General features: G+C 42.3%; 7 protein-coding genes and 1 long non-coding RNA gene across 8 annotated transcripts; 6 read left to right on the forward strand and 2 right to left on the reverse strand.

Moving 5' to 3' along the window:
• Positions 1 to 5013: 5013 nt before the first annotated feature.
• On the reverse strand, positions 5014 to 14550 carry LOC310868835 (parvalbumin-2-like). Its single transcript, XM_083779304.1, has 5 exons — positions 14452 to 14550; positions 13129 to 13230; positions 9030 to 9156; positions 7330 to 7439; positions 5014 to 5081 (listed from the first exon to the last, which is right to left on the reverse strand). Exons 2-5 carry the CDS (start codon positions 13187 to 13189, stop codon positions 5059 to 5061), a joined length of 321 nt encoding a protein of 106 aa, XP_083635430.1. The 5' UTR covers positions 13190 to 13230; positions 14452 to 14550; the 3' UTR covers positions 5014 to 5058.
• A 5003-nt stretch (positions 14551 to 19553) lies between these two features.
• Positions 19554 to 106804, forward strand: lmtk2 (lemur tyrosine kinase 2). The gene is made up of 20 exons (XM_083779127.1): positions 19554 to 20283; positions 45885 to 46033; positions 46999 to 47052; positions 51007 to 51160; positions 56404 to 56480; positions 59147 to 59265; positions 59686 to 59773; positions 75252 to 75382; positions 89898 to 89982; positions 92555 to 92676; positions 93794 to 93943; positions 95279 to 96312; positions 96355 to 97591; positions 97904 to 99172; positions 99743 to 100154; positions 100335 to 100555; positions 101338 to 101470; positions 103043 to 103184; positions 104273 to 104509; positions 106006 to 106804. Exons 1-20 carry the CDS (start codon positions 20163 to 20165, stop codon positions 106032 to 106034), a joined length of 5964 nt encoding a protein of 1987 aa, XP_083635253.1. The 5' UTR covers positions 19554 to 20162; the 3' UTR covers positions 106035 to 106804.
• Positions 106805 to 109200: 2396 nt separating this feature from the next.
• On the forward strand, positions 109201 to 112030 carry LOC310868842. The gene is made up of 2 exons (XR_014570106.1): positions 109201 to 109547; positions 109648 to 112030. It is a non-coding gene; the product is annotated as an uncharacterized lncRNA (long non-coding RNA).
• A 4616-nt stretch (positions 112031 to 116646) lies between these two features.
• LOC310868672 (tectonin beta-propeller repeat-containing protein 1-like) lies at positions 116647 to 153098 on the reverse strand. The gene is made up of 27 exons (XM_083779128.1): positions 152981 to 153098; positions 152509 to 152647; positions 151193 to 151424; positions 150204 to 150383; positions 149280 to 149402; positions 146995 to 147117; positions 143142 to 143316; positions 141826 to 141926; positions 141446 to 141547; positions 138165 to 138295; positions 136630 to 137326; positions 135880 to 136246; positions 135067 to 135182; positions 134227 to 134382; positions 133499 to 133648; positions 132623 to 132780; positions 131855 to 131985; positions 130043 to 130130; positions 123143 to 123239; positions 122792 to 122871; positions 121677 to 121733; positions 120722 to 120896; positions 119710 to 119845; positions 119125 to 119217; positions 118191 to 118297; positions 117400 to 117519; positions 116647 to 117137 (listed from the first exon to the last, which is right to left on the reverse strand). Exons 3-27 carry the CDS (start codon positions 151415 to 151417, stop codon positions 117000 to 117002), a joined length of 4026 nt encoding a protein of 1341 aa, XP_083635254.1. The 5' UTR covers positions 151418 to 151424; positions 152509 to 152647; positions 152981 to 153098; the 3' UTR covers positions 116647 to 116999.
• Positions 153099 to 156416: 3318 nt separating this feature from the next.
• bri3 (brain protein I3) lies at positions 156417 to 176012 on the forward strand. Its single transcript, XM_083779290.1, has 3 exons — positions 156417 to 157166; positions 164842 to 164947; positions 171052 to 176012. Exons 1-3 carry the CDS (start codon positions 156956 to 156958, stop codon positions 171182 to 171184), a joined length of 450 nt encoding a protein of 149 aa, XP_083635416.1. The 5' UTR covers positions 156417 to 156955; the 3' UTR covers positions 171185 to 176012.
• Positions 176013 to 196215: 20203 nt separating this feature from the next.
• LOC310868673 (microfibril-associated glycoprotein 4-like) lies at positions 196216 to 196998 on the forward strand (the record flags this gene model as incomplete). Its single annotated transcript, XM_083779129.1, has 1 exon — positions 196216 to 196998. Exon 1 carries the CDS (start codon positions 196279 to 196281, stop codon positions 196996 to 196998), a length of 720 nt encoding a protein of 239 aa, XP_083635255.1. The 5' UTR covers positions 196216 to 196278.
• Positions 196999 to 201157: 4159 nt separating this feature from the next.
• Positions 201158 to 202131, forward strand: LOC310868812 (microfibril-associated glycoprotein 4-like). The gene has a single exon (XM_083779284.1). The coding sequence runs from the start codon at positions 201218 to 201220 to the stop codon at positions 201929 to 201931; it is 714 nt and encodes a 237-aa protein (XP_083635410.1). The 5' UTR covers positions 201158 to 201217; the 3' UTR covers positions 201932 to 202131.
• Positions 202132 to 203489: 1358 nt separating this feature from the next.
• On the forward strand, positions 203490 to 203831 carry LOC310868831 (histone H2B-like; the record flags this gene model as incomplete). The annotated part of the gene is made up of 1 exon (XM_083779300.1): positions 203490 to 203831. The coding sequence occupies one exon, from the start codon at positions 203490 to 203492 to the stop codon at positions 203829 to 203831; it is 342 nt and encodes a 113-aa protein (XP_083635426.1).
• Between the last annotated feature and the right edge of the window lie 84527 nt (positions 203832 to 288358).

Raw genomic sequence — 288358 nt, forward strand, 5'->3', positions numbered from 1 at the left:
GAATTAACTGCATGATTTATATTTGGCACGCACGTTGAGACATGAGGGCGATGCCACCAATGCCTATATTGGGGCATACTACATTAGGTTTCTAGGCTGTATCTCAGTATATCTGAAGCTTTTTCTTTAGCTTAATGTGTGTGTGAGCGCGCCACGCACGCACGTACCTAAATAAATGGCATTTTTTACTGGTATAGCAAATTGCAGAAATGTTAGACCTTCGATCATTGTCGAATGTTTAAACACGTTCCAATCATGTATACTTTGCTTTGGGCTACTCGGCCTATATATATATATATATATATATATATATATATATATAAAGACCATTTTTCAAATATTGATTTTTTTTGGCATTTTGTACAAAATAGCCAATTTTACATGGAGGTGCCCAGATGCCCATTATAGTGCCCATTCACCTATCCTGTTGCCCAACCAATGAACTAATATAAAATCAAATAAATTCCGTATACATTAGGCTATAAAACAAATGTTTAATGAGAAGTAGTGAAAATATCATACAAGCTCACAAGCTTGCAATTAAGCTGCTATATATTTTCACTAATCTGAGTCCCGGGAAAACGTAGGTATAGGCCTACATTTATTGTTTTGGCCTTGAGCTAAAAGTTTGGGAACCAGAACCATAGCACTTTGAATTGATCCCAGATCAGATCAGGGCCAGTCCAGACTGGAGGCTATATAGCCACATGCCATATTGTGGAGGAGCCAGGTCGCAGCAGGTATAGAATTGACACCGGCCATTGCATCTATAAACCCAGTAAAATGTGCATGCATAATATCTGAAAAGCATGCAAAAGCAAGCAGTAAAAATGCCATCCCCGCGGCGGTGATTAAGAGCGTAACACGGTCCGTGGGAGACCCGGCGTGACGCAACAACTGACAGCCATCAATCACGCGCCTTTCCAGGCATAGATTCTGTTTAATGATTCAGGCTAGCTGCTGCTTCTTCGGTTCTATCGAAGTGAGTCGGGTTTCACCTGCTTGACTTCACGCGCACGCACGCTGCCTGTAGGCCTATATTACTGCTGTGTGTGTGTGTGTGTGTGTGTGTGTGTGTGTGTGTGTGTGTGTGTGTGTGTGTGTGTGTGTGTGTGTGTGTGTGTGTGTGCTGGCGCGCACTGTATACGTGCGTCTTGACTACTAGTAGGGCCTGCATGCCTTAGTAGGAAATGTGCAGGAATCAGTGACAGTTGACGCACACAGGGTTGTGTGCGTGACTGCGTGTGTGTGTGTGTGTGTGTGTGTGTGTGTGTGTGTGTGTGTGTGTGTGTGTGTGTGTGTGTGTGTGTGTGTGTGTGTGTGTGTGTGTGTGTGTGTGTGTGCGCGCGCGCGTGCGTGAGAGGTGAGAGGCCAAACGCCGCCACAGATAGATTTAGGAGCCTGGAGGTTGGCGTTATGCCAATTCAGATCAGTTTGCTGTTATGGCACACTGTCTGGAAATAGTAGATCTACAAGCGGCCCACATGAAGGCGACACAGTGATATGAGCTTGTTGATATCCTGTTTGTAGCTGTGCCAGGTTACAGGGTTAAAATGACATTTGTATAATAATTGCTATCCTAAAATGTTGATGTCCACTCCACATGCACAAGTAGCTATAGTAATACGAACCTGTATGTGCGTGCGTTCGTGCGTGAACAAGTTAGCAATATGTATTCTGCCCGGCCATACCCTGCATGGCGCAAGCCAAGGTAGCCGAGTACTTTTACTCGAGTACTTACTCGAGTTACTTAAGTACTTTTGGTTGTTGTTTTTTTCAGGAAAGGAAAATAAGGTATAGGCCTATATATGAATTAAATATGGTATACGTGATTTTCTTTGGTTAAAATATAGCTTTTTAATTTTTATATTTTGATACTCATTGCTATGCAGAGTGTTCAGTAACAGGAGTCTCCATGTTACTCTCAATCTCTTTAAACAGAAAATGCATTTTTAGGTCGAGATATATACCAATTTGTATCCAATAAACTCAGACAGCTGCATGACAACGCTTTCAGAGTGAAATTGGAAGTGCACGACACCAATAAATTGGAACTGGAACACTATATAAAATGAAAATAAACTGATGAGGGATAATCTCTCCTGATTGGCTGAAATGTTCACACCTATATCTGAATATTTAATGTTCTGTTTATCATAGAGCTGGATAGAGAGAGAGCCACTCTTAACTGTGATCAGAATATACTTTCTTTCTCCGGCATTTTAGCTTATACTTTGACTATAAGCAACTTTCACTTGTAAGTAAGTTGAGTAATAGCCTATATTTGGCCGCAGGAGTAAATCTACTTTTACTCAAATTATAGGCTACTGCAGGTGCTCAAATACTTTGTCCACCGCTGCACTTAATTCTCTCATCATGCAAGTATAGGACCTCACTATTTTCAACCATCTGGTCGGCGTTTTATATGACGAGACGGACATTGAACGGACATTATAGCGACGTGCCAAGCACAATATACATAAACCAATCAACTGTTGATTTTATTTCTGTGTGTGCGTTAATCTTTGGATGGCTATAGATAAGCTAGTGTGTGTGTGTGTGTGTGTGTGTGTGTGTGTGTGTGTGTGTGTGTGTGTGTGTGTGTGTGTGTGTGCGTGCGTGCGTGTGTGTGTGTGTGTGTGTGTGTGTGTGTGTGTGTGTGTGTGTGTGTGTGTGTGTGTGTGTGTGTGTGTGTGTGTGTGTGTGTGTGTGTGTGTGTGTGTGTGTGTGTGTGTGTGTGTGTGTGTGTGTGTGTGGATAATCTATAGCCAATAGCCACCCACAAACAAAAACATTATAGTTAAATCTATAATAGATGTAACTATAATGTTTTTGTTTTTACGCACAAACAAACACATCAATATGTTGGCTGCTTAATTAACGTGTGGATAATCAACCAATCAATTTGATCCTTTGCGTATATATAGCAAACGAATAGTCGTTGCGTGGACTGGTAAGTATATGTTTTTATCTTATAAAGCATTATATTATGATTTGGTGCTGTGCGTAAAATGTAGGCTAATGTCTGATTATTGATTAGCCTACAGCCTTGGATCAATAAGTCTATCATTTGATCGAGTCTGACTTTTTACTTTCGTATTAGATACGACTGTAAATGACTGACCATAATATGTCTGTTTAATTACTCAAATCAAACCCACATGTTTTGTGGGTTGCTGATTGGATGGTGATAATGCGCTCTCAACGGATGACCATAATAAGGAAGTGACATCCGGCGTCACCTGCTCTCGTCGTCAGCGATGCGTCTGTCCGTCGTTGTCAACGTCTCATCCATCATCCACCCAGATACCCGCCCTCTGTTTCTCAACATATGGTCCAGGGACCACCAGCACCAGGGGGTTCTATGGAGCCTATGAATAGTAGCCTACCATGCACCCGCTATACCACGTTATTTCAAAAAGATACTTTTTAAATTCATTATTTGTTTCATTTCCCTGCTTGTATCATTTATAGGGCAGTGCGGTTATCACACTTTTTAATGTGAACGACCCCCAAATGTATTTGTCTGCGGACCCCCAGCTAGGGGCCTCCAGGACAGAAGGCTACATCTAATTCCTGTGTTGGGGTCCCACCACATGGTGCTTCGCTGGCAAACCTTTATTTTTATTTTATTTATTTTTACCCCCTTTTTTCCTCCCCAATTTAGTCGTCTTGCCAATTGATTCCTCCCCACACACACACATTTGTGTTGTCACTGCTGTTGTATACCCTCACCCTGCCAGTGAGGAGCCTCCACCGGGAGGACGTAGAGCAGGGGTGCCCAAAAGGTATAGATCACATGACATGCCCCTAAAATGTAAATATAAACATTTATTTTTTTCCACCTTCCACTTGAATTAAGGTGACTTGATTGGTTGACATCAAAAAGTGCCTGCAGCTCAAACCCACAATGCAAGTCTTTGTTTTCCAGTGTGTTGCGCACAGATGTCAGTAGCATTATATAGTTATATACTGTATATATATTAAAACCCTACCAGTTACATTTCCTCCCATCCTCCCCTCTATTCCTCAAGTGCGTTGCTAGATACATTTAAAAAAAAGAAAAATCAGCAATGGGATAATACAGTTTTTTGGTGATCTTGTTGAGCTCGTCATTTTCAAAGTATAGCTCGCAAGTCAAAAAAGTGTGGGCACCCCTGACGTAGAGCCTTTGTTCTACTCCTCCCGCCCAACACACACTGACAGGCTCTGCGCCCCAGCAGTAGGACTGCATGCAGTGACAAATATCACCCTTCCCAACCGGCTTCCCTCTCCAGAACACAGGCCAATTGTCTTCTTAGTAGTAGTAGTAAGCCTATAGGGCAGGAGCCTATCTCCTGTTTCTGTAGAGTGAGGCATCTTGATGTACAAGTACATCAATCCAACCCTTGATGCTGAGTGCCAAGCAGGGAGGCACTGCGGGTCCCATTTTTCAGAGTCTTTGGTATGACCTGGCCTGGGGATCGAACCCCGACCTCCCAGTCCCAGGGCGATCACTGTAACCACAAGGCCACTGAGCTGTTTATTGTCTTCTTAGACGCTCGACAAAGCCAGATGCACTACGGTGGATTCGAACCCACAACCTCCGCGGTGGTTAAAAATGTATAAGGGGGAAAAATAATAATATCATAAAATTATTGTACGCAATGAAATGACACGAAACATTTGTTTGAAATCCTTTTTTAATGAATTTACTACTCCATTCCATTTATTATTATCCAATTGATTGTACTCTCATTTACAGACATGTAATTATAGCTGTCCGTTGGTCCATGCATCAATGTGTCAAACAGGGAGAGAATGAATGAATGCATGAATGATTGATTGATTGTTTGATTGAATGAATGAATGAATGAATGGAGGTGCAGAGTCATCTATCTTCTCAGTCCAGGAGGGGGTGGAGGGGAGCGTCCATCCATAATAAAAAATATGTTCCAATTGAAAACTATAAATTAAGCCTGATCTACGATATACGTCATCGTAAGGCGACGTATATACAAACCAGGCTGAATTCAGGGGGAAGCGGCCGCAGCCACATTTATTTAATTAAGTTCTTTATTATTTCAGGAGAGTGGTGAACTCTGTGGGAAGAGAACAATTGAAATCACTGTTAATAATCAAAATCAGTGGTGGAAAATGTACTCCCTTTTTTAAGTAAATGTCTACTATTAATTATCTAATTTTCTACTTGAGAAGTACAAAAGTATTGCTGTTAAAATGTACTTAAAGTGCCAAAGGTAAAAGTACTCATTGTGCAGAATGTCGAATTTCAAGTTTTCAAAATGTATAATAATACTTTTGTTATAATAATTTGTAATAATAATCAAAATCGGCCCAGGCCGTAGCGTAACGGTCTGGGCACCGGACTGGTAATCCAGTCGCAGTGTGCCGCGGGTTCGACTCCCGGACCCGACACGGCCTTTACTGCATGTCATCCCCCCATCTCTCTCCCGTTTCCTGTCAGCCTACTGTCTGTCCCTTCAAAAATCAATAAAAGGCGTAAGCCGCAAAAAAAATATCTTAAAAAAATAATAATAATAATAATCAAAATCTATAAAGTAAAGTTTTCAAATAAATGTAATGGAGTAAATGTAATTATTTTGGATCCGATGTGTATAGTAAACTAGAAGTAAAAGCACTGGAACTTTGAAATACTCAAGGAAAGTACAAATAATTCAAAATTGTACTTAAGTACAGTACTTACTGTAAGTAAATGTACTTAGTTACTAGCACACCACTGAACAAAATGACAAAACAAGGCATGCAGCTGACGTGTGTGTTATATTATGTTGTAGATTCTTTTAGTTTAACCAATGTTGTGCTATTCTCACATACAGCCATTTGTCATTTCAGCACCACCAGCCACTGGACAGCTCCTTCTAACCACTTCTTACTGTGTGGTGAGTTTAAATTAAATTGAATTCAAGGGAGCTTCATTAGCATATTATGGAGTCATATAAAAACTAAATGAACTAAGAAATGTATGTACAATGAAGGGGAGTAGATGTGTAAACAGAGCTATGTCACATTCATTCCTCCTGTTAGAAACTATAGCTTTCTCTCTCTAGTGACATTACAGGCCAAAATGTTTCTGTTGTGCTGTAGACAGTGTATTGTCATTATATTTTGTTTTATACATTGCACAAATCTGCACATGTTGTCATGCTTTTTGTCAACATTGTCGCTGTCCGTGGTTCTGAAATGTGAGGCTTTTGAGACGAAGAACCATTTAAGTCCATCTTATGTATGAACGCACCATGTCTCTGTATGTGAGTATGCACGTCTGTAAACTCGAGAACCGTTCGCCCCACCGACTTCAAATTCGACACTAGATACTAGAGGGGTGCCGGTTTGGAACTGGCCTACTTGGAACGATGCAAGTTGGAAATTAATGACCCCCCCCCCCCACCACCACCACCAAGACACTGAACCCCAAATTGCTCCTGATGTGCTGGTTGGTACCTTGCATTCATTCCGCCGCAATCGGTGTATGAATGCGTGTGTGAATGGGTGAATGTAATGCACAATCTATGTAAAGCGCCTTATAAAAGCTCTATATAAATGCACCATTTACCAATTATTACGTCTGTGTCCCTTTTATGCCCATATATGGAGTTATTTGTCAGGCATGCCCAAATATGGAGTCTATGCAGACGTCAGAAGGATGTCAGAACAGTCCAGCTCCATATATGGACACTGGGCAGAGGCCCTGTCCAGAGCCCGGGCAGAGGCCTTTTGTGGCAGTTCTGGACAACCGTGGGTCCGATCGACTCAACACCGGCCACTGCACCCCCTGTGGTGGAGTGGAAGGCGCGTGTCGAATTTGAAGTCGGTGGGGCGAACGGTTCTCGAGTTACGTGGATTACACACAGACAGACAGACAGACGTACAGAGTCTTGGTGGATTTATAGTTAAATGGATAAGGGGTTAGGAATGGATGGGACTTTTGTGGAGGGGTCAAAATAAATTATGGACTAAAAGGTTATTCATATCAACTCTTATTTTGTTCAGTGCAAGAATTCCCTTATAATAAAATCTCATGTGCAGAATGCAGATTTAGTTTACAGCTGCATGGACTTACATAGCTAATTGAAGTGCTAGCATAAAAACAGTAAACCTGGACAGGGCTTTCTTATGAAATACCATAATGAAATATCAATGTTTGCCACCAGTGTGATGATATGAGGGAGTATACAGCGACATATCTCCAGTGTGACGATATGAGGGAGTACACAACGATATATCACCAGTGTGACGATATGAGGGAGTACACAACGATATATCTCCATGTAGATTCTGTCCTTATTGGTGCATGTGTTTCTACATTACCTTCCATCCCGATCTTGCCGTCTCCGTCTTTATCTCCGGCGTTCATCAGGGTCTTGGTCTCGGCCACGGTCAGTTCCCTCGCCCCCGGAGAGAAGTTCTGCAGGAACAGTCTGGAGAGAGAGAGAGAGAGAGAGAGAGAGAGAGAGAGAGAGAGAGAGAGAGAGAGAGAGAGAGAGAGAGAGAGAGAGAGAGAGAGAGCTTAGTTCTACAGGAACAGCCTGCGTGTTCCCTATGGAGAGATACATCGTTCTCTGTGGACTCTTTTCTTTTTGGCAAACGTTCCCCCCAGAATATACAGCCCCATCTCAATTAATTAGAATATTGTGTAAAAGTTCATTTTCTTCCGTAACATTATTCAAAAAGGGAAACCTTCATATATTCTCAATCCATTGTGCATAAAGTGAAGTATTTAAAACCTTTTTTTCGTTTTAATCTTGATGATCATGGCGTACAGCTCATGGAAATCAAAAAATCCTATCTCAACAAATTCGAATATTTTACGAGACCACAAAAATAATATGTTTTTTTAAACGAGAAATGTCGACCACCTGAAAGGTATATTAATGAATGCAGTCAATACTTGGTCTGGGCTACTTTTGAACAAATTATTTCATCAATGGGGCGTGGCATGGAGGTGATCAGCCTGTGGCACTGTTGAGGTGTTATGGAAGCCCAGGTTTGCTTTGACAACAGCCGTAAATTAATTTGTATTGTTGAGTCTCATGTCTCACACCTTCCTCTTGCCAATACAACCTAGATTCTCTGCAGGGTTTCACTTTTTTAATTATATTAGGGGGGAAAAAATTACTTTTACACAATATTCTAATTCAATAAGATGGAGCACTGTATATGGATGCTGGGGATTTACACATAAGTGAAAATCCTAATCGGTTTTAACTTAAGCATATTTTGGTTATTGCGATAATATCGTTAATCGCAATTTTGTTTGACATGTCCCATCTTCAAATCGTCCTACTGTATATCTCACAGTGTGCTTTGATGTGTGTTTGTGTGTAATGTTGTGGCAATGGTGTGTCTGTACAACTTTTCATCATCATCACCACATTGGGCCGTCTCCGTCCCCCCCCCTCCCCCCTCCTCCCTCCCCCAACCCTCCTTTCCGCATTATTGAACTCAACCTTTAGCCAAAGTGTCCCATTCATTCATTCATTCATATGATGTTGCATGGCTTTGGGCAGTGCACTACATTATCATCACACACACACACACACACACACACACACACACACACACACACACACACACACACACACACACGCACGCACGCACACACACACACACACACACACACACACACACACACACACACACACACACACACACACACACACACACACACACACACACACACACACACACACACACACACACACGCACAGTCGCACGCACACACGCACGCACACATGCACACACTCACAGACATTTACAAATGTGTGTAGAGTGTACCATTCATAGCATACCATGCATGCCTGAGGACCTGTGAGAGAGCAGTGAACTAAATTATCATCAACGGCCACCAGCAAATACACACACATGCACGTGCACGCATGCACGCACACATGCATGCATGCATGCATGCACGCACGCACGCGTGTGCACACACACACACACACACACACACACACACACACACACACACACACACACACACACACACACACACACACACACACACTCACTTGAGCTCCTCCTCCTCGATGAAGCCGCTCCTGTCCTGGTCCAACGCTGTGAAGACTTTCTGCACATCGCTCGTCCCTGACAGACCCACAGCTGCAAAGAACGACTTGTAGTCAAATGAGCCTGGAGCTAGAGAGAGAGAGAGAGAGAGAGAGAGAGAGAGAGAGAGGGAGGGGCGGGGGTGGAAGGAGAGAGGAGAGACAGAAATCCAATTTTTCTTTCAGCAAATTCAGGTGATCCTAAACCAACCCAAACCATTATGACAACAGTAAAAACTATGACTGGCTGAATGAGCACAACGCACAACACTGTCAAACCAAAAGTACACTCCACACATAAAACCCCCACAGTCCCACTTAACCACATTCACTTGTAAAATGTAGCTAAATCTTGTAGATGGGCAATGTCTTTACTACTTTGGTGTGACAGCGTACGTATAATATGACCAAGTAGGACATTAATTTATGAAAGAAAATATGGAAATCCAAAGCTTTCTGCCTGCCTCATAGCATCCCCCTCTTCCTGGGGCAACACACCTCCCCCCACACACACACAGCCCAGATGAGACTAAAAGCTTCCAAATTTTAGTTAGAGCTCATAACAGAGAGAGCGAGAGACAGAGACCGAGCTGAGAGAAAGAAAGATAGAGAGGGTGTATAATTGAGAGAGGGATCATCAGTTGAAAGACGTGAGTGTCGGGGAGGGGGGATGAATAGCCGTGCCACATCCGCTCATCATGCGCTCAGATGACTTCTCATTCTGCGGCGACCACCGTGACATTTACCAACACACAGCCATGGGCGCCCAGTAGCATCACTGCTAGCTGCCATGCATACAATCCACTGATGTGCCATCCTATACACCCCCCCATAGAGAGAGAGAGAGGCTGCCTGCCTGGTGCACAATTAATGCCAGTGAGGCGGTGGGCCACGGTCACACACACTCCACTGCTGCCTCACTGACTGACTGACTGACTGACTGACTGGCCCCACAGCGCTGCATGGTATTTAACATGACCCACAGAGTGGATGGCGAGAGCAAAGCGGCACTCATGGATTCTATAGAGTTGTCACTTTGAATGCATTGAGTAGAAGACCATCACCCTAAAGCCATACACAGACCCCCCCCCCCCAGACTGAATGCATTGAGTAGAAGACCATCACCCTAAAGCCATACACAGACGAGTGTCGCTGTCGGGTCCAAGCCCCCCCCCCCAACGACGTTTTAAACTTGACCTTCTCTGCTGGAAAACGACCGAATATCTGAACACTTGAATATCATCATGGCATTCTATCGAGATGACTTGACTTGAATTTTTTTAAATATGTATATAATGTATTTTTTTATGTACCTGTTTTTTGATTATGTATTTGGTTGCCATAGCAATCCCTTCTGGGATTAGTAGTTAGCTGTCTATCTGCTGAAGAAAACAGGAGTGCAATTTGAGAAAGAAGGGACTCTGGTGATTATGTTTGTCAGACTTATACCCCCAGTGCATTCATAGATCAGTGCTCATACTGCGAAATTGCATTTGTCTAGGACCAGGGTCAATTAAAGTAATCAATCAATCAATCATGGAACTTCAGTAACAATAATCGTTTCTTGTGTCTTGTCTTTCATTCTTGGGATGTATACAGCTGAAGATGTCTTACAGAACTGAGTAATGCAAGACGATGTAAACATTTTACATTTGTACATTTACTTTATACTGCACTAGTTTTGTGCAGTTTACATAAAAATGCGAAGCTGAAAAAAACCTTTTTCACGAAGGCTGCAGATGCAGTCAGTGTTTTCTGCTGAAGCTTTCAAATGGGTCAAAAAACTACTTAAGAGAGAACATTTTTAGATTTTTCTTCTTATCTAACACGTGCATCAGTCGAATCCAGTGTTAATTAGGAGTCTGCGTCATTCTGCACCCACGGATCACAATAACTGTACCAGGTTTATATGGTAAATTGTATTGCAATATTGATATCGGTATCAGTATCGTCTGATTTGACCATGCAGTTAATCAGTAATCCGATCTGGTTCCAAAACATGTCAACATCTTTGCATCTCGATGTGAACTGACGCCGTGCATAAAGAAAGAGTCCCATAGCATCCTATTTCCATCCTGACATACGATGATAAACACCTGCAGGCAAGGTTACCCAGCTGTGGTGGGATAGAAATACTCAATGCTGCATTGTGGAACTACTCTGTTACATATACTCAATGCTGCATTGTTGAACTACTCCATTACTAGTGTATACTCAGTACTGCATTGTAGAACTACTCCATTACAAGTATACTCAATACTGCATTGTAGAACTACTCCATTACAAGTATACTCAATACTGCATTGTAGAACTACTCCGTTACATATACTCAATACTGCATTGTAGAACTATACTCCGTTACATATACTCAATACTGCAATGTAGAACTACTCAGTTACAAGTAAAGGTCCGTGATTCAAAATTTACTTTATTAAAAGTACAAAAGCTGGCATAAAAATGCACTCAATGTACCAAAAGTAAAATTAGTCATTGTGCAGAATTGTCAAATTGTATAGCCTAATAATCGTCTATTTTCAAATGGACAAAATGTATAGCTGCAGAGCAGAAGTCCAATATTTGGATCCAAGATGTAGTGGAGCAGATATAAAGGTATTGGACATATTCAAGTTGAGTACAAATTCCTCTACATTATGCTGAAGTGCAGTACTTAGGCTAGTAAATGTACTTACTTTCCAGCACTGCCCTGAAGACAGGCTATAGAGAGAGGGAGGACTTTGTCTCTGAAGACAGGCTATAGAGAGAGGGAGGACTTTAGACAGGCTATAGAGAGAGGGAGGACTTTGTCTCTGTGGACAGGCTATAGAGAGAGGGAGGACTTTGAAGACAGGCTATAGACCGATTCACAGAGGGGTGCCCTGGGCGCGGCCATTACTGAGGTGTAATCCATGGAGCAGGTGCTCCGTAGGCCAGGTGTAGCTAATCAGTGCTGCTGCACTCAATGGTACACCTCAGTAATGGCCGCACCCAGGAAACCCTCTGTGAATCGGTCTATAGAGAGAGGGAGGACTTTGAAGACAGGCTATAGAGAGAGGGAGGACTTTGAAGACAGGCTATAGAGAGAGGGAGGACTTTGAAGACAGGCTATAGAGAGAGGGAGGACTTTAGACAGGCTATAGAGAGAGGGAGGACTTTAGACAGGCTATAGAGAGAGGGAGGACTTTAGACAGGCTATAGAGAGAGGGAGGACTTTAGACAGGCTATAGAGAGAGGGAGGACTTTGTCAAAATGCACGGAGGAGCAACAACATGACATTTGAGATTCTCCTCCTGGCCAGCCCAGTGCTCTCTCTCTCTCTCTCTCTCTCTCTCTCTCTCTCTCTCTCTCTCTCTCTCTCTCTCTGCCCCGTCAGGCACACGTAATAGACAGAGTTAAATAATTAAGCGTGTGTGGGATGCGAAAAAAGGCTGCACGGGCTAGCTGGCGTGATTTGTCTTCTGTCTCTGTGTATAAGCGTGTGTGTGTGTGTGTGTGTGTGTGTGTGTGTGTGTGAGAGTGCGTGTGCGTGCGTGCGTGTGTGTGTGTGTGTGTGTGTGTGTGTGTGTGTGTGTGTGTGTGTGTGTGTGTGTGTGTGCACCACTCAGCATAAACTGTGTGCTACTGTGGGGTCCTATGGGTGGTAACACCGCTCCCTGTAGCTTACCTTGCTGCCTGGTTACCTGCACGCACCCCCCCCCCCCAACCTACAGGTACACAGAAGCACCCATGGGAGTGTATAGGACAGGTGCATAATTTGCAGCTGTCTGTGTGTGTGTGTGTGTGTGTGTGTGTGTGTGTGTGTGTGTGTGTGTGTGTGTGTGTGTGTACATGCGCTCACGTGCATGTACGCTGTGTGTGCATGCGCAGATGGATGGATGGATGTTTTCTATTTTCATGTTTGTGTGCATGACTACACCACTCTGCAAGCGCAGTAGTGAGTGAGTGTAAGTGTGTGTGTGGGTGTGTGTGCACATGCTCGTGTGCGCGTGTGTGCGCGTGTGTGCGTGCACTCATTCATGCATGTGTGCATGCGTGCGCTCTCTCATGCATGCAAAGCCTGACTCACCTAGACAGGCTTGGACAGCGGTCTTGATGTCCTGGTCGCTCAGCATCCCCACTAACGCCATGGCGGTCCTCGGTGTGCGTGTGACCCGTGTGTGTCTGCGTGCTACAGGGGAGGGGACACACGGAAACAAGTGACCCTAAAGAAAACAGCAGCAGGCTCAGCTGTGTGTGTTTTTTTTTTATCCCACGATTTTGCAACCCATTTTTTCAGTGTCAAACTGTCAATTATGTAATGTAATCCTGGGCGCTATACACTTCCTCTGCCAACCTGGGGAGAGCAGCGGACTGACCTCATGGTTCCTTCTATGCATGAGGAGTCCATGCCACATCTTAGAGATTCCCCGGACGGATGTAGCGCGTGGAAGGAACACGTTATTCCGACCAGTTCCTTTCAGCTCCATCAGGCGCCCCGGCTGGCCAGGGCGAGGTAGTTCAGAGACCAGGATTACTGCATGTTTTTTGTGAGGGTACCTACCCTAGGGGACACGGGGAGGACATGCAAACTCCACACAGAAAGCCCTTTCGCCATGTTGACAAAACCACATGAACACTCTGTTTGTCACAGAAAAACTCACACTTAAGGTGTATGCACGTGCACAGTGCACTGCTGCGTTTTTCAGATATTTAGCAGCGTTTTTCCACAGTTTTTCCTAAAGAATAGTCTGTCCAGTCTGCAAGGACCTGAAGCCTATATATGTGCCTTTTATTTTATTTACCTCAGGTAGATATTATTATTATTATTATTATTATTATTATTATTATTATTATTATTATTATTATTATTATTATTATTATTATTATTATTATTATTATTATTATTATTATTATTATTATTATTACCCCCATGCACCTCAGTTAGATCAGATATCATGGAACGGTTTATTTTATTTACCCCCATGCACCTCAGCTAGATCGGATATCATGGAGTGGTTTCCATTACACCACAATTCAAAGGACCAGTCCACACTTTGTGTTATATGACATATTTTTCTGAGACGTTTTATCCCAGGTATATATATTTTACAATTTACAATTTTGGCCTTTAGCAGACGCCTTTAATCCAGAGCGACTTTCAATAAGCAAGAAAAAGGTAATACAACAACATTTTCACTTGTTTTAACAGAAAAAAAGACACCCACACCCACACCCACGCGCGCACTGCGCGCACGCACGCACGCACGCACACACACACACAGGGATGCTCCTAGCTGCACTTTTCTGAATCATCCACACAAAACCATTCACAACAACAACAACAACTATGACTATGCCACATCACATGTATTTGCAAATAAAGATAAAATAAAAACTGCTCCACACTAACCGTTTGCAGTGTGCAGGCGTCTGTCTCCGAGTGCTCTGGAGATGATGATGATGATGATGATGTGCAGATCACTGAAGACCAAGAAGAATGAAGCCAACTGCACTCTCTCTCTCTCTCTCTCTCTCTCTGTCTCTCTCTCCCTCGCAGCTCAGTTGATGCAGAGTGCAAGAAGCAAACCTGACGTGTGTGTCCTCAAACCCGTGGGAGCCCCCCCCCCCCCCTCTCTTCCCCTCCTCCTCCCCCTCCTCCCCCCCTTCTCCTCCCCTCCTCCCCCCCTCTCCTCCTCCCCCCCCCCACCTCTTTCATCACTTCATCATCAGTGAGTGCACATCCGTTTCTTTTTCTGTTTTTTTTCACCAACAGCTATATTGTCAGACATCCATTGCAGTGATAGTACAGTGACAACAACACAAAACAACACATGTGCCCAAAGATGCCTTTGGCGTTTATAACAACCGCACTGGAAGAGCACCACTAAAGTCTGTAGCATCCGTATACTCTGAAAGAGCACCACTGTAGCATCCGTATACTCTGAAAGAGCACCACTAGTCTGTAGCATCCGTATACTCTGAAAGAGCACCACTGTAGCATCCGTATACTCTGAAAGAGCACCACTAGTCTGTAGCATCCGTATACTCTGAAAGAGCACCACCGTAGCATCCGTATACTCTGAAAGAGCACCACTGTAGCATCCGATACTCTGAAAGAGCACCACTGTAGCATCCGTATACTCTGAAAGAGCACCACTGTAGCATCCGTATACTCTGAAAGAGCACCACCGTAGCATCCGCATACTCTGAAAGAGCACCACTGTAGCATCCGTATACTCTGAAAGAGCACCACTGTAGCATCCGTATACTCTGAAAGAGCACCACTGTAGCATCCGCATACTCTGAAAGAGCACCACCGTAGCATCTGCATACTCTGAAAGAGCACCACTGTAGCATCCGTATACTCTGAAAGAGCACCACTGTAGCATCCGCATACTCTGAAAGAGCACCACCGTAGCATCCGCATACTCTGAAAGAGCACCACCGTAGCATCCGCATACTCTGAAAGAGCACCACTGTAGCATCCGCATACTCTGAAAGAGCACCACTGTAGCATCCGCATACTCTGAAAGAGCACCACCGTAGCATCCGTATACTCTGAAAGAGCACCACTGTAGCATCCGTATACTCTGAAAGAGCACCACTGTAGCATCCGTATACTCTGAAAGAGCACCACTGTAGCATCCGCATACTCTGAAAGAGCACCACTGTAGCATCCGTATACTCTGAAAGAGCACCACTGTAGCATCCGCATACTCTGGGGAGCTGAAACACATTATTTTCGTCGTACATCACACGTTTACAGGTGTAAAGATGTGAGCGACATTAGTGATTTTGTGCGAGCTCACATAGATGACATTTATTACCACACTTATCCTATTATGTTGTAATAATCTTGGTCCATGATGGTTCTCATGAAGCTCACATTCATTTCCCAAATAGCTGCCGGGTATACAGTGTATATATGTTTTTTGCCCCCTTTGTTTAATCAGATTTTGTACCTTTTGGCTCCAGCACCTTACCCTCTCTATTGGCCAACACAGGATCTTTAAGTAAGATAACTGACAGTCATTTGCTACTGTATTTAGCATAAGAGAAAACGATATTGTAACAAATTTAAATAAAACAATTCAATAAAAAAGTAAATACTGGATTTGTGTATAAGAGCAATGATTAAAATAAATAAAGTTTCTCTTTTTTATTATATATTTTGTTTGTTTTTGGCCATTTGTCTGTATTGAAAAATTGTAACGTGAACCTCTCGTGATTCGAAACGTATCACGATATATATATATATATATATATATATACTGTATACAGTACAGATATGCCTAATGTATACACATTCAGCTGAGAAGTATATGTACAAGAGGTCAGGCACAAAGATGGTGCACTTTGGTAGAACCATGCACAGAGCAGCACTTGAACTTGAGATTGAGATAAAGTGTAGATCTGCTATCAGAGACAGGGTGTGTGGAGACTGTAGAGTGGACAGAAAATAACATTAAATGGTCAGAATGCGGAGCAAATTCAACTCTGTGTTTACTAAGCCTGGAGGCTTTAAGGGCTTAGAAGATAATTAGTACCAGTCAGTAGTTGACTGTTTTCAATTTGTTAGGTTTTGTAGCTGCGTATGTTTTTTTGTTATGTGTGTTTAATTTTTATTTCGCAAACGTATCTAAGCCATTCTGCCTCCTGTACATTTTTTTAACATGAAAGAGTCAACTGGCAATTTTTTTTTAATATATATATTTTTTTTTATCCCACGATTTTGTAACCCATTTTTCACCCCTGTGTCAATCATCTAATGTGATCCTGGGCTCTACACACCCTCCTCCAACCTAGTCCCCATCTATGGGGGACAAGGGGAGAGCAACGGACTTGAACTCATGCTTCCTTCATGTCCAAGTTGCTCCTTTACACCTGACAGGGTCAACTGGCTATTCTTATATGCACTGCAGCATTCCGGCTTTCACAAACATTGAAGATAAAAGTGAAGACGAAGAAGTGAGCACAAATTGAGATTGGCCAGAATGAGCTGATGTATGATTATGTATAAGAGCGCCCCTCACTTCACACGGGTGTGAATTTTTTTATGTATGCATATTTATACCCTAATAACAATTTGAAAAGACTTAAAGTGAAGAAAAAATTAAAAACAAGTGATGCAATGCTCGCACGCACGCACACGCACACACACACACACACACACACACACACACACACACACACACACACACACACACACACACACACACACACACACACACACACACACACACACACACACACACACACACACACACACACACACACACACACACACACACACACACACACACACACACTTCTCCCTTCTCTTTCATCACTGCATGCACATCAGTGCCTCTTTCCCCCCGTAGCTATTGTAAGCCTCAGTGCAACAGTGATATATAGGACAACACATGCACAGTGCACACATATAGATGGCATTTATTACCACACTTATCTCCTCCTAAATGTTGTCATAATCCTGATCCGTGATGGTTCTCATGCGAGCTCAGAAAGGTCACACTTCCCAAATATGTATGGTAGGCTTGTATACTGTACTGTATATAGCTTTAAAGCAGTGGTTTTCAACCAGTGGTCCACAAGGGGTTCCGCTAAATGATGGGAGAATTGGTATAACCAAATGGACCCTTATCAGATCTTTAACTCTTGCGTTACATAGTTAATATAGTTACATTATTGTTAAACATCTTCTTTACTTATAATTTACAACAAATCTACACAATTAGAACAATCATGTAGATGAATTGTTATTTTGCTATCTGTCATCATGGTGGTCCGTGGCTCAAATGCCCAATACATAATGGAACTTGATATAACAAGGGTTGAAAATCGTTGCTTTAAGGTGGTTAAACAATTTAGCTGGGGACCCCCTGGAACCCCCTCAAGGACCTGTGAGTGAAAGAGACAAATTGGTTTTTGTTTTCAAGTCAATCAATATTTCTAGGAATGTGTTAATCATTCACATTATACACAGAACAGGGGCGTGCAGATAGACACCAAGTGGTGCTAAAGCACCTGCCCATTTGCCCTCTGGACAGCAAAGTGCCCCTTTGAAAGTTTTTTTTTTTTGTACAGTTTGTTCATTTTATTTTTGTTTTGTACAGTGGTGACATTGATCCATTCTGCATGATTAAAAGCGTCTAATATATTATTTATGCTCCGAAATATATACCGTAAATCTCACAAACACTATTAAGGCAGCTGGTGGTTCCACGCGCTGCACAAGGTGATGCCCTTTTTTCACTTGAGCACCTTCCTCTCAATTGTCTGCATTGCAACATGCATTAATGTCAATTTTGAGCATTATTGACTGTTGTCAGTGTAAACGTGACTGTGGGGTCATATAATCGATGTTACAAAGGTCAACAAAACCTATTCTCTTAACATCACTGACATTTCTTACAAAAGGCTATGGTTTGCTCAGTGTGTTTATACAGGATATCTGCACATTTCTCAAGTGACGATTCAAGGACTTTTTACCGTCCTATATAATAAAATATATCAATAATAATAATAAATGAAGAACCAAGGAAGGGTGTTTTCAATTAATCTATCATGGTTAAAATGGAGTTTGAAGTCACAATGGACTGGAAGGGGGCGTGTCTGACAACATTAATATCAGATATCTAAATATCTAATCGGGCAACTTAAAAACTGGTCTGGGGGTGTGCACATATAAGCCTGAGTATAGACAACGAAATTGACCAACGGTTATTTTGGAAAGTGAAAAAATATATTCCTCTAAAGTTGTGTCATTTCGTGTGAAAGAAGGAGCGTTTGTCCCTGTTCGTCAACAAAGCTAAGCTGTATAGATACAGTACACACAGTGACACAGTGACAGTCCCGTCATAAAAGTGGACAGCTTTACGGCCCTAAACCCAGAAATAACCATTTGGTGTGATGTGAGGGCCAGGTCGGCTTTCCTTATCATCATTGCGTGCATGCCTCACATGATTGACGACACGACTGCATGACTGCACGTTAAAAAAGAAGACGTTTTAACCGCTTGTTTTTGTTTTTTACACTGTGGCTATATTAAAAATAGCAGATCTACAAGCTAGCTAATGTGCACACACCATAGAGTATACTCTAAGGCACACACGCAGTGTGGCACGAGGGTTCGGTTGATCGGCTATTTTTGAATCGAAGTGGAGATAAAAGAGGAAAAAAAGGAGAATATATTAGAAAAATATATATGAGTTCAACATTTTAAAACCATTTGGATGTGCCATAAGAATGAAAGCGCTTAAACATGCAAAGCAGGTTGGTGCAGCTGTTATTATTATTATATGGGGTTGGCATTTCAATCAACAGCTGTAAAGAAGAGACCATCGACGTCGCCCGATTGGTCCCTTCAGAGCACTCGCGGGCCGCTATTGGCCGCGGCCACACGTCCGTCTCGTGGGTAGTCCCGCCTCCCTCGCTCCCTCCCTCCCCTCTCTCCCATCCCTCTCTCGTGCATTCCCCATGACACTGTGACGTAGTAAGGAAGCAGGAACAACATGGCGGCGCTGTGGCAGCGGCGGCAGCATAGCAGCGCTCGAGCCTCCTCCACCGACTCCGAGGAGGAGAGGCTCAACCGTGAAGCGAACAGCCCGCTTTTCTCACTGAAATAACATGAGTTCCGAGGCCGCGTGCGCGTACAACACGGCAAAACGATGACAGGTCGCGCGGGGCGACGACGACAACAGTAATAACAACAACAACGTCTCCCTTCATTTCGTTTTCCATGGACGAGGGAGGCGGCGGCTCTTATTGGTGCTAGCAAGCCGTTAGCCTAGCTAGCTAGCAGCCTCTTTACCTGTTATCATAGTAGCTTTTTGACGTGCTAATATAGGTATAGGCTAGCCCCGGCTAATGCTAATGCTAACCCAGGCGTAGAGAGAGAGACACACACACACACACACACACAGAAAAAAAGATGCAGGCTCGTGCTGTTGTTTATAATTATAGAACAACGCCATTGATGTCATTGATTTAATTGTCAATGAACCAGACGTTTTTATTACACTGCTTCTTGTCTCGTCGCGAGATATTCGTGTATAATAATTTGAGACTGTAGTGTAGGAGGACTTTGTGTGTGTTAGCTTGAAGACAGACAGAGGAGAGATGGAGAGGAGGAGAATGGTGGTGATGATGGGGGACAGAGACACACTGGCTCTGTTGTTGCTGCTTCTCCTGTCGGCCTGTCTGCTGTGTGAAGGTGCCCCCCTCCGCCAGCACGACCCTGGTAAGAGACACACACACGCACCCTGTCCTGTCCTAGCCTGTCTCACTCTGGCTGTCATTTACAAACGTGTAGTTACATAACCAGGCAGGACCCTGGTTGGTATAGGAAGACTTGACACACACACACCTAGGGGTCATGGCTTGTGGTGGACATTTTCTGTCAAAAGTAAACATTTTGCGACAGACATACAAGATGAGTGGACAACAACAACATTCCTAGAAAACACATACAGAGAAAGCCCTGAATGTCAATAAAAGGTCTGTAACCCTGAGAGAGAGAGAGAGAGTGCGCACATGTACATTTTGAGAACCTCTAGTACTTGTTGGACTGGTAATGTGCATAGTGTCGTAGTAAATCAGTGTCACAACATTGTGAAGAAAACTTGGAGACTTGACGTTCAGTAACTGGGTCTCATGATCAAAACAAGAACACACCCACCCACCCACCCACCCAATCAAACACACCACACACACACCCAGAGAGAGAGAGAGCCACAGGCCTGTCTCTGACATGACTAACCTTTAGTTACACAACCATACCATTCCATACATGTAACATGCTAACACTGTTGCTAATGCTAACCTGCTCTCTCTCTCTCACCTGCTGTCACAACATACACATTAATCAGTATGCTGCTTTTCCAGATAGCCAGCTATCTATAAGCCTGTGCTGTGGCTAGCCAGTGCTACCTGTAACCCAAATGACTGACTAACTACATACTACATGACACAACATACTATAGTATATTATTACCGCTATGGTGTAGCTGTCAGAGTGAGTAAGATCTGTGGTGGAAGAAGCATACGACTGAATAGCATTGTACATGTCGTAGTTTTTCTGCATTGTGTGCAGGATAGTTGTAGAGGTGTATACTTACTTACTAGCCGCAATTTGCAACGCTAGCTTTTTTTTTTAATGGGTTGAATCTAGAGTTGCAACACCGGCCATTGACAGCCAATACACATCCACACAGAAAAGTCATATCTGATTGTATTTAAATGACCTTAAACTCGGCAACATTTCATGACAATTCCACCGCAGACAGACGTGTTATGATGAGCTACTTTCTGTCAAGAAATTCCGTACAGGTGAATAAGTTTGGAAGCTCTCGTTGGATTTCACTGACTCAACGATGCATTGCATATGTCGTAGTTTTTCTGCATATAGTGCAGGATAGTTGTATATGTACAGTATGCACTTTTGTCGTTTTGTGTACATGTTGTTCTGTATTGATGGTGCTTGAATACTTCTCATTGTTGTTATTCCCTTTGCATTTCTGTATAACTACTTTCGAGTACTACTTTCCTTGCTCTGTCTGTACCTGTAACTCTTAACTGCTGTGCTGCCTTGGGGGTGACTGAAATTATCCTGAGGAAGCAATATAAAAGGCATATATATCACACCCAGTGTCTTGAGAGTCGACAAGACTGGTAGTGTACAAATGGACCTGTTTGGTTCCATTTTGTACAATCGGTTACATATCCGCAGGGTTTGGTACAATTTCTATACTGACTCTCAGAGTTGTAATTGTAACAGGGTCCACTTGGTTCCTAATCCGAACTATCAATCATTTACCAAACCAATGGACTTGTTTGGTTCCATTTGTAGTACACTCCCAGAGTTACAGATTCGTAAGGTTTTGTTCAATGAATCTGCACAATCTCAAAGTAACAGTGTCCATTTGGTTTCCTAATCTGAACTATCATCAACCCCCTCAGTGACTCCTGGGAGTCCCCGGACCCCACTTTGAGCACCACTGACTGATACAAACAAACAAACAAACCAGTCACAATAAGTGACACATACTAATGTGTTTTCTCTACTACTATACTAATGTTGAGATTCACACAGCAAGCTGCAACCTCCTAGACTCGTTAGACAAGAATTTAGCATGACAAAATGTCAATATTTATTGAATAATAATGCCTTGTTTCAGTCTGCTGGAGATAGAGAGAGAGGTGTGGTCACCTTTTGATCGGGGCTTTGTCATTGATATCTACTAACGTTTATATAACAAACAATACTATGAAATGTTTGCCTACCAGGACCAGCATGGAATGTCAGTACAGTACAGTACAGTACAGTACAGTACAGTACAGTACAGTACAGTACAGTACAGTACAGTACAGTAAGACTCTTGGCACCGTCAATGTCTTGTGTCAATAGAGGTGTAAGTGGTACCCGATGGCCTAGTCTAGTGGTTAAGGCGCATATACCATAATACTATATTCTAAGGAGAGAAACAAATGGCAAAAGTAGCAGATCTACAAGCTCAAAACGCGTCGCTTTTGCACCGCATTTCAAACTTGTAGATCGGCTATTTGCTTGTGTGTGACGCTTGTAGCATGTCGTGGCAACTCGTGGGGGCGTTAATTTACGAAACAAATACACAAAAAGGTAAAATATGGAAATGGTTTCTGCCCGACAGAAACAATATATTATAGCAACATAGGTTTTTCCGGAACAAAAATAGGATTTTAGAAGGTATGTGTAGTAGACTCGGCCTTGGTTCTAAACGTGTTAATAGAAATAGACTAGAGTTATAGTCGTCATTTGTCATAAAGCCTGCCTGGTAGTGACGCTTCCAATTAATTTGTTTAATACATTTTATTTTCATTACATGCCGTTATGAACATATGTACACTGTCTCTGTATTCGATGCACACATTTACCTTGCATGCTTATTGCTTACTGTATGTCGCTCTGCATAAAGAGCCTCTTCTAAATGCATAAATTGTAAGCCTAACGGCACCCACGTAGAGCATAGACATATTAATTGGCAACCTGCCCTTTTCATCCAAATTAAAACTGACACAACACACGTTGGATTTGGTAGTGAATGATGAGTGAAGGTTATAGGCTTGTACCTAAATCATAGATGTGCATATTTATCGATGCTGTCGGGCAGGAACTTCTTATCTCCTTATTTTAAAGACGGTCTGTAACTTTGCCCCGTTTTTACATAACAAAGCAATGCATACATTAATTGAACCCATCATTTCTCTCTATAGCAGCAGTCCTCGACCATGGGAGTACTGTAGTGTATTATAGCTCTGGACCATAGCTCTAATGCGTTGCATTTAGAGCATGTTATGTTACTGTCCACTTCCGGGGCTCGCATGAATGCCTCTTGTCTTTAGTGTAAATAAAAATAACGCTTTTGATAATCACCAAAACAAAGGCGGGTCGTGTCATTAGAAAGCCTACTTTCCTTAGAGGAAGCACTCTGAGCCCCCCACCACATGTACATATAAAAGGTACTTTTTGGACAGAAAGGAATTTTCTTTCACCGGAGGAAAAATATTCTCTATGAAGCAATTCTCTGGGCAATATCGGTAGAGAGCATTGGAGTAACAAAGTATTTTATTTCCGGTGGAAACAAAATCCCTTTTTGGCCAAAAAGTACCTTTTTTATACGTGTGGTGGGGGGCTCAGAGTGCTGAGCTCCCACTAAGGAAAGTAGGCTTTCTAATGACACAACCTGCCTTTGTTTTGGTGAGTAGCAAAAACATAGTTTTTATTTACGCTAAAGACGAGAGGCTGGTCTGCATTCATGCGAGCCCCGGAAGTCGAGAGTAACAGCTCTAAATGCAACGCATTAGAGCTATGGACCAGAGCTAAGTAGTGTAGTGGTGTTTACCTTGTTCTTTTGGCATTGGAAATTGGAACATTATGAATAGACGAATGGCCTTGTAGGCTTCGTAATGAAAAAGTGCACAGGGCAGATATGAGAAATCACTGACGCATTTAATGTTTTATAAATTGTTTCCTATATAGCGGAAATATTTGATCTACAAGCTTAAAACACGTCATGAAGCAACATGTAATCTTGTAGATTTGCTATTTCTGAAAAAAATGGAAAACATGGAAACGATTGACGATTATGCAAAAATGATTGCGATTACCTCAACTAATTGTGATTATGTGATTATGTAATAACTGTGGCAGGCCTAGAAACACATTGCAGTCTCCAGTTGTAATCCTGCTGTTTGCCGGGGATATTAGACGGATATAAAACAGTGAACATTACAGCCAGAGTGTGTGTTTCTGCAGGTAAACGACAACAACAACACTACTCCAGTGGCTCTATCCACTGGGATAGAGGGAAATGCTGGCTATATGAATGGCCTACTTCGTCATACTGCGGGGGGCGGCGGTGGCTCAGGGGTAGAGTGCCTGGATGGTAACCGCAAGGTTGCCAGTTCGAACCCGGGCTCCCCCAGAGTTACTGTCGAAGTGTCCTTGAGCAAGACACTGAACCCCTAATTGCTCCTGATGTGCTAGTTGGTGCCTTGCATGGTTTCCGCTGCCATCGGTGTATGAATGTGTGTGTGAATGGGTGAATGTAATGCACAATCTCTGTAAAGCGCCTTGGATAAAGGCGCTATATAAATGCACCATTTACCATTTACTGCAGCGTCTAACAAAAGTAGTCACATAGCCGACGTACACGCTCAAAACACGTCCCTCTCCATGCAACACGTTTTGAGCTTGTCGATCTGCTATTTTTTATTTGAAGAAACCGTTTTGGACATATGAGGTTTCCACTTTCTAGACTGGAACTCACCTATGCTTTCTATGACATAGGCAGCTCCCGGCAGGATCCGACGAGATAAACTACACGCAGCTGCGACTGCGCGCGTCAATTTAACAAAGGTGCAGACGATCAGAAATCAGCAGAGTGTGAGCGACGTTTGCGCTACTGTATGCCGGATTGAAGGTTTCCGAGGCTATCCACTTTCCACCTACGATATTCTATGTTTATGATCTATAGATAAATTCGTTTTCATAGACGGTCAGGTTTATTGAATAGCTGTAATAACTAAGCAGCTAAAGGCAAATAATAATAATAACATCTCAGAACGGCAAGTTCAGAAATTAAAACCAGGAAAAGAGAACACTTGCGTTATGCCGTATCTAGAGTTGTTACGATATCGGTATCGGAAGAGCTGCCGATACTGCCTAAAATGCTGGCACAATACTTATGATACATGGGATATCAAATTGGTGTGGCCATACTTGTGTTCTTCTATCACAACATTGCAGTGGCCATGTTTGTGAGTTATTAAGCCATGATTTGTCACAAAGTGACATACATTGTGAGCTTGTAGATTGGCTATTTTTAGCTTCACTTTCCCATCAATCTTCGCCCCTTTGTTTTATTAAAGCCACATCCAAAAGATTGCCCCCGGGGGGGTTGAAGTTGACTTTCTAACCACTTAATTTACTGTCTTAAACCCTATATACTACCCCCCCCCCCCCCCCCCCCCCAGGACTCTATAGTAGGCTGCCACCTGTTTGTTTTCACTCTTCAGTAAATAACTTTAACCCCCCAGAATAGGCCATGCTAGGGTTCAAGCAGTTAACACAATATAGTGGCGGCAGGCAGGCAGGCAGGCAGGCAGGCAGGCATAGGCAGGCAGGCAGGCAGGCAGGCAGGCAGGCATAGGCAGGCAGGCAGGCAGACAGACAGGCAGGCAGGCATAGGCGGGCAGGCAGACATAGGAGGGCAGGCAGGCAGGCATAGGCAGGCAGACAGGCAGGCAGGCATAGGCGGGCAGGCAGGCAGACATAGGAGGGCAGGCAGGCAGGCATGCATACTGCATAGGCAGACGGGCATAGGCAGGCAGGCAGGCAGGCAGGCATAGGCGGGCAGGCAGACATAGGCAGGCAGGAGGGCAGGCAGGCAGGAGGACAGGCAGACAGGAGGTCGGGCAGGCAGGCAGGCATGCGCAGCCAGGCATAGGCGGGCAGGCAGACATAGGCAGGCAGGAGGGCAGGCAGGCAGGAGGACAGGCAGGCAGGAGGGCAGGCAGGCATGCATAGGCAGGCAGGCAGGCCCCTGCCTGTGACATAACCGGGGGAGAGTGGTATGGATAATAAAGCGCTGAGGGGGGACGACCCACAACAGCCAATGAATGGCCTCTCTTGTTTTCACTGTAGATTGCACTTTCTTACAGTCTCATTGACAATGGTCTGCGCTGGCCTGAGTGACCCCTGATGAGACATGAATGGAGCGATGGTCGTGGTCTTAGTAGGGGGGGTCACCATCCATCATGAAACAGTTGATTTAAGTGTGATACAAAATGTTTAGGTTTTACAATTTAATTGCATAGAATAAATTGCGGACTGGATGCGTTTTTCAGTGGAATAACGCAGGTAAAAATCAGAAAAAGGCAGCAGTGTGCATGGTGTCTTTTATAGTGATGCTCTGAATGATCAGTCGTTGCCAAATTAACCGATCCGTTGGGTACCCAAGCCTGATTTGAGCTTTTCCATTGATCCGATATCTCAAACCCTCACCCTAACCCTAACCTCCCACGGGGCAGCACAACTAAACCTAACCTTAACCCGGTCGTTTTAACGCACCCCTCACCAACCTTAATCCGGTCGTTTTAACGCACCCCTCACCAACCTTAATCTGGTCGTTTTAACGCACCCCTCACCAACCTTAATCCAGTCGGACCAATGCTATGTCTAACCAAAGTATGCCTCCCGTAAAGTCAGCAGGGAGTCTTGAACCCTACTACATTCTCCCGGTGGGGGCTCCTCACTGGCAGGTGAGTCGGTACGATACAACAGCAGTGACAACATAGGAATGTGTGTGGGGAGGAATTATAATTGTCATGACGACACATTTTGGGGGAAAAAGGGCTAAAAAACAATCGGTCACAGTCAAATAATTGCGATCCATCTTACGGTTATGTAATATCTGTAACAGCCGTCCCTCAGACGGCAGCACTCTCATTGACAAGTTCCCTGTCTTGCGTTTCCCCAGCTGATCCTCACGAGGAATGAATGGACGCACGCACGCACGCACGCACACACGCACGCACGCACGCACGCACGCACGCACACACACACACACGCAGTACGTACGCACTGACTCTCACACACAGAGGTGAATATGTCACACAGAGAGAGAGAGGAGGCTGCTAATGTGTAACCATAACACATTCCTGTCTTATCGGAGCCTGTGAATTATTAATGCGTTGCCACCGTTCGTTGAGCTGTGATGCTGAATACAGTGAAGTGAGTGATTGAGCAATACGTCGTATTCCCCTTTTTTATGTGTTCATGGCGGCTCTCAAACCTTTCTGTTCGGTCTTGACTTGTCTGTCACTGTCTGCTGTTTAGCTGGAGGGTTGGTTTGATACAGTAATATCAGGCCTGGTAGATGTGGTTATGATGTAGAGGGCCACTATAGTTCCACTCTCACTCCAGAGGGGCCACATTGCATATTTCTGCTGTCGGGAGGAGACCTCATAACTCCAAAATGTTCATTTTTCAGGAAATTAAGAAAACCTTTTAAAACAAAGCAATACAGCCTCATCAAAGTTGGTGTTGTAACTTTATATATTGTCAATTACTTCCATGAGAGGGGGAGAGGTGGCGGAGTTAGTTGCTTTAGCAGACATTTTGACTGAGGGTCCAATGGAGTTAAGAGGTTTTGTCCAAAGCACTTTTTACTACTTTCCATTAGTTCAAGTGTGTTCAATAGCACTGATTTATGCCAAAACAAATCAAAAACCTCAAACATGGAGTTATTAGGGCATTAACGACTTGAGATTTTTCCCAGTCGACTTGTCGGACAGTAAAGTTGAAGTCGTATCGATTTATCGTTTCTGGCGGCGGGGGGGGGGGGGGGGGGGGGACGCGCGGGGAGGGGGGGGATTTAACAGGGGCGGGTGGAGCTGCCGCGCGCTCAAATACGGAGCATGTCAAACAAAGCACTGCGCATTCAGTGGCCTCTCCAATATGACACAGTCACAGTGCATGTATCTTCTATATCAGAGGTTCCCAAACACCGGTGCCGGTCCGCGGGACACGTGGCACTGGTACGCAAGAGGGGAATTCAAAGTTTTGCGTCGTTTAAAAATGTCCAATCTTTGGTATCTTTAGCAGCAGCAGCTGTAGGCTATTTTGTGACGATCGCGTTAATGAAACCAAACGCTACACGCGGTTCCGCTACAGGATTATTATTTCATGTGAATCATGTCAAAATGAAAAGATGATGTTATCCAGGTAAAGTAGTGGTATTAGCACACCGCGCAGCAGCAGCACCGTGAACACAATAAGAGATATGACATTATTATTCTCCTCCTCCTCCTCCTCCACAACTCGATAACGTTCTCATGTTAGTTTGTTACTCATTTTCTGAGCCATGCAAATAAACAACAACCCGCACTGACCGGAGACGGAGAGGTTCATGTGCGCTGCGCGTAAAGCTTAGCCAGAAACAGACAGTCATTGCGTCAGCATGAATGTAGCCTCGGGAACACAGACGTTATATTTCCAGCACGGAGGTGAGGGGGATATCGTTTGGGGGTAACGTTTGCGTGCTTCTATCTGTTACTTCTCTGACACAGCGCAGTTCAAACAGACTTCAGCCAGTCTCAATAGTGGGACACCGCGCGCTGAGAGCCACATAGCCTACACAGCTGCATTTGGTTTTTAATTAAGGGCGCGTTCTGAATGCAATGAAAAAAGGGGAGAAAAAAAAAAAAAAAAAGCTCAACTTTCGACTCGCTTCTGCTGCGAGTCGACTCGTGATAATTTATCGATAAATCGATTTTTTGATGAATGCCCTAGGAGTTATAAGGTTTCCTCCCGACAGCAACGATATACGGTCGGGCAGAAACCTTCATATTTCAACCATAATTAATGCCCTACTTCATCATTCTATGTCACACAAAAAAAAATAGCCGATCTACAAGCTCAAAAACGTTTTGCCATGATAATGATGATGCAACATGCAACACATTCTCGACACAACTGGTGTCTATCTATCTAGCACTTGCATTTGTCTTCAGGGGGGCAGTTGGTGGTTGTGTAACAGTTTTGTGCCTGTCTCCCACTCTGTGATTCAGTGTTACCCCAGGCTGTGTAGGGTAGGGGACTGTCCTGATTCCTGGGTGGGTACGACAGGTCCTAGTGGCACAGTGTGTCCACCGTGTCAGGCTGCCAGTGCCACCGACCCTCTGCTGAACTCTAACCCATTCTGGGTGGGAACCCCTTTTGGTGTTTCAAGCATTATGTTATACTTTAGCTATTGAAAAAATAGCAGATCTACAAGCTTGTAGGTCTGCTATTTTTGAAAAATCGTGAAAATGTGTCGCAAACCTTTGAATATATGTTCTTTCAGAGTGAACGTTTTTAACTCAAATCTTTGCTTCTGGGGTTGTCCCTGGAATAACATAATTTCAGATCGGGGGCGGAGGCAGATTACATATATTTTTTGGGGTCCTTGACATGAAATATTGAGCACCACTGATACAGAAACATGGTCTCCGAGGTGTCTCCTAGGGAGGCTGGCAGAGCTGTCTGTAATAAAGAGCAGTGGTTCTCAAACAGTTTTCGTGTCGAGGACCTCCTCCAGAACAAAATGCTGAATTATTTAATGTTCTTAATATGGATTAAGTAATTCACACAGGTTGGGCAAGCCTGACATGATAGGCTTGGGCAGAATTGATTTTATAAATTACCGGTATTCTTTTTAGATATCGCGATATATGATACACACCGATCTATGATACCGGACAAACGGTATATTTAATACCCAAGCGTACTCACTGACATCATCGACGACGTCATCGTCATGACATCATTACTGGGAAGCCGTGCCAGTCTATGAGATCATCAACGGCTTCTACTGTAATCATTCATTCATTTGCCATGAGACAAAGCTCTGTATTTCTCAGCTGCGTTCTATTCCGTAAGTGACAAGTGTTCTGTACTACTTTTAGATTTTAATCATTCTGTACCCTCAGTACTGCTAGCTTAGATTTAGGGTCTGTTATTACTTGTACAGTATTTATTTTCCATTTACATGTTCCCACGTTCAAAGCCAAACAAGCAATTAAATCGTCAATCACATTTATTTATGGTACATGACGATGAATTGTCAACTAATACGTCTTGATGGTGACACAGCCCCGAGGCACTAAGCATGATGAGAGTGCATTTCATCTTGCACAGGCATGCTTGTTATAGCCATGGATATATTATCATCCAGCCAACAAAACGACGGCCCCTCGTCAAGTTCACGAGATGTGACGGAGGTCCGGCCGTGCCGAATGACTGGGTGTTCCGTGACACGGAAGCACATCGTTGCTTCGGAGTGCAAGTGCCGTTCTGTACGTCCTGTTCGTTTAATGTCAGAGCCAGGGCATTACTATCGGTGTTGTTTTTGGCTGCACATTTCTATTTTAGTTTTAGTCATAGTCTCTTGAATGCTTAATTTCATTTGGTGGTGGATAAGGGGTAGAGTGGCCGGATGGGAACCTGAGGTTCCCGGTTCGATCCCCAGAGTTGGTGTCAAAGCAAGTTGGTGAGCAAGACTCCAAACCCCTAATTGCTCCCGATGAGCAGGTTGGTGCTTTGCATGGTTTCCTCCGCCATCGTGTTTGTGTGAATGGGTGAATGTAAATAATGCACAATCATGTAAAGGTGTATGTGTGTGTGTGTGTGTGTGTGTAGGATTTCCCCCCAGAATATTAAAATGTATGTAAATACATGCAAATCCAACATTATATTTGCAAAGATATCGCGTATACACACTGTGCTGTCAAATGGATCCATGAAGCCTTCTGAGCTGCAGCATCACTCAGAGAGATGGAGGCACTAGTGTCTACTGTCTAGTCACTTACAAAAGATACTAGTGTCTACTGTCTAGTCACTTACAAAAGATACTAGTGTCTACTGTCTAGTCACTTACAAAAGATACTAGTGTCTACTGTCTAGTCACTTAAAAGATACTATTGTCTACTGTCTAGTCACTTACAAAAGATACTAGTGTCTACTGTCTAGTCACTTAAAATATACTAGTGTCTACTGTCTAGTCACTTAAAAGATACTAGTGTCTACTGTCTAGTCACTTACAAAAGATACTAGTGTCTACTGTCTAGTCACTTAAAAGAAGAACCTGTGGAACAGTTCTAAGATACTCTCAAACCTCTCAACATTTAACAGACATTGAAGAGACATTCGGGGAAATTATATGTTGTGCCATCTTAGTTTGAACCAGCTTATGGAGGAAGGAAAAGAAAAGAAAATATAGTTAATATGCAAAACACTTTTATACAGCTTATGTAGAGGGAGTCCCCTCCCTGCTTTATCTCTCTCTCTCAGCTAAGCGGTTGTTTGTTGGCCTGGAATACAGGCTGACTGTCATAGATGGAGTGTGATCTGTGATGGAATGTCTGCGGTTGCATGTCAGAATGGTCAGAAATCAAGCAGGAGCAGGTGTGTGATTGAAAGAACTGTAGTGTCCACCTCTTTTCATTCAGCGCAGCGCAGCTCAGCTCAACTTAATCTTTGTCATGTCAGTTTTACAGGTATAGAAAAGAAAGTGGGTGAAATTCTTTGTCATACAATCAGCTCCATCATTGCAGTTATAAGAAAGGTGGACTAGAAAAGGATGGCAAGGGAACCAAAACATTTTTCTCTCCTACCTCTCTCTGTTCTCAAACAATGGAGCAAAAACTAAACTAATTCATATTATTCATCCATTTCTTTACACCTGTAATGTGACAATAGTACAATACTATAGCTGATTCTGAGGCCAACTATCAGTATCCTATTGTGTGGAAAAAGATGGCATGGTTCAAATAGCAGCACCACCGCTTTGGCTTATATGGCTAATCTACAATCTCACAAATGGCTACTCCGTTCAGTGGAGTATAGTTAAAGGTGATATAGACAAGTTTCCAGTGTTTGTACACAGAAGTAAGTGAGTGTTTCCAAACAAATGCATATCTAGCTCCACCCCCCTCCCCCCCTCATTCTATTGGCTGAGCCAGGTCACTTCAGGCTATGGGATTGTTGTTGCTGCTGGGACGGATGCTATGGATATTGCGCTCGTATGGCTAAATATGACATTACAAAATTATGAATTTCTATCGATATCTTAGTTACAACAATGACATTGAGTTGACATGTTTTTTTAAGGGTAACTGTAGCATAATCGCAATATCACACCGAGTCCCGCAAATGAGGAAGTAGGAAGTAGAGGAGACTCACTGGCTCTCAATTCAATTCTCTTTTATTTGTAATAATAATAATATAAAACATATTGCCCCTCAAATGCCCCATGCCACTACAGCATCGTTCATTCATGTGAACTACTCTGTCCACGGTTATTCATTGTAATGAAGAAAAATCGCTATGATGATCCGCGACGGCCTGTCACCGTTGGCGAGCACTGGTTGAATGCATGCTTCAAGCCGGCCGGCCGGCCGGCAGGCAGTCGCTGCAGTGGTGCAGGGTGAAATACTATTACTCACTTCCACTTCCACCATTTCAACAAAAGCACATACAACCCACTCCACATGAACGAGAACGAGAACGATATTGATGTAGGCCTAAACAGGAGATTTTATTGGGGTCTGAGTTGTTCTGTGACTAAGGATCCTGAGTTCTGTGGGGTGCTTATTGCTGCTGGTGTTGTTCAGTTTCACACCACCCAACCATGCACTATACATAGCGATTCTCATCATTTCAATAGGCTTACATATTAAATCATAAACATACTATTTCACATGAACAATGTTAGTGAAACTAAGATATGGGGATAATATTATACATTGCAATTGAAATCGCATCGCGTTTTCATTATAATACTGCAGTGCTGGGTTGAACACACCGTCACTGCCTCGCGCTGCAATTGGCTAAAAGTTTAAATCCCCTCCGACGTCCTGAGTAGTAAACTGTAGTGGATATAAACAGTGCATTCAGCCACAGGGGGGAAAAGGGGGAGTGTGCTGTTGCAGGAGAACACCTCAGCATCATAATATAGGGAAAGATACAGGGGGAAAAGGCCAAAAGAATACATTTATATATATTTAAACATTTGGCTGAAAACTTGTCTATATCACCTTTAATAGCAGCAGATGTAAAACTTAAAGGGGCATTCCACTCATTTTCAACATTTTACGATGTCATTAATGTATACTGTATAACTGTATACCTTAGAGCTGTTGTGTGGAAATAATACAAAAGTCCCCCCATTCTGTGTGAAAAAAATCATTAACATGGTGAATCACATCTTGATGACATCATCAAGATGTGATTCACCATGTTAATGATTTTTTTCAACACAACAGCTCTAAGGTATATTAATGTTGTAAATGAGTGGAATGCCCGTTTAACCTGACAATAAAATGTTGCACATACGCGCACACACACACACACACACACACACACACACACACACACACACACACACACACACACACACACACACACACACACACACACACACACACACACACACACACACACACACTATACACGTATACAATCCTCTGTGGTGGCCTGTGTCGTTAGGACAGCCTGTCAACAGCCATGCTGCTGGCTCAGCGCTCACTCCTTCAACAGTGTGACGGTATCAATCTGCTGCCGTGGCAGCTCGTGAACATGTGTGTCAAAGTCAAATTTGTCACGCATGCACGCTACCGCAGTGAAGTGAGCTGCAGCCGTGCCGCGCTCGGGAACCATTTGTTTAGTTGCTTTGACCCCCCAATCCAACCCTTTGATGCTGAGTGCCAAGCAGGGAGGCAATGGGTCCCATCTTTACAGTCTTTGGTATGATCGAACCCCGACCGACCTCCCAGTTTCAGCCACTGTCTGGTGTGTGCTGCTTCATCTCAACCATTCAGCCTCTGGTTCGAGCACTCTAGAAATGAACAAGGTGTGTTGGTCGCAAAGTTATGAATAGAAATGAGGCCCATTCATGCTTGTTTAGAGATGTTTTCTTACCTAATGATGTTATATCCTGTAGGAGTGTTACAGGACAAAAATGTCATAACTCCACCGAGCCCACCACAGCTCAGAGTGTGCGCGGCGGGTTTAGCTGTAAATCGCTTATTTTGATCGCTCGGAAATTCATTGATTTACTGTATATTTAGATATGTCTTTCATGATGTCGCATAACTCTCCACACTTAAGTGTTTTGTCGCAAATGGTCTGCGGTAGTGAGCGATTTACTGTTAATGCCCGCCGCACACGCTCAGAGCTGCGGCGGGCTCGGGGAGTTATGATTTCTCTCCCCCCGTTTACACATCAGATCAGATTGATTTGATTTGAAAAGCATTTAAACCACATTTGTAGTTTGTACAGCAATTTGAGGATTACCCAAGAAAGTCCTGAAACTTATTTCCTCTCACGGTCAACAGATTCATCAGTTAAAAATAAACAGTGGGTAATAAAACGGCTGGTCTGGAAGTCAACTCGACGGTTCCAGATAGTTACACAGCAGTAGGCGAGTACTGTACTGTACTGTACTGTACTGTACTGTACTGTACTGTACTGTACTGTACTGTACTGTACTGTACTGTACTGTACTGTACTGTACTGTACTGTACTGTACTGTACTGTAGTGTAGTGTAGTGTAGTGTAGTGTAGTGTAGTGTACTGTACTGTACTGTACTGTACTGTACTGTACTGTACAAGCTCCTCTCCCTGGCCTGTGCGTGTTTGTGCGTGCGAAGCTGCGCAACAGTGTCTTCCAGTAGTATTGGCGAGGTGTTTCAGCTTTCCGTGCTCGGACACAGAGACAGACACGTACGTACGTGTCTGTCTATAGGAGTGGCTAGCACCACTCAAAACATTAAGCCTGCTGTGGCGAACGACCCAGGAGACGTGGCGAGTCTGAGACCCATCCATCCATTCCATCCATCCATGGGGGTGGTGGTGGCTCAGAGGTAGAGTCCCCCATCAGTTAGTGTAGAAGTGTCCTTGAGCAAGACACTGAACCCCTAATTGCACCTGATGTGCAGGTTGGTGCCTTGCATGGTTTCCTCCGCCATCGGTGTATGAATGTGTGTGTGAAGTGAACGGGTGAATGTAATGCACAATCTATGTAAAGCTTGGATAAAGGCGCTATATAAATGCACCATTTACCATCCATCCATCCATCTCTAGCGTTGCGCGGCCAGGCGGAGGCGATTCAGTCACAGAGTGAACCGAAGTGGGTCAACTCAAACCCTCCTCTCTCTCTGTGTGTGTATGTATCTGTGTGTGTGTGTGTGTGTGTGTGTGTGAGAACAACAACACTCACTGAAATATGCAGGGGAACGGAAACAAGAGCTGGCAGGCAGTTCCCTCGCCCTGCGTATTGGTCCCTAAAAAAATTTTTTTTGAAGGAAAAAAAGGAAAAGAAAGCAACGTGCCGCCCGGTAATGACTTGGCGTGGCGCCTGTGTTGTTTTCGTCGACTGAAACTATGACGAAAAATGTTCGTTGACTACCTTTTTTCACTGACGAAAACTACATAAAAACTAAATGAAAACTATTTTAGTCAACTGTAGATTTAGTCGACTAAAACCTCATGATATTTAGTCGACAAAATATTCAAGAGATTATGACTAAAACTAAAATCTAAATGTGCTGCCAAAAACAACGCTGGCGGGGGCCTGGCTGCCCAGTCATAATGTGGACCCGTGACTGGGATCAGGACCTCTTAGCACCGAGGCACTGATTCCATGTGGAGCTGTTATAAGACCTGCTGGCTCCGTCTGTCTGTCTGTCTGACTGTCTGTCTGTCTGTCTGTCTGTCTGTCTGTCTGTCTGTCTGTCTGTCTGTCTGTCTGTCTGTCTGTCTGTCTGTCTGTCTGTCTGTCTGTCTGTCTGTCTGTCTGTCTGTCTGTTTTGCCCCCTCCCTCCCTCCCGTGTCTCTCTGTCGTTCCGTTCATAGCTAGCTGTAAATGAGTGAGACAGACGTGGACTGCTTCAGGTGAAGCACGTCATCGTGGGGGTGGGGGTCGCACGACGCTCCGGCCAGCGGTCGACAACGTACCCTACCCCCCTCCCCCCAGTAGTACTAGAGTCAAAGTATAGATGCTCCTTGTCCAAAAATGAATAAGTAAACATTAAGTGAAAGTTGCCTCAGTCAAGACAAATGTGTACTCGACTTAAATCCGAAAATTGAAAGAAAGAAATAACACCCGTGTGAAATGAGCGGCGCTAATATATTTTAAAGTCTATCTCATGTTGATTAGGTGATGTAATGGTGATGTAAAACAAACGGTGCCAACACAAACATTAAATGCCATTAACAATAAAGAGACAATATGACATAAAGTTTCCCTTCATTGTCAATGGTGTTTACAAAACAAAGATTGAACAAAAAGACACATTTAACCTGTGTATAGGAGGGGCTGGCGCCCCTCAAAAATAGAAAAGAAAAATGTTAATGATTAAATGTGTCAGTGATTTCTTTGTATATTTAAGTTATTTGTCATAATCAGCATCATGTGCAATTTGTGATTACGAAGCCTAAAAGGCAAACCGAAATACAAATTCTAATGTTCTAAAAAAAACTAAAAACTAAAAAAAACTAAAAAATCGTTAATGACAATTAATTGTGTGGAAATGAATCGTCAACTTCAATTTGTAATGGTGACAGTCCTCCCCACCACTGATGAGGACAACACAGCTAGCTGCTGGTGTTGACCTTTGCCTGCATTCAGGCTCGTTTAGTCATGTTCTAAACCACTTCATTGCCTCTATCATCAGCAGTTTAACCTCATGCATTCTCTCTTTTTTATAGATATATAGTAGGTGTGTTAGTGTTCTGTGGCTTAGACTGTAACCCCGGAGGGAGGAAATGGTTTGATAAAATCAGCCTCAAAGTTACATATTAAACCAGATTGTATATCCTTCATCAGTCAGAGCAGGCTTTATTGTCACATAGCTGCCGCTTTAAGGAAGTGGCTTAAAGTATTAATTTTTATTGTTCGAGCTCCATAGTTTTCAGGAAAGGGAGGACGTGCTTGTTGTAGATCTGCTATTCTTGAAAAATCGTGAATATTTGACAAATCCTTTTTTTTTTTTTACTCAAAGCTTTGCTTCTGGGGGTCCCTGGAACAAAACGTTTTGAGATGCGGGGCTGCGGCCAAATACATATGCTTTTTGGGGGTTCTTTTTTTACATGGAAAAAGTTTGAGAAGCACTGATATAGCAACCTACAGTTTTTAAGAAAACTGACTTGGATGATGTTTGTTTTGTAGAATCTACCTGGGGTCTTGATTGGTTAAAAATTATGGTGTGCTCCGGGGCACATGATTGTGGTATATGATTACCTAACCGTGTGTTGTTTGTGTGTGTGTGTGTGTGTGGGTTTCTGTGTGTGGGCGGCCAGACGAACAGTGGCCTGTCATGTCGTATAAAAGTCTCCTCGTCATCATCATCATCCTCGTGTGTTTTTATCATGTCAGCATTTAGTGAAGTCCCGTCTCAATGAAAAGCACATCGTTGCCACCAGCACTGCACCATCCCTCCTCCTCCTCCTCCTCCTCCTCCTCACTGGGTCTATTTGACATGCAGTCAGTCAGTCAGCCAGCCAGTCAGCCAGCCAGCCAGCCAGTCAGCCAGCCAGCCAGTCAGTCAGTCAGTCAGTTCAGTGGCTGTGATTGATTTGATGCTCGACACCCTGCCTCCTGTTAGGTCAGCATCCTTCCACCTTTGCTCGGTGTACATCCAGCTTTTGGTTACCATCCACAAATCTCGTCTTAAACAAACATTAAATTCCCATTAACAATTAACAAATGGAGAATTTTACGTCATATAGTGTCTGACTGAGCAAATAGGCATAGAGTCTATTTTACGTCATGATGATGTACGATGATAAGGGCTCCCCTCACTTCACACGGGTGTGATTTCTGTTTTCTAGATTTGGCTTTTCTCTACCACAAGTCCACAAATGTACAGATTGTTAATATTATATAGCAGTAGTTCTCAACCTTTTTCACGTCGTCAGTCGTCACCACCCAAAATACTAATCATATGGTTTGTTTGAGGCACTCCAGTACAGTGTCCTCTCCGCTGCTCCCTATTTATGTTAATTATTTACCTTGTTTTATTGACTAGACTTCATGCTTACTCTGCTTATTAGAGCAACGGACTGACCTCATGCTTCCCGCTATGCATGAGTAATATCACAGTCACTTCACACAAACCAAATCCTAGCCCCACCATCTCCCCCTAGCATATACAGAGACACTCCACCAATCATAGCCCCACTATCTCTCCCTAGCATCCAGGTATACAGAGATACTCCACCAATCCTAGCCCCACCATCTCCTCCTAGCATCCATCTATAGGTCCAGAGATACTACTGTATGGCAAAGTGAGGAAACACTTTTTTCCGTCTGCTGTTTTGTCCTTCGTGAGCAATAAGTAAGTACACGTCTCCATTTAGACTCCTTCATAAGTAGTAAAGTAAGTAAGTACACGTCTCCATTTAGACCATTTGGACCTGACAGTTTTCTGAAAAATCTTTCTGTGTCAGTCGTTCTCAAACTATTTCAAGTCAAGGACTCCAAAGAATATATGTAATATGCAGCCGACCCCCATCTGACAATATGTTGTTCCAGCGACCCCCCCCCCCAGAAGCAAAGACTTGAGTTAAAAACGTTCGCTCTGAAAGAATATATATTCAAAGATTTGAGGCACATAGCAGTTCTACAAGCTCATAGTGCGGCACCGAGTGCCGCGCTATGAGCTTGTAGAACTGCTATTTTTCAATAGCTAAAGTATAACATAATGCTTGAAACGCCAAAAGGGGTTCCCGCCTAGAATGGGTTAGAGCGACGTCCACCGGCCAGCACACCGACCTACCCTGAATCTTTAATCGTCCCCTCATCAATATTTCACCACCGCGGACGTCGCTTCACCACAGCTGTGTTCAGCACAGAATCCACTAGTCCATGAAGCAAAGCAAAGCGATGGAGATCATGTGGAAAATCACAGCAGTCTGCCTGCCAGATCAGACTAGCTCTTTCATCCCACCTGACTGTGTGTGTCAGGTGGGACCATAGACTGTAAAAAATATGGACAAAGCGACAAGCGTTCCCCGGGTCTAACATGAACGTAAAATGAAGCCGGTCAGTCCTTGAATTGTAAGTCGCCATCTTTCTAGATCCGTTTGGGCCCAGCTGGCCCATTGGCTGGCCCAGACAACGAGGCGGGACTCCCCCCCCCTTCTTCTTCGTTGGTTTTTATTTTGACTCGAGTGGGTGGGGGATCCCGTTCATAGACTGTAACGTAGCCACGCCCCTCAGAACATGCGCAACTTTATGGTCATTTTTTTTTATAAATGGGACCATAATTTTCCAAAAAGAATATTATGACATTAGAAATGAGACTTTAAACTAGTGACTGGAAGCAAAAAGTATTCATGACCATGTTTATTAAGGTAATAGGTGAATTTGGGCCCAAAAACATGGACTTCTATGGGGCTATGGGTTTTTTTGGGCCCAATGACAGCGCCACAACAGGCCATTATATGAACTTTCAGGAAATCCCGATTTCCTTGTGGCTTCACAAAATATCTGTCTGACTGCCCCCCTGGGTGGGACGTGGGTGGTCGCAACCTGGAACAATTACAATGTACAATTTAGGCATTTATCAGATGCTTAACCCATTTAGGACAAATTCCACAAAATTCCACAAAAGATTAAAAAAAGAAAAGAAAAAAAAGATGTTTCTATATCGGTGGTTTTCAAACTATTTCATGTCAAGGACCCCAAAAAATATATGTAATTGGCTGCCGACCCCCCATCTGAAAACATGTTGTTCCAGGGACCTCCTAGAAGCAAAGATTTGAGTTAAAAACATTTGTTCTGAAAGAATATATATTGAATGATTTGCACCACATTTTCAAGAATTTTCAAAACTAGCAGATCTACCAAATGGACCCTATGTGTCCATTTGGTTCAATTTTCTACTCTCAGAGTTACTGATCTGTAGGGGTCCATTTGGAGCCCCTCTATCAGAGTGATGGTGGTCCTTGAAATAAAATGGTTTGAGAGAGAACCACTGGCATTGCAACTGTATAGCTAGCAGACGTGAAGTCCACATAACCTGCGTTGACAGTGTGATAAAAAAAACCGTTCCAAAAGTGATCATGGAACTGACTCCTGGTTCCTCTCTGTTGGATCAGGTTCCTCCGGTTCCCAATGCTAGGCATGTGGAAACATGACATCCCTAGAAAAAACAAAACAAGAATGACTCATGTCGGCCCAGGCCGTAGCGTAACGGTCTGGGCACCGGACTGGTAATCCAGTCGCAGTGTGCCGCGGGTTCGACTCCCGGACCCGACACGGCCTTTACTGCATGTCATCCCCCCATCTCTCTCCCGTTTCCTGTCAGCCTACTGTCTGTCCCTTCAAAAATCAATAAAAGGCGTAAGCCGCAAAAAAATATCTTAAAAAAAAAAAAGAATGACTGCCAGGCGCAGCAAGCTATATGGGTTTTTATCTCCCATTGGCTTAGAGTCACTGGAGGCAGCCAATCATGAAAAGGTATCACTAGCAGGGCTCGATGCTTAGCATTTTTCCGAGTAGCACGTGTGCGCCTAAATTGAAAAATCTAGTAGCACACAAATTATTTTAGGAGCACGATGAAAAATGATGTATTTTTAAGGTGCGCTAGCCCCTCCTATATACAGCCTTTGTCCCCACACATCTCAAAATGAGCCATTGACAATCAACAGAGAAATTACGTCAAGATTCTGCTAAATATGACATAAATTAAACGCCATTGACATTGAAGGGAAAATGTCATATGTAAACGAGCAAATCAGCTAACCAATCACAGGCAACAGGCATTCTGATTGGCCAGTATGAGATGATTTCTGATGATGTATGATGACAAGAGCACCCCTCACTTAACATGGGTGTGATTTTTCTTTAATGCAGTGATATGAGGTAGGGGTGGAAAATAATATGTCAAAATATTATATCACTATCTTTTCAGCAATTATCACAAAATAGTGATATTCATCATGATATCATTGTTATGTTTGTTTTCATATAATCTATATAATCAATTTGTTTTATGCTAATACTTTGTAGATAGATCGATAGTAGCTCTGTTCCATACCTCTAATACGTGCAACACATTAGAGCTATGGGCCAGAGCTAGATAGATAATATGTTGCTCATGGATGGATAGACAGGCTATCCGTTTTATCCTGCTGTTTTATCATGTTAGTGTGACATTCAGACAGTGCAGAGGCTGCTCGATGGTGAATTAGTATTGTAACATTCTCCTTGGCTTTGACTGACTGACTGATATTAATATGGTAATCCAGCCAGTTTGGTCAGTCGCATTATCATTTATGCTGGGCACACGCTTTTGTAAGCAAAAGCTAAGCAAGGGTTGTTTTTGATAAACGTCAATCTGTCCACTCCGTGTGTGTGTGTGTGTGTGTGCGTGCGTGCACGGCTGCACGCTGTTTCACCCGCGTTTGGTTAAAAGTAAGTTACGTTTGAACTTTGAACATTACAAACAAACTTTGCAAATAACGTGTCGGGGTACAAGCAATTCCTTCTGAATCTGTGCTATCATGCAAATGCTATCCCGCTGAGTTCACTCTGACTTATTTTCTGTCTGCCGCTGCTGACAGTCAGCAAGCAGTGACGGGGAAGAGCACGGAGCAGCAACACAGAGAGGGGAGGGGCGGTGGGAGCAAAGGGAACAGATCTTCAAATGAACACCGCATTGAGCCTCGACACGTTGTAGCTCTTCTCTTTTTGGCGAACGACACCGCCGTTCAGAAATATAAATTTAGGTATAGAATGTGCACTTGCTGTAGACAGAGACTTTGTCTTTATCACGATTGAATGGTCAAATCCTGTAGTCGCACCTGTGCTACAAATTGAATTTTACAATTCGCACGGTGATATTTTTAGTCGCAAATGCGTGTACCTAGTCGCACTGTGGAGCCCTGATCACTAGTCTCAACATCGACCATCGAACACTGCCATGCGTCGATATCCACACTAAACACATTGATAAAATCACGCACGCACGCATGCACACACGCATGCACACACGTGTGGAAGTAGTAGTGAAGTGTTGTTTCTTCCTGACCTGGCAGGGCTAAAACTAACACACAGACAGATGGTGCGTGTTGGAAAGTACTGCCCGTCAACATGGATGTGTGACTGTATCTGGGAGACAATACATCTGTTTCAGCTTCGTTTTATTTCTATTTATAGTGGAAAATCACCCCGAGGGGCCTCTGTGCACTTTTACAACAAGAATACATCAGTCATATAAAAAATGAGAAAACATATCAAAATGTGCATAGTTATAAAGAGAAGAAAGGAAGAAAGAGAAAAATTAAAATGACATGATATTTTTAAAGTCGGACACGGTGAACATAACAATGGTTTCAATAAAACTAGTGGGGAACCGTAGCCTAGATTTTTATAAATGTCCAGAGAGTTGGCATCTCTCTGACAGCTTGAGGGACAGCGTTCCAGAGACAGGGGACACGATGTGTGAATGCTCTGCCCCCCAAACCGCTATTTCTTTTTATGTGTGTTATCTGGCAGAGACTGCAGCCATTATAACTGTTTGCCTGCCCCCGCGTTTGCCCGTGGCTCATTCCAGTGGTTTTCAAACATTTCATGCCCGAATGAATGCACACCAATGGGGCAAAAAAAAAATCTGGGGCAGGAGTGGCTCAGGGGGTCGAGTGGCCGGTTAGAGTGGCCTGGTGGGAACCGTGAGGGTCTTCCCACCCAGTGTCATCCCTGTGGGCTCCCCCAGAGTTACTGTCCAAGTGTTCTTGAGACAAATACAAATGCACCATTCAACTATGCCTTTAACCCATTTTGGACGCTGGACGGGAACCCCTTTTTAGTGTTTTAAGCATTATGTTGTACTTGTAGGTCTGCAATTTTTTTCAAATATCGTGAAAATGTGGCGCAAATCTTTGAATATATATATTCTTTCCCCGCGGATGTTTTTAACTCAAATCTTCTGGGAACAACGTATTTTCGGCGGGCAATTACATATATTTCTGGCAGTCCTTGACATGAAAATGTTTGAGAACCGCTGACATAGAAACATGGGGTTTTTCAAGAAAACTGTCAAGACATTTGTAGAATCGTCCTCAGGTTTAAATGGCTTAAGGAGCATCAATTGCTGAATGGATGGGGTTTGCGTCATTAAAACCTGGTGGTGGTGAGTAAGGCTTTGTGAGGCGCAACACTGTCTCCAGCTCCCAAAACCAAACCTGCTGTAGTCCTTCGCAAGCGGATGCCACTGTGTGTGTGTGTGCATGCATGTGTGTGTGTGTGTGCGTGTGGCGCTCAGTTGTGAAGATGGAGAGATGCTCTCTCTCTCTCTCTCCTGTGCCGCCCGGCTCGGCCCGTCCCGTCCCGGACCGCTGTGTCTGTGATGCGAGTCCAGCAGACAGCTGGAAGTAGGTCCCTGCTATGCACGCACGTATTTATTCAGCAGCACCTGCTCTCCCTGGGCTCTCTGTGTGTGTGTGTGTGTGTGTGTGTGCGAGTGTGTGTGTGTCCTTGTGTGTGTGTGTGTGTGTGTGTGCGTGTGCTAGTTGAACAGAAGGTGAAGCAGCATGGGAGGGTTCTTCTCTCAGGTTGACAGGCTGTATCTGATGTGTTGTGATGTGGCTGAACGGATCAGCGCTGGTGGGGGAGCAACACCCATGCTGACTCTCTGTCTCTCTCTCTGTCTCTCTCTCTCTGTCTCTCTCTGTCTCTGTCTCTCTCTCTCTGTCTCTCTGTCTCTGTGTCTCTGACTCTCTGTCTCTATCTCTCTGTCTCTCTCTCTCTCTGTCTCTCTCTATCTCTCTCTCTGTCTCGCTCTTTCTCTCTCTGTCTCTCTCTCTGTCTCTCTGTCTCTGTCTCTCTGTCTCTGACTATCTGTCTCTATCTCTCTGTATCTCTCAGTCTCTCTCTGTCTCTATCTCTCTGTCTCTGTCTCTCTCTGTCTATCTGTCTCTATCTCTGTCTGTCTCTCTCTACTTCTCTGTCTCTCTCTGTCTATCTCTCTGTCTCTCTCTGTCTATCTCTGGCTCTATCTCTCTCTCTGTCTCTGTCCATCTGTCTCTATCTCTGTCTCTGTCTCTCTCTACTTCTCTGTCTCTCTCTGTCTATATCTCTATCTCTCTGTCTCTCTGTCTATCTCTCTCTATTACTCTGTCTCTTTGTATCGCTCTCTGTCTATCTCTGTCTATCTCGCTGTCTCTTTCTCTCTGTCTATCTCTGTCTCTATTACTCTCTCTCTGTCTATGTCTGAGTCTCTGTCTCTGTCGCTCTGTCGACCTAATACAGAGCAACATTTTGGCAAGTGTCTGACAGTGTACAGGACCTTTTCTTTGTTTTTCAAAGAAAGATACCCTTTTTAACGTATGCTCGGTTGCCCTACGCACTAGCGTTCTGAGGTGTGCATCGGCCTTTTGCTGAAAGAGTGGTGAGACAGGCAGGGACTGCAAAGGAACACAACCAACTACCGACGGACAGTGACAGTTATTCCTATGAATATGTAAACTTTTCAGTTGAGCAATCTGTCTGAACAAAGCCTTTATAAGCTCCCTTCGAAGTGATACACACAACTACACCAGTCCTCTGTTTATGTCAAACAATGCTTTTGTCAGTGGTAACCAGAGACTGCTTCTACTGCTGTTGACATTTAATGTTTGTGTTGCCACACATTTACGTCATATTTAGAGGGGGAAAAAAGGAAAGTAATCACACCCGTGTGAAGTGAGGGGGCGCTCTTTCATCGTACATCATGGTGACGTAAAATATACTCTTTGCTCTGACTATGACGTAACAATTCTCCATTCAGTGCCAATGGGAATTTAATGTTTGTGTAGGACGGAAATCTACACCAATAGCTGAATTTAGGGGGTCTAGCACCCCTTGGAAATAAACCACACTCCCACTGAGGCTGCTACGTGATGTCACTGCTTAAAGCAAACATTACAAAAGTCCATAGACTTGGCTCAGGCTGCTACATGACACGAATCGTGAGTGAGGGCCTGTTATTTTTGTCCATAGACTTTTTGGGGCATATGAATAAGACAAACATTAAATGTCCAATCATAGACTTGGCTGCCACATGACGTCACGAGTGGGGGCCTGTTTTTGAGAGGCGCTGGCCCCTCTTATATATTTATATATATTTTTCGAGAGACCCGGAAAATAAATCCCTGTTCATTTTCCTCATAGACTTATCAGAAATAATTTATTTAAAGACGTTTACGCCGCGGACAAAGCCAACTCTTGTCGTGACAAATCATGACAACAAACAAAAACATTCGGGCCAAACAAAGAATTAGAAAGTAGAAAGCAACGGCACGTTACAACACTTTTTTTTGTTGATTTTCTTCTTTATAATTATTTGTTTGGTCCAAAATATTGTGTGTGCTGTCATGATTTGTCACGACAAGAGTTGGCTTCGTACGACGCTTTAAAGGTCTTTAAATAAATACGTTTTGAAAGGTCTATGGGAAAAATGCATTGGGATTCATTTCCTGGGCCTGACTGCGACGCTCTATTTTGTCCAGAATGAGATGATGTATGATGATAAGAGCACGCCTCACTATACCAAGATTTCTGGGGGAACATGAATAAGACAAAGGTCTTGAATTGCTACATGACGTGACATGTCTGAAGCCAGACGTTGGAGGGGAGAGCGCCCCTCAAACGTTTGAGAACCACTGCTCTGGAGAAGATAATCTATAAAGCATGTGTGACTGACCGGTAGCTCAGCACTAGTATATTTACTGACCAATGCCATCATGGATCGCTGTCCTTTCAGGAGAGGCTGGAGGAGGAGGAGGAGGAGGAGGAGGAGGAGGGGGAGGGGGGGACTCGGCCTACCTGTCCCTGTCTCTGCTGGTCTCTCTGACGTCGCTGGTGTCTCTGGTGGTGCTGCTGGTCAACTGTGTGACCTGCTGCAAGGAGCGTGAGATTAACTTCAAGGTGAGACTCTGTCTGTCTGTCTGTCTGTCTGTCTGTCTGTCTGTCTGTCTGTCTGTCTGTCTGTCTGTCTGTCTCGCAGGCAGGAGGAGGGGTGTTGTTGCTTGGCACCCAACCTTCAGTGAAAAGTGTTCATGAAATGTTTATTGAACATAATTATGTCCGATGACTGAGACCCTCAAAGCTTGCTTCACAGCTATAAGAGGTCTGGAAGAGAGTTAGCAAACCACAACATATTTATTAATCGTGGCTAAAAGGCTAAACTAGCTAGAGAACTGGCCTCATTAGAATGTTGGTCGCCGCCGTCTGTTTCACCGTCTGTTCCACCGTGACATAATCTCGATCTCGATGGCATAAATATTTGTACCTCTTTTTGTTGGTCTCCGTATATATCCGTACCCCCCACCTATGGGACGCTATATGCCAACTCCGTCTTTATCCGTACCCCTCACCTATAGGACGTTATATGCCAACTCCGTATATATATATCCTTACCCCTTTACACCATATATGAAGCGGTTGAGCCGAAAATCAGCTTTTAACATTGGTCCGGTTGCTACGTAACGCCTCGGTCACCCCCAGCACCAGGATTTTTGCATGCAGCCCCATAGACCTCCGTTCAAAGTCGGAGCCTTATAACTCTAAAAATACGAGCACTGTCCCTGTGATCGGCATCCATCCAAGGTTCGGATGTAATTTGTGATTTTGTACCGCATCGCATCGCTCTCGACGTTAACGTTTCTGGCGGACGATAAACAGCGTGAGCTAATGCTAATGATAGCCGATGAGCAAAAAATTCAGAATCCCGCTGGCAGGGTTTTCTACACTGCTGCCACCTAGCGTGGCGAAAAAAAGAGTTAACTGGTGTAGATGAGATATATAAATACATATAGAGGTAGCGTAGCATATGACAGTGACACGACAGTGTGTTGTCTGTTGTTGTTGTTTGTTTGTTTGTTTTGGTCAAGATGCTGCGTTTGTTCCCGGCTGGGCACCGCACCGCAGACTACCGCCACCTGCCGGTATGGAGAGTCATTGCACGGGATTTGCTCTGAGCATGTGCACAAAATGTCGGCATGTTACAAGGCCCCGTCGGCCGATTAAATGTGAAGTCTGTCTGCTGCAATTTATGACGGTTGGAAGTATTCTGAACCAGGGCTCGACGCTTAGCATTTTTCCATGTAGCACGTTGAAAAATCTAGTAGTAGTAGCACACAAATAATTTTAGCGCCATGGTGAAAAGTTATCAAATAGTGTGCTTGTATTTAATACAGTGATATGAGGTAGGGGTGGGCGATATGGCAAAATATATCACAATATATTTTCAGCCATTATCACGCTAACTATATTTATCACAATATTTTTTTCATGTTCGTTTTTATATAATCTATATAATCAATTTGATTTGATGCTGAATAGACTATTCGTTTTATATGCAAATAGATTGATAGATATAATCAATTCATTTTTATGTTGCTCATAAGATAGACGGATAATTAGTATTGTAACATTCTGCTTGGCTTTGACTGCTTCAGACAGAACATCTTACATTATGTACAGCTACAGGAGACTACTAACTTACTAAGCCGCATATAGTCTGCTACGCAGAAGGAGGAGAGCGGACTGACATCTAACTAACTACACCTCGGCGTGGTGGTGGTGGTGGTGGTGGTGGTGGGGGGGGGGGGATGTGGTGGGGGGGACAGATCGTTGCCTTTTTGCCGTTGCTCGTTAAGCAGGTCACACAACGGATGGACCATCATGGACCACTGATATGTATCCAGCCAGGTCGGTCATTCCTAATATCATTCACGCTGTGCACACCATTTTGTAAGCAAAGTGCAAAGGGTTGTTATTAGCAGGGCTGCACACAACTTTTTTGGTCTAGTACTCAGAAGAGCACCTGGAGGAGTTACTTGGTGCTCCTAAAATGCGGCGACCCGTCTCGCCGGATGGATAAAAGAGGGATGAATAACTTATAGCAAAACAATATTTATTGGATGAGTGGGGAGTCAATGGAGGGTATTGCAACTCTAGATTTATCCCATTATTTTAAAAAAAGTTGCAAATTGCAGCTATAGGTCCATGTGTATTCCAGCCCTATATGCATATTCTAATACAAACTTCTTAATACTTCCTACGGATAATATGAGCATCAAAGCAATATTTAGATACTTTTTATTTTTTTTATTTAAATAGCCGATCTACTAGCTCACAACGTGTTGCGGAGGTGACACGTTGTGAGCTTGCAGATCAGATATTTATTTAACATACGACACGTCGTACGGCGAAGCATACGTCAGGCTTCCCTTTTGTTTTTAGCCGAGGCGACACAGTACACAGTCAACACAGAGTCAGACAGTCAGACACACATGGCTCCTCCGTGCAAAATAAATAATGTACACTAACCCGACTTTACGATAATAAGGGACAGTATGTCGGGACACGCTGTTGTCATGTTGATAAGCTTCATGTTGTGCAGACAGTGCAGCAGCAGTGCCAGTCCGCAATGCTTTGCACTCCTCCCACTCCACTATTGTTATGATAGTTATTCATTTTTTCAACTACGTGCTCTTTGCTTTTCTCGTGCTTATGAAAAGCTGGGTGACTGAAATTATTTATCCCTGTATAAAAGGTGCAGTTCTTATCGATGCTCACGGCATAGTTTGCACCACAACTCGCTGCGCTCAGCATTAGTTTGGAGCCAGCCGACATCATCCAACCACTTTTCCGCAAACACACGTTTTCTGTGCGGTTCAGGTGGTGGTTCCGTTTGGCGTCTCTTTGGAGGTGGTGGTGCTGGAACACCAAAATAGTTACTTAATGGCGCTTGCTTCTTGGACATTTTGACGAGAGTTTGGCTGTAATACTGTAAGAATAATGTGTCAGGTAACTTTCTCCGTAGAAAAATCCAGCAGCATTCATGGTTTGGAACCTCCCTCATTGGAGTAAGAATGCGCTGTGATTGGCCACAATTGGCCAGAGCACTCTCGCAAGACGTGCTGTGATTGGCCAGTAGCCACTTTGAGTGGCAGTCGGTGGGAAACGCTCTCGCCACAGAATGTACTAGTATTCTGGCCATAATAATCATTCTGGGCGGCCCCAGCTGTTGGTACGCAGAAGCGCTTCCCGACGCTTGATTGACAGCGCATTTTTAATTTTGACGACGCATGCGCCGTGGCGCACCACTTATGTGCAGCCCTGGTTATTAGCCTCTGTACCAGGCTTTGATTTTCCTCAATGAAAGCCTGGAGGAACGCATTGGCCACTCTGGTCTAAAAGTGGGTGTCAACCCTTCCGGGTGGGCGTCACTCCAAATCGGATGTGACGTAGCGCTGCCCTGGGGGGGGGGGGGGGGGGGGGTGGGTAGTGGAGGGGCCGGGCGTGACTGACAGATCGGTGAGATCCAATCAGCGCGTGTGCAAATCTCTGCCGTGACCCGCCCCTCTAGACCAGAAACCTAACAAATTAGCTCAGTCTAATCGTCAATCAATCCGTCCAGGTGCGTGCGTGTGTGCACTCTTCACGTGTACATGCAGTCTTTGTGCGTGCACGCTGTTTCACCCGCGTTTGGTTAAAAGTTATATCGAGTGACGTTCGAACTTTGCAAATAACTTTAGTATTCAACGTGTCGGGGAGCACAAGCAACTCCTTCCGTGATGCTATCGTGCTATCCTGCTGCGTTCGCTCTGGCGCTCTGTCTGCTGCCATGCCAGGGAAGAACGGCGACACAGCACAGCGTGCTAAAAGGGGGACAGGCGGTGCGGTGGAAGCAAGGGGAATAGATCTACAAGCTAACCACGCAGCCAGCCTCGACACGTTTATAGCTTGTCGATCTGCTCTTTTTGGCGAACGACACCGCCACACTACATAAATATAGATTAACCCATTCTGACCAGGCACCCATTTTGGTGTCAGCATCATGTTATGCTTTAGCTATTTAAAAATAGCAGATCTACAAGCTCATAGCGCGCCACCGAGTGGCGCGCTACGAGCTTGTAGGTCTGCTATTTTTGAAAAATCGACTGACATTTTTTAGAATCTGATCTCAGGTCAGAATGGGTTCATCAGACCAGTGTGTGTCCAGTGGAAACCTCGTATGAATCTGATCTCAGGTCAGAATGGGTTAAGGTTTAGAACAGCGACTCATAGCCTTGCCTTTATCACGATTGAACGGTCAAATTCTGTAGTCGCACGGTCGCGACTACACCTACTACGTTCTAACTGTCCACAGTCGCTTGGCTCCTTTAACCCCCAAACCTTTTCATGTAATGTAATTTTAATGCTGTGATGATAAACCCTGGCCGGGGCCAGCTGTGCTGCTGAGTGTGACCGCTGTGTGCTGTGATGATAAACCCTGGCCGGGGTGACCGCTGTGTGCAGCATCTGTGTGTGCAGCAGCTGCAGTAGCAGCATGGACTAACGTTCTCTATCGTCATTCGTCAGCGCTGATCTCACTCCTTTGGACTCCACGTTGTCGTCAGTCACTGTCGTGTGGAAACCTCGTATAAAATAACCTTCCAAATTGACACAATGTATTTATTATTCAGTCACAACAAGCTCTTGTTAAAGCATTCTTCTAACCCGTGGATTTGAGCCCGTCTTCCTGGGTTTTGAAGCTTGTAAGTCATGAAGTCACGTTTATTGATGTAGTCCAAATGGACCCATACGGGTCTGTTTCAATTTCAAGAGGTTTCGCTCTCAAGAGTTACATTATTGTTAAACATCTGCATTACTTAATTTACTAGAAGTCTACACAAAATACATTGGGCGGGGGTTCCTGGAACAAGATATTTTCAGATGGGGGTCCGGCGGCCAATTACATATTTTTTTTGGGGGTCCTTGACATGAAAATGTTTGAGAACCACTGACATAGAAACATGGGTTTTTCAGAAAACTGTAGAAGCCATTTGTATAATCGTCCTCGGGTCTAAATGGGTTGAACTCCCACTAAACTCTCGTTGTTTCGTTCCCAGGAGTTCGAGGACCACTTCGACGATGAGATCGACTTCACGCCTCCGGGAGAGGACACCCCGTCCACCCAGTCCCCCGCTGAGGTTTACACCCTGGCTGTACCCCCTGTGGCCCTGCCGGGACCCCCACACTTAGACCCACCCCCTCGCATCGCTGGTAAGACCTACACACGCACGAACGCACGCACGCACGCCAGAAGTATGGATAGAGTTGCATCAATTCTCAAAAATGACAGTTTGTTTGGTTTTATAAAGCTGTGAGTGTCTGTGTGTGTGTGAAGTTTGGTCACACACACACAGACACACACGCACGCGCGCGCGCACACACACACACACACACACACACACACACACACACACACACACACACACACACACACACTTACAATGTCTTAATTGGTCACACATATCAGTGCAAACAACGCATTACATGGGCAACTTTATCAGTTATTTTACTGATAACTGCCCTACGTGTGAGTCAGACTCGCTCCTCTCTGGTATCATGTAGAGAACCTTACATGTGTGTGTCGTAATGGCACAAAGGCCCTTTCTGTCACGCCATAGGTCTAGACGTATGCATTATATAACCTTTATGAATGAATGCCTGCAGGGCCGCACGGTCTGCTATGCTTTTAAAATACTCTTAAATAGACCATGGTGACATTAGCTATAACCAATCCTCGCTAGCTGTTTTGGGTGGGTGGGGGGTTGGGGGGGGGGGGGGGGTGGAGTGGTCTTGTTCTACAAGCGGAATAAAACGAGAGTCTGTGGTGGCAGTAGCCGACAGCGCCGGGATTCCCCCTGACTGTCAATGAGCTAATGGATCCGATTAAATGTTTGTGCATTTCTGACCACAAGGAAATGCTCAACACAATGAGTCAGGCTTGTGTTTAGGTGTAGTCATGTTGACGTCTTCCAGACGGAGGTCTGTTGGAGTGACATCATCTTGTGACATCATCAAGTGTTCCATTTAATTACATCATCACAATGACTTCATCGCCACCGTGTCCTTTAAAAATGAAACGTAAACTAAACAAATTGTCACTTAGCCGCCTTTAACGACACCTAGACAGAACCTGCCCTTTACCGGTTTATTGTCCTTGTGATCAATTCAGTTTCTACCGTCATCGACTTCCTTGATTGGTCGACCCAAGTCTTTGTCTTAGACACCACTGACCCGATACAAGCGACGGCCCACAGGTTTAGGGCTCTTATACGGAGCAAGACTTCAACTGGTCTGTGTGAGAAATGTTCCTCTGGACCCTGCATCTGAGGGGAGGAACGAAACCAGACAATCACGCTGTGGTAGCAGTGGATAACAAGGTGTACTCCTTTGGAGGAAAATTCGGTGGCAACAAGGGTCAGATTGAGGTCCATGTCTTCAACACAGTGACTTTGTGCTGGCTGGAGTTTCTGCCAGTGACGCCTGGGGGAGGAGAACGTAACCTTGAGGTTCCCTCCTGGTGTCACACAGCTGTGGTGGTAGAATATACAGTCTACGTCTTGGGAGGAAATAACTTCTGTAGCGGGGATGACTTTAACGTGCTTTATGCTTTTAACGTGGACACCCACAGCTGGTTTAAGCCTGAGGTTGCTGGGGCTGTCCCAGAGGTGACGTTGTTCCACTCAGCCTGTGTCCTGGAGAAGGTCTTGTTTTTCTATGGAGGACGGAATAACATGTACAAGTTGGACACCAGCACAATGGTCTGGTCCTTAATTAACACCCGAGGAACTACACCAGCTGATTCATTTGGCCATTTCGCCACCATCATCGGGACAAAGATGTTTGTATTTGGGGCCTTGGGGAACTACAACAACAACATCATCAGAGTGTTTGACACAGAGACCAACCACTGGCTGAGCAGACTTTCTGAAGATCTTCCAGAAGGACGCTGGTGTCATTCAGCCTTTACCTACAATGGAGAGCTGTTCATATTTAGTAGCTACAAGGTTTACAATGAATTCAATGATCTGTGGAAATTCAACCCAGAGACCTTCTCCTGGAAGAAGGTTGAGCCCAAGGGGAAAGGACCACCAGGTCCAATGTCTCGTATGTGCTGTTGCATTGTGGGGGATCGTGTCATACTCTTAGGAGGAGTCAACACACCCGCTTATGACCTGCACATCTTAGACCTGAGTCCTAGTCTGAAGACGTTATGCAAGCGAACAGTTATTGAGCTTGCTCTGGATATGTCTGAACTTCCACATAACGTCAGATGGGAAGTAGCGGCCATGACTACCAACGACAACTGACAAAAAATAAGAGAAAAAATATAATCTACCAATAAAAACATGTGACCAAATTTTACTTGGGGACTGCCATTGGATTTTGTTTTCTTTTTTAGTTTTTACATGTCATATGAAAGCAGGGAATCATAGCTTCAAATTGACATTGGTTGTTCAGTTTGACCCACAAGTTTTGAAGATATGGCTTATAGAGTAATGTCTTGCAGAGAAACAGCGAGTTGAGAAAACAGGCTTGAAAGGTTCACTTCTGTGGTCTCCAACATTACACCTAGCTACATGTTTAAGAATTTATTTCATATTTATGTCAATTTCAGCTCTGACACTTATTTCAGACATGCTCTAGTATGTGAAGAGTATTAACAAATTTAGGAAAAAAACAAAACAAAAAAAAGTGTTTCTCCTCTGGCTGGAATTTGCGCGATGGCAGGCTCTGGCTGTGTATGACGTAATTGCACGAAGGCCCTTTCTGTCACGCCAGGCGTTTGGATGATATAACGTTTACATGAATGAATGCGTGCACGCGCGGTCTCGCTATGTTACCGAGTTTCATATGACCTCTAACTCGACCACAGCTGTTGACTAGGGCTGGGCAATTAAACCTGAGGACGATTCTACAAATGCCTTCTAAATCCTGACAGTTTTCAGAAAAACCCAATGTTTCTATGTCAGTGGTTCTCAAACATTTTCACGTGAAGGACCCCCAGAAATATATGCAATTGGCTGCCAAACCCCACCTGGAAATATGTTGTTCCAAGGACCCCCAGAAGCAAAGATTTGAGTTAAAAATGTTTGCTCTGAAAGAATATATATTCAAATATTTGTGCCACATTTCTGCGATTTAAAAACAATAGCAGATCTACAAGCTTGTAGCTTGCCGAGGGGGGAGCAGACTGACGTCATGCTTCCTTCTATGCATGAGGAGTCCAAGCTGCTTCTTTTCACCTGACAGGGGGGGGTTTCGCCGGTGGCTGAGTGTAGTGCGTGGAAGGAACACGTTATTCCGACAGGTTCCTTTCCCCTCCATCAGGCGCCCCGGCTGGCCAGGGGGATATAGTTTAGAGACTAGGATTACTGCATGCTTTTTGTGAGGGTACCTACTACTTACCCTAGGGGACACGGGGAGAACATGTGAGGGTACCTACCTTAGGTGACAAGGGGAGAACATGTGAGGGTACCTACCCTAGGGGACACGGGGAGAACATGTGAGGGTACCTACCCTAGGTGACAAGGGGAGAACATGTGAGGGTACCTACCCTAGGGGAAACGGGGAGAACATGTGAGGGTACCTACCCTAGGGGACACAGGGAGCACATGTGAGGGTATACCTACCCTAGGGTACATGGGGAGAACATGTGAGGGTACCTACCCTAGGTGACAAGGGGAGACCATGTGAGGGTACCTACCCTAGGAGACACGGGGAGAACATGTGAGGGTACCTACCCTAGGGGACACGGGGGGAGTGTGTATACGACGTGTGTGTGTGTGTCAATTTAACAAAGGTGCAGACTGCAGACGATCAAAAATCAGCGGAGAGAGAGAGAGCGACGTTTGCGCTACTACTGTATGGCGAATTGTAGTGGACTCGGCCCCAAACTGGGTTTCCGAGGCTACAAAGACTCCAGAAAACCTGTCTGTCTGTGTCTGTGTGTGTGTGTGTGTGTGAGGGTACCTACCCTAGGGGACACGGGGAGAACATGTGAGGGTACCTACCCTAGGTGACAAGGGGAGAACATGTGAGGGTACCTACCCTAGGGGAAACGGGGAGAACATGTGAGGGTACCTACCCTAGGGGACACAGGGAGCACATGTGAGGGTATACCTACCCTAGGGTACATGGGGAGAACATGTGAGGGTACCTACCCTAGGTGACAAGTGGAGACCATGTGAGGGTACCTACCCTAGGAGACACGGGGAGAACATGTGAGGGTACCTACCCTAGGGGACACGGGGGGAGTGTGTATACGACGTGTGTGTGTGTCAATTTAACAAAGGTGCAGACTGCAGACGATCAAAAATCAGCGGAGAGAGAGAGAGCGACGTTTGCGCTACTACTGTATGGCGAATTGTAGTGGACTCGGCCCCAAACTGGGTTTCCGAGGCTACAAAGACTCCAGAAAACCTGTCTGTCTGTGTCTGTGTGTGTGTGTGTGTGTGTGTGCGCAGGAAGGACTCTGTTCAATATGTGAGTAAAAGTAGCCCAGGTGACAGCAGCCAGATAAAACCTTGGGGAACCTCAGACACATAATGTCTACATCGCTCTGATCGCAGCCTAATCTCTCCTGACTGACATGCAAACGGCCAATAATGAAAATTGATCCCGTGGTGCAGCTTAGCTCATCGAGTGGGTTTGTCGGCTTTTGCCGGCCGCTGTGTCGATACGTATCTGACACGCGCTCGCAGATGTGGCGTCCTACGCTTGTCTGCTGGGAACAACACACATTTTTCTGTTTAATTCTTTTTTTTTTTCTCTCTCTTGAAGCGGCACTATGTAATGTTTTAAGAATTTTACTTTATGTAGAATCAGAATCATCTTTATTTTCACATCACATATTTACATAAGTAAATAGTTTTTTTCCCGTCGTGTTATTTTTTTCCAAGAAAACAAAGAAAGGGAAGAAGTTGGGGGGAGGGGGGATCGGAGATCAACGCAAGAAAGAACATTTTGAAGCTCGTTCCACACACACGCAGCACACTAGTAGGGTCTCGACTGGCTAATTCACAAACGGCACAGCCGTAGCGTCTCTCTTATCATATTTACAATACAAATTAGGGGTTTCCAAAACGGCGCAATGTTGTGTTGTGGTTCATTGTGTGACTGTGTGTTGTGTTGTGGTTCATTGTGTAACTGTGTGTTGTGTTGTGGTTCATTGTGTGACTGTGTTGTGTTGTGGTTCATTGTGTGACTGTGTTGTGTTGTGGTTCATTGTGTGACTGTGTTGTGTTGTGGTTCATTGTGTGACTGTGTTGTGCATGGTTCATTGTGTGACTGTGTGTTGTGGTTCATTGTGTAACTGTGTGTGTTGTGGTTCATTGTGTGACTGTGTGTTGAGTTGTGGTTCATTGTGTGACTGTGTGTTGTGTTGTGGTTCATTGTGTAACTGTGTGTTGTGGTTCATTGTGTAACTTTGTTGTGTTGTGTTTGTCTTCACACAGAGGGATCCACAGGCTCCCAGGTGGCACGGCACAGTCTCAGTTACATCCAGGAAATTGGCAACGGCTGGTTCGGCAAGGTAGGATTTCTATGTGCACGCACGCACGCACATGGGCACACGGGAACACGGGCACGCACTGGCACGCACGCACATACGCACGCACGCACGCGGGCACGCACGCGCGCACAGGTTTTACATTGTGATAGTTGTTCATTTGAGATACTGTATTGTGCACTGTACTGTATTCTGCATCCAAGCCTGTTTCTATGTATTTGCTTTTCGATTAATTGTCAGGTTTTTCTGCGTAAAAAAACAAAAAGATATGTGTATTAATTCATTTAGTTTTTATTATTTCGACTGGTTTAAGATTAAGAGACGTCTTGTTGGTGCTGGAGTTGGTTCCACACACGGCATGACAGACCAAGAGTCACTTCACACTCTGTGGAAAAAGTCCACAGACTGTTCTATCAAAAAGCTCCCGGTCAGTCAAAGGCTTTTTAATAGATTTTTTGACCTTGCATTGAAGCGTTAATCTGAAATAAAAACTACTGAAATAGTTTCACAGGCTCATTATCCCCACAGCTGAGCTGTTGCACGTCGTCTGTAAGCCCATATTTATGTCCTCATGCTGTGTGTGTGCGTGCGTCTGTGTCCATGTGTGTTCGACTGTGTGTGTGCGCGTCTGTGTCCATGTGTGTTCGACTGTGTGTGCGTGCATGTGTGCGTGCGTCTGTGTCCATGTGTGTTCGACTATGTATGCGTGTGTGTGCGTTCTCCTCTCTTGCCTATGAACCTGCCGCACACGCATCTGTCATGCACACACGTGACACCCTCACTGCTGCACGGGAGCTTTCTCTGGCTTTACAGACGGACAGCGAAAGACAGACAGAGACAGACAGAGACAGACAGACAGACAGACAGACAGACAGAGACAGACAGAGACAGACAGAGACAGACAGAGACAGACAGAGACAGACAGAGACAGACAGAGACAGACAGAGACAGACAGAGACAGACAGAGACAGACAGCGACAGACAGAGAGACAGACAGACAGAGAGACAGACAGACAGAGAGACAGACAGACAGACAGCGACAGATAGGGTTGGGTGACGATACGAATACATTGTCAATCGCGAATATACGAATCCAATCGCCGAATATTTTTATTAGGCGATTTCTCGGGACGATTTAGCCCAATTAACCTGTAAAGTGTGAGCAACATGTGAATCAATTTGGCCCAGCAAAGTATTAACAGCGGCCGGGTGGAAATCACCTCCTCCGTTATAATGTATGCTCCCACAGTCCCCGCACTCAGCAGCATCGGGCACCGGGGCACGGCACTTACGGCAGCCGCCAGCCAAAGTAAAGGCTGGGAGCCTGGGAGCTGAGGGAGGCTGTAGCCTACATGTTGTTTAAGCTCCGGAGTCCAGACCCATGCAGTTTAATAATATACAGTCACAACAGAATGCACACTGCTGTCTCGTGTCTCATCACAATCCCAATGCCTCACCCGTGAAGTCGGGGCGGGGGGGGGAAATAAAAAAACTGTCTACTAGTGTTAGTGTATAGGCTCGGGGATCATAATAGCACTTAGCTTAGCGTGTAGCCCCTACTGGTGCTGCAACCCACTGATTGAACTTCATATCCGCCTGTAATCTAAGTTATTTTTATTGACAACGAACCCCGACACCAGCGCTGCAAAAATAGACAGATCTACAAGCTCTCAACGCGTAGCGAACGGCACTGCAAAAACAGGCAGGACGCGATGCCTTGAGAGCTTGTAGATCAGCAGCAGCCCGGCCGCAGCAGCTTGTGGGCTCCGCTGCTCCGCTCCGAGCCTCCGACTGACCGGTGCGGGGAGGCAAGGGAGCAAGTTACCCTGGCTGCGCAGCTGTGCTGCCGAAACAGACTGATGATCTAAAAGCTCTCAACGCCTAGCGAACGGAGCTGCAAAAACAGGTAGGACGCGGCGCCTTGAGAGCTTATAGATCTGGCTTTTTTGCGACCTGCAGTGAGCTGTTCTCACTTTACTTTTATGACACGAATACATCGTTAATCGGCGAATATTTGTCAGACGATGGGCGGTTGAAATAAATTGGCATATCGCCCAACCTTAGCGACAGACAGAGACAGACAGACAGACTTTATTTGTCGTTGCGTGGATTCATTTCGTACCATGAAGCCGTCGGGACACAGACATCACAATACATAAACAAACACACACACATTACATAGACGGATCACTGGCATGTGTTGGTCGATCACATCAACTCACCAGGCTTCACTTCCCTGCTGTGAAGGAAAGCCTGGCTTTCGTTCCCAATTACGCAGGGTCTATAATATATCCCACCTAAAGTAACTGTATTCTAGAGTGTTATTGCCCCACAGACTGAGAAGCTCTGATGGAGATTAGGATCAAAAGGAGTTTATCCCAGACGAGGTTAAAATTATCCCATGTGTGTGTTTGGTGTGCTCAGTGAGATCTAAAATACAAGCTCATAACGCGGCACCGAGTGCCGCACTACGAGCTTGTAGATCTGCTATTTTTCAATAGCTTAAAGTATAACATAATGCTTAAAACACCAAAAGGTGTTCCCATCCAGAATGGGTTAAATCAACCATGTATTGGTGGCGGTGGCGTTCCTCTTCTCATTGAGGTCCTCTAGCAGGTTAAATAACCCATGTGTTGGAGTGAGGTCTTCTATAGGTTAATAACCCATGTGTTGGTGGCGTTCCTCTATAGGTCCTTCTCAGTGAGGTCTACACAGATCCCGGGGCCTCCAGGGCGGTGGTGAAGGAACTGAAGGCCAACGCTACCGCCAAGGAACAGAACGACTTCCTGCAGCAGGGAGACCCGTACAGGTGAGCACTTTGAGTAACTTTAGTCACCTTTTTGACCAGATGCTAGGTTATACCATCCATCCCCTGAAAGAATACGGAATTGGCACATATTTGAAAACTAAAAGACGCGTCCCGTAATTAACTCACACTTTGTTACGCATTTTAAGGTCGGGAATACAATTTATTTGAGACATTGTGGTAATTCTGCTGTTCTCCCTCTCTGCTCTGCTGCTGAAGACAAAACAATGCCACCACACAGTAGAGCGTTGAGCAAGGCAGATGGCCAACGTGGTGGCCGCTGATTATTTTATTGGCCAATTCAAAACTGGACAAACTTCCCCCGGGACCTTTTCTAGTGATCATGTCTGAAAGTGTCTCTTTACCAAGTCACTCTGGATGAGAGCGTCTGCTAAATGTCCACATTGTGACTTGTCTTCACAGAGTGTTGCAACATCCGAACATCCTGCAGTGTGTGGGACAGTGTGTGGAGGCCATCCCCTTCCTGTTGGTCTTTGAGTACTGTGAGATGGTGAGTAACCCTCTAAAACGTCCCCTTCCTGTTGGCCTGTTGGTATGCAGATCCATAAAGTTAGTGGCAAATCTAGTGGCAACGTGAGTTTAACTTCGTTTACCGTAATTTGAATGCAAATTCTCTGCTTGAATGTATGTGTTACTGTAATAGAGACATAGCCAGCACTCCATTGAAGGTACGTTTATTGCATTATACAGCACGGACAGACAAAACACGGAGGTGTTTCGGCGTCAAGCTTTCCTCAGAGGGTTTATGAAACAATGCAACAATTAGGGCACATTCATACAAGGGAACTGGGTGTGACACTAAAAGCGGCCCATCTAGAAAAGGGTGCTTTGGTAGGCCTTTTCTTCTACTATGGATCTATGGGTTGTCAATGCCAGAAAGTAGTTTATTTTGCAACTCAGTAGGCGTTCTCGCATAACTTCCTGGTATGATGTCACGCGCATAGGGCTTTTACTTCTAGTGATTTTTACTAGTTGCTTAAAGACCTCTCATACCCAGTTCAGCTACAAGTTGCTAAAATAACGTAAATAGTAGTGTGTATGAAACAGTAGTAGTGCAACACCAACAATAGCCGATCTACAAGCCCACAAGCGAGCCAGTAGATCAGGCTATATTGCAGTGAAGTGAATCGGTGTTTGATTAGAAGAGGAAAACTAAAAAAGGAGGTGGCCTGATATTGACCCCTGGGGGACTCCCAACGGTTTTAAGTGGTCCGCTAAGCTAACAGGTTCATAGGGCAGGACCCCGTTTAAATGGTGTCCCGCTCTCAGGGACAACACCACCAGCAGGGGGGGGGGGGTGTCCGGTCCTCCCACACCCCAAATTAGCCCTGTGTGCGTACGTACGTACGTCCGCCCATCCCCTCTGTCCGTCCGCCCCTCACCTCGCCCCCAACCAGCAGCAGCCAAGATTTATGCACTGTTTTTTCTAGGTCTATTCCGGGGTTGGATCACCTCCCCTCCCCCCTCCCCCATTCCTGACGGTGGAACGGGGGGAGCCCCCTTTCTCCCTCTCCTCTCTCGCCTTTCCTCCTAAAAGTCTCAAGCGCCGAAAACAGCGGATCTTCAAGCCCACACCGCGGTGTGGCCGCGGCGTGCTGTGAGCTTGTAGGTCGTCGCGCGACGCGCGTCCCACAAGTATAAACCAGGCTTTAACACCACCCCTCTCTGCGTGCGCGCGTGCACACAAACACACACACACACACCCTCACATAGTAAGGTCTCATTCCGGGACTTGTCACATTCCCACCTCACCCAGTAAAGCAGCCGTCTCCGTTTACCTCCCCCCTCCCCTCCCCACCCCAAACCCTCCCCCCAGCCATCCCAAACCCACTCCCCCCTCCCCACCCCCTCCCTGCGCCTCCGGTGTCATCTGCAACCAGTTGCTGTGTTTGTGCATTTTTATGGATGCATGCCATCGCCTCTTCTCTTTTTAAGATCCGTCAAACTCGACATCCTCCTCCTGTCGTTTGTTACATAACGTCAAATAGACAAGGACAACGGACGGACCCAAGCGCCTCGTCTTAAACCACACCAAAGCGAGCCAATAATATCGGCCCATTAAGAGAGACGTGGCCCGTGAGGATTGTTCACGGACGGATAAAAGCGTCTAAAAACAGACTTGGGGTGCCAAGCCAGTTCTCTTTGCCTTCCTTAATCTTGTTGTCCGGCTCTCTAGTTAGCTGCGAGCCGCCGCACGACAAGGATTCCTGACAAATGTGTTCCCTCGTCAGCTTCCACTGACCAATTTGTTTAATCCATTTAGGCCTGACGTCAACATAAAAAAAATGTCTTCTAATTTCTGAAAATACCTGTTTCTGTATCAGTGGTGCTCAATATTTCATGTCAAGGACCCCAAGAATTATATGTAATTGGCCGCCGACCCCCATCTGAAAATATGTTATTCCAGGAACCCCCCCCCCCAGAAGCAAAGATTTGAGTTAAAAACGTAATGTATATGTGCACAGAGTGCCGCGCTAAAGTATAACATAATGCTATAAACACCAAATGGGGATCCCGTCTAGAATGGGTTAATACTAAACGTTGTCTTTGAATGATCTAAAGATAGACATCCTGAGCTGTAAGAGTGTCGGCTCAGAGCAGCTAAAGTAAACCTCCATTGGTTGTTGGCATGTAGAACATATCGTATCTGGGTGGAAAACCCTGCATTATAGCACATGTACCAGGAGGTGGACGAGCTCAGAGCTCTCTTAGATCTGATACTTTTGATGCTTTTGCGTGACTCTGTTGACTGATCAATTAGGACGTTAATTTTGCAAAAAGTTAGAATATGGAGATAAAACCTTGTTTCCGAGGCGGGGTTGGTGAAACGGCCTTTCTGTGTGGAGTTTGCATGTTCTCCCCGTGTCCCCTAGGGTAGGTACCCTCACATGTTCTCCCCGTGTCACCTAGGGTAGGTACCCTCACATGTTCTCCCCGTGTCCCCTAGGGTAGGTATGCATGCAGTAATCATGCAGTAATCCTGGTCTCTAAACTGCCTCCCATCGGCCAGCCTGATGGAGGGGAAAGGAACTGGTCGGAATAACGTGTTCCTTCCACGCGCTACGTCCAACCGGGGAAACTCCCCTGTCAGGTAAAAAGAAGCAGCTTGGACTCCTCATGCATGGAAGGAAGCATGAGGTCAGTCCGCTGGTTGGCAGAGGTGTAGTGTAGTGTAGTGTAGTGTAGCGCACAGGACTACATTAGACAGTTGACACTGGGTGAAAACATTGGGTTGCAAATTCGTGGAATAAAAATGTAGGTCTTGATCCGTGAGGGACTCCAGCCAATGAATTATATAGGTTATATAAGAGTGGTTTAAGTTCACACGTGGACATTGCCTAACTCACCAGTGTGTCATTACTCTCTCTGCTATTACTGTACTGAGAACTATTCATTTCGACTATTAATGTCAAGTCCTAACTTGACTATCGGTTACATTTTAGAAGTGGTCCAAGTTGCCTCTGAACATATTCGTGCTGTATTGTATTTTTGGTGGCACCATATTTTAATGCCAGGGATGGACCTTGCCAGGCCTGAGCCACGTCCCAGGCAACCATCTTATTTGAATGATGTTTAGGACACAAGAAAAATACGTTTTTTTTATTTATTATTTAGTTCTGACGTCATGCTCATGACCAGAATTTGTCATGAAAATGTGGTCTCACTTCCTTCCTGGACTACAAGTGACACCTCCATGCAGCCCCTCCCCCCTCTCCATAAGGAGGGGCAGTGCACCAAAGCATTATGGGCATTGTAGGAATTCAGCAATCCAGTCAAACACACATACTACATTATTCTTCTGGCCATAGGGTGCATATTTTAAGTTGTGCTACTGTTTTTTTTTTATATATTTTTTATCCCACGATTTTGTAACCCATTTTTCACCCTTGTGTCAATCATCTAATGTGATCCTGGGCTCTGCACACCCTCCACCAACCTAGTCCCCATATATGGGGGACAAGGGGAGAGCAACTGACTTGAACTCATGCTTCCTTCATGCCTGAGTGTCCAAGTTGCTCCTTTACCCCTTACAGGGGGTAGTTTCCCTGGTTGGACGTAGCGCGTGGAAGGAACACGTTATTCCAACCAGTTCCTTTCCCCTCCATCAGGCGCCCTGGCTGGCCAGGGGGAGGCAGTTTAGTGACCAGGATTACTGCATGTTTTTTGTGAGGGTACCTACCCTAGGGGACACGGGGAGAACATGCAAACTCCACACAGAAAGGCCCTTTCGCCAACCCCACCTTGGGGGTAAGGGTTAGGCTAAGTTGTGCTACTGTTATCTAATATACAATTGTAAAGTTGTCACGTGGCGCAAAAGATGGCACTAGCCAATGAAAAGATGTTCCCATAAAAGATGTGCCCATACAGATGTGGCCACTAGCCAATGAAAACTCAACCAACTCAACCAAGCCACACCCGTCACTAGCTCTCAGCCCCCCCCTCCCTCTTTGGCTGCTGTAACCCATCCGTTACTACATGTGGAGTCAACTCCCGCAATTTCATTCTTCCCATAGTGCAAAGTAACTCTGGGATGAGCGGCCGCGAATTTCTAGTCTACTACAAATACTATTCCCATTGAGTGACTGCGGTCTCTTCTAGTGGTGGAATGTCCCTTTAACTTCAAGCATTGCCACGTTTTAAAAATAGGAGTGAGGGTGGATGCATTCCCATGCAGCGTTTTTATAGAGAGATTAATGGAGATTCATTATTTTTGTGTCACTCCATGATGAGCGCGGCTGTGAGGCACGGCAGGACATGCCAACACCTTGCCTTCTCACTTAGCCACCCCGATGCCTTAGCAAGGGCACCGTGCCAACCCACCACCCCGACGGGCACATCTTAGCACTGAGTGCGCCGTGCCACCCCCGAAGGGCAGGCGATGGCTTAGCATTGTCCCATTGGCCACCATGCCACCCTGAAAGGCAGGGTGATAACATGGGCAGGACATCATGCCATCTCACTGAGCACATGGTGCCATGCATGATGCTGCCCTGATGGGAAGTCTTGGCATCGTGCCATCCCATCCTGATGGGCAGTGTTGGCACGGACTCACTACATGGTGTGGGTCGTGCCCTCCTTGGCTTTGCATGGAGGACACACTGATCGTTGATCGCATCGACACGGTCGTCGATGCAGATGGCCGTCTTGAGGTTTCCGTTACCACTGTTGCGATGTTGCTTGCTCAGGGTGGGATCTCTGGTGTTTCTCTGCTCCAATATGTAAAGTGTCTTGAGACAACTTGTTGTGATTTGACACTTTAATAACATTGAATTGAATCGCATCGTACCAGGCATTGTGTAAAACCCAATCTTCGTGAACTTATTGTCTGGTTGAAATGGGTTGATTACATCTCCACACTTGTCAGGGAACACCTCGGGATCCCCCAGGAATGGGTTGATTACATCTCCACACTGGCCAGGGAACACCTCGGGATCCCCTAGGAATGGGTTGATTACATCTCCACACTGGCCTGGGAACTCTTTGGGATCCCCCAGGAATGTTGCTCTGACTGGAGAAGGAAGGCTGGGACTCTAGGCTGGAGCCTCTCCCCCCGCGACCCGACTCCGGATAAGCGGTTTAAGATGGATGGATGGATGGTTGTGGTGGTGAGTCATCATCATCATGACCATAGATATTCAAAGAAGTAGATGCCTCATTGGCCGCTGCAGTTCGTTGGGGCGATGTGTGTTGAAGGAGGGGCGGAATAAATGTACACTGGGAGAGGAAGGCACGCTACGTCACGCTGCCACTCAAGTGATTACTGGCCAATCACAGCGCATCCTTTCTGGGACTTACAGACCCGAACATGCGCTCTGTGACGCACGCTCATGCTTCCGCGGGGCTTCACATGGCATCTCTGGAAAGTTTTGCCCTCCCTTGAGCACATACGCTCCAGAGCCGGAAAGGGCGTCTATGTTTATATGTCTGTGATCATAACTGTGTAGGAAGCTATAGGCGAGGAGAGGCTCGCCTTTAAATGCTAAACGGCAGCGTCAATCATCCTATGGCGGTCCCCGACACCTCGTTACACGGAAACGTGACACCCTCGGGGCCCTCCTCTGTGATATCTTATCTTCTTCCTGAGGGGTCTTCGTGATTGGCTGCTTCTTATCCCTCTGTTCAACATATAGGCCACCTCAGCTCAACACTCCGAGACAGGGTGATTGATGGTGGTTTTTCTGTCCCATATCTCTCTCTCACACACACGCACACGCACACACACACACACACACACACACACACACACACCGTGTCCAGGAACCCTGACTCGTCGCATTTTTTTAAGACACCAAAATACAGCCAGCAACAACTGGAGCATTCATTCTCCTTGTAGAATGCCAGGCCGCCCGGAACGGCGGCGGTGTGAGTGACAACAGCCTCCTTCAGATTGGTCACGGTGATGGCTGCGCCTTGGCCTGTCACAATTATTCTCGCCTTATGTCACAATTGTTTTTAGACGATCGCAGTTATTCTTTGCGTGATCGTCACAGTCGTTCGTTTCCATGTTGAATTTTTTTTTTCAAAGTCAGCGGAAATGGCAGATGTACGAGCTTGTAGATCACCTTTTTCCACTATTTCTTGGGGGGGAAAGAAGAGCCATGAAGTGAAGACCATTCTGATTCTACTGATGTGTATATAGTGTGCACTGTGCAGGGATGGGTTCTGTAACTTGCTGCTGAAGTGCACTGTCTGTGACAGATTGCATATTACATGATGTCTTAGTGACCACACTCCTCTAGCCTGCGGCTAACGTTGTTCTAACCTGATATTTCTCTTTTTTTTTTTTTTTTTTTACCAGCGGACTGTGTGTGCGTGTGCGTGTGCGTGTGCATGTGCGTGTGCGTGTGTGTGTGTGGGCATGTGTGTGTGTGTGTGTGTGTGATAATGGCTCCAAAGTGACAGGGACATTACCATGAGGTACATCAGTCATTCTAAACCTTTATTTAGTTCCAAAGACCTCCAGTTTGATTAATCTAATCCACTTAATTCATAGTCAAGGCAAGTCAACTTTTATTTACACCGCACATTTAAAACGACAGAGTTGAACCAACGTTCTGTACACTCTGTAAACAAATGTAAAATACTAAACGATAAAACCATAAACAGGGAAAATCACATAGAGGGTGGCAACACATGGACACATTGCCTACATCTCAGTCTGGATCATGGAAAGAAACGAGTATAAAGTGTTTTCAAATGGGATTTAATCACAGGCAGGGTTTGAGACTGTCATTAAGCCATGTGACACAGACGCACGCATGCACGCACTAGGGCATTCATTTCTAGTCATTTTTACTAGTTGACTAGTTGCCTAGTTTACTAGTCGACTAGTGGACTAGTTGTTTACCTATTATGTAAAAAAAAAAAAAGAGTAAATTAAAATTTGTACATTTAAAAACTGTACATAATAATTGTTTTATCAACTAGTCAACTAGTACCAACTAGTCGACTAGTTGCTTAATGCCCTCGCACGTACGCACACATACTTGTTATTCTATGATGCCTGGGACACCGGTCTGGGGGGGGGGGGGGGGGCTGTCGTGTTCCGCTGACCTCATGAACAACAAGCTTTCTAAGTTTTCTGTTTACACCCGTGAGTGACTGAGTGAGTGGTTAGAAAGCAACATCACTCAACTCATATATACATTATACAGTATTATTGTATTTTAATTATTGTATATTATAATAATAATTTATTATTATATTTAGGTTATAAGCCATTATGTCATCGCTCAGAATCGTGCACGGCCGAATCGCGATGCATTGTTGTATCGATGATTTTTCACATTATTTTTACCACTGCTAGTGATATCGTTGCCATCGGGCAGAAACCTCTTATCGGCAGACTTTTTGTGTTTTTTAATTGCCCTATATCAACGCCTATACTTCGCGACACATTTCGAGCTTGTGGATCTGCTACTTTTGCTGCTCGATGAGCAAAATGTAGTGTCCGGTCTTTAGCCGTAATATGACTTTGTGTGAGATTGCTCACCTGGCTGCCTGGTTGATTATGGAATCACAGCGGATTGATGGATCAATTCATTTGATTCAGGTGTGTTGTCACCGCTGGCGGCCGGCCGTAACTGTCCTCATCGGAACAATAACGGTCCGCTCAATTCACTGATTGACCAATCAGAATTAACCCATTTAGACCTGAGGACGATTCTACAAATGTCTTCTAAACCCTGACAGTTTTCTGAAAAACTATGTTGGTGGTTCTCAAACATAATCATGTCAAGGACCCCCAAAATTATATCTAATTGGCCCACCGACCCCCATGTGAAAATATGTGGTTCCAGGGACCCCCCGGAAGCAAAGATTTGAGTTAAAAACGTTCACTCTGAAAGTATATTAAAAGATTTGCACCACATTTTCAAGATTAAAAAAAAAGTAGCAGATCAGTGCCACGCTACGAGCTTTAGATGTGCTATTTTTCAATAGCTAACTTATATCACAATGCTTAAAACACAAAGGGGTTCCTGCCCAGAATGGCTTAAGCATTCAACCAAAGCCGTGTTAATAAATAATAATGGCAAAATGAAGGTCTCTAATTTGGCGGTGGGACAGCGGGTCAAGGAGGTGAATTATTGATTGGCACATTGTCGTCCGTAACTGGTGAAGTGTTCGTGGCAGATGGACGAGACGGACGGCGCTGGGAAAGGTCGTCTGGAAGCACTTCACTTCACCTGCGTTAGATCTTCCTAGAATAGATTAATGATACAGATTGATGTTGAAGTTTGACATTTTGTCGCTCAATTATTCAACACCAACCTAGCTACCCTCGTTTCTTTGATACAGTACGGCTCTTTAATGGGGATCTAGTATTATTGATCTCATGTTGTGTTTATAGCAGACTCTTTACTCAAATGTGCACTTGCAGTTTGGGCAACTCCAAATTAAACTCCACATGTCCCAACATTTTATTTACCTGCCATAGTGTCAAACCCTTACCCCTGTGTCGGATCTGTGGTTAGACTGCCATATTCACCGATACCGATATGACAAACAAGGGCCGATCCGATAGTTTTCCCGATACCGGTACAGTATCGGGACATCTCTAATTGATACCAACTCCGTACTTTATTTATATATTTTTTTTTACAAACTAGCTAACTTCCCAAACCTTTCGGTGCCGCGACCCCACCAGAATAATCCTATTTGAACTGGAGACCCCAGACCCTGACAACTACTCCCTGGGGGTGAGGGTAGTTAGCGCCCACTGATCCTGATACTTAGGATGGCTTAAATACAGGGCTCACATTTCAATGTATGATGTGCAAATATAACAGCGACAAATGCTGCCAAAGAGTGTTGACCAAATTATTATTAATACACTCGGAATGTCACTATTTCAAACGTATCAACGCATGGGCGACGCATTGTGAGCCTTCAGATTGGATATTTTGCTACTGTTACATGACACCTCTTGCATTATGAAGTATGGCAAGGCAATTGTATTTTTATAACACATTTCAACAACAAAGTGATTCATTGTGCTTTACACAGAACATCAAGCAAAGGAAACACAATTATAACATTTCATTAGGATGCATAAAACTAAAACATTACGGATACAGTTACAGTGCAAGGAGACGGACAGAAAAGAGAGAAAAAAAAAAAGTAAGGCATTATTAGACATTAATAGGTTCTGCCTGACATTGACCGTACATTGACGTGTGGAATGAAGCATGCCAACTATTTTAACAAGGTTGTTTTTTTTGTTTCGTGTTAATTGTTATGGCCTTTTCACTGATTACTCGTTTGGTTGACAAGGGAGGCCCCCCTGCCCACCCCTCTCCCCTCTCCCCGCCCCCCCTAACCCTCTCCCCTAACCCTCTCCCCGGAACCTCCTAGCCTCCGCCCCTAACCCTCTCCCCGGAACCTCCTAGCCTCCGCCCCTAACCCTCTCCCCGGAACCTCCTAGCCTCCGCCCTTAACCCTCTCCCCGGAACCTCCTAGCCTCCGCCCCTCTCCCTGGAACCTCCCAGCCCCCCGCCCCTCTCCCCTAACCCTCTCCCCTAACCCTCTCCCCTAACCCTCTCCCTGGAACCTCCTAGCCTCCGCCCCTCTCCCCTAACCCTCTCCCCGGAACATCCTAGCCTCCGCCCCTCTCCCCTAACCCTCTCCCCTAACCCTCTCCCCGGAACATCCTAGCCTCCGCCCCTCTCCCCTAACCCTCTCCCTGGAACCTCCCAGCCCCCCGCCCCCTGCCCCTCTCCCTGGGCCCTCCTAGCCCAGCTGCTGGTCACTCCTCACAGATCAGGACGGGCCCTGAGCATATCGCTTACCATACATTTTATTATAGCTCTTCTGTGAAGGAGCTTTTCTCAGAGCTCGCGGGGCGAGAGAGAGAGAGAGAGCGACCACTCCAAGGGTCTCATTTGTCGCTTACTTAACCAAGTACGAGCAGCAGCACACTCTGGAGGGACCTGTTCCGCAGAACTGTGACAAAATACAACTCAACGATGAGATAACAAAGTACAATTTACAATTTAGGCATTCAGCAGACGCTCTTAATCCAGAGCGAGTTACAGTAAGCAAGAACAAAAAACATGGTAATACATCATATACATGAAAAAGTAATCATGAATCATACAGTACGTAAGCTAAGAACCTAACAGTGGCCTATCTATATAATGAAACTATGCATATATATACTATATAGTGCAATGTCTTGTCTACATTCAAAAGTATATAGGAATTGAAAGTAAGATAATATGTAAAGATTATAAAAGATAATAATACTGTAATCTGGTAGAACTAAAGCTTTAGGGTCTTGCCTTAAAGGTCAGTTGCAATATATATATATATTTTGCAGCTGTGTAAAACAAATTTGCAAGAGCAGAGGCATTACAAATTCTCTGTGTGTCTCAGCTCGGGTGCCGTTTGAGCGAGCGAGCAAGCGAATGAGCTTAGAAACGAGAGACACTCGTGGCCACTTTCACTGACTGCTCCGAGACGCTTCCCCAGGGGCTTTGTGAACGCACGCACACACACACACACACACACACACGCACGCACGCACGCACGCACACACACACACACACACACTTTATGGGGTCACCGAGGTTGAGTCTTGTGGCGTTCGGTGGCACTTTGACCAAAAAGCGGGTCGTATATTATGTGACCCTTCAGGGTGACTTGTTAGTGTGGTGTGTGTTGTCACTAGTGCATTCCTCTCCAGGGGACGGGGAAGTGTCCTCTGTCTCTCTTTCTCTCTCTCTCTCTCTCTCTCTCTCTCTCTCTCTCTCCCTTCGTTCGGGGGTCCCCTACGGCCCGGGTGGGGGGGTGGGGGGTCGTTCGGGGGTCCCCCACGGCCCGAGGGTGGGGGGGGGGGGGGGGGGGGGCGGGGGGTCTTCTCTAGAGCTGCGGGCACCTCCATGACATAATTATACATACACTATAGAGCCCTTTTCAAGGTACTCAATGTCGCTTTACAGAACAGAAAAATGGAAGCAATTTTATCAGAGAAAAATAAACTAGTTGAAGGGTTAAAAAGGTAAAAAATAGAAACCAAAAGGTAGACTAAAAGGTTGTGTGTTTTTGAACGTTTTGAAGGTGTGGGGGGGGTCAGCTCTGATGTGAGCTGGGAGTGAGTTCCACAGTGAAGGTGCGGCAACTGCAAAGGCACAAATGTCTCCCCATGTTCGCTTGCTGGACTTGTGGGGATCCAGTTGTTTTGGCAGTGCTTGACCTGAGGGAGCGGTTGTTGGGGACATGGCGGTTGATGGCGGCCTGGTTAGGGTACAGGCTTTAGTTTAGACATGCTATTGGTCCGACTGTCATTAGACCGTCAATCTACCTCAAACCCTAACCGAAAGCACGGGAGCAGCACATGATCGACCGCATTTCCAACCGTTGTTTCCACATGTCGGATAAGCGTGTACACCCCCCTTTTTAGCTGGTTCAGCGCCGGGGCCTGAGAGACCGAGATTAATTTACCGTTGCAACCGAGAATAATTAGCATGTTTTACTATTTTATGCTAACAGGCACGCGGCCTGGCACTTTCAGAGGTAGAGCTCTGGCGCCATCTGGCTGTGTTAAAATGATGAACGCCTTCCTAAACCGTGTACCTCGGGGGCGATTAGAACGCTTCTCGAAGGGGATAATCTGCACATGCCAGGTGTCCTTGTCTGTGTGGTGGAAGAGATCGGGGCATGCGTTCATTCAGTGTGTCCTTCCTTACCTAAGGTGGTTTTTCCCCACTTAGCACGGCTGACCAGACTGTGTGCACCCGTGCATCATGATCTGAATAAACAGAACGAACAACATGAGCTCCAAGTCAATAAACCACACTGTAAATGGTCACATACAGTACAGTGCGAACGCCATTCTACAAATGTGACCAAACTAGACACATAATAGGTCATTGGATTATATATCTTTTCCATTTTTTGAGGACCTATACACAGGTTTAATGTTTGTCTTTAGTTCAATGTTTGTTTTGTAAACGCCATTGACAATGAAGGGAAAATGTACGTCATAATGTAACTCATCATTTTCTCTTTATTGTTAATGGCGTTTAATGTTTGTGTTGGCACCGTTTGCATTACATCACCAAATCAACATGAGTTAGACTTTAATATATTAGTGCCCCTCACTTCACACGGGTGTGATTTTTTTAATGTCATATGAAAGCAGGGAATCATAGCATCAAATTGACATATCGGTTGTTAAATTTGACCCACCAGTTTGGGTGATATGGCTTGTAGAGTAAGGTCTTCACAGTGAGTTGAGAAAACAGGCCTGAAAGGTTCACTTCTGTGGACTAACATTGCACCTAGTTACATGTTTAAGAATTTATTTAATATTTACATGTCAATTTCAACTCCTCTCCTGAACAGTTAGCCCATTCTGAACGGGAACCCATTTTGGTGTTGGCATCATGTCATGCTTTAGCAGATCTTTAGCAGATCTACAAGCTCATAGCGCGCCACCGAGTGGCGCGCTACGAGCTTGTAGGTCTGCTATTTTAAAAAAAATCGAAGAACGACTGACATTTTTAGAATCTGATCTCAGGTCAGAATGGGTTAATTAGACCAGTGTGTTTCCAGTGGAAACCTCGTATGAATCTGATCTCAGGTCAGAATGGGTTAGTCTTGCCGCCATGACTGTCTCTGTATCAAACATTTCCATGCCGTGGACCCCCAACATGGGTCTGCAACCTTTGCCCATGTTTCTATTTTCCACATAGTCAGAGTGCCATGTCGATATTAATTTTAATGACAACACGTTAACAATTCCAACGTATTTTGATGGTCACAACATTTTTTAAATGTCTTTCATATTGTCATAATGATCATTAGCAATAACCTCACCTATCTCCCAGACCCCCTCCCTCCCCAGTCAGAGTTTTAATGCATTTTAATCTTGCTCAAAATGAATGTGAATCTCGATTTCCTCGATCTCCAAGAATTGAGATCACAATTCTCATTTTGTTCATGAACATGTTTATTGTCTTTAGTCTGTAGCTGAACATTACTTCATTCAAAATGTGTCACCTGGAGCCATAACTACTGTGGCAACATCAAAGTGCTCGACTTAAACCTCTCTTAAAGTATCTCTCTTGTAGCAAAAACATAAGAGTAACTAAAATTTATTCGACATCCAACTAGTGATGAACGATTCTCGCTCAAACGTAGAAAAGAGATCGCATACAGTAGGTGTCTGACTTTAGATCGCCAGTCGATTTATCGCGCAGCACTATTTATATTTTTAGGTACCACACGTGAGGGACTTTGTTTATTCGACTACATTTCTTTAAATCGTTTATTTTAAATCCCCTCTGTCTCTCTCTCACACTTATGTCAGCTGTGCCAGTGATGGGCCTCCTTTGTGCCAGCGTTGGCACCGGCTGCCAGCAGGTTGCCCACCATCCTGCTTCTAAACAACACGGCTGTCTAAATGACAAGTCTCTTATCTCATTGCCCTCGCGTGCCAAGTGTGTCTCATAACCTTAAGCAGCTGTAAATTGGCTCTACAATGTGCCCCGGCGGGTACCAAGTGAAACATATCAAAGCCTCGTCTGCCATCATTTAATGTGTCCGCTAGTGATTGATGGACAGCAACCAGTGTTGTCACACACACACACACACGTGCGTGCATGTGACTGTGCGTGCGCGCATGCACGCACAGTCACAGACGCACACATGTGAGAAAGATTCCCAGTGGTTGGAAAGATTCCCAGCCTGTTCCCTGGGGGTGTGAAATTCAACACAGCTGACGTGGTTGTTTGTAACTAGCGTTTTCCCCATGGACCCAGGCCAGAACCCCTGGGCAGGGGCCCAGGCCAGAACCCCTGGGCAGGGACCCAGGCCAGAACCCCTGCCCAGGGGCCCAGGCCAGAACCCCTGCCCAGGGGCCCAGGGGCCCAGGCCAGAACCCCAGCCCGGGGGTCCGGGGCTGGGGCCCATGGGTGACCCCGGGCCTGGGCTGGCCCGAGGCCCATGGGACAAATTACAGATCCACCCCGTGTCCCTATTTCACCTCCCATTAGTGGTGGAAAGTACCAAAGCACATTTACTCAAGTACTAGTACTTAAGTACACTTTTGTTTTTCCTTCCAGTTTTCAGTACCATAGCACTAAAGAGAAAAATGCAAAAAAATAATCTACTTCCACTTCAGCCCTATGTACATTTAGCGTGAAGATCTTGAGCGTGAAGATCTGATAATCTAAAAAATATATAATAATAATAAATATTCTAATTCATAATCATCATACTCGGAAGTTAGGCGGGAACACCTTTTGAGTGGGGGAAAAAAACTACTTTCTGGCCTTGACAGCACAGAACATCCACACAGAAAAGTCCTTTCTGATTGCCTTAAACAACCAACGTTAAACTCACTTTATGCATGAGCATAACCTCTATAAAGTTCTACTACTGCACACGAGACACACATGAGGCTGTGCATGGGAGAGAGTGTCCTCACTGAGCTTTTATTTATAAATCACTGTGACACAGCGAGCATACAGCTCTATTAAACAGCCTTAGCCTTATTTGGTCGTCTGGAAACCCCATCAGCGTTCAGGAACGAAGTGCCTACCGCCCCCGTGTGGCGCTCTCTGCTCACTGCATGTTTACATTGTGCTACACTGCTGATGATTGTCTCACTGTCACTGACACCGTAGTCTCGGAAACCCAGACGTTTTTATTTCCAGGGAGAAAAAAAAGTCTGGGTCCGAGTTCAATTAGGCATAGAGTAGCGCAAGCGTTGATCACTCTGCTGATTTCTGATTGTCTGCACCTTTGTTAAATTGACGCACACACGTACACAAACAGACTCCTCTCTCTCTCTGTCGCTCTAATAAATTAGTCTCATGTCGCACAGCTGTGTCTAGATTCTCCCGGCGGATCCTGCCGGGAGCTGCCTATGCCATAGAAAGCATAGGTGGACCCCAGGCTACTGACACACTAACAAGATTTATGCGAGGATTGATGGACTGACTGACTGACTGTAATCATTGTGACAGGCCTAAAACATATTTCCATTATGGTATTTCTTTGTGTGCGTGCGTGCGTGCGTGAGAGAAATAGACATTGTGAGGACGATGTAGAGTTGGGCTTCCATTTCCAATTAGGAAAAGTTTGGGGTTGAGGTCAGAGTTGGGATCAGGCGTTTAGAGGTTATAGTTGGAGGTATGCCTGACTTATACTAATGTTGCAAGCCGGTGTCGCGCACCACAAATAGCCAATCTACAAGCTCAGAATGTATCGTGCTGTGAGCTTGAAGATCGGTTACCTAAGGTGCGTGACACTAGACTAGAGACATACCGGTACCAGTTTATTTTCTTCCCGATACAGATTCCAAAACCCACAGCTTGTGTCATCGGTCAAGTGGGATTCAGGGATCATCTGGGTTCCTTTTCCAGTTGTACGCTCTAAGAGTTATGGGGGTCCTTGAAATTAATTGTAATTTGTGACTTCAAATGAAGAAACTAAATGTGTGTATGTGTGTTTTTTTGCAGGGCGATCTTCGGAGCTACCTGACGCAGCAGGACTGGATGTTCCGCACCGCGGAGCTGCTGCAGCTGCAGAGGATGGCCTGTGAGATCGCTGCGGGCGTCACGCACCTGCACAAGAACAACTTCCTGCACAGGTACTGCAGCACGCCTTTACATTCACCTCCACACATAGGCTGAGGTAGCACACCTTTACATTCACCTCCACAGGTAGTACACCTTTACATTCACCTCCATAGGTACAGTAGCACACCTTTACATTCACCTCCACAGGTAGTACACCTTTACATTCACCTCCACAGGTAGCACACCTTTACATTCACCTCCACAGGTAGCACAACTTTACATTCACCTCCACAGGTAGTACACCTTTACATTCACCTCCACAGGTAGCACACCTTTACATTCACCTCCATAGGTACAGTAGCACACCTTTACATTCACCTCCACAGGTAGTACACCTTTACATTCACCTCCACAGGTAGTACACCTTTACATTCACCTCCACAGGTAGTACACCTTTACATTCACCTCCACAGGTAGTACACCTTTACATTCACCTCCACAGGTAGCACACCTTTACATTCACCTCCACAGGTAGCACAACTTTACATTCACCTCCACAGGTAGTACACCTTTACATTCACCTCCACAGGTAGCACACCTTTACATTCACCTCCATAGGTACAGTAGCACACCTTTACATTCACCTCCACAGGTAGTACACCTTTACATTCACCTCCACAGGTAGTACACCTTTACATTCACCTCCACAGGTAGCACACCTTTACATTCACCTCCATAGGTACAGTAGCACACCTTTACATTCACCTCCACAGGTAGTACACCTTTACATTCACCTCCACAGGTAGTACACCTTTACATTCACCTCCACAGGTAGCACACCTTTACATTCACCTCCACAGGTAGCACACCTTTACATTCACCTCCACAGGTAGTACACCTTTACATTCACCTCCACAGGTAGTACACCTTTACATTCACCTCCACAGGTAGTACACCTTTACATTCACCTCCACAGGTAGCACACCTTTACATTCACCTCCACAGGTAGCACACCTTTACATTCACCTCCACAGGTAGTACACCTTTACATTCACCTCCACAGGTAGTACACCTTTACATTCACCTCCACAGGTAGTACACCTTTACATTCACCTCCACAGGTAGCACACCTTTACATTCACCTCCACAGGTAGTACACCTTTACATTCACCTCCACAGGTAGTACACCTTTACATTCACCTCCACAGGTAGTACACCTTTACATTCACCTCCACAGGTAGTACACCTTTACATTCACCTCCACAGGTAGTACACCTTTACATTCACCTCCACAGGTAGTACACCTTTACATTCACCTCCACAGGTAGCACAACTTTACATTCACCTCCACAGGTAGTACACCTTTACATTCACCTCCACAGGTAGTACACCTTTACATTCACCTCCACAGGTAGCACACCTTTACATTCACCTCCACAGGTAGCACAACTTTACATTCACCTCCACAGGTAGTACACCTTTACATTCACCTCCACAGGTAGTACACCTTTACATTCACCTCCACAGGTAGTACACCTTTACATTCACCTCCACAGGTAGTACACCTTTACATTCACCTCCACAGGTAGTACACCTTTACATTCACCTCCACAGGTAGTACACCTTTACATTCACCTCCACAGGTAGTACACCTTTACATTCACCTCCACAGGTAGTACACCTTTACATTCACCTCCACAGGTAGCACACCTTTACATTCACCTCCACACATAGGCTGAGGTAGCACACCTTTACATTCACCTCCACAGGTAGTACACCTTTACATTCCCCTGGACACGTAGGCTGAGGTAGCACACCTTTACATTCACCTCCATAGGTAGTACACCTTTACATTCCCCTGGACACGTAGGCTGCCAGGGGGAGGTATCCAAAGGTGTCATGTGGCATGTAATGAGTTTTAATATATATATATATATATATATATATATATATATATATAATTTTAATCCCACAATTTTGTAACCCATTTTTTTCACCCAGTGTCAATTATCTAATGTAATGGTGCTACACTCCCTCCGCCAACCTGGGGAGAGCAATGGACTGACCTCATTCTTCCTTCAGTGCATGAACATCCAAGCTGCTTCTTTTCACCTGACAGGAGGAGTTTCCCATGCCAACTAGCTGTCTAGCCTGACCCAGCCAGGGTGATTTCACCTAGCCTTCTAACCTGACCCAGCCAGGGTGATTTCACCTAGCAGTCTAGCCTGACCCAGCCAGGGCAATTTCACCTAGCCTTCTAGCCTGACCCAGCCAGGGTGATTTCACCTAGCAGTCTAGCCTGACCCAGCCAGGGTGATTTCACCTAGCAGTCTAGCCTGACCCAGCCAGGGTGATTTCACCTAGCAGTCTAGCCTGACCTGCCAGGGTGATTTCACCTAGCCTTCTAGCCTGACCCAGCCAGGGTGATTTCACCTAGCAGTCTAGCCTGACCCAGCCAGGGTGATTTCACCTACCAGTCTAGCCTGACCCAGCCAGGGTGATTTCACCTACCAGTCTAGCCTGGCGCAGCCAAGGTGTGTGTGCGGCTTTCTGTTGCTCAGACATCTTCCTTCCTTACGTACAGTACCATGTTAACCTTTTTACTGACTGACTGGTCAGGGGCCAGGGGCCTCCTGACCGAGCCTGAACTGGCCTTTCTTGTCATTACTGGACTGTTTGTTTGCAGCTGGGTCCTGCTGTGTGTGCTGCAGCCTGCCCCGATCGCTTGGTTATTCGCTAAAACATTTAATCTGCAAGCTAGGTAGAATCAGAGATAATTTGTCAAAGAGCCAGCATTTAAATTCTGTCTCTGTAGGCAAATTACTTTTTTTTTCTCCCTTAACTAAAAATGTACTTTGCATTCCCTTGGCTACCTGTGATTCGGTTTGAGCAGGCAAATGTAACACTAGATCTTATCATTTATTATCATTGCTGTTTAGTGGGTCTCAGACATATTTAGGCAGAACATGTTTTAAGTTTTATAGAGGAACAGACAGTATAGGCTGACAGGAAATGGGGAGAGATATGGGGGGGGGGGAGTGACATGCAGTAAAGGCCGTCGGGATCGGGAGTCGAACCCGCGGCACACTGCCAGACTTGGACTACCGGCCAAGGTGCCTGGACCGCTGAGCCACCGCCCAGGCCAAGTTATTGATTCATTTTGATAATACATCCAATACTTACTACCAACGCGCTGACACATCTCAATTGAATGTCTTGGTTGTGACTGAGGCACGTTCGCTGTGGGCTACACAAGCCTCCATGTCAACCACTTCAAAGTCCATCATAAACATATGTCATGCTTCATCTCCCTGCGAGAACAGCCAGTTTACAAGGTTACAGCGCCATGCTGTGAGCTGGTAGATACAGTAGATATACTACCTTATAAAATATGTTTCCTGCAATGAAATGCTGGAAACAGGCAATGCTAAGGTTATCATGTGGTTACAATAACTAAACTGCTTTTAACCCGGGAGAGCGTCTGTGTCATTTTAGAGTTTTGCATTGGCTATTCAAACTATTATTATGTAACTGGGGTTACTAAAGATTGTGGGATAAATATGTAGTAAAAATAAATATATAGTAGAACCTGCAAGCTCACACCACACAGCGTGTAGACTTTGAACATAAAAAAAGATCACTCCCGTGTGAAGTGAGGGGCGCTCTTATCATCATGACGTAACATGTTTTTTGGCTCAGACACATATGACGCAAATTCTCCATTCATTGTCAATCGGAATTTAATCCTTTGCGTAGGACAAGATTGCCGATTTGCTCGTCACACACATGACGTGAATTCTCAGTTCATTGTCACGTCCAATGGGCTTGTTTGTCATGCCCCGAAACCTCTGTTCACCAAAATAATGTGCGTGAGGCACAAGGGCTGTTCCTCTCGCCATCAGGCAGGCAGGCAGGCAGGCAGGCCATCAGGCAGGCAGGCAGGCCATCAGGCAGGCAGGCAGGCAGGCCGGCCATCAGGCAGGCAGGCAGGCCATCAGGCAGGGGTCATACCTATGTTCCCTCAGCCCTATGTTCCCTCAGCCCCGAGGTGTGCTGCGGGTCGGGAGAGGGTTGCGGTTAGGTTTAGGTGTCTGCCCCGGGGGAGGTTAGGGTTAGGGTGAGGGAGGAGGTAGGTTGTCGTAGGCTGAGGGAACATAGGTACGGTCCCATCAGGCAGGCCATCAGGCAGGCAGGCAGGCAGGCCAGGCAGGCCATCAGGCAGGCATTCAGGCAGGCAGGGTACCACAGCACAGGGGGCGTCTGCTGCTTGGCGGGCTGACTGCTATCAGGATAGCCCTGCCCTGCCCAGCCCAGCCCTGCAGCCAGTGCAGTGCAGTGCAGTGCAGTGCAGTGGGGGTGAGGGGGAGCCCTTGGCATGGACCGATGGATGGATGGATGGCATAGGACGCTCCCAGCTAGCAGCTCCAGGGTTTCTATTCTGCATGCTCAGAATAAGCCACCCTAAGTCGGGGGTTCTAATTACACAGCTCCCATGCATTGCGCTGGTGTCAGCTGTCACCTACTGCTGCCGTAGGGATATGATGATTCTGCTGTTTGACTGTAAGATGATCCTGTCTCATATCGGTGCTCCCCCAATCACCCCTCCCCCAATCACCCCCCCCCTCCCCAAACCACCGCTTTAATCCCAGCTACAACTTCAACAACTCTCTCTCTCTCTCTCTCTCTCTCTCTGTGTGTGTGTGGAGGCTGGGACTACTGTAAAATGACCGTCGTAAAAAAGAAAAGAAAGTTAATCCCATTTGAGTTTCGGTGGTCGCCCCCGCCGGCCCGCGTGCCCTGCGCAGGCCATGTCTGATGGGGACCGGTGGCTTTGTAGGGTGGAGCGGGCTCCCCCGGGGCACGCGTCTCTCTCTCTCTCTCTCTCTCTCTCTCTCTCTCTCTCTCCTCACAAAAAAAGCATGAATGGTGAGATAAGGGACATATTTTGGAGTTGGTTTACCAGTTCAGGTTAAAACTACAGCTTGTTAAAACATGTCAGAATAGTAGCATAATTAACAGCTGCAACTAATCTTTGTAGTAATTCTTAACCCAATCAGGGTTACACCTTTTGGTGTTTTTAGGATAATGTTATACTTTTTCTATTGAAAAATAGCAGATCTACGAGCTTGTAGATCTGCTATTTTTGAATAATCGTGAAAATGTGGTGCAAATCTTTGAATATATATTCTTTCAGAGCGTTTTTAACTCAAGCTTCTGGGGGGTTCCCTGGAACAACATATTGTCAGATGGGGGTCGGCGGCCAAATACTTATTAAAGGGGGTCCTTGACATGAAACTGTTTGAGAACGACTGACATCTAGAAACATGTTTTTGTTTTAACACTGTCATGATTTAGAAGGCATTTGTAGAATCATCCTCATATCTAAATGGGTTAATAATCAACGCTGTGTGTCTTATAGTGGTCTAGTCTAGGGGTGAGAACCACACTGGTTCCCAAACTTCTTCATTTCAAGGGCCCCCAAATTGACACTAATTTGACTAATTAGCTCCATTAGCTGGGGGACCCCCTGGGACTCCCTCAAGGACTTTGGCAACCACCTTTTCAGCGGTCTAGGGGTGTCCCAGAGCCAGGAGAATGTGTCAATGTGCAAACACAGGCAAACACAGGCGGCGTGGTCAACATTGATTCTAGCATGGCTGTTGCAGCTGTGTGGCTTACATCACAGTGTAGCATAAGGTCAGCCTTATGCTTTCACCCTGCTGCTGCCTAGGGTTTCATCTGCTTTTAATAGTCAGTCACCTTTAGCAGGGCGGCTGTAGCTCAGGAGTATAGAGCAGGTCGTCCAATGATCCCTGGGTCAGCGGTTCGAATCCCGGCTCCTCCCTTACATGTCGAAGTGTCCTTGGGCAAGTAGACACTGAACCCTATTGCCCTGTTGCCTCCAATGAGTCGGTCGGTGTGAGCTCGCCACCATTGGTGTGTATGTGAGAATGTGGGAAGTGAGGACGCTGGTATCAACTATTCGCCGCTTCACCTCCCAATGTAAAGCGCTTTGAGCACTTGGAAAAGCGCTATAAAAATGCAATTCATAAAAATGCAATTCATAAGAATGCAATTCATTAAACCATTCTGTAGGCCCAATTTTGGTGTTTTAAGCATTATGTTATACTTTAAATATTGAAAAAAATAGCAGATCTACAAGCTCATAGCGCGGCACCGAGTGAACATTTTTAAATCAAATCTTTGCTTCTAGGGGGTCGTCCCTGGAACAACATATTTTCTGATGGGGGTCGGCGGCCAAATACAGATAATTCAGGGGGTCCTCTTTTTTAAATGTCAACGTCAGGCTTAAATGGGTTAAAAATGGAAGGAGTGCCGTTATTGTTTTGTATTTTCTTTCTCCAGTTTTTCATGTGTTTATGAGGTGATGGTACTTCATTAGACTCCTTGGTGTGGTTGTTACTGTATGTGCAGTGATGTCTTCCCTTTGTATTTAGTTCGAAGGGGGAACGGACTTCACTCTCAAACGGCGAGGTTGAGAGTGGAGTCTGTGGAGATAGAGTGGAATCTAGGCTAAATCTAGTGTTGATTTCGTCGACTAAAACTAAGACAGAAAAATGTCTGTCGACTACCTTTTTTCACTGACGAAAACTAAATGGAAACTAAATGAAAACTAAGCTACGATGACTAAAACTAAGACTAAATATACTGGCAATTTCGTCAACAAATAAAAACTAGTGAAAGAAGTGAAAGAATCAGTCATTACGGCGGCACCAAAACATATTTTGTTTGACTAAATCAACTAGATTTAGTTGACTAAAACTAGACTAACACTAAAAATGTGACCAAAACTAAATGAAAACTATTCAAGAGACTATGACTAAAACTAAAATCAAAATTTCCTACCAAAAACAAAACTGAATCATGGATAACCAAAGAACCAAAAGAACCCATAATATAAAACAATCAGTGGCGTGCACAGATAGACACTAGGGGGTGCTAGAGCACCACCTGCTCTTACACTCTTTTTTTCCTTTTCTTTGTACAGTGTACAGTATGTGGACCATGGTGACATTGATCAATTGTTGATAAAAAAAAGCTTTGAATATATTATTTATGCCCCAAAATCTATAAATCTCACACTATTAAAACCCCCTAGTGGCCAAAGACGTAATCTGCGTATTAAATCAATAAATCCCTCGTGGCCAGGGACGTAATTGGTGTAATAGACGTACTGCCCTGTCAGTACGTCTTATTATAACAAAATATTGCAATTTTTAGACATTTTTTATTTTTGTATGTAATCTACCAAAAACCGGCCGAAATCCGCGTGATCGTGCACTATCGTGCACGCGCGCCGTCTCTATGTGAATCGTGGCAAAAAAATTGATATTTTGGGATGTTCCTGGCCAGTTTTGAGCTTAATTTGACTAAGTTATGAAAAAGCTCATGTTAGCTTAGCCTCCCGGTCAGCCAAGCTAGTGGATCAGGGTAAAACTACCACCGGATGTTTACGTCCGTTGAACAGGAAGTGATTTAGCCAGATTTGACTCTTTGGCAAAAATCAGCATAATGGTGCGTTCCCGCCATCTGGTAGCAGTTCTGGGTATTACACTACTAATGCCAAGTGAAAGTGATTCATTTAGATCTTTCTTTTTGCATTAAAATGACGAATTAAGAAATGGTCTTTTGGCCAGCATTGGCCAGCTTTGGCGACTTTTTGAATGGCAATCGAAAAATGTGAGATATGACCACAATGTCTCATTTTAAAGCTCCAAGTCTCTAGTTTACATTGAAAAAAGAATTATGATTCTAGCATGTTCCATCATTTACTCATAAGCATTTTAGTACACCTTGGTTTCAGTGAAAAGTGAAACCAAGGTGTAAATATAGCAACCGGCCGGTTCCACGCGCTGCACAAGGTGCCCTTTTTTTTCACTTGAGCACCTGCCCCTTAATGTCTGTGCACACCACTGAAAATAATGTACATTGAAGAAACTGTACAAACTATAGGATGCCAAGTCAACAAAATTAAGCGTCTACATTACATTCCATATAAGAGACATTCAACCTTTGCGTTAAGGCTGCAGGGTCGTCGAGGCCAGTTGCTTTGCTTGCATTTCTTTTTGATATCGCTTACATTTGTTAAATGGCACGATGTCCACAGCTCTCCTCCACCGCAGTGTTGTTTTTGGCAGCAAGTTTTGATTTTAGTTTTAGTCAGTCTCTTGAATAGTTTTAATTTAGTTTTTAGTCACCTGGAATGTTTTCGTGTTAGTCTAGTTTTGGTTAATATCATAAGATTTTAATCGACTAAATCTACAGTTGATTTTTGATGCTGTCGTAATGGCGCAGTCGCAGTTTTTCACTGCGACGTGTTGTGAGCTTGTAGATCGTCTATTTTCAGCATGCAACTAATTGTAATATGACTTATTCTGCATCTCTTCTCCACTAGTCCCTTCCTAACATTTTAGTCTAGGGGGGGGGAGTGCCTGAAGAATACCTTTGACTTTTAAGAATGGGAGTCCTGGGGTTAGAGGTCATTCTCACTGGTGGGAAAAGTACATGCATGTTTTTTTACGAAAAAGAAAAAGTGTCAAATCTGCAATGTAGAAATACAAGCAAGTAAACTGGCCTTGGAAGTTGGAATGCCTCGGGATCAAACAGGAGGAGGAAGTCACTAATGTTGCTCTGGAGAGGGAAGTCTGGAGCTCTCTGGTGGAGCTGTTGCCCCCGTGACCCCACTACGGATAAGCGGTTGAAGATGGATGGATGTATGGATGGGAAACTTATCTACAAGCTCACAATGCGTCACATCGCAACACATTGTGAGCTTGTAGATCAGCTATTTTCACATGTTTGAATTGTATATATGGCTGAGGTGGTTAATGTGTGTTATGTAATCATAACCAGAATCTACAAAGTAACTAGTAGAGTACAGTACTAAAGTACATTTCCACCGTTGGTAATTCCACCAGGCCTGGGACAGCCGGGGCCCGGGAGGGAGAGAAGAAGAGTGTTGGGACACGTGGAGTGTCCATGGTGTCATAGGGCAGTCTTTCCCAAATTATCTTTGGGGCGGGCGGTCCCCCGATGATTAGCTTAAACTAAGGGCCACTTCACCCCTTTTGCAACCAGATCTATTGTTAACCCATTCTGACCGGGCATCCATTTTGGTGTCGGCATCATGTTATGCTTTAGCTATTGAAAAATAGCAGATCTACAAGCTCATATCGCGCCACCGAGTGGCGCGATACGAGCTTGTAGGTCTGCTATTTTTGAAAAATCGAAGAGCGACTGACATTTCTAGAATCTGATCTCAGGTCAGAATGGGTTCATCAGACCAGTGTGTGTCCGGCGGAAACCTCGTATGAATCTGATCTCGGGTCAGAATGGGTTAATGATGTTTGGTACAGTATGTAGGTAGGAGGTTTGTGACGCCACGTGGACGTACCGTAGGGACGGTGCCAGCAGGCCTATGCTGTACAGTTGGAGGAGGAGGAGGAGGAGGAGGTGGTCAAACGTGTTGGCCAGCCCGGTGGCGGTCTAATTAGATTGACCTTGTAGGGCCAAAAGCTCCTGAAGAAGCCATCATCAACCACCCCCCTGTTGTTGCTGTACTGTAAACGCCTGCGTCGCCGTGCCAACGAGCTGTGATGTGTGAGGTTATTACGGTACAAACACGCTCGTTTAAAATATCTCTCCATTTATCTTGCATAGGTTTCACTTAGATGAGGGACGGGGGGGACGGGGGGGACGGGGGGTGGAGGAGCCTGACCAGTGTCAGTGATGTCCGTCGGGGCGTGGGGGTTGGTGGCTGTCTGGGACACACGGACACACACACATGGACACACACGCACATAGACACACACGCACATAGACACACACACACACACACATGGATACACGGACACATACGCACATGGACACACACACGGAAACACACACACACACACACACACACACACACACACACACACACATGCAAACTCATTCTTGGAGCGCTTGCATATGGAATGCCACTGGGGAAATCCAAGTCTAATCCCCCCTCTCTCTGAATGAGCAACCATATGTCCTGGTCGCCAGCCATGGATATTATAAAACATAGATGCCTCACTGGCCACTGCAGTTCATTGGAGCGACGTGTATCCCAATGAAGGCAGGAAGTCAAGCGGAAGTGCAGTGCTGAAGGCTTTTTTTATTTTAAACAAATTTATAACAGTCATGACAATAGATTACAATACAAGACAAACAAACAACAAAGTTATTAATACAGCAATACAACATCAGAGCCAGGGGGGGATTACCAACAGAAAACATTAAAGAGCGAACACAAAGCAACAGTTCTCTGCAGCTTTCTTATTTAGAAGTGCTGAAGGCACGCTGCGTCACTGCCCAAATGACGTCACTCATACGACTCCTCCATGTCTCTCGCTGTCACTCAAGTGACTACTGGCCAATCACAGCACGTCTTTTCCGGGACATATGTGACCAGTGCCAGTAGTTTGATACACAAGGGGGCCATGGTCATTTTTCAGTTCTTTACATATTATGAAACTGCACACTGTAACCTTTCATATGATGCATTGCTCATTGAAATTGGGGGGGAAATGAAGAAGATATGACCATTTGAAACTTGTTGAACCAGAAATGTCAAATTGGAGAATTCCCCCTTCAAAGATAAACAGCAGTGATCTGTCACTTTAGGGGGCGCTGTTTTCCCTTCATTCCTCCATTAGCCAACCAGCAGTGTTGCCATGTCTGCTTATTATAATTAGTTGGCCATGTTTCTAAAGAAAAAGAATGCATAGGCCTACTGTACCAATAAGTCTTCACAATTAGAGAATGTTGTTATAATTGATAGTTTGCCTATTATCTCTCCTTTTTTAAATAGGCTACTGCATTTATTTGCCATTTTGTACTATGAAAAAAGGGCAAAAAACAGTGGCAGAAAATTAGGCTTATGTAAATGGTCCAGATGAGTACAAATAAGATAGCTATATTAGCCTGTTATTATTATTATTTGTCTGCAGAACCCCCATCTGAAAATAATGTATGCCAGGGACAAGATTGGTTTTGTTATATGCTTGTAGATCGGCTATTTTTGCTTATTTTGGGCTTGTTTTCATATACGGGTTGCTTGTTTCTCTCGCAGAACCTGGCAACCCTGCAAAAAAATAGCCGTTAGCTACATTTAGCATTATATATTGATATCAATCGTCAATCCTGTAGCTAAAACAAGTACATTATCGCGTTATATTACATATCGATGTGATCTGCATTATTATGACCTTAATTTTCATGGCAGGTACATTCCAAAGTAACTAATAAGAACCACGTTATGGTGACATAATGTTACAATGTTTACAATACATGCTAGAGTCTTCTTCTTCTTCTTCTCTGCTATTGGAAATAAGAAGCCATGTTCCATTGTTGTGATGACCAGTGCCCCTAGCTAAAACATTAGCATGGATTAGCTTTAGGAGGACCGAAAATAAGCACACTTTTTACAAAATACGACTGTTAATACTTCTTTCTCTGCTATTTCTGTTAGCCAGTTAGTGAAAGACTAGTATTATCTTCAAAAACGATTGTGTACAAAAAGCGGAATTTTAGCGGAATTTGCATACTTTGAAGGTAAAGCTGATTTTCTGATTAGCATTGGTTAGCATTGCTTAACTCAATGGTTTAAACATTAAACATAGTGACTTGTTTACGCAATTACAATGACTTACTGACACTTAAATGACTTTCTGATGGAATAAAAACATTCTTTAACATTCCAACTGTTTTTATGTGGCTAAAAACGAAAACCACCAAAAAAAAATAAAGAATCTATTTTTAGATTCTATTGCTATATGCTATTGCCGAGTTGTGGTTCAAATTACTGGCACTGGTCACATATGTTACGCACGCGGAAGCTTGACATTGAAGGCAAATGCTTTGCAAGGAATCTCTGGGAAATTGTGCCACGCGCCTCAGAGCCGGAAAGGGCGTCTACGTTTATGTCTATGTTGCCAGCCCTGGGAAGTAGTATTTACTCAAGCACAACGTACTGCTGCACCATTCTGGCTCAAATGTGAATCTCTGGTTTTCCTCCACAAGAATTGAGATCACAATTCTAAAATGTTCCATGAAAATCTTCATTGTCTTTAGTCTGTAGTTGCTGAACATTACTACATTCAAAATGTGTCACCTGGAGCCATAACTACTGTGGCTTTAAACAGACAACATCAACATGCTCGACTTAAACCACTCTTAGAGTATCTCTCTTGTAGCAAAAACTAAAACCTAAAATTAATTGGACAGACAACTAGTGGTGAACGATTCTTGGTCAAGAATGAGATCCCATAGGTGTCTGAACTCTGGATCTCAATCTTTTTTTGTCTCGATTAATTGTGCAGCACTAGTCTGTGGTCACATTCTCACCTAATACTTCGGTAGACTCAATGTGTTTGGGCGGAGAATTTGGGATTCTTGCATATTGAATTTGCTGCGGTTTGCCTTCACACTGTCATTCGCAGCAATTGGAAACGCAGCAGGGGGGACCTTTATCAATGTGTTCCATTCATAAACTAGCCTACACAGTGAAATCTATGGTGATAAAATTACACTCATAACGTGCATGTGTCGTGCCGTATGGGACCCCCCACCCCCTCTCTCTCTCTTTCTCTCTCTCTCTACGCACGCAGCCACGCACTGTTCTTTTGGGCATGGAGGCACAGCGCTGAGCACACTGATATAACTCCCCAGTCACTCCCCACACAGTGACAGCACTCCAGCACGCACAGACAGACAGACAGAATATTCTGTAGGCTATAATGGGCTACACTGCAGTGTTTTTATGTGTTTTCTTAAGCAATTGATTAATGTACACGTCCTCATTTCGATCAGGGCTTCACAGTCTCCTCATTCGACCACGTCTATCCACGGTAACGGGACATCTTTGCGCTGCGTAAAATATGCCTTCTCCGTCTCCAACTGTGTTCAGCTGCTCACCCGCCACATTGTTTGCTTCATTTCCTTTATTTACTGCGGATTGCATTCACACGGTGGCCGAACGGTTTGCAGGTCTTGATATCGGAACGTCGCTAGTTCGTATCCCCGGACCGGCACGTTAAAATTACCACTGCTGAAGTGCCCTTGGACAAGGCATTGAACCTCTACCATGAAATGTTCTATGAGCAGGGCCTGGCTGTAAACAAGTTATTGAGCTTAGTCCAGTTACCCTGGGTAAACATAGTACCTTTCCTTTCCTTACACCTGCACCGAATCGTAATCAATTGCGATTGGAAGCGAAGCGAAACCCCCGTTCTTGCTCGGAGTAAAATGCGATTCTTTGATACGCATTAGGATTCGAATGAGCCTTCACACCTGCCAAACGAAGTGCACTTTCTGAAAATGCGCAGCAGGATTTGCTTTAATCGCAGCAAAGCTCTCTGGTGTGAATGTGACCTGTGTCTCACCTAGTCACATGGATCTGACATGGATGTTGACCTGATGGGTCCAGATTCAATGTATCCCCTGAGCAAACATTTAATCACATGCACGGGAAACCAAGGGTTTAAATACGGCGTAGTAGAGGACAGTTTCAGCTTTAAAGTGCAGCTTTAACCCGGTTAGGACGGGAACCCCTTTTGGTATTTTATGGATTATATTATTCTTTAGCTATTGAAAAATACAGATCTACAAGCTCATAGCGCGGCACAGATATATATATATATATATATATATACTGTATCTTTGAATATATATTCTTTCCGAGCGAACGTTTTTAACTCAAATCTTTGCTTCTGGAGGGGTCCCTGGAACAACATATTTTCAGACGGGGGTCGGCGGCCAATTACATATCATTTCTGGGATCCTTGACATGAGAGCCACTGACATAGAAACACATGTTTTTCTGAAATCTGTCATGATTTAGAAGATATTTGTAGAATCGAACTTGGGTCTAAATGGATTAAGGACAATAAGTAAGACATAATAGTAGTTATTTCACCACTGGCGATCACTGTGCAGAGTTTGTATATTGTCGCTGCCGCAGCAGTGCCCTCTCCTGGCCAACAGCAGCAGCTGCACACACCAGCGGTCACTCAGGCCTGTCACAATGAACTGCAGCTTTACTCACTGACTGGACCTGCTAGCTAGGGCTGCAGTACCACACGAAGTGCCACACGAGGGCAGCAGAGTCAATAGGAGCTTGTCCATTGTTGGCTCGGGGGTAGAGTGTCTCGATGGTAACCGCAAGGTTGCCAGTTCGAACCCGGGCTCCCCCGGAGTTAGTGTTGAAGTGTCCTTGAGCAGGATACTGAACCCCTAATTGCTCCTGATGTGCTGGTTGGTGCCTTGCATGGTTTCCACCCATGGTGTGTGAATGGGTGAATGTAATGCACAATCTATTTAAAGCGCCTTGTATAAAGGCGCTATATAAATGCACCATTTACCATTTACCCCAGAGTTAGTGTCGAAGCCTTGAGACTCTGAACCCTCTGTTGATACAGTATATATAAATGAAGCCATTATGTTTGACTGTGTGTCTCACAGTGACATCATCATGGTTGTGATGAACTGTTCCCTGACTTAATGAATGAATCCATGCTGTTTGTCTCTCTGTTTCTCCCACAGTGACCTGGCTCTGAGGAACTGCTACCTGACAGCAGACCTGACCGTCAAGGTGGGAGACTACGGCATCGGACCCTACAGATACAAAGTAAGGACGCCTTTTTGTAGTTGTTTTAACTTCATTCCCAGCTATCCGCTGCCCACTGCCTCTGATATAGACCCATTCAGAAACGGGACTCATGGTCGCAGGCAACGTATTTCCTGTAGGCGGAGACGACATATCTGTGGTTTCCCCGCACCTCCTTCTACTACAGTGAATGAGGTTAGTCTGCCTCAAACGTTACTCTTTTACCTGCTTTTTACCAACACTAACATTACAAAGATGCCCAGAACATCGGGATGAACCTGTGACATTCTGTTTTTTATTTTATTTTTTTATGTTGCCACTACTGTTGGAGCAGCCATAAACTACACTGGTTCATCCCGATGTTCTGGGCATCTTTGTAATGTTAGTGTTAGTAAAAAGCAGGTAAAAGAGTAACGTTTGTGGTCTATAGCTACGCTTACTGCTTGTTAGAGTTGACCCGATGAAGATAGACCTGGTTATGGCTGAAACGTTGTCATGAATAAAGTCCTCTACTGTGAGCTGACACAGTGTACACACCATCACCTGTACAATGTTAGAGTTTTTATTATTTTATTATTTATTATTATTCATTTTTGCGTGTTTCACTTTGTTTGGATTCTTATTCCCAAACTTGATTTAATTAGACACAGCCCATATAGATGGATGGATGGATGGATGGATGGATATATTTTATTTCGGTCCATACAAGGAAAAAGGAGTACATACATTAAAATCCACTAATAACTAGTGGTACCGAAAAGGTGAAGGCAGAAGCCGAGGCTTATTGCACCTACCCTTTTTGAACATAAATTACACTAAGCAGAGAATATTGTCAGACATAGATTTCATTTTCTTTTGAACTATAAGGTTCTGGCCATTGATTGTGAGAAATCTAAGAAATCTAAGCCGAACTTAGATTTGGCCTATATTATGAAAAACGACACTTTTTATTTAGACCTGAGACAGATTCTACAAATGCCTTCTAAGTCCTGTTTTCAGAAAAACCCATGTTTCCATGTCAGTGGTTCTCAAACTATTTCATGTCAAGGACCCCCAGAATTATATGTATTTGGCCGCCGACCTCCATCTGAAAATATGTTGTTCCAGCCAGGGACCCCCCAGGCCATGAAGCAAAGATTTTAATTAAAAACGTTCGCTGTGAAAGAATATATAAACAAAGATTTGCGCCACATTTTCACAATAAAAAAAATGCAGATCTACAAGCTCGTATGAGCTTGTAGATCTGCTAGTTTTCAATAGCTAAACACAGGATGGTAGGGGCCAATAAGGAACCACATGCAGATAAAACAAAGCAGCGTTATAATAAATCACAGAACAACAATCAATACACAAGCAAGGGCCAACTCCAACATAGTTTTTAAAAGCTGACTTTGGGACAAAAGGGTTACGTTTTATTTTGTTAAGTCATTCCTGTCACTCAGTCTCTGTCTGCGGCAGCTAGAAATTACTAAATCAGACCCGAGATATAATTTCAAAGTTCAAACGACGCAGCCTTTTCTCTGATAATTCACCGTCAGTCTTTGGATCTGTGCAGTGTATATATATATATATCGTCCTGGAGTTGGGAATGTAACATAACCTTTCAAATCAAATGACTCGGCAGAAATAAGACAAATGCTATATCTTGGCCTTTGAACCCCCCCACCCCCCCCCCCCCCACAAGGCCATATTTCACTGTAGAATGAAGACCCGAGGGAAGGGAAATTTGACACGACGTCATTCTGTTTGTCTGTCTGTATGTCAGTCTGCATTCCTCCCTCATAAAGTGCTGAGCACGTTATTCTGGTTGTGCCAATGTAATGCTCACGAGATGTAAGGTCGCTTCTATTTGCGGCACGCGTTAGATCATATACTTGTGTGTGTGTGTGTGTGTGCACACGTGCATCTGACAAATGGTGAACTTGTGTCTGTCTTTTTTTTTTTATAAAGATATTTTCTTGTGCGGCTTATGCCTTTTATTGGTTTTTTGAAGGGACAGACAGTAGGCTGACAGGAAACGGGAGAGAGATGGGGAAGACATGCAGTAAAGGCCGTGTCGGGCTCGGGAGTCGAACCCGCGGCACACTGCGATTGGATTACCAGTCGGGTGCCCAGGCGGTTATGCCACCGCCTGGGCCACTTGTGTCTGTCTTGATGAGTGTTTTTCTTCATGGTGTTAAGTATCAGTCTGACCACCAGGGGTCCTCGAGGGGGTTCCAGGTGGTCCCACGCAGCTAAATGATGGAGAGTTGGTAACCAAATGGACCCTTATTGATCTTGAACTCTTGAGAGCATAAAATGAAACCAAATGGTTGAATTTTACGCCCTCAGAATATATTAGTATAAGTCATCATAGCTTAGTTTTCATTTAGTGTCCATTTAGTTTTCGTCAGCGAAAAATGGTAGTAGACGAAATCAACACTTGTCTCCAGGGTCCCCCCGGGGGGTCCCTGGGGGGTCCCCGGGGGGTCCCCGCACCCCACTTTGAGAACCACTGGTCTTATTACTATCGTGTGCCAAAGCAGCAAAACCCCATCTCGCCATCTGACTGTGATGCCGTGTCTCTCCTCTCCTTTTATTTGTGTGACTTCAGGAAGATTACATCATCACCGAAGACGATGTCTCCGCCCCCTTGCGCTGGTTGGCTCCCGAGCTGGTGGGGGAGCGCCATGGGGGCGTGGTCACCCTGGAGCAGACCAAGCCTGCCAACGTGTGGTGAGTCGGGGGAAGTGCATCCACGCTCATTTCTAACGGAGGTTAGAAATGAGCCAGAATCTGAATAGGGTGGGCGTGGTGAGAGGTTGCACCCCACTTTCCTCCACACTTCCACAGACTATTCATAAGTATACTCTGACAAGGTTCTAGGCTCACCTGCCCTCCATGTCTTCACATGTGGCCAAATATGACTAAGGGACTGCCATTGGATTTTCTTTAATTTTTCAAATGTCGTTTTCACGTCATATGAAAGCAGGGTGTCATAGCTTCATATTGGTTGTTCAGTTTGACCCACCAGTTTTGGAGATATGGCTTATAGAGTAATGTCTTGCAGAAAACAGCGATTTAAGAAAACAGGCTTGAAAGGTTCACTTCTGTGGACTCTAACATTACACCTACAGTAGCTACATGTTTAAGCTTTTATTTCATATTTACTTCTGACACTTATTTCCGACATGCTCTAATAATTATGTGAAGAGTCTGCCTGTGCTATTAACTCATTTTGGATAAAACAAAATTACGTTTTTCTCTGGTGAAAAGCTGGAGGTTGCGCGATGGCAAGCTCTCAGTAAAATCAGGTCACATATTGTACAGTTAATATGAAACACATATAGGCACATTTCAGCCATCTTTTGCCCATTGGGACCACTCTACGCAAGGTCATCTAACAGCGATGCGAGATCTTCTAGTCCATGTAATTGTTTTCATTGATTATTAGGAGGGAATCTGAATGGTTAATATCCTAACGGTTCCCCGCGGTTACTGTGATGTGATGTGGTGTGTGTGTGTGTGTGTGTGTGTGTGTGTGTGTGTGTGTGTGTGTGTGTGTGTGTGTGTGTGTGTGTGTGTGTGTGTGTGTGTGTGTGTGTGTGTGTGTGTGTGTGTGTGTGTGTGTGTGTGTGTGTGTGTGTGTGTGTGTGTGTGTCCTCAGGGCCCTGGGTGTCACCCTGTGGGAGCTGTTTGAGAACGCGGCCCAGCCCTAATGTGTACTCTGTGTGTGTGTGTGTGTGTCCTCAGGGCTCTGGGTGTCACCCTGTGGGAGCTGTTTGAGAACGCGGCCCAGCCCTAATGTGTACTCTGTGTGTGTGTGTGTGTGTGTGTGTGTGTGTGTCCTCAGGGCTCTGGGTGTCACCCTGTGGGAGCTGTTTGAGAACGCGGCTCAGCCCTACACACACCTGTCTGACCGCGAGGTGCTCAACCATGTGATCCGCGAGCAGCAAATCAAGCCCTTCAAACCGCAGCTGGAGCTGCCCTACTCCGACCGATGGTGAGGGGGGGGAAACTACACTTCCCAGGATGCACTGCGCTGCAGATTAATGTCTGGATTATAATGTGGTGGTGTGTGTGTGTGTGTGTGTGTGAGTGATTGGATCACATGTGTTAATCTTGTGAAGTGATTGGTCTGCTGTAAAGACACGTTGACCTGCAGCCAGCCACATGCATGGATCAAAGTTCTCTCAGTTGCCACGATTATTTTATCAAATCAAATCACACTTTATTTATAAAGCACATTTAAAAATGACTCATCGACCAAAGTGCTGTACAAGTCAAGAAAACGTATAGCATCAACAATAAAATCAATACATCAATGGCAAGCAGGTACATATAGATATAATACGACACTGAGATAAGAGGTGATCAAATAAAAGGTTGGAATTAAGCTAGGCTGTGATTAAAAGCCATTTGGGAGTCATTTGGATTCCATAGAAGCCAGCATGTCTTCTGTGGAAGCAAGTTGTGCAGCGGACAACCTCTCGATGCATGTTTTTTAATATTTTAATGCCCTGTCAAAATGGCATGTTGTTCAGCCTAATTGGTACTGTAACCATATTGGCCCTGTGCAGGCCAATACAAAAACCTTTGAAATTTGTGATTGTGAAGCCTGAAAACCAAACAGAAATTATTATTTTTGAACAGCTATAAACGGCTATTGTGTAGATTCTGTCTAAACACAAACATTAAATGCCATTGACAATGAATGGAGAATTCACGTCAAATGTGTCTGAGCAAATCTGTTGTTTGTATGTCTGTTGGTATGTCGGTATGTTGGTATGTCGGTGTGTCTGTCGGTGTGTCTGTCGGTGTGTCTGTCGGTGTGTATGTCGGTGTGTCTGTCGGTGTGTATGTCGGTGTGTCTGTCTGTGTGTCTGTCGGTGTGTATGTCGGTGTGTCTGTCGGTGTGTATGTCGGTGTGTATGTCGGTGTGTATGTCGGTGTGTCTGTCGGTGTGTATGTCGGTGTGTCTGTCTGTGTGTATGTCGGTGTGTATGTCGGTGGAAACCCTTGGCCACTATGGGACCACTATTATTGGTGACATAACTAAGGTATGTTTCAAGGTCGGCATAAGGTCACTAATGGCCTAAAGGATTTAGAACAGCAGTTGTAATAGACATTACATGTATTATTTTTACTTTGTTTTATTGGATGATGTACAATGCCCCTCACTTCACACGTGTGTGATTTATTTTATTCACATTCCAATGTTGAATGCTAAAAAGAAACCCACAATGAAATTGCTATTTTTTGTTTCATTAAATTAATTGTCAACCTAACGCCCTTTTTAATCCATACACATGTCCCCCCCCTGTTGTCCTAACCTCAGGTACGAGGTGCTGCAGTTCTGTTGGCTGTCTGCGGACAAGCGCGCCACGGCGGAGGAGGTCCACCGGCTGCTCACCTACCTGCGCATGCAGGGCCAGAAGGACATGGAGGAGGACTTCCAGCTGCGCTGGGACGCCCTGAAGCCCAACCCGTCGGCCCGGGCGCAGGCCAACACCGTCACGCACTCCTCCTCCTCCTCCTTCCCCATCCTGGAGCAGTTCGCCGAGGACGCGCTGCGCCAGGAGATCGACGAGGTGCTGACCGTCACCGAGACCAGCCGCGGCCTCAGCTTCGAGTACGTGTGGGAGGCGGCCAAGCACGACCACTACGATGGCAGCCACGCCCACGGCGGCAGCGGGCATCGCCCGGGCATGGACACCACGCTCAACTACCACAGCATGTTCTTCCCCGCGTCCACAGAGGACATCCAGGCACACTTCCCCGACACTGCCTCCGGCGCGGACAGGATGGGGGATATCAGCAGCAGCGCGCCTTCGGGGATACCCGGCGTCCTGCCCGTGTTCGACTCGCAGAAGCCTGCGGGCGGGAGCGAGTATTACATCCAGCTGGAGGAGCAAGGGGAGAGCGGAGCGGTGGCTCACAGGAGGAGGTCGGACGTGGACGCTTTGTCGTCGGCCAGGCAGGAGTTCGTGGTCCTCCAGGACGTGCGTCTGGACGAGTCGAGCACCGACGCGGACTTCTTCCACCAGAGCATCGACTCCAAGGACTCGTACCTGCCGGACAGCCACGTCTGGTCCTCCCTGGAGAACGACAGCCCCTACCACACCAACATCTTCACCGAGGAGGGCGGCGGAGGGTCCAAGCCCGAGGAGGAGTCTCCCTCCTGGAGACGAGGCTTCATGGAGCTCCCCGAACGCAACGGGACGAACCCCTTTAACAACCACAGCAAAGCCCCTCTGGCCCAGGAGGTCAACACGGACGACATTCTGGGGGACGATTCTTTTTTAGGGGATGTGGTGCGTCCGGGCGCGCCTCGTCTGCAGGACTATCCGGAGAAGGAGGGGGAGGAGGAGGAGGAGGGGGAGGAGGGGGAGGAGGGGGGCGTGGACGCGGCAGGTCTCCTGAGCAGCGACAAGCTGACGGGGAACTTTGCGTTCCTCACGGACCACAGCCTGATGAGGGAGCACTCGGGCTTGTCGGGGAAAAGCGTAAGTCCGCAGAGCTTCCTCTCGCCGGGCATGGCTCACATGCCGGAGGAGAGCTTCAGGATGAGCTCCTGGGACAACCTGGAGTCCTTGAACAGCTTCGGCAGCACGCCGGAGATGTCCCGTCTGAAACCCATAGCGCTTAGCCCGTCCCCGACACCACAAGACTTGTTGGACTTGCCAACAAGTCCCGGACCGGGGGATTTCTATCGGACCCTCGAAAACCAATCGCCGGTGCCTTCCATCACGGTCGTTGCGGAAGACGACGTCTCGAGCAGCGGCCAGCTGCCGGACAAGAACGGTTCGTTCGCCGATGACGACGACGTGGCCCCGTCGCATTCCTCCGACACGGGCATCGACTCCGCGTTCGACTCCATCTCGGAGAGAACCGAGGTTCCCCCCACGCTCTCTCAAAGTGCCACGACAGACTCTCTGTGCACGGATGCCAAAACCGCCAGCCTCGACGACGTCGACCTGGAAACCTCGCGGCAGGACGACGGCGTTCTTCCGCCCGTAGCAGCAGCAGCAGCAGTTGTAGTAGTAGGAATCGAGGACGAGGAAGATGAGGATCCGGGCGAATTGAAAGTGGTCCCCGCGTCGTCCCCTCCCCACTACAACGGCCACGGCCACGGCGAAGAAGGCCTGCTAACGATAACGAGCGACGACCTGCTGAGCGAGCTCATCGAGGACGCGGAGGACGAGCTCCAACCCGCTCTGTCCGAAGACCACGAGGAGGAGGAGACCTTCTCTCCTCTGTCTGAAGACCACGAGGAGAAGGAGACCTTCGGGGACGCTCTTCCTCCTGTCACATCAACATCATCGTCCCTGCTGGTCTCTGGGTCGTCCATGGACCTGATCAGCCAGGACAGTGTGCTGGTCTCTGGGCTGTCCATGGACCACCTCAGCCAGGACAGTCTCCTGGAGGACAATCTGCTGATCTCAGGGACATCCATGGACCTGATGAGCCAGGAGATTGTGCTGGTCTCTGGGCCATCCTTGGACCACCTCAGCCAGGACAGCCTCCTGGAGGACAGCCTGCCCACGGTGGACGACTCGGCCCAGACGCCTGACTCCATGCAGTCCCTGGAGGAGAGCCACAGACTGGGAGACGCAGTCCAAGACTCCATGGACTCCCTGGACATCCACAGGTAAGGCCGTCACCACTACACATTTCATTTAAGTTGACGATTCATTGTCAAACAGATAACTTGAGATTAACGACTACCATTTGTATTTATGTTTCGCTCTTTTAGGCTTCGTAGTCACAAATCGCAGATGTGACAATTAATAATGAATTCATGCTTTTTTTCTTTCAAACATTTTACAAACTAGCGGAAATAGTTGATCTACAAGCTTACAACACGTTTACAACATGGAAACGATTGGTGATCACTGATTAATTGCGATTATCTGGACTAATTGCGATGGTGTAATAATTGTGACGGGCCTCTCCTCCACAGGCTGGGAGACCCCGACGACCAGCTGATCATGACTCCGCTAGCTCCTCACAAACTCCAGCCGCCGTGCAACAAGGTGGCGGACAGCGGCTACGAGACGGAGAACCTCGAGTCCCCCGAGTGGAACTCGGGACCCGCAGTCGTCGCCATCGCCGGAGACGACCACCCCCCCCTGGGAGAGAACGGCGTGAGCGTCGCAGAGGAGGACGACGAGGAGGAGGCGGAGACGAAAGAACACGCGGTTGTCGAACTGGCGTCGCTGGCTCCCCCGGAAATCGTGATCTCCGAGGTGGAGAATGAACTTGTGATCTCCGAATTAGATAACGTGCTGGAGGCTGAATTAGATATCGTACGGGAGGCTGAATTAGATATCGTACGGGAGGCTGAATTAGATATCGTACGGGAGGCTGAATTAGATATCGTACGGGAGGCTGAATTAGATATCGTACGGGAGGCTGAATTAGATATCGTACGGGAGGCTGAATTAGATATCGTAGTGGAGGCTGAAGTAGATATCGCAGCGGAAGCTGAATTAGATATCGTAGCGGAAGCTGAATTAGATATCGTAGCGGAAGCTGAATTAGATATCGCAGCGGAAGCTGAACTAGATATCGTAGCGGAGGCTGAACTAGATATCGTAGCGGAGGCTGAACTAGATATCGTAGCGGAGGCTGAACTAGATATCGTAGCGGAGGCTGAACTAGATATCGTAGCGGAGGCTGAACTAGATATCGCAGCGGAAGCTGAATTAGAGGCGGTAGGTCCGGGCCGCGGGGGGGTCGGGGAGCATGCGGAACCCTTCATGGGAGGAAACTACAGAGACTCTGCGTATTTCTCGGACAACGAATCGGAACTGGAGAAGAAGCCCAGCGACGAGACGAACGTGGCCTCGCTGGGTTCCTCCGAGGAGGGCTCCTGGCGGCCGGAACCCAGCTCGACCCACGAGGTGGTCGGCGCGCCGTCCAGCGCCGTCGGTCCAACGGTTCAGGTAGAGTCTTCCAGAGACGTGGACGTGGACTCGGGTCCTTCCGGCGCCGAGCGGGAAGAACCTCGGATAGCGGCGGAGCCGCTGGCTGACGTGGAGGAGACGGACGTGGTTCCTAACGCCGACGGGAGCGTTCGTCCGCTGGTTGACGTAGCGGAGACGGGCGTTCCTCGCCACGGGAGCGTTGTGCCACAGCTGGATTCGACCGCTGACCACAACGGTCACAAGGAGCAGCCGGAAACGTGTGACCAAGAGATGGACAGACTGGACTTCTACCCAGACTTCAGGTATGGATGGAACTGCTAATATTTTACTGGTATTTTACTCTTGAACACGTAATGAAATAATCGTGATAACCGTCATTATTCCTCTCACTAAAATCCAAGGTTATAATGTATTCTTTATAGTTTAGTTTTAGTTCGTTTTGACAAGTTTCTTTAGTTTGAGTTCGTTTTTAGAGGGGGTTTGCTAGTTTTATGTTTGTGAAAATGCTTCGTTTTAGTTGCGCTTTTATTAGTTATAGTTTTTTTTCACACTTATTTTATTTTCTAGGTTATAGTGCAGCATTCAAAAAGGTCAGAGTAAGTAGGCCTATTGTGTAATATATAAACGCAACAAAAGATACAATATCAAAAATATATATTGAGTTGCCGACTGTCAACGAGAAAAAGGAAAACAAACAGTATTTTGTCCATAATTTCAGTTTGTTTTAGTTGGTTTTGTAAACGCGTAAAATACAGTTTCAGTTGGTCATCTTTTTTTTTATATATTTTTTTTATTTATTTCAGTCTTTAATATTATTTTTTGCTATTTTGGTTCTTGTTAACTCTAATAACATCCATCCCTGTGACGTCCAGGTCCTACTCGGAGCAGCCTGGAGGTGGACCACCGTCGTCGTCGTCTTCATCAGAGAACATAGTGGTGGAAACCACCTCCTCCTCACCTCCTCCAGCAGTACCTCCTCTTCCTCCTCCTCCTCCTTCTCCCTCACATCCTCCTCCTCTTCCTCCTTCTCCCTCACATCCTCCTCCTCCTCCACCTCCTCCTCTTCCTCCTCCTTCTCCCTCACATCCTCCTCCTCCTCCTCCTCCTACCTCAGCGGAGAGCGGTGGCACCGCGCTGCACGCCAAGCTAACGCGGACCTACGCCAGCAGCAGCAGCGACGGGCCCAAGACCATCAAGGAGCCCGACGTGGAAGGACGTTACCTCCTGGGGACCAGGAGGGAGGCGCCCTGCCCCTCCTCCCCCTCCTCTGGCCTGGACGGACAGGTAATTATTACACAATCACAATTATCTGAGATAACTTAACTTATCGTCTGTTATGTTCATATATTTTCAAAGATTTTCCCCAAAGAATAAGCAGATCTATAACGATTCAAGTTCCAATGTTCAATTGACTTATTTTCCATGACAAATGAATGGTGGACTTATCATTTCTCATGGGCGCAGCCGTACGGAGGCCAGGAGGACGGCATGGAGGCTGACGAGGAGGACGTGCTGAGCGACGAGGAGGACTCTGACGAGGACATGCGTCACTACCGCGTCACACACAGCTCCTCCAGCGAGGAGGACAGCGACGACGACCACACCGTGCACCCCGTCCCGCTCATCGTGTCCGACGACACGGCCGCCAAGAACCTCAAGAGCCTGCTGAAGACCCCCAACACCAGGTTTGGGATTTATTCATTTTAGTTTAGTTTTAAAAAAACCCATTTAGACCTGAGGACGATTCTACAAACGCTGTCTAAATCCTGACCGTTGTCTAGCAAACATTATGTTTCTGTGTCAGTGGTGACAGGCCTTATACCCTGAAGACGGCACTTGCATCTGCCAAAACGTTGGTTCCTACTCTGCATCCTAATAAATAATCGGCACTTTGTCTATCAGTGTGTCCGGCCACTCTTTTGTCTTTTTAAGACTTATCTTTTTAGATGTTTCTGCCGTGAGCTGGCACCACTACTAAGACTGGTGTGCGTTTAGCATCCTCCTGCACAGTCTGTCAGTGGTGCTCAACCTTTTTCATGTCAAGGACCCTCAGAATTATCTGTAGTTGGCCAGTTGGCCACCGACCCCCATCTGAAAATGTTCTTCCAGGGACCCCCCACAAGCAAAGATATGAGTTAAAAACGTTCGCTGTGAAAGTATTATATTCAAAGATTTGCGCCACAATTTCACAATTTTTCTAAAAATAGCAGATCTATAAGCTCGTAGAGTGGCACTCGGTGACGCGCTATGAGCTTGTAGATCTGCTATTTTTCAATACCTAAAGTATAACATAAGGGTTAAAACACCAATATGGTGTAAATTATTTTCAAAGTTAGTTTTAGTTAGTTTTGTAAACACACAATACAGTTTCAGTTAGTTATCGTTCATTTTCTAATTCAAATTTTTATTTAGTTCAGCGAATGGAATTGTTGTTTAAATTTTGTTAATAAATCGCCCCCCTCCCCAGCCTGGACCTCACAACGGACGAGACCCCCGCTGTGACGTCATCTTCCCCAGCAGCGGGATGCAACGACTCTGCTGCCGCTGACAGGAGAGCTGTGTCCTTCTTTGATGATGTCACCGTCTACCTGTTTGACCAGGTACACACGCGAGCATGGTTTTGTTGAGTACAGAGTGACGTAGAGGGTGCGCTGTGACTGGCCACTCGCTGTGATTGACAGCCTACACCTAAACCTAACCCTAACCTTAACCTCAGTAAAACAAACTATACCTAACCCTAACCTTAGTAAAACTATACCTAAACCTAACCCTAACCTTAACCTCAGTAAAACTATACCTAAACCTAACCTCAGTAAAACTATACCTAAACCTAACCTCAGTAAAACTATACCTAAACCTAACCTCAGTAAAACTAGCGCAGTGGCTGGGGGGCGTTTCCAAGAACCTGAATCCGAGGACGAAACCATGCTAGCTGTGCACACATTTTTAAAGGCCTGTTTCATAGTCCAGTCCAGTTATAGGTGATAAGGTGACCACCGAAACAGTGCTTAGTAAAAACAGAGATATGTGTTTGGGTGAAGTGGTGAGTCTCTTACCACCGCCTCAGTGACGTCATGTTGTAGTTTTAATAAAAACAGAGAGATGTGTTTTGGTGAAGCGGTTTGATTGATTGATCAAAAGGATAAATTCACAAGAAAGCTGTTAGGCTTGTTTCCATTGTGGTCCTCTTGGGGAAAGGGAAGGGGAGCAACAGACAATAACAGTACAATACCGACAAAAACAGGAGGCAAAAAACAAACATAAAACAAAAGACAGTACAAAATTCATATAAACTGACCAATAAAACTGAATTTCTTTTATTTTTTCCCCCTTACTTTTATTAATGTTTTTTCATTTGTGCCATTTATCTATTCTACACTATATTTACACTATATTTTCGGCCAACCATTTTTTTAATGTGGATTTAAAAATATCAAAGCGGTGAGTCTCATACCACCGTGGCTCAGTGACATCATGTTGGTAGTTTTAGTAAAAACAAAGAGATGTGTTTTGGTGACGCGGTGAGTCTCTTACCACCGCGGCTCAGTGACGTCATGTTGTAGTTTTAGTAAAAACAGATGTGTTTTGGTGAAGTGGTGAGTCTCTTACCACCGCGGCTCAGTGACGTCATGTTGTAGTTTTAGTAAAAACAGAGATGTGTTTGGGTGAAGCGGTGAGTCTCCTACCACCGCGGCTCTGTGACGTCATGTTGTAGTTTTAGTAAAAACAGAGAGATGTGTTTGGGTGAAGCGGTGAGTCTCTTACCACTGCGGCTCAGTGACGTCATGTTGTAGTTTTCGGTGGTCACCTTATCACCTAAATCTGGAGTATGTATAATAATGGGGGACGAGGAATTACTATTCTGTGCTTATCTGGTTGCAACTCGAGCGGCACTCAGTCGGCTAAGCGAACATCGCAACCTTCGACACTTTAGCTCGCTCGTGGCTCAAGTTCGCTTGAGACGGCGCGCCTCCTTCGCGGTCTAAAACTATACTTTATCAGCCACACAAAACTAGTCTGCGGTTGTTTGGAAAAAATATCGGCGGCAGCGGGACCAGGAGGTGTGTGTTAGGGAGTCTAGTGACTAGCGCGCTACCGAGCTGGCTGCCAGAACGGATATGATATTAGCGTACGGTTGAGCTGAACTGGCGCCGTGTTGTGCTGCTTTGCAGGAGACCCCCACCAAGGAGCTGGGAGAGGAGCACGGCACCGCCCCCAACAGTCAGGGGTCAGAGTTCAGCCCTGGGCCCGCCGCCGGTACCACCGGCTACCTGAGCAGGTTCCACAACTCTGAGAGCTCCACCGACGAGGAAGGTACGTAACCGCACGCACACGCCTCCCTCCACACACTCTGCATTACAGCTGCTATAAGCAATGATATGTCACATTTTTAATTACCTTTTTTTGGGGTATTCAGACAGCCAGTAATAGGTAAAACGCTCCCACAAAAAAATGATTCTCTGTGACACATCTAGGAGACGCAATCTGCATTCAAAGACTTTTCCTAGAAGCTATGTCATTGGTCGATTTGTCTGTCTACTTCTTGATTGGTTAGTAATTTCGACCAGGTTTTTTTTCGACCAATGAGAAAGCTTCTAGGAACATCTGTGTGTTTTACTCATTGCTAGCTGAAAAAAAAAAAAAAAAAGGTAATTAAAATTTTGACATATTATTGCTTATTGCTTTAACTCAAGACGATTCATTAAAAAAGTGTTTAATCTATTATCTTGTCATATCTTAACCGACTTCTCATACCAGGTACGGTGCTTCAAGCAGGTGAGTTTTGGTCGTGACAGAGACACTCCGTTTTTGATCCATCTGATTAAAATCTTTAATCTTTCGACAGCCCTATTTTTTTTTTTATTGTTTTTCTTTATAAAAAAAAGGTTTCAAATAGAGACTTTAATCAAATCAAATCTCGGGTCTCCGATCGCCAAGCGTACCACATTAGGCTGATAGTGAACGGTGAGTCCCCGGTTCAATCCCCGGGCCGGGCGGCCGACCTTTGACTGCATGTCACTCCCCGACTCTTCTCCCTCACTTCACTGTCTCAGTTCTTCTAATTCATTTCAAGATTTTGCACGTTTTTTTTTTTACAAAAAAAAGGTCAGTATGTCAGTAATCGGAGGTCTACGACTCCAAAAGAAAATCGGGATTGGACCAAAACCTTCCGTCTTGGTGTCAGGCTCCTTATCTGTACTTCTGTAGCAGTGTTCATTTTGTTGACTAAGACTGAAAGACTTAAAATTTTGATATTTAGTCGACTAAGTCTAGACTAAAACGAAACAATTTCAACTGACAAAATAGGGCTAAACTAAATGTTGTTATTCAAAAAGACTAAATGAGAATTTGCGTTAGCATTTTTAGTGTTTTCTCATCGGTTGAAAAACTCTTCCCAACAGGCGGAGGTTTCGAGTGGGACGACGACTTCTCGTCGCCGGACCCCTCCTCCTTCCTGTCCAAGGCGACCTCTGACCTCTCGGGAGGGGGGTCCTCCAAGGTCACGGGGTCATCTCCCGCCTCCTCGGAGCCCAACTGGACCAGCGCCGCCTCCAACTACTCCCGTTTCTCCATCTCTCCGGCCAACATCGCCTCCTTCTCCATCACCCACCTCACAGACTCCGACATCGAACAGGGCGGTGAGTTAAGGCTCATACATAGTCTGGATTTTCGGTGGTGGGGTGACCACCGAACTATAACATGACGTCACGAGCTGCGGTGAAGAGCAAACCACCGCCCCATTCCTTCTCTCTGTTTTTACTCACCACGGCTCAACGTCACCTCACCACTGGAGTGGTGGTCACCCCACCACTGAAAATCCAGACTATGAGCCTTTAGTTAACACCTTTTGGGTGGGAACCCCTTTTGGTGTTTTAAACAATTATGTTATAATTTAGCTATTGAAAAATAGCAGACCTCATAGCGCGCCACCGAGTGCCTCGCTACGAGCTTGTAGGTCTGCTATTAAACATCGTGAAAATATGGCGCAAATCTTTGAATATATTCTTTCAGAGCGAATGTTTTTAACTAAAACCTTTGCTTCTGGAGTGGTTCCTGGAACAACATATAACAACCCGGTCGGCGGCTAAATACAGATATGTTTGGGGGTCATTGACATGAAAATCTTTAAGAACGACTCATATAGAAACATGAGGTTTTTCAGCAAACTGTCAGGATTTAGAAGACATTTGTAGAATCGTTCCCAGGTCAAAATTAACCTGACTTTGCCAGATGGGGGCGGTATTGAGTAACCATGTTCCCCAAGACAGCATCCATCTGAGATCGCTCAGGGGGCTGAGCTAACACCGAACCGCTCCCGGTTCGAACCAATCAGCGTGAGCTAAGGGCGGGATATGTGCGAAACCGGCTGTCACACCTACCATACATCACGTAGACACGTCAATATGATTGATTGTGTTTGCACGCCCACACGGTGATAGACAGACGGTCCCATCCAATCATCTACCAAGTATCTTGAAAAAAAGGAACAGCCCCGTCATCGAATTGGCTCCAGAGATCCCAGATCCCAATAAGCTGTGAAACAAATGTGTGTAGCAAGCTTCTTGGATCTGGCAGCGTCAGGTTAGGTCAAAATGGGTTAACACCTTTTTTTTTAAGGGGAATGAATCAAAATGAAGGCGCTAGCAGGGCCGTAGCTGACCATTTGGTTGCCCTAATCGTGGGATCTTTTTGCTGCCAACCCCCGCTCCCAACGAGAGAGCTGCTAATTACTCATGCAGATCGGCTATTTTCGACGCACACATGGCCGCTCGTTATTACACAGGGTTATTTTGGGGGTGTGCTTGGCACTTTTTGGCACATTCTGTTGCCCCCCCTCGGTGTGTTTCTCCTACGGACAGTGCTTATTGCGCTTATAGGTAGCGACGGCACTGGGCGCTGGTGTGCCGGCAGATTTTACTCTGAAAATCACCTCCCTTCCGATCCCTTCCGGCATAATCTTCCATCCTTGCCTCATGCTGGTCACGCTAAAGTCTCTCTAGAAGCGTTAATATTCCAAACGAGATGCATGCTGAAGTCCGAAATGAAGACAGAACATTGTCCTTTTGGACAATAGATGTACAGTATACTGGACACACATTCTAACTGTGTTTCTTTCCTGTTGTGTCTCCTTCAGGAAGCAGCGAGGACGGAGAGAAGGACTAGTCCCTTTGTAATCCAATAAATACATCGATAAATAGAAGAAACTGTGCTCTCTACTTACGGACACCCCTCTCCTCCCTCCCTCCCCTCCCCACCGCACCGCGTGGTGCTGCGCTGGCACTTTTCAGGACCGCGTGGGAGAGGGAGAGAGAGAGAGAGAGAGAGAGAGCGCTGTGAACAAAAAAAGGGTGGATGACTTGACGATGGCGGCCATTTTGGATGCCTCTCGGCGCCATGGCAGCCACATTATGGATGCTTCTCTCAGGCACAAACTACTGTTTTTTAGTTTTTTTTCACTTGCGGGAGGCGAGCGCGCGGCCGCGAGCCGGGAGATTCTCCCCCCGAATAAACCCAGTGCAATCCATACAGGACCAATAAATGACCTGCACATAAAAAAACAAACGGACCTGGCTTCTAAAGATTCGCTTTAACCACTAAAACCCTCCATACTTTACAGTATATACTACGTAGTTTTGACCGCTAATCTTCTCGAGACGGCCGGGTGCTCACGGAGATTTCCACCTCATTTTCAGCGCCCAAAAATGAGTAAAGGAAAGGAAACCTGCACTTCTGTTTCATCTTTGCAGTCGTGACTCGTGTGCACATTTTGTCCTACTTGTAAATGGAGTAAGTCTGAGAGAGAGAGAAGCATTTATGCGTGTAGTTTGCTCGCTTTAGCAGAAATGGAAATTAAGAGTATATATATTTTAAAGGTATTTTCGAATATATTTTCGTGACCATAAAAAAAATGACAAAATGACGACGGCTTTTCCACGTGCTGCTTTTAGGGGCGTGGGGGGGGGTGGGAGACGCCCAGAGGCCGGTTGGAAATCCTCATTATGTCCAAAAGTGTTCTTTTCGGGATTCTTCTTCTTTTTTTTTCTATAGTAAAAATAGCAGATCTACAAGCTCGAAGCGCGTCGCTTCGCGCCACGTTTGGAGCTTGTAGATTTGCTACTTTCGATGCTGTGTCGCGTGACGCCCGTAGTGCAGTGTGATCAATGCACGAGAAAACACGGAGAAAAAAAGTTTAAATATGGACATAAACGAGAGGTTTTTGCCCGCAGCCCCGACAGCAACGTTTTTTTTTTTTAGGAGATTGTGGACTTGTCTGTGCTTTGAGTAGACTAGTTCACCGGGGTCCCCCAGGGCTGCATACTAGATGCTCTGGTGTTTCCCCTCGACACGAAAATAAAATTGCTTTTTTTTGTTGGTCGGAAACGGTTCACTCCTGAATAGTGTGGTTAAACGTTCATGGAAGCCCATTCTCGGTGACGTTATTTTTTATTTTTATTTTTTTGATCGATGCACTCCTTCCTCCTCTCATCACCTCACCACCACCAAGAGAAACGAAGCTAAGAACCCTGGGAAGTGGAGTTTAAACACACAGCGGAGCCTCTAGTAAAGCTTTTGGTGTCTGTCTGTCTGTCTGCCAAATAGGAACGATAAGCTCTTTGAAAATTCAGCCGAAAAAGCTCCTCGGATTCAAGGTCGTAATTAACACTAAACTCTCGGCATTGTATTTATTTTTGCTCCTTCTTCTTTGTGACATTGCGTGATTTTATTTCAGTTGCCTTTTTTTTTGTTTTGGAATGTTGATTTTTTGGGGGGTTTTCTTTTCATTTATTTTACCTCCTCGTTAAAAGGTCGTGAATTCACGATCTCCGACCTCGTCGGAGAGAAGCTTGGGTTAAAGTCTGTCCGGCTGGAGGTGTGTCTATGGGATGGAAGCGCCGGCCGGGGGATCGGGACGATTCCGTCACTGGATAATTTAGGAAACTCGGACGAAACGATTTCTTTGTCGAGATCACGAGACAAATCCGTTGCGTTTCTATAAACGGTTAAGAAGAGGTGGTCGTATGTTTCGATCTCCACGGGCGATTGAATTTAACGGATTTAATCCGTTATATAAATGGAGGTTATGCGCAAGGCGTGGCAAATACATGAATAAAAATGCTTTCTGGCCTTGACAGATTGCATTAACCCATTTAGACCTGAGGCCGCATCGGGGTCACCTTATAGCTTTTAACCATTATTTTAAACTTCATCTGTTAAAAAATAGCAGATCTACAGATCTCGTACGAGCTTGTAGATCTTCTATTTTTGAAAAATCATGAAAATATGTGCAAATCTTTGAATATATACTCTTTCAGAGCGAACATTTTTAACTCAAATCTTTGCTTCTGGGGGGGGGGGGGGGTCCCTGGAACACCATATGTTCAGATGGGGGTCGGCGGCCAATTACATAATACTTTTTGCCGGTCCTTGACATGAAATCGTTTGAGAACCACTGACATAGAAACATGTTTTAGAATTTGTAGAATCTGGTCTCAGGCATAAATGGTTTAAACAAAGTAAAATGAGGTTAAACTCACTTTGCCACTGGCTTGTATGCACATATCCTCTATGAGATGTGATGTTATTGTTAACAACATGATGGGTTTACCCTCTATGAGATGTGATGTTATTGTTAACAACATGATGGGTTTTTCACAATAGTTGAAAACGGCCCAGACTACAGACCTCACAGCACTTTGGAACACGGCTGCCGAGGGACTGCAGATTGGTTGTGTTTGTGTTTGCCGTTTCCATTTGAATGTTTTCACGTTGATTCGTTTGACATAGGAAATGTTTTTGACCACCTGCCCAAGTAATCAGTGGAATAAATGAGCTAAGAAGATGTCTAGTTGGAGCTCTACTCATCATTTAAGTGCTTGTCATGGTGGGGGGGTCCCCAGTTCAAATATGATTATTTTGGGGGGTCCCCAGTTCAAATATGATTATTTTGGGGGGTCCCCAGTTCGAATATGATTATTTTGGGGGGTCCCCAGTTTGAATATGATTATTTTGGAGGGTCCCCAGTTCAAATATGATTATTTTGGGGGGTCCCCAGTTCGAATATGATTATTTTGGGGGGTCCCCAGTTTGAATATGATTATTTTGGGGGGTCCCCAGTTCAAATATGATTATTTTGGGGGGTCCCCAGTTTGAATATGATTATTTTGGGGGGTCCCCAGTTCAAATATGATTATTTTGGGGGGTCACCAGTTCAAATATGATTATTTTGGGGGGTCCCCAGTTTGAATATGATTATTTTGGGGGGTCACCAGTTCAAATATGATTATTTGGGGGTGGGGGGGGGGGGGGGGTCACAAGCTGGACATTTGGAGATCCACCACCGTTGTACGGTAAAGTCCATGACCAACCACTCGCGACAGACATGTCACTATAGGAAAAAAACTAATCCCCCAACAGATTCCAAAATCGGTGACAAATAGCAGATCTACAAGCTGACCACTTCTGTCTGTACATTGTGGCCAATGTGGACGTTGACACTGTGAGTCAAACTAATAGATTGTTAAAGGTGTCGTGAGCTTGTAGATCTGCTGCTATGATATAGGGCTCAGATCATGTAGGGCTGAAATGTGTCGGAATGTATAAATGAACTGAACTGTTTTTGTAAAACGTGTGTGTGTGTGTGTGTGTGTGTGTGTGTGTGTGTGTGTGTGTGTGTGTGTGTGTGTGTGTGTGTGTGTGTGTGTGTGTGTGTGTGTGTGTGTGTGTGTGTGTGTGTGTGTGTGTGTGTGTGTGTGTGTGTGTGTGTGTGTGCAATGAGTTCTCATGAATTAATTGGTTTAAAAACAGTTTTTTTCCAGATCGACCGGTGATGTCAGCGTTTTTCTCTTTGTCTGAACACTAAACCAGTGGTTGTTCAACGTGTGGGTCGGGACCCTCTCGGGACTCTTTGAGACCTTAAAGAAAATAAAACAATATATTCCTGAATCAAACGTAATCAACAAAATATAGTATAAAAAGAAAACTGGTCAAACATTGTCCAAATTGTTGAGAAATAGTCACATTTAGCCAAATTATTTTTGGGGCCCACTTGGCAATACCCCCAGGGTCCACCAGTGGGCCCCGTTCTACAGGTTGACAACCACTGCTCTGAAAACAGAACTCGCTCAGCTACTGTTATCATTTCTCGCTGTGTCTCTCTCCGTCTCTCTCTCTCTCTCTCTCTCTCTCTCTCTCTCACACACACACACTCTCTAACAGAGTTCTCTAGTTTGCCTTTGTTGTTGTTGTTGATTTAGTGTTTTTGGTTTACTGTGTCAAACCAATTTGACTCCCGGGAGATTTTCCTGCAATGATGATGATGATGATGATGGTGATGATTAATTATTGTATACCGTTGTCTTTAATGTTGCTGTCGGGCAGAGAAAACCTTGTATCTCAACCGTCATTTCAACTGTTTTTAAGTTTCTCTTTGAATCAAATCGCTCTATACTTTTGTCGTACAAGAGTTATTGTGGGGGGGTATGGCTTCCAGAAACATGTTGGTTTTTTTATAAAAAGATTAACCAATAATAAAGTATTATTAACGAGGACTTACGACTAAATAAAAAATACTTTTGGATATCTGGTTTTTATTTTTTCTCAAACGTGACGGTGTTGGACATGCAAGGTTTTCACCTGACAGCGACGTTGACTTAATTGTACAGCGGGGTTGGGTTGGGGGGAGGGGGGATATTTGTGTATCATTTACGATGATTAATTAATGTATAAAAACACAACTCAAATGGTAAATATCAGGATCTAGGCAGATTGAAACTTTTTTTCCCTTTTGTTCATGTACAGAAATCATTAAAAAAAATACAGTTCTTCCAAACTGACGGGGTTTTAAAGGAGAATCCACAACAAAATCACATGTACCCTGAATTATAGGCTGATTCAGGGTACATGTATGTTGGGACAGGATTATAGGCTGATTCAGGGTGCATGCATGTTGGGACAGGATTATAGGCTGATTCAGGGTACATGTATGTTGGGACAGGATTATAGGCTGACGATGTATTTGTACAGCTCTCCTAGTTAAAGATTAATCGGTCAACTATGGAGCGCTCTGCGTGTCTTCAATGATCAACAGTGGTGGATCTACCAAGTACTCAAATCACACCCCAGTTCTCTAGTCAAAAAGGATAGTATATATTTGTGTATCCTTGGTCAAGTATTACTCGACCACCACAAAGTGCAAGTTTGTCTTGTCAAATGTGTACGCGAGTTACAAGTGCTGAAGTACTTGCTTTGTATTGTTTTCCTTTGCTAAAACAATACAAATACTATTTTTTATTATTTATTATTTATTAAGTATTAAAAGTAGTATGACATTTTTCCGGCTATCGTCACTATTTTCTTTAAATTATTTTGAGTTGATACATTTGTATTTTCCTTCCTAAAGAAACGACGTGCAGTCCAAAAGTACAACACTGGTGTTTCTTTCTGTGAAATGTGTCGTGAAAAGCGAATAAACAAAGGAATGGAAAGTACAGATAATACTAATAATACAAGTAAATGTACTCTTAATACGGCGTCTACCACTGTTGATCAGCTGTATGGATCCATAACATTATGCTCTGTATCTTAGAAAAGATTAATTGATTGATTTATCAATAATTTATTGATTCATTAATTTAAGGATCACCTCAGTTGATAAACAACAGACTACAACCAGCAGCCTGTGCTTCAGTTAAACTTGAATTTATTTTTATTTAAGGAAATCTTTTTTTTTCCATTTTATTCAACGACAGTATACATTATTTTATTTCTATTATTATTATTTCTTTGCTTAATCTTGCACATTTGAAAAGTGTAACTTAATGTCGAACTGTACTGATGTATATAAATGTTGATTTTTTCGTCTGTAAATGGGAAATTTGTCGTTTTAGTTGAATAGGTATGAGGTTTCATTTTTTTGTAATTTAAAGGTTGATTTAAAAAAATGAAAAAAAGCAACATATCATCGTGGTCATTCGCATAAGAACAGTTAAATTAAGACAGACGTGAAAATGCATCGTCTGTCCTTTAAACTTGTAGATTTTAAAGAATTGTAATATTTTTACTTCATACTGATAATGATGATCATGCTTAGTGTAATTGAATGAAAAAAATGTTTATAATTACACTGTTTAATATGGAAATAAATGCAAATTTACTTCTAATCGTTATCTTATTTGTCAGGGTAAGGGTTGCTATAAGGGCTCTGTGGAGGCTGTGCTGGTGAGTGATTTTAAACTCTGAATAATACACAGTGGTGGAAGAAATCATTCTCTTAAAGACACATTGACGTCAAGATTATTGTGTCCTGCTTTTTCATCACTTAAGTTATTTATGGTGTCTCACTTGTCAGATATAGAGGGTATGCACATTCATAAAGTGAATGGCACATTGAGTGTCAAAGTGAGTTTAATGTCCTTTAACATCATCTAATGCAATCAGATAGGACTTTTCTGTTTGGATGTGTGGGCTGTCAAGGCCAGAAAAGTAAGATGTCACCCACATTATACCCTATATAGGAGTAGCTACCCTTCTTTTCCTAGTGTTGCTAGCCACTCCTGGGCCCTTTCTGAAACCAGTCCCTTGACTTGAAGTGCTCGGGAGGTTCCCTCGTCAGGACGTGCCGCTCCAGCTGAATCAAGTTCCCTTGATTAGGGTGCTGGGTATAATTAAAAACTGTTTGGAAATACACTCGCCCTCCTTGTGCAGAAACAGGAAACAGACACCATTCGTTGCCATGGTTACCATCATGCAATTGTGTTACAGGTCTGTTATTTTGTTTGTACAGTTATATTGGATTGCATCGTGTATTGTGTGACATGGATTTCATTAATATGGAAAAAGAAAATACAGCGTGACTGTCAAATGACATGTCATAGGCCTATAGGCCTACATCCATGGTCTTTATAAATCATTGTTAAAAGTTGTTTCGTTTGTGTGGTTTCATTTATAGTTTTTCACGGTGGGGTAAATAAAGAGCCCTTGTGAACATCAGTTGGAGCGTTGCCTATTCTGCATCAGATGAAGATTGTTTAGGAGGAGTTTATTTATCAATTATTTGTGGTGGTACTTACATTTGTAGGTCGCGGTTTCCATGCGGACAGAGCGCAGGGCTGCACAAGGCAATCGAGTCTAGATCGGCACAGACTCGCTCTTGAGGGCTTTATAAGCCACTTCCACTCAAGGCTGCTTGGTTTCGGACGACACTTAATATGGCGCAGCCTCACGTGAACGCGCATATCGAGGGCAAGTGTGTAGGGCGAGTGGCGAGGAGCTGGTTTCAGAAAGGGGGCTATAGACAGTCACAGCAATGTCCCTGGCTTGTCCCAGTACTGAAATAGCTTGTGTTGACCACTAGGTGTCACTGTTGCGCAGCCTAACGCACACAGCGAGGCCAGGGAGGAGTGCTTGTACATTCCAGTACTACAGCACGCGTACAGTAGGCCTACAGCACCACTCGGTTCAGGTCTGATTGTGTTAGTTTTTGGTAGCAGTCATGTTATTTCACGTTTTCCCCCCTTTTTAGATAACTCATCTTGCACTTGAGGTGTACCTTTTCTCAGTGGCGTGCACAGACATTTAGAGGGGCAGGTGCTCAAGTGAAAAAAAGGGCACCTTGTGCAGCGCATGGAACCGGCCGGTTGCCTTAATAGTGTGAGATTCATAGTTTTCGGGGCCTAAATAATATATTAGAAGCTTTTTTATGAAGAATTAATCAATGTCGCCATGGTACAAAAAATAAATATATATATATAGTATTTATTTTCCTAGAGGGCACATTGCCAAAAGGGCAGGGGGTGGTCTAGCATCCCCTAGTGTCTCTGTACCTTTTAGTTTGGCGTCACCTTAAGCTACCTGATTTATGGCAAAATAAATGGTTATGGCAAAACTTAACTTAAATAATAATCACTATTATGGGTCCATAAAACATTTATTCATCTCTTTTGAATGGATTATTTGCATACACTATTCGGTGATATATTTTCTGCCTAATTTGGGCCGAAACCAAATAGGCCGAAAATGCTTTTTTTTTCTTTTTTGCCATTTTCTGCCTAATATTGTCTGCGGCTGAATATTCGGTGCATCGCCAGACTGAAGAAAACTTCAGGACGAGAATAGGTTCAGAGTTTTATTTCACAGTTGGTCGTCGTCGTCCTCATCAGAAGAACATCAATGTTCAAAGGATGGAAACATTCATCACTGCTGTTACAACAGGTCCGTTCATCATCACACTCTGTAGATCAACACCAGAAGAACAAATACACTTCATATTGCAAGATGGAAACAATATAGAACAGGAGGAAACAATAGAATATTAGGAATTATCTGCTGAGTAATAATATCCTGGGGATCCAAAAATAAATGCTTTCAGGTCATTCCAATGTTTGTAATAAAAACAAAGTAGTATGTTATTGTTTTTTAAATGGAGTGGGAAAACGATGTCTCATTTAAAAACACATAAACAAGCCAAAACATTATGGAGAAACAAAACACAACGCAAATAAATCACATCGCAGATGGAAGGTCAATCAGGCAAATGAGACCGAAGCAAATACAGCAAAACAAACTAAAATGATAATAATTAACACCACACAAGCTAATTGATAAGCCAATCAGACAGATGGACGATATAATGATCAGCCAATAGGAATAGGGCATAGCAGTGGCGGTCATTTTCTGGTTCCATCATTCCAGACCCATTCATATTTCCCATAGAGATTTCCAAAAATATTTATATCAATTATTTTAACTATTTATGAGCATTTCTTCTGTTTTAAACTTTGTATGTGCTAAAAAATAAAATCAAGCCATCCAGGATTCTGGTGATTCATCACCGTAAAACATTTGTTTCTGTCAGTGTGAAGAATATTGATTCTAGACAAACATATCGTATCTCTCCACGTAACTCGAGAACCGTTTGCCCCACCGACTTCAAATTCGACACACGCATTCTACACCACGACTATGAGACAGCATGTGATGTCACTGCCATGCCCTATGAGACACCATGTGATGTCACTGATATGTCCTATGAGACACCATGTGATGTCACTCATGTCCTATGAGACAGCATGTGATGTCACTGCTATGTCCTATGAGACAACATGTGATGTCAGGGTATAGGTACGGTCCTGTCATACGGCGCTGTCGTTCGCTGAAAATAGCATATTTATGTGCTCACAACTCGTACCCGGATCGGAAAAGCTGACGATGCTGCCTCTGACATGCTGGTATCGGTATCCAGGAGTATATGCCGTCTATGCTACTCCCATACCACGCTATTTATCACAATTTTACAGTTATATTTTCAATGTTCCAGTTGATGTTGAGCGACTGTTTTTATACTCTTTTTTTTTTTTTTTTTAAGATATTTTTTTGCGGCTTACGCCTTTTATTGATTTTTTAAGGGACAGATAGTAGGCTGACAGGAAACGGTTGAGAGATGGGGGGATGACATGCGGTAAAGGCCGTGTCGGGTTCGGGAGTCGAACCCGCGGCACACCGCGACTGGATCACCAGTCCGGTGCCCAGACCGTTACGCTACGGCCTGGGCTGTTTTTATACTCTTACTGTACTATTTGCATTACTAATTTGTAGCGGCACAACTATCAATGGAATTATGATTTTTTTAGTGGTACAGCCACTCCGATGCACAGCAATGTGTGTCTCTGGCTGGCTGAGTCTGTTCTCTTAACTATTGAATTTGAAGGCCCCCCTAACTGTTGAGTGCAACCATTTGTGGACCATTTGTGTAAACTCTCAAGGACCACTGAGGTTCCCTGGACTTTGGACTTCCGACTTTGGTATCGGATGCATGGGAACTCGGTATCCAACGAGTTATGGGTCGGAATCTGTATCAGGAAGGACAAACGAACGTGTCTTATCACAACGTGTTGTGAGCTTGTAGATGGTCTATTCTCAACGTGTTGTGGTGAGCTTGTAGATGGTCTATTTTCAACGTGTTGAGCTTGTAGATGGTCTATTTTCATTTTTCAACGTGTTGTGAGCTTGTAGATGTTCTATTTTCATTTTTCAACGTGTTGTGAGCTTGTAGATGGTCTATTTTCAACGTGTTGTGAGCTTGTAGATGGTCTATTTTCAACGCGCTGTGAGCTTGTAGATGGTCTATTTTCAATGCACTGTGAGCTTGTAGATGGTCTATTTTCAGCATGTTGTTGTGAGCTTGTAGATGGTCTATTTTCAGCATGTTGTTGTGAGCTTGTAGATGGTCTATTTTCAACGCGCTGTGAGCTTGTAGATGGTCTGTTTTCAACGCGTTGTGAGCTTGTAGATGGTCTGTTTTCAACGCGCTGTGAGCTTGTAGATAGTCTATTTTCAACGCGTTGTGAGCTTGTAGATGGTCTGTTTTCAACGCGCTGTGAGCTTGTAGATAGTCTATTTTCAACGCGCTGTGAGCTTGTAGATGGTCTATCTTCAGCGAGCAGCACCGTCTTTAGGACAGTCTATGGAATGGGTTCAGAGCTCTCTGAACTCCTATAATGATATCATCATTTATAAAAAATCTATTTGCTAGATCTGTAGATATGGTCACATATATATGCATTTATGTCAATAAAAACAATCAATCATTTAACAACCAACCAATCAATCAATCTCATGGATCACCCGATAGCCAGAAGCTAATGAGAGCAATTGTGTGCTTAAGTTTATTTATTTGTATGTTTTTTTTCTCGACCAAATCGCACCAAACGTCGACGCCATCCGCAGGCTGCAATGCTCCATTTCACCCTTTCCGTAAGAAATCAAATACTTTCCTCTTAAATATTTGTGTGATTTAATTTCTACTTTGGGGAGGAGAGAGAGAGGCTGGGGAACAAACACTGTAACATTATCCCTCCATCTGTGGAGCAGGAATGTGTGAAAACAGAACGACGTGAAGGAAACTAGCCTGAGGAGATCAGGGTGTAGAGAGACCAATGATTCTCAACCTTTACACTTTCATTTCAGCGACCGCCCCCCCAACATTTTGGTTCCTAATATAACGATCAAGTCGGACCGCACGTTGAGAACCAGTGGTGTGTAGTAGACAGTGTCGAGCCATGAGGCACACGAAGAGAGCTGCGAGGAAGTTGGTTTTTGCATGGTGTCAAAGCCACGCCCCCCTGGGCAGGGTCACACGCCCACGGCATTCCCGTTGGCTTGTGTCTCGGGCCTGGAGGGGCGGGGACTGCCGGCAGGGGCGGAGCTAAGAGGCGGGAACGGAGGGCGGTCTATGGAGTTCCCTCTCACGCTGATGTGCTCCCAGCCACCCTGTGGGAAACAAACAAACAGATAATCACTGAGTTCACTGTCAATAATAATGGGTGAACAGTCAGAAGTCAAATCTCCCAGATCATATTATTTACAAAATATACCCATTCATGACTTTATGTCAAACTGAACTGTAATGCGTGATTACGTAGGCCAAAAGTCAGATATGGGTGGGCCACACATGCATTTCCAGTACCCTGATTCAGAAAAGGTCTGGATTTGAGAAGAGCTGTGATGATGATGATGATGATGTCACACTCACCCCGATGCCGAAGTCCCACGATTGGCCCTTGGGTTGCATAGGCCCCACCCCCAGCCTGTGACAGACAGCCCCGGGCGTCTCCGCGGGGAAACCCTGGACGGTGTCGGCTATGATCCATACCTGCAACACATGATGACATCACTGGGCCAATCAGAATGAGCCATGCCTGCAACATATGATGACATCACTGGGCCAATCAGAATGAGCCATGCCTGCAACACATGACAGCACTGGGTCAATCAGAATGAGCCATGCCTGCAACATATGATGACATCACTGGGCCAATCAGAATGAGGCACGCCTGCAACACATTGGCACTGGCCTATTTGGGAACGATGCAAGTTGAGAACAGTGAAAATCGAGAATACATACCCCACCCTGTTATATCCGTTGTCTTTAGTTTTGTCTGTCTGTCTGTCTGTCTGTCTGTCTGTCTGTCTGTGTAAGCCCTTGTGCAGTGTTAAACGTCTGTGGAGAATCTCTGAGGAGTGACTGTGAACTGTGACGTAATCAAATGGCAGGTGTTGGGAATAAGGCTGGTGTTGCCATGGCAAACAATTGGCTCAGTCAGAGCCTGGGAATTGCACATATGAGCTATAGGGGACTTACTGTTGGCTCATTAGGTCCACTGGGAGAGCCTGACCAGAGCCTTGTGTAGCGGTTCTGGACAACCGTGTATCCCACCGAGTCTAGGCGACGGGCACTGCACTCTGTGTGGTGGTGTGGAACACGTGTAGGCAACAGACAGAACCTCCATCTGCCTCAATGTGGTGTGGTGCGTGCGTACGTACCTGGTCCAGCGGTCCGACAGACACCTTGGTGACGTTGTTGGAGATGGGCTCCCACGCTGACCCCTGGGGGTAGCTGGGGGTCAGACCCTGCCTGTACCACAGGTTGCCTACAGGGGGAGACAGAGAGAATGTATGTATGTAACTATGTACCGACCCATAGACCCATTTAAAGGTAGCTCTGGCGCTTACTGGAGCGTCTGTCTGTCAGTCTGTCTTTCAGGGAAGGCGTGCGTCCGTGTGTGCCGATCAGAGGCAGGTGGGGTTGCGGAGCCTTTTCGTAAACCCAGGGTGCGTTCGGACATTGGATGTGCTCTCTGGTCGTCTGTTTGTTTTTCGAAGTCCCGGAAAAGACGCGCTGTGATCACTTTGAGTGACAGCGTGCCTCCCCGAATATGAACCTCCCATGAACTGCAGCGGCCAATGAGGTATCTAGGTTTCTATATGTATGGATGTACCCTCGCACTAAACACTGTGCACACAATGTGTGTACATATATACAGGTCTGTAACTCTGTGTGCAAATGCACCCTTACGGGTCTGTAACTCTGAGTGTGCAAATGCACCCTTACGGGTCTGTAACTCTGAGTGTGCAAATACACCCTTACGGGTCTGTAACTCTGAGTGTGCAAATGCACCCTTACGGGTCTGTATCTCTGAGTTTGCAAATAAACCCTTACGGGTCCAATTTGGTTCCATTTGCACACTCAACGGTTTTTAAGGTCAACCACACCAATGCAACTCGATGAGTTGCATTGGTGTGGTTTGCAACACCCTTTGGTGTGGTTTTGGCTATAAATGAGCACTGAGGATTTTACAGTGTAGATTGTTTAATGGTAATAAATTGATTGCTTTATTTGTATAGCGCTTTTCTAAGAACTCAAAGCGCTTGCAATGGTCCATTCATTCACACGTTGGTGTGGGGTTTTAACACTCACTGTTTTCATCCACAGCGAACACAGACGTCCTTCCCACGGAGAGCTGTCTGAGAGTCTGCTTGGCAGGAGAGGGGATGTGGTACCAGCATTCACCTGCAGGGGGAGACAACACAATTCAATACAGGGGAGGGGATGTGGTACCAGACTACAATTCCAGTCTGCGCATCGCTTGAACGTGGCGTATTTTAGTAGCGACATTGACTGCAGACCCGGAAGTGCAGTTTTCAGACTTTTTTGATTAGCTACACCTGTTCTACAGGTCACTGCTCCATGGATTCACGCCCTGTAGGCCAGGTGTAGTTGATGGTATACCTCAGTAATGAGCATATTAGATTAGATTTGTCTATAGACTATTGCTGCCAGAACGGTGCAGCGCACATCCTCTTACTGTGAAGTAAACTAGACCTACTCAACTGAGTGCTTGCTTTTCCTCTCTTTAGACAGCCCTAATGCACTCACCGGCAGGGTTTTGGGGGGACACTGACCCCCTAGTACACTCACCAGCAGGGTTTTGGGGGGACACTGACCCCCTAATGCACTCACCGGCATGGTTTTGGGGGGACACTGACCCCCTAGTACACTCACCAGCAGGGTTTTGGGGGGACACTGACCCCCGGTAGAACACGGCCCCGTCCCGGGCGATGGCCCACACCTGGTTGGCACCGCCGATGGAGATGGACTTGAAGGGCTGGTCTGTGCCCACGTGCAGCCAGGAGGTTCCCTGTGACATCACACAGTGCATGCACGCACGCCATACAATTTTTTTAATTTTCGTTCGCATTGGGCTCAAAAAGAAAATCCTGGGGGAAACCCATTGGAACATCTGGCATAGGAAGTGGGAGTCAACTTGTATATTGCTGGATTCGCTGAGCTGACCAATAACAGTGCAGAGGGGCGTCGCTGCAATGCCTTGTGTGCGATTGTAAATCGGCTATTTTCAGCATGCGAACAACTGTAAAATCAGCCATTATGAAGGCACCAAGGCACCGCCAACATACATTTTTGTCAACTGTATATTTAGTCAACTAAACTCTTATGATAGTCGATGGACTAAAACTAAACACATACACTGCTGAACACGAGTTACCCAACTTCTAGGGTATTTGGCACTGGAAGGGTTGCTGCTAGCTAACTTATGAGACATCGTACGTTTTTCGTGGCTTCTCACTGACGAGACTCTCACACACGCGTCAGTGTGTGAGATTCACACACTGACGCGTGTGAATCACATGACCCGAAGAAGATATAAAACAGGTTCGAGCCCCGCGAGGCTCCAGGGGAAAATCCCCACATATGGACTGCTATGGGATGATGCAACGCGACACGATTTGTCACAAATGGATCGTGGGTTATTTTCCGACACTAGCACATGTGTGCGCGCTAATTCAAGGCACCCGAGGTGCGTGGAATAGAGCGACGTACGATATTGGGTGATTCTTCAAAGGTTTAGTGAAAAACACCCAACAGTCAACGTGGGTTAAAGGTTTCTTTAATTAAACAGTCAATTTAACAGAATTGTATTCAAAAGACTACGACTAAAACTGAATCAAACGTTGCTGTTTTAGTATCAACACTGCAGAAGATGTCATATTCTCACCGCGGGGACTTGGGGCTGCACCCCGAGGCGACACAGGACGTCTCCCTTGTCGCTGAGCGCCCACACGGGAACGTGCTCCGCCCGACTCTGGGCCAGACACGGCATCACGGAGATGTCACTCAGCTGGATGGGCGGGACATGCTGCCACGGACCAATCACAGTGATCTTACACTTCCTGGAAACAAAAAAAAGGTACAACGGGTGACGTCATTCACACGTCTTTAACACCCCGATCGCCGGCCCAGGCGGTGGCGTAACTGTCTGGGCACCCGACTGGTAATCCAGTCGCAGTGTGCCGCGGGTTCGACTCCCGAGCCCGACACGGCCTTTACTGCATGTCTTCCCCCATCTCTCTCCCGTTTCCTGTCAGCCTATTGTCTGTCCCTTCAAAAAAAAAAAAAACACCCCGATCGCCGAGGACGAAGTTCATCGTCCTTTCTATTAGTAACACCCAGCACCCAGGACGAAGTTTTATCCACGTTTATTGATATCAAAACCGATCGCATCGCTCCAAGCCTAGGAGTGCCTGTTGCGCAATCCTCAATGTTGCACAACAGTGGGACGTCATCGAAAATGTCCCCCCGTGTTGTCGTGCGATGAAGGAACAAAAAAACGGAAGTGAAGTCAGCTGGATAATGATGGCAATGGGAACAGATTTTTTTTAGAATCCATCTAACTCTGATTATTTTTTCCAAGCTGCGTTTTTCATCCAAACAAGCTTGATTTGCGGCTCACAACTATAAAAGTTATTCAAATGTATGTTTAAGTTAAATAACATTCACAGGACCTGTTAGCGATTTTACGCTGTTATCCTCGAAATTAAAGTAAACTAAAAATAATATGTTTAAAAACTCAGTGGCCGTCGTGTTTTCTGGGTGAGTGTGTGTGTGCGTGCGTGCCGGTGTGTGTGTGTGTGTGTGTGTGTGTGTGCGTTCATACATTGACGTGCACATACCTGGCCCATCTCCTGCGTCTGACAAAGTCCTTCATGGTCTTGTGGCCGTGGAAAGTCCTACGAGAAACAAACGGAAACCAGACGGATTCAAGTCTCACGCGGGGGTCCCCCAGGGGTCTACACCCGGCACCCTCCTTTTCTCCTCCTCTACCCGGGTGTTGGGTGTTTTGGAGGTCTGGCACTCGTTACTGAACAAACATGTACTTCGTGGGGTCTCTCTGCTCTATTGCGTCTTGAGACTCTACTTCGTCACAGTGATAACATAAAATTGTTTACATATAAACTTTAATAAAATAGAATTGTTAGATATAAACTATACTGGAGTAATAATGAGATGTAAGTGTTCCAGGACAGTTATAATAGTGAGATGGAAGTGTTCCAGTGCAGTTATAATAGTGAGATGGAAGTGTTCCAGGACAGTTATAATAGTGAGATGGAAGTGTTCCAGTGCAGTTATAATAGTGAGATGGAAGTGTTCCAGTGCAGTTATAATAGTGAGATGGAAGTGTTCCAGTGCAGTTATAATAGTGAGATGGAAGTGTTCCAGTGCAGTTATAATAGTGAGATGGAAGTGTTCCAGTGCAGTTATAATAGTGAGATGGAAGTGTTCCAGTGCAGTTATAATAGTGAGATGGAAGTGTTCCAGTGCAGTTATAATAGTGAGATGGAAGTGTTCCAGTGCAGTTATAATAGTGAGATGGAAGTGTTCCAGTGCAGTTATAATAGTGAGATGGAAGTGTTCCAGTGCAGTTATAATAGTGAGATGGAAGTGTTCCAGTGCAGTTATAATAGTCAGATGGAAGTGTTCCAGTGCAGTTATAATAGTGAGATGGAAGTGTTCCAGTGCAGTTATAATAGTCAGATGGAAGTGTTCCAGTGCAGTTATAATAGTCAGATGGAAGTGTTCCAGTGCAGTTATAATAGTCAGATGGAAGTGTTCCAGTGCAGTTATAATAGTGAGATGGAAGTGTTCCAGTGCAGTTATAATAGTGAGATGGAAGTGTTCCAGTGCAGTTATAATAGTGAGATGGAAGTGTTCCAGTGCAGTTATAATAGTGAGATGGAAGTGTTCCAGTGCAGTTATAATAGTGAGATGGAAGTGTTCCAGTACATACACGGGGAAGTCAGCGGCGTACTGCCACCCATCGTTGTCTGTTCCCTCAGGCAGGTTGTAGTCTATGCTCCACTCTGACACCTGCAGGCCACAGGACCACACTGCGGTCAGTCAAAGTGTGTCATATACACTCTATAAATAGCGTCACAGCCCCGCCCCCTCTCAGAAGGACGAGGGCACCAGAAGATAATTCCCTGTTCATGTTTTCCCCATAGACGTTTCAAAAAGTATTTATTTAAAGACCTGTAAGCCGTCGGACAAAGCCGACTCGGATGGTGACAAATCATGACAATAAACACATTTTTGGGGGCCGAACAAATACTTTTCTTCGTGCGTGCATGAGTGCACATACCCAGGTCCACTGAGGAGAGGGGGGGTGTGTGCTGCTTTTCGTACACTCGTTGAAGCCGCTCTCATCACTCCACATGGGGCGATCGGTGGGGAGACCCCTGGGGGGGGTGGGGGGTGGGGAGAGAGAGAGAGGGAGGGAGGGAGAGAGAGAGAGAGAGAGAGAGAGTAGAAAATCAGTTTTGAACATTATTTCATTTTTTGACACAAATCACAACTAGGGCCGGGACTAATTGCGATTAATTTAGATTAATTAACTACAGAAAAATTAATCGCGATTAACTACAGATAAATTAATCACACCTTTTTTTTCACCGCGGAACGTTTCTCACTGGGCGCTTTTCTATAGTACTGAAAACTGGAAATAATAAAAAGTCACCCCATTTTGTGTTGCCTAGAACTGGAGGTCTGACAAAAAACAGTAACAATATGAAGTACAGCTTTGTGATGTCACTGAGATGTACTTGTTACTGTTACTATTTTTTTTTCAGACCTCCAGTTCTAGGCAACACAGAATGGGGTGACTTTTTATTATTATTTCCACAACAGGTATATTAATGACAGTAAAATGTTGAAAATGAGTGGTATCCTGTAGTCACTATTCATTGATTCACTGGGATACCAAAAAACATAAAAAAAAGGTTTCTCGCTGTTCTCGGGTTGAATATTGATATGCGATTAAAATGCGATTAATCTAGATTAATTAATCGCAAAGCCTCTGATTAATTTTTTTTAATCGAGTCCCAGCTCTAATCACAACACATTTTCAGATGGAGGTTTCCGTGGCCAAATACAGTATTTTTGTGGGGGTTCTTGGCACGAACATATTTGAGAACTTGATTCATCTCCAGTAGTCTCTTCTGTCATTGGCTGTAAAAGTGCTTCATCTCCAGTAGTCTCTTCTGTCATTGGCTGTAAAAGTGCTTCATCTCCAGTAGTCTCTTCTGTCATTGGCTGCGTTTATCAGACGCTCTCATCTCATCCACAGAGACGTACAGAATGTAAGATCATTCCCCTCCTCTAACTGCCACCGATGTGGAAGGCAAGGCCCCAGAGCATCTGGCTGCCACCAACATGTGGAAGGCAAGGCCCCAGAGCGTCTTACTGCCACCAACATGTGGAAGGCAAGGCCCCAGAGCGTCTTTCTGCCACCAACATGTGGAAGGCAAGGCCCCAGAGCGGCTGGCTACCACCAACATGTGGAAGGCAAGGCCCCAGAGCGTCTTACTGCCACCAACATGTGGAAGGCAAGGCCCCAGAGCGTCTTACTACCACCAACATTTAGAAGACAAGGCCCCAGAGCATCTGGCTACCACCAACATGTGGAAGGCAAGGCCCCAGAGCGGCTGGCTACCACCAACATGTGGAAGGCAAGGCCCCATAGCGTCTTACTGCCACCAACATGTGGAAGGCAAGGCCCCAGAGCGGCTGGCTACCACCAACATTTAGAAGACAAGGCCCCAGAGCATCTGGCTACCACCAACATGTGGAAGGCAAGGCCCCAGAGCGGCTGGCTACCACCAACATGTGGAAGGCAAGGCCCCAGAGCGGCTGGCTACCACCAACATGTGGAAGGCAAGGCCCCATAGCGTCTTACTGCCACCAACATGTGGAAGGCAAGGCCCCAGAGCGTCTTTCTGCCACCAACATGTGGAAGGCAAGGCCCCAGAGCGTCTTTCTGCCACCACCATGTGGAAGGCAAGGCCCCAGAGCGTCTTACTGCCACCAACATGTGGAAGGCAAGGCCCCAGAGCGTCTTACTGCCACCAACATTTAGAAGACAAGGCCCCAGAGCATCTGGCTACCACCAACATGTGGAAGGCAAGGCCCCATAGCGTCTTACTGCCACCAACATGTGGAAGGCAAGGCCCCAGAGCGTCTTACTGCCACCAACATGTGGAAGGCAAGGCCCCAGAGCGTCTTACTGCCACCAACATGTGGAAGGCAAGGCCCCAGAGCGTCTTACTGCCACCAACATTTAGAAGACAAGGCCCCAGAGCGGCTGGCTACCACCAACATGTGGAAGACAAGGCCCCAGAGCGTCTGGCTACCACCAACATGTGGAAGGCAAGGCCCCAGAGCTAGATGGCTGGCCAAAGCTGGCACTGCAGGACATTCATGGTGGTGGACGTGCGTTCCGTGACGTCATGGCACAAAAGTTGACCTTGAAGTTGAGACCTGCACTCGAGCCAACCAACCATAGCCAACAGTGGCACTACCGGCTGACTTCTGGGTGCTTCAAACACAACTGAAACAAACACACGCCATTGAAATGACCAGCTGGGGTTGTCCGGTCTCTAGATTATATATAACTATGGTGGAATTCCCAGGGAGCATCCATATGTCCGTACAAATGTGTCTGTGGCAAAGACTTGGCCTCGTCCGTTTCTTTTTTACACACCATGATGTTCTAATTTTTATCACAAGACCCGACTACTGGATGTCAGAATATCTATTATTCATACCCTGAAGAAGGCATTTTGTTGCCGAAACGTTGGGAACCCAATACAAAGTCAGTTTGCATCGTGACTACGAGCTGTGGGTGGGTCCTCTCTTTCCTATTGTCAAGTGTGTCAGCTCCGTCGTCAGCACCTCCCCACTATTAGTGTGTTCAGCTCCGTCGTCAGCACCTCCCCACTATTAGTGTGTTCAGCTCCGTCGTCAGCACCTCCCTACTATTAGTGTGTCAGCTCCGTCGTCAGCACCTCCCCACTATTGGTGTGTCAGCTCCGTCGTCAGCACCTCCCCACTATTAGTGTGTTCAGCTCCGTCGTCAGCACCTCCCCACTATTAGTGTGTTCAGCTCCGTCGTCAGCACCTCCCTACTATTAGTGTGTCAGCTCCGTCGTCAGCACCTCCCCACTATTGGTGTGTCAGCTCCGTCGTCAGCACCTCCCCACTATTAGTGTGTCAGCTCCGTCGTCAGCACCTCCCCACTAATAGTGTGTTCAGCTCTGTCGTCAGCACCTCCCTACTATTAGTGTTCAGCTCTGTCGTCAGCACCTCCCCACTATTAGTGCGTCATGCTCCGTGTTCAGCACCTCCCCACTATTAGTGTGTTCAGCTCTGTCGTCAGCACCTCCCCACTATTAGTGTGTTCAACTCTGTCGTCAGCACCTCCCTACTATTAGTGTGTGGTCATTAGTTAGTTAGTTAGTTAGTTGTTTGGTCTATTAGTTAGTGGTCAGCACCTGAGGTCCCCACAATTAGTGTGCGCTCCAACCTTTTTGAGTCTACTAGGACAGTGGTTCTCTTAACGTGTTATGTTCAAGGACCCCCATAACCGAGGATGTATGATGTCATCGACAACCGCTGACAGTTGTCTTGATGACATCACCAACTGATTAGCCATGCCATATAAAATATTCAGATTTGAGAAGATGGTGTCATCACTTTACACGATTAGATGCAGAGAGATATTGTTAATATATTAGATTTTAGCTAGATTTTAGCCCGTTTCAAGAACCAAAAGAGTCACAGAAGATCATCGAGGTACAGCGAGCGCCCTCGGCCGCCGGTATGAAGGGACGGGAAGCACACGCCGAACTCAAGCAGCGGATGCTGCAGAGGAGCCTACGGGACCAGCAGCAGCACCTGGCGCAGCAGCGGGAACTCGCCATATTTACACACCGAGCAAAGACGCTGTCGTGGATCACGGTGGAAGAGAACGTCGGAGAGCCGCAGGGGCCGAGGGAGGTCGTCTCCGAACATCTGGAGGCTTTCAAGCAACAGGGCCAAGACAGGGAAACGGCCACCGAGGGTATAGCGTCCGCGCTGCACGAGCAACAGGACCGAAAGAGCGACGTAGACTCCGACATGTTGGCATCGGCACAGCGAGCCCAGGTAGTCTCCGACAAAATAACATCCGCGCTGCGCGAGAAGCTATACCGGAAGAAGGACATGGTTTCGGACGAAACGGCGTCCATACAGCCAGAGCATGTAATCTCTGACAAAATAGAAGCCACAAAGCAAGAGCAAATATTCTCTGACACGACAGAATCCACAGAGGGAGAGGAAACGGCTGTCTCTGAGGAAATGGCAGCCGCAGAGCGAGAGCGAATCCTCTTAGACGAAATAGCAGACGCAGAGCGAGAGCGAATTATCTCGGGCAAAATAGCAGCCGTAGGGCGAGAGCGAACTGTATCGGACAAAATAGCAGCCGCGCTGCGCGACCATGAAGCCCGAAAGAGGGCGTTCATCTCTGACCAAATTGCGGCCGAACAGCAAGAGCGGGACGACCAAAATGATGGGGGGGAGCTGTCGGGCACGGATCGGGAGCAGGAAGACCTAAAGAGGAACAAGATGTTTGACAAAATGGCCGCCCAACGGCAGGACCAGGAGCGAAGGACTATCCTCAAACAGGAAGAGGAGATGCTGGCCGTGCTCGCGGGCGTCGTCCAGGACATCAGCGAGATCAAGGTGATGAAGCCGATACTGATGAAGTCGCTCGAGGAGCTCCGGGAGCTGCGGAGCCTGGCGCAGCAGCGGGCCGGCACCAGCCTCGAGGAGGACGACTCCTTCACCCAGATGGCAGAGCAACGCGCCAGGGATTACTGGAAGGTCAAGAAGCAGCAGCAGGATTTAGCGGCGACGCAGAGAGAGCGCGATCTGGAAGTCGAGCGGAAGGTCTTCATGCGTCAGAGGAAGGTGGCCAGGGAAGTGATCGCCGGGCCCCTGTTGGTCCCGGTCGCGATAATGGGCCCGGGGGACAGGATGCTTTATCGACGCATCGCGGACAGACTCAAAGCAGAAGCAGCGGCAGCAGTGGCAACCACCGGAACACATGGACAGGAAGTCCATGTGGACTTCCTGTCCAGAACAAACATGGACGAAGGAGACGAATTTGAGGAAGAGGAAGAATTTGAAGAGGAATGCTAGCAGGGAGGCATCGAGACGGATGCTAATGTCCATGTTAGACAAGGAGTCAAGGCAAGATACCCCTGCCCCCCAACAATAGCCCTGTAAAGTCCTTACATTCATTTTGTGATATTAATGTAATAATTATCAATAAAATATTGTGTTTCCGCAAATGAATTGGTGGCCCACTTGTATTATCCTCATGGCCAACCGGTTGGGAAATGCTAATAGATATAAATATATATGTGTGGACAAAGGTTTCTACTGGCGCAGGAATTGAAGTCCTATTACAGCTTGCAGTATAAATTATTCAATGGAAGTGAACAAGGTTTTAAAACAGGGTGTTAAAATCAAAGATTCAGATGGTGTCATCACTAATACATGATTAGAGAGAGAGATATTGTTATTCATAGCTCGATTTTAGGCTGTTTAAAGAACCAAAAGAGTCACATAAGCCCTTTTACAGCTTGCAGTATACAGTAATTGCTAGTTTCAAGTATTTTTTTAAAACGTTGTGCTATGTGTTTAGTAAATTATGGTCGCATCAATTTTAAAGTAATAATGATAAAGTAGATGTTTCTGTGGTTGCAGTCGATAGCAGGCGTTTCTGGTTTCATTGTGCAGCCTTCAAAGAAAACTGTATATCCAATCATGGTTGTATTAGCTATACTTTAGGTATACTTGAAGTTAAAGATCTATCGAGTGCCGCAATTTTTGCATTTTTTCCAGTTGTTCATGTGTTTGAGGTGACAGCACTTCATTAGACCCCCTGGTGTGGTCGTTATGTGCAATGATGTCTTCCCTTTGCATTTTAACAAATACTGTACACTTTTTTTGAAATAACTCTTTATATAACTAGAACTGCACTCAAAAAAGTAATATTTTGAAGTATGATAATGATTACTTATGGCAGTGGTGTCAGATTACATACATGTATACATAGGGGCATTACCTTTATCGTTACGTCACCATCGATAACCAATTATACCCTGGCATCGGTACATATATTCATCACGTCATATGCTCATATGTCTATATATATGTATATGTCTATATATGTATGTCATTTCTGAGTTGGTTAGTGGTATAATGTGGTTACTTGGGTGGTTTGATGCGCATGTCCCTTTAATCCACCTGACACTGAAACATATCATTACGTCACCATCGTAAACCAATTATACCCTGGCATTGGCATTTCATCACGTCATGGGACATACGCGGAAAACATACCTGCACGGTCAGCTTCCGTATGTCCCGTGCCAGCATACTTGTCTGTGTATTCAATCATGGTTGTATCAGGTAAACAGGTAAACAGGTCTTACTTGTCTGTGTATCCAGTCATGGTTGTATCAGGTAAACAGGTAAACAGGTCTTACTTGTCTGTGTATCCAGTCATGGTTGTATCAGGTAAACAGGTAAACAGGTCTTGTCTGTGTATCCAGTCATGGTTGTATCAGGTAAACAGGTCTTACTTGTCTGTGTATCCAGTCATGGTTGTATCAGGTAAACAGGTAAACAGGTCTTACTTGTCTGTGTATCCAGTCATGGTTGTATCAGGTAAACAGGTAAACAGTTCTTACTTGTCTGTGTATCCAGTCATGGTTGTATCAGGTAAACAGGTCTTACTTGTCTGTGTATCCAGTCATGGTTGTATCAGGTAAACAGGTCTTACTTGTCTGTGTATCCAGTCATGGTTGTATCAGGTAAACAGGTCTTACTTGTCTGTGTATCCAGTCATGGTTGTATCAGGTAAACAGGTCTTACTTGTCTGTGTATCCAGTCATGGTTGTATCAGGTAAACAGGTCTTACTTGTCTGTGTATCCAGTCATGGTTGTATCAGGTAAACAGGTCTTACTTGTCTGTGTATCCAGTCATGGTTGTATCAGGTAAACAGGTCTTACTTGTCTGTGTATCCAGTCATGGTTGTATCAGGTAAACAGGTCTTACTTGTCTGTGTATCCAGTCATGGTTGTATCAGGTAAACACTAAACAGGTCTTACTTGTCTGTGTATCCAGTCATGGTTGTATCAGGTAAACAGGTCTTACTTGTCTGTGTATCCAGTCATGGGGTTCCATCTCTGGTTCTCGTAGATCTGAACACTCCTCACGTCCGTCTGTGTCCGAGCCGCGTCTCCTGGAACAAACATACCAGATGGAGTCAACACTGAGCGCCGTGCACGTGAGTGTGAGCGCATAGACAACACTGAGCGCCGTGAGTGTGAGCGCATAGACAACACTGAGCGCCGTGCACGTGAGTGTGAGCGCATAGACAACACTGAGCGCCGTGCACGTGAGTGTGAGCGCATAGACAACACTGAGCGCCGTGCACGTGAGTGTGAGCGCATAGACAACACTGAGCGCCGTGCACGTGAGTGTGAGCGCATAGACAACACTGAGCGCCGTGCACGTGAGTGTGAGCGCATAGACAACACTGAGCGCCGTGCACGTGAGTGTGAGCGCATAGACAACACTGAGCGCCGTGAGTGTGAGCGCATGTGTGTGTAGCAGACGGTTAGCTCATTGCTCAAGCAACTACACATCAAAAGTGAGAAGCAACAACAACAAGCAGGGAATTTGACCACTTAATGAAGTAGTTCACCCACAAACGTTTCATGGGGTGTACGTGCATTGATTTGGGTGAACTTCTCCTTTAAGCCCTTAAGAACTTTATAATATTCAATGCACTTAATAGAGATACAATCATTTAAGAGACCATGATCTGATACCTTACCGAGCGAGAACACATATTAAACAGTTAGCCATTAAATCCATTATGCAGCAACTGTGAGAAATAAATCACACCCATGTGGAGTTAGAGGGGCGTCCACTGTGTCTGCCACGTGACGTCACTGCTAAAAGCAAACATTAAAAGCCCAAAGACTTGGCTACTACATGGCGTCATGTCTGAAGGCCAGACGCACCCCTCACAAGGCTGTGAAGATGCCAAGACTCGATGTAGTGGATGGGTATAGGGGGAGATTTCGTTCTAATTCGTCTAAAAGTGCCACATTTTTGTACAGATATAGCCCAGGGCATGCTCTAATGATTTACCTTGGGGTGCCCGAGCCAGCGACCTTCGTGGTCGCCACAGCTGTTATCCCATTAACAGCCTATATACATATACGTATATATATTTCATTATGCGTTCAGTAGCATGTGAAAACTATGTTTTTTTTTCATGATTCTGAATCCATGACGGTCGCGGGTTCAGGCGCCCCTAGCTAAATCATTAGAGCATGCAATTCAATTCAAAGGGCTTTATTGGCATGAGAAAACATACGTTTACATTGCCAAAGCAGAAAGAACAATACAGCAATACAATCAAAACAAAAATGATGTACATTTGAAGGTCAGAATGTTCAGTGGTTGTGTTCCATTTGATATCCTTCTCCTATCACAGCAACTCACAAATCTTGCTGCTGTGTTTGCACATTGTTGTACTTCGCCCAGCAGATATGGGAGTTTTTTGTCATTGGTCATGTTTTCATTTCATTTTCATTTCATTTGTGTGTGGTTGTAATCTGTGGGAAGTATGTGTCTCTGATGTCTTGGTACAACGGACAGATGGTTAGGAAGTGTAGCTCGGTTTCCACTTCATTTTGTGTGCAGCTACATCTGTAGCTAAATCATTAGAGCATGCCCTGGGCTACATCTGTAGCTAAATCATTAGTGCATGCCCTGGGCTACATCTGTAGCTAAATCATTAGAGCATGCCCTGGGCTACAACTGTGCAAAATGTACCGCTTTTAGACAATTTAGCGCAGAATATCCCTATGGCTCCTCCACTAATGAGAATGATTGGAGAGATCAGATCAGGAGGTACATTGTGTGCATGTCTACTCTACGGGGTGTGTTTACCCGGGGTAGTGGGCTGCTGCCCGCCGTGGCCGCTGTAGACCCAGGCCGTGCCGTCCCACCCGATGCCCCACACCAGCCCCAGACTGTTGGACTCTACCCAGCGCAGGTGGCCCGGGACCTGCCGCCAGAACCTGCAGCATACAGTAGCACCACACCACAACCAGCGTTAGCCACCTTAGCATCATGTTAGCACACATTTAGCACAGTAGGCACAATTAAAACATATTGGCAACAACAAACATGAGCGACTTAACACTGTTAACACCGTGATTAGTGGTTATAGTGATTTGAATATACTGAGGGTCAGATTCTCCAGAAAAAAATCACACCCGTGTGAAGTGAGGGGCGCTAATATATTAAAGTCTTTTGAATTCAAACATTGAATTATATTTATTGTTAATGACATTTAATGTTTGTGTTAGGGACAAGATTACGTTGTTCAATGTTTTTGTTTTAAAACAAACATTGAACTAAAAACAAAACTATAAACCTGTATATAGGAGGGGCTAGCGCCCCTCAAAAACTAGTTATTTCTAAGAGTTGTCTCTTGGCTTGTATACTGGGGACCGTATCCCGTTAGTCTGACCTACGTGGCCGGTTAAGGCTGAGGTTAGGGTTAGCAGTGAGGTCACAGTGTCTATGGGTGTGTGGGGTGTGTGTATCACAGTGTCTATGGGTGTGTGTTTCACAGTGTCTATGGGTATGTGGGGTGTGTATTTCAGAGTGTCTATGGGTCTGTGTATTTCAGAGTGTCTATGGGTCTCTCACATGAGGTCACAGTTTGTGCTGTTCGGGGGGCTCTCCAGTGAGTAGGAGGGCTCGTGGACCATGACGTCTCCCTTGGAGGTGCTGGCCCACAGCGCCTGGCTGGAGGGCGGGCCCCGGATCCCCCTGCTCTCACAGCAACACTCGCACAACAGCGACACCTGGAGGACGGGAGGGGGGAGACGAGACGAGACAAGACGCCACGAGCAAACCATGAACAAACGAACGCTGTGTGGAGTGACCAAGACGCATCCTTACGTCTTCATAATTACACCCGTAGAAGGCCCAGGATGTGTGGGGACGTCTTGGGGTCTTTTTTAATGATATAAAACCGGATCGCTAAAATATTTTCATTGACAGGGCCGTTGCTAGGCAACGCCTTGTGCAGCGCTCAGCGCCATGTTTCACGCATGCGCGCAGCCGCTCACTTCCTTGTTTACGGCCCGACAAAACATGCCATTATCTCTGAATCTACGTGGCTGTCCATGGTTTTGATCAGAGAGGTGATGTTCGGTCCTCATTTCTGACTTAACCAAAGCATCTCATTTGGAATATAAACGCTTCTGAAAAGAGATCAGATGTGAACAGCGCATGGTAGTAAGGGAAAATGATACAGGGGGAAAATGGAAGGCTTTTCGGGGTAAGATCTAGCACCATCTTTAAAAGTTCTGCCGCACCGACATACGTGGCCGGTTAAGACATATAGGCTACAGAAGCTAATGGGTATGGAAAATCAGGAACAGTGTGGGCGGGGCCCTAGCAACCGTGCACAGCAACCGGAGCGGTTCCGTCCTTCGGGATCCAATGTGTTAATGATTGTACTGTATATTAACGGTAGCCAGTCATGCATTAATGATTGTATATTATCTAAAATGCTACCCAGTGGTTCATGTCCTCCTCAGTGGCAGCGGCCAGGATCAGAGGCCATCTCTGGCGCGTCCTGAGGCCCGTGTACACGGCGAAGGAATGGTGGACGTCCCTGAGCACCGGAACCAACGCTGTCACCTCGCTGATGAAGACATGCAGGTACTGGGAGAGAGAGAGAGAGAGAGAGAGAGGGAGAGAGAGAGGTAACTGTAGGAGTCTGTTTATTTCCACTTACATTTCTACATCGCTCACACATTTCTATCACAGGATACATGGTTAGATGCATAGACACACATAGTACGAACTGGACTTGAAACATTAAGGAGCATTCGATGTACAGATTTGTCATTCCTATTCTTCACGCTTTGCTGGAGGTTTTCTGTATATGCATGTTTTCCCTGCAGCTTTTATTCTCTGATTAGCCTAATGTTAATTGTACTGCTTTGCTACTGAAAAGGAGTGATCCAGCAGAGGAACTCTTATCTAATCAGGGAATCTGAATAGAAATAACATGTAACACCTTGGAAAAGCCCCCTTTTATCACTGACAATGTTCTGTTTCTGACAATGTAGTATTTACCTTCTCGTCGTACTGTGTGTAGTATTAGTGTAGTATTACCTTCTTCTCGTCGTACTGTGTAGTATTAGTGTAGTATTACCTTCTTCTCGTCGTACTGTGTGTAGTATTAGTGTAGTATTACCTTCTTCTCGTCGTACTGTGTAGTATTAGTGTAGTATTACCTTCTTCTCGTCGTACTGCGTGTAGTAGATGAACAGGATGCTGTCCTTCCTCCCCGCACAGCTGGTGGACTGCTCCAAGGCCACGCCCACATCCACCCAGCGCCGCGGGCTCCAGTCCCGCCACCAGCGCAGCGCCCCCTGGCGCACCCACACAGACTGCAGGGGGGAGGAGCCACACACATATAAGGGGAGGGGCCACACACAGTGGGGAGGAGCCACACACACAGAGGGGAGGAGCAGTTAAGCGAACCATTTTGTGAAATGAAGATTTAAAAAAAGAAAAGTGTGGTTCACACTCATTTTCCAGTTGGAAAACGGGACATTTTAATCGGGAGATAATTGTGAATGTATGTCGTTGCTGTCGGGCAGACATCTCTTATCTCCATATTTTCATCTATTAATGTACTTTTTTTTTAATCCGTGAATCAACGCCCTACTTGATCACACTACAGCGTCACACAGAGGCATCAAAAGTAGCAGATCTGCAAGCTCAAAACACAGCACAACGTGACATGTTTTGAGCTTGTAGATCTGCTACTTTCTTGTCATTTTTGAGGCCCTCCTATATATTCAGCTATAGTGTAGATGCACAGGTTCAATGTTTGTCTTTAGGTCACGGTTTGTTTTGTAAACGCCATTGACAATGAAGGGAAAATGTACGTCATAATGTCCCTCATTATGTCATATTGTCTCTTTATTGTCAATGGCATTTCCCATTGACAATGAATGGATAATTTCCATTTATCTAATTAATTTATTATTTTTGTCCGATGACAAGAGTGCCCCTCACTTCACATGGGTGTGAAGTGACAGACAGACAGACAGACAGACAGGTCTTACACTGCTCCTCTCCAGCGGTTTCTTCCTGATCTCCTCGTGGTCCCTGTGCACCTCCTGTTGCTGCTGCTGCTGGCTCCACTGAAGAGGAGTCAGCGACAGGGAGCTGGTCATGTGACCTGACGGACAGAGAGATGGACCAATCACAGCTCGCCACACAGTACAGCGAACCACGAGGCCAATTTGCTCCATATGGTGATCGATCGATTTTCAATCAGCACACAAATCCCACGTTAGAAATGGTACTTTCTAGCCCGGTGCCCGGCTGTAGTTCATTCCTATATATGGAGTTCTGTGTCAGGCATGCCCCCCCCCCCCCCCACCCAACAAAAAAACAATCACACCAATTGTAATTTGTGGTGGAATTCACAACGCCTTTTCCGACTCATGCTAGAAATTCTTCTGAAGATTTAACTTTTGAAGATTGTAAGTATTTTACAAATTAACTAGTTTCTAACATTTTTCTAAAGGTTTTTCAGCATCACCAGGCATGACAGATATTTCTAAAGGTTTTTCAGCATCGATCACCAGACAGGACACTTCAGAGTCATGTTGGCTGGAATCATTTCAGATCCTCATGAGCTCATGGCACCACACCAGTCTGCTGATGAAAACCACACAAATAATCTCTTTCTCGTAGGAGCAGTGAGTCAGCGCCATTCCATGAGTCTTGCTCATGGACGCACATCGACACATTGCTGGCCTGGAATCGAACCTGGGACTATTACCGGGGCCTCACCCACGTGATAATAATAATTGACCTTTACATGGAATTTGAAAGGCTTGAAAACCGTTACTATAATTAGAGGTACCTACCTGTGGGGCTGAGCCAGCTGATCTGTGACGAGGCGTCGATGTCACAGCTTCCCCCGGAGATCCACGCCCACACCGGCCCCTCCTCCTCTTCCCCCGCCACGCCGTGGTGATGAGAGGGGAGCAGTGCCGCCGCCCCCCTGCCGATGATGTCGTCGCCGTCGCCCAGAAAAGCCCCGCCCCCCTGCGCCGCCGCCCCCCGCTGGGCGGGGCTTATCCTGGCTGCCTGGTCCAGGTCCACGGTGCTCCACGGGACGTCCGGAGCGATCGCCCACTCCTCCGGAGACGACGGGAGCAGCAAGGGGGCGGCGTCCAGATCTAGCTCCTCCCCCTGGAGGAGGGTAGCGGGGGTGGCGTCCTCCGGGAAGGCCTGTTGTTGGCCACGAATACAAATGTTGAAGTTGACGATTAGTTGTCGCACAAGTAAATGCGATCAATGGTTTAATTGTGTTTTTTGTGCCATTGGAACATGTGAATACAATTTAGATTTCTGTTAGATTTTTAGGCTTCGTAATCACTCATTGCACAAGGTGGGTCAGATATGACAAATATCTTTGTTTGTTTTGTTTAGAGTAGCACTCTAAACAAACCAAGTCTATGGACTTTCTAATGTTTGTTATAGAGTGAAAACTAGAAATGCACTCTGTCGAGGTGGCAACTTGCGCCTTGCACACCGTGCGCAATTACTGCTACTAACTAATGTCTATTACAACTCAATTTGTTATTCTCAATCGTTATTGAGGGGGTCTTTACCTCCGAGGTGGGCGGGGCCCGTGGAGGGGGGCCCGTGGAGGAGGAGGGGGTCTTCTCACGGTCCGACACCAGGCTGGTGATGAAGCTGTCGCTGGTGGGGATGAACGCTCTGGGGGCTTCTGATTGGACGGATGATGACGACGGAGGGGACGAGGCCAGGTGAGGAGGCGGTGGTAGTGAGGGGGTCCCTGTACCTGCCCCGGCGGCCCCCAGCGGGACGGCGGAGGGGTCCACCGCAGTGGGGGCCCCGGAGGGGTCCGCCGCAGTGGGGGCCCCGGAGGGGTTCGCTGGGGGTCCCTCCAGCACGGCGGAGGTCTCCGTGGAGGTGTTCGGGGAGTCGGGAGGGCCCAGGTCGGTGGAGTCGGGAGGGCCCAGGTCGGTGGAGTCGGGAGGGCCCAGGTCGGTGGAGTCGGGAGGGCCCAGGTCGGTGGAGTCGGGAGGGCCCAGGTCGGTGGAGTCGGGAGGGCCCAGGTCGGTGGAGTCGGGAGGGCCCAGGTCGGTGGAGTCGGGAGGGCCCAGGTCGGTGGAGTCGGGAGGGCCCAGGTCGGTGGAGTCGGGAGGGCCCAGGTCGGTGGAGTCGGGAGGGCCCAGGTCGGTGGAGTCGGGAGGGCCCAGGTCGGTGGAGTCCGAGTCGGTGCAGCTCAGAACCGAGCCTTGGAAGGCCTCCGTGAGTCCCCCGTCGAACTCACTCTCATCCCTGGAACATCTTAATCATTTATTTGAATCCACAAATTAGTTTTACTATTCAAATTACTATTAATTTTGCAGGGAAACAGGTTGACAGTTCATGGGGCGCCTAAGGATACATATGGCACCACCTCCTCCACACAGACAAACTGTCTATAACTTAAGGTCTAATCAAGCCCCGAATGTCGCATTTTTTATGAGCCATTCTGTTAGTAAAGTCTGCGTGCACGTGAATGGACAATTACGGATTTTGCCTGTTACTTCCATGGAGGCTAGCGGGGGCTAACAACAGTGCTACAATTTGCTGAATATATATATTTTTTAACTCCGATCGTGAGGCCAGTGCTAGTCAAATGTGCGGAATACCACAGTAGAAGAAGAGATCCTTGGCAACCAGGAAGTGCAGTCAGGTATACCCATAGAGTAATACAAGGATAGAGACCGAACCGAAGCGTTAGGCCCGCTATTAATTTCGATGGAAGTTGCTCAGTGGCGTTTTGAAGCACCCGGAAGACTGCCGGAAGTATTATAACTCAATGGCTCGAGTGAGCGGCAGTTAAGCCCGGACCTCAAATGTGAGGTCCTCATGGGATGACGCATGTTACGCACATGACATCACTGAACGTCCGTCCACCTCCATGAACGTGCTGCAGTTCGACTTTTCGCCAGTAGGTAGTGGCAGCTTCAACGTTGGATAGCCTTACTGGGGGCTTGGGTATACCTGACGAAGGCCGGTGAGGCCTGAAACGTTGTATTTTTTGGTCCGCTTTGTTGTCAATAAATTATTTTGGGGGCTTTTAAAACGGCGTGCGGATCTCCTCTCTCCTTTCTGAGTTGTGATGACTCACCTGGGCGGAGCTATCTCCTGCATCCTGTTACCCCAGTGGGCGGAGACAGGGATCCAGCCACTCCCACTGGGCTCCAACGTGGTCACGCCCATTCTGAAGTACAGCCCACGGTCTTCGCCTACAGCCCACACCTAACGCGCACGCACACACACACACACACACAGGAAATGTACTCGTTTTGCACATGAAATTAAATCATTAGTACATTGTGAGCTCCCATATAAAGTGAAATCACCCTGCTATTCGTTGGTGAGACGATGGCGATAGTTTAGGGGACGTTAACTTTGATTTGTTTTTTTCTTGATCACAAATGTACAGAATAGTTATTTAAATAGCATGTTGTTTAGGTAGGGTTTACCTGCTGTCCTATGATTTCTTTGAGGCCTTGTTCTCTCTGTGTTCTACTGATGTTGATTATTGACTAGACTTCATCTATGCTTGTTCCGATCTCTCACTTGGAGAAGTGTCACTGTGGGGAAGAACGTCTGCTAAATGTGTTAATTGTAGTTGTAGATGGACATGTCGCCCAGGCCTAATGAGCACCCTTGAATGCAATTTCAATGCAATTTCAATGTAATGCCTTATAGACAGTCCAGCAGCCAGCAGGCTTCTTTTGTTTAAAATTTGGTATATAGTATTTTTTTATTGGCCTACAATATTGTCTATAATACAGTACATACATTCATGAATCCACTTGCTGACCGGATGTCAGCATTGACACATGTTTTAGGTGTTTATAACTTTATATGTGACCGTTTCCCACTCCACAAGCCCAGCTGCCGGACTACTACAATTCCAAGTCTTTGTAAGGGTGGGGGGTCCCCCACCATGAACATTCTGAATACAGGACTGTTCGTACCACAGATCCACATTGAGTGCTGCGCCTCTTCTATCACGTGAGAGAGAGAGAGAGAGAGAGAGAGAGAGAGAGAGATCTGAGTGTTTGCAGTGCTTGCAAAGTCCACCCTGTTTGAGACACAGTCAGTCAGCACCGGAGGATCTGAGCCAAGAGTTTTCCACTCCACCCCCGCTTAACCCCACCATGCCACCCCAGCCCACACCTCAGATCACCCCTGACCTGACCTGAAGTGTGGCCAGCCTCGTTCCCACGCTGCCTTTTCTCATCTTATCTTAGGAGGAGACGAGCCTGGTTACAACCTGAGGCAGAACGTGTACCTTACGGCTTACTGTATATAGGGCACGACTTCTGTTTTATGTACAGTACAGTGATTCTGTTTTATGTACAGTGATTCTGTTTTACGCACAGTACAGTGATTCTGTTTTACGTACAGGACAGTGATTCTGTTTTACGTACAGGACAGTGATTCTGTTTTACGTACAGTACAGTGATTCCCGTGGGAAATAGCTGCCTTATTCGAGCAATCGCTGGTTCCATGTACAGGGATGTGAATATATTTAAGCTCTTTCCATCTCCATTTGGTTATTTTCTTTTCAAAGTTTTCAGATGTTCACCATGTTATTTAGATTTATTTCGCTTGACCTCAAATGCTAAGAATGTTAATTCAATAGCATGTTGTTCAGACAGATACTAGGTTCAGTGTCTACCTGCTATCCTATCCCAGCAAGCATGGTCAGGACCTGGACAAATGAGTGACGTCTCTGTTGTGGCCATGCAGACCAAGACTTCCAACCAAGACCAGTCACACCTGGCCCAGAGATGTATCACTTGATTTCAACCCAAATTAATTCTGCCCACTAAGACGGACGCTCCCTGGATGGATCAGAGAGAGTCCGAAATAGGCCAGATCAACTTATAAGTCATGTCATAACTAGTCAGATCTGGCCCAGAATAAGCTATATTATTTCAACTGGTGAAGACGTAAAGATCCTCCCCATATGGGCTGTGATCTGGCCTAGTCCAGGAGGACGTCATCATGACGTCATTTGGAATGCTAGTTCCATAGCATGTTGATTACCTGGTATCCTAGTCTATTTTAAGCTAAATTCCAATACCCAAAATCTCGGACACTCGCTCACTCCCACTCGGTCACTCGGGGTCATTCCAGCGTGACCCGGAAATGGTTAACGTTCCATTTGTTAAAGTGCTCCATCGAGGAGGAGAGTGGAGTCGAGTGGAGGAGCCGAGTGGGCTCTCCGAGACCGCATAGAGCGAGTGTACATCAGGTGCAGGCTCGGTGGGGTATTTTGTCTCCTCGCAGCGGATTTCCGCATCACGTGTATTTGTTTTTTTCCTTCTCCAGTGACATAAGTCCGCCTCCTCCACATGTGGCACAAAAACACTGCTTGAAACCCGATACTATGCACCCCCCCCCCCCCCCCCCCCCACCCCATCCACTAGCTGCCGGCCGGCTGACTGGCTGAAGTCGCTGACCCAACGGCCAACACACACATGCACGCACTGTTCAACTGTTTGTTGAAGAGACACATTTTCGCTGAATGAATAGAGCTTCAGAATGATAAAGTAGCCTATCTAGCCTATATATGTGAAAGTGAAAGGACCACAACAAGCCACTGGCTTTATTGCGTTGTGTGATATAAGCATAATAAAAGTAGGATATATAAATTAGGCCGGCTATATTGTGCGCACCTCAAAAGCTATAGTTAATTTATCTCTGTGCATGCCTGAATGCACAGACTGCTATGAATGGTGACAAAAATGTATTTATTTATATGTGGACTGAACTGAATATGTAAGTCAGAGAGACTATACCTAATTCCTGTTAGTGTCCGTTATTTGCAAAGACCGCAGAGGAGGACTGACTGTCGGAGAAGGAGGGGTGATTTATACGTGTGCCTTGTACATGTTACCAATACATACACATTGGCCTCGGACCCTCGGTTACATGCACAAAATTATGAATTGTCTATTCTGTAGACTGTATATACGGCTCTGTTCGGAGTTCCAGTGATCCAGCTGTGTGACACTGTATTGTTCCACCACTTTTGCTTTGGCAATGTTAACGTATGTTTTCCCATGCCAATAAAGCCCTTTGAATTGAATTGAATTGATACACGTCATTAGTGATCGCGGAATGTGCCGTCGCTTTGAAATTACAGCGTAGTACATTCCGATTCTAGAGGAAAATTCGACCACCACTCTGTCCTCGCATCGAATCCTCTCCTCCTCCTCTCCTCCTCGCTGGGGGCGGAGCCGAGGAGCGAGTGGAGGACGCGAGGAGAGTGAGCGAGTGTGAAAGTTGCGGTATTGGAATTTAGCTTTAGGGACACTGTTTTTCTCTCTGCACTTGCTCATTAATGTGAACTGCATTTCCCATGATGCCGCAATCTTGCAGGGTTACCTGGTCGTTGAGTCCCACGTCCACCATCATCATCTCGCCTCCGATGCTGATCCACCCCGAGCCACAGGGGTTATGGGAGTTCACACCGCGCCTGAACCACACCTGCACGCACGCACGCATCGATGCACGCACGCACACACACACAGACACGTGGGTACAGACACACATGTTAAATGGTGATGGTGTAAATGGTGCATTTATATAGAGCCTTTATCCAAGGCACTTTACATAGATTGTGTATTACATTCACACACACACATTCAAAACCGGGAGGCATAATCTTCCATTATTACCGCACACTGTCAAGTCTGATCTCTCTCTAGACAGTAAATGGGTTAAAGTACTACAGTTTGTCGTCATTTTGATGAATAATGTCTCACCTTGAAGTCCTTGGTGACGACCCACACCACACTGACCCCCACGGACACATGGAGAGCCTCCACCTCCTTCACTGGAGAGGACACCTCCGCCCATGAGGTACCTGGAAACATATGGACATTAACCCACTGAAACCACCTCCACCTGGAGACACCTCCACCCATGAGGTACCTGGAAACATAGACATTAACCCACTGAAACCATCTCCACCTGGAGACACCTCCACCCATGAGGTACCTGAACACAAAGAACATTAACCCACTGAAACCACCTCCACCTGGAGACACCTCCACCCATGAGGTACCTGCACACAAAGAACATTAACCCACTGAAACCACCTCCACCTGGAGACACCTCCACCCATGAGGTACCTGAACACAAAGAACATTAACCCACTGAAACCACCTCCACCTGGAGACACCTCCACCCATGAGGTACCTGAACACAAAGAACATTAACCCACTGAAACCACCTCCACCTGGAGACACCTCCACCCATGAGAAACCTGAAAACATATGGACATTAACCCACTGAAACCACCTCCACCTTAAACCTCCACCCACAAAGTACCTGAAAACATATGGACATATAACCACTGAACCACCACCTCCTTGAGACGAAACCTCCACCCACGTACATGTACCTACAGTATATATGTATTGATTTTGACAGCAAATTGTGATTTAGTTTTAGTCAGCATCTTTTGAATACAATTCCATTTAGTTTTAGTCATATATCAAGGTCATCGGATTAAGTTTTAGTTGACTAAATACCATCGTCAAATGTACAGATTTAGTCAACTAAAATGTATTTTGGCGGGCTGTGAAGGTGTTGAAATGTCTGATTAAATTTTCGGAGAGTGACACATGCACACAACCAATGAAATTACTTCCGTGGCTCTCTTCTCCACTAGTCCCTCCCTAACATTTTATTTTGACGGAATTGTCAGTATATGTTTAGCCATTGTTTTAGTCATAGCTTAGTTTTATTTAGTTTTCGTCAGTGAAAAAAGATAGTCGACGAACACGTCATAGTTATAGTCAACAACAGGGACACTGCTAGCAATCAAAGGATGCTGCAGCTTTAACCAAACCTGTATACTTAGTTATACATCAAATTGCCAACAAATAACAGATCTACAAATCCCCACTGTTGTACATTGAATTAAAGATGTCATCTCATCTACAGATCTCGGTGGGTTAAACGTTGTGGAACAACAAATCAAACTGGGTCTGGTACAGTCAGGAATGATTTACCTGTGGGACCATCCAGTCAGGAAGGATTTACCTGTGGGACCGGACAGTCAGGAAGGATTTACCTGTGGGACTGTCCAGGGACAGTCCGTTCCGGGCCAGCATGTTTCCGTCCCAGAGCAGAGCCCACAGTAGGTCTCCTGGACCGGCCGAGATCTGACCCACCTCCCTGGGGACCTCCACCTCCTCCCAGTTGCTGCCCTCTGGGACCCGGGGGTGGATGCCCTCCCTAAAATACACCTGCAGGTAGGCAGACAGACAGACAGACAGACAGACAGACAGACAGACAAATAGATACATATATTTGTAATACACTCACAGAGTGGGACATGATGTACATGTTGCAATATTCAATAATGATTCAATAACTATTCCTGAAACATTCCATGTCCAGATGTTTGTTGTCAGGAAACCCGACATTGTCGTGATAAAAGTGTCTTGTCAGTCTGGACATTCTGACAATAATGTTTCCCTTGGTAAAACTGGGGGTTGTGGGGTTGTGCTGCCCTCTTGTGTTGAATAAGTGAAGTGAATCAGATGCTGGACTGTAGACTGGTTTAGTGGATTGTCATCCATAATAATTATAGTATAGGGCTGTCAAATGATAATAATAAAAACCATCAGATTAATCACATCTTAAAATGGATTAAAATATGTCTAAAATATGCCATGTTTTTTTTTGGTATATTGTTGTGGGAATAGAAAGGCGGACAAGTTATGTATGTAACTTTTCCCCCATCCAGGGCTGAATATGACTTCTCTTTCCATCTCGTTTTTAACTATCCAGGGACGTGCACACATAGACATCAAAGCCCCTGCCCTTTTACCCGTCTGTAAAACACCTGCCATTTCCAGACCAAGAATGCAGCATTTACTATGGTGAAATAAATACAAATGCTCTCCTCTCCTTTCCATATGCCATACCCGAGAATTGCTTTTTTCCGGAACTCTCCTGATCTTGAACGCAGCATTTTGCATTGAAATAATTTGTTTGGAAATCCATGTCACGTCGCCCCATCTCCAGTAGCCAACGAATGTGGGGGGTTGCGCCCGGAAAACAGCTGATCTACAAGCTCTCAACGCGTCATGAGCTAGTTGATCGGCTATTTTCTTCCAAAAGTGCCCTCTTGTGGGATTTCAGCCGCTGCCTCTCTATAACACTCTCTGCGTGTCCCTGGATCTATCAGCCATCAGATACCAGAGCGATGACTATAGTGCAGAGTGGACGGGATGTATGGGGCGCGTCTTCTACTCATGCATTCATTTATTGTGTTAACATTTTTAGTCTAATTACTTTCACAACTAGCTCAGTTGTTATTTTTGACAGCCGTGTATAGAACATTGCATTGTTCATGATAAAATACGGTTACCACCATTTCTTTCTACTCAGTCTGTGTCTCATAGGAGGGCTGTGAGCGGTTAAGAAACCCGTCCACCAGGGGACATCATCGTTGGACAGATTTTCTTTTTAAACAATATTTTTTTTAAACAAATATTTAGATTTGTATTATCATGACGTGAGAACGATGGATGCCATTTTCGCATTTCAACTTTTCAGGACTAGAAGGCCTGCGGTTTGTATTAGCTTCCAGGGTAGCTGAAACAACATATTTGAACACGGAGGTCGGCGGCCAAATACATAGTTTTTGGGGTCCTTGACATGAAATAGTTTGAGAACCACTGAGATAGAAACATGGGTATTTCAGAAAACTGTCGGGATTCAGAAGACATTTTTAACATTTCGACGTCAGGCCTAAATGGCTTAATAATAATGGCCAAATATAAACACTCTCCAGATCACCAGTCAGCGTACAGCTGTGTGCTAAAACACATGAGCTTGAAACACGGTGGCTACGACGAACAACATGAAATATGCATATGTATGACATCTAAGCTGCACGTACAGTGAATGAGCTGAGTGGTCAGCACATATTCCAGGGTGTGTAATGTGACCACAGGGAGGAGGGTTTTACACACACTGCTATTAGGTCGTTGTTTCTCATCAGGTTGACAGGTTTGTACTGAGATGGTGTGTTTTTGCATGGAAACATAACCTGGGCAGCATTCCTTTTCGGGTTTATGATCCGGTCGGGAGCGGATGATATCGCTACGTCATGTTGTAGTCGTTGTTTTGTAGTCATCAGGATGATATCGCTACGTCATGTTGTAGTCGTTGTTTTGTAGTCATCAGGATGATATCGCTACGTCATGTTGTAGTCGTTGTTTTGTAGTCATCAGGATGATATCGCTACGTCATGTTGTAGTCATTGTTTTGTAGTCATCAGGATGATATCGCTACGTCATGTTGTAGTCATTGTTTTGTAGTCATCAGGATGATATCGCTACGTCATGTTGTAGTCATTGTTTTGTAGTCATCAGGATGATATCGCTATGTCATGTTGTACTAGTATTGTTTTGTAGTCATCAGGATGATATCGCTACGTCATGTTGTAGTCGTTGTTTTGTAGTCATCAGGATGATATCGCTACGTCATGTTGTAGTATTGTTTTGTAGTCATCAGGATGATATCGCTACGTCATGTTGTAGTCGTTGTTTTGTAGTCATCAGGATGATATCGCTACGTCATGTTGTAGTATTGTTTTGTAGTCATCAGGATGATATCGCTATGTCATGTTGTAGTATTGTTTTGTAGTCATCAGGATGATATCGCTACGTCATGTTGTATTATTGTTTTGTAGTCATCAGGATGATATCGCTACGTCATGTTGTAGTCATTGTTTTGTAGTCATCAGGATGATATCGCTACGTCATGTTGTATTATTGTTTTGTAGTCATCAGGATGATATCGCTACGTCATGTTGTAGTCATTGTTTTGTAGTCATCAGGATGATATCGCTATGTCATGTTGTAGTCAATGTTTTGTAGTCATCAGGATGATATCGCTATGCCATGTTGTAGTATTGTTTTGTAGTCATCAGGATGATATCGCTATGTCATGTTGTAGTATTGTTTTGTAGTCATCAGGATGATATCGCTACGTCATGTTGTATTATTGTTTTGTAGTCATCATGATGATATCGCTATGTCATGTTGTAGTATTGTTTTGTAGTCATCAGGATGATATTGCTATGTCATGTTGCAGTATTGTTTTGTAGTCATCATGATGATATCGCTACGTCATGTTGTAGTATTGTTTTGTAGTCATCAGGATGATATCGCTATGTCATGTTGTAGTATTGTTTTGTAGTCATCAGGATGATATCGCTACGTCATGTTGTATTATTGTTTTGTAGTCATCAGGATGATATCGCTACGTCATGTTGTAGTCGTTGTTTTGTAGTCATCAGGATGATATCGCTACGTCATGTTGTAGTCATTGTTTTGTAGTCATCAGGATGATATCGCTATGTCATGTTGTAGTATTGTTTTGTAGTCATCAGGATGATATCGCTATGTCATGTTGTAGTATTGTTTTGTAGTCATCAGGATGATATCGCTACGTCATGTTGTATTATTGTTTTGTAGTCATCATGATGATATCGCTACGTCATGTTGTAGTATTGTTTTGTAGTCATCAGGATGATATCGCTATGTCATGTTGTAGTATTGTTTTGTAGTCATCAGGATGATATCGCTACGTCATGTTGTATTATTGTTTTGTAGTCATCATGATGATATCGTTACGTCATGTTGTAGTATTGTTTTGTAGTCATCAGGATGATATCGCTACGTCATGTTGTAGTATTGTTTTGTAGTCATCAGGATGATATTGCTACGTCATGTTGTAGTCATTGTTTTGAAGTCATCAGGATGATATCGCTACGTCATGTTAACATATTAACAGCCCGGGCTACTATTTGGTAATATACGGTACCCTCTATAGTGAATATGAACAAACAACCCCTAATCGTCCACAAACCTGTGTGACTGTGTGCGTGCGTGCGTGCGTGTGCGTACCTGTCCTTGTTGGCTCACAGCCCACAGATGGGGGTATTTCCCAGACTGGTCGCTCATCTCCCAGCCTCCACAGCTGATGTCACACAGGGGGAGGGGCACTTTCTTAGGGTGGTCCAATGGGATCTGCAGGGGGGAGGGGGTAAGTGAGGTGAGGGGATAAGTGGTTTAAAGGGGAATACCACTAGCTGGGTCCCAATTCGTTAAAAAAAATGTTTTTTACATTCGTTTTTTATCAGCTTCAATAGAGCGTCGCAGTCCCGCCCCCTACCAGGGCCCAGGAAATTATTCTCCGTTAATTTTCCTCATAGACATTTCAAAAAGTATTTATTTAAAGACCTTTTAAGCCTCGTACAAAGCCAACTCTTGTCATGACAAATCATGACAACAAAGAAAAATAATTGGGCCAAACAAATAATTAGAAAGAAGAAAACAAGGGCAGGTTACAACACCTTTTTTGTTGTTTTTCTTCTTTGTAATTATTTGTTTGGTCCAAAATATTGTGTTTGTTGTCATGAGTTGTCACGACTCGAGTTGGCTTTGTCAGTCTTTAAATAATTTCTTTTTGAAATGCATATGGGGGAAAATGCATTGGGAATAATTTCCTGGGCCTGGCGTCGTGAAAGGGGGCGGGACTGCGACGCTCTATAGAGCGTCGCAGTCCCGGCCCCTGGAAAGGAAATCGCCGTTCATTTTCCTCATAGGCATTTCTTAAAGTATTTATTTAAAGACGGTTACGCTGCGGACAAAGCCAACTCGGATCGTGACAAATCATGACAATGAACACAATATTTTGGGCCGATCAAATCATTAGAAAGAAGAAAATAAAGGCAGGAGACAACACTATTTGTTTTGTTTTTCTTCTTTATTATATAATTATTTGATCGGCCCAAAACATTGTGTTCATTGCCATGATTTGTCACGATCCGAGTTGGCTTTGTCCGCGGCGTAACCGTCTTTAAATAAATACTTTAAGAAATGCCTTTGGGAAAAATGCATTGGGATTTATTTCCTGGGCCACTCGTCGTTCTGAAAGGGGGTGGGACTGCGACGCTCTATAGTGTTAGTATTCCAGTTCCAATTATATATATATATTTTTTTTTTGTTCCATTTTCATTTGTTTATCGTGTATCCTGTATGAGTCGTCTCCCCTGATTGGATCAAGTTGGTATCCTGACATGAAAATGTATGTTCTGTTTAGTAAAAAAAAACAGCACTTTACTACAGAGGTGGAGACCCCTGGCTGTTCCTGAACAAACACTCTGATAGGTGGAGACCCCTGGCTGTTCCTGAACAAACACTCTGATAGGTGGAGACCCCTGGCTGTTACTGAACAGACACTCTGATAGGTGGAGACCCCTGGCTGTTACTGAACAAACACTCTGATAGGTGGAGACCCCTGGCTGTTACTGAACAAACACTCTGATAGCAACGATTACCATCAGAATATATTGACTTTAAAATATCACTGACTTCATTCAACCCATTTAGAACTGAGGCCGATTAAAAAAATAAAGAACATAGGCTTCTAAATTTACTTTAATAAACAGTTCTCTGAAAAACCCATGTTTCTATGTCAGTGGTTCTCAAACTATTTCTAACTAAACTATTTAAGGACCCCCGGAAATATCTCTATTTGGCTGCCGACCCCCATCTGAAAATATGTTGTCCCAGGAACCCCCCCAGATTTGAACTTGTGAAATATATATTCAAAGATTTGAACTTGTGAAAGAATATATATTTAAGATTTGCGTCACATTTTCATGATTTTTCATGCAGAGCTACAAGCTTGAGCATGAGCTTGTAGATCTGCTATTTTTATAAAGTATAATATAATGCTTAAAAATCCAAAAGGGGTTCCCGTCTAGAATGGGGTTAAAGGGATATTTCACTTTCAAATAACACCGCGGGTTCGAGTCCCAATCCCGACGGCCTCTGCTGCGTGTCACTCCCCATCGCAGCTCTCTCCCCATTTCTGTCCTATCAATAATAACAGCATAAAAAGCCCCAAAATAAATCTTAGCTGCTTACGGAGCTCACCTATCGGCTCCTTCCTGCAGCAACACAGGCGTGCCGTTAATGACGGTAACTCATACCCTCTTGTGTAACATTGCTTAATTGTTAAATTACGGCAGAGGGCAGACCCAGCAACGACTGACGGTATAAACGTCTTTCATTGGATCCCAGACTACTGACCTTGGCCCACCATCATCATCATCATCATCATCATCATCATCATCACACACACATGCACGCACGCACGCACGCACGCACACCCACCCACCCACCTTTGCCCACGTGCCCTGTGCCGTGTATCTCCGGTATCGGATCCATCGCCTGCGACGAACACATGACCTCCACGTCTTCTCCAACGAGAAACTGGCCGGGAAATCCACCGCATACTCCCATCCCTGGAGAGGACAGGTTAGTGTTTAGTACTCCCATCCCTGGAGAGGACAGTTCGGTATTTAGTACTCCCATCCCTGTAGTGTAGAGGACAGGTTACTGTTTAGTAATCCCATCCCTGGGGAGGACAGGTTAGTGTTTGTTTAGTACTCCCATCCCTGGAGAGGACAGTTCTGTATTTAGTACTCCCATCCCTGTAGTGTAGAGGACAGGTTACTGTTTAGTACTCCCATCCCTGGGGAGGACAGGTTAGTGTTTAGTACTCCCATCCCTGGAGAGGACAGTTTAGTGTTTAGTACTCCCATTCCTGGGGAGGACAGGATAGTGTTTACTGTTTAGTACTCCCATCCCTGGAGCACCCTGGGCAAGACCTAAGCTGAAAAGACTATCAGCGGAAGTTGCGGGATTTTAGCGGAAGTGACATAGTTGATGCTTTACAAATCAGTTTACATTCTCCGCGAATGAAACAAGTGTTGTGATTGGTCTGGAAAATATCGTATCCGGGGGAAATACATTTTACGGCTGTTCCGGAGGATACAACCGCCGATAGCTTCTCTGCCTTAGGTTGTGACCAGGCTTTTCTTTTCGCAGATAAGTAAGCCTGGGACCGAGGCTATCCCTGGAGAGGACAGTTTGGTATTTAGTACTCCCTTCCCTGGAGAGGACAGATTGGTATTTAGTAGACTACTCTCATCCCTGTATGCGTGCGTGCGTGTGTGTGTGTGTGTGTGTGTGTGTGTGTGTGTGTGTGTGTGTGTGTGTGTGTGTGTGTGTGTGTGTGTGTGTGTGTGTGCGTGCGTCCTCACCCCGGTCTGGCTGGGGTCTCCAGAGGTATGGTCCACGTACCAGTCCCCCTCCCACTCCCAGCTGAAGGAGGGCAGTGTGAAGCTGGCCAGAGGCTGTGGCGTGGCGCCCGTCACATCGCTCCACGGCCAGCGGTCCGTGGGCAGGAGGACGTCTGTGAAGCCGTCCACCGGGTTCCATCTCTGGGGGAACATATACATGGACACACGTCACGTCAGGGATGGAGGGACAGACTCTCTGGGCGAACCAGAGCCATCTAATAGAAGAGTTACGACATTGAGGGGGCAGAAACCGAGCGATCCGGCGCTGTTCATGCGGCCTGAACTGAGCCAAGCTGGAGTTGGAAATACATTGTTTTCAACGAGGACGGCGCAGATAAGAGCTATTTTAAGCATGTGTGGAACATGCTAACTGTTAACTGTTATAAGTATTTTACAGTAACAACTAAAGTCTCTTTAATGTTTATGTTGTACAATTACTACAAATCAATCATTAAGAGTCCAATGCATTTATGCCTACTTCCGGTCCAGGACTTGGACCAGTTGGTTGTCCCCACGCTCAATGCGTAGTCTATGTAGGAGAGCCATTGGACTGGCTCCATGAGGTGAACGCAGTTAGCGTAACTCTGTCTATATCTAAGGCTCTGGGGGAACATGCATGGACACACGTCACGTCAGGGAAGGAGGAACAGACTCGCAGAGGCCCCAGGGTTATCGTTTAGGCCCCACCACCACCACTAGGACCCCATGTTCCAGGACAGTGTTCATTTCGTCGACTATAACTAATTAAACATGATGAAAAATGTCCGTCGACTGCCTTTTCTCACTGACGGAGACTAAGACTAACGGAAACGGGACCGGGGCAAGCGCACAGCCCGGTTGGCTGGGACTGTAACTTTATCGGTAGCATATGGGTGTGTGTGGGGTGTAATAGGTGTATATACCTGCATGGTTTTCGTACGTCTACTCCCGGTACCGTATGGGGGTATTACCTGGTTTTCGTAGGTCTCCTCCCGGTAGCGTATGGCGGTCTCGCTGGGCAGCAGGTTCAGGTAGACGCGGTGGTCACAGCCAACGCCCCAGCTCCGCCCCTTCCCCGCCGCCACGCGCTTCAGCTCCAGCAGGCGGTCGTCTGCGCGCTGCCAGCGCCCGCTGGCGGTGGACAGGCTGTAGACACGGCCATACACGTCCACCGCCCACAGCAAGGTGATGGGCATGATGCTGCTGGAATAATAATAATCATAATGAATGATAACTAGAACTGCACTCTGTCGAGTGCCTACTTGTATTAGACCAGGGTATCAGCTGGGAATGCCCAACTTTTGGATGGCAGGTTTTGTAGCAATTGTAGCAATATTAGATATCAATTGTGAAATGTTCAATTATGTTCTAATCATATATACTTTACATTAGCCTGATCATTTCTGTCCTGATGAAGGTCTATTAACAACCCGAAAGGTCAACTTATTGAAATACAAATGTTGGCAAGTTTCTGACAGTATATGCAGGTCCTTTTATTTCGTTTTTCAAATGAAGATACCCTTTTTAATATGCTTAAAATTGAGTTTGAAGTTACAACGCGGTATAGGAAGGGGGCGTGTCTGATAGTAAATTAACTGCCCGGGGTGTTCCCAAAAGCCTGAGCTAGTAGACAATAAAATGACCCAAAAAATATTTTTGAAAGTGAAATATCCCCTTTAAGACAATTTTCCAAATATTATATAGGCCTATTATATAACTAATTTCACATCGGGGTGCCTGCGTGCACATGTTGTGTACTTGAGCACTTTACATGATTCCACACTGCCAGCATTGCATCACAGAGACTAAACAGTGACAGATCTATATCTAATCCGCTGTAGGCGACACAGCCGAGCCTACCCTGACTGGCACGTCCTCACGATATATACCGGTACTGTCCCGTTACTGGTTACTTACAGGGCATAATTCGGCGACAGCCGACAGGCTGCTACACAAATGCATGTAGCCTAATGAATTCACCATGAATAAACACATAAGGCTATATGGGCTATATTACTATAATATCAAGTCTATAGTCAACAGGGTTGCTGCAGCAATAGGCTTTAGTATATGGCAGCATAGTCGATATTCTACTCAGGTTTCACAATATTTCCACCGTGGCTTCAAAGTTCTATGGCTGCGTGCGATACTGCGATGTATTCAATTAAATGTTGCAGTTTGTTTAAAAGGACACATGCATTCAGGTGTGTTGACGGTAGCCTAATGCTACACAAGTAATTTGAAGTAATATTATACTATAGTAGGCCTAGAGTAGGCTATAATATACCTGACTATTGCTATCCGATCCTCGTGGGCATTCAGTGGAATATCATGGCATCAGGTGCGACAGACAGACAGACAGACAGGCTAGGCTACACCTCATCAAACACCATCTCCATCCATCCACGCACCTAGCTTCTTGCAGCCTGCATGGTGCACATTGCACAGTGCGCGCGCACACACACACGCACACGCACACACACACAGAGAGAGAGAGAGAGAGAGAGATCCGATGTCAACAACAAACAATACATGATATTAAATGATCACTAGTCTGCTACACACTGCGCGCCGTGCATAGGGGGATTGTACCAGCACGTACACACACAGCAGCAGTAAAGTCGGCTGTAATCTCTTTACATGTAGGCTATCCATGTCCATATGGGACGGCCGGGTGGTAGCCTACATGGGAGCTATATCTAAAATAAAACGCTATATATGCTAAGTTATATAACACCGTTAAAACGGTCTCTACTTACGGTGTGACGGCCGTTTATGACGCACCGAAACGTGCGCGTGAAATAGCGTCATTTGTAAACATTCCTGAGGTATTTTTTTAATTCCCTTTAGAATAAAGCAGAGAGGTGATACGCTCTCTACGCTGCTGTCTGAACTCTCCGACAGACACTCACACAGGAAATGGAAGTGAGCCGCCTCGTCCGATTGGTCGACACTCTGCAGGTGGCTGTGGATCCGCCGCTGTGATTGGCTGAGCGGTCGGTGGGTGGGGCTGGTTTGGTTTGCAGGCAGCATTGCATGTTTCAATAATTGATTGTCAGACTCCAGATGAATTATTGAAGAGTAAAACAAACTAACGGTTGGTTTCACCTGATAGACAGCAGACTGTAAGGCTACACTTTAGTTTAAGATGTGACGATAAGACTTTATTTTTTTTTAGCCCCGTGGGGGAAAGTTCAATAGCATATAAGTCAAGGGGCATGAAAAGTAGTAGGCTTAAGGCTAAAATTATAAAACAAATATATAAAATATAAATAAACAGAGTTGAATAGACATTTGCACATGTTATGCCCATACAAACAAGTAAATACAATTATAGGAAGGAATATAAACAAAACAAAGCAATTTTCATAATAATGTATTATAGATTTTAGCAATCACTTTCCTTGAATAATATATGGGGTGCTTTGATCATCAGGCTGATGGCAACACACGCACGCACGCACGCGCACACACACACACACACACACACACACACACACACACACACACACACACACACACACACACACACACACACACTGCAGTGCTCCCCCTTATTAATGAATTGTGCTATTCCAGTCATTATTTGCATAAATCATATACTTTGTCATTCAAAGCACGGTATAATTTACATTCAGATAGGCCCTGACATGGAATAAAACATCTATATCAGTTGTATAATGGGGGGGGGGGGCTTGGGGGGAGGGGGTGCTGCTGCTGGAGATACATTCAATACCAGGCCTATAGTCTACTATTGTTTCTCAAAGTGCAGTCCGGGGCGTGAATACGGGTCCTTGAGAGGGGTTTGTAGATCAGCTTTTCCTATTTCCCATATTTTTACCTGCATTTGCCCAACATAGAAAGGGAAGCCAGCTTCAGTATCAGACGATTATGTCCTATACATATTGGACAGAGAGAGAGAGAGAGAGAGAGAGAGAGAGAGAGAGAGAGAGAGAGCTTTGCATCATGTGATGTCCTTGCTGACATCCCAAATACACCTGATGTTGTTTTTGTTGACATCAGTCACAAGGAGGTACTGATTCTGGAGGTGAGCTGTCTGGAGGTGAGCTGACCATGAAGGCATTCCAAGATAAAAAAAAGTACCAACCATTACTTGGAATTATAACAAACCTGGGTATATCGATGTAGATTTGCCATACTGATATAACTGACCATGAGTGGCCTAAGAGTAGCTGGCATGACAAAGAGCAAAGCCAAACAACTTGCCCAAATACTGTTCTGTTTCGGCTGTTATAGGCAGTTTGTCTGTGTGGAGGAGGTGCCATGTGTATCCTTGAGTGAAATGTTGACCCCGTCATATTTGTTTCCTTGTAAAATGAATTGTAATTTATGATTCAAATAAAGAACTAAAGTGTGTGTGTGTGTGTGTGTGTGTGTGTGTGTGTGTGTGTGTGTGTGTGTGTGTGTGTGTGTGTGTGTGTGTGTGTGTGTGTGTGTGTGCGTGTGTGCGCGTGTGTGTGTGTGTGTGTGTGTGTGTGTGTGTGTGTGTGTGTGTGTGACCTCATCAAGGGATAAAGAAAACACTATCTCAGAAACATTTCTTTCCATTGTCGTGTTTATTTATTTGTTATAGCAACAAATAAACAGTTTACATCAGCTACGAAGTCATAACAAAACAATATATTATTAGTATTACATTTTAATTCCCTCTGTGTCAGCAGTAACTGGAGTGTGGTGGTGGTGTTTACTGCCCTCTGCTGGATTGTTTTAGACAGGACAGTGCAGGCCAGGCAGGGACGTTTTGGGGTTACATAAACAAGTACTCTTATCATTCTGATCGATTATAGTCCTCCTGGTGTAGCATATACTTTCTGTTTTCCTACATTTCTTCCCACAGCTCATGTATTAAAAAAAAGAAGAAAAAAAAGCCTGTTTGCCATTGAATAAAGCTGAAGAGGGTGCAGTCTTTTCCATAATCCAAAGACACGTCACTCTGAAAGTGACTGTCCCCATTTAAGGACATGTACACATCTGTATTTCTCACGGTAGGCCTATAAACACCATCAGGAAATTATGGGTGAAATACAAATCATTTGTATTGTTTTGTTAAGTAAACGACAGGGCTAAGTTGCATACTTTACACATCTATCTATCCTGAATCATTTTCTAAAAGGACAAGACTTTCTTCTTAAAACAATAACAGACTGTTTAATATTTGTGGGTCCTTCTTTCATGTTTTGAGAGAGAGAGAGCTACTGCTCTGTTTCGAGACGGTACTGCCCCTTTAATAAGTCTTCCTTCCTGTGCGCAGCGCAGAGAGGCGTTCCAGTCAGTGTTGCCACGTCCGCCCGTTATAAGCGACTTTGGGCTTACTTTTGTTCTGTACAGTTGCTTGCTTGGAAATACTATTGGTAGACAGTTTGATTGATTGATTGATGGAAGTACAACTAAGTACTCATTAACAGATTGGAGAATTACAGTACATTTCAAGCACAACTCAATACAAAACTGTTAACCGTGGACGACACCATAAAGCATTACACTTGTTTACAATAGGGTCCACCATGTTCAATTCATCATAACATTTAGAGACGTACAAATATACAGTTGTGACGCAGCGGTTTTTTGGGGGGCTTGTTTTTGATTGATTTCTTAACAGTTTGTAGAATTGCAGTAGATTTCAAGTACAACTCAATACAAAACTACTGTTAACTGTGAGTGGACGACACATAAAGCATTACACTTGTTTACAATAGGGCCCACCATTTTCAATTCATCAAAACATTTAGAGACATACGAATATACACAACTATATTGTTTTTAAAGTGTAGTTGTTTATTTGTGCTTGCTTCCTATCATTTATACCAGTGATTTCCATGTCAAGGACCGCCAGATTCTTGTATTTGTCCATCATGGACCCTACATCTCAAAATGTTGTGCGCCAGGCAGGGACCCCCATACCAGATTTGTGTGTTGCTAAAATGTTTCCAAAAAAGATTCCACATGTGTCACTTTTTTCTATAAGATCTTTTTTGGAAAATGGCAGATGTAGGCTACTTGTAGATCTGCTCTTTTCAAATAGCCTGCCCTATTAAAAGTCTCATTCTTTTGTGCCTTGTTTTCCTATAACCTTGGCTGGTTATTTCTCACACACACGATCTGGCAACGCCGATCATCAGCAGCGAGCATCACATGATTCCTCTCTTGTGACACAATCCATCCTGTCTGTGTGTGTGTGTTGTGTGTGCGTGTGCGCGCGTGTGTAGGAACTAGTGTAGAAACAAGAAAAGAGACAACACTTCCACACAATATCTTCTCCTTGGAGAGGGAAGGGACCATGACACCGGTGGAGTCTGACTGACTGACTGAGGGACATGAATGAAGCCTGGTTCGTTCCTACATTTAAAGAGCCGCACGGTGTGTGTGTTTTTGGGGGCTGTCTGGTGGAGGAGGAGGTGACGGAGAGGGAGGTGTAGGTGGAGGTGGGGGGACAAAGTTCCTCTCGTCGCATGGAGGTCCACCAGGACAACAACAAACCAGGGACGGAGATCAAGAAGAAGTTTCATTTTTGGCCAAGCTTGGCGGCGTGTTGTGTGTTGGTTTGGCGCTTTGATCTCTTTGATATTTTGAAACAAAGTATTCGTTTCCTTAAATGCGACACATCTGTGGAGGAAGGGGATTTCTCTATTTTTCCCCCTACTTTTTGAGTTTTTCGTTTTTGAGGTAAAAAAAAAAAAGTTGAAAAAAAGAAGAAAGAAGCGACACGTTCGTTCATGATGGTGGACACCAGCAAGCCACTGCTCCATGACAGACCCCCCGCCTACAACACCGTGGCGCCGGGGGGGACCTACGGGGGACCCCCGCCGCAGGGCCAGGGACCCCCGCTGCTACAGCAGGGCAACTACGGGGCCATCCCCCCCGCCGCGGGCTTCCACCAGCCGCCCCCGCCGCCCTACCAGTACGGTCCCACTACCGCTGGCCCAGGCAAGTATAACACACTCACACTCACACTCACACTCAACAAAAAAAAACAAGATCAATACTGCAATGTAGAAATGCTCCTGTCACAGTCTGGAATTTGAAGTGTAGGCCCACTTATGAGTCAGAGACTAGAGTAAGCAAAAGCATACAAAAGTATTTGTATAGACTAGAGGCTACAGAAATGTAGCCTACCATTTCAAGTTTTCACATAACATTTTTTTTTAAATAGAATAAGTAGTAGTAGCCCTTTATAAGATCTACTCGTATAGCTGCTATTTTCAAATTGCCGAAATGTAGATAAATGGTGCATTTACATTTATATAGCCTTTATCCAAGGCACTTTACATAGATTGTGCATTACATTAACCCATTCACACACACATTCACACACCGATGACAGAGGAAACCACGCAATGCTACCAACCGGTTACTATACTTTGGTCCGACATACCAGAGCATGGGGCAGCACACCTAAACCTAACCCCCAACCTAACAGCTAAACCTAACCCCCTAACAGGGCAGCACACCTAAACCTAACCCCCAACCTAACAGCTAAACCTAACCCCCAACCCTATCCCGAGGCGGACCAATGCTCCTTCGAACCAATGATATGTCGGACCAAAGTATGCTCCCCCTACCAACCTGCACATCGGGATCAATTAGGGGTTCAGAGTCTTGCTCAAGGACACTCAAATAAATGCAGTGGAGTAAAAGTACACTATTTGACTCTGAGATTGGAAATGAGAAATACTCAAGTAAAGTACAAATACCTCAAAGTTGTACTTGAAGTACAGTACTTGAATACAAATATTTAGTTACTCCCCCCCCCCCCACACACACACACGCAACTCCTCGCATTGCATGGTGACCCTTTGGTGTGGTTTGAGGCTTTAGGCTGCTCAACAGTGACATGCGCACCGGGAATGTGGTCAGTTTGTTGAGTGTGGTGGGCGGTGACGTCACAGAGTGCGTTCAGTGTGCCTTATTCACGAACGACCACAGCTGTGACGCATTCACACCGATTCACACTGGACAGCCCCAGCTCAGTGCGGGCACTCGGCACACCCGGTGCGCAGATCACTGGATTTTCGAACGATAACGCAAAGAGTGCACTGAAGAAACGGACGACAAGAGAGCACGCCAGTGCGTTCAGGGCACATTGCCAAACGCACCCTTAGTTGGTGGTCACCTAGTGGTGTTGCCGTACTCAAGCTGTCATATACATACATGGGGAGGGATGGATTGACGGACGGACAGACACACGTAGTCAGTGACGTAGACTCCGTGGGGGGGGGGGGGGGGGGGGGGGGGGGGCTCGAGCCCCCATAAATAATTAGACCTGAATATATCATTACTCTATGGAATATATTTGCCTCGGTCCGTCCCGTTTGTACCGTGCCAGGTTTTCTTATAAATATTTATGTTTTATAGGCAAATACATACATCATTTTAAAATGTATATCCAGCTAAATGACGGTAGAGTTGGTAACCTTACTAACCTAATCGTGTTTCTCAACCTTTTTTGTCCCGGGGCACACTTTTCATAGCCTAAAAATCTCGGGGCACACCTAGATATATGGTGTGTGTATATACTGTATATATACCGGTGTAAATATATATATTATATATAATATATATATTATATATATATATATATATATATGAACCCAATATACTTTTAAAAACACACATGACAGCACTCGTCAAATAACTTTAATTAAAGAGAAAGAAAAGGACAGAGACAGTGCCTCAGTTTCACCAATTTATTTTTGAAAACTCATACTCTAGAAACTTCCTCTCCTGTTGTATTTCCAGGTAGTTGTTTGCAAAACAGGTAATTCTCTCTGAAGTCACCATCCGCGTCACAATCAATGAATCTCACGTTTGCCAACAGCTGTGCGTGTCCACTTATATCTGTTGATTCATCCACTTGCAGTGCAAATTTACCACTCGTCATCATTTTGTGTATGACAACACTCTCGATGTCTGCAGACATTTCTTCAATGCGTCGCCCAATTGTGCTATCTGAGAGCGGCACATTTGCTAATTCCTTTGCAAGATCTGCTGGCACCAAGCCCACACCCCCCGCGAGTTTGAATGCTCTGGCTATTACTGTTTCTGCCAGTATGTGGCATTTTTAACTGTGCCAACAACTCTGCGATTTGGTAGCTTCATTCCAGACCTTTTTCAGAAGTCTTAGTGGTACTGCGTATCAAGAGACTTGCCTGCTTCGTTGTGTCTTTCTCCTTTTTTTTCTTTCAAGCTCACGAAAAAGTGTTTGTCCTTTGTAGCGAGTTCATCATGATTGGTATCAAGGTGGCACTTCAGTTTACTCTGAACCATGCCGCTGTTTGTAAGCTTGAATCCACAAACTATACACAGCGGAATCGGGTACGTTTTATCCCCAGTAAACGTGAAGCCAAACTTCATGTAATCATCACGGTACAGTCTGGCAGGGGCTTTCTTTGTAGGCGTTGCGTTGGTAGTAGTCGCCGTTCCCCCCGGCGGCGGCGGCGCGGGACCGCTTGCTGTGCCGTCATCAGATGCAGGAGACACGGCGGCGCTGTCTGTGCTGTCGGGTTCTGGTGGTGTCTTTCTGGAGGGAACGAAATGTAGCGTCTTCTGGATGCATCTCTTCTTTGCTGCTGGTTCCATCTTGTAGTAGCTGTACAATGTGAATGCCATGTCTGTGCTGTGCCCCATTTATACAGTAAAGTTGCCAGGCGATTAACATTTCTATGGCCGATGGTCGTTAAGAGTCTATTGTTCCGTCGTCATGTTGTTATCGCACGTCTAATTAGACGTGTGACAACAACGACGCAACAATAGGACGCCTAGCTATCGCTTTCGGGGGAGGGCTAGTGTTACTTTCGGTCAAAATCTCGAGGCACACCTGGAAAAATCAAAGGCACAGTAAAGTTCCGCGGTACATAGGTTGAGAAACACTGACCTAATGGATGGACCCTTATCTTTAACTTTTGAGAGCGTAACATGAAACCAAATGGGCCCGTTCGGGGCCACTACACAATTGCAGAATGTAGAATAAATTCTGTGCAGCAGAGAGGTATCTGTTGTAACAGAACTTTTATTTTAAGCTCTTTGTCTTTGAACTGTAGATGACATTATGCAGCCGCCAGGTCTGCTCTGTCTGCAGCACTGTCTGTACTCTACTGCAGTTGTTCCCAAGGAGGGGCCCGGGGACCCCCAGGGGGTCCCCAGATAAATTATAGTTTGGAACCATTTGTACACTCTGAGAGTGTACCAATAGTGGAACCAAATGGACCCGGATGCCCTCCCCTAACCCCTCCCCCTTTATCATACAACAGCTGTGGGTGCGGCTTCAGTTCAGGTGGATCACCACCCATCACCAACCACCAGGCATACTTAATTAACTAGTGGGCGTGTCCACATAAAAACAACATTTTGTCCTCAGAGTCCTTACTAATAATTATAATACCTCATGATCATGTTATAGGGTGGGACAAAATCAAGGCAACTCCATCTTTTAAGATTTCATAATGATGACAGCAATAAGAGTTGGCGCTGAGCAGACTGGTGCTTCCGGTTGAAGTGAGGAGAGATGGAGGGAGAGCATGCCGTGCAGGATGAGGACATTGTGTGGTTGGCTTCATTTGCATCAGACAGAATGTTGGCAGGCAGACATGATGAAGACACAATGCTGCCCGCTGTCGACACCAGCACCACTTCCGCTCGGACTTCATGTGCTCGCTAACGGCAAAATAGAGCTCATTGTTGTTTGTTATTGTAGAAGAAGGAACAATAACATTGGAGCTTTGTGCCCATTTTACTTTTCCCCCCCAAGAAGTGTAATTTTGAAGATGATTCACTTCTTCAGGGGAGTGGTTCTCAACCTTCTTCGCATAGCCCCGGAAACCCAGACGTTTTTATTTCCAGGGAGAGAAAAAAAAAAGAGTCTGGGGCTAGGACCACTTCAATTCGGCATAGAGTAGCGCAAACGTTGATCACTCTCTGCTGATTTTTTTTTTTTTTTTTTTTTTTTTAATTTATATTTTTTGACCCACGATTTTGTAACCCATTTTTCACCCCTGTGTCAATCATCCTGTGATGTGATCCTGGGCTCTACACACCCTCCGCCAACCGAAAAGGCCCTTTCGCCAACCCCGCCTTCGGGTATCTCTGCTGATTTCTGATCGTATGCACCTTTGTTCAATTGACGCACACACACACACACACACACACACACACACACACACACACACAGTCCTCTCTCTCTCTGTCGCTCTAATTAATTAGTCTCATGTCGCACAGCTGCGTCTAGGTTATCCCGGAGGATCCTGCCGGGAGCTGCCTATGCCATAGAAAGCATAGGTGGACCCCAGGCTAATCTTCACATAATCGGTCCTTACATTATTTATTTTAAGCATTTCTGTCCACTCACTCTTTGTGGACTGTAGACCTGCCCACCAGTGACACGTCATCATCATCAACGGGGATTCCAAGGTGATAGAAACTGCAGCCTGTCTCTTCCTGGAAATATATTGACGGTTGTTACACCAACAAAAATATGACGTTGTGAAATGTTGTTTAAAATTCTCATGCTGATGTGTGTCCTCATCAGTTGGCACATTTTGTAACTATCCACACAGAAATGGTAAATGGTGCATTTATATAGCGCCTTTATCCAAGGCGCATTACATAGATTGTGCATTACATTCACCCATTCATACACCGATTGAGGCGGAAGCCATGCAAGGTACCAACCAGCACATCGGGAGCAATTGGGGGTTCAGTGTCTTGCCCAAGGACACTTCGACATGTAGACAGGAGGAGCCGGGACTCGAACCGCAGACCCATGGATCATTGGACGACCTGCTCTACCTCTTGAGCCACAGTCGCCCACAGAGTCCACAGAACCTCTGAGACTCGTGTAGGAAATACATTTCACTGCACTATTAGTGAGGAAACATATTTCTGTACTGTACTGTTCTGCTGCGTTTCTCACACGTCTTTTTTTTTAAATTATTCAATATTTCTTTTTATTAAAAAATAATTATCCAAATAACCAAAAATAGCAGATCTACAGCTTGTACAGCTGCTATTTTTGAATAGCCAACGTGGTATAAATGAACTACTTCTGCTGGGGACCCTCTGGCTGGAACCCCACTACCCCAAGGACCCCCTTGGGGTCCCCAGACAGACAAGACCCAATGCTAGGCCCAGGCCGTAGCGTAACGGTCTGGGCACCGGACTGGTAATCCAGTCGCAGTGTGCCGCGGGTTCGACTCCCGGACCCGACACGGCCTTTACTGCATGTCATCCCCCCATATCTCTCTCCCGTTTCCTGTCAGCCTACTGTCTGTCCCTTCAAAAATCAATAAAAGGCGTAAGCAGCAAAAAAAATATCTTAAAAAAAAAAAGACCCAATGCTATACTGAGCATTAGTGAGGAACCATATACAGGAGGCTACTGTCCTGTATGGAGATGATGCAGAAAAGGCGTGAAATGTTCCTTTGACCGACCAGATATTATGCATTATATCTGCGTGGCATGGACATGGCATGGACATGGCATGGACATGGCATGGGGCGGTGGTGGCTCAGGGGTAGAGTGGCTGCATGGTAACCGTAAGGTTGCCAGTTCGAACCCGGGCTCCCCCAGAGTTAGTGTCGAGCAGATAGACAGAGTTACGCAAACTGCGTTCACTTCATGGGGCTTCAGTCCAATGGCTCTCCTACATAGACTTCTATTGAGAATGGGACCTGGACCGGAAGTAGGCAGAAATGCATTGGACTCGGGCAACGGCCCAGCTTTAATGATCTTAAATCCAGTGGCGTGCACAGACATTTAGAGGGGCAGGTGCTCAAGTGAAAAAATGGCACGTTGTGCAGCGCGTGGAACCGTCCGGTTGCCTTAAAAGACCACTTCACCACTTTTCAACGTATCTTCATATAATAGGTCCTCACTAATAATCATGAAAAAATGGCACGATTCTTTTCTACTCAGTCTGTGTCTCATGGGAGGGCTGTGGGCAGTTTAGAAACCGTCTTCCAGTGACATCATCATTAGGCAGATTTCTTTTTAAACAAGATTGTTTTACAAAGATATTTAGATTTTCATTATCGTGAGAACGATGGCTTCCATTTTCGCATTGCAACTTTTCAGGACTAGAAAGCCTGCAGTTTTTATTAGCTTGTATTCCCCATCGATGATGTCACTGGAAGACGGTTTCTGAACTGCCCCACAGCCCTCCCATGAGACACAGACCAAGTAGAAAAAGATTGCGCCATTTTTTCATGATTATTAGTGAGGACCTATATTATGAAGATAGGTTGAAAAGTGGTGAAGTGGGTCCTTTAAGTGTGAGATTTATAGATTTTGGGGCATAAATAATATATTAGAAGCTTCTTTTTTTAAATCAAGAATTGATCAATGTCACCATGGTCCAATAAATACATTGCTGTCCAGAGGGAAAGTGGTGGTGCTCTAGCACCCATAGTGTGAACGCCACTGCTTAAATCCCTTTATTTTAGATTGTTTTGTAGTAATAGTACAACGTAAACATTAAAGAGACTTTAGTTGTTACTGTACAATACTTCAAAACAGTTGTCATGTTGCACACATGCTTAAAATAGCTCTTATTTGCGCTGCCCTCGTTGAAAACAATGCATTTCCAACTCTAGGTTGTCTCAGTTCAGGCTGCATGAACAGCGCTCGAGCGCTCGGTTTCCGCCCCCTCTATATCGTAACTCTTCTATTCGATGGCTCTGGTGTCGAGGTGTCCTTGAGCAAGACACTGAACCCCTAATTGCTCCTGATGTGCTGGTTGGTGCCTTGCATGGTTTCCGCTGCCATGGGTGTGTGAATGTAATTAATGCACAATCTATGTAAAGCGCCTTGGATAAAGGCGCTATAAATTGACCATAATTCTTTCCGTCAACTACTGCTAAAGAGTTCTTAAAGTATCGTGCCACAAGCAGCTCCTCTATAAGTGAACCCTGGTGATTTACAGTCATTGGAACTGGAAGGTTCACATTCAACTCTTAGCATGTGAGCTCCTTCTGATTTGTTGACAGACTGTGATACTGTTTGTACTGTTTGTAACTCTGTTGACATGGCATTAAAGTATTGAATCTTGTGTGTCTATTTGGCATACGGAAGCTTTGTCGACGCTTTAGAACTACTACTATACAAATACAAATAGTGTACCGTTGTGTACCGGACATGCTTTGGCCATGTCTGTGATATATCAGTCTTCCAATATCAAGCTGTGGACAGCATTAACCCAGGCCTGACGTCGAAATTAAAATAAAAAAATCTTCTAAATCCTGACAGTTTTCTGAATGTTCCACTGAATTGGTGGTGCACAATATTTCGTGTAAAGGACCACAAACATTATATGTAATTGGCTGCCGACCCCCATCTGAAAATATGTTGTTCCAGGGACCCCCAGTCAAGCAAAGATTTGAGATAAAAACTTTATATAATATTTATTTAAAGATTTGCGCCACGTTTTCATGAATTTTCAAAAATGGCAGATCTACAAGCTCGTACCGCCACACTCGGGGCACGGACAAAAATGTTTGGGGACCACTGATCTAGGGTACCCCACCCAGTCTAATATACTGTATGTTATGCTTCCAGGGTCACCCCAGCCAGTCTAACATTAATCGTGGTGTGTCTTCCATACATATTCCAGGGTACCCCAGCCAGGCCATATCCCAGCAGCCCTACACCCCTCACCCGCAGACCTACACCATCATACAGCCCTCCGTTGTTGTGGTGGGAGGCTGTCCCGCATGCAGGTGAGCGCGCACACACACACACACACACACACACACACACAGTCGCAGCGCAATCACTTCCAATTTCACTTCCAGTGTTCAGCAGCTCTCGAGTCTCGACACGTCGCATTGCGAAAATAAGGTCATTTGATTAGCATGTGATTTGTACGTCTCTCTCCTCATGATCACTGTGTGACTGAAAGTGTTGCTTATAGACGGGCTCATATAGAGTTAACCACATGTACACTATACAGAGGATCATGTCTACTATGTATAGAGGTTATGCACATGACATCATCATCATACCCGGAAGTTATGCAGGAACGCCTACTGAGTGACAAAAAAACTACTTTCTGGCCTTGACAGTCCATACTTCCAAACAGAAAGGTCCTTTTTGAATGAAATTGCTTTAAACAACATTAAATTCACTTTGTCACTCACTTTGCCACTCGATCTGCCATTCACTTTATGCATGCACTGTTTTAAAACATTTCCCCAAACATAGCAGATAAAGCTGTTCTGAAAGTTCACAAGGTGTTTCATAGCAATGCCTTACTTAGGTTGTAGATTGGCTATTTACACTATTTTTTATACATATTTTGAATGTCTAAAATGATTCAAAAGTAATTTCTTATTTAAGTCATAGTATTTGTCGTATCTGTTCTGTGCGAGTTTAGTTTACAAAGGAAAACGGAAATGCAAATGTTGTCATATTAATGTTTCGATGTTCAATGCCAAAAACACATTGTTAATCCCAATTATTTGTATTGCCAGGCCGATCTATCGGCCACCAATGTGGCCTCATTTGGCATATCGGGTCGTATCGGTATGGGTGAAATGTCTACCGATAGATATGTATCGCTATTACATAACGATGTAACTCAGTATGGGCTCCAACTCGTCTCGTGTTTTGAAAGTTCATTTGAAATGCAGCTTTTTTTTGTCTGTGCCAAACTGTGATGTCGACTCAATGGTGCTGGTAGTAGTGTAGTGATGCAAATAGGTTTTCGATGTAACGTTTCCCGGGATGCAGGGATGGTCTTTTAGTTGAGTCCCAGGGACATTTTATGAGTCCCACTTCAACGACGTTAGAAGTCATTATTTTGCGATTGCAAATTGCATCATTTATCTCCCATTTCATTTTATATGGTTATAATGTGGTATAGAAATCAGAAGAAGAAATTATGTATTATAACGAAAGCTAGCAAAATAAACTAGAATAACTTAACTATAAACTGCGTTTTGGGATGCAAAACGCACCCTATTTTAATCTTGTTTCTGTATCACTCCAAACTACTCTACTCTCCCGCAGAAAAAAACTCCTGCAGTAAAGTATACCGCCATAAGTGTTAAAAAAGCAGGTGTCTGTACTACTGTCACTGTACCTTTTTACTATGGCTGCACAATTATATCTGCAGATACCGATTCTGACCGATTCCGACATTATACAGAGGACCACAATGGAAACAAGCCTAGGCGGGAAGCCTGTTAAAAATAGCCTATACTCTATTCCAAGTGAATACTGAATGAGATGAGTACATAAGTTAAATGTAGAAAAATTTAAAGTTTATTTTTACTTAAAGATTTTACATTTTTTACTTTTGTTCTAGACTAGACTTACTAGAAACTTTTGATTTATATTGAACTCATTTTTACATTTATTTCCTTTTTGTTTGCTGGTCTAAACCGAATAAATCTGGAGAGACCAATCCGATACAGATATGGCATTATTTTGGCCGATATAGCCAATTCCCATTAGGCTATGTTACCAATTTTATATTGTGCATCCCTGCTTTTTACATAATTGTAATCTGTAAAAATTAAGGCCTGCTTTCATTCCCGCTCAAAAATATGTATGCATCGGTTGCATATTGGTCTTTTCGGTGATTGTCCCCTCTCTAAAATCGGTTATCGGTATCGTCTGGCGCTAATTATTTGTAAGACGATTCGTTCAGTAAAATGTCATAAATGAAGGATGGCGACAGGCCCCCTAACTGTCCATATAGATATATGTATGATAAAGCAGCATGTTGTCTGGCCATGGTCGCACGCATGCACACAAACACATACACTCTCACACGGTACATTACTATTCACAATCTGCTGACCGTCAGTTCAATGGATGGATTTATCACGCTGTTGGCCAGAGTCAACGTCCTGTCAGTCACATGACCGCACTCCAGACATGTGACTGGACTTACTGAGGCTGTGGAGGGGTGGTGGGGGGGTGGTGGGGGGGGGGGGGTGGTATGCACCGTCCCAGCCAACCCGCCACTTTTGATGCGTATGCACCGTCCCAGCCAACCCGCCACTTTTGATGCGTATGCACCGTCCCAGCCAACCCACCACTTTTGATGCGTATGCACCGTCCCAGCAAATTGTGCCTGATTTGCTGGGACCAGATTACATGGTGTGTATATGTACAACTAGCTCTCAATGATGACGTAAGGAATATGTGGATTAAAGGACCCAATGCCAGAGTGTAATTAGTTTTCGATGGTGACGTAATGACCATATGTTTTAGTGTTGGGAGGATTAAAGGTAATGCTCCTGTGTATACATGTATGTAATCTGGCACCACTGCCGTATCAGGCACAATTTGCTGGGACGGTGCATACGCATCAAAAGTTTATAACGGTTGAAAGTACTTGCGCGCTCTGTTTGCGCACTAGTAGTGTGCAACAAGCAAGTATGCACTCGACAGAGTGCAGTTCTAGTTACCATTAGATTTGTGTGAATTTATGTATAAAGTATTGAAAAATGGAAATAATACACAAAGACACCAATCTAAATTGTACTCATGTACAGTTCTTTAGTAAATGTACTTTACTTTCCAGCACTGTCAGATAAGCCGTGTGGTGCCATTTCCAAACCTCTTATATCCATACTTCTGTGGGTTTTTTGGGGGGAATAAATACCTTAGTTCAACATCCTGCAGTGTCACAAAAGTAGAAACAAATAGCAGATCTACATGCTGCAGGTCGGCTACTTTTTCCTTTTGAATGTGAATTGGTTTTGGACATATGAGGTTTTTTTAAATCCCTCCCACAGGAGAAAGTCTGCACGCATGCACGCACGCACACACACACACACACCAACGTGACCTGCCGTTGGGTCCGGTCAGGACACTGTATACACACATGATTGAGGAACTGCAGGACTGTAACTGTACGTGTGTTTTTTTTAATGCAGAAAATCCGAAGCGTTGCTGGAAGCAGCTGTAATCTTAACCCCTTTTGGTGTTAGCATTGTTATGCTTTAGCTATTGAAAATAGGTCTGCTATTTTTGAAAAAACGAAGAACAACTGACATAGAAACATAGCTTTTTCAGAAAACTGTCAGGATATAGAAGACATTTTTAGAATTTGATCTCAGGTCAAAATGGGTGTTTACGCTGATTATTAGTCATATGATACTTTTTTTGTGACTGCCATGTCACAACTAATAGGCTTAGCTGTTATTCACAAGTAAGACGCGCAAACGCGTGAAGCGAACGCAGCTCGTGTGTGTGTGGTTGTGTGTGTGTGTGCTACAGCTGCGCCCTGTGTGTGTGTGTGTGTGTGTGTGTGTGTGTGTGCGTGCGTGCGTGCGTGCGTGCCACAGCTGCGCCCTCTGGTGGCGGGCCGGTGGTGTAACAGCGTGACACCACACAGCGTGACACACACACACACAGACACTCAGCCCCTGCTGTCATAGTAAGTGGCTCACTGCGTTCGCAATAAGCACCAGCAGCTCCAAACCAATTTTCAACTATTTTTTTTACCTCAACAAATCAACTGTTTTTTTTTTAATGCAGAAAATCCGAAACGTTTGGTTGCTGAAAGCAGCTGTAATCTTAATGTTTACGCTGATTATTAGTCATATGATACTTTTTTGTGACTGCCATGTCACAACTAATAGGCTTAGCTGTTATTCATAACGTCTACATTTAATGACTATTCAAACGGAAACTTAGGGCTTTTACCCCTGATGCCTAAACTCTTTAGGCATGTTTTACTATTTTGAAACGAGAAGAAAAAATGCAAATTAAATGGTGAAAAATAGCCAATCTATAAGTATACGATCTATGGCTATTGTCACAATTTTCTTTTATTATGGTAAAAAAAAAGGTCCCTGAAAAGTGTAAGCCATGAGGGGGTATAAAGGTGGCTCACGAACCAATTCCAGCCAATAATATGATGACAAGCACCGGTCAATCACTGTCGCGATTCATTATGCTAGACCTTAGCAGAGAGAGAGATGAACCATGTACTCTCACTGCAATAGAGCACCGAAGTCCTGACGTAACTCGCTCATCCCGACGATTCCCCTGGTTCGCGGAAGTGATTTCTCTATGGAGAATAACATGGGGTGATCTTAATATAGTCTACTATAAGCGTTGTGGTCCAAAAATAAACAAGCTGTCTCGGCGTTATTGTCGGGAAGGTGTCTCTGTATCGTTTGCAACAGTCAGTCACTCATATATGATACAGTCTGCTTCTAGCGAAAATCTAACTAATTCAGCAGCAGTAACATTAGCGTTTTCTCTCAGTCAGTTGATTCTTCATATCCATATGAGTGAAGCGGCCGGGGTGACATGTTTATTTTTCAAACACAGTTGTTATATGAGGCGATCTCAAATCGCCTCAATGGGGATTTCAATGCAACTAAACAAATACATGAACCTGGGGACAGACGCCCTCTACTGAAAGTGACGTCAGACTTCGGTGCTCTATTGTTTTCAAGCAGTCAAAGATAGCAACAATGTGACGTAACTCGTGAACTTGTAGGACCCCCCCCCCCCCACCCATACAAAATACTGCTCAAGTGGTTAAAAATAAGCTTTAACTCTGCTATCATATAGGTTATGTTTACATGTGACATAATCATCATACGTGGAAGTGTTTGCTATTTATGATTGTACAGTACTGTCACGATCAATTGTGGCTGTTTTTAAATGTGCTTCACAGATAGATTCTGATCTAGGTTTGTTTATTGTTTTTTTTGAGTGGTGACAATTCAGCCTTTCACTCCAGTCAGCATGTTGCAGTCATGAGACCTGGCTCGCGTCTTATGATGACTCTGCATTCTGCATGTGTGGCTTATACTCTCGGATCAGTTCCGTCATGGCTGGTTTTGAAGGATAATCGATGAGTCGTCATCTATGTGTGGCAGTGCTGCACCATTCTTGCTCAAATGTGAATCTCAATTTTCCTCCACAAGAATTGAGATCACTATTCTCACACTATTCATTTTTCTTTTCGTCTTCAGTCTGTGTTTTTGCTGAACATTACTACGTTCAAAATGTGTCACCTGGAGCCATAACTACTGTGGCTTTAAACAGACGGCATCAAAGTGCTCAACTTAAACCTCTCTTAAAGTATCTCTCTTGTAGCAAAAACATAAGAGTAACTAAAAATGAATTGGACAGCCAACAAAATGAGATTGTATTGGTGTCTGAATCTAGATTGCAATATTTTTTTTATTTTTTTGTATTAATTGCTCAGCACTAATGTGTGGCTGCGTTCATTCAAATCTGTTCCATGGCCTTTTGATTGGATAATTGTTTAATTGGCTTCATTATCCTGAAGTGTATTTTAAAGTGTCCCGTCCTTGTTGCACACACACCTTTCTGGATCAGGGCCTGCTTAAAAACAAGACAGTATGACATGCGTGATTATGTCAACCAGGAGCGGCACGTGACTTTGTTTTCTTTCAGACAAACACAAGTCAGCGTTAGCCTGTTATCTCTCCTATGGTGCCAACATCGTGACACAACATGTTATTGTGGAAACATCGTATCCAGCGACGTACAAAATATTCTTTAGTTTTGGGTCTGAGAGGCTAAATCTCATCAAATGGTGGTTCCGTGGCTCAAATGCAGAATAAATAATGGACCTTGGTAAGAAAAAGGTTGGAAACCCACAGCCTGTTCTCTTGTCCCTCCCTTTGGCTCCCTCTCTCGTCAGCGTGTACTATGAGGCATAATAATAAAAATAATACAAAAATGAAATATCTTGACAAGAGTTTACTCTACAAAAATCTATCTTTCTAATACGTCTCTCTTTGATTGTGTGGTGTGCGTGCGTGCGTGCCTCTGTGCGTGCGTGTGTTTGCGTGCATGTGCGTGCGTGCACATATTCCAGGGTGGGCGTTCTGGAAGATGACTTCACGTGCCTGGGCATCATGTGCGCCATCTTCTTCTTCCCGCTGGGCATCCTCTTCTGCTTTGCACTGCGCCAGAGGCGGTGCCCCAACTGCGGCGCCACCTTCGGCTAGGAGGACCAAACTGCAGCCAGTGCCGTACTGACGGACTTCTACAAGCAAAAACACGCTTTCTTTCTTTCTTTTTTTTCTCCTTTAAAAAAAAAAATCATTGCACACAGATTGTTGCCATTCATATATCGTACTGCAGTGGATCTCAACATTGGTTGGTTCCCAGGGTTCTTGATTGGGTTCTGAACGGTGTCCCCCCCCCCCCCCCCCCGGTCCCTCCCCCCCACCATGGGGTCGGTTCTGTAACTATGGAGGGTACAAACGGAACCAAATGAACCCGTTCCATTTGAACACTCTCAAATACAAAAAAGGGGGTACGCAGCTAGATGATTGATAATTAGGAAATGGGGGGGTAATTAGGAAATTAGCTAACACTTTCACTGAGGGTCGTTGCGGTGTAGATTGGGGGAGATGTTGCGGTGTAGATTGTGTAGATTGGGGGCGTTGTCGGACATGAAACTCATGTCAAACGGGCGTCGTATAAGTGTCATACAGCACATGATCAAGGACACGATACCCGGAGAATTATAAGCCAACTGCAAATATTCCGTTTTTCAATTAGTGCCGTGTCGTGGCCAAAGTATAACGTTTTGTCAGTTTGTCAATAATTATTGCCGGAGCGAGGTTACACCACGCCTCTTTTAATGTGCAGTAGGTCTAGGCTGTAATCACACTGAACGATTTAGTCGATTATGAAGATATTTTGTTATTTTTCATGTCGATTCATTGATATATATGAGGGAAAAAAATCCACAAGTGGTTCCAAATATTTGTGGTTAATTGCCCAGACCGTCTTTAATCACAGACTGAGACATATTCTCAGGGGGGCCCCCAGCAAAATGACTTGATACAGCATCCAAATCAGTTTGACCACTTATACATATATACGCATACATCATGCAAGCTCGCAACGTGTTCTGAGCTTTCAGTGAAAAATGGAAATTGTTTAATATTTCTGAAACATTTTAACGATACAAATCTTGTATGGGGGGTCCCTGGCACAGAGTATTTTCAGATGGGTAGGGGTGGGGGGCGGTTAATCCACACAGCGAGCGGAGCACATTCCTTTGTGTTTTTCTGATGTCCTGGTGAACCGAGCCGCAGACGATGTGCCTCGAGAGGATTGGATCGTTTTCTTTGTTTTTTTTTGCCATACAGATTCTTGCATTGACTCTCCTTTTATGTTTTATTAGATATATATTTTTGCCATCAGTTAGTTATGTGCGGTGCACGTCATGGTCACTGCGCCGCTTCACGCAGATCACGTGCGAAGACGACGACGTCGACGACATCGTCGTCAAAGCGAAACGTTGACTTAACAAAGCCCTTGTTTTTTTTTGTTGACTTTGCGAGGAAACGACACAGGCTAAACCGATGGAAACTACACAGGCTAAACCGATGAAAACGACACAGGCTAAACCCATGGAAACGACACAGGCTAAACCGATGGAAACTACACAGGCTAAACCGATGAAAACGACACAGGCTAAACCCATGGAAACGACACAGGCTAAACCGATGGAAACGACACAGGGTAAACCCATGGAAATGACACAGGCTAAACCGATGGAAACGACACAGGCTAAACCCATGGGAACGACACAGGCTAAACCCATGGAAATGACACAGGCTAAACCCATGGAAACGACACAGGCTAAACCCATGGGAACGACACAGGCTAAACCCATGGGAACGACACAGGCTAAACCCATGGAAACGACACAGGCTAAACCCATGGAAACGACACAGGCTAAACCCATGGAAACGACACAGGCTAAACCCATGGAAACGACACAGGCTAAACCCATGGAAACGACACGGGCTAAACCCATGGAAACGACACGGGCTAAACCCATGGAAACGACACGGGCTAAACCCATGGAAACGACACAGGCTAAACCCATGGAAACGACACAGGCTAAACCCATGGAAACGACACAGGCTAAACCCATGGAAAGATTGGTGGAAGAATCCTTCGTTTAGTCCTCCTTCGGACTGACTGACTGGTTTAGTCCTCCTTCGGAATGACTGACCGTCCCGGGCCGAAACGAAAGACTTGTGTCCCGACAAATCTGTCTGCTTTTGATAACAAAAGATGATAAGATTTCAACGATTTCCTGGGGCTATATTTGGACTGACCGTTTATTTTTATTTTTTTATTCTTGCCATGTTTTGCGCTTTCCTTCCAGGGCTTACCTCAGGTATATGGAGACTGAAACGCCCTGAGCCTCGAACGGACTTCAAAAAGGCATGATGATGAATTCTGAAGCTGTATTTTTGACTCGATGCTGCCACGTGCTCGCTCACTCGTACATTGAAAGGAAACCCTAAACTTGTTTTATTTTGTATTTCCTTCTACCTAATCTTGGTATAGGTCCTCCATAATGCTCATTGTAAGAAGTGCCATCATCATTCCTGAGCTGATAGAAGACCTTTCTCTTCCTGGAAAGATAGCATGCTGAAATAGATTCTTGCATTAGTGCAAATTAAAGAGCAAAAGTTGGAAAGCTTGCGTGAGCAAAAGTTGGAAAGCTTGCGTGACCAAACCTGCCTACCGAGTATGTCACCTGTAGGTGGGTTTTCCTGAACCCATTCAGGGCGGGAACCCCTTTTGGCGTTTTAGGTCTTGTAGGTCTGCTATTTTTGAAAATTTGTGAATGTGGCGCAAATCTTTGAAAAAAAAAAAAAAAGAAAAAGATATATATATATATATATATATCTCAGAGCGAACATTTTTTAAACTCAAATCTTTGCTTCTGAGGGGTTCCTGGAACCACATATTTCCAGAGCCGGTTCAGTTCTTGTTCCACGGCTAATATTGAACCAGTTCAGTGTGTGATTGTCACTGACAATGAATTGGTTTCTAGAACCGTAAAACAGTTGGTTCGGAACTGGAACCAAGGAAATGGCCGCCGGTTTCTGTGAAAGCACCAATGTGGTTCCAAGAATCTAGAATTCCAACCAATAAACGTTATTTTGGTGGAAAAGGAACCAGTTGTAGAACCAAACTTCTTTTGGTCTAAAAAGGGGCCAGAGCGAGTGGACAGAAACGGTGCCATCTTAAGGTGCATTCAGACTTGAATGGTTAGAGCGGCACGATTACATATAAGTCAATGCAAATACGAGAATTGTGCAAACGGGCGTGGCGCGACCTGCCGCGGTACAAACGGGACGAACCGGGGCGAATTTATACAGCCAAGTCTGAACGCAGCTTTATAATGAGCATTTGTCAGGACCGATATAAGATATTAAAGATAAGGTTGAAAATGTGTGAAGTGCTCCTTTTTAACCACTTCAACCTTTTCTGGGGACTGCGAAAATAGCCGATCTACAAGCTTGTAGGTCGGCTGTTTACGCCGAATAATAATTGGTGTAGAGGGAAAACATGAGGGGGTTCTAGCGTGGAGCCCTGGAGGACTCCGGTCAATGAAGCGTATCTTCGCTGTCGGGTGTAGAAACCTTCCATCTCTGTACTAAACTTTTTGGTGTTTCCTGTTTTGGTAAATTACTGACGTACTTAATCGTACAAGAGTGTCACGCGGAAATAGCCGATCTGCAAGCTCACAGTGAGCTTGTAGATCTGCTATTTCAGAAAGGAATGTTCAAAGTGTTACTTTTTGAATATATGGATAAACCAATGGAAAGTATTTAACAAGAGCTTGTGACTCATGTAATAACTACATTGGATCCATTTGGAAGTCTGTATTTATTTATTTTCTTTTCTTCCATTTCCCGAAATGTAACCGTTTTGGAAATGCAAGGTTTCTGCCCGACCGTAATGATATATTTGTTTAAGATGAGTTTTTAAGATGTTTAAAAAGAGGCATGTCGAGATTAAATGAGTCATGATGCAAGTATAACGACGTATAATCTCTGGTTCGATATTTACCTGCAATTCTATAGGACAACTCATTCTATACGCCCTACAACAGGAGGCGCTTAATGAATGTGCCAACCGTCTTACGGCTGTCGCAATTATGAAATGTCGCAATTATGAAATGTTATGTGACCATTCATTGTCGCTCAAATAATTGACGTTTTGCGATTTAATTGCGTTTGTGCTGTCGTACATTATGAATTCAAATTTCACATTTCTGCTTGGCCTCTATTTTTTTGTTGGAAACGAAATGCACAGAGATATGACAGAATAATGGCAGATATGACAAATAACTTACATAATTGAATGTTTTACTTAAAAAAAAAATGTATAGTTGAAATGGCCGATCTACAAGCTCAACACATGTAGATCTGATCTTTGCACTATTTTCTGAACACGTTTGTAAACATATGAAAATATTTGAACACGGTAACGATTATGACTATAATCAAATAATGTTGTAATAATTGTGACAGGCCTGTCAACGTGGGAAAACATCCCATCTACGAGCTCACAAAGCCCTCGCTTGTAGATCGGCCAATTTAGTCTCGTGATTCTGTTGCACGATCAGAAGTTGGAACATTTAATTTGTACTCCGTCATATGGCGTTTCGCGCCCCCCAATCCCCCCCCCCCCCAATTCCCAAATGGGTTTATACCCCCATTATTCCTCCCGAACCTGTTACCTGCAGACAATCAATCGTTGAACCTCTATCTGTCTCTGTTGTGTCTATATATACGTCTTCTATCACAGCAGGATGTGTCACTTCTGTAAAGATAAAATGTATGTGTGACTGGGAAATGGGAGGGGGGTTTATTGTTTTTTTTTAAATCTGTCCTTTGCTTTGAAAACACACTATACCGCACGCTGTTATGATCGATGATTGAGGTTCATACTTTTTATATGAGAGAAATTATTGTAAATAAAATAAAGAAGCGCTTATTATAACCTTAATATGCTGTGGCTGTTCATCTTGTTTTGACATGGATGAGTTTTTGCAAAACGTATGAATGATTACCCCTGAATATGATCAGGCTTAATTGTTGTAATCTCTAAACCTCGTCTGGTTCTGACAGACTGGTAGTGTGTGCAGGCTGGGTGGTTCTGGTGTGTGATAATCCGGTTGAAGTATGTAGGCCTACCGCGACTGCGGCGGCGGGCCCGGGAGAACAGATAACGAGACAGTATCACGCTAAAGGTTCACAAAGTTTATTACACAACAGGAAACGTGGTGGATCATAATGACGTGACAATAAGATACGATACATGATAATGACTAATGCAGCAAGGCTGACCTTGCTGGTGCTGAGATGTCTCTCGTAGCCTATCCAAAAAGTATGCTACAGTACAGGCAGTACACAATACACAATAGGCCTACATATCAAGTACAAGTTCCAGTACACAGACTAAGATGTGTACTGTACATGGACTAATTATAACAAGGCTGAACGGGAGCAGCTCCTATAGAGCTACTGTTGTAGTTCTCGAGTCCTTGACTCCTAGTCTGGTCACATTTTCACTTGCTCTGTCTCGTCTTGTAGGCGGGTAAAAATATGGTTTGACCCTAAAAAATTTGCAACAAAAGGTTTCTCAACTTTTTTTTGTAGTATTAGGTGTCCTTAATAACATACTAAAAGTTTACCAAAGTTTGACCACCCGAAAGGTGTTATTTTCAAGATGGCCGCCGCCAGTTCTTAAAATACCATTACTCCTCCATTATTCATCCTATAAAAATAATTTTGGTGTCTAACACTATGTTTTGGTTATCTAGGAATCCAATTAGCATATATAAATTCTATAAAAGTACAATGATATATTAAAGCAATTGTTTATAAGGTTATAACAGTGTAATAGGACATTTCCCTTTTCTATAATGCCGTACTGCTGTATAGGTGAATTCATCACCTATACACAATTCGCATTCTGTTGAAGCTTTCAGGAGATTTATTTTGATACCATAACAATAAGGAATATATTCATTATTACTGGGTGGTACAGTGGTACTGTCATGTGACATTTGTAAAAGCATGGCTGCCAAGTGATAGACTGCATGGGAATATTAACCCCTGCCTACACCCCTGCCTAGAGCAGGGGTGTCGAACTCAACTTGGGGCGAGGGCCGCATTGGTCAAAAGGTCACTTGATGGGGGCCACAACCAGTTGCGGACGCACGCTCGATGTCTCAGTCAGTCACTGCTATAATATCTATCTATCTATCTATCTATCTATCTATCTATCTATCTATGTATGCTCAGACCCAGCCAGCCAGCCAGCAAGCCACACACATAGTGCTCAGACCCAGCCAGCCAGCCAGCCACACACATAGTGCTCAGACCCAGCCAGCCAGCAAGCCACACACATAGTGCTCAGACCCAGCCAGCCACACACATAGCTCCGTAAGGGAGTGGTTGCACCACTCAAAAAATCTTCAAAAAACTGTAGAGGCTACTGGAGATTGGAGAACCTGATTTGGACATGATCTGATGCAGGACAATATTATGTCACTATGACAGAAAGAGAAGATGGGTCTGGCCACATTCATTTACCCCATAATCTCAGTGGAAATTGGGGAATATGTTGACAATAGTCGACAGCTCTGCCAATTAATAATCGATTAATTGAACCCACCCCCCATATTAATCAATATCACAACATGGAGGTCTTAGAACTACCACCACAGGGACAGACAAGCCCCAATCTCTCAAGCTCTCAAGTGCCCCATAGCTTTAATGGGACATGTACTGCATGAGCCACCTCGGACATGCATAGAGGAGAAGACCATGAGGGTCTTCTTAACTTTGCTCTTCTGTGCTCCAAGTCCCCAGGGAGAAATCCAGTGACCCGCCCCACTCTCCATACTCCCCTGTACCCACCTGAGGGGAACCCTAGTCCCACTAAACTCTAGACCGGACCCCCCTTTACCTTCTCACCCAACCCCACCTATCATACTCCCCCCTCTGCACCCGGTAGAGACTTAGGTTCTGACTACTCTGCACTAAGAGTAAGTAGAGCGTCGCAGTCCCGCCCCCTCGAGAGAGACGGAGAAGAAATCACCGTTCATTTGCCTCATAGACTTTTCAAAAAGTATTTATTTAAAGACGTTTACGCCGCGGACAAAGCCAACTCTTGTCGTGACAAATCATGACAATAAACACAATGTTTTGGGCCAAACAAAGAATTAGAAAGTAGAAAAAAACAGCAGATTACAACACTTTTCTTCTTTGTAATTATTTGTTTGGTCCAAAATATTGTGTTTGTTGTCATCATTTGTCACGACAAGAGTTGGTTTTGTACGACGCTTATAATGTCTTTCAATAAATACGTTTCGAAATGTCTATGGGAAAAATGCATTGGGAATCGCGGGACTGCGACGCTCTATAATGCAAGAAATTAGTTTTGGGTGGGGTGTATAATGATGAATTATTTACAGTAGTTTGAGCCAAAGTTTATCCACCAAGCTATCCAAAACAATATTGCAATCATGTAGGCTATTATCTATCAACTGACAATATTCTCTGCCACTACCTTCTGAATTACTGAAAATTGTGACTATTAGTTTTGTTGTGTTTTGAGGATATCTTGAAACCATATTCCAAAAAATATATAAATATTCAGACATTTATTAAATATTTAGTTTAGTTAACTTGAAACGGGTGACTATTTCAGAGGGTTTTAACAGAGTCACAAACACAATATTGGATTTCACAATTATCTAATTGTATCTCTGCAATTTGAACAAGTTCAATGGACTCCTAGACCCCAAAAACATAGGGTTAGACACAAAAAGTACTTGTCTAGGATGAATAATGAAGGAGTTAGGCTATTTTAATGGTTTTTAGGCCATCTTGGACGCCATCTTGAAAATAACACCTTTCGGGTGGTCAAACTTTGGTAAACTTTTAGTATGTTATTAGGGACACCTAATACTACAAAAAACTGTTGAGAAACCTTTTGTTGCAATTTTTTTGGGGTAAGGTGCTTTTTTTCATAGATTTACTCGCCTATTGGTCTTGCACGTAATTTGACTCTGTCTTGGACCAATCAAGGGGCTCGGGACTCTTCCCCGGGTCCCCCACCGAGTCCACTTGAGTTACGAGTCACTGCAATGCAATGACATTGTGCAGTGTTATTTATACCTAGAGTATGAGGAGCCCATTCACCAGAGTTGTGTGTGTGTGTGTGTGTGTGTGTGTGTGTGTGTGTGTGTGTGTGTGTGTGTGTGTGTGTTATAATGCTACCACAGTATGTTCAGATTGTGAAGATAAAATGTAATTTCACTTCTCTGCCACTAGAGGTCACAGGCAGCCTGCAAATGAGAAAAGCATTTGATATTCATCATTGTCACTCCACACAACAATATACATGACTGGAACTGTTGCAACAATACTTTATCTGTTGAACAGTTTAAGTTTGATCTTAAACACTTGGTCATCAGTGGTTGAATTTTGTCTAAAAAAAATCTATTTTGGAATACCACAACAGACATACATTCATTGATTTGACATAAATTATATGGATATCATATATTCACTGTTATGAGTGAGAAATGCCCTACTCAAATTAATCATAACATTCTAAACGGGGAATGTAAATATAAGCAATGATAACATGTTTATTAGATTGATTAGTACACTTGGGCTGCTTAAAAGTGTGTGGTCATGAATGATTCAGGTATGTATAGAATCGGGCATACAAGACAAAGGAACGACACCAATAACAGCCTCTACTCTTCCAACACCTACCTACCTTCATCGAACTGGAATTTTTGATTGGTAAAAAAGTAACTTTGCACAGTCGCACCAAAGTTCTGGATAACTTTAAAACTATACTGTCACAGATGGAGAAGTGGCGAATAAACAGACACCTGCAGCGTCCTCTCACATCCCGTCCACAAAGCCAGCCTAAATGCGACAACTTCACTAGCTTGCATCTGTCCTTATTCTTTCTCTGCTCTCGGGCCTTTGATATGTATATATAGGCAGGCACTGCTTTTCTTATAATCCTTTTGATTTCATTTACCAGAAGAATAATTTGGGATGGGGAGAATGGGACACATGCAGACACCCTATGTATGGTGCACAGCTGACAGAGCTCATAAATTAAATGTATATAGGCTACTGTAGAAGCTGTGATAAACACATTTTACAAATGTCTTCCCTGCTGTGTGTGTGTGGTCCATGTCAGTTTCCAATAAGGAAGTTTTTTTTAAATAATATAGTAAACATGTTGTGTTGCCATGAAACTTAATGCATTAAGACCGGAGTCAGATTCTACAAATGCCTTCTGAACCGATGCTTATCAAACTGTTTTGTGCCCAAAGTGTTATTTATTTGGATGCAGATCCCCCATCAGAAAATGCTTTATGGAGGTGTCCCAGGGGCGGGTGGTCCTCTGGGCAGCGGGACCCCACCTCTTAAGGCCCACTGAGGGGTGCTGAAGAAATAGAAAATGGGGACAGCATGGGGACAGTATCTCAGGTAGCAGTCAGGGGTCAAGTGTCTTGCTCAGGGTCACTTTGATACACTGCTGAGGCCTGGAATTGAACCTGAGACCTCTGGGTTCCAAGGCGGGCTCTCTCATCATTCAACTGTAGCCGCACCTTATGCCACAGTATGCTTGTGCACATGTGTGCGTGCGTGTGTGTTGGCAGCCACACTGGCCAGACCTGCCTGGTGCAGAATACTATACGATCTGTATGTCTTTTTTGAGTGGTGCAACCACTCCTACATCCAGCTTGCAATGTCCGTGTACCTGTGTACCTGTGTACCTGTAACTATGAGCACGAGTATGTGACTTATTTATACCAGTAGGGGGCGCCAGAAACAGAGAGAGGGTAGGTGCTGTGTCTCTAATGAGAGAGAGAGAGAGGGGGGGGGGGGGGGGGGGGGGGGGGGGTGAATTGCACCACTCAGTTCACACGTGTGTGATTTTAACTCTATGCCTGACCTTTTATTCCCCTCTTATGTTGATGATTATATGCATACTATGTTATTGTGTCTGATATGTTATGACCTGATTTGTGTCCTGCCTGTGAAGCACTTTGAACTGCAACTCTGTATGAAAGGTGCTATATAAATAAAGTTTATTATTATTATTATTATTATTATTATCCAAGGCGCTTTACAAGGTGCATTACATTAACCCATTCACACACACATTCATACACCGATTGCGGCGGTAGCCATGCAAGGTGCCAAGTGCCAACCAGCACATCGGGAGCAATTTGGGGTTCAATGTCTTGCCCAAGGACACTTTGACATGTGACACAGGAGGAGCCGGGATTCGAACCGCCGACCCATGGATCATTGGAAGACCTGCTCTACCTCCTGAGCCACATTCGCCCCTATTTTACAATCTCCTTAACTATAAAAGCAGGTCCTCAAACTCAGACTGCATTGAACTGAACCTTCTATTGCAGCTGAACATACACTGACACAGCACACTCACAAGTCCTTTGTTCTGAACAAGGTCCAACTTTAAAGACTTCAAGTTTGTTGTTGTTGCAGTTCTGTTTCTGCATGCTGTAACAGGCCACTTTGCTCCTCGTTGTGATCTCAACTTGAAGTTAGATATAGTTGAAGAAGATAGAAAAGTTAATTACTTTTTGAGTGAAAGCCTCCTTTTCAACTACTCCAATATACAACTACTCCAGACTTAGTGGTGACATGTACTCCATCTACCCCTCCGCTACACCTGTAGTGTCAAGGTCTACTAGTCATCCAGAGAAGAGTGGATGGCACGGTGAACTTCTACAGACCCTGGGCTCCGTACCAAGCTGGGTTTGGAGACGCATCAGGCGAGTACTGGCTGGGACTGTTGAACATGCATCTCCTCACCAACAACAGAAAGTATCAGCTGAGGGTGGACATGGAGGACTTTGAGGGAAACACAGCGTTTGACTCTTAAGGCCTATTATATTCATAGTCTGGATTTTCGGTGGTGAGGTGACCACCACTCCGGTGGTGAGTAAAAACAGAGAGAGGGGCTGGAGCGGTGGCGGTGGTTTGCTCTTCACCACGGCTCGTGACGTCATGTTGTAGTTCGGTGGTCACCTAAGCACGGAGAATCCAGACTATGTATGAGCCTTTTACTCCTCTTTCTCTGTGGGTTCTGGGTAATTTAAGCTGCATGAAATACATACTCTCCATTAATTTAGTGGTTGCAACTGTATTATAACTCAAATCATGAACACAGTGTGTGATTTCCGTGAAATTATGCACGCATTGGTCACACGAAAGCATGAAAGTAGCAGATCCACAGAGTCGAGAATGACATTTGTATAAGCAGTAGCCTATGGTGTGAATGTTGTCTCTATGCAGTGGTTCTCAACATGGGGCTCGCACTCGCAACCCCAAGAGAGAGGTGTGTGTGTGTGTGTGTGTGTGTGTGTGTGTGTGTGTGTGTGTGTGTGTGTGTGTGTGTGTGTGTGTGTGTGTGTGTGTGTGTGTGTGTGTGTGTGTGTGTGTGTGTGTGTGTGTGAGAAATACTGGGGAAGTTAGGTGTACCAGCAAAGTTCTGCAACCTCCTGCGGCAGCTACATAATGGTATGAAGGCATGTGTGAGCAACGGTGGCCAACAATCCCCATTTTTCAGTGTGGATGTGGGGGTCAAGCAAGGGTGTGTCCTAGCCCCAACCATATTTAATGTATTCATCTCCTCTGTCACCCTCCTGTCCCATAAACACCTGGACCCCACGGATGGGATACACATACAATACAGGCTGGATGGTAACCTGTTTAACATCCGTCGCACATAAACTGTCTAGGCTTTCCACATATTCTGCCTCCAAAGGATCCTGGGTCTGACCTGGGCCGACAGGGTGCCATACACTGAAATATACGACCGGATCAACACACCCAGCATTACAGCACTCCTTGGCCAAAAACACCTCAGATGGGTCGGGCATGTGATCCGTATGCCAGCCCATCGCCTACCCCGACAGATCCTGTATGGCCAGCTTCAAGCCGGTCAAAGGGCTGCCGGAGGTCCAACAAAGAGGTACAAGGACCACATCAAAACCCTCCTGAAGAAGTGTGACATCAGACCACCAGCGCTGGAGTCCCTGGCTGTTGATCGCCACACCTGGAGCTCTACCTGCCACCAGGGAATCGCTCACCTTCAGGAGAGGTTCACAGAGAGGAGAGCACAGCGGCGTGCACAGCGGCACCAGCGTACCAGCGGTCCAACGACCACCGCTGCTGCCTTCCCCTGCCCCTCCTGTGACAAAATATGCGGATCACGCATTGGTCTGAGCAGCCACCTGGCTATGCATAGACGACAGACACAACAGTGATCATCCCATGAACCATATTTGGAGCAACGTCATCATCGACATCGATGGACTGCCATAAGCAAGTAAGTGTGTGTGTGTGTGTGTGTGTGTGTGTGTGTGTGTGTGTGTGTGTGTGTGTGTGTGTGTGTGTGTGTCCGTCCATATCGCTATTGCTTTTAGTTGAGCCTTTAAATTTGGTTTTAAGGCTTGGTTGCTATTCATGTCCTCACTGCATTGCTATAATTTCAATGTTGTTTTATAACTTTGCTTTCCCTTTTTCTTCATTGCTCTGTAGAGCACTTTGAGCTGCATTTCATGTCATGAAAGGTGCTATGTGAATGTGCCTGTGAATGAGTATGAGACTGGTATGGGGGCGGTGCTGCAGCCTTGGCACCGCCCACTGCAGCGAGCTCTGCCTCCCTGTCCTCTTCTACGTCCTCAGAACACACATAAGAAGAGGAGGTTTTCACTCAAAAGGTCATTCACTTCGATATCTTCTTTCAACTGTATCTAACTTCAACTGTATTGCAAAAATGTCAGGCCGAGGGAAGGGAGGAAAAATTAAATGATGTCTCCCAGGGCCTCCGCCTACAGGCAGGCATGGGTATCACAGATGCTTCTAGCAATGCACAGTGTCTTATACTTTTACATAAGAAAAAACTCCAAAGTAAACATGTCAGTGCAATTGTAAATGAAAATGGTGTCATGATAGAGGATGAGAAAACGAAAAGGTAAACTGTTAGAAACCTGTGTGAAAAAAATTACCAGAAAGTCAACATTAATGGAGGCTGCATGCCTTCCTTGATTAAATTATTTTTGGGGAGGTTGGCCGTAATTCTACGGGTGGCCCGGGGTGGGGAAATCACCAGACAAGAGGTGAGGGTACCATAAAGAGTTGGATATAATAAATGAGCACTTAGCACTTTACGAAGAGGTTTCAGGTTCCAAATTAAACCATGACAAAACAGAAGGTGTCTGGTTTGGGAGGAGTGAGACAAAGCCAAATTTAAATATAAATGACACAGAAACTATGACAGTTCTGGGGGTAAAGTTTTGTAATGAATCCAGCTATGAAAAGAACTGGGATGGTAAAGATAAAGAAATAAAGGATGAATTAGAAAAATAGGAAAATAGGTCATGTTGTTATGGAACAAAGATAATAATTATAAAAACATATGTTTTGGCAAAACTGCTATTTTTGGCAACTATATTTCCTCCTACGGACCAGACACTGAAATAAATAAATAAAACAATGGTTACTTTTATATGGGGAACCACTAGAGAAGTTACAAAAAGAAACCTATTATATAAGAGTAAAACATATGGAGGACTTGGGGTTGTGGACTTGGGACTTAAACTAAAGATTTCATTTTGTAAACACATAGCATCTGGTTTTAAACGAAGGGCTATATGGATAGGGGAGGCACAGAGCTGGACAAAAAAGAAGGGCCGGGCAAGGAGCTCAGTGCCTTATTTTAAAGTCATGTATGGCGAATTGATGTCAAACTCTGCACATTTAAATATTGACTGGACTGATATGACTAGTAAATGTATATATGGTAAGATATGTGATGACTTATATGGTGGCATTTTTCCCTACAAATATCTGGATGAAAATCAAAAGCGGGTGTGTATTAAAAATATTAGTAGTAAAAATATCTCTGAAAAGAAGAGAGACGTCATGTGGCTGGTCTCTGTGAGAAGACTAGCTGTACGAGCAGTTGTAAAATGGAGCTGCTTCGTTAGAACCGTTAAATGCCCAATTTTAAATTGTGGTGCAGACGAGACAATTGAGCACCTGCTAGTGGACTGCCAAAGGTCTAGCTTTGTATGGGGGAAAATGCCACAAATTGAAGACAAATAACTCTTGACGCACGAAACAAGAAACTGACACCATGGCACCTATTAACATTGTAAAAAAAACAAAAAAAACACACTTTTGTATTGAAATGCATTGATTGATATATATTTATATTATTGTAACGTATGTGTAGGCCTATATATGTAATTTTGCATAAATTGTAAACCTGAATAATTTTCAATAAAGTATATATAAAAAGCGAAAAGCAATCATCCACACTTGTGGATATTTTTATTTATTTATTATATATTGTAATCCGTAGGACTGTGAACCAATACGTTTCATAGCACCACCCCCTCAGCTCAGCTTGTGAGGTAGCTGGCCAGCCAATGCCATAGGGAATAGGCCGTGTTTCACCCAGTTTGATTTCTGTCAGGCTGTTGGGTGCGTTTTGTTTGTGCTCGTAGCATCGAGGTTTTACTAATATAGGGTTAACTGTCTCTAGGTTGATTTATGTCAACAACCTCCAGTTTATTTATGTTTTACTCTTTTTCCTTGTCAGAAATTGTGGAGCTCTTGATTTAGTAGACAGCGCTGTCAGCGTGTGTGTACACAGTACAGAGAAACCAAGGTAGGCTTGCTTCGTACTGAAACAGCACAAACGAGCCTTTAATTCAAGTTGAATTGTTTTCCAGTTATTCATGCAAATGCTTGTCTCGTTGTTAGACGCAGAGGCGAGCGGCGAACGAGCCTGGCTAATGTGTGTCCGTCCACAACAAAGTATTGAGGTATAGGCTTGTGTCCGTATTGCTTTTTATATATACTTTATTGATAATTATTCAGGGTTTTAAAATGTATGCATAATATTACATCGAAGTTACATTTGACAAGTAGGCCTAGGCCTACAAAAATATTTTCAATACATTTTGTTTTACAATGTTAAGTGCCATGGTGTCAGTATAGTTTTTCTTTAGTCAAGAGTTCTTTGTCTTTTCAGTTCAGTTTGTACTGTTTAAATACCACCTCTCCAGTGAATCACCATGGCACACCTGGTTTTCCACCGTTTGTTCACCACTGTGCAAATAACCGTCCAGTAAAACTCTTGCTCTATGGTAGCCCCTCTCGGAACCCTCCATAAAGCTTTTCTGAAATTTGGATGAGTTTTATGTAGGGTCCCTGTTCATAACTATATTTTCGTATGGGAATTCTGGAACGCGGGCATACATAATGCTCTCTAAGATCGTATCTGCGGCGTTTGACGCCTTTTTTTGTTTGAGTTATTCTGAATTCGTGAACTTTAAGTACCTATACATACCGCTGCGAATATCTCCTGTGGCGCGGAAGCCGTTAAGTATTTTTGTTTTTGTTTGACCGATTTGGTCGCTTTATTTCTTCTTGTTTGTTTACCGTTTATTGTACCGCCTCCCGGTGTGCGGTTGGCTTGTGCGGCTACGTCCCTGCCTCTGATCTGCTCTGTCATAGCTATAGCGCCACTAGCTAGCCAGATAGGCGGTACAATGAGGTGTCAATAAACAAGGAAGGAAGAGAAGAATCAAAGCGACCAAATCGGTCAAACAAAGATTAAAAATACTTAACGGCTTCCGCGCCACAGGAGATATTCGCAGCGGTATGTATGGGTACTTATACTTCACATATTCAGAAACCCTCACACGAAAAAATGTTGTCAAAGAGCGCAAACAGGCCATAAACACGTTGTTTATGTTTTATGTATGTCTGCGTACCAGGTGGCATGGTACTGCTGGAACAGGACCCCATGCTCTGTGTCGTCAAAAAGTCAGAAACTTCAGTAGCATTGGGTTCTGCTTGGAGGGCTAGCTCTATGGTAGACATATTTTCTTCAAAGACCCCCATACATAGCAGCATTGTAATTTACCTTAATTTCCCCCACACAAAGCTAGACCCCTGGCAGTCTACTAGCAGGTGCTCAATTGTCTCATCTTCACCACAATTTAGAATTGGGCATTTAACAGTTTAAACGTAGCAGCTACATTGTACTACTTTACTACTACGATTTTGTGCCCCTCCAGTCCAGATTGGCCAGTAGTAGGCCTACTCTACCCTACTGTACCAATATTTTAATGTTTTACAAATGTTAAATATACAAGTTCTTCATGATTATTGTAAATATATACATGTTCAGAATAATGGAATAGTTAATGTAAATACAAGGTAATATATGCATGCAGAAGACATTATAATGCTCAACATATTTGTATTTCTTTGTTTGTTGTTGGTGCTGCTGCATAATTGTAGCCTACTTCACTTGTAGCCCTTTTCAAGCATCACTTTGTTAATAGGTGACTATTTGTTATACATAGGAGGGTTTGAAAAAATAAGTGCCCCCTTTAGAAAAAAGTATGCTGATTTGTGCCTGGAGAGGGCACTGCCAGCCACATGATCATTTCACCAAGATATTTGTAGGGAAAAATGCCACCATATAAATCATCACATATGTTACCATATATACATTTACTCGACATTTCAGTCCAGTCAATATTTAAATGTGCAGAATTTATTTATACCCACAAATCACCGTACATGACTTTAAAGATGGAGTGCCACATTTTTTGTATTTTTCATTTCCTCCAACAACCCTGATCACCTTAACAGGGTATGTGCTAATTTGCATAAGCAATTATTAATCAATTGATGTATATGATTGTTTGGCTACATCAGTATTGTATTCAGAATCTGATTCCGAGTACAACCATGACAAGCACTTTAGCTATATGGTAAATTGTGAGGCTATTAATCGAGGTTTGTATTCCATAACAGATTGGGCCTCATACTGTGAACCGCTGTTCTTTTTATCTTTTTTGTTTTGGGATTCAAGTCTATGCACTATGCTGCTATAGTTTTTATATTTGTTTTAGTTGTACTATATAATTTAGCCCAAGTGGCGTTATAAAAGGGTCCTCACTGTTACTGCTTTAACCACAGGGTTAACTAGTTAACCGCCAAAGATGGAGTTGCACTCAAGGACTACTGTCCCTTTTACAGTGTGGTGTTTTTTTGGCTTTCTGCCTTTAGTATTCCTTTGCAGTGATCTATTGCAGTGTTTAATGCCAACTATACTTGGCTCATAGTGATATTGTGCTTATTTGCAGTGCTTAACCGTGTGTTTATGGACATGGTAAATGAGTGCATCATAGTGAAAATTATACAAATCCCTTTATCTGTGTAGTGGAGGACTTAGTAACCTTGTATTGGTAATCTGTGAATAGTGAATATACGTTTTAAAGGAAATGTCAATACTCTGTACTCAGAATTAAGTTATATTCCCATGAAGCAACCGACAATTATTGTTCACTCAACTGAACTTCATATGTATTCCGGGTCTCCCACCCTGTAATTGGGAGTGGTGTAGTATTACTGTGACATTAGGAGTATGTGGCGACTCCATTTGGTTACAAATGCGTAATCCAGGCTGTTGAGGCCGCCCACTACCCTGGGGCCCTATAGAGCACCGAAGTCTGACGTCACTTTCAGTAGAGGGCGTCTGTCCCCAGGTTCATGTATTTGTTTAGTTGCATTGAAATCCCCATTGAGGCGATTTGAGATCGCCTCATATAACAACTGTGTTTGAAAAATAAACATGTCACCCCGGCCGCTTCACTCATATGGATATGAAGAATCAACTGACTGAGAGAAAACGCTAATGTTACTGCTGCTGAATTAGTTAGATTTTCGCTAGAAGCAGACTGTATCATATATGAGTGACTGACTGTTGCAAACGATACAGAGACACCTTCCCGACAATAACGCCGAGACAGCTTGTTTATTTTTGGACCACAACGCTTATAGTAGACGATATTAAGATCACCCCATGTTAATCTCCATAGATAAATCACTTCCGCGAACCAGGGGAATCGTCGGGATGAGCGAGTTACGTCAGGACTTCGGTGCTCTATAGGCAGTGTGTACCAGATTACTCTGGTGTGTCCCCTCCCCCCTGACGCCCCATTACAAGCATATGAGCGTTCAGAAGTTGGGGCTTCTTTTCCCCATGTTCCAATGCCCAATTTGCCCATGGGTTGAGCATTCCTTGTCAAATCACCCATATTCAGGACAGCTGACATCTGCTGAAAGGCTGGCTTTTTTATTGCTGGTTGGGCCTAGTATGGGCAAGAGAATGTTCCGTGCAAGTGCCGAGTGTTCCTTATCCCAGTTCAGTTTTCTCTTCTTTGACCAACAGCAATGATGCTCAGGTGGGTCTAAATCTCTCAAAACATTCTGCTCAGCCAATCTGAAATGATAAATGGTACATTATTATTTACATATTTTGTTGTATTGTCTTAATCTGAGGTATTGAGCTGCCTATATTGTATTTGTATGTTTTACAAATTGGGGGGGGGGGGGGGGGGGGGGTTGTCATAGTATTGGGTTTCAAGCAGTGTTTGTATGCCACATGGGGAGGAGGGAGACAAAATAAATTGCTCCTATGACAATGACATTGAACCCAAACGATCCACTTTCCTCATTCCTCAGCCATAAAGATGTGTTGCATGCATATTATGACAGCTTGACAGCATCACCATGGCACCTGGTGATTGATCTGATTTTCATCAGATCAAGTTCTACACGCTGTGTTTGGTTTGGCAAGGTAGCTTAAATGGTTGTCATGCAAAAAACAAAAAAAACAACACACCCTACAAGCTAGACTTGATTTGATATGATTCATTAGACGTAATAATTGCATGTCAAATACTTCTCACGGGAACGTCAAGGATAAATTGGCAATAGAACACTGTCTGGAACAGGGAAACTTGAGAGACAAAACAGATACATGAAGAGTGATTGATGAACGACATGCCAGGATTATTTATTTATAATCTTGGCGAGAGAGCTGTGCATTAATTTGATGCACTTCAATAACTGAAATCGCCACACTGCAGGAACAGTATTTGCTAGTTAATAGCTGTTATTGACAACACGTTGTGAGCTTGTAGATTGGCTATTTTAACTATTCAAATATGTTTTTCAAAAATAACAAAAAGGAAAAAAAGGCAAAGTAGTTTAGGGATATTGTTTGTGTGTGTGTGTGTGTGTGTGTGTGTGTGTGTGTGTGTGTGTGTGTGCGCGCGCATGCACACACGCTATGGCTCCATACACTGTATTAATCCATTAATCCGTACATTCATATTACTCATTCAGTGCATAGATAGATGATAGAATATCACAGTTCCCTCTCGAATACATGTCAACTCCACCACCGTGCTGCTGTACTGATACACAGGATCCATCCACTGTTACCATGTATTTAACACTGTTCTACAGCTAGACTCTCTCTTTCCCTCTCTCTCTGGGTAGTGATTTGAATGTAATTACTTTCATATTTTGAGTTCATGACAATTAGAATTCATGATTTCAATGCACTCCTTAAAACGGATTTACATGATTAAAAATATAAATGAAGGAAACGAAAAGAGAAACATCCAAAACAAATGCCTTTAAATGGAAAACTCTGGTGCCTCCTGGTCCTTTTTTGTACGCAGAGCGAGGTACGCAAAGCGAGGGCAGAACCGTTCCAGCGGATTCACCCGTTATCACTGTATTAAATACACGAATACACAAAATATCAACCGTTATCAGCACCTTTGAATACGGCCAATATGGCCATACTGGCATACTCACCCAATACTGAAACAGTGAGTATGCCAGTGCTGATAACGGTTGATTTTGTGTATTTAATACAGTGATAACGGGTGAATGGGGTGCAGCACCGTTCTCATTCACCCAAAGGAATTATCCTTGTTACCTTTTTAAGTGAAATCTTAGTAGTTAACAAAAATAGTACTGTCACTTTAAGACCCTTTGAAAGAGCAAACGATGTAAATAGACCTTAATAGACCCAAATAGAAATTTAGAGGACTGTAAAGATTCAGAGTTATACAATATAGCCATAATCGTTACACAATCCCATTGTCTGAATAATGTCTCTATATAGAATTTTAAGATGTCACAGTTGTTGTATTGTTGTGATTGGTTGAGAATAGAGTTAATGTCCCGTCATGATGAGGGTCAACGACAGAGTAGGCCTACAGCATCTTGCAATGGGTCTGGTCCACAAGATTCGTTACACCACCAAGATACCCATGTACCTGTCTAAATACTTCCTTAATGTAAAACGAAGTCCACACCCACAACACCAGAGGGAGTGCAACAAACCATGTACAACCCAGATTCGGCACAAACAAGGGACTAAATTATTTTCGCTCCTATGCCACCAAAATGTGGAACGCCCTACCAACAGTCATTAAGACATGGGAATCCCTTGACTCCTTCAAAACCGCTCTCAAAGGGCACCTACGGATGGCTGCAATTCGAAACTGGCCTCTGTAAGATCTGAATCCCCCCCACCCCACCCCCCCCCCCTTTCCCCTCACTGTATATGTATCTTTTCCCTTTTTGCTTCCTATATGATGAATTCCTGTTCTGTTCTTTAGCTACATAGAAATGTCTATTTGTATGTCTCTAAATGTTTTGATGAATTGAACAATGTGGAACCTGTTGTAAACAAGTGTAATGCTTAATTGGGTCGTCCACTCACAGTTAACAGTCTTTGTATTGAGTTTGTGCTTGAAATGTACTGTAAATTCTGCAAACTGTTAATAAATATTTCAATCAATCAATCAATCATGACGGCTGATCCGGATGTAGTGATGGCCGATCCAGAGCTGGCCTAATCCTATTGGCCAGTCAAGGGATGATGTGCTCATTGCACCATTATGGAAATTAAATTTGCCCAGTCTTTGAACATTTAAAAAAATATATGTTGAAAAAGTGGCTGATGGGCAAGTTAGTATAGTGCTGTATTTATCTATTTATTGTCTTTTGTTTAATTGATCTATGATGGCCGGTTGTAAATGTCATTAGTATTATTCCTATCATATGCTGTAACTATTTATTTATTTGGATCACAATGGAAATAAGTTCTCAGACTTTTTGTGCAATCCTGATGGTTCTGTACGGCTATGAATTGTATCATGAATATATCAAATAACTCAAATCAAAAATCAAATGGTGCAACCAGAGTAGACTATATGGAGTAGACTATAGACTATAAATAATTTATAAGACGAAAAACAAAACAAATAGTGTTGTCTCCTGACTTTCTTTTCTTCTTTCTAATGATTTGATCGGCCCAAAACATTGTGTTCATTGTCATGATTTGTCACGATCCGAGTTGGCTTTGTCCGCGGCGTAACCGTCTTTAAATAAATTAAATAAGAAGTGCAGATGGGAGAATGCATTGGGTTTTCATTTCCTGGGCCACTCGTTTTTCTGAAAGGAGGAGGGACTGCGGCGCTCTATATGGAGACAAATCTTTGGACAGATCAAAAAGTCGTGTGACACGTTGTCATAACTAGAGGAGAAACGTGCATCTTAATCGATCAATTTTGTTTAAAAAAACAAAACGAAACAAATCAGCATTCTTTTGTTCCCTGGCATTGGCCGAATGCATGACACTACAGTCTCACCCCTGCTTTACCTTTGCCGTTGGCAGACAACCGCACCCCACAATCCCTCCAAACAATTTATATGGGATGGGCTGTGTGTTGACTCTCTTTTGTTCTAGCCAAGAACAGTGACCTCACTAAGCCGTTCACAGAATCTTGTAACTTTAGTTATTATGGTGTGGTACTCACTGTAAAGCCTGCCCTCCAATTCACACACTTTCATCTTCTCCATAAATCAGGTGCTTTTAGTGCTACGTTCTCATGTTTAGGCTCCAGAAACACGGCCAGCATTGTTACCATCACAACAGTAAGCGCTCCAGAAATAACTGGGCACGTTCACTCCTTTTGCCAATATCTCTTCTCACCCTGTCTGTGTTCCCCTGGTTATCGACAGCCATGTCGCTGATGGAACTACTACCCCAGTCACTATGTAAGATGACCCGTTGCAGTTGATTTGTATCTCTAATTGCAGTTGTTCCTCATGCGTGAGTGCATGTTGACCCCAGGAAGATAATGGGGATCCTAATAAAGTCAATGAAGTCCATAAACAGAGTGATGTACTCACCACCACATTGACACTGTCGTGCACCAGCGAGGCATGCGTGTTTGCACATTGTGTTTTTGTTGTGTGTGTGTGTGTGTGTGTGTGTGTGTGTGTACGTGTACGTGTGTGTGTGTGTGTGCGTGTGTGTGTGTACATTCTGACCTCATTGTGAACATAGATGATCTACCTGTACAAACCCACAATGCAACACGATGAGCTGTCAATCCTGCTCTGTCAGTGTTACAGGAATTCAGTCTCTCTGTGTTCACATTCCAAAGACAGAAGCTAGTTTCCAGTAAGGAAGTTAATTAAACAAAAACATTACGACATGGCTGCCAAGTATTAACACCTTCTACGTGCTCATTCTCCCCTCTCACTTCTTCATAATTGACATACCTTGCTACTCGGGTCCTGCCCTACTTGGGACGAGTGCCCCCGCGTACCATAGTGGGGTCATGCCTATGTTCCCTCAGCCCTATGTTCCCTCAGCCCTAGTATGTTCTCCCATTTCAAAACAGACCCTATGTTCCCTCAGCCCTATGTTCCCTCAATCCGATAAGTGCAAGTGCAAGTGTAATAAATGTAATGGTGTAATAAGTATATTAGTGTAAAAAGTATAATAGTGTAATAAGTGTAATACAGACAGCATTCTTTTCCAATGAAATTGTCTGAAAAAAGTCACTCGTTCTTAGCCATTAGATGGCACTATTTCCCCCCAAAACAGCTCGTCTCGTCTCGTCTTTTTTTCTCCTCATCTTTTTTCTCGTCTCGTCTTATTTTTCTCGTCTTGTTTCGTCTCGTCTTTTTTCTCTCATCTCGTCTTTTATTTCTCGTCGCATTTCTTTTTTTCTCGTCTTGTCCTTTTTTCTCGTCTTACCACGCATCTAAATCAAGGAAGCAGGTACGACTGCAATTCAACTTAATGTATTTTATCGGGTGCACGGTCTGGGAAGAACCTGTTAAACAAGAGAATACCAGCACTCATGGAACTGTCCTTAAAGGAACTTTATTGTTTCGATTTCCCAGAGTATAATTTTTCAGTTCCTTGTTCCTTGTTCCTTGTATATGACACTTGTTGTTCACAGCTCCCTTCAGGAAGGGTATGGGTATTTGTGACATGGGGTACCAGAGCTAAAGGAAACCCTATGGCTTTCCCGGTGGATTGTGCAGGAGGCCATCCAACTGGCTTATGCCAGTACAGGGTTTCAGCCTCCTGAAGGCCTTAGGACCCAGGATGCTGCCATACCCTGCGTAGAGCAGGGTATGCTCTGGTGTGGGCCTCTGCTGGTAGAATCTAAAGCAGCAGCATCAAATATTTGCAAGAAAAACAAAATAGGTCAAAATGGGCATATTGTTTTACAGCCCAATAAATCGTCTTCCATTGGCCTTCATTGAGTTGAGTGATTGACAGCTGACATGACATGACCCCTCTGTTACGGGTCTCTACGAGTAATCGCTGTGCGCAATATTGACCAGTCAAAACTATATATATCAATGTGTCAATGCATCAACAGAATCATTATGTCATAGGTATACATTATGGGGGCCTCGTATTTGGTCTTGAAACGCGCCTCCAGATTCCTAGTTCTTTTAGATCTCCATTTTAAAACACCTTTCTGTTTGCCGCTGCCTTATACACAGTTATTTCCCCCCCTTTCTCTTCTGGTCGATTGTCCAATGAATAGACGCTTGAGGCATCACCAAAGGTTTAGTTGTTTATTTGCAGACCCTGAGTGTAGTGTAACAACAAGTAGGTCTATATGCCACCCAACCTAATAATATACTGTAGGCTACTATGGAGTAGTCTATATTCTATAAATGTTAGAGGTGCATAGTTTTAATGCCTTTTTAATCAATCAATGAATACCTCATCATCGTCTTGGGTCATCCTTCTGCAGATATTATTGGAATGCATGAAATGATATGCATAGCTCTCTCTCTCTCTCTCTCTCTCTCTCTCTCTCTGCACTTAATGTTTGATATAGTGTGTGTGTGTGTGTGTGTGTGTGTGTGTGTGTGTGTGTGTGTGTGTGTGTGTGTGTGTGTGTGTGTGTGTAAAGGACCCCCTCTAAAATGGGAAGCTGCATCTCAAAGGGCTAAATGACCTCTCTGTACATTCTGACCTCATTCTGAACATATAGATGATCTACCTGTACAAACTCACAAGTCACAATGAGCTGTCAATCATGGTCCCTGTCAGTCACTGTTACAGGAATCCTCTGTCTGTTCACATTCCAAACACAGCAGAGAGTTTCCAGTAAGGAAGTTGATTAAATATAGTAAACATGTTGTGTTGCCGTGGAACATAACCCATTAAGACCTGAGGCTGATTCTACAAATGCCTTCTGAACCGGTGCTTATCAAACCATTTCATTCCAAGGACCCCCAACATTTTATTTATTTGGAAATGACTTGTGCAATGGACCCCGTGTCAAAAATCTTGAAAAAAACATTTTCGAGATTTTTCAAACGGGTTAAGAAACAGAAGATGTACAAGCTCATGGCACGGTACAAAGTGACACGCTGTGCGCTTGTACATCTGTTCTTTTCTATTAGCCCAAAATCCCCAAATGGCACAGATGCTTTTATCCAGGGTTATCGAGTTAATGTATATGTTTTCTTTCTTCTTTCAATCAAGCTCGTATTCAAAACATGAATTCATATCATGAATAATCGTGCATAGCTTTATTACAGAGACACTGACTGTCCTAGACATGTTATTCAGAACATAATAATAATAATAACAACAATACTAAATATATTATTATTATTATTATTATTATTATCATTGTGATATATGTCACTGTATATTTGCAGAACAGTCTCTGCATTTCTTCCATCCTTATTGACAGGAGCAGTCAAGGGTCACTATAGGGACAGCATGCGTGCGTGCATAGGTGAGTGTGTGTGTGCGCGTGCATGTTGACAGCCAAACTGGTCAGACCAAGAATACTTAGGCTATAGTGCAATGCCTTTACTGTCCATACGTCAGCATCCTTATAAAAGAGGGTCCTCTAACTCAGACTGCATTGAAACTTCTACTGCAGCTGGACATACACTGACACAGCACACTCACACGTCCTTTGATCTGAACAACAAGGTGCAACTTTAAATACTTCAAGATGCTACTTGTTGTTGCAGTTCTGTTTCTGGCTGTAACAGTCCACTCTGCTCCTCGTTGTGATCTCAACCTGGTTCGGGACTGTGATGAAATCTACAACAACGTCTCCAAACAGAGTGGAGTGTGCTCCATCTACCCCATCACTACACCTGTCAAGGTCTACTGTGACATGGACACAGATGGAGGGAAGTGGACCGTCATCCAGAGAAGAGTGGACGGCACGGTGAACTTCTACAGACCCTGGGCTCAGTACCAAGCTGGGTTTGGAGACGCATCAGGCGAATACTGGCTGGGCCTGGAGAACATGCATATCCTCAGCAACAACAGAGAGTATCAGCTGAGGGTGGACATGGAGGACTTTGAGGGAAACACGGTGTCTGCCTCTTACTCCTCTTTCTCTGTGGGTTCTGAGGCTGACGGCTACAAGCTGCAGGTTGCTGGCTTCAGTGACGGAGGAGCAGGAGACTCACTGACCTATCACAATGGCATGAAATTCTCAACCTTTGACAATGACCAAGACGCCTATGGCAAGAACTGTGCAAGTAATTTCTACGGTGCATTTTGGTACAAGTCCTGTCACTATGCTAACATCAATGGTGTTTACCTGTGGGGACAGGTAAACACTCTAAAACAAGCTGCAACAGGTGTAATCTGGCAGAGCTGGAAGGGTTATAAATACTCCCTGAAGGCTGTAGCGATGAAGATCAGACGTGTTCCTTAAACATGTTTAGGTTCACATGCATGTATCTTTGAAAGACATTTTTTTGGCGTTTTTCTTTTTTAAGGGCTATGCCCAGCTTTGTGTGTCTGTGTGTACGGTCCCATAGCGATGATTTGATTGGCTGAGCACTGCATGATGATAAGAGCGCCCCTCGAGTCAGTGTGATTTCTCTCTCTCTTTGTGACCGTTTAATCCTAAAATCATATATCTGTAGTGTATCACATCTTAATATTACAGTGGTGTCAGGGCTGTGAACTAAATATATAATCCAAGATGTTGTAAACTTACAGTATTGTTTCATCGTCATAAATAAAGAGATGCATGCAAAGACAGAGAGGTGTATTTGATATGACTTTATTTAAAGGTCGGGTCTATAATGCATTTTATTCACATTTACAATGCATGCTAAGGATCCATAACAATATTGTGTATGAAGTATTATAAGTGTTGGTCATTATTACATTAGCACATAACTATACTTATAAGTTATAAGTTATAACGTGTCTTCTTAATACATCAAGCCACAATGTTTATATAAGTCTGCTTTACTAAGTACAGTGTTTAGAGTGAATGATAGAGAGACTACTTTAAAAAAAATAAGCTTGCTACCAATATGCACTGGGTCAATACTGCATTCCTATTGTGGTACTGATTTTGTGTTTATTGTAATAATTGTTTACTTAATGTCATACTTAATAATAATATATAGCCTACATATTCCCCATGTAAAATTTCCAGAACCACATTAGACCATAGAAGGTTTGTTTGAAAAATGTGAGTGGTATCAGGCAGTTAGACGTAATGACATTATTGACATACAATGTACGTATATATTAAGGGTCCTGAACAAGTAGGCTAAAACTAGGCATTAAAAAAGTAGCCAATTATAAAAACAAGTCTATCATATTCATAATAATAGTCATACTTGACCAGAACATTATAACTACCATACTTTGTCAGCTATACAGAGTATTATTATATATTTATAATTGTATAAACAATATAATACAATTATATTAATTATTTCTAGTTTTAAAGCCTAATGCTTCTTGCTGTACATTGTTAAAAAGAGCATGTGGCTGGCCAGTCGGTTGGAGCATACACAAGAAGCTGGAGTGATACATTTATGTTTCATGGTGCAGGTTCAACTCATGAACTCATTAATAACGTAATGTCTGACCATTTTCCCAAGAAGATGAAATTCTGATGAATGAAAATGTCTTCTTTTTTTAAACGCTCCATATTGTGCCTCCCTTATCCATAAACTTATTTGCCATTTTTTTACTATTTTGAAAATAATTTGAAAATAATTCAACTAGCCGATCTACATCTACACGTTGTGAGCTTGCAGATCAGCTATTTGAACTATTTCAAAATAGTAAAAAATGGCAAATAAGTTTAGGGATAAGCGTTAAGGGGTGGCGCAATTATAGCCCTTAGCCTACACACTCAAAATGATTTAAAATGCATGCATAAATGTGAATACTTATTCATCTTAACTGTGTGTGTGTGTGTGTGTGTGTGTGTGTGTGTGTGTGTGTGTGTGTGTGTGTGTGTGTGTGTGTGTGTGTAGGACCCCCTCTAAAATGAGAAGCTGCATCTCAAAGGGCTAAATGACCTCTACATTCTGACCTCATTCTGAACATAGATGATCTATACCTTTACAAACTCACAATGAATCACAATGCAATATGATGAGCTGTCAATCCTGCTCTGTCAGTGTTACAGGAATTCAGGCTCTCTGTGTTCACATTCCAAAGACAGAAGCTAGTTTCCAGTAAGGAAGTAAATTAAACATAAACATTGCAATAGGGCTGCCAAGTTTTAACATCTTTGCACGTCACATGCCACACCTGCAATTCCACGTGCTCATTTTCCCCTCTCACTTCTTCATAATCGACATACCTTGCTACTCGGGTCCTGCCCTACTTGGATCGAGGGCAGGCATGCTGTCAAATGCCCCCGCAAACTATAGTCAGAGGCCTGGAATCATATATGCTATATGGAGCCTATATTCTATATTCTCATGGCACTTACATCTAAATAATGTTTGATATAAAGTGTGTGTGCATGCCAGGGGGGCAGTCAGACAGATATTTTGTGAAGCCTGAAATTCCTGAAAGTTCATATAATGGCCTGTTGTGGCGCTGTCACTGGACCAAAAAAAAACCCATAGCCCCATAGAATTCCATGTATTTGGGCCCAACTTCACCTAGACTGTATTACCTTAATAATAGAGCTGGGACTCGATTAAAAAAATTAATCTAATTAATCAGAGGCTTTGCGATTAATTCATCTAGATTAATCGCATTTTAATCGCATATCATTATTTGACCCGAGAACAGTGAGAAAGCAATTTTTTCAAATGGATTTTGGTATACTAGTGAATCAATGAATAGTGAATACATAAGTTTAAGCAATAAAACATTGTTTTTGTAGTAATAGGGGTAATAATTCTTTATTGAATAATTGCACACAACTGTGCTGTAATCCACGCTACCATCGGATAGCCTTTTAAATCCTATTTCCAATCCACGGGGACAAGCAAAGTGATCTCAGCGGCTTCCCCCTGTCTGGTGAACTGTCTGCGGTTTCTGGTGGTGTTATTGTCTGAAGAGGACATGGACACTTGGTGCGCAGGTCCGTCTGAAAACTGTCCAGTGACAAAGTTCCACGGTGAAAAAAATAGTGCGATTAAAATGCGTTAATTTTTTTAATGCATTAATTTTTCTGTAGTTAATTAATCGAAATTAATCGCAATTAGTCCCGGCCCTACTTAATAAACATGGTCATGAATACTTTCTGCTTCCAGTCACTAGTTTAATGTCTCATTTCTAATGTCATAATATTCTTTTTGGAAAATTATGGTCCCATTTATAAAATAAATTACCATAAAGTCGCGTATGTTCTGAGGGGCGTGGCTACCGTTACAGTCTATGATCGGGAGTCCCCACCCACTCGAGTCAAAATAAAAACCAACAGAGAAGAAGGGGGGAAGTTCCGCCTCGTTGTCTGGGCAGCCAATGGCCAGCTGGGCCCAAACGGAGCCAGCCAATGGCCAGCTGGGCCCAAACGGATCTAGAAAGATGGCGACTTACAGTGCAGGAATAAGAGGCTTCATTTTATGGATCGAGGGCAGGCATGCTGTCAAATGCCCCCGCAAACTATAGTCAGAGGCCTGGAATCATATATGCTATATGGAGCCTATATTCTATATTCTCATGGCACTTACATCTAAATAATGTTTGATATAAAGTGTGTGTGCATGCCAGGGGGGCAGTCAGACAGATATTTTGTGAAGCCTGAAACTCCTGAAAGTTCATATAATGGCCTGTTGTGGCGCTGTCACTGGACCAAAAAAAAACCCATAGCCCCATAGAAGTCCATGTATTTGGGCCCAACTTCACCTAGACTGTATTACCTTAATAAACATGGTCATGAATACTTTCTGCTTCCAGTCACTATAGTTTAATGTCTCATTTCTAATGTCATAATATTCTTTTAGGAAAATTATGGTCCCATTTATAAAATAAATGACCATAAAGTCGCGTATGTTCTGAGGGGCGTGGCTACCGTTACAGTCTATGATCGGGAGTCCCCACCCACTCGAGTCAAAATAAAAACCAACGGAGAAGAAGGGAGGAAGTCCCGCCTCGTTGTCTGGGCAGCCAATGGCCAGCTGGGCCCAAACGGAGCCAGCCAATGGCCAGCTGGGCCCAAACGGATCTAGAAAGATGGCGACTTACAGTGCAGGAATAAGAGGCTTCATTTTACGTCCATGTTAGACCCGGGGAACGCTTTGTCCATATTTTTTACAGTCTATGGTGCATGCGTGCATGCATGTAAAAGACCCCCTCTCTAAAATGAGAAGCTGCATCTCAAAGGGCGAAATGACCTCTCTGTACATTCTGACCTCATTCTGAACATATAGATGATCTATACCTGTACAAACTCACAATGCAAAGTGTGTGTGTGTGTGTGTGTGTGTGTGTGTGTGTGTGTGTGTGTGCGTGTGCGTGTGCGTGTTTGCAGCCAAACTGATCAGACCTGGTGGTGCAGAATACTTAGGGCGGCCCTTTACTGTCCATACGTCAGCATCCTTATATAAGCGGGTCCTCAGACTGCATTGAAACTTCTACTGCAGCTGAACATACACTGCCTCAGCACACTCGCAAGTCCTTTGATCTGAACAACAAGGTGCAACTTCAAATACTTCAAGATGCTACTTGTTGTTGCAGTTCTGTTTCTGGCTGTAACAGTCCACTCTGCTCCTCGTTGTGATCTCAACCTGGTTCTGGACTGTGATGAAATCTACAACAACGTCTCCAAACAGAGTGGAGTGTACTCCATCTACCCCATCACTACACCTGTCAAGGTCTACTGTGACATGGACACAGACGGAGGGAAGTGGACCGTCATCCAGAGAAGAGTGGACGGCACAGTGAACTTCTACAGACCCTGGGCTCAGTACCAAGCTGGGTTTGGAGACACATCAGGCGAGTACTGGCTGGGCCTGGAGAACATGCATCTCCTCACCAACAACAGAGAGTATCAGCTGAGGGTGGACATGGAGGACTTTGAGGGAAACACGGTGTCTGCCTCTTACTCCTCTTTCTCCGTGGGTTCTGAGGCTGACGGCTACAAGCTGCAGGTTGCTGGCTTCAGTGACGGAGGAGCAGGAGACTCACTGACCTATCACAATGGCATGAAATTCTCAACCTTTGACAATGACCAGGACAAGGACCGTGGCACAAACTGTGCAAGTCGTTTTTACGGTGCATTTTGGTACAAGTCCTGTCACCATGCTAACATCAATGGTGTTTACCTGTGGGGACAGGTGGCTCATTCTGGAACAAGTGTAATCTGGCACCACTGGAAGGGTAATAAATACTCCCTGAAGGCTGTAGCGATGAAGATCAGACATGTTCCTTAAACATGTTTAGGTTCACATGCATGCATCTTTGAAAAGCACAGCCGTGGTATAAAAGGCATGATGCAATATTTATATTTAGCCATGCACTTACTATGTTTTTGTTTGTTGTTTCTCTCTCTTTGGGACTGTTTAATCCTAAACTCATACAGTATATATCTGTAGTGTATCATATATTATTACAGTGGTGTCAGGACTCTTACCTACAAGATGTTGTAAACATACAGTATTGTTTCACCACCATTATTGTTGAATAAAGAAATGCATGCAAAGACAAGTATTTGGTATCACTTTTTAAATAGTTTTTCTATAATGCATTATAGTCATATTTACAATCCATGTTGAATGATTCATACTACTTGTCATAAATGTTTATAATGATGCATAACAACGTATAACAAGGTTTATGAAGTATTATACGTGTTGGTCATACTATATTTTTAAGCTCAGCAAAACAGCACATTATTACTGCAATACTTAATCAGTTATAAAGTGTCTTAATAACAGACACTGTTTATATAAGTGTCTGAGTGTTTAGAGTGTATGTATTATGTATTCTTTACAGAATAAGCTTGCTATTACAAATATGCACTGAATCAATCTTGCACAGCTATACTTATCATTCCTTTTGTGGGAATGGTTTTTTAGTTTATTGTAATTATTGTTTACTTAATGTCATAATTCATAATATATAGCCTATATATTTTCCATGTAAAATTTCCAGAAGCACATTAGAACGTATAAGGTGTTTGTTTGAAAAATGTGAGTGGTATCAGGCAGTTAGACATTATGATAATGTATACAGTAAGGGGCCTGGTTTTTAATATTTATCGTATGCATAATAATATAGTCTTACTTGACCAGAACATTATAACTTTACCACACTTAGTCAGCTATACAGAGTATTATACATTTTATGTTTATATTTATAATTGTATAAACAGCGGGCATATACATTATTTATTATACAATTATTTCTAATTATATTATTCTAATAATGATAATTTTAAAGCATAATGCTTCTATAATTGCTGCACATTAAAAGAGCTGTGGCTGGCCAGTCGTTTGGAGCATAAACAAGAAGCTGGAGTGATACATTTAGGTTTCACATTGGTGCATGTTCAACTCATGAACTCGTCATTTCTGACCCTTTTCCTGAGAAGATGAAATTCTGACGAATGAAAATGTATTTCTTTAAGACACTTAGCCTACACACTCAAAATGATTTAAAATGCATGCATACATGTGAATAATTATTAATCTTAACACAGCATGCATTTCCATACCAGTATGAAGAGAGCATTAATTGAATGTTGTCTCTATGCAGTGGTCTCCTATACGCTCACGCGCACACACAAACACGCGCGCACACGCACACACCACACGCACACACACACACACACACACACACACACACACACACACACACACACACACACACACACACACACACACACACACACACACACACACGCATAGGCTACTTCATTTGCATAGGCTTGGTATAATTGCTGGTGCAACGCCACGAACAGGTCACTTTTTTCAAGACACAGACAGAACCATGCCTGAAGTAGCGAAACCAGCGCCCAAGAAGGGCTCCAAGAAAGCCGTCGCCAAGACCGCCACTAAGGGCGGCAAGAAGCGCAGAAAGTCCAGGAAGGAGAGCTACGCCATCTACATATACAAGGTCCTCAAGGCCATGGGCATCATGAACTCCTTCGTCAACGACATCTTTGAGCGCATCGCCGGTGAAGCCTCCAAACTGGCTAACTACAACAAGCGCCGCACCATCTCATCCAGGGAGATTCAGACCGCCGTCCGCCTGCTGCTCCCCGGTGAGCTGGCTAAGCACGCCGTGTCTGAAGGCACCAAGGCTGTGACCAAGTACACCAGCTCCAAGTAAACTGTTCTGTCTGCTCTAAACACAACGGTCCTTTTAAGGACCACCCATCTTCTCCAACAAAGCGTTTATACTATAAGAAGCAATACTATAATTTGATTAGTATTCAGTCATGAGACATCCATGTCAATAACTGAAATTAAATTGCAAATAGGCTACCCATCATCCCAAAGATCTACCGACCCAGTTACGTGAAACTTGCATTAACAAGCCACTAAATTAATTCAAAAGCAACGCAACGAATGGGATATAATGTATGAACTGCAATAAGCTTGTGAACACTGGTTAAACGAAAACATTTTTTTTTCCAGTTGTAAATTAATTGCAGCACCTGCATTGTATCATTGTTTATATGCCCATGCTGATATTGATTTAATAACGACCATAGACGACCAACGACAAACTGTGTAGCAACATAAGCATGGCACAAATTATCAATGCTAATTTAAACAAAAATCAATAGTGTTATGATTCTTATCTAAGTACTCGGACCCTCGTCTGGTTCTGGTGTGTGACGACCCTTGACATTTCCATGGTTCGGACAGACGGACATACGGGCAGGCCTGCTCCGGGAGAACGAGATTAACATGACACGGAGACTTGGTCACATCAATTCATTCACAAGGTTTATTACACTTACAGGATCATATATAGCTTGGATACTTCATGTCCTACTGACGTCACTGACTAGACATCACAATCACTGCCTGCCAGCACGCGGCCTTCAGCGTGCCCTAACGCAGCTCTTAAAGTATGTTACAGTTCAGTGCACCATACATATAAGTACATTGCATATTCACGTACAAGTACCTGTTATCAGTACACAGCATATCATAACAAATAGCATACAAACTTTTGATTATAATAATTATATACATGACTTTGCCATATTTATGCATCATTCCATAATTATCTATTTTGCTACAATATACCTAATGCTGTTGGCCGGGTATGTAGAAACAGTTAACAGTTTGACTGTTTTTTACGATTAACCCGCATTTTAATCAACCCCCCTTCACTGCCGAGATTGTTGTATTACCTTTAGAGCATACGCTGAATTATTTGGGCTTTTAATCCGCGAAAATCCATCAAAAAAAGCTCCCGTGGTTTGTTATGATCTGTGTGTAGCATCCACCATCTTGGTGCACCCGGAAGACGCACACAAGATTGGTTTCAATGAGGCGTTGCAACCAATGCATTTCCATTGGCCTCAATTTCCCAGAAGCCCTAGCAGCCCACAGCATGTGACGATTTCCGGTTTCGTCATCACAGCGAAGCCATCCAGTCTCATACTCCGCGACGAAGACGGATTTTCTTTTGATTCATTACATTACGGCGGATTAAACACATAAAACAAAAGGCGGGTATGTCCGATACGGCAGCGACATTAACCTGGAGTAATCCATTCGCGGCACGGAAACTGTTAATATAGTGCATGGATAATATGGCCTTCACTTATAGTACAGAGTACAGACACATAACTTTTGTATGGGTTATTTAATTTAAGGAGTTCTGGTCTTGCTTTAATCAGGAATAACGATAATAATGCATCTAACTGAAACGAACCAAGGATCGAGTGTGTGTGATGTGATCAACATGCAAATGATTGAAATCACTCAGACATTCAGCGCCACCCGGTGGGGGAGAGGAGGCATTGCCATTGTTTTGTGTGTAAATCTAATCTACAGTGTTGGCTTCTCAAAGTGTAGGTGCAGGGGTTGAGCATGTTTCTAGTATTGGGGGGAGGGGGTTCAGAATCACGGTTATCAAAGTGTGTTAAATTTAAAATGCGTTATTGTCTAAGCCACATGTAGGTCTACAGTACTGTAAAATCCTCTCTGTTAATGTACCCATGTGTAACTCTGAGAGGGTGGAATAGTGTGACATTTTATTTTATATATTTCCCAGTGATATTAAGATGTGTAGGACTAATATGAGCCTGTCATTCATACCATGTCAAACAAATGTAACACCAATAAAGGAGCACTCGTCTTACGACATGTCTCCCTGCAGGTTTTGTGAGGACAACCACAACAGACAGTTGCAACAGTTTCTCTGTAGTGTAAATGCCATATTTCGATCCATAGCACAATAAAGAGTGGGGACCCCCTGCAGTACCTACCTGTCGGTTGCTGGGGTCCGGGGACCCCTTGCAGTTATACCTGTCGGTTGCTGGGGTCCGGGGACCCCCAGTACCTACCTGTCGGTTGCTGGGGTCCGGGGACCCCCTGCAGTACATACCTGTCGGTTGCTGGGGTCTGGGGACCCCCTGCAGTACCTACCTGTCGGTTGCTGGGGTCCGGGGACCCCCTGCAGTTATACCTGTCGGTTGCTGCATGGGGTCCGGGGACCCCCAGTACCTACCTGTCGGTTGCTGGGGTCCGGGGACCCCCTGCAGTACCTACCTGTCGGTTGCTGGGGTCTGGGGACCCCAGTACCTACCTAGCCCTAAACATAATGATGAATTCCTGTTCTGTAACTATATAGAAGTGTCTATTTGTACGTCTCTAAATGTTTTGATGAATTGAACATGGTGGACCGTATTGTAAACAAGTGTAATGCTTAATTGGGTCGTCCACTCACAGTTAACAGTCTTTGTATTGAGTTTGTGCTTGAAATGTACTGTAATTCTGCAAACTGTTAATAAATATTTCAATCAATCAATCAATAACCTGAGATCACTGTCTGTATTGTGTATTTAAGCCGTGACGTCAGCCACTTCTGGGTTCTAAATAATGACATTTTATTTAATACTTAACGCTGTTGTTTTTGTGCATACATGTTATCACTTATGTTACGATCTTTATATATATATTATGTTAAAGGTATATTCAGTGATTTCACTTAATTCAAATATCACTTATTTTTTTGTTTTGTTGGCCATATAAGGAGTTCCTCCCTGTCCCCAGTTAACCCCTGGGGGTCAAAAAACCTTAGGTTTCGTTTTTGACTCTCTATCCTGATTGGACGAAAGGCTGGGTCCCACAGCCAAAAACGAAACCTAAGGTTTTTTGAGTGAAATCACTGAATATACCTTTAATATTACTCTGTAAAAGTGTGTTCCAGTAGCCGACTGGTAAAGGCTCATACATAGTCTGGATTTTCGGTGGTTAGGTGACCACAGAACTACAACATGACGTCACGAGCCGCGGTGAAGAGCAAACCACCGCCACCGCTCCAGCCCTTCTCTCTGTTTTTACTCACCACCGCTCAATGTTATTTCAGCTCCGGTGGTCACCTCATCACCGAAAATCCAGACAATGAATAGGCCTTAACTGTCAGCGGTTTGTAAACATCAGTGCCCGGGTTCATGTCCCCGTAGACTCGTAGAGGACTGAGAGTTTGTTTCCTTCTTACCAAACAAACACAATTGTTTTTGCATCTAGTCGAGGTCCATTATTCATTCAGTATTTGAGCCACGGACCACCATTTTATATTTATAGACTCTCACAATGGTGGTCAGTGGCTCAAATTGGTCTGAGAGGCTAAATGGCCTCAAATGTTTCTCTACTTTGTTTCAATGTGTATTGAGGTGATTTATGTTTTGATTGATTGACTAAGGTCACATTAACCTCTGAACAGCTGAAGCCTGATCTGCTGATGAGCAAGGGTGGTTTCGATCACTGGTAATTAGCAGAGCAGGGCAGAGCCAGTTCATTCAGAGAAGAGAGCTTCAGCGTGCAACAGCTGCATTGCTGCTGCCACATGTAGATCTGCTGTTTTAAGAATCCAGCCCATGATATCAGTTAAAGTCAATACACTGATACTAAGAAGATTTCCCCGTTTATTCCCCCCAAAGTGGATGCGGCCAATGAGGTATATTTGTTACATTTGTGTTTGTTTATTGTAACCTGTGTTGTTCATGATTATGGTTCTCTATGAGAATATTGTACTGAATGTATATTGTGTTTTATGTTTTAAGTTTCCATGGTTCACCTACAGTGACTTCCAGCATCGAACAGACTGTGACTACACTGGGATCCCAGATGACCTGCAGGCGTCAGTCAACCCCCGCCACCCTTGGCTCTCTCTCTCTCTCTCTCTCTCTCGCTCTCTCTCTCTCACTGCCTTGCTCTCTTCCACGCTGTTAAGTTACACCTATTTCCGGTTAATAACCTGGTTAAAATATGCAGCATTGGGTAAAGTGGATATTGTGAAGGGACGACAGGATGAGGAGAGGTGTTGTTGCTGCGTTATTGTCACGAGTAATGGCTGTGCGCGATATTGACCAGTCAAAACTATATAGGGGAGAACGGGGTAAGATGAGCCAGTGGGTAAGTTGAGAGCATACCTATTTACACGCACCTCGACAGTGGGTGCAGGGCCAATAAGGCAATTATGGAAGAAGGCACACAATTGTTTTGGTAAAGAATAACTTTATTGAATCGACAACGTTTCGATCTTCACAGATCTTCGTCAGGTCACTGACGAGGGGGTTGGCTTGAGCTGGTTGCACGCCTCCTTTTGGTCACACGGTCATGCCACACACACACATACACATTACACACACGGTCACTGACACACACACCCAACAACAAGCACGCTGCTAGGCTACAGTGTTTGTTACACTTACAACAACTAACAAGCCATTTGTTTTAATATTAAACAACTCGGAATGTAACTTTCATTGACCTGGACATCGAGTTAACGTGAGTCCGTCGTCAGTGTGTTTACCAGGCTGGTGAAAAACTAAACAAAACAACGCTTCTACAATACGAAGCTGATGCTGTGGAAACAGAAGTCTGCAGCTTATCAAACTCAGGTGAGTGTTTGCAGACCTGTTGGCTTAATTAGCTCAGTGGTTTTCAACCTTTTTCATATCAAGGCCTATAGACATATTATTTATTTATTTATTGGGCATTTGAGCCACGGACCACCATTTGATGACATTTAGCCTCTCAGACCCAAAACTAAAGAATTGTTTGTTGTTGGATAAGAGTTTGTCCAAAATGCCATGCTGTGTTTATGTTGGTACCTATAGGAGAGATAACAGACAAACGTTGATCACAATGACAATTATTTTACATCTAATTGTGTTTAGCCTTCTGGTAAATGAATTGGCCTAATGCAGGTATTTAACAATATTCTTTACTCTGACGGGTCCATTTCTATCTCGAGAGTTAAAGATCTAATAAGGGTCCATTTGGTTACCAATTCTCCATCATTTAGCATGGGGACCACTAGCCGCAATTTGCAACTCCTAGATTGTTTTATAATGGGATGAATCTAGCCCCTTTTAGAACCCTCGGTTAAGCTTTTCTGAAGTTTGGACATTGCTTAACTGTAGGGTCCCTGATCGGCACTATAGGATGCAAATGTACATACCCTCCGTTCACGCCGATCTGCGCTCCGCTTGAGTGTTGGTGAGATGTTTCAAAGATGCATAACGCGGCTATAGGAGACAACGGAAACGTGGGAGAAATTGCATTTACCGCCGATGCCGTTAAACTTTGAAGTTTTGGCTGCTCTGAAATTCTCCCTTCCTCACTTCCTTATTGACTTCCCATTGTACCGCCTCCCGAGACTGGCTAGCTGCGCGTCCCTACGTTCCTGCCTCTGATTGGCGGAGCTCGTACTTGCTGTGGTGGATGATTGATTTCCATGTTGTGTCTGCGTCTACATTCAATACACTCACATTATTATGGCCCAGTATTTGTAGCTCTGTTTATGTGTGCTTCTCACGGAAGACAATACTAATATAATAAACAAAAGTGAACGGAGCATAGTCACACTGCGCGCCAACACAGTACACGGCATATAGCCTATGGCATGTATACCCCCTTTCCCCTCACTGTATATGTTTCTTTTCCCTTTTTGTTTCCTTTATGATGAATTCCTGTTCTGTTCTTTAACTATATAAGTGTCTATGTGTACGTCTCTAATTGTTTTGATGAATTGAACAAAGTGGACCCTGTTGTAAACAAGTGTAATGCTTAATTGGGTCGTCCACTCACAGTTAACAGTCTTTGTATTGAGTTTGTGCTTGAAATGTAGGGGAGACCGGGGTGAGTAGTGCCATGGGGCAATTAGTGCCACCCCTGTTATCTAGAAAACCATAGAAGAAATTGATCATGTGACCACTTAAGTTTGATGAGGCATCCATCTCACTCAGCCTGCTGAAGAGGGAAGCACCTGGCTTGAGAGGTTAGCACATTTAAACTCAAAAAACTGTTTTTGGACCTCTAAAGTAAAATTTCTATGATAAAGGTTTTTTTTATTTCTTTGTATGAACACTTGTAGACAACTTTGAAAACAATTCACACATGTTTTAGTGCACTAGTAAGCTACACTATGAGTCTATACAGTTAGCATGATGCTAGCTCAAAAAAGCTAGGGAATGCTTTTTTTTCAAAAAGGTGGGCTTGGGGTGATTTGTGCCAAATGGCCTGGGTTGAGTTGTGCCAGTGGCACAACTCACCCCAACCTATGTTTTTGTTTTTGTTTGTTTGTTTGTTTAACTATATACTACTTTATTGTATTTTATTGTTATTGTACATTGCATTCTTACATTTGATCACTAAAACTATGTGACATTCTTTTTTTTAGACTAAAATCCATCATGCCTCGCAAATACGAAAGGAAGACTGACAGGGTTTCAATTCCTCTCTCTCGCCAACCCCTTCGCTCTCCTAAAAACTTGGCAGCGATGCCTGGTGCCTCCTGCCCAGTCCTCCCCTCCCCTCCTCCTGCCCAGTCCTCCCCTCCCCTCCTCCTGCCCAGTCCTCCCCTCCCCTCCCCTCTCCCCTCCTCCTGCCCAGTCCTCCCCTCCCCATCTCCTGCCCAGTCCTCCCCTCCCCTCCCCTCTCCCCTCCCCTCCTCCTGCCCAGTCCTCCCCTCTCCTCCCCTCCCCTCTCCCCTCCCCTCCTCCTGCCCAGTCCTCCCCTCTCTCCCCTCCCCTCCTCCTGCCCAGTCCTCCCCTCCCCTCCTCCTGCCCAGTCCTCCCCTCCCCTCCTCCTGCCCAGTCCTCCCCTCCTCCCCTCCTCCTGCCCAGTCCTCCCCTCTCCTCCCCTCCCCTCTCCCCTACCCTCCTCCTGCCCAGTCCTCCCCTCTCCTCCCCTCCCCTCCCCTCTCCCCTCCTCCTGCCCAGTCCTCCCCTCCTCTCCCCTCCTCCTGCCCAGTCCTCCCCTCCCCTCCTCCTGCCCAGTCCTCCCCTCCCCTCCCCTCTCCCCTCCCCTCCTCCTGCCCAGTCCTCCCCTCTCCTCCCCTCCCCTCTCCCCTACCCTCCTCCTGCCCAGTCCTCCCCTCTCCTCCCCTCCCCTCCCCTCTCCCCTCCTCCTGCCCAGTCCTCCCCTCCCCTCCCCTCTCCCCTCCTCCTGCCCAGTCCTCCCCTCCCCATCTCCTGCCCAGTCCTCCCCTCTCCTCCCCTCCCCTCCCCTCTCCCCTCCCCTCCTCCTGCCCAGTCCTCCCCTCCCCTCTCCCCTCCCCTCCTCCTGCCCAGTCCTCCCCTCTCTCCCCTCCCCTCCTCCTGCCCAGTCCTCCCCTCCCCTCCTCCTGCCCAGTCCTCCCCTCCCCTCCTCCTGCCCAGTCCTCCCCTCCCCTCCTCCTGCCCAGTCCTCCCCTCCTCCCCTCCTCCTGCCCAGTCCTCCCCTCTCCTCCCCTCCCCTCTCCCCTACCCTCCTCCTGCCCAGTCCTCCCCTCTCCTCCCCTCCCCTCCCCTCTCCCCTCCTCCTGCCCAGTCCTCCCCTCCTCTCCCCTCCTCCTGCCCAGTCCTCCCCTCCCCTCTCCCCTCCCCTCCTCCTGCCCAGTCCTCCCCTCTCCTCCCCTCCCCTCTCCCCTCCCCTCCTCCTGCCCAGTCCTCCCCTCCTCCCCTCCCCTCCTCCTGCCCAGTCCTCCCCTCCCCTCCTCCTGCCCAGGCCTCCCCTCTCCTCCCCTCCCCTCCCCTCCTCCTGCCCAGTCCTCCCCTCCCCTCCTCCTGCCCAGTCCTCCCCTCCCCTCCTCCTGCCCAGTCCTCCCCTCCTCCTGCCCAGTCCTCCCCTCCCCTCCTCCTGCCCAGTCCTCCCCTCTCCTCCCCTCTCCCCTCCCCTCCTCCTGCCCAGTCCTCCCCTCCTCCTCCCCTCCCCCCTCCCCTCCTCCTGCCCCAATTATCAATGGCACAATTTACCCCAGCGTATTCTCTCTAATGGCACATCTTACCCCACACCGGGGGTGAGTTGTGCCACGAAACCACTTTTCTTTCTGAAGCTATATTTCTTAAACAGTTTATTTAAGATTCAAAGTGATTGTTCTCAGGGATGCACAACATTCTAAACTATATGTACATATTTTAGTTGGAGGCATTACTGTAATCCCCTTGCCTCAAAGACACTTTAAGTAAAAAGTGGCACTACTCACCCCGGTCTCCCCTACTGTAATTCTGCTAACTGTTACATACATATTTCAATCGATCAATTAGGGCCTGGACTTTAACGCGTTAATTGAGATTAATTAACTACAGAAAAATGTACGCATTTAATTGCACGTTTCTCACTGGACGTGTTTCAAGTACTGAATATGCTGCTGCACTCCTTGCAGGGGGAGGAGCAGCCCAGCAGCCCCCTCGCAGCAGCAGCAGTCCACTCTCCGCTTATATGGCTTTTGCTCCGTGGATGGGACATTTAGATTTAAAAGCTATCGGATGGACGTGTGGATAGCAGCATGGTTGTGTGCAATGTCAGAGGGAAAGGATCCATAAGCCTGACCAACGTTAGCTTCCATGCTAGCTGCTTCAGCTTAACATGTCTCGCAGAGTAGAGGCTTGCTGAGGCTCGCAGAGATTTCACCACAGCACGAAGCTGTCAAGCTGTCCCCGATGTGGAACATACTGAAGCAGCAAGTGTGAAAGTCTGTGGTCAGACAATGGTACTCTACCCCAACCCCATGTGAAATGCACTCCCCAGCTAAGTTGTTTGTATCTGTTTTCTCATGCCCCGCCATGTAAAGCACATTTGAGTATTCATAGACACTTTATATAGCCGGCACTTGCTGCACTTGTTTATCTGTTGAAAAAGTTGTATTGCTTAAAGGGGAATACGACTCATTTTCAATATTTTCTATGGAGTTGTGTGGAAAACTGGAAATGATAAAAAGTCACCCCATTTTGTGTTGCCTAGAACTGGAGGTCTGACAAAACATTATGAAGTAGCCTACAGCTTTGTGATGTCACTGAGATGTACTTGTTACTGTTACTGATTATTTCAGACCTCCAGTTCTAGGCAACAGAATGGGGGGACTTTTGTATTATTTAACAGCTCTAAGGTATATTATTGACAGTAAAATGTTGAAAATGAGTGGAATCAAGTTTGGGAACGCCTGCTATAGGGTGCCATTTTTTGGAAATCGGGGCCTATCGTCATTTTCATGCACAGACGGCAAGCCTGCACATGCTAACCAAATGTAACTCTGAGAGTACACATGTAATATGGACCCTTACAGGTCTGTAATTCTGAGAGTGTAACATGCATGTAACCAAATGAATCCTTACAGGTCTGTAACTCAGAGGGAACAGATGAAACAAAATGGACCCCTTATAGGTCCAACACTGGTTATGGAAGCGTGCCCACACGCACACACACATGCACACTCGCACACACGCAGACGCACATGCATGTGTAACCAAATGGATCCTTGCAGGTCTGTAACTCTGAGAGTGTGCACATGGAACCAAATGGACCCTTACAGGTCCAACCCTTTTTTTGGTAATCGTCGAATGAAATGTGGGAGGTCGGCAAGAGAAAGTAAAAAAAAAATCCTAGAAAATACCGGTAATTCGGAAATGTTAGTTATGTGCTTCTGTGTTTTTCTTCTTTATATATTACTTTACTGTTGATGTAAAATTTACATTTCAACGAATGTAAATGACAACAAATCAAAAACTAAGGCACTGGTTGTGGTACTTCTGGTTTACCGGAACGGGGTTCAACTCCCTGCAGTGCTCTACTCAATTTGTTGTATTTACATGGTTCATTTTTATTTTTTGCTCATTGTGTTGCTTTTTCATAGATTATAGCCCCCAGGTTATTTACTGTTTGTACTCCCTACTACAGTTAGGTTACCAAGTCTGTTTATTTATTATTTCTGTTCACTAGAACTAGAACCAATTGATGATATGCACACGGCTGCCATCTTGCCAGCAAGGTGCTACCTAGATGCAACTTCCCATAGATCGCCCATTCATCCAAACAGAAAAGTCCTATTTAATTGTATTAAAATAATGTCAAACTCACCAACATTACAGCTGTACGAAAAGCTTGAATTATCATTTTACTATCTGCATAGTGTGATAGTGACGGAGAGGGCATACTATAGTATGTCGTTTTTCACGATTTCGGAGGATTTGAAAAAGATTGTGAAAAGCGAAAGGTCAAAGTCCATTTCTCGGAGGGCATACTATAGTGTGACTTTGTGATTTTTTTGACCTTTTTTGACTTTTTGTGACTTTGCATTTTTACTTTGTGATTTTTTTACTTTGTGACTTTGTGACTCCGAAACCATGAACTATAGCATGTCGTTTTTTCACGATTTTATTTTATTTTAAATCCCCTAAAATCATGAAAAACGACATACTATATAGTATGCCTTCCGAGTCCATGGACTATTCAGAACATATATTCTGGTCAAGGTCATCTATACTGGTCAAGGTAATTTATACTGGTCACGGTCATTACACAGTCATACTGGTCATTTATAGCCTACTAGTGAAGGTAATTTACTAGTCTTATGAAGGTAATTTATACTGGTCAAGGTCACTTATACTGGTGAAGGTCTAGTCCCTACAAGACCATGAACTATAGCATGTCTTCTTTTACTGATTTTCTTTTTTTTAGATCCTCCAAAAACGACATGAAAAACGCCGTACTATAGTGTGCCCCCTGAGACCATGAACTATAGCCTTTCGCTTTTCCGCGATTTTGACCTTTTTTCAAATCCTCCAAAATCGTAAAAAAGATGGACTATAGCCTTTCACTTTTCCGCGATTATCACCTTTTTTTCAAATCCTCCGAAATAGTGAAAAACGACATACTATAGTATTCCCTCCGAGACCATGGACTATAGCCTCTCACTTTTCCGTGATTTTCAAAACCTCAACAATGATGAAGAATCGCGCACTATAGCGAGCCACTCAATGACCTTGACCAATATCAATGACCTTGAGCAGTATAAATGAACTTCATAAGACTAGTAAATGACCGTGACCAGTATAAATGACCTTGACAAGTATAAATGACCTTGACCAGTATAAATGACCTTGACAAGTATAAATGACCTTGACCAGTATAAATGATCTTCACCAGTATAAATGACCTTGACCAGTATAAATGACCTTGACCAGTATGCGGTCTGTGACCATGGACTATTCAGTATTTTAGCTGTGACGTGAGCGCCACCCCTCCTGAGATACTTCCGGGTCCTACTTTTGTGTCGCTTTTGTGTCCCCATGGAGTTATACTGTGACGCTCCATCGGACTAAATCTGAGACGAAAACAACCACGAAAGTCTCATTTTACTGCTTTCCTCGCAACAACAAAGCTGCGCTGCTCTCCAAAATCTGGCTGTGACAGGCCGTCTGCCCCACATGGAATACTATCGCCATTTTATTTGATTGTGTCAACTAAATCCTCATTAATGCAAACTAGATTCAACATACTCAAGCCTGCACACATTGTAAATATCCCCCGAAATATTTTACCGAGCAAATGGACTGTTGCCACCTTCAATAATAATGATAATAATAGTCTTTATTGTCTCCACATCATATATTTTTGTTGTCATGGACACTTGCAACATTAATAATTCTACTCGAGTTGGAAGCATTAAGACCCATTTTAACCCTCTATGGCTTCCTTTCTGAAAAATAACGTCAATTTAAAAAGATTCACGCGTTTAGATATTCTATTTTACAATGGGATGCGGACGGGAGCTGGTGCCACTTGGACCCGGACGTAACGTAGCACTACAAAATGACGTCGGACTTAAATACTGAATAGCCTTTCGCTTTTCTGAGATTTTCACGGCATACTATAGCACACCGTTTTTTCATGGGCTATAGCCCATGGTCTCGAAGTGAATTTCGACTTTTTTTCAAATCTTCGTTTTTCATCATTTTTGAGGATTTGGAAAAAAAGACGAAAATCGCTTGTCTCGGAGCAATTATTATATATATTTTTATCCTCGTTTTTCATCATTTTTGACCATGGGCTATAGCCCATATCGTACGGCATACTATAGCACGCCGTTTTTCATAATTTTTGAGGATTTGAAAAAAATGAAAAAATGAAAAAAACGATGGGTTATAGCCCATCGTTTTTTGCATTTTTGAAAAAAGAATTATCCTCGTTTTTCATCATTTTGGACCATGGGCTATAGCCCATACCGTACGGCATACTATAGCACGCCGTTTTTCATCATTTTTGAGGATTTGGAAAAAAAGGAAAAAAAGAAAAACATGGGTTATAGTTCATCGTTTTTAGAATTTTAGAATTTTTTTTAACCTCGTTTTTCATCATTTTTGAACATGGGCTATAGCCCATACCATACGGCATACTATAGCACGCCGTTTTTCAATCATTTTTGAGGATTTGAAAAAAAAAAAAAAAAGAAAAACATGGGTTATAGCCCATCGTTTTTTGAAATTTTGAAAAAAAAGAATTAACCTCGTTTTTCATCATTTTTGAACATGGGCTATAGCCCATACCATACGGCATACTATAGCATGCCGTTTTTCATCTTTTTTAAGGATTTGAAGAAAATGAAAAAAAAACATGGGTTATAGCCCATCGTTTTTTAAATTTTGGAAAAAAAATTTACCTCGTTTATCATCATTTTTCGTACGGCATACTATAGCACGCCGTTTTTCATCATTTTTGAGGATTTGAAAAAAATGAAAAAAAAAACAAAAAACATGGGTTATAGCCCATGTTTTTTTTTATTTTTTTTAAAAAACAATTACCTCGTTTTTCACCATTTCTGAACATGGGCTATAGCCCATATCGTACGGCATACTATAGCACGCAGTTTTTCATTATTTTTAAGGATTTGAAGAAAATGAAAAAAAAAAAACATGGGTTATAGCCCATGGTTTTTTTAAATTTTGAAAAAAAAAATTACCTCGTTTTTCATCATTTTTGAACATGGGCTATAGCCCATATCGTACGGCATACTATAGCACACCGTTTTTCATCATTTTTGAGGATTTGAAAAAAAAAAAACGTGGGTTATAGCCCATGGTTTTTTTTAATTTTGGAAAAAAAAATTACCTCGTTTTTCATCATTTTTGAACATGGGCTATAGCCCATATCGTACGGCATACTATAGCACGCAGTTTTTCATCATTTTTAAGGATTTGAAAAAAAAAAAAAAAAAAAAAAGATGGGTTATAGCCCATCGTTTTTTGAAATTTTGAAGAAAAGAAAATTACCTCGTTTTTCATCATTTTTGAACATGGGCTATAGCCCATACCGTACGGCATACTATAGCACGCAGTTTTTCATCATTTTTAAGGATTTGAAAAAAAAAAAAAAAAAAAAAAGATGGGTTATAGCCCATCGTTTTTTGAAATTTTGAAGAAAAGAAAATTACCTCGTTTTTCATCATTTTTGAACATGGGCTATAGCCCATATCGTACGGCATACTATAGCACGCCGTTTTTCATCATTTTTGAGGATTAAAAAAGAAAAAAAAACGTGGGTTATAGCCCATGTTTTTTTTTAATTTTGAAAAAAAAAATTACCTCGTTTTTCATCATTTTTGAACATGGGCTATAGCCCATATCGTACGGCATACTATAGCACGCAGTTTTTCATCATTTTTAAGGATTTGAAAAAAAAGAAAAAAAAAAAAATATGGGTTATAGCCCATCGTTTTTTGAAATTTTGAAGAAAAGAAAATTACCTCGTTTTTCATCATTTTTGAACATGGGCTATAGCCCATACCGTACGGCATACTATAGCACGCAGTTTTTCATCATTTTTAAGGATAAAAAAAATGACAAAAAAAAAACATGTTTTTTTTTTATTTTGAAAAAAACAATTACCTCGTTTTTCATCATTTTTTAACATGGGCCGTACGGCATACTATAGCACGCAGTTTTTCATAATTTTTAAGGATTTGAAAAAAAAAAAAAAAAAAAAACATGGCTTATAGCCCATCGTTTTTTTTAATTTTGAAAAAAATAAAATTACCTCGTTTATCATAATTTTTTAACCCATATCGTACGGCATACTATAGCACGCAGTTTTTCATCATTTTTAAGGATTTGAAGAAAATGGAAAAAAAAAAAAAACATGGGTTATAGCCCATCATTTTTTTAAATTTTGAAAAGATTTTTTTACCTCGTTTATCATAATTTTTGAACATGGGCTATAGCCCATACCATACGGCATACTATAGCACGCCGTTTTTCATCATTTTTGAGGATTAAAAAAAAAAAAAAAAAAAAAAAACATGGGTTATAGCCCATCGTTTTTTTAAATTTTGAAATGATTTTTTTACCTCGTTTATCATCATTTTTGAACATGGGCTATAGCCCATACCATACGGCATACTATAGCACGCCGTTTTTCATCATTTTTGAGGATTTGAAAAAAAAAAAAAAAAAAAAAACATAGGTTATAGTTATAGTTATAGTTATAGTTTTTTTAAATTTAGAAAAAAACAATTACCTCGTTTTTCATCATTTTTGAACATGGGCTATAGCCCATATCGTACGGCATACTATAGCACGCAGTTTTTCATTATTTTTAAGGATTTGAAGAAAATGAAAAAAAAAAAAAAAACATGGGTTATAGCCCATCGTTTTTTAAAATTTAGAAAAAAACAATTACCTCGTTTATCATCATTTTTGAACATGGGCTATAGCCCATATCGTACGGCATACTATAGCACGCCGTTTTTCATCATTTTTGAGGATTTGAAAAAAATAATTAAATTAAAAAAACGATGGGTTATAGCCCATCGTTTTTTGATTTTTTTTTTCTATATTTCTAAAACTATGAAACATTTCAAAGATTCCTTTTCAGGCAAACATGTCCACCGTAAGATGAACCTAAGTAGGCTAGAATGGGGTTGCTAGGTGTAAGTATGTAGGACTAGTAGCATGCCAAATGTTGTGCTATTGCCATAGAGAATGCATTGGGCGTTTAAGTTAAATAACTCATAAACTACAAAACATAAAAATAAAAATAAGTTCCAGCATGTGTCTCCACAGTAAGCTAAATAATAAAAAGTGTGAATGGAGGTTCTAGGTGAAAGTGACTTTTGACGTGCCTATAGAGCTGCCATTGAGCCCCATGTTAAATGTCTCAAATTTGAAAGCACTATATTTCTAAAACTATGAAACATTTCAAAGATTCCTTTTCAGGCAAACATGTCCACCGTAAGATGAACCTAAGTAGGCTAGAATGGGGTTGCTAGGTGTAAGTATGTAGGACTAGTAGCATGCCAAAGTTTGTGCTATTGCCATAGAGAATGCATTGTGTTGCGGAGGATGAGAGGAACGCTCTCATCCTCCGCAACACCCATTCTCATACACCGCTATACACCGCGAGGATATGGGCTATAGCCCATATCGTACGGCATACTATACTGTAGCACGCCGTTTTTCATCATTTTTTAGGTTTTGGAAAAAAATTAAAAATTAAAAAAACGATGGGTTATAGCCCATTGTTTTTTTTAATTTTTGAAAAAAATAATATCCTCGTTTTTCATCATTTTGGACCATGGGCTATAGCCCATATCGTACGGCATACTATAGCACGCCGTTTTTCATCATTTTTGAGGATTTGAAAAAAATAATTACATTTAAAAAACGATGGGTTATAGCCCATCATTTTAGAATTTTTTATTATTTTTTTAATCCTCGTTTTTCATCATATTGGACCATGGGCTATAGCCAATATCGTACGGCATACTATAGCACGCCGTTTTTCATCATTTTTGAGGATTTGAAAAAAATGAAGAAAAAAAACGATGGGTTATAGCCCATCGTTTTTTGAATTTTGATTTTTTTTTTTTTTCCTCGTTTTTCATCATTTTGGACCATGGGCTATAGCCCATATCGTACGGCATACTATAGAACGCCGTTTTTCATCATTTTTGAGGATTTGAAAAAAATTAAAAAAACGATGGGTTATAGCCCATCGTTATTTGAAAAAAAAAAAAAAAGAAAATCCTCGTTTTTCATCATTTTGGACCATGGGCTATAGCCCATATCGTACGGCATACTATAGCACGCCGTTTTTCATAATTTTTGAGGATTTGAAAAAAATAAAAAAAACGATGGGTCATAGCCCATCGTTTTTTGAAAAAAAAAGAAATCCTCGTTTTTCATGATTTTGGACCATGGGCTATAGCCCATATCGTACGGCATACTATAGCACGCTGTTTTTCATCATTTTTGAGGATTTGAAAAAAATAATTAAATTTAAAAAACGATGGCCCATCGTTTTTTGAATTTTTGAATTTTTTTTTAATCCTCGTTTTTATCCTCGTTTTTCTATATTTCTAAAACTATGAAACATTTCAAAGATTCCTTTTCAGGCAAACATGTCCACCGTAAGATGAACCTAAGTAGGCTAGAATGGGGTTGCTAGGTGTAAGTATGTAGGACTAGTAGCATGCCAAATGTTGTGCTATTGCCATAGAGAATGCATTGGGCGTTTAAGTTAAATAACTCATAAACTACAAAACATAAAAATAAAAAAAAGTTCCAGCATGTATCTCCACAGTAAGCTGAATAATAAAAAGTGTGAATGGAGTTTCTAGGTGAAAGTGACTTTTGACGTGCCTATAGAGCTGCCATTGAGCCCCATGTTAAATGTCTCAAATTTGAAAGCACTATATTTCTAAAACTATGAAACATTTCAAAGATTCCTTTTCAGGCAAACATGTCCACCGTAAGATGAACCTAAGTAGGCTAGAATGGGGTTGCTAGGTGTAAGTATGTAGGACTAGTAGCATGCCAAAGTTTGTGCTATTGCCATAGAGAATGCATTGTGTTGCGGAGGATGAGAGGAACGCTCTCATCCTCTGCAACACCCATTCTCATACACCGCTATACACCGCGAGGATATGGGCTATAGCCCATATCGTACGGCATACTATACTGTAGCACGCCGTTTTTCATCATTTTTGAGGTTTTGGAAAAAATAAAAAAATAAAAAAACGATGGGATATAGCCCATTGTTTTTTTTATTTTTTGAAAAAAATAATATCCTCGTTTTTCATCATTTTGGACCATGGGCTATAGCCCATATCGTACGGCATACTATAGCACGCCGTTTTTCATCATTTTTGAGGATTTGAAAAAAAAAACAAAAAAACAAAAAACGATGGGTTATAGCCCATCGTTTTTTGAATTTTTGATTATTTTTTTAATCCTCGTTTTTCATCATATTGGACCATGGGCTATAGCCCATATCGTACGGCATACTATAGCACGCCGTTTTTCATCATTTTTGAGGATTTGAAAAAAATGAAAAAATGAAAAAGACGATGGGTTATAGCCCATCGTTTTTTGATTTTTTTTTGATTTTTTTATCCTCGTTTTTCTATATTTCTAAAACTATGAAACATTTCAAAGATTCCTTTTCAGGCAAACATGTCCACCGTAAGATGAACCTAAGTAGGCTAGAATGGGGTTGCTAGGTGTAAGTATGTAGGACTAGTAGCATGCCAAATTCTGTGCTATTGCCATAGAGAATGCATTGGGCGTTTAAGTTAAATAACTCATAAACTACAAAACATAAAAATAAAAAAAAGTTCCAGCATGTGTCTCCACAGTAAGCTGAATAATAAAAAGTGTGAATGGAGTTTCTAGGTGAAAGTGACTTTTGACGTGCCTATAGAGCTGCCATTGAGCCCCATGTTAAATGTCTCAAATTTGAAAGCACTATATTTCTAAAACTATGAAACATTTCAAAGATTCCTTTTCAGGCAAACATGTCCACCGTAAGATGAACCTAAGTAGGCTAGAATGGGGTTGCTAGGTGTAAGTATGTAGGACTAGTAGCATGCCAAATTCTGGGCTATTGCCATAGAGAATGCATTGGGCGTTTAAGTTAAATAACTCATAAACTACAAAACATAAAAATAAAAATAAGTTCCAGCATGTGTCTCCACAGTAAGCTGATTAATAAAAAGTGTGAATGGAGTTTCTAGGTGAAAGTGACTTTTGACGTGCCTATAGAGCTGCCATTGAGCCCCATGTTAAATGTCTCAAATTTGAAAGCACTATATTTCTAAAACTATGAAGCATTTCAAAGATTCCTTTTCAGGCAAACATGTCCACCGTAAGATGAACCTAAGTAGGCTAGAATGGGGTTGCTAGGTGTAAGTATGTAGGACTAGTAGCATGCTAAAGTTTGTGCTATTGCCATAGAGAATGCATTGTGTTGCGGAGGATGAGAGGAATGCTCTCATCCTCCGCAACACCCATTCTCATACACCGCTATACACCGCGAGGATATGGGCTATAGCCCATATCGTACGGCATACTATACTGTAGCACGCCGTTTTTCATCATTTTTGAGGATTTGGAAAAAATAAATAATAAAAAAAAACGATGGGTTATAGCCCATTGTTTTTTTTAATTTTTGAAAAAAATAATATCCTCTTTTTTCATCATTTTGGACCATGGGCTCTAGCCCATATCGTACGGCATACTATAACACGCCGTTTTTCATCATTTTTGAGGATTTGAAAAAAAAAAAAAAAAAAAAAAAAACGATGGGTTATAGCCCATCGTTTTTTGAATTTTTGATTATTTTTTTAATCCTCGTTTTTCATCATATTGGACCATGGGCTATAGCCCATATCGTACGGCATACTATAGCACGCCGTTTTTCATCATTTTTGAGGATTTGAAAAAAATGAAAAAATGAAAAAGACGATGGGTTATAGCCCATCGTTTTTTGATTTTTTTTTTAAATTTTTTATCCTCGTTTTTCTATATTTCTAAAACTATGAAACATTTCAAAGATTCCTTTTCAGGCAAACATGTCCACCGTAAGATGAACCTAAGTAGGCTAGAATGGGGTTGCTAGGTGTAAGTATGTAGGACTAGTAGCATGCCAAATTCTGTGCTATTGCCATAGAGAATGCATTGGGCGTTTAAGTTAAATAACTCATAAACTACAAAACATAAAAATAAAAAAAAAGTTCCAGCATGTGTCTCCACAGTAAGCTGAATAATAAAAAGTGTGAATGGAGTTTCTAGGTGAAAGTGACTTTTGACGTGCCTATAGAGCTGCCATTGAGCCCCATGTTAAATGTCTCAAATTTGAAAGCACTATATTTCTAAAACTATGAAACATTTCAAAGATTCCTTTTCAGGCAAACATGTCCACCGTAAGATGAACCTAAGTAGGCTAGAATGGGGTTGCTAGGTGTAAGTATGTAGGACTAGTAGCATGCCAAATGTTGTGCTATTGCCATAGAGAATGCATTGGGCGTTTAAGTTAAATAACTCATAAACTACAAAACATAAAAATAAAATAAAGTTCCAGCATGTGTCTCCACAGTAAGCTGAATAATAAAAAGTGTGAATGGAGTTTCTAGGTGAAAGTGACTTTTGACGTGCCTATAGAGCTGCCATTGAGCCCCATGTTAAATGTCTCAAATTTGAAAGCACTATATTTCTAAAACTATGAAACATTTCAAAGATTCCTTTTCAGGCAAACATGTCCACCGTAAGATGAACCTAAGTAGGCTAGAATGGGGTTGCTAGGTGTAAGTATGTAGGACTAGTAGCATGCCAAAGTTTGTGCTATTGCCATAGAGAATGCATTGTGTTGCGGAGGATGAGAGGAACGCTCTCATCCTCCGCAACACCCATTCTCATACACCGCTATACACCGCGAGGATATGGGCTATAGCCCATATCGTACGGCATACTATACTGTAGCACGCCGTTTTTCATCATTTTTGAGGTTTTGGAAAAAATAAAAAAATAAAAAAACGATGGGTTATAGCCCATTGTTTTTTTAATTTTTGAAAAAAATAATATCCTCGTTTTTCATCATTTTGGACCATGGGCTATAGCCCATATCGTACGGCATACTATAGCACGCCGTTTTTCATCATTTTTGAGGATTTAAAAAAAAAAAAAAAAAAAAAAAAAAACGATGGGTTATAGCCCATCGTTTTTTGATTTTATTTTTATTTTTTTATCCTCGTTTTTATCCTCGTTTTTCTATATTTCTAAAACTATGAAACATTTCAAAGATTCCTTTTCAGGCAAACATGTCCACCGTAAGATGAACCTAAGTAGGCTAGAATGGGGTTGCTAGGTGTAAGTATGTAGGACTAGTAGCATGCCAAATTCTGTGCTATTGCCATAGAGAATGCATTGGGCGTTTAAGTTAAATAACTCATAAACTACAAAACATAAAAATAAAAAAAAGTTCCAGCATGTGTCTCCACAGTAAGCTGAATAATAAAAAGTGTGAATGGAGTTTCTAGGTGAAAGTGACTTTTGACGTGCCTATAGAGCTGCCATTGAGCCCCATGTTAAATGTCTCAAATTTGAAAGCACTATATTTCTAAAACTATGAAACATTTCAAAGATTCCTTTTCAGGCAAACATGTCCACCGTAAGATGAACCTAAGTAGGCTAGAATGGGGTTGCTAGGTGTAAGTATGTAGGACTAGTAGCATGCCAAATTCTGTGCTATTGCCATAGAGAATGCATTGGGCGTTTAAGTTAAATAACTCATAAACTACAAAACATAAAAATAAAAAAAAGTTCCAGCATGTGTCTCCACAGTAAGCTGAATAATAAAAAGTGTGAATGGAGTTTCTAGGTGAAAGTGACTTTTGACGTGCCTATAGAGCTGCCATTGAGCCCCATGTTAAATGTCTCAAATTTGAAAGCACTATATTTCTAAAACTATGAAACATTTCAAAGATTCCTTTTCAGGCAAACATGTCCACCGTAAGATGAACCTAAGTAGGCTAGAATGGGGTTGCTAGGTGTAAGTATGTAGGACTAGTAGCATGCCAAATTCTGTGCTATTGCCATAGAGAATGCATTGGGCGTTTAAGTTAAATAACTCATAAACTACAAAACATAAAAATAAAAAAAAGTTCCAGCATGTGTCTCCACAGTAAGCTGAATAATAAAAAGTGTGAATGGAGTTTCTAGGTGAAAGTGACTTTTGACGTGCCTATAGAGCTGCCATTGAGCCCCATGTTAAATGTCTCAAATTTGAAAGCACTATATTTCTAAAACTATGAAACATTTCAAAGATTCCTTTTCAGGCAAACATGTCCACCGTAAGATGAACCTAAGTAGGCTAGAATGGGGTTGCTAGGTGTAAGTATGTAGGACTAGTAGCATGCTAAAGTTTGTGCTATTATAGAGAATGCATTGGGCGTTTAAGTTAAATAACTCATAAACTACAAAACATAAAAATAAAAAAAAGTTCCAGCATGTATCTCCACAGTAAGCTGAATAATAAAAAGTGTGAATGGAGTTTCTAGGTGAAAGTGACTTTTGACGTGCCTATAGAGCTGCCATTGAGCCACATGTTAAATGTCTCAAATTTGAAAGCACTATATTTCTAAAACTATGAAACATTTCAAAGATTCCTTTTCAGGCAAACATGTCCACCGTAAGATGAACCTAAGTAGGCTAGAATGGGGTTGCTAGGTGTAAGTATGTAGGACTAGTAGCATGCCAAAGTTTGTGCTATTGCCATAGAGAATGCATTGGGCGTTTAAGTTAAATAACTCATAAACTACAAAACATAAAAATAAAAAAAAGTTCCAGCATGTATCTCCACAGTAAGCTGAATAATAAAAAGTGTGAATGGAGTTTCTAGGTGAAAGTGACTTTTGACGTGCCTATAGAGCTGCCATTGAGCCCCATGTTAAATGTCTCAAATTTGAAAGCACTATATTTCTAAAACTATGAAACATTTCAAAGATTCCTTTTCAGGCAAACATGTCCACCGTAAGATGAACCTAAGTAGGCTAGAATGGGGTTGCTAGGTGTAAGTATGTAGGACTAGTAGCATGCCAAAGTTTGTGCTATTGCCATAGAGAATGCATTGTGTTGCGGAGGATGAGAGGAACGCTCTCATCCTCCGCAACACCCATTCTCATACACCGCTATACACCGCGAGGATATGGGCTATAGCCCATATCGTACGGCATACTATACTGTAGCACGCCGTTTTTCATCATTTTTGAGGTTTTGGGAAAAAAAAAGAAAAAAAAAACCGATGGGTTATAGCCCATTGTTTTTTTAATTTTTGAAAAAAATAATATCCTCGTTTTTCATCATTTTGGACCATGGGCTATAGCCCATATCGTACGGCATACTATAGCACGCCGTTTTTCATCATTTTTAAGGATTTGAAAAAAAAAAAAAAAAAAAAAAAACGATGGGTTATAGCCCATCGTTTTTTGAATTTTTGATTATTTTTTTAATCCTCGTTTTTCATCATATTGGACCATGGGCTATAGCCCATATCGTACGGCATACTATAGCACGCCGTTTTTCATCATTTTTGAGGATTTGAAAAAAATGAAAAAATGAAAAAGACGATGGGTTATAGCCCATCGTTTTTTTTTTTTTTTTTTTTTTTTTTATCCTCGTTTTTATCCTCGTTTTTCTATATTTCTAAAACTATGAAACATTTCAAAGATTCCTTTTCAGGCAAACATGTCCACCGTAAGATGAACCTAAGTAGGCTAGAATGGGGTTGCTAGGTGTAAGTATGTAGGACTAGTAGCATGCCAAATTCTGTGCTATTGCCATAGAGAATGCATTGGGCGTTTAAGTTAAATAACTCATAAACTACAAAACATGAAAATAAAAAAAAGTTCCAGCATGTGTCTCCACAGTAAGCTGAATAATAAAAAGTGTGAATGGAGTTTCTAGGTGAAAGTGACTTTTGACGTGCCTATAGAGCTGCCATTGAGCCCCATGTTAAATGTCTCAAATTTGAAAGCACTATATTTCTAAAACTATGAAACATTTCAAAGATTCCTTTTCAGGCAAACATGTCCACCGTAAGATGAACCTAAGTAGGCTAGAATGGGGTTGCTAGGTGTAAGTATGTAGGACTAGTAGCATGCCAAATTCTGTGCTATTGCCATAGAGAATGCATTGGGCGTTTAAGTTAAATAACTCATAAACTACAAAACATAAAAATAAAAAAAAGTTCCAGCATGTGTCTCCACAGTAAGCTGAATAATAAAAAGTGTGAATGGAGTTTCTAGGTGAAAGTGACTTTTGACGTGCCTATAGAGCTGCCATTGAGCCCCATGTTAAATGTCTCAAATTTGAAAGCACTATATTTCTAAAACTATGAAACATTTCAAAGATTCCTTTTCAGGCAAACATGTCCACCGTAAGATGAACCTAAGTAGGCTAGAATGGGGTTGCTAGGTGTAAGTATGTAGGACTAGTAGCATGCCAAATTCTGTGCTATTGCCATAGAGAATGCATTGGGCGTTTAAGTTAAATAACTCATAAACTACAAAACATAAAAATAAAAAAAAGTTCCAGCATGTGTCTCCACAGTAAGCTGAATAATAAAAAGTGTGAATGGAGTTTCTAGGTGAAAGTGACTTTTGACGTGCCTATAGAGCTGCCATTGAGCCCCATGTTAAATGTCTCAAATTTGAAAGCACTATATTTCTAAAACTATGAAACATTTCAAAGATTCCTTTTCAGGCAAACATGTCCACCGTAAGATGAACCTAAGTAGGCTAGAATGGGGTTGCTAGGTGTAAGTATGTAGGACTAGTAGCATGCTAAAGTTTGTGCTATTATAAAGAATGCATTGGGCGTTTAAGTTAAATAACTCATAAACTACAAAACATAAAAATAAAAAAAAGTTCCAGCATGTATCTCCACAGTAAGCTGAATAATAAAAAGTGTGAATGGAGTTTCTAGGTGAAAGTGACTTTTGACGTGCCTATAGAGCTGCCATTGAGCCCCATGTTAAATGTCTCAAATTTGAAAGCACTATATTTCTAAAACTATGAAACATTTCAAAGATTCCTTTTCAGGCAAACATGTCCACCGTAAGATGAACCTAAGTAGGCTAGAATGGGGTTGCTAGGTGTAAGTATGTAGGACTAGTAGCATGCCAAAGTTTGTGCTATTGCCATAGAGAATGCATTGTGTTGCGGAGGATGAGAGGAACGCTCTCATCCTCCGCAACACCCATTCTCATACACCGCTATACACCGCGAGGATATGGGCTATAGCCCATATCGTACGGCATACTATACTGTAGCACGCCGTTTTTCATCATTTTTGAGGTTTTGAAAAAAAAAAACAAAAAAAAAAACGATGGGTTATAGCCCATTGTTTTTTTTAATTTTTGAAAAAAATAATATCCTCGTTTTTCATCATTTTGGACCATGGGCTATAGCCCATATCGTACGGCATACTATAGCACGCCGTTTTTCATCATTTTTGAGGATTTGAAAAAAATGAAAAAATGAAAAAGACGATGGGTTATAGCCCATCGTTTTTTTATTTTATTTTTTTTTTTTTATCCTCGTTTTTCTATATTTCTAAAACTATGAAACATTTCAAAGATTCCTTTTCAGGCAAACATGTCCACCGTAAGATGAACCTAAGTAGGCTAGAATGGGGTTGCTAGGTGTAAGTATGTAGGACTAGTAGCATGCCAAATTCTGTGCTATTGCCATAGAGAATGCATTGGGCGTTTAAGTTAAATAACTCATAAACTACAAAACATAAAAATAAAAAAAAGTTCCAGCATGTGTCTCCACAGTAAGCTGAATAATAAAAAGTGTGAATGGAGTTTCTAGGTGAAAGTGACTTTTGACGTGCCTATAGAGCTGCCATTGAGCCCCATGTTAAATGTCTCAAATTTTAAAGCACTATATTTCTAAAACTATGAAACATTTCAAAGATTCCTTTTCAGGCAAACATGTCCACCGTAAGATGAACCTAAGTAGGCTAGAATGGGGTTGCTAGGTGTAAGTATGTAGGACTAGTAGCATGCCAAATTCTGTGCTATTGCCATAGAGAATGCATTGGGCGTTTAAGTTAAATAACTCATAAACTACAAAACATAAAAATAAAAAAAAGTTCCAGCATGTGTCTCCACAGTAAGCTGAATAATAAAAAGTGTGAATGGAGTTTCTAGGTGAAAGTGACTTTTGACGTGCCTATAGAGCTGCCATTGAGCCCCATGTTAAATGTCTCAAATTTGAAAGCACTATATTTCTAAAACTATGAAACATTTCAAAGATTCCTTTTCAGGCAAACATGTCCACCGTAAGATGAACCTAAGTAGGCTAGAATGGGGTTGCTAGGTGTAAGTATGTAGGACTAGTAGCATGCTAAAGTTTGTGCTATTATAAAGAATGCATTGGGCGTTTAAGTTAAATAACTCATAAACTACAAAACATAAAAATAAAAAAAAGTTCCAGCATGTATCTCCACAGTAAGCTGAATAATAAAAAGTGTGAATGGAGTTTCTAGGTGAAAGTGACTTTTGACGTGCCTATAGAGCTGCCATTGAGCCCCATGTTAAATGTCTCAAATTTGAAAGCACTATATTTCTAAAACTATGAAACATTTCAAAGATTCCTTTTCAGGCAAACATGTCCACCGTAAGATGAACCTAAGTAGGCTAGAATGGGGTTGCTAGGTGTAAGTATGTAGGACTAGTAGCATGCCAAAGTTTGTGCTATTGCCATAGAGAATGCATTGTGTTGCGGAGGATGAGAGGAACGCTCTCATCCTCCGCAACACCCATTCTCATACACCGCTATACACCGCGAGGATATGGGCTATAGCCCATATCGTACGGCATACTATACTGTAGCACGCCGTTTTTCATCATTTGTGAGGTTTTGAAAAAAAAAAAAAAAAAAAAAAACGATGGGTTATAGCCCATTGTTTTTTTTAATTTTTGAAAAAAATAATATCCTCGTTTTTCATCATTTTGGACCATGGGCTATAGCCCATATCGTACGGCATACTATAGCACGCCGTTTTTCATCATTTTTGAGGATTAAAAAAAAAAAAAAAAAAAAAAAAACGATGGGTTATAGCCCATCGTTTTTTGAATTTTTGATTATTTTTTTAATCCTCGTTTTTCATCATATTGGACCATGGGCTATAGCCCATATCGTACGGCATACTATAGCACGCCGTTTTTCATCATTTTTGAGGATTTGAAAAAAATGAAAAAATGAAAAAGACGATGGGTTATAGCCCATCGTTTTTTGATTTTTTTTTTTTTTTTTTATCCTCGTTTTTCTATATTTCTAAAACTATGAAACATTTCAAAGATTCCTTTTCAGGCAAACATGTCCACCGTAAGATGAACCTAAGTAGGCTAGAATGGGGTTGCTAGGTGTAAGTATGTAGGACTAGTAGCATGCCAAATTCTGTGCTATTGCCATAGAGAATGCATTGGGCGTTTAAGTTAAATAACTCATAAACTACAAAACATAAAAATAAAAAAAAGTTCCAGCATGTGTCTCCACAGTAAGCTGAATAATAAAAAGTGTGAATGGAGTTTCTAGGTGAAAGTGACTTTTGACGTGCCTATAGAGCTGCCATTGAGCCCCATGTTAAATGTCTCAAATTTGAAAGCACTATATTTCTAAAACTATGAAACATTTCAAAGATTCCTTTTCAGGCAAACATGTCCACCGTAAGATGAACCTAAGTAGGCTAGAATGGGGTTGCTAGGTGTAAGTATGTAGGACTAGTAGCATGCCAAATTCTGTGCTATTGCCATAGAGAATGCATTGGGCGTTTAAGTTAAATAACTCATAAACTACAAAACATAAAAATAAAAAAAAGTTCCAGCATGTGTCTCCACAGTAAGCTGAATAATAAAAAGTGTGAATGGAGTTTCTAGGTGAAAGTGACTTTTGACGTGCCTATAGAGCTGCCATTGAGCCCCATGTTAAATGTCTCAAATTTGAAAGCACTATATTTCTAAAACTATGAAACATTTCAAAGATTCCTTTTCAGGCAAACATGTCCACCGTAAGATGAACCTAAGTAGGCTAGAATGGGGTTGCTAGGTGTAAGTATGTAGGACTAGTAGCATGCCAAATTCTGTGCTATTGCCATAGAGAATGCATTGGGCGTTTAAGTTAAATAACTCATAAACTACAAAACATAAAAATAAAAAAAAGTTCCAGCATGTGTCTCCACAGTAAGCTGAATAATAAAAAGTGTGAATGGAGTTTCTAGGTGAAAGTGACTTTTGACGTGCCTATAGAGCTGCCATTGAGCCCCATGTTAAATGTCTCAAATTTGAAAGCACTATATTTCTAAAACTATGAAACATTTCAAAGATTCCTTTTCAGGCAAACATGTCCACCGTAAGATGAACCTAAGTAGGCTAGAATGGGGTTGCTAGGTGTAAGTATGTAGGACTAGTAGCATGCCAAATTCTGTGCTATTGCCATAGAGAATGCATTGGGCGTTTAAGTTAAATAACTCATAAACTACAAAACATAAAAATAAAAAAAAGTTCCAGCATGTGTCTCCACAGTAAGCTGAATAATAAAAAGTGTGAATGGAGTTTCTAGGTGAAAGTGACTTTTGACGTGCCTATAGAGCTGCCATTGAGCCCCATGTTAAATGTCTCAAATTTGAAAGCACTATATTTCTAAAACTATGAAACATTTCAAAGATTCCTTTTCAGGCAAACATGTCCACCGTAAGATGAACCTAAGTAGGCTAGAATGGGGTTGCTAGGTGTAAGTATGTAGGACTAGTAGCATGCCAAATTCTGTGCTATTGCCATAGAGAATGCATTGGGCGTTTAAGTTAAATAACTCATAAACTACAAAACATAAAAATAAAAAAAAGTTCCAGCATGTGTCTCCACAGTAAGCTGAATAATAAAAAGTGTGAATGGAGTTTCTAGGTGAAAGTGACTTTTGACGTGCCTATAGAGCTGCCATTGAGCCCCATGTTAAATGTCTCAAATTTGAAAGCACTATATTTCTAAAACTATGAAACATTTCAAAGATTCCTTTTCAGGCAAACATGTCCACCGTAAGATGAACCTAAGTAGGCTAGAATGGGGTTGCTAGGTGTAAGTATGTAGGACTAGTAGCATGCCAAATTCTGTGCTATTGCCATAGAGAATGCATTGGGCGTTTAAGTTAAATAACTCATAAACTACAAAACATAAAAATAAAAAAAAGTTCCAGCATGTGTCTCCACAGTAAGCTGAATAATAAAAAGTGTGAATGGAGTTTCTAGGTGAAAGTGACTTTTGACGTGCCTATAGAGCTGCCATTGAGCCCCATGTTAAATGTCTCAAATTTGAAAGCACTATATTTCTAAAACTATGAAACATTTCAAAGATTCCTTTTCAGGCAAACATGTCCACCGTAAGATGAACCTAAGTAGGCTAGAATGGGGTTGCTAGGTGTAAGTATGTAGGACTAGTAGCATGCTAAAGTTTGTGCTATTATAAAGAATGCATTGGGCGTTTAAGTTAAATAACTCATAAACTACAAAACATAAAAATAAAAAAAAGTTCCAGCATGTATCTCCACAGTAAGCTGAATAATAAAAAGTGTGAATGGAGTTTCTAGGTGAAAGTGACTTTTGACGTGCCTATAGAGCTGCCATTGAGCCCCATGTTAAATGTCTCAAATTTGAAAGCACTATATTTCTAAAACTATGAAACATTTCAAAGATTCCTTTTCAGGCAAACATGTCCACCGTAAGATGAACCTAAGTAGGCTAGAATGGGGTTGCTAGGTGTAAGTATGTAGGACTAGTAGCATGCCAAATTCTGTGCTATTGCCATAGAGAATGCATTGGGCGTTTAAGTTAAATAACTCATAAACTACAAAACATAAAAATAAAAAAAAGTTCCAGCATGTGTCTCCACAGTAAGCTGAATAATAAAAAGTGTGAATGGAGTTTCTAGGTGAAAGTGACTTTTGACGTGCCTATAGAGCTGCCATTGAGCCCCATGTTAAATGTCTCAAATTTGAAAGCACTATATTTCTAAAACTATGAAACATTTCAAAGATTCCTTTTCAGGCAAACATGTCCACCGTAAGATGAACCTAAGTAGGCTAGAATGGGGTTGCTAGGTGTAAGTATGTAGGACTAGTAGCATGCTAAAGTTTGTGCTATTATAAAGAATGCATTGGGCGTTTAAGTTAAATAACTCATAAACTACAAAACATAAAAATAAAAAAAAGTTCCAGCATGTATCTCCACAGTAAGCTGAATAATAAAAAGTGTGAATGGAGTTTCTAGGTGAAAGTGACTTTTGACGTGCCTATAGAGCTGCCATTGAGCCCCATGTTAAATGTCTCAAATTTGAAAGCACTATATTTCTAAAACTATGAAACATTTCAAAGATTCCTTTTCAGGCAAACATGTCCACCGTAAGATGAACCTAAGTAGGCTAGAATGGGGTTGCTAGGTGTAAGTATGTAGGACTAGTAGCATGCCAAATTCTGTGCTATTGCCATAGAGAATGCATTGGGCGTTTAAGTTAAATAACTCATAAACTACAAAACATAAAAATAAAAAAAAGTTCCAGCATGTGTCTCCACAGTAAGCTGAATAATAAAAAGTGTGAATGGAGTTTCTAGGTGAAAGTGACTTTTGACGTGCCTATAGAGCTGCCATTGAGCCCCATGTTAAATGTCTCAAATTTGAAAGCACTATATTTCTAAAACTATGAAACATTTCAAAGATTCCTTTTCAGGCAAACATGTCCACCGTAAGATGAACCTAAGTAGGCTAGAATGGGGTTGCTAGGTGTAAGTATGTAGGACTAGTAGCATGCTAAAGTTTGTGCTATTATAAAGAATGCATTGGGCGTTTAAGTTAAATAACTCATAAACTACAAAACATAAAAATAAAAAAAAGTTCCAGCATGTATCTCCACAGTAAGCTGAATAATAAAAAGTGTGAATGGAGTTTCTAGGTGAAAGTGACTTTTGACGTGCCTATAGAGCTGCCATTGAGCCCCATGTTAAATGTCTCAAATTTGAAAGCACTATATTTCTAAAACTATGAAACATTTCAAAGATTCCTTTTCAGGCAAACATGTCCACCGTAAGATGAACCTAAGTAGGCTAGAATGGGGTTGCTAGGTGTAAGTATGTAGGACTAGTAGCATGCCAAAGTTTGTGCTATTGCCATAGAGAATGCATTGTGTTGCGGAGGATGAGAGGAACGCTCTCATCCTCCGCAACACCCATTCTCATACACCGCTATACACCGCGAGGATATGGGCTATAGCCCATATCGTACGGCATACTATACTGTAGCACGCCGTTTTTCATCATTTTTGAGGTTTTGGGAAAAAAAAAGAAAAAAAAAACCGATGGGTTATAGCCCATTGTTTTTTTAATTTTTGAAAAAAATAATATCCTCGTTTTTCATCATTTTGGACCATGGGCTATAGCCCATATCGTACGGCATACTATAGCACGCCGTTTTTCATCATTTTTAAGGATTTGAAAAAAAAAAAAAAAAAAAAAAAACGATGGGTTATAGCCCATCGTTTTTTGAATTTTTGATTATTTTTTTAATCCTCGTTTTTCATCATATTGGACCATGGGCTATAGCCCATATCGTACGGCATACTATAGCACGCCGTTTTTCATCATTTTTGAGGATTTGAAAAAAATGAAAAAATGAAAAAGACGATGGGTTATAGCCCATCGTTTTTTTTTTTTTTTTTTTTTTTTTTATCCTCGTTTTTATCCTCGTTTTTCTATATTTCTAAAACTATGAAACATTTCAAAGATTCCTTTTCAGGCAAACATGTCCACCGTAAGATGAACCTAAGTAGGCTAGAATGGGGTTGCTAGGTGTAAGTATGTAGGACTAGTAGCATGCCAAATTCTGTGCTATTGCCATAGAGAATGCATTGGGCGTTTAAGTTAAATAACTCATAAACTACAAAACATGAAAATAAAAAAAAGTTCCAGCATGTGTCTCCACAGTAAGCTGAATAATAAAAAGTGTGAATGGAGTTTCTAGGTGAAAGTGACTTTTGACGTGCCTATAGAGCTGCCATTGAGCCCCATGTTAAATGTCTCAAATTTGAAAGCACTATATTTCTAAAACTATGAAACATTTCAAAGATTCCTTTTCAGGCAAACATGTCCACCGTAAGATGAACCTAAGTAGGCTAGAATGGGGTTGCTAGGTGTAAGTATGTAGGACTAGTAGCATGCCAAATTCTGTGCTATTGCCATAGAGAATGCATTGGGCGTTTAAGTTAAATAACTCATAAACTACAAAACATAAAAATAAAAAAAAGTTCCAGCATGTGTCTCCACAGTAAGCTGAATAATAAAAAGTGTGAATGGAGTTTCTAGGTGAAAGTGACTTTTGACGTGCCTATAGAGCTGCCATTGAGCCCCATGTTAAATGTCTCAAATTTGAAAGCACTATATTTCTAAAACTATGAAACATTTCAAAGATTCCTTTTCAGGCAAACATGTCCACCGTAAGATGAACCTAAGTAGGCTAGAATGGGGTTGCTAGGTGTAAGTATGTAGGACTAGTAGCATGCCAAATTCTGTGCTATTGCCATAGAGAATGCATTGGGCGTTTAAGTTAAATAACTCATAAACTACAAAACATAAAAATAAAAAAAAGTTCCAGCATGTGTCTCCACAGTAAGCTGAATAATAAAAAGTGTGAATGGAGTTTCTAGGTGAAAGTGACTTTTGACGTGCCTATAGAGCTGCCATTGAGCCCCATGTTAAATGTCTCAAATTTGAAAGCACTATATTTCTAAAACTATGAAACATTTCAAAGATTCCTTTTCAGGCAAACATGTCCACCGTAAGATGAACCTAAGTAGGCTAGAATGGGGTTGCTAGGTGTAAGTATGTAGGACTAGTAGCATGCCAAATTCTGTGCTATTGCCATAGAGAATGCATTGGGCGTTTAAGTTAAATAACTCATAAACTACAAAACATAAAAATAAAAAAAAGTTCCAGCATGTGTCTCCACAGTAAGCTGAATAATAAAAAGTGTGAATGGAGTTTCTAGGTGAAAGTGACTTTTGACGTGCCTATAGAGCTGCCATTGAGCCCCATGTTAAATGTCTCAAATTTGAAAGCACTATATTTCTAAAACTATGAAACATTTCAAAGATTCCTTTTCAGGCAAACATGTCCACCGTAAGATGAACCTAAGTAGGCTAGAATGGGGTTGCTAGGTGTAAGTATGTAGGACTAGTAGCATGCTAAAGTTTGTGCTATTATAAAGAATGCATTGGGCGTTTAAGTTAAATAACTCATAAACTACAAAACATAAAAATAAAAAAAAGTTCCAGCATGTATCTCCACAGTAAGCTGAATAATAAAAAGTGTGAATGGAGTTTCTAGGTGAAAGTGACTTTTGACGTGCCTATAGAGCTGCCATTGAGCCCCATGTTAAATGTCTCAAATTTGAAAGCACTATATTTCTAAAACTATGAAACATTTCAAAGATTCCTTTTCAGGCAAACATGTCCACCGTAAGATGAACCTAAGTAGGCTAGAATGGGGTTGCTAGGTGTAAGTATGTAGGACTAGTAGCATGCCAAATTCTGTGCTATTGCCATAGAGAATGCATTGGGCGTTTAAGTTAAATAACTCATAAACTACAAAACATAAAAATAAAAAAAAGTTCCAGCATGTGTCTCCACAGTAAGCTGAATAATAAAAAGTGTGAATGGAGTTTCTAGGTGAAAGTGACTTTTGACGTGCCTATAGAGCTGCCATTGAGCCCCATGTTAAATGTCTCAAATTTGAAAGCACTATATTTCTAAAACTATGAAACATTTCAAAGATTCCTTTTCAGGCAAACATGTCCACCGTAAGATGAACCTAAGTAGGCTAGAATGGGGTTGCTAGGTGTAAGTATGTAGGACTAGTAGCATGCTAAAGTTTGTGCTATTATAAAGAATGCATTGGGCGTTTAAGTTAAATAACTCATAAACTACAAAACATAAAAATAAAAAAAAGTTCCAGCATGTATCTCCACAGTAAGCTGAATAATAAAAAGTGTGAATGGAGTTTCTAGGTGAAAGTGACTTTTGACGTGCCTATAGAGCTGCCATTGAGCCCCATGTTAAATGTCTCAAATTTGAAAGCACTATATTTCTAAAACTATGAAACATTTCAAAGATTCCTTTTCAGGCAAACATGTCCACCGTAAGATGAACCTAAGTAGGCTAGAATGGGGTTGCTAGGTGTAAGTATGTAGGACTAGTAGCATGCCAAATTCTGTGCTATTGCCATAGAGAATGCATTGGGCGTTTAAGTTAAATAACTCATAAACTACAAAACATAAAAATAAAAAAAAGTTCCAGCATGTGTCTCCACAGTAAGCTGAATAATAAAAAGTGTGAATGGAGTTTCTAGGTGAAAGTGACTTTTGACGTGCCTATAGAGCTGCCATTGAGCCCCATGTTAAATGTCTCAAATTTGAAAGCACTATATTTCTAAAACTATGAAACATTTCAAAGATTCCTTTTCAGGCAAACATGTCCACCGTAAGATGAACCTAAGTAGGCTAGAATGGGGTTGCTAGGTGTAAGTATGTAGGACTAGTAGCATGCTAAAGTTTGTGCTATTATAAAGAATGCATTGGGCGTTTAAGTTAAATAACTCATAAACTACAAAACATAAAAATAAAAAAAAGTTCCAGCATGTATCTCCACAGTAAGCTGAATAATAAAAAGTGTGAATGGAGTTTCTAGGTGAAAGTGACTTTTGACGTGCCTATAGAGCTGCCATTGAGCCCCATGTTAAATGTCTCAAATTTGAAAGCACTATATTTCTAAAACTATGAAACATTTCAAAGATTCCTTTTCAGGCAAACATGTCCACCGTAAGATGAACCTAAGTAGGCTAGAATGGGGTTGCTAGGTGTAAGTATGTAGGACTAGTAGCATGCCAAAGTTTGTGCTATTGCCATAGAGAATGCATTGTGTTGCGGAGGATGAGAGGAACGCTCTCATCCTCCGCAACACCCATTCTCATACACCGCTATACACCGCGAGGATATGGGCTATAGCCCATATCGTACGGCATACTATACTGTAGCACGCCGTTTTTCATCATTTTTGAGGTTTTGAAAAAAAAAACAAAAAAAAACGATGGGTTATAGCCCATTGTTTTTTTTTATTTTTGAAAAAAATAATATCCTCGTTTTTCATCATTTTGGACCATGGGCTATAGCCCATATCGTACGGCATACTATAGCACGCCGTTTTTCATCATTTTTGAGGATTAAAAAAAAAAAAAAAAAAAAAAAAACGATGGGTTATAGCCCATCGTTTTTTGAATTTTTGATTATTTTTTTAATCCTCGTTTTTCATCATATTGGACCATGGGCTATAGCCCATATCGTACGGCATACTATAGCACGCCGTTTTTCATCATTTTTGAGGATTTGAAAAAAATGAAAAAATGAAAAAGACGATGGGTTATAGCCCATCGTTTTTTGATTTTTGATTTTTTTTTTTTTCCTCGTTTTTCTATATTTCTAAAACTATGAAACATTTCAAAGATTCCTTTTCAGGCAAACATGTCCACCGTAAGATGAACCTAAGTAGGCTAGAATGGGGTTGCTAGGTGTAAGTATGTAGGACTAGTAGCATGCCAAATTCTGTGCTATTGCCATAGAGAATGCATTGGGCGTTTAAGTTAAATAACTCATAAACTACAAAACATAAAAATAAAAAAAAGTTCCAGCATGTGTCTCCACAGTAAGCTGAATAATAAAAAGTGTGAATGGAGTTTCTAGGTGAAAGTGACTTTTGACGTGCCTATAGAGCTGCCATTGAGCCCCATGTTAAATGTCTCAAATTTGAAAGCACTATATTTCTAAAACTATGAAACATTTCAAAGATTCCTTTTCAGGCAAACATGTCCACCGTAAGATGAACCTAAGTAGGCTAGAATGGGGTTGCTAGGTGTAAGTATGTAGGACTAGTAGCATGCCAAATTCTGTGCTATTGCCATAGAGAATGCATTGGGCGTTTAAGTTAAATAACTCATAAACTACAAAACATACAAATAAAAAAAAGTTCCAGCATGTATCTCCACAGTAAGCTGAATAATAAAAAGTGTGAATGGAGTTTCTAGGTGAAAGTGACTTTTGACGTGCCTATAGAGCTGCCATTGAGCCCCATGTTAAATGTCTCAAATTTGAAAGCACTATATTTCTAAAACTATGAAACATTTCAAAGATTCCTTTTCAGGCAAACATGTCCACCGTAAGATGAACCTAAGTAGGCTAGAATGGGGTTGCTAGGTGTAAGTATGTAGGACTAGTAGCATGCCAAAGTTTGTGCTATTGCCATAGAGAATGCATTGTGTTGCGGAGGATGAGAGGAACGCTCTCATCCTCCGCAACACCCATTCTCATACACCGCTATACACCGCGAGGATATGGGCTTTAGCCCATATCGTACGGCATACTATACTGTAGCACGCCGTTTTTCATCATTTTTGAGGTTTTGGAAAAAATAAAAAAATAAAAAAACGATGGGTTATAGCCCATTGCTTTTTTTAATTTTTGAAAAAAATAATATCCTCGTTTTTCATCATTTTGGACCATGGGCTATAGCCCATATCGTACGGCATACTATAGCACGCCGTTTTTCATCATTTTTGAGGATTTGAAAAAAAAAGAAAAAAGAAAAAAAAACGATGGGTTATAGCCCATCGTTTTTTGCATTTTTGAAAAAAGAATTATCCTCGTTTTTCATCATTTTGGACCATGGGCTATAGCCCATACCGTACGGCATACTATAGCACGCCGTTTTTCATCATTTTTGAGGATTTGGAAAAAAAGGAAAAAAAGAAAAACATGGGTTATAGTTCATCGTTTTTTGAAATTTTGAAAAAAAAGAATTAACCTCGTTTTTCATCATTTTTGAACATGGGCTATAGCCCATATCGTACGGCATACTATAGCACGCCGTTTTTCATCATTTTTGAGGATTTGAAAAAAATGAAAAAATGAAAAAGACGATGGGTTATAGCCCATCGTTTTTTGATTTTTTTTTGATTTTTTTATCCTCGTTTTTCTATATTTCTAAAACTATGAAACATTTCAAAGATTCCTTTTCAGGCAAACATGTCCACCGTAAGATGAACCTAAGTAGGCTAGAATGGGGTTGCTAGGTGTAAGTATGTAGGACTAGTAGCATGCCAAATTCTGTGCTATTGCCATAGAGAATGCATTGGGCGTTTAAGTTAAATAACTCATAAACTACAAAACATAAAAATAAAAACAAGTTCCAGCATGTGTCTCCACAGTAAGCTGAATAATAAAAAGTGTGAATGGAGTTTCTAGGTGAAAGTGACTTTTGACGTGCCTATAGAGCTGCCATTGAGCCCCATGTTAAATGTCTCAAATTTGAAAGCACTATATTTCTAAAACTATGAAACATTTCAAAGATTCCTTTTCAGGCAAACATGTCCACCGTAAGATGAACCTAAGTAGGCTAGAATGGGGTTGCTAGGTGTAAGTATGTAGGACTAGTAGCATGCCAAATTCTGGGCTATTGCCATAGAGAATGCATTGGGCGTTTAAGTTAAATAACTCATAAACTACAAAACATAAAAATAAAAATAAGTTCCAGCATGTGTCTCCACAGTAAGCTGATTAATAAAAAGTGTGAATGGAGTTTCTAGGTGAAAGTGACTTTTGACGTGCCTATAGAGCTGCCATTGAGCCCCATGTTAAATGTCTCAAATTTGAAAGCACTATATTTCTAAAACTATGAAGCATTTCAAAGATTCCTTTTCAGGCAAACATGTCCACCGTAAGATGAACCTAAGTAGGCTAGAATGGGGTTGCTAGGTGTAAGTATGTAGGACTAGTAGCATGCTAAAGTTTGTGCTATTGCCATAGAGAATGCATTGTGTTGCGGAGGATGAGAGGAATGCTCTCATCCTCCGCAACACCCATTCTCATACACCGCTATACACCGCGAGGATATGGGCTATAGCCCATATCGTACGGCATACTATACTGTAGCACGCCGTTTTTCATAATTTTTGAGGATTTGGAAAAAATAAATAATAAAAAAAAACGATGGGTTATAGCCCATTGTTTTTTTTAATTTTTGAAAAAAATAATATCCTCTTTTTTCATCATTTTGGACCATGGGCTCTAGCCCATATCGTACGGCATACTATAACACGCCGTTTTTCATCATTTTTGAGGATTTGAAAAAAAAAAAAAAAAAAAAAAAAACGATGGGTTATAGCCCATCGTTTTTTGAATTTTTGATTATTTTTTTAATCCTCGTTTTTCATCATATTGGACCATGGGCTATAGCCCATATCGTACGGCATACTATAGCACGCCGTTTTTCATCATTTTTGAGGATTTGAAAAAAATGAAAAAATGAAAAAGACGATGGGTTATAGCCCATCGTTTTTTGATTTTTTTTTTTAATTTTTTATCCTCGTTTTTCTATATTTCTAAAACTATGAAACATTTCAAAGATTCCTTTTCAGGCAAACATGTCCACCGTAAGATGAACCTAAGTAGGCTAGAATGGGGTTGCTAGGTGTAAGTATGTAGGACTAGTAGCATGCCAAATTCTGTGCTATTGCCATAGAGAATGCATTGGGCGTTTAAGTTAAATAACTCATAAACTACAAAACATAAAAATAAAAAAAAAGTTCCAGCATGTGTCTCCACAGTAAGCTGAATAATAAAAAGTGTGAATGGAGTTTCTAGGTGAAAGTGACTTTTGACGTGCCTATAGAGCTGCCATTGAGCCCCATGTTAAATGTCTCAAATTTGAAAGCACTATATTTCTAAAACTATGAAACATTTCAAAGATTCCTTTTCAGGCAAACATGTCCACCGTAAGATGAACCTAAGTAGGCTAGAATGGGGTTGCTAGGTGTAAGTATGTAGGACTAGTAGCATGCCAAATGTTGTGCTATTGCCATAGAGAATGCATTGGGCATTTAAGTTAAATAACTCATAAACTACAAAACATAAAAATAAAAAAAAGTTCCAGCATGTGTCTCCACAGTAAGCTGAATAATAAAAAGTGTGAATGGAGTTTCTAGGTGAAAGTGACTTTTGACGTGCCTATAGAGCTGCCATTGAGCCCCATGTTAAATGTCTCAAATTTGAAAGCACTATATTTCTAAAACTATGAAACATTTCAAAGATTCCTTTTCAGGCAAACATGTCCACCGTAAGATGAACCTAAGTAGGCTAGAATGGGGTTGCTAGGTGTAAGTATGTAGGACTAGTAGCATGCCAAAGTTTGTGCTATTGCCATAGAGAATGCATTGTGTTGCGGAGGATGAGAGGAACGCTCTCATCCTCCGCAACACCCATTCTCATACACCGCTATACACCGCGAGGATATGGGCTATAGCCCATATCGTACGGCATACTATACTGTAGCACGCCGTTTTTCATCATTTTTGAGGTTTTGGAAAAAATAAAAAAATAAAAAAACGATGGGTTATAGCCCATTGTTTTTTTAATTTTTGAAAAAAATAATATCCTCGTTTTTCATCATTTTGGACCATGGGCTATAGCCCATATCGTACGGCATACTATAGCACGCCGTTTTTCATCATTTTTGAGGATTTAAAAAAAAAAAAAAAAAAAAAAAAAAACGATGGGTTATAGCCCATCGTTTTTTGATTTTATTTTTATTTTTTTATCCTCGTTTTTATCCTCGTTTTTCTATATTTCTAAAACTATGAAACATTTCAAAGATTCCTTTTCAGGCAAACATGTCCACCGTAAGATGAACCTAAGTAGGCTAGAATGGGGTTGCTAGGTGTAAGTATGTAGGACTAGTAGCATGCCAAATTCTGTGCTATTGCCATAGAGAATGCATTGGGCGTTTAAGTTAAATAACTCATAAACTACAAAACATAAAAATAAAAAAAAGTTCCAGCATGTGTCTCCACAGTAAGCTGAATAATAAAAAGTGTGAATGGAGTTTCTAGGTGAAAGTGACTTTTGACGTGCCTATAGAGCTGCCATTGAGCCCCATGTTAAATGTCTCAAATTTGAAAGCACTATATTTCTAAAACTATGAAACATTTCAAAGATTCCTTTTCAGGCAAACATGTCCACCGTAAGATGAACCTAAGTAGGCTAGAATGGGGTTGCTAGGTGTAAGTATGTAGGACTAGTAGCATGCCAAATTCTGTGCTATTGCCATAGAGAATGCATTGGGCGTTTAAGTTAAATAACTCATAAACTACAAAACATAAAAATAAAAAAAAGTTCCAGCATGTGTCTCCACAGTAAGCTGAATAATAAAAAGTGTGAATGGAGTTTCTAGGTGAAAGTGACTTTTGACGTGCCTATAGAGCTGCCATTGAGCCCCATGTTAAATGTCTCAAATTTGAAAGCACTATATTTCTAAAACTATGAAACATTTCAAAGATTCCTTTTCAGGCAAACATGTCCACCGTAAGATGAACCTAAGTAGGCTAGAATGGGGTTGCTAGGTGTAAGTATGTAGGACTAGTAGCATGCCAAATTCTGTGCTATTGCCATAGAGAATGCATTGGGCGTTTAAGTTAAATAACTCATAAACTACAAAACATAAAAATAAAAAAAAGTTCCAGCATGTGTCTCCACAGTAAGCTGAATAATAAAAAGTGTGAATGGAGTTTCTAGGTGAAAGTGACTTTTGACGTGCCTATAGAGCTGCCATTGAGCCCCATGTTAAATGTCTCAAATTTGAAAGCACTATATTTCTAAAACTATGAAACATTTCAAAGATTCCTTTTCAGGCAAACATGTCCACCGTAAGATGAACCTAAGTAGGCTAGAATGGGGTTGCTAGGTGTAAGTATGTAGGACTAGTAGCATGCTAAAGTTTGTGCTATTATAGAGAATGCATTGGGCGTTTAAGTTAAATAACTCATAAACTACAAAACATAAAAATAAAAAAAAGTTCCAGCATGTATCTCCACAGTAAGCTGAATAATAAAAAGTGTGAATGGAGTTTCTAGGTGAAAGTGACTTTTGACGTGCCTATAGAGCTGCCATTGAGCCACATGTTAAATGTCTCAAATTTGAAAGCACTATATTTCTAAAACTATGAAACATTTCAAAGATTCCTTTTCAGGCAAACATGTCCACCGTAAGATGAACCTAAGTAGGCTAGAATGGGGTTGCTAGGTGTAAGTATGTAGGACTAGTAGCATGCCAAAGTTTGTGCTATTGCCATAGAGAATGCATTGGGCGTTTAAGTTAAATAACTCATAAACTACAAAACATAAAAATAAAAAAAAGTTCCAGCATGTATCTCCACAGTAAGCTGAATAATAAAAAGTGTGAATGGAGTTTCTAGGTGAAAGTGACTTTTGACGTGCCTATAGAGCTGCCATTGAGCCCCATGTTAAATGTCTCAAATTTGAAAGCACTATATTTCTAAAACTATGAAACATTTCAAAGATTCCTTTTCAGGCAAACATGTCCACCGTAAGATGAACCTAAGTAGGCTAGAATGGGGTTGCTAGGTGTAAGTATGTAGGACTAGTAGCATGCCAAAGTTTGTGCTATTGCCATAGAGAATGCATTGTGTTGCGGAGGATGAGAGGAACGCTCTCATCCTCCGCAACACCCATTCTCATACACCGCTATACACCGCGAGGATATGGGCTATAGCCCATATCGTACGGCATACTATACTGTAGCACGCCGTTTTTCATCATTTTTGAGGTTTTGGAAAAAAAAAAGAAAAAAAAAACCGATGGGTTATAGCCCATTGTTTTTTTAATTTTTGAAAAAAATAATATCCTCGTTTTTCATCATTTTGGACCATGGGCTATAGCCCATATCGTACGGCATACTATAGCACGCCCTTTTTCATCATTTTTAAGGATTTGAAAAAAAAAAAAAAAAAAAAAAAACGATGGGTTATAGCCCATCGTTTTTTGAATTTTTGATTATTTTTTTAATCCTCGTTTTTCATCATATTGGACCATGGGCTATAGCCCATATCGTACGGCATACTATAGCACGCCGTTTTTCATCATTTTTGAGGATTTGAAAAAAATGAAAAAATGAAAAAGACGATGGGTTATAGCCCATCGTTTTTTGATTTTTATTTTATTTTTTTATCCTCGTTTTTATCCTCGTTTTTCTATATTTCTAAAACTATGAAACATTTCAAAGATTCCTTTTCAGGCAAACATGTCCACCGTAAGATGAACCTAAGTAGGCTAGAATGGGGTTGCTAGGTGTAAGTATGTAGGACTAGTAGCATGCCAAATTCTGTGCTATTGCCATAGAGAATGCATTGGGCGTTTAAGTTAAATAACTCATAAACTACAAAACATGAAAATAAAAAAAAGTTCCAGCATGTGTCTCCACAGTAAGCTGAATAATAAAAAGTGTGAATGGAGTTTCTAGGTGAAAGTGACTTTTGACGTGCCTATAGAGCTGCCATTGAGCCCCATGTTAAATGTCTCAAATTTGAAAGCACTATATTTCTAAAACTATGAAACATTTCAAAGATTCCTTTTCAGGCAAACATGTCCACCGTAAGATGAACCTAAGTAGGCTAGAATGGGGTTGCTAGGTGTAAGTATGTAGGACTAGTAGCATGCCAAATTCTGTGCTATTGCCATAGAGAATGCATTGGGCGTTTAAGTTAAATAACTCATAAACTACAAAACATAAAAATAAAAAAAAGTTCCAGCATGTGTCTCCACAGTAAGCTGAATAATAAAAAGTGTGAATGGAGTTTCTAGGTGAAAGTGACTTTTGACGTGCCTATAGAGCTGCCATTGAGCCCCATGTTAAATGTCTCAAATTTGAAAGCACTATATTTCTAAAACTATGAAACATTTCAAAGATTCCTTTTCAGGCAAACATGTCCACCGTAAGATGAACCTAAGTAGGCTAGAATGGGGTTGCTAGGTGTAAGTATGTAGGACTAGTAGCATGCCAAATTCTGTGCTATTGCCATAGAGAATGCATTGGGCGTTTAAGTTAAATAACTCATAAACTACAAAACATAAAAATAAAAAAAAGTTCCAGCATGTGTCTCCACAGTAAGCTGAATAATAAAAAGTGTGAATGGAGTTTCTAGGTGAAAGTGACTTTTGACGTGCCTATAGAGCTGCCATTGAGCCCCATGTTAAATGTCTCAAATTTGAAAGCACTATATTTCTAAAACTATGAAACATTTCAAAGATTCCTTTTCAGGCAAACATGTCCACCGTAAGATGAACCTAAGTAGGCTAGAATGGGGTTGCTAGGTGTAAGTATGTAGGACTAGTAGCATGCTAAAGTTTGTGCTATTATAAAGAATGCATTGGGCGTTTAAGTTAAATAACTCATAAACTACAAAACATAAAAATAAAAAAAAGTTCCAGCATGTATCTCCACAGTAAGCTGAATAATAAAAAGTGTGAATGGAGTTTCTAGGTGAAAGTGACTTTTGACGTGCCTATAGAGCTGCCATTGAGCCCCATGTTAAATGTCTCAAATTTGAAAGCACTATATTTCTAAAACTATGAAACATTTCAAAGATTCCTTTTCAGGCAAACATGTCCACCGTAAGATGAACCTAAGTAGGCTAGAATGGGGTTGCTAGGTGTAAGTATGTAGGACTAGTAGCATGCCAAAGTTTGTGCTATTGCCATAGAGAATGCATTGTGTTGCGGAGGATGAGAGGAACGCTCTCATCCTCCGCAACACCCATTCTCATACACCGCTATACACCGCGAGGATATGGGCTATAGCCCATATCGTACGGCATACTATACTGTAGCACGCCGTTTTTCATCATTTGTGAGGTTTTGAAAAAAAAAAAAAAAAAAAAAAACGATGGGTTATAGCCCATTGTTTTTTTTAATTTTTGAAAAAAATAATATCCTCGTTTTTCATCATTTTGGACCATGGGCTATAGCCCATATCGTACGGCATACTATAGCACGCCGTTTTTCATCATTTTTGAGGATTAAAAAAAAAAAAAAAAAAAAAAAAACGATGGGTTATAGCCCATCGTTTTTTGAATTTTTGATTATTTTTTTAATCCTCGTTTTTCATCATATTGGACCATGGGCTATAGCCCATATCGTACGGCATACTATAGCACGCCGTTTTTCATCATTTTTGAGGATTTGAAAAAAATGAAAAAATGAAAAAGACGATGGGTTATAGCCCATCGTTTTTTGATTTTTTTTTTTTTTTTTTATCCTCGTTTTTCTATATTTCTAAAACTATGAAACATTTCAAAGATTCCTTTTCAGGCAAACATGTCCACCGTAAGATGAACCTAAGTAGGCTAGAATGGGGTTGCTAGGTGTAAGTATGTAGGACTAGTAGCATGCCAAATTCTGTGCTATTGCCATAGAGAATGCATTGGGCGTTTAAGTTAAATAACTCATAAACTACAAAACATAAAAATAAAAAAAAGTTCCAGCATGTGTCTCCACAGTAAGCTGAATAATAAAAAGTGTGAATGGAGTTTCTAGGTGAAAGTGACTTTTGACGTGCCTATAGAGCTGCCATTGAGCCCCATGTTAAATGTCTCAAATTTGAAAGCACTATATTTCTAAAACTATGAAACATTTCAAAGATTCCTTTTCAGGCAAACATGTCCACCGTAAGATGAACCTAAGTAGGCTAGAATGGGGTTGCTAGGTGTAAGTATGTAGGACTAGTAGCATGCCAAATTCTGTGCTATTGCCATAGAGAATGCATTGGGCGTTTAAGTTAAATAACTCATAAACTACAAAACATAAAAATAAAAAAAAGTTCCAGCATGTGTCTCCACAGTAAGCTGAATAATAAAAAGTGTGAATGGAGTTTCTAGGTGAAAGTGACTTTTGACGTGCCTATAGAGCTGCCATTGAGCCCCATGTTAAATGTCTCAAATTTGAAAGCACTATATTTCTAAAACTATGAAACATTTCAAAGATTCCTTTTCAGGCAAACATGTCCACCGTAAGATGAACCTAAGTAGGCTAGAATGGGGTTGCTAGGTGTAAGTATGTAGGACTAGTAGCATGCCAAATTCTGTGCTATTGCCATAGAGAATGCATTGGGCGTTTAAGTTAAATAACTCATAAACTACAAAACATAAAAATAAAAAAAAGTTCCAGCATGTGTCTCCACAGTAAGCTGAATAATAAAAAGTGTGAATGGAGTTTCTAGGTGAAAGTGACTTTTGACGTGCCTATAGAGCTGCCATTGAGCCCCATGTTAAATGTCTCAAATTTGAAAGCACTATATTTCTAAAACTATGAAACATTTCAAAGATTCCTTTTCAGGCAAACATGTCCACCGTAAGATGAACCTAAGTAGGCTAGAATGGGGTTGCTAGGTGTAAGTATGTAGGACTAGTAGCATGCTAAAGTTTGTGCTATTATAAAGAATGCATTGGGCGTTTAAGTTAAATAACTCATAAACTACAAAACATAAAAATAAAAAAAAGTTCCAGCATGTATCTCCACAGTAAGCTGAATAATAAAAAGTGTGAATGGAGTTTCTAGGTGAAAGTGACTTTTGACGTGCCTATAGAGCTGCCATTGAGCCCCATGTTAAATGTCTCAAATTTGAAAGCACTATATTTCTAAAACTATGAAACATTTCAAAGATTCCTTTTCAGGCAAACATGTCCACCGTAAGATGAACCTAAGTAGGCTAGAATGGGGTTGCTAGGTGTAAGTATGTAGGACTAGTAGCATGCCAAATTCTGTGCTATTGCCATAGAGAATGCATTGGGCGTTTAAGTTAAATAACTCATAAACTACAAAACATAAAAATAAAAAAAAGTTCCAGCATGTGTCTCCACAGTAAGCTGAATAATAAAAAGTGTGAATGGAGTTTCTAGGTGAAAGTGACTTTTGACGTGCCTATAGAGCTGCCATTGAGCCCCATGTTAAATGTCTCAAATTTGAAAGCACTATATTTCTAAAACTATGAAACATTTCAAAGATTCCTTTTCAGGCAAACATGTCCACCGTAAGATGAACCTAAGTAGGCTAGAATGGGGTTGCTAGGTGTAAGTATGTAGGACTAGTAGCATGCTAAAGTTTGTGCTATTATAAAGAATGCATTGGGCGTTTAAGTTAAATAACTCATAAACTACAAAACATAAAAATAAAAAAAAGTTCCAGCATGTATCTCCACAGTAAGCTGAATAATAAAAAGTGTGAATGGAGTTTCTAGGTGAAAGTGACTTTTGACGTGCCTATAGAGCTGCCATTGAGCCCCATGTTAAATGTCTCAAATTTGAAAGCACTATATTTCTAAAACTATGAAACATTTCAAAGATTCCTTTTCAGGCAAACATGTCCACCGTAAGATGAACCTAAGTAGGCTAGAATGGGGTTGCTAGGTGTAAGTATGTAGGACTAGTAGCATGCCAAATTCTGTGCTATTGCCATAGAGAATGCATTGGGCGTTTAAGTTAAATAACTCATAAACTACAAAACATAAAAATAAAAAAAAGTTCCAGCATGTGTCTCCACAGTAAGCTGAATAATAAAAAGTGTGAATGGAGTTTCTAGGTGAAAGTGACTTTTGACGTGCCTATAGAGCTGCCATTGAGCCCCATGTTAAATGTCTCAAATTTGAAAGCACTATATTTCTAAAACTATGAAACATTTCAAAGATTCCTTTTCAGGCAAACATGTCCACCGTAAGATGAACCTAAGTAGGCTAGAATGGGGTTGCTAGGTGTAAGTATGTAGGACTAGTAGCATGCTAAAGTTTGTGCTATTATAAAGAATGCATTGGGCGTTTAAGTTAAATAACTCATAAACTACAAAACATAAAAATAAAAAAAAGTTCCAGCATGTATCTCCACAGTAAGCTGAATAATAAAAAGTGTGAATGGAGTTTCTAGGTGAAAGTGACTTTTGACGTGCCTATAGAGCTGCCATTGAGCCCCATGTTAAATGTCTCAAATTTGAAAGCACTATATTTCTAAAACTATGAAACATTTCAAAGATTCCTTTTCAGGCAAACATGTCCACCGTAAGATGAACCTAAGTAGGCTAGAATGGGGTTGCTAGGTGTAAGTATGTAGGACTAGTAGCATGCCAAAGTTTGTGCTATTGCCATAGAGAATGCATTGTGTTGCGGAGGATGAGAGGAACGCTCTCATCCTCCGCAACACCCATTCTCATACACCGCTATACACCGCGAGGATATGGGCTATAGCCCATATCGTACGGCATACTATACTGTAGCACGCCGTTTTTCATCATTTTTGAGGTTTTGAAAAAAAAAACAAAAAAAAACGATGGGTTATAGCCCATTGTTTTTTTTTATTTTTGAAAAAAATAATATCCTCGTTTTTCATCATTTTGGACCATGGGCTATAGCCCATATCGTACGGCATACTATAGCACGCCGTTTTTCATCATTTTTGAGGATTAAAAAAAAAAAAAAAAAAAAAAAAACGATGGGTTATAGCCCATCGTTTTTTGAATTTTTGATTATTTTTTTAATCCTCGTTTTTCATCATATTGGACCATGGGCTATAGCCCATATCGTACGGCATACTATAGCACGCCGTTTTTCATCATTTTTGAGGATTTGAAAAAAATGAAAAAATGAAAAAGACGATGGGTTATAGCCCATCGTTTTTTGATTTTTGATTTTTTTTTTTTTCCTCGTTTTTCTATATTTCTAAAACTATGAAACATTTCAAAGATTCCTTTTCAGGCAAACATGTCCACCGTAAGATGAACCTAAGTAGGCTAGAATGGGGTTGCTAGGTGTAAGTATGTAGGACTAGTAGCATGCCAAATTCTGTGCTATTGCCATAGAGAATGCATTGGGCGTTTAAGTTAAATAACTCATAAACTACAAAACATAAAAATAAAAAAAAGTTCCAGCATGTGTCTCCACAGTAAGCTGAATAATAAAAAGTGTGAATGGAGTTTCTAGGTGAAAGTGACTTTTGACGTGCCTATAGAGCTGCCATTGAGCCCCATGTTAAATGTCTCAAATTTGAAAGCACTATATTTCTAAAACTATGAAACATTTCAAAGATTCCTTTTCAGGCAAACATGTCCACCGTAAGATGAACCTAAGTAGGCTAGAATGGGGTTGCTAGGTGTAAGTATGTAGGACTAGTAGCATGCCAAATTCTGTGCTATTGCCATAGAGAATGCATTGGGCGTTTAAGTTAAATAACTCATAAACTACAAAACATACAAATAAAAAAAAGTTCCAGCATGTATCTCCACAGTAAGCTGAATAATAAAAAGTGTGAATGGAGTTTCTAGGTGAAAGTGACTTTTGACGTGCCTATAGAGCTGCCATTGAGCCCCATGTTAAATGTCTCAAATTTGAAAGCACTATATTTCTAAAACTATGAAACATTTCAAAGATTCCTTTTCAGGCAAACATGTCCACCGTAAGATGAACCTAAGTAGGCTAGAATGGGGTTGCTAGGTGTAAGTATGTAGGACTAGTAGCATGCCAAAGTTTGTGCTATTGCCATAGAGAATGCATTGTGTTGCGGAGGATGAGAGGAACGCTCTCATCCTCCGCAACACCCATTCTCATACACCGCTATACACCGCGAGGATATGGGCTTTAGCCCATATCGTACGGCATACTATACTGTAGCACGCCGTTTTTCATCATTTTTGAGGTTTTGGAAAAAATAAAAAAATAAAAAAACGATGGGTTATAGCCCATTGCTTTTTTTAATTTTTGAAAAAAATAATATCCTCGTTTTTCATCATTTTGGACCATGGGCTATAGCCCATATCGTACGGCATACTATAGCACGCCGTTTTTCATCATTTTTGAGGATTTGAAAAAAAAAGAAAAAAGAAAAAAAAACGATGGGTTATAGCCCATCGTTTTTTGCATTTTTGAAAAAAGAATTATCCTCGTTTTTCATCATTTTGGACCATGGGCTATAGCCCATACCGTACGGCATACTATAGCACGCCGTTTTTCATCATTTTTGAGGATTTGGAAAAAAAGGAAAAAAAGAAAAACATGGGTTATAGTTCATCGTTTTTTGAAATTTTGAAAAAAAAGAATTAACCTCGTTTTTCATCATTTTTGAACATGGGCTATAGCCCATACCATACGGCATACTATAGCATGCCGTTTTTCATCTTTTTTAAGGATTTGAAGAAAATGAAAAAAAAACATGGGTTATAGCCCATCGTTTTTTAAATTTTGGAAAAAAAAATTACCTCGTTTATCATCATTTTTCGTACGGCATACTATAGCACGCCGTTTTTCATCATTTTTGAGGATTTGAAAAAAAAAAGAAAAAAAAAAAAACATGGGTTATAGCCCATGTTTTTTTTTTTTTTTTTTTAAAACAATTACCTCGTTTTTCACCATTTCTGAACATGGGCTATAGCCCATATCGTACGGCATACTATAGCACGCAGTTTTTCATTATTTTTAAGGATTTGAAGAAAATGAAAAAAAAAAAACATGGGTTATAGCCCATGGTTTTTTTAAATTTTGAAAAAAAAAATTACCTAGTTTTTCATCATTTTTGAACATGGGCTATAGCCCATATCGTACGGCATACTATAGCACGCCGTTTTTCATCATTTTTGAGGATTTGAAAAAAAAAAAAAACGTGGGTTATAGCCCATGGTTTTTTTAAATTTTGGAAAAAAAAATTACCTCGTTTTTCATCATTTTTGAACATGGGCTATAGCCCATATCGTACGGCATACTATAGCACGCAGTTTTTCATCATTTTTAAGGATTTGAAAAAAAAAAAAAAAAAAAAAAAAAGATGGGTTATAGCCCATCGTTTTTTGAAATTTTGAAGAAAAGAAAATTACCTCGTTTTTCATCATTTTTGAACATGGGCTATAGCCCATACCGTACGGCATACTATAGCACGCAGTTTTTCATCATTTTTAAGGATTTGAAAAAAAAAAAAAAAGAAAAAAAGATGGGTTATAGCCCATCGTTTTTTGAAATTTTGAAGAAAAGAAAATTACCTCGTTTTTCATCATTTTTGAACATGGGCTATAGCCCATATCGTACGGCATACTATAGCACGCAGTTTTTCATCATTTTTGAGGATTAAAAAAGAAAAAAAAACGTGGGTTATAGCCCATGTTTTTTTTTAATTTTGAAAAAAAAAATTACCTCGTTTTTCATAATTTTTGAACATGGGCTATAGCCCATATCGTACGGCATACTATAGCACGCAGTTTTTCATCATTTTTAAGGATTTGAAAAAAAAGAAAAAAAAAAAAAGATGGGTTATAGCCCATCGTTTTTTGAAATTTTGAAGAAAAGAAAATTACCTCGTTTTTCATCATTTTTGAACATGGGCTATAGCCCATACCGTACGGCATACTATAGCACGCAGTTTTTCATCATTTTTAAGGATAAAAAAAATGACAAAAAAAAAACATGTTTTTTTTAAATTTTGAAAAAAACAATTACCTCGTTTTTCATCATTTTTTAACATGGGCTATAGCCCATACCGTACGGCATACTATAGCACGCAGTTTTTCATAATTTTTAAGGATTTGAAAAAAAAAACAAAAAAAAAACATGGCTTATAGCCTATCGTTTTTTTTAATTTTGAAAAAAATAAAATTACCTCGTTTATCATAATTTTTTAACCCATATCGTACGGCATACTATAGCATGCAGTTTTTCATCATTTTTAAGGATTTGAAGAAAATGGAAAAAAAAAAAAAAACATGGGTTATAGCCCATCGTTTTTTTAAATTTTGAAAAGATTTTTTTACCTCGTTTATCATAATTTTTGAACATGGGCTATAGCCCATACCATACGGCATACTATAGCACGCCGTTTTTCATCATTTTTGAGGATTTGAAAAAAAAAGAAAAAAAAAAAACATGGGTTATAGCCCATCGTTTTTTTAAATTTTGAAAAGATTTTTTTACCTCGTTTATCATCATTTTTGAACATGGGCTATAGCCCATACCATACGGCATACTATAGCACGCCGTTTTTCATCATTTTTGAGGATTTGAAAAAAAAAAAAAAAAAACATAGGTTATAGTTATAGTTATAGTTATAGTTTTTTTAAATTTAGAAAAAAACAATTACCTCGTTTTTCATCATTTTTGAACATGGGCTATAGCCCATATCGTACGGCATACTATAGCACGCAGTTTTTCATTATTTTTAAGGATTTGAAGAAAATGAAAAAAAAAAAAAAAACATGGGTTATAGCCCATCGTTTTTTAAAATTTAGAAAAAAACAATTACCTCGTTTATCATCATTTTTGAACATGGGCTATAGCCCATATCGTACGGCATACTATAGCATGCCGTTTTTCATCATTTTTGAGGATTTGAAAAAAATAATTAAATTTAAAAAACGATGGGTTATAGCCCATCGTTTTTTGAATTTTTTATTATTTTTTTAATCTAAAGTTTTTCTATATTTCTAAAACTATGAAACATTTCAAAGATTCCTTTTCAGGCAAACATGTCCACCGTAAGATGAACCTAAGTAGGCTAGAATGGGGTTGCTAGGTGTAAGTATGTAGGACTAGTAGCATGCCAAATGTTGTGCTATTGCCATAGAGAATGCATTGGGCGTTTAAGTTAAATAACTCATAAACTACAAAACATAAAAATAAAAATAAGTTCCAGCATGTGTCTCCACAGTAAGCTAAATAATAAAAAGTGTGAAAGGAGGTTCTAGGTGAAAGTGACTTTTGACGTGCCTATAGAGCTGCCATTGAGCCCCATGTTAAATGTCTCAAATTTGAAAGCACTATATTTCTAAAACTATGAAACATTTCAAAGATTCCTTTTCAGGCAAACATGTCCACCGTAAGATGAACCTAAGTAGGCTAGAATGGGGTTGCTAGGTGTAAGTATGTAGGACTAGTAGCATGCCAAAGTTTGTGCTATTGCCATAGAGAATGCATTGTGTTGCGGAGGATGAGAGGAACGCTCTCATCCTCCGCAACACCCATTCTCATACACCGCTATACACCGCGAGGATATGGGCTATAGCCCATATCGTACGGCATACTATACTGTAGCACGCCGTTTTTCATCATTTTTTAGGTTTTGGAAAAAAATTAAAAATTAAAAAAATCGATGGGTTATAGCCCATTGTTTTTTTTAATTTTTGAAAAAAATAATATCCTCGTTTTTCATCATTTTGGACCATGGGCTATAGCCCATATCGTACGGCATACTATAGCACGCCGTTTTTCATCATTTTTGAGGATTTGAAAAAAATAATTACATTTTTACGTTTTTTTTAATTTTTGAAAAAAATAATATCCTCGTTTTTCATCATTTTGGACCATGGGCTATAGCCCATATCGTACGGCATACTATAGCACGCCGTTTTTCATCATTTTTGAGGATTTGAAAAAAATAATTACATTTAAAAAACGATGGGTTATAGCCCATCATTTTAGAATTTTTTATAATTTTTTTAATCCTCGTTTTTCATCATATTGGACCATGGGCTATAGCCAATATCGTACGGCATACTATAGCACGCCGTTTTTCATCATTTTTGAGGATTTGAAAAAAATGAAGAAAAAAAACGATGGGTTATAGCCCATCGTTTTTTGAATTTTGATTTTTTTTTTTTTATCCTCGTTTTTCATCATTTTGGACCATGGGCTATAGCCCATATCGTACGGCATACTATAGAACGCCGTTTTTCATCATTTTTGAGGATTTGAATTTTTTTTTAAAAACGATGGGTTATAGCCCATCGTTTTTTGAAAAAAAAAAAAAAGAAAATCCTCGTTTTTCATCATTTTGGACCATGGGCTATAGCCCATATCGTACGGCATACTATAGCACGCCGTTTTTCATAATTTTTGAGGATTTGAAAAAAATAAAAAAAACGATGGGTCATAGCCCATCGTTTTTTGAAAAAAAAAAAAAGAAATCCTCGTTTTTCATGATTTTGGACCATGGGCTATAGCCCATATCGTACGGCATACTATAGCACGCTGTTTTTCATCATTTTTGAGGATTTGAAAAAAATAATTAAATTTAAAAAACGATGGGTTATAGCCCATCGTTTTTTGAATTTTTGAATTTTTTTTTAATCCTCGTTTTTATCCTCGTTTTTCTATATTTCTAAAACTATGAAACATTTCAAAGATTCCTTTTCAGGCAAACATGTCCACCGTAAGATGAACCTAAGTAGGCTAGAATGGGGTTGGTAGGTGTAAGTATGTAGGACTAGTAGCATGCCAAATTCTGTGCTATTGCCATAGAGAATGCATTGGGCGTTTAAGTTAAATAACTCATAAACTACAAAACATAAAAATAAAAAAAAGTTCCAGCATGTGTCTCCACAGTAAGCTGAATAATAAAAAGTGTGAATGGAGTTTCTAGGTGAAAGTGACTTTTGACGTGCCTATAGAGCTGCCATTGAGCCCCATGTTAAATGTCTCAAATTTGAAAGCACTATATTTCTAAAACTATGAAACATTTCAAAGATTCCTTTTCAGGCAAACATGTCCACCGTAAGATGAACCTAAGTAGGCTAGAATGGGGTTGCTAGGTGTAAGTATGTAGGACTAGTAGCATGCCAAATGTTGTGCTATTGCCATAGAGAATGCATTGGGCGTTTAAGTTAAATAACTCATAAACTACAAAACATAAAAATAAAAAAAAGTTCCAGCATGTATCTCCACAGTAAGCTGAATAATAAAAAGTGTGAATGGAGTTTCTAGGTGAAAGTGACTTTTGACGTGCCTATAGAGCTGCCATTGAGCCCCATGTTAAATGTCTCAAATTTGAAAGCACTATATTTCTAAAACTATGAAACATTTCAAAGATTCCTTTTCAGGCAAACATGTCCACCGTAAGATGAACCTAAGTAGGCTAGAATGGGGTTGCTAGGTGTAAGTATGTAGGACTAGTAGCATGCCAAAGTTTGTGCTATTGCCATAGAGAATGCATTGTGTTGCGGAGGATGAGAGGAACGCTCTCATCCTCCGCAACACCCATTCTCATACACCGCTATACACCGCGAGGATATGGGCTATAGCCCATATCGTACGGCATACTATACTGTAGCACGCCGTTTTTCATCATTTTTGAGGTTTTGGAAAAAATAAAAAAATAAAAAAACGATGGGTTATAGCCCATTGTTTTTTTTATTTTTTGAAAAAAATAATATCCTCGTTTTTCATCATTTTGGACCATGGGCTATAGCCCATATCGTACGGCATACTATAGCACGCCGTTTTTCATCATTTTTGAGGATTTGAAAAAAAAAAAAAAAGAAAAAAAAAACGATGGGTTATAGCCCATCGTTTTTTGAATTTTTGATTATTTTTTTAATCCTCGTTTTTCATCATATTGGACCATGGGCTATAGCCCATATCGTACGGCATACTATAGCACGCCGTTTTTCATCATTTTTGAGGATTTGAAAAAAATGAAAAAGACGATGGGTTATAGCCCATCGTTTTTTGATTTTTTTTTTTTTTTTTTATCCTCGTTTTTCTATATTTCTAAAACTATGAAACATTTCAAAGATTCCTTTTCAGGCAAACATGTCCACCGTAAGATGAACCTAAGTAGGCTAGAATGGGCTTGCTAGGTGTAAGTATGTAGGACTAGTAGCATGCCAAATTCTGTGCTATTGCCATAGAGAATGCATTGGGCGTTTAAGTTAAATAACTCATAAACTACAAAACATAAAAATAAAAAAAAGTTCCAGCATGTGTCTCCACAGTAAGCTGAATAATAAAAAGTGTGAATGGAGTTTCTAGGTGAAAGTGACTTTTGACGTGCCTATAGAGCTGCCATTGAGCCCCATGTTAAATGTCTCAAATTTGAAAGCACTATATTTCTAAAACTATGAAACATTTCAAAGATTCCTTTTCAGGCAAACATGTCCACCGTAAGATGAACCTAAGTAGGCTAGAATGGGGTTGCTAGGTGTAAGTATGTAGGACTAGTAGCATGCCAAATTCTGTGCTATTGCCATAGAGAATGCATTGGGCGTTTAAGTTAAATAACTCATAAACTACAAAACATAAAAATAAAAAAAAGTTCCAGCATGTGTCTCCACAGTAAGCTGATTAATAAAAAGTGTGAATGGAGTTTCTAGGTGAAAGTGACTTTTGACGTGCCTATAGAGCTGCCATTGAGCCCCATGTTAAATGTCTCAAATTTGAAAGCACTATATTTCTAAAACTATGAAACATTTCAAAGATTCCTTTTCAGGCAAACATGTCCACCGTAAGATGAACCTAAGTAGGCTAGAATGGGGTTGCTAGGTGTAAGTATGTAGGACTAGTAGCATGCTAAAGTTTGTGCTATTGCCATAGAGAATGCATTGTGTTGCGGAGGATGAGAGGAATGCTCTCATCCTCCGCAACACCCATTCTCATACACCGCTATACACCGCGAGGATATGGGCTATAGCCCATATCGTACGGCATACTATACTGTAGCACGCCGTTTTTCATCATTTTTGAGGATTTGGAAAAAATAAATAATAAAAAAAAACGATGGGTTATAGCCCATTGTTTTTTTTAATTTTTGAAAAAAATAATATCCTCTTTTTTCATCATTTTGGACCATGGGCTCTAGCCCATATCGTACGGCATACTATAACACGCCGTTTTTCATCATTTTTGAGGATTTGAAAAAAAAAACAAATAAACAAAAAACGATGGGTTATAGCCCATCGTTTTTTGAATTTTTGATTATTTTTTTAATCCTCGTTTTTCATCATATTGGACCATGGGCTATAGCCCATATCGTACGGCATACTATAGCACGCCGTTTTTCATCATTTTTGAGGATTTGAAAAAAATGAAAAAATGAAAAAGACGATGGGTTATAGCCCATCGTTTTTTGATTTTTTTTTTAATTTTTTATCCTCGTTTTTCTATATTTCTAAAACTATGAAACATTTCAAAGATTCCTTTTCAGGCAAACATGTCCACCGTAAGATGAACCTAAGTAGGCTAGAATGGGGTTGCTAGGTGTAAGTATGTAGGACTAGTAGCATGCCAAATGTTGTGCTATTGCCATAGAGAATGCATTGGGCGTTTAAGTTAAATAACTCATAAACTACAAAACATAAAAATAAAAAAAAGTTCCAGCATGTGTCTCCACAGTAAGCTGAATAATAAAAAGTGTGAATGGAGTTTCTAGGTGAAAGTGACTTTTGACGTGCCTATAGAGCTGCCATTGAGCCCCATGTTAAATGTCTCAAATTTGAAAGCACTATATTTCTAAAACTATGAAACATTTCAAAGATTCCTTTTCAGGCAAACATGTCCACCGTAAGATGAACCTAAGTAGGCTAGAATGGGGTTGCTAGGTGTAAGTATGTAGGACTAGTAGCATGCCAAAGTTTGTGCTATTGCCATAGAGAATGCATTGTGTTGCGGAGGATGAGAGGAACGCTCTCATCCTCCGCAACACCCATTCTCATACACCGCTATACACCGCGAGGATATGGGCTATAGCCCATATCGTACGGCATACTATACTGTAGCACGCCGTTTTTCATCATTTTTGAGGTTTTGGAAAAAATAAAAAAATAAAAAAACGATGGGTTATAGCCCATTGTTTTTTTAATTTTTGAAAAAAATAATATCCTCGTTTTTCATCATTTTGGACCATGGGCTATAGCCCATATCGTACGGCATACTATAGCACGCCGTTTTTCATCATTTTTGAGGATTTGAAAAAAAAAAAAAAAAAAAAAAAAACGATGGGTTATAGCCCATCGTTTTTTGAATTTTTGATTATTTTTTGAATCCTCGTTTTTCATCATATTGGACCATGGGCTATAGCCCATATCGTACGGCATACTATAGCACGCCGTTTTTCATCATTTTTGAGGATTTGAAAAAAATGAAAAAATGAAAAAGACGATGGGTTATAGCCCATCGTTTTTTGATTTTATTTTTATTTTTTTATCCTCGTTTTTATCCTCGTTTTTCTATATTTCTAAAACTATGAAACATTTCAAAGATTCCTTTTCAGGCAAACATGTCCACCGTAAGATGAACCTAAGTAGGCTAGAATGGGGTTGCTAGGTGTAAGTATGTAGGACTAGTAGCATGCCAAATTCTGTGCTATTGCTATAGAGAATGCATTGGGCGTTTAAGTTAAATAACTCATAAACTACAAAACATAAAAATAAAAAAAAGTTCCAGCATGTGTCTCCACAGTAAGCTGAATAATAAAAAGTGTGAATGGAGTTTCTAGGTGAAAGTGACTTTTGACGTGCCTATAGAGCTGCCATTGAGCCCCATGTTAAATGTCTCAAATTTGAAAGCACTATATTTCTAAAACTATGAAACATTTCAAAGATTCCTTTTCAGGCAAACATGTCCACCGTAAGATGAACCTAAGTAGGCTAGAATGGGGTTGCTAGGTGTAAGTATGTAGGACTAGTAGCATGCCAAATTCTGTGCTATTGCCATAGAGAATGCATTGGGCGTTTAAGTTAAATAACTCATAAACTACAAAACATACAAATAAAAAAAAGTTCCAGCATGTGTCTCCACAGTAAGCTGAATAATAAAAAGTGTGAATGGAGTTTCTAGGTGAAAGTGACTTTTGACGTGCCTATAGAGCTGCCATTGAGCCCCATGTTAAATGTCTCAAATTTGAAAGCACTATATTTCTAAAACTATGAAACATTTCAAAGATTCCTTTTCAGGCAAACATGTCCACCGTAAGATGAACCTAAGTAGGCTAGAATGGGGTTGCTAGGTGTAAGTATGTAGGACTAGTAGCATGCCAAATTCTGTGCTATTGCCATAGAGAATGCATTGGGCGTTTAAGTTAAATAACTCATAAACTACAAAACATAAAAATAAAAAAAAGTTCCAGCATGTGTCTCCACAGTAAGCTGAATAATAAAAAGTGTGAATGGAGTTTCTAGGTGAAAGTGACTTTTGACGTGCCTATAGAGCTGCCATTGAGCCGCATGTTAAATGTCTCAAATTTGAAAGCACTATATTTCTAAAACTATGAAACATTTCAAAGATTCCTTTTCAGGCAAACATGTCCACCGTAAGATGAACCTAAGTAGGCTAGAATGGGGTTGCTAGGTGTAAGTATGTAGGACTAGTAGCATGCCAAAGTTTGTGCTATTGCCATAGAGAATGCATTGTGTTGCGGAGGATGAGAGGAACGCTCTCATCCTCCGCAACACCCATTCTCATACACCGCTATACACCGCGAGGATATGGGCTATAGCCCATATCGTACGGCATACTATACTGTAGCACGCCGTTTTTCATCATTTTTGAGGTTTTGAAAAAAAAATAAAAAAAAATAAACGATGGGTTATAGCCCATTGTTTTTTTTTATTTTTGAAAAAAATAATATCCTCGTTTTTCATCATTTTGGACCATGGGCTATAGCCCATATCGTACGGCATACTATAGCACGCCGTTTTTCATCATTTTTGAGGATTAAAAAAAAAAAAAAAAAAAAAAAAACGATGGGTTATAGCCCATCGTTTTTTGAATTTTTGATTATTTTTTTAATCCTCGTTTTTCATCATATTGGACCATGGGCTATAGCCCATATCGTACGGCATACTATAGCACGCCGTTTTTCATCATTTTTGAGGATTTGAAAAAAATGAAAAAATGAAAAAGACGATGGGTTATAGCCCATCGTTTTTTGATTTTTTTTTTTTTTTTTTATCCTCGTTTTTCTATATTTCTAAAACTATGAAACATTTCAAAGATTCCTTTTCAGGCAAACATGTCCACCGTAAGATGAACCTAAGTAGGCTAGAATGGGGTTGCTAGGTGTAAGTATGTAGGACTAGTAGCATGCCAAATTCTGTGCTATTGCCATAGAGAATGCATTGGGCGTTTAAGTTAAATAACTCATAAACTACAAAACATAAAAATAAAAAAAAGTTCCAGCATGTGTCTCCACAGTAAGCTGAATAATAAAAAGTGTGAATGGAGTTTCTAGGTGAAAGTGACTTTTGACGTGCCTATAGAGCTGCCATTGAGCCCCATGTTAAATGTCTCAAATTTGAAAGCACTATATTTCTAAAACTATGAAACATTTCAAAGATTCCTTTTCAGGCAAACATGTCCACCGTAAGATGAACCTAAGTAGGCTAGAATGGGGTTGCTAGGTGTAAGTATGTAGGACTAGTAGCATGCTAAAGTTTGTGCTATTATAGAGAATGCATTGGGCGTTTAAGTTAAATAACTCATAAACTACAAAACATAAAAATAAAAAAAAGTTCCAGCATGTATCTCCACAGTAAGCTGAATAATAAAAAGTGTGAATGGAGTTTCTAGGTGAAAGTGACTTTTGACGTGCCTATAGAGCTGCCATTGAGCCCCATGTTAAATGTCTCAAATTTGAAAGCACTATATTTCTAAAACTATGAAACATTTCAAAGATTCCTTTTCAGGCAAACATGTCCACCGTAAGATGAACCTAAGTAGGCTAGAATGGGGTTGCTAGGTGTAAGTATGTAGGACTAGTAGCATGCCAAAGTTTGTGCTATTGCCATAGAGAATGCATTGTGTTGCGGAGGATGAGAGGAACGCTCTCATCCTCCGCAACACCCATTCTCATACACCGCTATACACCGCGAGGATATGGGCTATAGCCCATATCGTACGGCATACTATACTGTAGCACGCCGTTTTTCATCATTTTTGAGGTTTTGAAAAAAAAAAAAAAAAAAAGAAACGATGGGTTATAGCCCATTGTTTTTTTTAATTTTTGAAAAAAATAATATCCTCGTTTTTCATCATTTTGGACCATGGGCTATAGCCCATATCGTACGGCATACTATAGCACGCCGTTTTTCATCATTTTTGAGGATTAAAAAAAAAAAAAAAAAAAAAAAAACGATGGGTTATAGCCCATCGTTTTTTGATTTTTTTTTTTTTTTTTTTATCCTCGTTTTTCTATATTTCTAAAACTATGAAACATTTCAAAGATTCCTTTTCAGGCAAACATGTCCACCGTAAGATGAACCTAAGTAGGCTAGAATGGGGTTGCTAGGTGTAAGTATGTAGGACTAGTAGCATGCCACATTCTGTGCTATTGCCATAGAGAATGCATTGGGCGTTTAAGTTAAATAACTCATAAACTACAAAACATAAAAATAAAAAAAAGTTCCAGCATGTGTCTCCACAGTAAGCTGAATAATAAAAAGTGTGAATGGAGTTTCTAGGTGAAAGTGACTTTTGACGTGCCTATAGAGCTGCCATTGAGCCCCATGTTAAATGTCTCAAATTTGAAAGCACTATATTTCTAAAACTATGAAACATTTCAAAGATTCCTTTTCAGGCAAACATGTCCACCGTAAGATGAACCTAAGTAGGCTAGAATGGGGTTGCTAGGTGTAAGTATGTAGGACTAGTAGCATGCCAAATTCTGTGCTATTGCCATAGAGAATGCATTGGGCGTTTAAGTTAAATAACTCATAAACTACAAAACATACAAATAAAAAAAAGTTCCAGCATGTGTCTCCACAGTAAGCTGAATAATAAAAAGTGTGAATGGAGTTTCTAGGTGAAAGTGACTTTTGACGTGCCTATAGAGCTGCCATTGAGCCCCATGTTAAATGTCTCAAATTTGAAAGCACTATATTTCTAAAACTATGAAACATTTCAAAGATTCCTTTTCAGGCAAACATGTCCACCGTAAGATGAACCTAAATAGGCTAGAATGGGGTTGCTAGGTGTAAGTATGTAGGACTAGTAGCATGCCAAATTCTGTGCTATTGCCATAGAGAATGCATTGGGCGTTTAAGTTAAATAACTCATAAACTACAAAACATAAAAATAAAAAAAAGTTCCAGCATGTGTCTCCACAGTAAGCTGAATAATAAAAAGTGTGAATGGAGTTTCTAGGTGAAAGTGACTTTTGACGTGCCTATAGAGCTGCCATTGAGCCGCATGTTAAATGTCTCAAATTTGAAAGCACTATATTTCTAAAACTATGAAACATTTCAAAGATTCCTTTTCAGGCAAACATGTCCACCGTAAGATGAACCTAAGTAGGCTAGAATGGGGTTGCTAGGTGTAAGTATGTAGGACTAGTAGCATGCCAAATTCTGTGCTATTGCCATAGAGAATGCATTGGGCGTTTAAGTTAAATAACTCATAAACTACAAAACATAAAAATAAAAAAAAGTTCCAGCATGTGTCTCCACAGTAAGCTGAATAATAAAAAGTGTGAATGGAGTTTCTAGGTGAAAGTGACTTTTGACGTGCCTATAGAGCTGCCATTGAGCCCCATGTTAAATGTCTCAAATTTGAAAGCACTATATTTCTAAAACTATGAAACATTTCAAAGATTCCTTTTCAGGCAAACATGTCCACCGTAAGATGAACCTAAGTAGGCTAGAATGGGGTTGCTAGGTGTAAGTATGTAGGACTAGTAGCATGCCAAATGTTGTGCTATTGCCATAGAGAATGCATTGGGCGTTTAAGTTAAATAACTCATAAACTACAAAACATAAAAATAAAAAAAAGTTCCAGCATGTGTCTCCACAGTAAGCTGAATAATAAAAAGTGTGAATGGAGTTTCTAGGTGAAAGTGACTTTTGACGTGCCTATAGAGCTGCCATTGAGCCCCATGTTAAATGTCTCAAATTTGAAAGCACTATATTTCTAAAACTATGAAACATTTCAAAGATTCCTTTTCAGGCAAACATGTCCACCGTAAGATGAACCTAAGTAGGCTAGAATGGGGTTGCTAGGTGTAAGTATGTAGGACTAGTAGCATGCCAAATTCTGTGCTATTGCCATAGAGAATGCATTGGGCGTTTAAGTTAAATAACTCATAAACTACAAAACATACAAATAAAAAAAAGTTCCAGCATGTGTCTCCACAGTAAGCTGAATAATAAAAAGTGTGAATGGAGTTTCTAGGTGAAAGTGACTTTTGACGTGCCTATAGAGCTGCCATTGAGCCCCATGTTAAATGTCTATAATTTGAAAGCACTATATTTCTAAAACTATGAAACATTTCAAAGATTCCTTTTCAGGCAAACATGTCCACCGTAAGATGAACCTAAGTAGGCTAGAATGGGGTTGCTAGGTGTAAGTATGTAGGACTAGTAGCATGCCAAATTCTGTGCTATTGCCATAGAGAATGCATTGGGCGTTTAAGTTAAATAACTCATAAACTACAAAACATAAAAATAAAAAAAAGTTCCAGCATGTGTCTCCACAGTAAGCTGAATAATAAAAAGTGTGAATGGAGTTTCTAGGTGAAAGTGACTTTTGACGTGCCTATAGAGCTGCCATTGAGCCGCATGTTAAATGTCTCAAATTTGAAAGCACTATATTTCTAAAACTATGAAACATTTCAAAGATTCCTTTTCAGGCAAACATGTCCACCGTAAGATGAACCTAAGTAGGCTAGAATGGGGTTGCTAGGTGTAAGTATGTAGGACTAGTAGCATGCCAAATTCTGTGCTATTGCCATAGAGAATGCATTGGGCGTTTAAGTTAAATAACTCATAAACTACAAAACATAAAAATAAAAAAAAGTTCCAGCATGTGTCTCCACAGTAAGCTGAATAATAAAAAGTGTGAATGGAGTTTCTAGGTGAAAGTGACTTTTGACGTGCCTATAGAGCTGCCATTGAGCCCCATGTTAAATGTCTCAAATTTGAAAGCACTATATTTCTAAAACTATGAAACATTTCAAAGATTCCTTTTCAGGCAAACATGTCCACCGTAAGATGAACCTAAGTAGGCTAGAATGGGGTTGCTAGGTGTAAGTATGTAGGACTAGTAGCATGCCAAATGTTGTGCTATTGCCATAGAGAATGCATTGGGCGTTTAAGTTAAATAACTCATAAACTACAAAACATAAAAATAAAAAAAAGTTCCAGCATGTGTCTCCACAGTAAGCTGAATAATAAAAAGTGTGAATGGAGTTTCTAGGTGAAAGTGACTTTTGACGTGCCTATAGAGCTGCCATTGAGCCCCATGTTAAATGTCTATAATTTGAAAGCACTATATTTCTAAAACTATGAAACATTTCAAAGATTCCTTTTCAGGCAAACATGTCCACCGTAAGATGAACCTAAGTAGGCTAGAATGGGGTTGCTAGGTGTAAGTATGTAGGACTAGTAGCATGCCAAATTCTGTGCTATTGCCATAGAGAATGCATTGGGCGTTTAAGTTAAATAACTCATAAACTACAAAACATAAAAATAAAAAAAAGTTCCAGCATGTGTCTCCACAGTAAGCTGAATAATAAAAAGTGTGAATGGAGTTTCTAGGTGAAAGTGACTTTTGACGTGCCTATAGAGCTGCCATTGAGCCGCATGTTAAATGTCTCAAATTTGAAAGCACTATATTTCTAAAACTATGAAACATTTCAAAGATTCCTTTTCAGGCAAACATGTCCACCGTAAGATGAACCTAAGTAGGCTAGAATGGGGTTGCTAGGTGTAAGTATGTAGGACTAGTAGCATGCCAAATTCTGTGCTATTGCCATAGAGAATGCATTGGGCGTTTAAGTTAAATAACTCATAAACTACAAAACATAAAAATAAAAAAAAGTTCCAGCATGTGTCTCCACAGTAAGCTGAATAATAAAAAGTGTGAATGGAGTTTCTAGGTGAAAGTGACTTTTGACGTGCCTATAGAGCTGCCATTGAGCCCCATGTTAAATGTCTCAAATTTGAAAGCACTATATTTCTAAAACTATGAAACATTTCAAAGATTCCTTTTCAGGCAAACATGTCCACCGTAAGATGAACCTAAGTAGGCTAGAATGGGGTTGCTAGGTGTAAGTATGTAGGACTAGTAGCATGCCAAATGTTGTGCTATTGCCATAGAGAATGCATTGGGCGTTTAAGTTAAATAACTCATAAACTACAAAACATAAAAATAAAAAAAAGTTCCAGCATGTGTCTCCACAGTAAGCTGAATAATAAAAAGTGTGAATGGAGTTTCTAGGTGAAAGTGACTTTTGACGTGCCTATAGAGCTGCCATTGAGCCCCATGTTAAATGTCTCAAATTTGAAAGCACTATATTTCTAAAACTATGAAACATTTCAAAGATTCCTTTTCAGGCAAACATGTCCACCGTAAGATGAACCTAAGTAGGCTAGAATGGGGTTGCTAGGTGTAAGTATGTAGGACTAGTAGCATGCCAAGGTTTGAGCTATTGCCATAGAGAATGCATTGTGTTGCGGAGGATGAGAGGAACGCTCTCATCCTCCGCAACACCCATTCTCATACACCGCTATACACCGCGAGGATATGGGCTATAGCCCATATCGTACGGCATACTATACTGTAGCACGCCGTTTTTCATCATTTTTGAGGTTTTGGAAAAAATAAAAAAACGATGGGTTATAGCCCATTGTTTTTTTAATTTTTGAAAAAAATAATATCCTCGTTTTTCATCATTTTGGACCATGGGCTATAGCCCATATCGTACGGCATACTATAGCACGCCGTTTTTCATCATTTTTTAAGGATTTGAAAAAAAAAAAAAAAAAAAAAAACGATGGGTTATAGCCCATCGTTTTTTGAATTTTTGATTATTTTTTGAATCCTCGTTTTTCATCATATTGGACCATGGGCTATTGCTATTGCCATAGAGAATGCATTGGGCGTTTAAGTTAAATAACTCATAAACTACAAAACATAAAACTAAAAAAAGTTCCAGCATGTGTCTCCACAGTAAGCTGAATAATAAAAAGTGTGAATGGAGTTTCTAGGTGAAAGTGACTTTTGACGTGCCTATAGAGCTGCCATTGAGCCCCATGTTAAATGTCTCAAATTTGAAAGCACTATATTTCTAAAACTATGAAACATTTCAAAGATTCCTTTTCAGGCAAACATGTCCACCGTAAGATGAACCTAAGTAGGCTAGAATGGGGTTGCTAGGTGTAAGTATGTAGGACTAGTAGCATGCCAAATTCTGTGCTATTGCCATAGAGAATGCATTGGGCGTTTAAGTTAAATAACTCATAAACTACAAAACATAAAAATAAAAAAAAGTTCCAGCATGTGTCTCCACAGTAAGCTGAATAATAAAAAGTGTGAATGGAGTTTCTAGGTGAAAGTGACTTCTGACGTGCCTATAGAGCTGCCATTGAGCCCCATGTTAAATGTCTCAAATTTGAAAGCACTATATTTCTAAAACTATGAAACATTTCAAAGATTCCTTTTCAGGCAAACATGTCCACCGTAAGATGAACCTAAGTAGGCTAGAATGGGGTTGCTAGGTGTAAGTATGTAGGACTAGTAGCATGCCAAATTCTGTGCTATTGCCATAGAGAATGCATTGGGCGTTTAAGTTAAATAACTCATAAACTACAAAACATACAAATAAAAAAAAGTTCCAGCATGTGTCTCCACAGTAAGCTGAATAATAAAAAGTGTGAATGGAGTTTCTAGGTGAAAGTGACTTTTGACGTGCCTATAGAGCTGCCATTGAGCCCCATGTTAAATGTCTCAAATTTGAAAGCACTATATTTCTAAAACTATGAAACATTTCAAAGATTCCTTTTCAGGCAAACATGTCCACCGTAAGATGAACCTAAGTAGGCTAGAATGGGGTTGCTAGGTGTAAGTATGTAGGACTAGTAGCATGCCAAATTCTGTGCTATTGCCATAGAGAATGCATTGGGCGTTTAAGTTAAATAACTCATAAACTACAAAACATAAAAATAAAAAAAAGTTCCAGCATGTGTCTCCACAGTAAGCTGAATAATAAAAAGTGTGAATGGAGTTTCTAGGTGAAAGTGACTTTTGACGTGCCTATAGAGCTGCCATTGAGCCGCATGTTAAATGTCTCAAATTTGAAAGCACTATATTTCTAAAACTATGAAACATTTCAAAGATTCCTTTTCAGGCAAACATGTCCACCGTAAGATGAACCTAAGTAGGCTAGAATGGGGTTGCTAGGTGTAAGTATGTAGGACTAGTAGCATGCCAAATTCTGTGCTATTGCCATAGAGAATGCATTGGGCGTTTAAGTTAAATAACTCATAAACTACAAAACATAAAAATAAAAAAAAGTTCCAGCATGTGTCTCCACAGTAAGCTGAATAATAAAAAGTGTGAATGGAGTTTCTAGGTGAAAGTGACTTTTGACGTGCCTATAGAGCTGCCATTGAGCCCCATGTTAAATGTCTCAAATTTGAAAGCACTATATTTCTAAAACTATGAAACATTTCAAAGATTCCTTTTCAGGCAAACATGTCCACCGTAAGATGAACCTAAGTAGGCTAGAATGGGGTTGCTAGGTGTAAGTATGTAGGACTAGTAGCATGCCAAATGTTGTGCTATTGCCATAGAGAATGCATTGGGCGTTTAAGTTAAATAACTCATAAACTACAAAACATAAAAATAAAAAAAAGTTCCAGCATGTGTCTCCACAGTAAGCTGAATAATAAAAAGTGTGAATGGAGTTTCTAGGTGAAAGTGACTTTTGACGTGCCTATAGAGCTGCCATTGAGCCCCATGTTAAATGTCTCAAATTTGAAAGCACTATATTTCTAAAACTATGAAACATTTCAAAGATTCCTTTTCAGGCAAACATGTCCACCGTAAGATGAACCTAAGTAGGCTAGAATGGGGTTGCTAGGTGTAAGTATGTAGGACTAGTAGCATGCCAAGGTTTGAGCTATTGCCATAGAGAATGCATTGTGTTGCGGAGGATGAGAGGAACGCTCTCATCCTCCGCAACACCCATTCTCATACACCGCTATACACCGCGAGGATATGGGCTATAGCCCATATCGTACGGCATACTATACTGTAGCACGCCGTTTTTCATCATTTTTGAGGTTTTGGAAAAAATAAAAAAACGATGGGTTATAGCCCATTGTTTTTTTAATTTTTGAAAAAAATAATATCCTCGTTTTTCATCATTTTGGACCATGGGCTATAGCCCATATCGTACGGCATACTATAGCACGCCGTTTTTCATCATTTTTGAGGATTTGAAAAAAAAAAAAAAAAAAAAAAAACGATGGGTTATAGCCCATCGTTTTTTGAATTTTTGATTATTTTTTGAATCCTCGTTTTTCATCATATTGGACCATGGGCTATTGCTATTGCCATAGAGAATGCATTGGGCGTTTAAGTTAAATAACTCATAAACTACAAAACATAAAACTAAAAAAAGTTCCAGCATGTGTCTCCACAGTAAGCTGAATAATAAAAAGTGTGAATGGAGTTTCTAGGTGAAAGTGACTTTTGACGTGCCTATAGAGCTGCCATTGAGCCCCATGTTAAATGTCTCAAATTTGAAAGCACTATATTTCTAAAACTATGAAACATTTCAAAGATTCCTTTTCAGGCAAACATGTCCACCGTAAGATGAACCTAAGTAGGCTAGAATGGGGTTGCTAGGTGTAAGTATGTAGGACTAGTAGCATGCCAAATTCTGTGCTATTGCCATAGAGAATGCATTGGGCGTTTAAGTTAAATAACTCATAAACTACAAAACATAAAAATAAAAAAAAGTTCCAGCATGTGTCTCCACAGTAAGCTGAATAATAAAAAGTGTGAATGGAGTTTCTAGGTGAAAGTGACTTCTGACGTGCCTATAGAGCTGCCATTGAGCCCCATGTTAAATGTCTCAAATTTGAAAGCACTATATTTCTAAAACTATGAAACATTTCAAAGATTCCTTTTCAGGCAAACATGTCCACCGTAAGATGAACCTAAGTAGGCTAGAATGGGGTTGCTAGGTGTAAGTATGTAGGACTAGTAGCATGCCAAATTCTGTGCTATTGCCATAGAGAATGCATTGGGCGTTTAAGTTAAATAACTCATAAACTACAAAACATAAAAATAAAAAAAGTTCCAGCATGTGTCTCCACAGTAAGCTGAATAATAAAAAGTGTGAATGGAGTTTCTAGGTGAAAGTGACTTTTGACGTGCCTATAGAGCTGCCATTGAGTCCCATGTTAAATGTCTCAAATTTGAAAGCACTATATTTCTAAAACTATGAAACATTTCAAAGATTCCTTTTCAGGCAAACATGTCCACCGTAAGATGAACCTAAGTAGGCTAGAATGGGGTTGCTAGGTGTAAGTATGTAGGACTAGTAGCATGCCAAATGTTGTGCTATTGCCATAGAGAATGCATTGGGCGTTTAAGTTAAATAACTCATAAACTACAAAACATAAAAATTAAAAAAAGTTCCAGCATGTGTCTCCACAGTAAGCTGAATAATAAAAAGTGTGAATGGAGTTTCTAGGTGAAAGTGACTTTTGACGTGCCTATAGAGCTGCCATTGAGCCCCATGTTAAATGTCTCAAATTTGAAAGCACTATATTTCTAAAACTATGAAACATTTCAAAGATTCCTTTTCAGGCAAACATGTCCACCGTAAGATGAACCTAAGTAGGCTAGAATGGGGTTGCTAGGTGTAAGTATGTAGGACTAGTAGCATGCCAAAGTTTGTGCTATTGCCATAGAGAATGCATTGTGTTGCGGAGGATGAGAGGAACGCTCTCATCCTCCGCAACACCCATTCTCATACACCGCTATACACCGCGAGGATATGGGCTATAGCCCATATCGTACGGCATACTATACTGTAGCACGCCGTTTTTCATCATTTTTGAGGTTTTGGAAAAAATAAAAAAATAAAAAAAACGATGGGTTATAGCCCATTGTTTTTTTTTTAATTTTTGAAAAAAATAATATCCTCGTTTTTCATCATTTTGGACCATGGGCTATAACCCATATCGTACGGCATACTATAGCACGCCGTTTTTCATCATTTTTGAGGATTTGAAAAAAATGAAAAAATTAAAAAGACGATGGGTTATAGCCCATCGTTTTTTGATTTTTTTTTTTTTTTTTTTATCCTAGTTTTTCTATATTTCTAAAACTATGAAACATTTCAAAGATTCCTTTTCAGGCAAACATGTCCACCGTAAGATGAACCTAAGTAGGCTAGAATGGGGTTGCTAGGTGTAAGTATGTAGGACTAGTAGCATGCCAAAGTTTGTGCTATTGCCATAGAGAATGCATTGGGCGTTTAAGTTAAATAACTCATAAACTACAAAACATAAAAATAAAAAAAAGTTCCAGCATGTGTCTCCACAGTAAGCTGAATAATAAAAAGTGTGAATGGAGTTTCTAGGTGAAAGTGACTTTTGACGTGCCTATAGAGCTGCCATTGAGCCCCATGTTAAATGTCTCAAATTTGAAAGCACTATATTTCTAAAACTATGAAACATTTCAAAGATTCCTTTTCAGGCAAACATGTCCACCGTAAGATGAACCTAAGTAGGCTAGAATGGGGTTGCTAGGTGTAAGTATGTAGGACTAGTAGCATGCTAAAGTTTGTGCTATTATAGAGAATGCATTGGGCGTTTAAGTTAAATAACTCATAAACTACAAAACATAAAAATTAAAAAAAGTTCCAGCATGTGTCTCCACAGTAAGCTGAATAATAAAAAGTGTGAATGGAGTTTCTAGGTGAAAGTGACTTTTGACGTGCCTATAGAGCTGCCATTGAGCCCCATGTTAAATGTCTCAAATTTGAAAGCACTATATTTCTAAAACTATGAAACATTTCAAAGATTCCTTTTCAGGCAAACATGTCCACCGTAAGATGAACCTAAGTAGGCTAGAATGGGGTTGCTAGGTGTAAGTATGTAGGACTAGTAGCATGCTAAAGTTTGTGCTATTATAGAGAATGCATTGGGCGTTTAAGTTAAATAACTCATAAACTACAAAACATAAAAATAAAAAAAAGTTCCAGCATGTATCTCCACAGTAAGCTGAATAATAAAAAGTGTGAATGGAGTTTCTAGGTGAAAGTGACTTTTGACGTGCCTATAGAGCTGCCATTGAGCCCCATGTTAAATGTCTCAAATTTGAAAGCACTATATTTCTAAAACTATGAAACATTTCAAAGATTCCTTTTCAGGCAAACATGTCCACCGTAAGATGAACCTAAGTAGGCTAGAATGGGGTTGCTAGGTGTAAGTATGTAGGACTAGTAGCATGCCAAAGTTTGTGCTATTGCCATAGAGAATGCATTGTGTTGCGGAGGATGAGAGGAACGCTCTCATCCTCCGCAACACCCATTCTCATACACCGCTATACACCGCGAGGATATGGGCTATAGCCCATATCGTACGGCATACTATACTGTAGCACGCCGTTTTTCATCATTTTTGAGGTTTTGGAAAAAATAAAAAAACGATGGGTTATAGCCCATTGTTTTTTTTTATTTTTGAAAAAAATAATATCCTCGTTTTTCATCATTTTGGACCATGGGCTATAGCCCATATCGTACGGCATACTATAGCACGCCGTTTTTCATCATTTTTGAGGATTTGAAAAAAATGAAAAAATTAAAAAGACGATGGGTTATAGCCCATCGTTTTTTGATTTTGATTTTTCTTTTTTTATCCTCGTTTTTCTATATTTCTAAAACTATGAAACATTTCAAAGATTCCTTTTCAGGCAAACATGTCCACCGTAAGATGAACCTAAGTAGGCTAGAATGGGGTTGCTAGGTGTAAGTATGTAGGACTAGTAGCATGCTAAAGTTTGTGCTATTATAGAGAATGCATTGGGCGTTTAAGTTAAATAACTCATAAACTACAAAACATAAAAATAAAAAAAAGTTCCAGCATGTATCTCCACAGTAAGCTGAATAATAAAAAGTGTGAATGGAGTTTCTAGGTGAAAGTGACTTTTGACGTGCCTATAGAGCTGCCATTGAGCCCCATGTTAAATGTCTCAAATTTGAAAGCACTATATTTCTAAAACTATGAAACATTTCAAAGATTCCTTTTCAGGCAAACATGTCCACCGTAAGATGAACCTAAGTAGGCTAGAATGGGGTTGCTAGGTGTAAGTATGTAGGACTAGTAGCATGCCAAAGTTTGTGCTATTGCCATAGAGAATGCATTGTGTTGCGGAGGATGAGAGGAACGCTCTCATCCTCCGCAACACCCATTCTCATACACCGCTATACACCGCGAGGATATGGGCTATAGCCCATATCGTACGGCATACTATACTGTAGCACGCCGTTTTTCATCATTTTTGAGGTTTTGGAAAAAATAAAAAAACGATGGGTTATAGCCCATTGTTTTTTTTTATTTTTGAAAAAAATAATATCCTCGTTTTTCATCATTTTGGACCATGGGCTATAGCCCATATCGTACGGCATACTATAGCACGCCGTTTTTCATCATTTTTGAGGATTTGAAAAAAATGAAAAAATGAAAAAGACGATGGGTTATAGCCCATCGTTTTTTGATTTTGATTTTTCTTTTTTTATCCTCGTTTTTCTATATTTCTAAAACTATGAAACATTTCAAAGATTCCTTTTCAGGCAAACATGTCCACCGTAAGATGAACCTAAGTAGGCTAGAATGGGGTTGCTAGGTGTAAGTATGTAGGACTAGTAGCATGCCAAATTCTGTGCTATTGCCATAGAGAATGCATTGGGCGTTTAAGTTAAATAACTCATAAACTACAAAACATAAAAATAAAAAAAAGTTCCAACATGTGTCTCCACAGTAAGCTGAATAATAAAAAGTGTGAATGGAGTTTCTAGGTGAAAGTGACTTTTGACGTGCCTATAGAGCTGCCATTGAGCCCCATGTTAAATGTCTCAAATTTGAAAGCACTATATTTCTAAAACTATGAAACATTTCAAAGATTCCTTTTCAGGCAAACATGTCCACCGTAAGATGAACCTAAGTAGGCTAGAATGGGGTTGCTAGGTGTAAGTATGTAGGACTAGTAGCATGCCAAATTCTGTGCTATTGCCATAGAGAATGCATTGGGCGTTTAAGTTAAATAACTCATAAACTACAAAACATAAAAATAAAAAAAAGTTCCAGCATGTGTCTCCACAGTAAGCTGAATAATAAAAAGTGTGAATGGAGTTTCTAGGTGAAAGTGACTTTTGACGTGCCTATAGAGCTGCCATTGAGCCCCATGTTAAATGTCTCAAATTTGAAAGCACTATATTTCTAAAACTATGAAACATTTCAAAGATTCCTTTTCAGGCAAACATGTCCACCGTAAGATGAACCTAAGTAGGCTAGAATGGGGTTGCTAGGTGTAAGTATGTAGGACTAGTAGCATGCCAAATGTTGTGCTATTGCCATAGAGAATGCATTGGGCGTTTAAGTTAAATAACTCATAAACTACAAAACATAAAAATAAAAAAAAGTTCCAGCATGTATCTCCACAGTAAGCTGAATAATAAAAAGTGTGAATGGAGTTTCTAGGTGAAAGTGACTTTTGACGTGCCTATAGAGCTGCCATTGAGCCCCATGTTAAATGTCTCAAATTTGAAAGCACTATATTTCTAAAACTATGAAACATTTCAAAGATTCCTTTTCAGGCAAACATGTCCACCGTAAGATGAACCTAAGTAGGCTAGAATGGGGTTGCTAGGTGTAAGTATGTAGGACTAGTAGCATGCCAAAGTTTGTGCTATTGCCATAGAGAATGCATTGTGTTGCGGAGGATGAGAGGAACGCTCTCATCCTCCGCAACACCCATTCTCATACACCGCTATACACCGCGAGGATATGGGCTATAGCCCATATCGTACGGCATACTATACTGTAGCACGCCGTTTTTCATCATTTTTGAGGTTTTGGAAAAAAATAAAAAAATAAAAAAACGATGGGTTATATAGCCCATTGTTTTTCTTTTTTTTTGAAAAAAATAATATCCTCGTTTTTCATCATTTTGGACCATGGGCTATAGCCCATATCGTACGGCATACTATAGCACGCCGTTTTTCATCATTTTTGAGGATTTGAAAAAAAAAAAAAAAAAAAAAAAACGATGGGTTATAGCCCATCGTTTTTTGAATTTTTGATTATTTTTTTAATCCTCGTTTTTCATCATATTGGACCATGGGCTATAGCCCATATCGTACGGCATACTATAGCACGCCGTTTTTCATCATTTTTGAGGATTTGAAAAAAATGAAAAAATGAAAAAGACGATGGGTTATAGCCCATCGTTTTTTGATTTTGATTTTTTTTTTTTTATCCTCGTTTTTCTATATTTCTAAAACTATGAAACATTTCAAAGATTCCTTTTCAGGCAAACATGTCCACCGTAAGATGAACCTAAGTAGGCTAGAATGGGGTTGCTAGGTGTAAGTATGTAGGACTAGTAGCATGCCAAATTCTGTGCTATTGCCATAGAGAATGCATTGGGCGTTTAAGTTAAATAACTCATAAACTACAAAACATAAAAATAAAAAAAAGTTCCAACATGTGTCTCCACAGTAAGCTGAATAATAAAAAGTGTGAATGGAGTTTCTAGGTGAAAGTGACTTTTGACGTGCCTATAGAGCTGCCATTGAGCCCCATGTTAAATGTCTCAAATTTGAAAGCACTATATTTCTAAAACTATGAAACATTTCAAAGATTCCTTTTCAGGCAAACATGTCCACAGTAAGATGAACCTAAGTAGGCTAGAATGGGGTTGCTAGGTGTAAGTATGTAGGACTAGTAGCATGCCAAATTCTGTGCTATTGCCATAGAGAATGCATTGGGCGTTTAAGTTAAATAACTCATAAACTACAAAACATAAAAATAAAAAAAAGTTCCAGCATGTGTCTCCACAGTAAGCTGAATAATAAAAAGTGTGAATGGAGTTTCTAGGTGAAAGTGACTTTTGACGTGCCTATAGAGCTGCCATTGAGCCCCATGTTAAATGTCTCAAATTTGAAAGCACTATATTTCTAAAACTATGAAACATTTCAAAGATTCCTTTTCAGGCAAACATGTCCACCGTAAGATGAACCTAAGTAGGCTAGAATGGGGTTGCTAGGTGTAAGTATGTAGGACTAGTAGCATGCCAAATGTTGTGCTATTGCCATAGAGAATGCATTGGGCGTTTAAGTTAAATAACTCATAAACTACAAAACATAAAAATAAAAAAAAGTTCCAGCATGTATCTCCACAGTAAGCTGAATAATAAAAAGTGTGAATGGAGTTTCTAGGTGAAAGTGACTTTTGACGTGCCTATAGAGCTGCCATTGAGCCCCATGTTAAATGTCTCAAATTTGAAAGCACTATATTTCTAAAACTATGAAACATTTCAAAGATTCCTTTTCAGGCAAACATGTCCACAGTAAGATGAACCTAAGTAGGCTAGAATGGGGTTGCTAGGTGTAAGTATGTAGGACTAGTAGCATGCCAAATTCTGTGCTATTGCCATAGAGAATGCATTGGGCGTTTAAGTTAAATAACTCATAAACTACAAAACATAAAAATAAAAAAAAGTTCCAGCATGTGTCTCCACAGTAAGCTGAATAATAAAAAGTGTGAATGGAGTTTCTAGGTGAAAGTGACTTTTGACGTGCCTATAGAGCTGCCATTGAGCCCCATGTTAAATGTCTCAAATTTGAAAGCACTATATTTCTAAAACTATGAAACATTTCAAAGATTCCTTTTCAGGCAAACATGTCCACCGTAAGATGAACCTAAGTAGGCTAGAATGGGGTTGCTAGGTGTAAGTATGTAGGACTAGTAGCATGCCAAATGTTGTGCTATTGCCATAGAGAATGCATTGGGCGTTTAAGTTAAATAACTCATAAACTACAAAACATAAAAATAAAAAAAAGTTCCAGCATGTATCTCCACAGTAAGCTGAATAATAAAAAGTGTGAATGGAGTTTCTAGGTGAAAGTGACTTTTGACGTGCCTATAGAGCTGCCATTGAGCCCCATGTTAAATGTCTCAAATTTGAAAGCACTATATTTCTAAAACTATGAAACATTTCAAAGATTCCTTTTCAGGCAAACATGTCCACCGTAAGATGAACCTAAGTAGGCTAGAATGGGGTTGCTAGGTGTAAGTATGTAGGACTAGTAGCATGCCAAAGTTTGTGCTATTGCCATAGAGAATGCATTGTGTTGCGGAGGATGAGAGGAACGCTCTCATCCTCCGCAACACCCATTCTCATACACCGCTATACACCGCGAGGATATGGGCTATAGCCCATATCGTACGGCATACTATACTGTAGCACGCCGTTTTTCATCATTTTTGAGGTTTTGGAAAAAATAAAAAAATAAAAAAACGATGGGTTATAGCCCATTGTTTTTTTAATTTTTGAAAAAAATAATATCCTCGTTTTTCATCATATTGGACCATGGGCTATAGCCCATATCGTACGGCATACTATAGCACGCCGTTTTTCATCATTTTTGAGGATTTGAAAAAAATGAAAAAATGAAAAGGACGATGGGTTATAGCCCATCGTTTTTTTTTTTTTTTTTTTTTTTTTTTTATCATCGTTTTTATCCTCGTTTTTCTATATTTCTAAAACTATGAAACATTTCAAAGATTCCTTTTCAGGCAAACATGTCCACCGTAAGATGAACCTAAGTAGGCTAGAATGGGGTTGCTAGGTGTAAGTATGTAGGACTAGTAGCATGCCAAATTCTGTGCTATTGCCATAGAGAATGCATTGGGCGTTTAAGTTAAATAACTCATAAACTACAAAACATAAAAATAAAAAAAAGTTCCAGCATGTGTCTCCACAGTAAGCTGAATAATAAAAATCGTGAATGGAGTTTCTAGGTGAAAGTGACTTTTGACGTGCCTATAGAGCTGCCATTGAGCCCCATGTTAAATGTCTCAAATTTGAAAGCACTATATTTCTAAAACTATGAAACATTTCAAAGATTCCTTTTCAGGCAAACATGTCCACCGTAAGATGAACCTAAGTAGGCTAGAATGGGGTTGCTAGGTGTAAGTATGTAGGACTAGTAGCATGCCAAATTCTGTGCTATTGCCATAGAGAATGCATTGGGCGTTTAAGTTAAATAACTCATAAACTACAAAACATAAAAATAAAAAAAAGTTCCAGCATGTGTCTCCACAGTAAGCTGAATAATAAAAAGTGTGAATGGAGTTTCTAGGTGAAAGTGACTTTTGACGTGCCTATAGAGCTGCCATTGAGCCCCATGTTAAATGTCTCAAATTTGAAAGCACTATATTTCTAAAACTATGAAACATTTCAAAGATTCCTTTTCAGGCAAACATGTCCACCGTAAGATGAACCTAAGTAGGCTAGAATGGGGTTGCTAGGTGTAAGTATGTAGGACTAGTAGCATGCCAAAGTTTGTGCTATTGCCATAGAGAATGCATTGTGTTGCGGTGGATGAGAGGAACGCTCTCATCCTCCGCAACACCCATTCTCATACACCGCTATACACCGCGAGGATATGGGCTATAGCCCATATCGTACGGCATACTATACTGTAGCACGCCGTTTTTCATCATTTTTGAGGTTTTGGAAAAAATAAAAAAATAAAAAAACGATGGGTTATAGCCCATTGTTTTTTTTAATTTTTGAAAAAAATAATATCCTCGTTTTTCATCATTTTTGACCATGGGCTATAGCCCATATCGTACGGCATACTATAGCACGCCGTTTTTCATCATTTTTGAGGATTTAAAAAAAAAAAAAAAAAACGATGGGTTATAGCCCATCGTTTTTTGAATTTCTGAGTATTTTTTTAATCCTCGTTTTTCATCATATTGGACCATGGGCTATAGCCCATATCGTACGGCATACTATAGCACGCCGGTTTTCATCATTTTTGAGGATTTGAAAAAAATGAAAAAATGAAAAAGACGATGGGTTATAGCCCATCGTTTTTTGATTTTTTTTTTTCTTTTTTTTATCCTCGTTTTTATCCTCGTTTTTCTATATTTCTAAAACTATGAAACATTTCAAAGATTCCTTTTCAGGCAAACATGTCCACCGTAAGATGAACCTAAGTAGGCTAGAATGGGGTTGCTAGGTGTAAGTATGTAGGACTAGTAGCATGCCAAATTCTGTGCTATTGCCATAGAGAATGCATTGGGCGTTTAAGTTAAATAACTCATAAACTACAAAACATAAAAATAAAAAAAGTTCCAGCATGTGTCTCCACAGTAAGCTGAATAATAAAAAGTGTGAATGGAGTTTCTAGGTGAAAGTGACTTTTGACGTGCCTATAGAGCTGCCATTGAGCCCCATGTTAAATGTCTCAAATTTGAAAGCACTATATTTCTAAAACTATGAAACATTTCAAAGATTCCTTTTCAGGCAAACATGTCCACCGTAAGATGAACCTAAGTAGGCTAGAATGGGGTTGCTAGGTGTAAGTATGTAGGACTAGTAGCATGCCAAATTCTGTGCTATTGCCATAGAGAATGCATTGGGCGTTTAAGTTAAATAACTCATAAACTACAAAACATAAAAATAAAAAAAAGTTCCAGCATGTGTCTCCACAGTAAGCTGAATAATAAAAAGTGTGAATGGAGTTTCTAGGTGAAAGTGACTTTTGACGTGCCTATAGAGCTGCCATTGAGCCCCATGTTAAATGTCTCAAATTTGAAAGCACTATATTTCTAAAACTATGAAACATTTCAAAGATTCCTTTTCAGGCAAACATGTCCACCGTAAGATGAACCTAAGTAGGCTAGAATGGGGTTGCTAGGTGTAAGTATGTAGGACTAGTAGCATGCCAAATTCTGTGCTATTGCCATAGAGAATGCATTGGGCGTTTAAGTTAAATAACTCATAAACTACAAAACATAAAAATAAAAAAAAGTTCCAGCATGTGTCTCCACAGTAAGCTGAATAATAAAAAGTGTGAATGGAGTTTCTAGGTGAAAGTGACTTTTGACGTGCCTATAGAGCTGCCATTGAGCCCCATGTTAAATGTCTCAAATTTGAAAGCACTATATTTCTAAAACTATGAAACATTTCAAAGATTCCTTTTCAGGCAAACATGTCCACCGTAAGATGAACCTAAGTAGGCTAGAATGGGGTTGCTAGGTGTAAGTATGTAGGACTAGTAGCATGCCAAATTTTGTGCTATTGCCATAGAGAATGCATTGGGCGTTTAAGTTAAATAACTCATAAACTACAAAACATAAAAATAAAAAAAAGTTCCGGCATGTGTCTCCACAGTAAGCTGAATAATAAAAAGTGTGAATGGAGGTTCCAGGTGAAAGTGACTTTTGACGTGCCTATAGAGCTGCCATTGAGCCCCATGTTAAATGTCTCAAATTTGAAAGCACTATATTTCTAAAACTATGAAACATTTCAAAGATTCCTTTTCAGGCAAATATGTCCACCGTAAGATGAACCTAAGTAGGCTAGAATGGGGTTGCTAAGTGTAAGTATGTAGGACTAGTAGCATGCCAAAGTTTGTGCTATTGCCATTGAGAATGCATTGGGCGTTTAAGTTAAATAACTCATAAACTACAAAACATAAAAATAAAAAAAAGTTCCAGCATGTGTCTCCACAGTAAGCTGATTAATAAAAAGTGTGAATGGAGTTTCTAGGTGAAAGTGACTTTTGACGTGCCTATAGAGCTGCCATTGAGCCCCATGTTAAATGTCTCAAATTTGAAAGCACTATATTTCTAAAACTATGAAACATTTCAAAGATTCCTTTTCAGGCAAACATGTCCACCGTAAGATGAACCTAAGTAGGCTAGAATGGGGTTGCTAGGTGTAAGTATGTAGGACTAGTAGCATGCTAAAGTTTGTGCTATTGCCATAGAGAATGCATTGTGTTGCGGAGGATGAGAGGAATGCTCTCATCCTCCGCAACACCCATTCTCATACACCGCTATACACCGCGAGGATATGGGCTATAGCCCATATCGTACCGCATACTATACTGTAGCACGCAGTTTTTCATCATTTTTGAGGATTTGGAAAAAATTAAAAAAATTAAAAAAAACGATGGGTTATAGCCCATTGTTTTTTTTAATTTTTGAAAAAAATAATATCCTCTTTTTTCATCATTTTGGACCATGGGCTCTAGCCCATATCGTACGGCATACTATACTGTAGCACGCCGTTTTTCATCATTTTTGAGGATTTGAAAAAAAAAAAAAAATGAAAAAAAACGATGGGTTATAGCCCATCGTTTTTTGAATTTTGATTTTTTTTTGTTATCCTCGTTTTTATCCTCGTTTTTCTATATTTCTAAAACTATGAAACATTTCAAAGATTCCTTTTCAGGCAAACATGTCCACCGTAAGATGAACCTAAGTAGGCTAGAATGGGGTTGCTAGGTGTAAGTATGTAGGACTAGTAGCATGCCAAATTTTGTGCTATTGCCATAGAGAATGCATTGGGCGTTTAAGTTAAATAACTCATAAACTACAAAACATAAAAATAAAAAAAAGTTCCGGCATGTGTCTCCACAGTAAGCTGAATAATAAAAAGTGTGAATGGAGGTTCTAGGTGAAAGTGACTTTTGACGTGCCTATAGAGCTGCCATTGAGCCCCATGTTAAATGTCTCAAATTTGAAAGCACTATATTTCTAAAACTATGAAACATTTCAAAGATTCCTTTTCAGGCAAACATGTCCACCGTAAGATGAACCTAAGTAGGCTAGAATGGGGTTGCTAGGTGTAAGTATGTAGGACTAGTAACATGCTAAAGTTTGTGCTATTGCCATAGAGAATGCATTGTGTTGCGGAGGATGAGAGGAATGCTCTCATCCTCCGCAACACCCATTCTCATACACCGCTATACACCGCGAGGATATGGGCTATAGCCCATATCGTACGGCATACTATACTGTAGCACGCCGTTTTTCATCATTTTTGAGGATTTGGAAAAAATTAAAAAATAAAAAAAAACGATGGGTTATAGCCCATTGTTTTTTTTAATTTTTGAAAAAAATAATATCCTCGTTTTTCATCATATTGGACCATGGGCTATAGCCCATATCGTACGGCTTACTATAGCACGCCGTTTTTCATCATTTTTGAGGATTTGAAAAAAATGAAAAAATGAAAAAGACGATGGGTTATAGCCCATCGTTTTCTTTTTTTTTTTTTTTTTTTTTTTATCCTCGTTTTTATCCTCGTTTTTCTATATTTCTAAAACTATGAAACATTTCAAAGATTCCTTTTCAGGCAAACATGTCCACCGTAAGATGAACCTAAGTAGGCTAGAATGGGGTTGCTAGGTGTAAGTATGTAGGACTAGTAGCATGCCAAATTCTGTGCTATTGCCATAGAGAATGCATTGGGCGTTTAAGTTAAATAACTCATAAACTACAAAACATAAAAATTAAAAAAAGTTCCAGCATGTGTCCCCACAGTAAGCTGAATAATAAAAAGTGTGAATGGAGTTTCTAGGTGAAAGTGACTTCTGACGTGCCTATAGAGCTGCCATTGTGCCCCATGTTAAATGTCTCAAATTTGAAAGCACTATATTTCTAAAACTATGAAACATTTCAAAGATTCCTTTTCAGGCAAACATGTCCACCGTAAGATGAACCTAAGTAGGCTAGAATGGGGTTGCTAGGTGTAAGTATGTAGGACTAGTAGCATGCCAAATTTTGTGCTATTGCCATAGAGAATGCATTGGGCGTTTAAGTTAAATAACTCATAAACTACAAAACATAAAAATAAAAAAAAGTTCCAGCATGTGTCTCCACAGTAAGCTGAATAATAAAAAGTGTGAATGGAGTTTCTAGGTGAAAGTGACTTTTGACGTGCCTATAGAGCTGCCATTGAGCCCCATGTTAAATGTCTCAAATTTGAAAGCACTATATTTCTAAAACTATGAAACATTTCAAAGATTCCTTTTCAGGCAAACATGTCCACCGTAAGATGAACCTAAGTAGGCTAGAATGGGGTTGCTAGGTGTAAGTATGTAAGACTAGTAGCATGCCAATTTTTTTGCTATTGCCATAGAGAATGCATTGGGCGTTTAAGTTAAATAACTCATAAACTACAAAACATAAAAATAAAAAAAAGTTCCAGCATGTGTCTCCACAGTAAGCTGAATAATAAAAAGTGTGAATGGAGTTTCTAGGTGAAAGTGACTTCTGACGTGCCTATAGAGCTGCCATTGAGCCCCATGTTAAATGTCTCAAATTTGAAAGCACTATATTTCTAAAACTATGAAACATTTCAAAGATTCCTTTTCAGGCAAACATGTCCACCGTAAGATGAACCTAAGTAGGCTAGAATGGGGTTGCTAGGTGTAAGTATGTAGGACTAGTAGCATGCCAAATTTTGTGCTATTGCCATAGAGAATGCATTGGGCGTTTAAGTTAAATAACTCATAAACTACAAAACATAAAAATAAAAAAAAGTTCCGGCATGTGTCTCCACAGTAAGCTGAATAATAAAAAGTGTGAATGGAGGTTCTAGGTGAAAGTGACTTTTGACGTGCCTATAGAGCTGCCATTGAGCCCCATGTTAAATGTCTCAAATTTGAAAGCACTATATTTCTAAAACTATGAAACATTTCAAAGATTCCTTTTCAGGCAAATATGTCCACCGTAAGATGAACCTAAGTAGGCTAGAATGGGGTTGCTAGGTGTAAGTATGTAGGACTAGTAGCATGCCAAATTCTGTGCTATTGCCATAGAGAATGCATTGGGCGTTTAAGTTAAATAACTCATAAACTACAAAACATAAAAATAAAAAAAAGTTCCAGCATGTGTCTCCACAGTAAGCTGAATAATAAAAAGTGTGAATGGAGTTTCTAGGTGAAAGTGACTTCTGACGTGCCTATAGAGCTGCCATTGAGCCCCATGTTAAATGTCTCAAATTTGAAAGCACTATATTTCTAAAACTATGAAACATTTCAAAGATTCCTTTTCAGGCAAACATGTCCACCGTAAGATGAACCTAAGTAGGCTAGAATGGGATTGCTAGGTGTAAGTATGTAGGACTAGTAGCATGCCAAAGTTTGTGCTATTGCCATAGAGAATGCATTGGGCGTTTAAGTTAAATAACTCATAAACTACAAAACATAAAAATAAAAAAAAGTTCCAGCATGTGTCTCCACAGTAAGCTGAATAATAAAAAGTGTGAATGGAGTTTCTAGGTGAAAGTGACTTTTGACGTGCCTATAGAGCTGCCATTGAGCCCCATGTTAAATGTCTCAAATTTGAAAGCACTATATTTCTAAAACTATGAAACATTTCAAAGATTCCTTTTCAGGCAAACATGTCCACCGTAAGATGAACCTAAGTAGGCTAGAATGGGGTTGCTAGGTGTAAGTATGTAGGACTAGTAGCATGCTAAAGTTTGTGCTATTGCCATAGAGAATGCATTGTGTTGCGGAGGATGAGAGGAATGCTCTCATCCTCCGCAACACCCATTCTCATACACCGCTATACACCGCGAGGATATGGGCTATAGCCCATATCGTACGGCATACTATACTGTAGCACGCCGTTTTTCATCATTTTTGAGGTTTTGGAAAAAATGAAAAAATGAAAAAAACGATGGGTTATAGCCCATTGTTTTTTTTTTTTTTGAAAAAAATAATATCCTCGTTTTTCATCATTTTGGACCATGGGCTATAGCCCATATCGTACGGCATACTATAGCACGCCATTTTTCATCATTTTTGAGGATTTGAAAAAAATGAAAAAATTAAGAAAAAAAACGATGGGTTATAGCCCATCGTTTTTTGAATTTTGATTATTTTTTTTTATCCTCGTTTTTCATCATTTTGGACCATGCGCTATAGCCCATATCGTACGGCATACTATAGCACGCCGTTTTTCATCATTTTTGAGGTTTTGAAAAAAATGAAAAAAAAACAAAACATGGGTTATAGCCCATCGTTTTTTTGAAATTTTTAAGAAAAAAATTTTTACCTCCTTTTTCATCATTTTTGAACATGGGCTATAGCCCATACCGTACGGTATACTATAGCATGCTGTTTTTCATCATTTTTGAGGTTTTGAAAAAAATGAAAAAGAAAAAAAAAAACATGGGTTATAGCCCATCGTTTTTTTTAAATTTGAAAAAAGAATTAACCTCGTTTTTCATCATTTTTGAACATGGGCTATAGCCCATACCGTACGGCATACTATAGCACGCCGTTTTTCATCATTTTTGAGGATTTGAAGAAAATGAAAAAAAAAAAAACATGGGTTATAGCCCATCGTTTTTAAAAATATTGAAAAAAAGCAATTACCTCGTTTTTCATCATTTTTGAACATGGGCTATAGCCCATATCGTACGGCATACTATAGCACGCAGTTTTTCATCATTTTTAAGGATTTGAAGAAAATGAAAAAAAAAAAACATAGGTTATAGCCCATCGTTTTTTTTTTTTTGAAAAAAATATTTTTACCTCGTTTATCATCATTTTTGAACATGGGCTATAGCCCATACCATACGGCATACTATAGCACGCCGTTTTTCATCATTTTTAAGGATTTGAAGAAAATGAAAAAAAACAAAAACATGGGTTATAGCCCATCGTTTTTTTTTTTTTGAAAAAAATAAATTACAACGTTTATCATCATTTTTGAACATGGGCTATAGCCCATACCATACGGCATACTATAGCACGCCGTTTTTCATCATTTTTGAGGATTTGAAAAAAAAAAGAAAAAAAAGAAAAACATGGGTTATAGCCCATAGTTTTTTGAAAATTTGAAAAAAAAAAGTTAACCTCGTTTTTCATCATTTTTGAACATGGGCTATAGCCCATACCATACGGCATACTATAGCACGCCGTTTTTCATCATTTTTAAGGATTTGAAGAAAATGAAAAAAAACAAAAACATGGGTTATAGCCCATCGTTTTTTTTTTTTTTGAATTTTATTTTTTACCTCGTTTATCATAATTTTTTAACATGGGCTATAGCCCATACCGTACGGCATACTATAGCATGCCGTTTTTCATCATTTTTAAGGATTTGAAGAAAATGAAAAAAAAAAAAACATGGGTTATAGCCCATCGTTTTTTTTATTTTGAAAAAAATAAATTACAACGTTTATCATCATTTTTGAACATGGGCTATAGCCCATACCATACGGCATACTATAGCACGCCGTTTTTCATCATTTTTGAGGATTTGAAAAAAAAAGAAAAAAAAGAAAAACATGGGTTATAGCCCATAGTTTTTTGAAAATTTGAAAAAAAAAAGTTAACCTCGTTTTTCATCATTTTTGAACATGGGCTATAGCCCATACCGTACGGCATACTATAGCACGCTGTTTTTCGTCATTTTTAAGGATTAAAAAAAAAAAAAAAAAAAAATCATGGGTTATAGCCCATCGTTTTTTTAAATTTTGAAAAAAACATTTTACCTCGTTTATCATCATTTTTGAACATGGGCTATAGCCCATACCATACGGCATACTATAGCACGCCGTTTTTCATCATTTTTGAGGATTTGAAAAAACAAACAAAAGAAAACATGGGTTGTAGCCCATCGTTTTTTTAAATTTTGAAAAAATAATAATTACCTCGTTTATCATCATTTTTGAACATGGGCTATAGCCCATATCGTACGGCATACTATAGCACGCAGTTTTTCATCATTTTTGAGGATTTGAAAAAAATGAAAAAAAACAAAACATGGGTTATAGCCCATCGTTTTTTAAATTTTGAAAAAAAAAGTTAACCTCGTTTTTCATCATTTTTGAACATGGGCTATAGCCCATACCGTACGGCATACTATAGCACGCCGTTTTTCATCATTTTTAAGGATTTGAAGAAAATGGAAAAAAAAAAAGACATGGGTTATAGCCCATCGTTTTTTTTTATTTTGAAAAAAGAACTTACCTCCTTTTTCATCATTTTTGAACATGGGCTATAGCCCATATCGTACGGCATACTATAGCACGCCGTTTTTCATCATTTTTGAGGATTTGAAGAAAATGAAAAAAAATAAAAACATGGGTTATATATAGCCCATCGTTTTTTGAAATTTTGAAAAAAAAAATTTACCTTGTTTTTCATCATTTTTGAACATGGGCTATAGCCCATACCATACGGCATACTATAGCACGCCGTTTTTCATCATTTTTGAGGATTTGAAAAAAATGAAAAAAATGAAAAACATGGCCATCATGACCATCGATAGCCCATCGTTTTTTGAAATTTTGAAAAAAAGAATTAACCTCGTTTTTCATCATTTTTGAACATGGGCTATAGCCCATACCGTACGCCGCGTACGGCATACTATAGCACGACATAAAAAGTGTATTACTACACAGGTGACGATACAATACTATCTGTACCTTGACTACACAGGTTGTGCTTATAACCACGCCCCTGGGCAAGTTACGTTTACTGAGGTTAAGGTTAGGTTTAGGTATAGTTTTACTGGGGTTAGGGTTAGATATAGTTTTACTATATTCGCTCCTACTATAAGGCACTTAACTTTTATGTGCCTTTTTGATTATGGACACGCCCTTATTATGGATTATGAGCTCTAGGTGATGGATAATAGTATTATTGATACCCTTGATATATATCCATTGTTACCTTGAATGTTCAAACTCATCATCATTTGCCAGTACAATGCCTTTAAAACATAAAAAGGCTATAGTCCATCGTTCTTTACGATTTCGGAGGATTTGAAAAAAGGTGAAAATCGCGGGAAAGCGAGAGGCTATAGTCCATGCATGGTCTCGGAGGGCATACTATAGTATGTAGTTTTTCACGATTTCGGAGGATTTGAAAAAAGGTGAAAATCGCGGAAAAGCGACCAGTGCCTTATTACAGTGTGCCATTTTTCATGATTTTGGCGGATTTGAAACAAAGGTGAAAATCAAGGAAAAGCGACAGGTCTATAGTCCATGGTCTTGGACCGCATACTATAGTGTGCCATTTTTCATGATTTCGAAGCACATTTATGGTATGCTCTTTTTTGTGATTTTC

This window comes from Protomyctophum parallelum (assembly GCF_964188405.1).
Source record: "Protomyctophum parallelum genome assembly, chromosome: 13".
NCBI classification, from domain to species: Eukaryota; Metazoa; Chordata; class Actinopteri; order Myctophiformes; family Myctophidae; genus Protomyctophum; species Protomyctophum parallelum.

Coding starts and splice junctions, on each gene's coding strand:
- LOC310868672 (XM_083779128.1), bottom strand. CDS start 151,417: ATGCCCATCACCTTGCTGTGGGCGGTGGACGTGTATGGCCGTGTCTAC. Junction 141,548..141,825: donor TCGTCACCAAGGACTTCAAG/GTGAGACATTAT, acceptor GCGTGCGTGCAG/GTGTGGTTCAGGCGCGGTGT. Junction 138,296..141,445: donor ACGTGGGACTCAACGACCAG/GTAACCCTGCAA, acceptor CGTGCGCGTTAG/GTGTGGGCTGTAGGCGAAGA.
- LOC310868835 (XM_083779304.1), bottom strand. CDS start 13,189: ATGGCGTTAGTGGGGATGCTGAGCGACCAGGACATCAAGACCGCTGTC. Junction 7,440..9,029: donor ATCGAGGAGGAGGAGCTCAA/GTGAGTGTGTGT, acceptor CTCTCTCTCCAG/ACTGTTCCTGCAGAACTTCT. Junction 5,082..7,329: donor CGGCAAGATCGGGATGGAAG/GTAATGTAGAAA, acceptor CTCTTCCCACAG/AGTTCACCACTCTCCTGAAA.
- LOC310868812 (XM_083779284.1), top strand. CDS start 201,218: ATGCTACTTGTTGTTGCAGTTCTGTTTCTGGCTGTAACAGTCCACTCT.
- lmtk2 (XM_083779127.1), top strand. CDS start 20,163: ATGGAGAGGAGGAGAATGGTGGTGATGATGGGGGACAGAGACACACTG. Junction 93,944..95,278: donor CTGCCCTACTCCGACCGATG/GTGAGGGGGGGG, acceptor TCCTAACCTCAG/GTACGAGGTGCTGCAGTTCT. Junction 96,313..96,354: donor GAAGGAGGGGGAGGAGGAGG/AGGAGGGGGAGG, acceptor TGGACGCGGCAG/GTCTCCTGAGCAGCGACAAG.
- bri3 (XM_083779290.1), top strand. CDS start 156,956: ATGATGGTGGACACCAGCAAGCCACTGCTCCATGACAGACCCCCCGCC. Junction 157,167..164,841: donor TCCCACTACCGCTGGCCCAG/GCAAGTATAACA, acceptor TACATATTCCAG/GGTACCCCAGCCAGGCCATA. Junction 164,948..171,051: donor GGAGGCTGTCCCGCATGCAG/GTGAGCGCGCAC, acceptor CACATATTCCAG/GGTGGGCGTTCTGGAAGATG.